The sequence below is a fragment of the Ovis aries genome, chromosome 2, assembly GCF_016772045.2.
Source record: "Ovis aries strain OAR_USU_Benz2616 breed Rambouillet chromosome 2, ARS-UI_Ramb_v3.0, whole genome shotgun sequence".
In the NCBI taxonomy this organism is placed as follows: domain Eukaryota; kingdom Metazoa; phylum Chordata; class Mammalia; order Artiodactyla; family Bovidae; genus Ovis; species Ovis aries.
The window spans coordinates 33,702,962-33,953,255 of record NC_056055.1 but is presented as its reverse complement, the minus strand read 5'-3'; the positions used below and the strand labels follow the sequence as shown (position 1 = coordinate 33,953,255).

The following is a 250,294-nucleotide window of genomic DNA, read 5'->3' as shown; positions in this document are numbered from 1 at the left end:
ACTTTCTAGAGGTAACAAAAATAGTTGATAATACTAATGCTGCTATTGTATCAGTATGACTAAATACCTTGAAAATCCCATGGACGGAGGAGCCTGTTGGGCTGCAGTCCATGGGGTCGCTAAGAGTCAGACACAACTGAGCGACTTCACTTTCACTTTTCACTTTCATGCATTGGAGAAGGAAATGGCAATCCACTCCAGTGCTCTTGCCTGGAGAATCCCAGAGACAGGGGAGCCTGGTGGACTACCGTCTCTGGGGTCGCACAGAGTCGGACACAACTGAAGCGACTTAGCAGCAGCAGCAGCAACTTTGTACTAGACCAGGAATCAGCAAACTATGTCCTATAGGCTAACTCCAGCTCACTGTATGAATTTAGAATCTTAAAAACATTCTATCCTCATTACTATTTCAGTTTCTTCATAATCTGTTCATTTCTCTTTCTTTCTTGGCAGTTTAAAGAGCTTAGCTTTCTGGCTAGCTTACTTTGATGTGTGGGAGTAGATGTGCAAGGGGTCTGGAGTGATCCTGCCTAAGAATGGTTTTACATTTTGAAATGATAGGGTAGGGGGAATCAAAGAAAGAGAGGGTAATATTTTGTAGTACATGAAAGTTTTATACAAAATTTAAATTTTGGCCTCCATAGACTAGTTATCATTAGTCACTCAGTCGCATGCGACTCTTTGGAACCCCATGGAATATAACTCACCAGACTTCTCTGTTCATGGGATTCTCCAATGAAGTTTAACTGAAACTTAATCACACCCATTCATTTACATATTGCCTAAGTCTGCTTATATGTTGAATTATTGCAACAGAGATGCTACAGGTCTCAAAGCTTAAGACTGCTCTTTGGATCTTTACAGAAAACTAGGGAAGAAGGAAATGGCAACCCACTCCAGTGTTCTTGCCTGGAGAATCCCAGGGATGGAGGATCCTGGTGGGCTGCCGTCTCTGGGGTTGCACAGAGTCGGACACGACTGAAGCGACTTAGCAGCAGCAGCAGCAGGAAAGAATAGGGGTGAGAATACATTGATGTGCCATAGAAGGCAAGATCCCTTGCCTTGTGGATGCCAAGATACTATCTCATTTAAATCTCACAACAATTTTAGAGGAGAAGGTACAGTATTATTATCAATTCCATGAAATTATGAGACATGCTGTTATTATATCCACAGGGAAACTGAAGTGGAACTTGTCACATCCTAAAAGATGCTGAGGGAAGTGGGATCTTCAGCTCACTCCAGAGCCCTCCCACATATACTGCTCATGAGATAGGCTGCTTAGGAAGCTAAGCTCTTTAAGTTGAAACCTTCATTCACTTAAACCCTTTGAAGAGATAAGTAATGGGATCAGACTTAGGAAGGGACCAGAAACTATCAAGAGATGTTTTTATACATTGTTGAATTCATTTGGTTAATTTGTATGTGTGAGAGTGAAAACTTTCAATTCCAAATTTGTTAGAGACGTTAGTCTGAAATTTCCTTTTGTACTGCCTTTGTCTGATTTTGATATAGAGCAATACTGGCCCCATCTAATTAGCTGGGAATGGTTTCCTACTCTTTCATTTTCTTGAAGAGATTATGTCAAATCGATCTTAATTTTTTAAATATTTGTTAGAATTCTCTGGTCAACCTATCTTGGATTGATAATATCCTTTTCAAAAGTTTTATGTCACAGTTTCAATCTCATTAAAGTTTATAGGAGTATTCAAAAAAAAAAAGAAAAACAAAACAAATCTTACTATGAAGAGAATAAAATAGCAATGAAGATATTATTTTATCAACAGGCTTTATTTTTGGACAGTTTTAGATTTACAAAAAAAAAAAATTGAGTATATAGTACAGAGAGTGCTAATTCATTACCCTCCACCTCTGCATACATTGCTTCTATTTGTGACACTTTATATTAGGGTAGTACATTTGTGAAAATTAAGAAGCCAATAATGATGTATTATTATTAACTTAAGCCCATACTCTATTCAGATTTCTTTAGTTTGCCCCTAATGTCCATTTTCTGTTCCAGGATCTCATCTAAGACACTGCATCTAATCGTTAGGCCTCCTTAGGCCCCTCCTGGTATGACAGTTTCTTAGACTTTCCTTGTTTTTGAAGACCTTGACATTTTCAGGAACACTGGTAAAGTGTTTTGTACACTGTCCCTCAATTTGAATTTGCCTGATGTTTCTATCATGATAATGAGAGTTCTGGGTTCTGGGAGGACGACCTCAGAGTGAAGTGACATTTTCATCACATCGTATCAACAGTGTAGATGATCAGCATGAGTTGTAACCACTGATGCTGACCTTTGTCACCTAGCTGAAGCAGTACTTGTCAGGTTTCTCCAGCATAAAGTGACCTTCTTTCCCCCCTTTTCCATGGTGTAATATTCGGAAGGAAGTCACTATCACAGCCCACACTTAAGGGATGGATCATCACAATCTCCTCCTTTAGGATGGAGTATCTACACAAATTATTTGGAATTCTTCACAGGAGACTTGTCCCTGCTTATTAATTTACTCAATCATTTATTTATATCAATATGGACTCTAAAGATAGTGATTTTATACTTTGGGTCATAATTCAATATTACTTCATTATCCTGCTCAAATTTTCCCAGGTCTGGCCACTGAGAACCCTTCTAGTTGGCTCCCATAGCTATGTTGAAATACTCCCATAGATATTGTTGTTGCTTGAGAACTGGCACTACAAGGCTTGCATGTATCCTACTCCCGTCTTAGAATCCACCATTGATCCAAAGAGCCCCAGTTCCTTCTACTGGCTCATGGGATTGGAAACAGAAGTGTGGGCAAGGGACATACTTGTTGCAACTAGGTGTCATTCATTTAGGCCTTCTCAACTGACAGATATAAGAAATATGTGTGTATATAGTAATCTGTGTGTGGTAGGCTGAAAATTATCCCCTCCCCCCAAAAAATAAAGATATCTACCTTAAGTCTCTGAAACCTGTGAATGTACATTATTTGGAAAAATGAAATTTGCAGTTGTGATTAAATTTCTTGCAATGTGGAGATAATCCTGGATTGTCTGCTGCTAAGTCGCTTCAGTCATGTCCAACTCTGTGCAACCCCAGAGGCGGCAGCCCACCAGGCTCCCCCATCCCTGGATTGTCTGGTGGGTCCTAAATGCCATCACATATATACTTATGAAAGAGACACACAAGGGAGAGACATACAGAGAGGAGGAGGTGACGTGATCGTGAGGTGCGATTGGGGTGTTGCAGCCACAAGCCAAGGAAAGCGTGAAGCCACCAGAAGCTGGAAGAAGCGGGAAGAGACTCTCCCCTAGAGCATCCAGAAAGATGGCAGGCCTGCTGACATGTTGATTTTAGATCCCAGAATTTTGCTTGCTTTAAGCAACCTAGTTGTGGTAATTGTTACACATGTGTGCCTGCTACATGCATGCTAAGTCACTTCAGTCTTGTCTGACTCTTTGAGATCTTATGGACTATAGCCCACCAGGCTCCTCTCTCCATGCAGTTCTCTAGGAAAGAATACTGGAGTGAGGTGCCACTCACTTCTCCAGGGCATCTTCCTGATGCAGGGAACCAACCCATGTTTCTTACATTTCCCACATTGCCAGACAGTTTCTTTACCACTAGCGCCAACTGGGAAGCTGAAATGTTACACAGCCACAGCAAACTGGAGATGGAACTGGCACCCCACTCCAGTATTCTTGCCTGGACAAACCCATGGACAGAGGAGCCCAACATGCTACAGTCCACGGGGTCCCAAAGAGTCAGGCATGACTTAGCAACTGCACAACAACAAGAATACAGCAAACTAAAACACCTATGTATATACACAGGGGTACATTTCTATCATTTGTATCAAAGTTAAACGTGAGTTAACTTATTAAGTTAGACATGATTTCTTCCTAATGTCTCCATCTCTGATCCATTACATGGGTCATTCTAAACTACCCTTCAGTTGAGTTCAGTCACTCAGTCGTGTCCGACTGTTTGCGACCCCATGAACCGCAGCCTCCCTGCAGCCTCCCTGTTCATCACCAACTTCCAGAGTCCACCAAAACCCATGTCCATTGAGTCGGTGATGCCATCCAACCATCTCATCCTCTGTTGTCCCCTTCTCCTCCTGCCCTCAATCTTTCCCAACATGACGGTCTTCTCCACTGAGTCAGCTCTTCACATGAGGTGGCCAAAGTATTGGAGTTTCAGCTTCAACATCAGTCCCTCCAATGAACACCCAGGACTGATCTCCTTTAGAACGGACTGGTTGGATCTCCTTGCAGTCCAAGGGACTCTCAAGAGTCTTCTCCAACACCACAGTTCAAAAGCATCAATTCTTCTGTGCTCAGCTTTCTTTATAGTCCATCTCTCACATCCATACTGGGCCACTGGAAAAACCATAGCCTTGACTAGACAGACCTTTGTTGACAAAGTAATGTCTCTGCTTTTCAATATGCTGTCCAAGGTGGTCATAACTTTCATTCCAAGGAGTAAGCGTCTTTTAATTTCGTGGCTGCAGTCACCATCTGCAGTGATTTTGGAGCCCAGAAAGATAAAGTCAGCCACTGTTTCCACTGTTTCCCCATCTATTTGCCATAAAGTGATGGAACCAGATGCCATGATCTTTGTTTTCTGAATGTCAAGCTTTAAGTCAACTTTGTCACTCTCCACTTTCACTTTCATCAAGAGGCTTTTTAGTTCCTCTTCACTTTCTGTCATAAGGGTGGTGTCATCTGCATATCTGAGGTTATTGATATTTCTTCTGGCAATCTTGATTCCAGCTTGGGCTTCTTCCAGCCCAGCGTTTCTCATGATGTACTCTGCATATAAGTTAAACAAGCAGGGTGATGATATACAGCCTTGACGTACTCCTTTTCCTATTTGGAGCCAGTCTGTTGTTTCATGTCCAGTTCTAACTGTTGCTTCCTGACCTGCATACAGCTTTCTCAAGAGGCAGGTCAAGTGGTCTGGTATTCCCATCTCTTGAAGAATCTTCCACAGTTTATTGTGATCCACACAGTCAAAGGTTTTGGCATAGTCAATAAAGCAGAAATAAATGTTTTTCTGGAACTCTCTTGCTTTTTGATGATCCAGCGGATGTTGGCAATTTGATCTCTGGTTCCTCTGCCTTTTCTAAAACCAGCTTGAACATCTAGAAGTTCACGTATTGCTGAAGCCTGGCTTGGAGAATTTTAAGCATCATTTTACTAGCGTGTGAGATAAATGCAATTGTGCGGTAGTTTGAGCATTCTTTGGCATTGCCTTTCTTTGGGATTGGAATGAAAACTGACCTTTTTCCAGTCCTGTGGCCACTGCTGTGTTTTCCAAATTTGCTGATTCATAAATTCCCACTTCATTGGTAAGAAACTTGGCTCCCACATCTGTCATCAATTTATTAAACTGTTCAAGTCCAATATATATGTAGAACAGTCTCACAATTCCATCTCTCCCAAAGGAAACAATTTTATCAGCCAAAGTGCAGTACCACATGCAGTTCCTTTTGCCGTCTATTTTACAGACTCCATTCACTTTCAAAGTTATTTGTCAGCAACTTCCGGCCCCCAATTCCTTCAGTGAGATTGTTTCATATATTGTAATACAGAGTCTCTTGAACCTGCATTAGAGTCTGCATTTTTTCATAGTGTATATGCTGACCACCCAAATTTTTTTAAAAATTGCATACATTGCATTTCACTCTTTGTGTTATAAGGTTCTGTAGGTTTTGACAAATACTTGATATCACATTTGCATCATTACAGTATCATGAGAAGAGTTTCATTGCTCTAAAAGTCCCCTGTGCTCCACCTATTTCTCCCTGGAAACCACTGATCTCTTTATTGTTATAGTTTTGCCTTTCCCAGAATGTCATATAGTTGGAATCCTACAGTACATAGTCCTTTCAGACTGACTTCTTTTCACTTAGCAATATGCGTTTAAGATTCCTCTATGTCTTGTAGTGCTTAAGTGATTAATTTCTTTTTGATGCTAAACAATGTGTGCATATAGGTCTTTAATACAAATGGGTAAATATCTACTAGTGATTGTGGGATCATATAGTAAGATTATATTTAGCTTGAGGAGGTCATTTTGATGGATATTCTTATTCTAGAAAAGAAAAGAATTTTGTTGACAACTTTATTCTTTTAACTAAGAGAATCCGGGTCCTATGTTTTAGTATCTGATTGTCTTCTCTATGCCTTCTTATTCTCCATGTCATTTTATTGCATTAGCAATAAAATCTTGCCCATTAGGAAGACCCAATTTGAAATAAGAAAAATCCTGACAGATATTTTTAAAATAGCTTTATTACTTGGGCTTCCCTGATAGCTCAACTGGTAAAGAATCTGCCTGTGATGCACAAGACCCCGGTTCGATTCCTGGGTCAGGAAGATCCTGTGGAGAAGGGATAGGCTACCCACTCCAGTATTCTTGGGCTCCCCTGGTGGCTCAGATGGTAAAGAATCTGTTTGCAATATAGGAGACCAGGGTTTGACTCCTGGGTTGCGAAGATCCCCTGGAGGAGGTCATGGCAACCCACTCCAGTATTCTTGCCTGGAGAATCCCCATGGACAGAGGAGCCTGGTGGGCTACATTCCATGGGATCACAAAGAGTCAGACACAACTCAGTGACTAGGCATATTACTTTCATATATGTAGAATTATGAAATGAATGGCCAAGTTTGCACTGACTAATACAGGTCTCATTGATTAATAAAGGAATTACTTTCCACTAACAGATAAGAATTGTCAAATATAATACAATACGTATAATTTGGAAACTACATGAAAGCAATATTCTTCCTAATATATGCCTAATATTTGTTGTATTAGGATAATAAGTTTGCCTTTTCTCTCCAACCACTAATGGGTTAACTGTTTATGACCTATAGTCTACTCCCATTATTTTCTTTATGCATAATTAATGCCATATATTTCCTAATTTCCTTGAAGTGGGGACTATAATCTTTTCAATCCTGATTCTTAGTCCAATCTGATGTATATTGGCTACTCAAGAAATGTTCATTAGGAGAATGGATGAAATTAATAAGGAAACTGTTGAAGAATTTGTGACGCTCAGCACCTTTTTCATTTTACTTCTCCTCAGTATTTATTGTGTATTATGAACTCAGGGATGTATAGTTAAACACAACCTGGACAGCATACCTACCCAACCACAAGAAAGCCATTGCACCCGTGGTAATTGACTACTTGACCATCAGAGCCCCAGGCTGATGGGATTCCACAAAGACCATGCCAGCCAGAAAGACTCTAGGAAAACAAAGGAATTTTCCAGAAGCCAGAGAAATGTGAGATTAGTGGAAAGAGAGGATGTGGAAGATCCTTAAAGGCCTTGCCATCAGAACAAAGGAAAACCATGAGAGAGGAGGAAAGTAAGGCCAGACCTCAGATGGAGATCAGCTTTCATCTCAGCTGAGGTTGGCCACAGTGGAGGGCTCAGCTGTTTGAGAGGAGACTGGTTGGCAGTCTGCAGCAGAGTCAGCAACTGACCTTGACAGTGCACGTAAGAGAAAGGGAGAGACAAACACTGTCAGGATTTCTCAAGTTTTAATGTGCATAGACATCACCAGGGAATCTTGTGAAACTGCTGATTCTGATTCAGAAACCGTTGATAAGATCTTGATCCTCATTCAGAAGATCACAGTTGGGACAGAGTCTGCATTTTCAGCAAAATAATGTCCACAGACTACACCTTGACTACCTGTGTATGACTGAATTTCAGTGGAAATTCATAAGAAATCTCTACATCTGAGTTTATCTGGAAGTATCCAGACTAAATTTTCTGATATTAGGCAGAAAGAAGAGCTTGAGATAGAATTTCAGTTCAGTTTTAGAGGCAAAAATTCCATTGATTTTATGACTTGAGAAATGCAGGCTCACTTTTACTCTTTAGTGTCCAATTCAAATACACCCTCCTCCCTGAAGTCTTTCCATGTATGTCCCTGCTTGGAGTTAACTGCTCTTGAAAACTCTTCTCTCATGTGTTAGGGACTGACTCAAAATCCATGTTGAAATCTAATTACCAATGTGGTGGTATTTGGAGGTAATTAAATTATGAGGGTGAGACCCACTTAAGTGGGATTGGTATCCTTATAAGAGGCCAGAGAAGCAGCTTGCCTCTTTTTAGCCATGTGAAGACCCAATAAGAAGTCAGCCATCTGCAGCCCAGAAGACGATCCTCTCCAGAACTTGACCATGCTAAGCACGCTAATCTGGGGTTTACAATCCCCAGAACTATGAGAAACACATTTCTTTGGTTGAAACATCATCCAGTTGATGGTATTTTGTTATGGCAGCCCAAGCTAAGACATCATGTTTCCTTTAAATCTTATTCTAGTGTTTATCCCACATATATCATATATCACAATGTTGAGGAGGAAGAATTTTCCTCTACCCTTCTCGGTTCTTCTGTCTGGTCTGAGAATTAATCTGACATGAGACAGACTAATAGGAGGAAAACAACTGTTTAATAACATATATTCAAGGGAGAGAGAGATCCAGAGAAAGACGCCTAATTTATACTATACTTGTATCTACAGTGAAAACACCCTTCTGGGAAACAAAATCCTGTATCTACATTCTTTTAGACAGTTAGGGGGAAGGTCAAAGGTTCTCTTGGATGTTGACTGTTTTCAGTATGAAATAATTTGCACACCAAAAAGACATTTCAGAGTGGCAAATTTTGTTCCCCTACAACATATATTAAGTATGATAGCAGACATGTGGCTATCTCCTCTTTCTTTCTCCAAAGTGTTTCACAAGAAAAGTAGTGTGATTCCTTCTTGGATTGAAAATATTGATTTAAAATAGACTAGTGATAAAATGAGAATAGTTTCAAAAATTTAAGTACTATGTCATGATATCAAGCATTAATCCATAAACCATTTTGAAAAGACAAAAAAGAAAGCATTGACAGTTGGCTGGGAATTTCTTTAAGGAACAAACAAAAATGTTCTCACATTTTGTGGGATAAGGATGACTCAGCCAAAACAAGTCAGAGTTCTTTAGATAAGTATTTAATCTTTAAGGTGGTTAAAAGACTATCTTCAGTAAATCTAAAAATATCTTATAAAAACTATAAAACTAATAATAGTTATCACATGCAAACTTTAAAATACTATCAAAGTTAGTTTTTACCTTGCAGAAAGCTTCCAAGTTTCAGTTTTCTTTTAGCAATTGTATTTCATAAAGTTACGTACAGTAGAATTGTTTCATACATTGAAAGTTAAGTTCTAATGCAAAATACTAAAATTGAGGTTAATCCCAAATCCTCTTCTAAATCCTTTAAGACATCAGTAATGTATGTATTTGTCATCAATTTTCTTTTTTGTCAAGTACTTATAGTTGAATTCCTATCATTTATATTCACAAAGTAAGCTAGATTTCCACTGTATAGCACTAGGAAAATAAGAATGTTGAAAATGTATTTTATTAAAATCCATTTATAGTTTGTTCTGTTTTTGTTCAGAACAGTAAAGACCTTTTCATCATTTTGCAAATAAATCTAGCATGGACAACAAAGAAGTAAAGCTCGTCTTGGTTAGAAAAACATCCCTCCATTCCCTGGAATTATCGTGTGCATTAGGGCATGAATTAGGTAGGCCTTCAAGGATTTGAGCAATAATACTGTACACTCATCCATTTGCTCACATAGGAGGAGAAGACACGAACTGTGAAATGATTGTTGAAAATCTAGAACCTGTCTTTTAGCCATGAAATCCTGACATAATGATCACAGTCCTTAGAAAAAGAAAAAACAGGAGTTCAAGTGTTTTACTGGTCTTATAAAAGTAAAGAGTGAACTTTAACACTGCTTTTAGGATTTCCAGCTGTCCACCAGTGAGCTATTCTGAAATTGTTACTGAACAGCTGCACCTACCAGACCATGATCTAGAAACTGGAGAGAGCAATCCGTGGTTAGCCCTGACTGTTAGTAAAACCAGTTTTTCTTCTGGACTTTTATTTCTCTTGATTTTCCAATTCTTGCGACAATATCAGTGTCTTAATTGCAATAGAAACACCAGTATCTCCATAGCTGATGGAGCAAGTCCTTTTACCTATTCTTCTAGTGCCTTGACTATTTGGGGATCTTTTTTTCATTTTAAAATTTAAATTTATTTTTTAATTTTTAAACTTTAAAAATTTCTTAATTTCTTATACCATTTAATGGTTATTTCCCATTTACAGTTACTGTAAAATATTGGTTCTATTCCCCACATTGTACAGTATACCCTTGAGCCTGTCTTCAGTTCAGTTCAGTTCAGTCACTCAGTCGTGTCCGACTCTTTGTGATCCCATGAATCACAGCACATCAGGTCTCCCTATCCATCACCAACTCCCGGAGTTTACCCAAACTCATGTCCATCGAGTCGGTGATGCCATCCAGGCATCACATCCTCTGTCGTCCCCTTCTCCTCCTGCCCTCAATCTTTCCCAGCATCAGGGTCTTTTCCAATGAGTCAGTTCTTTGCATCAGGTGGCCAAAGTATTGGAGTTTCAGCTTCAACATCAGTCCTTCCAATGAACACCCAGGACTGATCTCCTTTAGAATGGATCTCCTTGCAGTCCAAGGGACTCTCAAGAGTCTCAAGAGTCTTCTCCAACAACACAGTCCAAAAGCATCAATTCTTCGGCCCTCAGCTTTCTTCATAGTCCAACTCTCACATCCACACATGACTACTAGAAAAACCATAGCCTTGACTAGATGGACCTTTGTTGACAAAGTAATGTCTCTGCTTTTTAATATGCTGTCTAGGTTGGTCATAATTTTCCTTCCAAGGAGTAAGTGTCTTTTAACTTCATGGCTGCAATCACCATCTGCAGTGATTTTGGAGCCCCTCAAAATAAAATCTGACACTGTTTCCCCAGCTATTTGCCATGAAGTGATGGACCAGATGCCATGATCTTAGTTTTCTGGATGTTGAGCTTTAAGCCAACTTTTTCACTCTCCTCTTTCATTTTCATCAAGAGGCTCTCTAGTTCCTCTTCACTTTCTGCCATAAGGGTGTTACCACCCACATATCTGAGGTTGTTGATGTTTCTCCAACGTATCTTGATTCCAGCTTGTAGCTCATCCAGCCTGGCATTTCTCACTATGTTCTCAGTGTATAGATTAAACAAACAGGGTAACAGCAGACAGCCCTGAGGTATTCTTTTCTCAATCTTGAACCAATCAGTTGTTCTCTACAGGGTTCTAACTGTTGCTTCTTAACCTGCATACAGATTTCTCAGGAGACAGGTAAGATGGTCAGGTATTTCCATCTCTTTAAGAGCTTTCCACAATTTATTATGATCTGCAGAGTCAAAGGCTTTGACATAGTCTATTAAACAGAGGCAGATACGTTTCTGGAATTCCTTTGTTTTCTCTATGATCCAGCGAATCCTGGCAATTTGACCTCTGATTCCTGTTCCTTTTCCAAACCCAGCTTGGACATCTGCAAGTTCTTGGTTCCAATAATGCTAAAGTCTAGCATGCAAGATTTTAAGCATGACCTTACTAGCATGGGAGTGAGTGAAGTTGCTCAGTCGTGTCCAACTCTTTGTGACCCCATGGACTGTAGCCTACCAGGCTCCTCTGTCCATGGGATTTTCCAGGCAATAGTAATGGAGTGGATTGCCATTTCCTTCTCCAGGGGATCTTCCCGACCCAGGGATCGAACCCACGTCTCCTGCATTGAAGACAGACGCTTTACCGCCTGAGCCACCAGGGATGAGTGCAATTGTCTGATGGTTAGCGCATTCTTTAGTACTACCCTTCTTGGGAATTGGGATGAGGATTGGCCTATTCCAATCCTGCGGCCACTGCTGGGTCTTCCAAATTTGTTGACATAATGAACGCAACACCTTGATGGCATCATCCTTTAGGCTTTTAAATAGTTCTATTGTTATTCCATCATATCCACTAGCTTTATTACCAGCCGTGCTTCCTAAGGCCCACTTGATTTTGCTCTTCAGAATGTCTGGCTCTGAGTGGCTGACCATACCGTTGAGGTAATCCAGTTTATTTGGATCTTTTTTGTACAGTTCTTCCTTGTATTCTTTCCATCTCTTCTTGATCTATTCAGCATCTACTAGATCTCTACAATTTATGTCCTTTATCATGCTCATCTTTGGGCAAAATGCTCCTTTGATATCTCCAACTTTCCTGAAGAGATCTTCAGTCTTTCCCCTTCTGTTGTTTTCTTCTAGTTTTATACACTGTTCACTGAAGAAGGCCTTCTTTTCTCTCTGTGCTGTTCTTTGGAAATCTGTGTTTAGTTTGATATACCTGTCCTTTTCTCCTTTGCTTTTCACTTCTCTTCTCTTTTTAACTATTTGTAAGACCTCCTCAGATAACCACTGTGCCTTCTTGCTTTTCTTTTCTTGGGGATGGTTTTCCTTGCTGCCTCCTATACAATATCACAGACTTCTATCCATAGTTCCTCACGCACACTCTTAACTAGATCTAATCCCTTGAATCTATTCATTACCTCCACTGCATATTCATAGGGTACCTGGCTGGCCTAGTGGTTTTCCCCACTTACTTTAGTTTAAAAATGAATTTTGCTATGAGAAGCTGGTGATCTGAGCCACAGTCAGCTCCAGGTCTTGTTTTTGCTAACTGTATACAGCTTCTCCATTTTCAGGTACAAAGAATGTAGTCAATTTGATTTTTATATTGGCCATATGGTGATATCCCTGTGTAAAGTCATCTCTTGTGGGGTTGAAAAGGGTATTTGCTATGACCAATGCATTCTCTTGGCAGAATTCAGTTAGCCTTTGCCCTGCTTCATTTTGTTCTCCAGGGCCAAACTTGCCTGTTATTCCAAGTATCTCTTGACCTCCTACTTTTGCATTCCAATCCCCAATGATGAATAGAACATCTTTTTTTGGTGCTAGTTCTAGGAGATCTTCATAGGTCTTCCAGGTCCTCATAGAACTGATCAACTTCAGCTTCTTCAGAATCTGTGGTAGAGGCATAGACTTGAATTACTATGATGCTGAATGGCTTGCCTTGGAAACAAATGGAGATCTTTCTGTCATTTTTGAGGTTGCATCCAAGTACTGCATTTTAGACTTTTGTTGATTATGAGGGCTACTCCATTTCTTCTATGGGATTCTTGCCACAGTAGTAGATATAATGGTCATATGAATTAAATTTGCCCATTCCTGTCCATTTTAGTTCACTGATTCCTAAGATGCCTATGTTTATTCTTACCATCTCCTGCTTGACCATGTGCAATTTACCTAGATTCAAAGACCTAACATTCCAGGTTCCTATGCAATACTGTTCTTGAAGCATTGGATTTTACTTTCATCACCAGATCTACCCACAACTGAGCATCATTTCGGCTTTGGCCCAGCCTCTTCATTCTTTCTGAGGCTATTTAGTAGTTCTCTTTTGCTCTTCCTGGGTTTCTGTGATAGCTCAGTTGGTAAAAAAAAAAAAAAAAAAAATCCACCTACAATGCAGGAGACCTGGGTTCAATCCCTGGGTTGGAAAGATCCCTTGGAGAAGGGGAAGAATACCCACTCCAGTATTCTAGCCTGGAGAATTCCATGGACTACAGTCCATGGGGTCGCAGAGTCAGACACAGCTGGGTGACTTTCACTTCGCTCTTCCCCAGTAGCATGCTGGACACCTTCAGACCTAGGGGACTCGTCTACAGTGTCATATCCTTTTGGCCTTTTTTACAGTTCATGAGGTTCTCACGGCAAATGTACTGAGGTGATTTGCCATTCCCTCCTCCACTGGATCATGTTTTGTCAGAATTCTCTGCTATGACCCATCTGTCTCAGGTGGCCCTGCACGGCATGACTCATAGCTTCACTGACTTACATAAGTCCCTTCGCCATGACAAGGCAGTGATCCACGAGGGGCTATTTGTCTTTAACCAGTTTTAATTCTCTTTCAAGAGCATGCAGCAGTATGGCTGACAATGTAGTCACAGCTTATACCTCAGAATGTGAAGGTGTTTAAATAACACATTGTCATTTTTCAGTGGCAACTATGTTACCTCCAACTTTTTCATAACACTGTTTCAAAATTTCCCTGATTTAGTTCAAGACTGTTGGTTTTGTCTTGATTTTCTCCACAGATCTTAAGACAGCTGTTCATTTTAATAGAACTTGAGGTCTTTGAACACTGAAAACATTTGTACATTTTTTAAAAAGTTTATTTCTGTCTTTGCATTCCCAAAACTAAAGTAGAAATAATTGTCTTATTTCTATAGTAAATGCTTTATTATAGTTATCAATATTTACATTTCTGAGACTTATTAGTCACCCAGAAACATACACACATACTTTCTTAGTATTGAATGTTTTCAAATTTAATAACTTTTAAACCAGTTTTTGGAACCTATCACAAACTGTTGTGCTAAGTTATATATGAAAGTGTTAGTTGCTTAGTCTGCTGTGACTCTTTGCCACCCTGTGAACTGTAGCCCACCAGGCTCCTCTGTCCACGGGATTCTCCAGGCAAGAATACTGGAGTGGACTGCCATTCCCTTCTCCAGGGATCTTTTCAACCCAGGGATCAAACCTGGGTCTCCTTCATTGCAGGCAGATTCTTTACCATTTAAGCCACCAGGGAAGCCCAAGTTATATATATGCACGAATCTAATTTCTTCACTGTTAGAACATAAGTAAACTGAGAAGTACTGTCCTATACTGTACTTTAAAATAAAAGAATGAATGCTCACTCATTTGAGCATAAAAGAATATTCATTTATAAAAAACATACATTCTAGATTATTTTCTGACAATATTTGGAGAACTCTTTTACAAAAATTTGAGAGCATCCAAAAATAAATATATAAATTCTATCTTTCTTTTGAAACAAATTATTTTGTGTTACTTAAAAACTGAAGTTATAAAAGATTTAAATCAGTGTCTTAGTTTATTGGAGGCAATAGATGTCCATGTTGATTACCCTTATATGCTGTTATTTGATTGCTCAGTCATGTCCGAGTCTTTGAGACCCCATGGACTGCAGCACACCAGTTTTCTCTATCCTTCACCACCATCTCCCAATTATATATCCAGAAAAAAATTCAGAAATGTCAATTTTAGGGTTCCTCTCAGGTCCGTCTAGCATCACCGAAGTGAATTGATCAGGGAGTTGAAGAGGGCTTCAAAGGTGGCAAGTGAAGTCAGTACCTCAGTAGCCGGTCAGTATATGTTTGTGCTTTATTCTTCTATCACAAAAAAAAAAAAAAAGAGAGAGAGAAGAAAGACTGCTGTGAATGAAGATTCCTCTGCATTTTAGCACTGCTTTTTCTACTGTAGTTGGCTTTTGAATGAGGATGACAATGAAAGAGATGAAGGATGAAGCTGAGACCACTTCTATGGTTTCTATGCCCCTCTATGCAGTCATGTATCCTGTGATTAATGAGCTAGAAAGAGTAAATCTGTCTGCAGCTCAGACATTGAGAGCAGCGTTCATTAAGGCTAAAAAAGAAAATCCAGGACTCACACAAGACATAATTATGAGAATTTTAGAGAAAAAAGTGTAGAAGTCAACTTCACAGAATCCTTTCTTTGAATGGCAGCTGGTGATGTAGAAGAGTATATGATTGAATGATCAAAGCCAGAATTTCAGGACCTAAACGAAAAGGCACAAGCACTTAAACAAATTCTCAGTAAGATCCTAGATGAGATCAACGACAGAGTGAGGTTTCTGCACACAATCAAGGATATAGCTAGTGCAATAAAAGAATTTCTTGATACAGTAAACAACGTCTTCAAGAAATATCAATTCCAGAACCGCAGGGCACTTGGACACCAAAAGAAAGAATTTGTAAACTACTCCAAAAGTTTCAATGATACTCTGAAAACCTATTTTAAAAGTGGCAAGACAATAAACGTTTTCTTAAGTGCCAACAGACTAATTCATCAAACCAACTTGATACTTCAGACCTTCAAAACTGTGGCCTGAGAGTTGTGTATGTTAAGAGATGTACTTCTCAGTGGCAGTATTAGACTGCCTTTATCTGTAAATTTTAAAGTTTGACTGTATAAATTATCAGTCCCTCCTGAAGGGATCTAATAACCCAAGATGTTGAATAGGATTATTGCCATCTTACAGCACATTTTTGTAAAATGTAGCTTAATGATACTCTCACACTGAAGATTTTGCATCACTTTTGCTATTATCATTCTTTTAAGAATTATAAGCCAAAAGAATTTATGCCTTAATGTATCATTATATAATATTCTTTAAAAGAATTGTAAATATTGGTATTTGTTTCTGACATTTTAACCTGAAAGTGATATGCTGCAAGATAATGTATTTAACAATATTTGGTGGCAAATATTCAATAAATAGTTTACATCTGTTAAACATTTCTTTACTTGAAAAATGCATATATATATATATGTGAATATATATATGATCAGAAGACCAAGACAACTTGGTGTAATGTCTGCTGCTGTTGCTAAGTCACATCATTTGTGTCCGACTCTGTGCGACCCCATAGACGGCAGCTCCCCAGGCTCCTTTCCTGGGATTCTCCAGGCAAGAACACTGGAGTGGGTTGCCATTTCCTTCTCCAGTGCATGAAAGCGAAAAGTGAAAGTGAAGTCGCTCAGTCATATCCAACTCTTCGAAACCCCATAGACTGTAGCCTACCAGGCTCCTCCGTCCATGGGATTTTCCAGGCAAGAGTACTGGAGTGGGTTGCCATTGCCTTCTCCTTTATAATGCCTAAAGAACTTCTAACAGGGGCTTATTAGCAGTTTATTGGGTAATAAATCTATAGGATTCTTTTTTTTTTTTTTTTGTCCTTAATCACTCTGGGCAAAAAGTAGTTAATGGAGATATTTTTGTTAGTTACTGTATTTGAGGTACTGAGTATTTTACCAACATTTGTTTTAAGAGACTTAGGAGAAGCAGATGGTAATTTATAGTGTCTTCACATTCTACATGTCTACACAGAGCCGTGTTTGAGCTCTGTGACAATGTAAGATTAAGTCTTTCTGGCATGCTGGGCCGTAATAAGTTTTGTGTCTTTTTTCCATAAATAGCTACAACTAATAGTAATTTGAAGCTATACCGATGCTAGTTCGTTTGAAATTGTCATGACTGTCAATATTATATACACTCTTTAAATATGTACAGTTTTGTTTCACCATAGAGACATTCTAAGGAAATTATGTATCAAGTATTCATGTTAAGTGATTTCATTTTTCAATTATGATAAAATAAAGGAAAAAAAATCAGAAAAATAAAAAAGAAACATCCATTTTAACATTATCTTCAGAATATGGTATTAGGGTAAGTAAAAGTGCTGTAACAAAGAAACCCCAGGAGGTACAATGGTTCAAATGCAATAGAATTAGACTCCTCATTTGTGTAAATGTCCTGGTTGTTGCGACTCTGATGTTTGTTCTCCAGGAGGCGACTCAGGAACCCAGACTCTTTCCATCTTTGTGGCTCTTAGAGGCTCATTGTAACCAGATTGTGGAAGTGGGACAAGAGGCAGAAGATTTACACTTATTTCTATAAAGGTACTTCCACTCATAAGCCACCAGCTAAATTCAGTCACAATAATCACATCTACTCTGAAGCACGCTGGGAAATGTAGTCTAACCACTGCCATTTGGGAGGGGAAATCAGTTTTCTGTGAATAGCTAGTAGTTCCAGCTATATCAGAGGCCCCCTGGTGGCTCAGACAGTAAAGAACCCACCTGCCAAAGCAGGAGACGTGGGTTCAATCCCTGGGTCAGGACGATCCCTTGGAGAAGGAAATGGCAACCCATTCCAGTGTTCTTGCCTGGGAAACCCCACGGACAGAGGAACCTGGTGGGCTACAGTCCATGGGGTCATGAAGGGTTGGACAAGACTGAGAGACTAACACTTTCTGGCTACATCAGGTCAGACAACCACACACAATTACGGTGATTTGGGAGACTATTTTCTAGGTTTAAAAGTTACTCAGATTAGGATTTAGGTGAGCCTTTCACTTTGCAGATTTGAGGCTGGGACACTAAGTTTGCTTTCACTATTGGAACAGCTACAGCTAAGTCGCTTCAGTCGTGTCCAACTCTGTGCGACTCCACAGATGGCAGCCTACCGGCTCCTCCTTCCCTGAGGTCCTCCATCCCTGGGGTTCTCCAGGCAAGAGCACTGTTGGAATAGAGATGCATATTACGGACAGACACACGTGCCTGTGTGCTCAGTCACTTCAGTCATGTCTGACTCTTTGCAACCCTATTGACTGTAGCCCACCAGGCTCCTCTGTCCATGGGGATTCTCCAGGCAAGAAGACGGAACTGGGTTTCTGTGCCCTCCTCCAGGAGATATTCGCCTCCCAGGGATTGGACCCACCGCTCTTATGTCTCCTGCATTGGCACAGGCAGATGCAGAACTAGAGCTACCAAGATTGCCACTTTCTGGTAAGAGAGATTGCTGCCACCTGGAGGATGAACGCCAGTGTGAAAATCCAATTTTGGGGAAGCTCAGAACAGTTGTGTAAATGCTGGCTCTTATGTTTTAAAATTTGAACTTCATGTAAAATGGTGCACAGGCACATGGCCTTTTCCTTCCTAAACTGTACCTAAGCAACCTGAAGTTGGTCCAGAACTAATCTATTTCTTTCCCTTAGAAGAAATAGATCAAGCTCACAGAAATATAATAACCAGCCAAGTCAAGCTGAGAGGGAAAAGATTTGAGTGCTAGTTCTAAGGCTTTGCTGTGGGGCTTTAAAATCTTCACATTAGGACCTGGGGCTTCCCTCATAGCTCAGTCGATAAAGAACCTGCCTGCAATGCAGGATACTTGGGTTTGATTCCTGGGTCTGGAAGATCCCCTGGAGAAGGAAATGGCATCCCACTCCAGCATTCTTGCCTGGAGAATCCCACAGACAGAGGAGCCTGGCGGGGCACAGTCCATGGGGTCTCAAGAGCCAGACACAACTGAGTGATTTTCACTACTACTACTACTTTCACTAATGGGTGGAACTAGTCTACTCTATTTTCTAATTGGTCACATTCATTTTCTAAATGCATAATGAGTTAGAGAGAAATGAGTTCTATTATAAACTGTTCATTTACTAATTCCCTGAGTCAGAGACCTGTCTTGGGCAAGGATCCAGCTCTGATGTGCGGCTATTTTATGCCAGCTTGACGTCTACCTGAATATACAGGCATCTGCCATTTACCCAGTCGAACATTTTAAATATCACCCTTGCTAGGTCCCGTCTCAAGGAACATTCTCCCAAGTTTAGGGATGAAGACTCCTGGCCCCAAAGGAAGGCCACCTTTAAAGTCAGATTTTGATAGGATGCTTCTGCTTTGTAAATGTTTTTCCACACTTGGGCAAGGAGTCTGTTCGTTTAGGATTGGAATGGCTATGCCACACTGTTGGTGAAGGAAATATTGTTTCCCTTGAAAGTTGCCTTTGAAAAAGATAGGATGGCCCACCTTCACAGGGAATTAGCAAGTAAAGTTGTGTAGTCTCAAATTCAGTAGAACTCTTATTTTGATTGGTTCTAGACACTACCAGCTACAATGCAAATCTAAAATAAGAGGTGTCAAAGACTCCCAGAGAAAAAAAGTAAATAAATGAAGGCAAAATATTTATACTTTTTATGAGCATAACTTTTGAGAAAAACTGTTCAGGATGATAGAAATACAAGTGTGGACTTCGTGAAGCAATCAATCAGTAAATTATATACTATCACTTGCACAAATACTTTGAAATAGATTAAAGAGATAAGGCTTTAGATATCTAAATTTTATAATTATTTTCTACTTGGAAAAAATTCCTTTTCTTTTCCAAGTGACAATCAGTTACTCAATTGAGTTATGAAACCTAAGCTTAAAGGTATGTATTATCTTTATCAAATAAAAATGTAACTTTGGTATATAAAGTATTCTGCAGAAACCCTGCTCGGAGAAGGCAGTGGCACCCCACTCCAGTACTCTTGCCTGGAAAATCCCATGGATGGAGGAACCTAGTAGGCTGCAGTCCATGGGGTCACTAAGAGTTGGACACGACTGAGCGACTTCACTTTCACTTTTCACTTTCATACATTGGAGAAGGAAATGGCAACCCACTCCAGTGTTCTTGCCTGGAGAATTCCGGTGATGGGAGAGCCTGGTGGGCTGCCATCTGTGAGGTCGCACAGAGTCAGACACAACTGAAGAACTTAGCAGTGGCAGCAGCAGAAACCCTGCTACAGAATTATAAGATTAGGATCAAAGAGATACAAGTTGGCACCCTTGGCATCAGACAGACAATCAATAGATGTAAAAATTATTTAAGGAACTTTTCCTTCTACTAGGATCTTTTACTATAATTTGAACAGTTTTAATGGGGTTTCCCTGGTGGCTCAGCGCTAGAGAATCCACCTGCCAATGCAGGAGGTAGGGGGCAGGGTTGATTTGGGGGTTGGGAAGATCCCCTGGAGAAGGAAATGGCAACCTACTCCAGTGTTCTTGCCTGGGAAATCCTATGGACAGAGGAGGCTGGCAGGCTCCAGTCCATGGGACCACAAAGAGTCACATACAACTTAGCACTGGAACAACAACAAAAGGGCTTTAATACTACACCATAAGATTAATCTGAGGAAGTTTGTTTTAAGCACCGGTGAAATTTACTTACATCTTTTAATACTGAAAAATCCAAAACAAAATTTATTTTTATGAATTTGAGTAAAAGAGCAGGTAGACATCTTCTCCCTGATTTTTATCACAGAGCAAAAATTCAATGCAAACATGACATTGTAGTTTATGTAAAGTTTGAATTTGTTTTTGGCTAAAACTGTAGCTTCCTAAATTTGTTACATTTATTCTTACACCATTATTCAAAAGTACTATATAAAAGGAAACATGGATTCAGTTAAATTGAATTTTTAAAGCCATTGTTATACAATTGACTCTGGTAAATTTTCAACACTACTGACTTATATGGACTTACAGACATTTTCTGTTTACACTACCTAAGGGATGTTTTAAGGTGTTTTCTTTTTCTGATATGTTCTTAATATTTTTAAAAAATTTTACTTGTTTGTTTATTAATTTCTTTGGCCTTGCTGGGTCTTCATTGCTGCACACAGGCTTTCTTTAGTGGGGACTACTCTTCTGTTGCTGAGCACAGGCTCTAGAGTACACAGGCTTTAGTAGGCACATGAAATATTCCCAGAACAGGGATCAAACCCACGTCCCTGCATTGGCAGGTGAATTATTAACCACTGGACCCCCACAGAGGTCCTAATAGATTCTTAATATTAATAGTGGTTTAAGTGATTTAATGTCAACTTGTAAGTTCTTACTGGCTTTGATATCTTGGAATAGCAGTAACAGTGATATTCTTGGGTTGCCAGGAAATTTTCTAAAGGTAACGTTTTATGGGGCAGAGAAGATGTCTGTTGTGTGTGTTTTAGTGAATTTTTTCTTTTAGAGAACTGTAGATTCACATACAGTTGTAGGAAAATATAGAGATCTCATGCATCCTTTACCCTAATGGGATCATCTTACAGACGTCAGTGCAACATTCCAACTAGGATATTGACATTGATGCCATCAAGAAACAAAAGAATTCCACCATTGTATTGCACTTTGAAAGTCACAGTCACTCCCCTCCAGCCCTCACCCCATTCTCAACCCCAAGCAACCACTACTTTGTGCTCCAGTTCTATAATGTTGTCATTTCAAGAATGTTCTATAAATGGAGCCAGATGGTACCTAACTATTTTGGCTTCTTTTTAGCACAATTCTTTGGAGTTTTGTCCAGATTGCTCCAGGTATCAATAGTTCATTCCTTTTTGATGTTGAGTTGTATTCTTCGATACAGATGTATCACAGTTTCACTATTCACCCCTTGAAGGACATCTGGATTGTTTCCATTTTGTAACCATTATGGATAAACTACTATAAATATTTATGTACAGGATTATGTGCAAACATAGATTTTCATTTCTCTGGAATAAATACCCAGGAGAAAGTGAAAGCATTAATTGCTCAGTTGTGTCTAACTCTTTGCAACCCCATGGAATGTAGCCCACCAGGCTCTTCTGTCCATGGAATTTTCTGGGTAAGAATACTGAAGTGGTTTGTCATTTTCTTCTACATGGGTCTCTCAAACCCAGGGATTGAACCCTGATCTCCTGCATTTCAGGTAGATTCTTTACCATCTGAGCCACGAGAGAAGCCCCAGTGTCCTGGAGTGCAAATGCTAAATTGAAGGTTAGTTGCTAAATTGAAAGCTAGTTGCATTTTAAGAATCTGCCAGTGTCCCTGAGTGATTGTGCCATCTTTCTTTCCCACCAGAAATACACAAGTAATCTAGTTTCTCTGCATTTTCAACAGCATTTGGTGTCTCATTTCTTTTTTTTATTTTAACCATCTCTTGTATATGTGATTCTCTTAGGTATGTGGTGACTTCTCATCATAGTTTTTATTTTCATTTCCCTAGTGAGTAATGACGCTGAACACTTTTCAAATACTTGTTTACCGTCTGTATATGTTCTTCAGTGAAATGTCTCGCTGCGTCTTTTGCCCGTGCTTTTTTGTATTGTTTGCTGTTTGTACTGTTGAATTTTGAGGATTCCGTATATATCTAAATAGTATTCTTTTGTTAGATTTGTGGCTTGAAATTGTTTTCTGCCGGTGTGTTTGCATCGTTTTATCAGGATCTCTCATAGAATGGAAGTCTTAAATTTTGATTATATGTAATTTATCAATTTTCCTTTTTTGGATCAAATCTGAGAACTTTTTGCTGGTATTTGTGTTCAGTCGCTTCAGTCATGTCTAACTCTCTGTGACCACATGGACTATAGCCTGCCAGTGCCAGACTCCTGTGTCCACAGGATTTCCCTGGCAAGAATACTGGAGTGGATTGTGCTTTCCTTCTGCAGAGGATCTTCCTAAGCCAGGGATCAAATCTCCATCTCCTGTATCGGCAGGTGGATTCCTTACCACTTCTCATCCAAACTGTAATACTTTGGGAAGTATTCCTTGAGACATGAGGGAAGCCCTTGTTAAAAATGAGTTAACCATAAATGCATAAGTTTATTTCTGGGTTCTCTCTTCTGTTCCACTGGTCAATATGTTTGTTTTTATGCCAGTACCAGCTGTGTAATATAGGTTCAAACCAGGAGCATGATGCTTCCAGCTTTGTTCTCGCTCAAAATCGCTTTAGATGTTTTCAGTCTCTTATGGTTTCATACGAATTGCAGGGTTGTTTTTCTTTTTCTGTGAGAAATGCCACTGGGACTGATAGGAATTTAGCTTAAAGAAAAGAAAACTCCAACTCCTAAGGGCATCTATTTTATCTGTGAAACCTATGCTTTCACATATTTGCCGTGTATTTGGTTCATTTCCTGTCATATGTTTAAGTTTGCACGATACCATCCCAGTTTACACCTGATATATCAGTATAATAATCACTAGTGACCCCTTATGCTGTCAGAAGTATTACAGTTTAGATGAGAAATTGTATGTTCACCTGTCCACACACATTGTAATACCTCCAACATGAATTACCTCCCAGCTCTCCATATTGAAAAGGTGCTATGATATAAACAAAACACTACAGTTTAAAAGAATAAAATAATACAGTTTCTACCATATAAAGTTTTATGCTTTATTGGAAGATTGAGGACTGAGTAGGCCTTTTGAGAGCAGGGAACCAATGCCTTGATGGCACCTAAAATCTGCTCACTTCTGCCGGGGTAATCATTGTCCTTCGGAATTTCTTGGCTCCAGATTTCACCTTTGCCAACAAAGAATCAATGTGTGTTCTTATTTGGCAAGGAATATGATGCCAGTATTCTTGTTAATTAGAACTTGCTTAGGATTATTGATGATGGTGTGAAAGTGCTGCACTCAATATGCCAGCAAATTTGGAAAACAGTAGTGGCCACAGGACTGGAAAAGGTCAGTGTTCATCCCAATCCCTAAGAAAGGCAAAGCCAGAGAATGCTCAAACTACTGCACAATTGCACTCATCTCACACGCTAGTAAAGTAACGCTCAAAATTCTCCAAGCCAGGTCTCAACAATCTGTTAACCGTGAACTTCCAGATGTTCAAGCTGGTTTTCGAAAAGGCAGCGGAACTAGAGATTAAATTGCCAACATCCACTGGATCATGGAAAAAGCAAGAGAGTTCCAGAAAAACATCTATTTCTGCTTTATTGACTATGCCAAAACCTTTGACTGTGTGGATCACAAGAAACTGTGGAAAATTCTTCAAGTGATGGGAATACCAGACCACTTGACCTGCCTTTTGAGAAACCTGTATGCAGGTCAGGAAGCAACAGTTAGAACTGGACATGGAACAACAGACTGGTTCCAAATAGGGAAAGGAGTATGTCATGGCTGTATATTGTCACCCTGCTTATTTAACTTATATACAGAGTACATCATGAGAAATGCTGGACTGGAAGAAGCACAAGCTGGAATCAAGATTGCCAGGAGAAATGTCAATAACCTCAGATATGCAGATGACACCACCTTTATGGCAGAAAGTGAAGAACTAAAGAGCCTCTTGATGAAAGTGAAAGAGGAGAGTGACAAAGTGGGCTCAAAGCTCAACATTCAGAAAACTAAGATCATGGCATCTGGTCCATCACTTCATGGCAAATAGCTGGGGAAACAGGGGAAACAGTGTCAGACTTTATTTAGGGGGCCCCAAAATCACTGCAGATGGTGACTGCAGCCAGAAAACTAAAAGACACTTACTCCTTGGAAGGAAAGTTATCACCAAACTAGATAGCATATTCAAAAGCAGAGACATTACTTTGCCGACTAAGGTCCGTCTAGTCAAGGCTATGGTTTTTCCAGTGGTCGTGTATGGATGTGAGAGTTGGACTGTGAAGAAGGCTGAGTGCTGAAGAATTGATACTTTTGAACTGTGGTGTTGGAGAAGCCTGTTGAGAGTCCCTTGTACTGCAAAGAGATCCAACCAGTCCATCCTAAAGGAGATCAGTCCTGAGTGTTCATTGGAAGGACTGATGTTGAAGCTGAAACGCCAATACTTTGGCCACCTGATGTGAAGAATTGACTCATTTGGAAAGACCCTGGATGCTGGGAAAGATTGAAGATAGAAGGAGAAGGGGATGACAGACGATGAGATGGTTGGATGGCATCACCAGCTCAGTGGACATGAATTTGAGTAAACTCTGGGAGTTGGTGATGAACAGGGTGGTCTGGTGTGCTGCAGTCCATGGGGGTCACAAAAAGTCAGACACAACTGAGTGAATGAACTGAACTGATTGTGTACTCACATACAAAAAGAAGCTGCTACATTGCAACAGTCTGAGAAATGGGACCTAGATACATACACTAGTAGGCTTTGGGGAAATGTAGGGGTAAAAATTTAATATCAACAATACAGTGAAACATAGTAAGCCTGAGTACAGTGATAATACTGATAAAATGTTTCATATATTGTACTCTTAAAGGAACATATCAAAACCTTTCTTGTAAGGATTGAAATGTTGCACAGTTTGTACTTGAGAGATAGAAAATCTGGAGCTCAAATGATGAGTTCTCATGAGAATTTAAACCTGATTTTAAAAAAATTGAGCCTGGCAAAGAAAAATGGTTTAAGCTCCTTATTTCACTGTTAGTAGGTAATATCCTATTCATCATTCCTCCTTATCTGGAGGAAATTTCAACATTCATAGGCTTTTTAAAAACACTCCATGTTGATGTATGGCAAAACCAATACAATATTGTAAAGTAATTAACCAGCAATTAAAATAAATAAATTTATATTAAAAACACTCCTATTTGAGTCTTTGTAATTAACTAGAAGTTTATTTTAAAAATAAAAGTGATTTCTTCACCTTCACCTTTGCAGCTGTAGAGAGAATTTTACTTTGTACCATAAATCAAATTCAAAGAATCTTATTCCATAAGATATTAAGCTGAAACTTTCACAAAAATACCCATCGACTTCTTGTGAAATATACAGACTTGTGTGAATTTGCATTAACATTATCTGGGTTTTGTCCACTATTCATGTAGAGTCTTCTAGGAAATATTATTTGACCAGAATGCTTTTGAAAAACCCAGTAGAAATTATTGTCATATCCTTTGAAAACAGCCTCCAAAACAGTCTGTACTTTTTTCACTATTCTTCATACTTGATAAATTGTAGCTCTGAGTGTCATGTTGACTTCAAGATACAAGATGGACACTTTTTAGAAATGTCTCTGTATTCCAAAAGTATAAAAATACTTGTCAGATTTCCTTATCAACACAGAAAAAGATGACTGCCAGCTTGATGCTTTTGGCACGTAATTGAGAAACTGTTTTTCATTTAATTTAGCATGAGTTTGGTGATTTAGAGTTTCATTGGAAACCCAATGCATTTTAGTCAATACTGTTTTATATTTAGATTTTTAGGTTTTTAAAAAAATATCATTTTAGAGAATAAACTAAATACCAATATATATGTCTTTTTACAGCTAATCAAATTTTCACTGATTCCTGATGAAAGGAGAAAAATAATAATAAAAAAGTAGTGAACTTTACATAACACTGATTTATCCAATTTAAAGGGTCATCTTTTATGAGACTATATCTTTTCTGCTTTTTTACATCAAAATTATTTCTTTTATGAAATAATGATGGTGGTTGACATTCAGTTCTGTTCAGTTCAGTCACTCAGTTGTGTCTGACTCTTTGAGACCCCATGAATCGCAGCACGCCAGGCCTCCTTGTCCATCACCAACTCCTGGAGTTCACTCAGACTCATGTCCATCAGGTCAGTGATGCCATCCAGCCATCTCATCCTCTGTTGTCCCCTTCTCCTCCTGCCCCCAATCCCTCCCAGCATCACAGTCTTTTCTAATGAGTCAACTCTTCACATGAGGTGGCCAAAGTACTGGAGTTTCAGCTTTAACATCATTCTTTCCAAAGAAATCCCAGGGCTGATCTCCTTCAGAATGGACTGGTTGGATCTCCTTGCAGTCCAAGGGACTCTCAAGAGTCTTCTCCAAAACCACAGTTCAAAAGCATCAATTCTTCGGCCCTCAGCTTTCTTCACAGTCCAACTCTTACATCCATATATGACCACTGGAAAACCATAGCCTGGACTAGACAGACCTTTGTTGGCAAAGTAATGTCTCTGCTTTTGAATATGCTATCTAGGTTGGTCATAACTTTTCTTCCAAGGAGTAAGCGTCTTTTAATTTCATGGCTGCAGTCATCATCTGCAGTGATTTTGGAGCCCCAAAAAATAGTCTGGCACTGTTTCCACTGTTTCCCCATCTATTTGCCATGAAGTGATGGGACCAGATGCCATGATCTTAGTTTTCTGAATGTTGAGGTTTAAGTCATCTTTTTCACTCTCCTCTTTCACTTTCATCAAGAGGCTTTAGTAGCATAGGAACCTGGAATGTTAGGTCCATGAATCAAGGCAAATTGGAAGTGGTCAAACAAGGAGGCCTGGCATGCTGCAATTCATGGGGTCACAAAGAGTCGGACACAACTGAGCAACTGAACTGAACTGAACTGAATACAAGTATCTGGCCCCTCATGCATCTACAAGCACTGAAATTGCTGGATATTACTTTTTAAGAAGAAGACACGTTGGAATACACTGAATCTTTAAACACTTGGAGAAATCCAACTTGTCTCAAACCATGAATAATCAATAAGTAAAACTAGTCATAGCTTTCAGAGACCCCAAGGACCCATTGCAAAGAACGTCAAGCTAGACTAAGGTCTCTGACAGTCCCGAAAGTTACAAAGAGGCTCATCTGAGATTCAGAGGAGAAGATGCTCCATGGGACATTTTATTTGTGTGGTACCAGAATTCCTAGTTCCTTCTTAGTGAATTGGAATCCTGGTAATAGACTCTTTTCTTAGGGGACCTATATGCATTAGAATGCTTTCTGCTATGTGTAACAAAAGCTTGACTCAAAGTAGCTTCAACAATAAAGAAATTCATTATTCCACCAAATCAAACTCCAAGAGGCAGAGTAGGCTTCCAGGTTCGTGGATTCTTTAGGGAAGCACGGTTATCAGCAACCCAAGAAACTTTCCACCACTCTATTTTGGAAGAGAAATACAGTTATCTCAACTGGCCTTGAATATTTATCAGGGATTGATGAATGCGATTGTGAATATGTGAATATGAATCAGTTTTGTTTACTGCAGGGTTTTTGAACCCTGAATGTAAAATAGAACTCCTAATTCTAACCCAGGGTTTCTTTCCTGACTTTTAAGGTAAATTCATAAAATTGAAATTAAGAGTGAGAACTGGCTGGCCAGCTACCTACCTACCTATATGGGCCTCCCTGGTGGCTCAGATGGTAAAGAATCTGCCTGCAATGCAGGAGTTCAATTCAGTTCAGTCACTCAGTCGTATCTGACTCTTTGCAACCCCATGAACTACAGCACGCCAGGACTCCCTGTCGATCACCAACTCCCGGAATTCACCCAGGCTGGCATCCATCGAGTCAGTGATGCCATCCAGCCATCTCATCCTCTGTCGTCCCCTTCTCCTCCTGCCCCTAATCCCTCCCAGCATCAAAATCTTTTCCAATGAGTCAACTCTTCTCATGAGGTGGCCAAAGTACTGGAGTTTCAGCTTTAGCATCATTCCTTCCAAAGAAATCCCAGGGCTGATCTCCTTCAGAATGGACTGGTTGGATCTCCTTGCAGTCCAAGGGACTCTCAAGAGTCTTCTCCAACACCACAGTTCAAAAGCATCAATTCTTTGGCGCTCAGCCTTCTTCACAGTCCAACTCTCACATCCCTACATGACTACTGGAAAAACCATAGCCTTGACTAGACAGACCTTAGTTGGCAAAGTAATGTCTCTGCTTTTGAATATACTATCTAGGTTGGTCATAACTTTTCTTCCAAGGAGTAAGCGTCTTTTAATTTCATGGCTGCAATCACCATCTGCAGTGATCTTGGAGCCCAAAAAAGAAAAGTCTGACACTGTTTCCACTGTTTCTCCATCTATTTCCCATGGAGTGATGGGACCAGATGCCATGATCTTTGCTTTCTGAATGTTGAGCTTTAAGCCAACTTTGTCACTCTCCTCTTTCACTTTCATCAAGAGGCTTTTAGTTCTTCTTCACTTTCTGCCATAAGGGTGGTGTCATCTGCATATCTGAGGTTATTGAGATTTCTCCCGGCAATCTTGATTCCAGCTTGGGCTTCTTCCAGTCCAGCGTTTCTCATGATGTACTCTGTATATAAGTTAAATAAGCAGGGTGACAATATACAGCCTTGATGTACTCCTTTTCCTATTTGGAACTAGTCTGTTGTTCCATGTCTAGTTCTAACTGTTGCATCCTGACCTGCATACAGATTTCTCATGAGGCAGGTTAGGTGGTCTGGTATTCCCATCTCTTTCAGAATTTTCCACAGTTTACTGTGATCCACACAGTCAAAGGCTTTGGCACAGTCAACAAAGCAGAAATAGATGTTTTTCTGGAACTCTCTTGCTTTTTCGATGATCTAGTGGATGTTGGCAATTTGATCTCTGGTTCTTCTGCCTTTTCTAAAACCAGCTTGAACATCTGGAAGTTCACGGTTCACATATTGTTGAAGCCTGGCTTGGAGAATTTTGAGCATTACTTTACTAGCGTGTGAGATGAATGCAATTGTGCAGTAGTTTGAGCATTCTTTGGCATAGCTTGTCTTTGGGATTGGAATGAAAACTGACCTTTTCCAGTCCTGTGGCCACTGCTGAGTTTTCCAAATTTGCTGGCATATTGAGTGCAGCACTTTCACAGCATCATCTTTCAGGATTTGAAATAGCTCTACTGGAATTCTATCACCTCCACTAGCTTTGTTTGTAGTGATGCTTTCTAAGGCCCACTTGACTTCACATTCCAGGATGTCTGGCTCTAGATGAGTGATCACACCATGGTGATTATCCAGGTTGTGAAGGTCCTTTTTGTACAGTTCTTCTGTGTATTCTTGCCATCTTTTCTTAATATCTTCTGCTTCTGTTAGATCCATACCATTTCTGTCCTTTATCAAGTCCATCTTTGCATGAAATGTTCCCTTGGTATCTCTAATTTTCTTGAAGAGATCTCTAGTCTTTCTCATTCTGTTCTTTTCCTCTATTTCTTTGCATTGATCGCTGAAGAAGGTTTTCTTATCTCTTCTTGCTATTCTTTGGAACTCTGTATTCAGATGCAATGCATGAGACCCAGGTTCAATTCCTAGGTTGGGAAGATTCCCCTGGAGAAGGAAATGGCAAACACGTTTCAGTATTCTTGCCTGGAGAATTCCATGGACAGAGAAGCCTGGCTGCAGTCCATGGGGGCGCAAAGAGTCAGACCCAACTGAGCTACTGACTCTTTCACTTCTTTCACCTACCTCTATACAGTCCTCTGGAGACTCTCCAGTGTAGTCATAACACAGTTCTTGAATTCTAAATGAAAGCCTGAGACAAGGTGTTGTGGGAGAGCACTAGTTAAAAAATACAATGCTTGAGGAAAAGCCTTTTTTTTGGAAGTCTGTGGCAGAAAATCTACCAGAGGGGAAGGACACCTAACCTAATTTTAATGAACTAGCTTAATTTTAACAAATAATACAACATAAATTGATGAACAATTTTGTATTCCACTGGCTAGTCAGTACTGGATTCAGTGAAGAGAATCTGGAACTAATGAATAAAGTGAGCATTAACTTACCTTTCATCAAGAATATATGAGCTAACTAGCTATATACTATGGGCAACATTTTTCTTTCTCTTTATTTTAATTTGTTTTTGGTCATGCTGTGCAACTTGTGGGATTTGGGATTTTAGTTTCCTGACCAGGGACTGAACCCAGTCCTCAACGGTAATAGCTCAGAGTGCTAAGCATGAACCACCAGGGAATTCTCAACAATATTTTTCTTAACTTATTTCTTATTTATTGAGGTATTTTTTTAAACTGGGAAATATTTTGACAACCCAATTTATTACATATACTAAAACTTACAATGCATGCTAAAAAGAGAAACTCATAGATGAATTACTGAAAATGAAACACTGATGTTACTATAGAATTATGTTAGTGTTTTTGGACATGTACATTTGTCTCAGTCATGTGAATTGCTTCTTCAAAGATAAGAGGATGGAAAAGTAGAGAATTTCATTTCTAGAAGAAGATGAGTGTGTAACTTCTGTTGAATAAGAATAAAAATTTCCTCTAGTTGATGAAACTCTCATTCAAGCCACATATTTACTGTCTAGTCTCCCTAGCTTTGGGTAGAATATAAATTTCTAAGAAATAGACAGGGAGAATGCTGGATTTGCATACAAATGTTGGTGCTTTTGCCAAATGTAGCTATTCAATGCAGGAAAGCTATCTCAGGAGCTGACAAAACAGATTTGAATAATGGCGTCTTGGGATTAGAAAAGACCATATATTTCCATCTGATGCCTGCATTGTGTTCTAAAAATAATTACAAGTTAATTTTTACAATTTAATATTTTAATGCACATATTTTGGTGAAACTTTGAGATTCAGCATCCTATGTATTAATTTAGTTGACTATCCCTTTGACACTTAATAATTCATTAATTTGTTCAACAAATTTAATATCTGCCAGCAGGCACTGCTCCAGGCACTGGGAACAGAGCAGAAGACAGAAAGGATACAATCCTTGTCCTTGGGTAGATTACATTCTTGCGGGGGTAGGGTGGACTGGGGTGGGGAGGGGAGCGGCATGGAGGCAGGAAATACCCAAGCAAATGACCGAACAAGGTAATGTTAAACAGTAACAAGGCAATGGGACAGGATGATAAGATTGAGAGTGATACAAGAAAGCAATACAAGCTGGTTAGAGAAGGGCCCTGAGGAAGCGATATTTGAGCTGAGACAGAAATGATGCAAAAGAGGCAGTCATGTGCACAAAAACCTTCATTCTCACCAATATCAATAATATGTACAAAGGAATACTGCTGCTGGAGCACCAGGCCTTATTCCTTACAGCAGACTGGCACTCAAAAACTTGTTTAATTGAAAAATGTCACATTTATAATAAAATACAACTGTAGATGTTCATTTGTTTTGCAAAATATGGGCACGTTTAGCGGGTGCTTCAAGTTGCTACAGTCTATTGTCTGGATTGGGGATCACTAAGAACTAAGGGAAGAAGCGGTAATTCTTCACTTCTATAATTGTGGGCTTAGTTGTTCGGTCCTTCTAATTCTTCTTGACTCCCTGGACTGCCACAGTCCTCTGTCCATGGGGATTCTCCAGGCAAGAATACCGGAGTGGATTGCAATGCCCTCCTCCAGGGGATCTTTCCAACTCAGGGATCAAACCCAGGTCTCCCACATGGCAGATGGATTGTTTACCATCTGAGCCACCAGGGAAGCCCAAGAATACTGGTGTGGGTATCCTATCCCTTCTCCAGGGGAACTTCCTGATCCAGAAATCAAACCGAAGTGTCCTGCATTGCAGTAGGATTGTCTACCAGCTGAACTACCCGGGAAGCCCAACTTCTATAATAGTTCCAGTTTTGCGACTTAGTTTCAGGTAACATAATGTCATTAAATGCTTTGTGAGAATATATATTTGGCTGCTTTTGTGTTGTCTGGTCTTAAGTTGAAAGACAAGTTATTTAACAATAATAAAAAAGTGGATAGTCAGTATCTTTCACCAGCCTCAGACACATCTTCCTTAAATATGTTCATTTGTTTTCACTTGTACTAATAACTGTGAAACAAAAACAGAATTATAATCTGCTGTTGTCTGAAATATGCCAGGTGGTAAACTTTCAAAAAATATATGTACCAGGGCACATTCTTGCTCCTAAACCTTTCTCTAAAATTATTTTAAAACAAAACTTTAAAATAATTTCAGGAAATAGTTTGATTTTATAAATATTTTAAGTGATTCAAAAAATATAAAATGGCTCATGTTGAACACAGTGTTAGTATACTTCCTCAGAAGGCAAGACCAAAAATTTTTCTAAGAGAATTTTGTTTTCTCAAAACTCATTTTTTAATTCCAAAAGTTTCAAAGGAAAGCAAAATTCATATAAAAGAGAGACAATGCCACATGATCTGGCATACATATCTAGGACAGATCATGAATGAGGGAGAAAATTAATGAGAGTGATTAAGACATGAGAGAAGCTTCAAAAGAGAATAAATTAACCACCCAAGGATTAAGAAAGTTCTCTTAGGAAATCATGACATCCTTAAGTGTTTTGCTAAAACACTTATGATTGTGAAAGTCAATTATAAGAGATGGTTTATCTCCTACAATCCTATAAAACTCAACACTTGAATTATTCTTTATTTATGAGTCAATGTGTTGTTAAAATTATAATCTAAATTTTGTTTAATGTTCAATAAAGTGTTTATACTTTTAGTTTTATCTCTCAGGATAAATTTCCAATTAAATCTTTTTTCCTATTATAACTGAGCAGGGAGACTTGTTGTCTTATAACAGAAAGACCAAATATTGAGGCAACAATCCTTTGCTTTGCAGAAAAATCTTTACCGCAGAGTAGCCAGGTAAGGAGATAAGATCTGTCAGATCTGTCTCCCCACTGGCTTTTTTTTAAGGTTTTGTGTGGTTTTTTAAATATTGATTCATTTATTTTTGTTTTTGGCTGAACTGAGTCTTCATTGCTGCATGCATGTTTCCCTTAGTTGTAGTGAGCAGCTCTTTGCAGTGGCTTCTCTTATTTCAGAGCATGGGCTCTAGAACATGCGGGCTTCAGTAGTTGCAGCACACAGGCTCAGTAGTTGTGGCACACAGGCCTTGTTGGTCCTCGGCATGTGGGATCCTCCCCAGCCAGGGATTAAACCCATCTCCCCTGCATTGGCAGGCAGTTTCTTATCCACTGGACCACTGGGAAAGTCCCCCAGTGGCTTTTGATTGAGATATTTATCATGGAAGTAGGGAATAGAAGGATTTGGAGGCTATCAGATGAATGGTGGAGGGGTAAAGGGAAATTTCAAGAGTCCACTGTGCAGGCGGACAGTGTCTTTCGTGTCTCTTCATGGCTCAAATGTGCAAATTTGGGGGATTTCCCTACGTTACATGTAGATTTTTGGCTTGTGATGTCCAAAGTTCACTTCTAGGTCATTCTAGTCCTTTAACCTGTGTGTTAGTCAAACGGACTGTCCGTGAGTTATTTTCTTATCTGCAGTTTTCTTGGTTTCACACGCAATTGTAAATACCAGTTCCAAGATGAGGCCAAGACTTTGGGTCTGGGCTCCCATGTTGAATGATTATCAATATCAGTCGGGGTTTAGGGCTTAAAAGATACATGACAGACAACAAATGTAGAAATTTACAAAAAGGAATATAAATCCTAGCGTGCATAAAACAATAATACTCAGTTAAAATAATCCCTCAAATGTAGACCTCATTCCTGATGGGATCAATGAGATGATATTTTCTAAAAGATTGAATCTTTTAGAACCTTTTCTAAAAGGTTCTTGTGATGACACTTGTTAGAGCCAAGATGCGTGTTGTCTAATTTTATCCCAGTGAATTTCTACTTCCTAGGAAGTGTTAGTATAAACACAATATGATGAGTTAGCTACTGCACAAACACCTCCTTGTTCGGCTAGAATTCAGTCTAGAGCAATTCTGTTGTTTAATGCTACTCTGCCTAAGGAATCTAGTGCCTTCTTCTAGATGGTAGTGGCTTGAGTTGTCTCTTTTGCTACTATTCACAAGGTGAGGGAGAGATTTCTAATCCTGTGTTTTTGAGCAGCAAGCCCCCATCACGGTTTTAGAGTCATCCCAAGAAATATCTGGTGGAGTCCAATAGCCCACTTGGGCAAATACTTATCTGGAACTCTGCCAGTTGAATTAGCATCTAATCTGGGCTTTATAGCTCTGGAGGAAAAGTTTTAAGGAACTAGTCCAGAGTTGAAAGTCATTAGACTTTTGGATGGAGAAAAGAGTGATTCAATGCCCTAGTAAGGAAATACCTCCCATATACCAACTGGCACATTCACAGGCCTAAGACTGACCATCAGAGCTGCAGACCAAGATATACCCTGAGGAGGTACAGAGAATGCAGGACATATAGTTAAAACGTATGCTCTCATTTGGGGGGATTTTACCCGAGACATGACCAGGTAAAGGCTCAGTGTAAGGCATTGTCCAAGAGGAACAGCTTAATCTGCAAAGGAGCATGTGTTTTCTCTTATCTTACTATCATGCGTATTTGAGTAGCTCGATCTTTATCAGTTTGGTTGAAACTCTTACATATTAGATATAGGAGGAAAGCAGATTGGGAAAGATAAGTATGGGTTTTACAATATCCTGACCAAGCGGCACTATGGCAGGAACCTTGACAAGGACATATGCTAGGGTCATCTTTTCTATCTGAGAAGAGGACCAAATTTAGGCTTAGTCGAGAATAAAAGCAGGGGACAGGAAATTCTTTGTCAACAGGAAAATTTCTGTTGATTAGCCTGATAGACTACATCTGAGGGTGTTTCATCACTCATCGTGGTGAAATTGGGTATGCTCAAGAACTCGGTTATTGGCATCTCTGTATTATCACCATGATCACATATGGAGTCAGGCTTGGGATGATTGATATACCCAGCCATCAGTTGGGTTTCCTGATTTTGAAAAAGCTTGTTAAGTTCTTATTAGGGTATTATCTTAATGATATAATTGAGGCATATGAGAGACTAAGGCAAATAAGAGGAGGTAGCAAAGGAAAATAGGGAGCCTTGGGGGCTCTTTCTTAGAAGACCTGCTGCTGCTGCTGCTAAGTTGCTTCAGTTGTGTCTGACTCTGTGCGACCCTATAGATGGCAGCCCACCAGGCTTCCCCGTCCCTGGGATTCTCCAGGCAAGAACACTGAAGTAGGTTGCCATTTCCTTCTCCAATGCATGAAAGTGAAAAGTGAAAGTGAAGTCTCTCAGTCATGTCCAACTCTTAGCAACCCCATAGACTACAGCCTACCAGGCTCCTCTGTCCATGGGGTTTGCCAGGCAAGAGTACTGGAGTGGGTTGCCATTGCCCTCTCCGCTTAGAAGACCTAGAAGCTGTATTTCTTCTAAAAGCCAATTTTTCTTCTTGTTATTTCTTTCTGAAAGGCAATTTAAGATCAGTTAAGTGTTTGCAGTCATAGCGGGGAGTGGAAAAGTCAGTGTTAGGATTCTGCCACCAATCCACTTCTGATGGCCTGATGTTCTGAGATGCTCATCCCGTCGTTTCCACTCTGTCTTAACTCGATGGAACAGTTTCAGCGGTTTGGTGGGCTTTATCCCACAGCCAGATGGTCTCTGGATTGGTTAATTACACGTAAGATGATGATCATATCAGTTTGTCTCAGTCTTAATTTTACTTACGGTCTTCCAATAATTGTTAGTAGAGCTCCTTTAGTCCTCAGATATGTCCTGGTTTAGATGATATATCATGTGGTCATCCTAAGCATAAAGAAGAACTCTTACTTAAGAGAGTTCTTAGTCCTACACTTTCATATTAAGCAGAAGAATATTAGGCAGAAGAAATAGATACTAGGGCATATCCCCGGAAATGACCACTTCTTAGACTGGACCCTATGTCACTGCGTATAGCACTGGAATCTCTAAGGGAAACCAATATTAGGAAGTTTTGAAAAATACCTGGTGAGAAAGAAATGCATCTCAAATAAGACCTGGAAATTGGAACTGCTATTGTTGCAGATGTTTAAACTTTGCAGGTAAGTGAAAGCTGTCAAATGTCTTTAAGACAGAAGAGAGAATCCTTTTTTCAATTAAAAAATTTTAATTGAAGTATATTTGATTACAATGTTATGTTACTTTCTGCTCTTCAGCAAAGTGAATCAGTTATACATATATCCTCTCTTTTTAAGCTTCTTTCCCATATAGTTCATTAGAGAATATTGAATAGAGTTTCCTGTGCTATACAGTAGGTCCTTGATGCTGCTACTGCTAAGTCACTTCAGTCGTGTTCGACTCTGTGCGACCCCACAGACAGCAGCCCACCAGGCTCCCCCGTCCCTGGGATTCTCCAGGCAAGAACACTGGAGTGGGTTGCCATTTCCTTCTCCAATGCATGCAAGTGAAAAGTGAAAGTGAAGTGGCTCAGTCGTGCCCGACTCTAAGCGACCCCAGGGCCTGCACCCCACCAGGCTTATTAGTTATCTATTTTATATGTTGTAGTGTGTGTATGTGGGCTTCCCTGGTAGCTCATGTGGTAAAGAATCCACCTGCAATTCAGAGACCTGGGTCAGAAAGATCCCCTAGAGGAGGGCATGGCAAACCACTCTAGTACTTTTGCCTGGAGAATCCCTATGGCCAGAGAAGCCGGGCAGGCTGTAGTCCACGGGGTCCCAAAGAGTTGGACACGACTGAACAACTAAGCAGACACACAGTATGTGTATGTCAATCCCAACCTCCCAGTTTATCCCTCCTTCCTTTTCCCCCTCATAACCCTAAGACTGTTTTCTACATCTGTGACTCTATTTTTTGTAAATAAGTTCATTTGTACCATTTTTTAAGATTCTATAAATAAGCAATATTTGTCCTCTGACTTACTTCACTCAGTATGACAATCTCTAGATCCATCCATGTTGCTATAAATGACATAATTTCATTCTTTCTTTGGCTGAGTAATATTCCACTGTATATATGTACAATATCTTTATCCATTCCTCTGTTGATGGGCATTTAGGTTGCTTCCCTGTTCTGGCTATTGTAAATGGTGCTGCAGTGAATATCAGGGTGCACACATCCTTTCAAATGCTGGTTTTCTCTGGACATATGCCTAGGAGTAGAATTTCTGGGTCATATGGTAGCTTTATTTTTAGTTTTTTAAGAAACCTTCATACTGTTTTCCAAAGTAGCTATACCAATTTACATCCCTACCAACAGTGTTCACTTTTCTCCACACCCTCTCCAGCGTTTATTGTTTGAGATTTGTTGATGATGGTCATTTTGACTGGTGTGAGACAATATCTTACTGTAGTTTTGATTTTTCATTTCTCTAATGATTTAGTGATGTTGAACATCTTGTCATGAGTTTTTGGCCATCTGTATGTCATCTTTGGAGAAATGTCTCTTTAGGTCTTCTGCCCATTTTTTGATTGAGTTGCTTGCTTTTTTGATAAGGGGCTGCATGAGCTGTTTGTATATTTTGAAGGTTAAGCACTTTTTGTTGCTTTGTTTGCAAATAATTTCTCTAGATCTATAGGTTATCTTTCTGTCTTGTTTATGGTTTCTTTTGCTGTCCAAAAGCTTTTAAATTTAATTAGATCTCATTTATTTTTGTTTTTATTTTCATTACTCTAGGAAGAATCCCTTGGTGAGTTATATTTAAAAAATATTTTTTCATTATTACAAGCAATGCTACAGTCAACATCAGCTTGCTTCATATTCTAGTAAAGAAATTTTCATTTAATTTGGTGAATTCAGATTGTAAAATGAATTCAGACTCAGGAGAGAATTTTACATCAAATGAAAGAAAAAAGACCACATCTTTGGGGGAGATGCCTTTGATCACGGGTGGTGGGAGTAATAGCAGTTCCCAGGGCACATCTTTTATTTGGAAGTACTCTGAGCCAAATTTTTGTTTTAAAAAGATAATATTGAATTGAGAGATTCTAGGGCAGATGACTGTGATGGAATAGTTGTTCAGTCTCCCCATATTGTTCCCTAGGTTGAGCAACCAAGATAGCAAAACAAAAATATGTAAAACAACAAAACTGAGTGACAAGTTGTCCAAAACAGGAGTGAGTGGGTACAGTCTACCAACAGTTTAAAGAACTATGTGGTAGCCACATCTGTGTAGTAGTTTTCTGTTCTCAGAAGTCAGATGGTTCTGAGAAAAGAAGATCTCACAAATCACCAGCAGGTATTCCCTGGAAAGTGAAATTGACTGATCTGAAAAAGATATCAGGAGCTGGGTGAGGTTTTTCAGTGAGCCCAATCTGTGAGCTAATGCAAGGGGAATGATATGCAACAAGATCTTCATTGCTGGATAAGGCTGGGCCCTGTAACTTATGAAACTGACTGAATGAAGCTCCTTTCAAAGACAAGCATCAACAGTGAAAGGTATCAGCTGAGAATAGAATACAAGTGGAGCAGGAGTGTCGTAGGGGTATGCGGTAGGCTGAATTATGCTCCCAAAGGTATTCATGTCCTAAGGTCTAGGATGGAGACTGTGAATGTCATCTTTTATGGCAAGAGGAATTTTGAGGAGGTGGAAGACTATTCTGGATTATCCAGTGTCCTCTAAATGCAATCACGAGAAAGAAAGGGTGGGACTTAACTTGTGAGAAGGTCTTGAGGGGTAGCAGAGTCAGAAGATGCTATCCCATTGGCTTTGAAGATGAAGGGGCCCTGAGCCAAGGAATGCAGCTCTACATGCTGGAAAAGACAAGGAAACAGATTATAGTTTCCCAGTGGTTAGTTTTAGCCCCATAAGACTCACTTTGAACTTTCAGTCTACAGACTGTGAAAGATGTTTCTATTGTTTTAAACCACTGAACTAGTATTGATTTACTACAGCAGTAATTGGGCTTCCCAGGTGGCATGGAAAAGAAATGCAGGAAAGCAAAATGGCTGTCTGTGGAGGCCTTACAAATAGCTGTGAAGAGAAGAGAAGTGAAAAGCAAAGGAGAAAAGAAAAGATAAAAGCATCTGAATGCAGAGTTCCAACGAATAGCAAGGAGAGATAAGAAAGCCTTCCTCAGCAATCAATGCAAAGAAATAGAGGAAAACAACAGAATGGGAAAGACTAGAGATCTCTTCAAGAAAATTAGAGATACAAAGAGAACATTTCATGTAAAGATGGGCTCAATAAAGGACAGAAATGGTATGGATCTAGCAGAAGCAGAAGATATTAAGAAGAGGTGGCAAGAATACACAGAAGAACTGTACAAAAGAGATCTTCACGACCCAGATAATCACGATGGTGTGATCACTCATCTAGAGCCAGACATCCTGGAATGTGAAGTCAAGTGGGCCTTAGAAAGCATCACTATGAACAAAGCTAGTGGAGGTGATGGAATTCCAGTGGAGCTATTTCAAATCCTGAAAGATAATGCTGTGAAAGTGCTGCATTCAATATGCCAGCAAATTTGGAAAACTCAGCAGTGGCCACAGGACTGGAAAAGGTCAGTTTTCATTCCAATCCCAAACAAAGGCAATGCCACAGAATGCTCAAACTATCGCACAATTGCACTCATCTCACATGCTAGTAAAGTAATGCTCAAAATTCTCCAAGCCAGGCTTCAGCGATACGTAAACCGTGAACTTCCAGATGTTCAAGCTGGTTTTAGAAAAGGCAGAAGAACCAGAGATCAAATTGCCAACATCCAATGGATCGTGGAAAAAGCAATAGTTCCAGAAAAACATCTACTTCTGCTTTGTTGACTGTGCCAAAGCCTTTGACTGTGTGGATCACAATAAACTGTGGAAAATTCTGAAAGAGATGGCAATACCAGACCACCTGACCTGCCTCTTGAGAAACATATATGCAGGTCAGGAAGCAACAGTTAGAACTGGACATGGAACAACAGACTGGTTCCAAATAGGAAAAGGAGAGTGTCAAGGCTGTATATTGTCACCCTGCTTATTTAACTTATATGCAGAGTACATCATGAGAAATGCTGGGCTGGAAGAAGCACAAGCTGGAATCAAGATTGCCAGGAGAAATATCAATAAGCTCAGATATGCAGATGACACCACCCTTATGGCAGAAAGTGAAGAGGAACTAAAAGCCTCTTGATGAAAGTGAAAGAGGAGAGTGACAAAGTTGGCTTAAAGCTCAACATTCAGAAAACGAAGATCATGGCATCTGGTCCCATCACTTCATGGGAAATAGATGGGGAAACAGTGGAAACAGTGTCAGACTTTTTGTTGGGGAGGGGGACCCAAAATCACTGCAGATGGTGACTGCAGCCATGAAATTAAAAGACACCTACTCCTTGGAAGGAAATTTATGACCAACCTAGATAGCATATTCAAAAACAGAGACATTACTTTGCCAACAAAGGTCCATCTAGTCAAGGCTATGGTTTTTCCAGTAGTCATGCATGGATGTGAGAGTTGGACTGTGAAGAAGACTGAGCGCCAAAGAATTGATGCTTTTGAACTGTTGTGTTGGAGAAGACTCTTGAGAGTCCCTTGGACTGCAAGGAGATCCAACCAGTCCATTCTGAAGGAGATCAGTCCTGGGATTTCTTTGGAAGGACTGATGCTAAAGCTGAAACTCCAGTACTTTGGCCACCTCATGTGAAGAGTTGACTCATTGGAAAAGACTGTGATGCTGGGAGGGATTGAGGTCAGGAGGAGAAGGGGACAACAGAGGATGAGATGGCTGGATGGTATCACCAACTCGATGGACATGAGTTTGGGTGAACTCCGGGTGTTGGTGATGGAACAGCGAGTCGTGGGGTGCTGCGGTTCATGGGATCACAAAGAGTCAGACACTACTGAGCGACTGAACTGAACTGAAATGGCATTAGGTGGTAAAGAATCCGCCTGCCAAAGCAGGAGACAAAAAAGGTGCAGATTCAGTCTCTGGGTCGGAAAGATCCCCTGGAGTAGGAAATAGAACCCCAGTCAGGTATTCTTGCTTGGATAATTCCATGGGGAAAGGAGCCTGGTGGGCTACAGTCCATGGGCCACAAAGAGTTGGGCACAACTGAGCACACACACTAGTGGGAAACTAACACAGGGCAAATGTAAGAAGACCTAAATAAAAGTTGGTGAGTAGAGTTGAGAAGGCAGAATTCACAATGTTTGAGGTCCTATTTGTGATCACCTCATGACAACATCTGGAGAAGGCGATGGCACCCCACTCCAGTACTCTTGCCTGGAAAATCCCATGGACGGAGGAGCCTGGTAGGCTGCAGTCCATGGGGTCGCAAAGAGTCGGACACGACTAAGCAACTTCACTTCCAATTTTCACTTTCATGCATTAGAGAAGGAAATGGCAACCCACTCCAGTATTCTTGCCTGGAGAATCCCAGGGACAGGGGAGCCTGGTGGGCTGCCGTCTATAGGGTCGCACAGAGTCGGACATGATTGAAGTGACTTAGCAGCAGCAGCAGTATGACAGCATCAGAAGAGGGAACTTTAAAAACCAAGGAGCTGGAAAATCTATCCTGGTTCCTCTCACCCTCTTACAATTACAGGACACCTCCTTTCATTTAAAAATGATCAACAGATTTTTCAGTAGATGAATGGATTCTAAAAAGGTAGTACACACATCTAATAGTTTACCATTCGGGCCTAAGAAGGAAACAAATACTGCTACTTGCTGCAGTGTGGATGAACTTCAAAAACATTATGCTAAGTGAAAGAAGCCAGACACAGATAATTATACACTGCATGATTCCATTTATGTGACCTGTCAACAATAGATGAATCCATAGAAACAGAAAGCAGCTTGGTGTTTGGCAGGGACTAGTGGAGGTGATGGAATTCCACTGGAGCTATTTCAAATCCTGAAAGATAATGCTGTGAAAGTGCTGCATTCAATATGCCAGCAAATTTGGAAAACTCAGCAGTGGCCACAGGACTGGAAAAGGTCAGTTTTCATTCCAATCCCAAACAAAGGCAATGCCAAAGAATGCTCAAACTACTGCACAATTGCACTCATCTCACACGCTAGTAAAGTAATGCTCAAAATTCTCCAAGCCAGGCTTCAGCAATATGTGGACCGTGAACTTCCAGATGTTCAAGCTGGTTTTAGAAAAGGCAGAGGAACCAGAGATCAAATTGCCAACATCCGCTGGATCATCAAAAAAGCAAGAGAGTTCCAGAAAAACATCAATTTCTGCTTTATGGACTATGCCAAAGCCTTTGACTGTGCGGATCACAATAAATTGTGGAAAATTCTGAGAGAGATGGGAATATCAGACCACCTAACCTGCCTCATGAGAAATCTGTATGCAGGTCAGGAAGCAACAGTTAGAACTGGACATGGAACAACAGACTGGTTCCAAATAGGAAAAGGAGTGTGTCAAGGCTGTATATTGTCACCCTGCTTATTTAACTTATATGCAGAGTACATCATGAGAAACAATGGACTGGAAGAAACACAAGCTGGAATCAAGATTGCCGGGAGAAATATCAATAAACACAGATAAATGCAGATGACACCACCCTTATGGCAGAAAGTGAAGAGGAACTAAAAAGCCTCTTGATAAAAGTGAAAGAGGAGAGTGAAAAGTTGTCTTAAAATTCAACATTCAGAAAACGAAGATCATGGCATCCGGTCCCATCACTTCATGACAAATAGATGGGGAAACAGTGGAAACAGTGGCAGACTTTATTTGGGCGGGGGGGGGGGGAGGGGTGCTCCAAAATCACTGCAAATGGTGACTGCAGCCATGAAATTAAAAGACGCTTACTCCTTGGAAGGAAATTTATGACCAACCTAGATAGCATATTGAAAAGCAGAGACATTACCTTGCCGACTAAGGTCTGTCTAGTCAAGGCTATGGTTTTTCCAGTAGCCATGTATGGATGTGAGAGTTGGACTGTGAAGAAGGCTGAGCGCCAAAGAATTGATGCTTTTGAACTGTGATTTGGAGAAGACTCTTGAGAGTGCCTTGGACTGCAAGGAGTTCCAACCAGTCCCTTCTGAAGGAAATCAGCCCTGGGATTTCTTTGGAAGGAATGATGCTAAAGCTGAAGCTCCAGTACTTTGGCCACCTCATGCGAAGAGCTGACTCATTGGGAAAGACTGATGCTGGGAGGGACTGGGGACAGGAGGAGAAGGGGACGACAGAGGATGAGATGGCTGGATGGTATCACTGACTCGATGGACATGAGTGTGAGTGAACTCCGGGAGTTGGTGATGGACAGGGAGGCCTGGCGTGCTGCAGTTCATGGGGTTGCAAAGTCGGACATGACTGAGCGACTGAACTGAACGAGAGCACTCTTGCCTGGAAAATCCCATGGATGGAGGAGCCTGGTGGGCCACAGTCCATGGGGTCGCTAAGAATCAGACACAACTGAGTGACTTCACTTTCACTTTCCACTTTCATGCATCGGAGAAGGAAATGGCAACCCACTCCATTGTCCTTGCCTGGAGAATCCCAGAGACGGGGGAGCCTCACGGGCTGCCGTCTATGGGGTCGCACAGAGTCGGACACGACTGAAGCGACTTAGCAGTAGCAGCAACAGCAACAAATTTTGACGAGAATATCCATCCAATGGCCCTTTCCTGAGAAACCTGGAAGACAAACAGCTTCAGACAAACAGCTTCAGACAAACAAAAACAAGAGAGATACGTTGGCATAAACCTTGTGAAGAGTTTTAAGTATGCATTTTCTGTATAACCAAAACAAAATTTTACTAATAAAGGATGTGGTACAGTATCTAGCAGCAGCGTGCTCTGAAAATATAAACACAACTGTTTAAAATGAACAGAGAATTCACAGCCTGTATTAAAAAAACTAGAACCAAAGTACTGATTACATTACTTTTTTTGAAGTCACAGTATAAAGGTTTGTTGTTTGGAGAAAAACAGTATCTAATTAGATCTGGCACAGATTCCAGAAGTCAGGTGTTCTCTTAGGTTCTTCCTAAAGAACCTGTTTTTGTGTGATCTAAGAATTTCAGTTTAAACCAGATTTAAGTGACTTGTGGATGCTGTAGCTTGCCTGATTCAACATCCTTTCCTTTCTTTCTGAATACCTTCTATATAGAGGCTGGAAGCTAGTATTTATCCATTCCCTACAGTTGCTGGTTATCCCAAACAATGCTTCAGTGAACATCCTTGCACAGGTACCCTTTGTGACCCGTGTCTGTGTTTTTCCAGGCATACTCAGTATGGAGGGAGTTGTTTAATCATGGGGGATATAGCACACATAACCAATTCACCAAGTGCTCTTGGATTACTCTCCAGAGTGGCTGTGACCAAATGACTCTCCCAAAAAAGTACAAGGTTCCTATTTTTCCTACATTCTCACCAGTATTTGGTGTTTTCTAATATTTTAACTTTTTTCCATCTGATGGGTATAAAGTGGTATAACTGGTATGATGAGAAACTGGACTTGCTTCAAGGATTGTAATCCTTGAAAACACCTTCCTATCTTTCTCACTTTCTTTTTTCCCCAGCTTTCAGTTCAGTTCAGTTCAGTTCAGTTGCTCAGTCGTGTCCGACTCTTTGCGACACCATGAATTGCAACACGCCAGGCCTCCCTGTCCATCACCAACTCCTGGAGTTCACTCAGACTCATGTCCATCGAGTCAATGATGCCATCCAGCCATCTCATCCTCTGTCATCCCCTTCTCCTCCTCCCTCCCAGCATCACAATCTTTTCCAATGAGTCAACTCTTCTTATGAGGTGACCAAAGTACTGGAGCTTCAGCTTTAGCATCATTCCTTCCAAAGAAATCCCAGGGTTGATCTCCTTCAGAATGGACTGGTTGGATCTCCTTGCAGTCCAAGGGACTCTCAAGAGTCTTCTCCAATCCCAGCCATCTCATCCTCTGTCATCCCCTTCTCCTCCTCCCTCCCAGCATCACAATCTTTTCCAATGAGTCAACTCTTCTCATGAGGTGGCCAAAGTACTGGAGCTTCAGCTTTAGCATCATTCCTTCCAAAGAAATCCCAGGGTTGATCTCCTTCAGAATGGACTGGTTGGATCTCCTTGCAGTCCAAGGGACTCTCAAGAGTCTTCTCCAACACCACAGTTCAAAAGCATCAATTCTTTGGCACTCAGCCTTCTTCACAGTCCAACTCTCACATCCATACATGACCACAGAAAAAACCATGGCCTTGACTAGACAGACCTTAGTCGGCGAAGTAATGTCTCTGCTTTTCAATATGCTATCTAGGTTGGTCATAACTTTTCTTCCAAGGAGTAAGCATCTTTTAATTTCATGGCTGCAATCACCATCTGCAGTGATTTTGGAGCCTCCCCGCCCCCCAAATAAAGTCTGCCACTGTTTCCACTGTTTCCCCATCTATTTGTCATGAAGTGATGGGACTGGATGCCATGATCTTCATTTTCTGAATGTTGAGCTTTAAGCCAACTTTTTCACTCTCCTCTTTCACTTTCATCAAGAGGCTTTTTAGTTCCTCTTCACTTTCTGCCATAAGGGTTGTGTCATCTGCATATCTGAGCCTTACTGAAGTATAATTAAGAAATAAAAGTTGTATATATTTAAGGTTGTCAGAAGAAAACTCAGAGAGCTTTACTTAATATGAATGTTTTTATTGAGTGAGAAACAAACTGTTAGGGAGCAGGGAAATTTCCAAAACAAAAATAGATAATAGTATTTACAATTCTTTTTATAAAGCATGAATTGATTACATTGTTTTCTCCTGTGATTTACTAGAAACAAAAATTCCTTTTCGTGCATATAAGCTTACTTGTTTGTAGCTGATTAGCTGAGAAACGGTAACGTCATGCTGACAGGAGAAAGCTTGCATTTTGGTTCAAGCCAGAGTCAGCATTTCACGGAAATCAGAACAGCTTTACATTTGGTCGTGTGACTGTTTGATCTAGCAGTGTTCAAACTGTGACCTCTGTCTTGGTTTTTATTTAAAAGGTTTACACTTGATGTTTTGATAGACATATAAATTGTGAAATGACTCCACAAATTAGCTAAACAACATATCCACCACCTCAACATATGATTTTTCTTTTTTCTCTCTCTCTTTATTTCTTTTTGTGATGAGAGCACTTAAGATCTACCTTCTTAGAAAATTTCAAGTATTCAACACAGTATTGTTAACTATAGTCATCATCATACTGTACATTAAATCCCCAGAACATATTTATCTTATACGTGGAAGTTTGCACTGTTTGACCGACGTCTCCCTATTTCCCCCATTCTGCAGCCCCTAGTGACCACCATTTTAGTCTCTGTTTCAGCTTTTTTAATTTCCACATATAGTGATATCATACAATATTTGTTTTTCCTAGTCTAGGTTATTTCACTTAATGTAATGACCTCAAGTTATTCTAAAGGACTGGATTTCCCTCTTTCCCATGAATGAATTATTTACATATATATATTCATACATACAAATCACATCTTCTTCATTCATTCATCCATAGACGGATACCTAGGTTGTTTCTATATTGTGAATAATGCTTCAGTGAACATGGGAGTACAGATATCTGTAAAATTCTGATTTCATCTTCTTTAGATAAATATATGTATATACCGAAAAGTCTGATTGTTGTGTCACATGATAGCTCTATTTTTAATTTTTTCAGGAATCTCCATACTGTTTTCCATAGTGGCTATGCCAATTTACATACCTATCAACAGTGTACAAGTGTTCCTTCTTCTCTACTTTCTTGCCAACACTTATTTGCTGTCCTTCTGATAAAAGCCATTATAACAAGTGTAAGGTGACGCCTTATTGTGGTTTCAAACTGCTTGATTAGTGATGTTGAGCACTCTTTCATACACTTGGATATTTGCATGTCTTCTTTAGAGAAATATCCATTTTTAAGGTGAATTTTTGTTTCTTTTGGTTTGGTTTCAGTTTCGGGGGTTGGGGTTTTTTGTTTGCTTTTGCTTTTGAGTTGGCTTCCCTTGCGGCTCAGCTGGTAATGAATCCACCTGCAATGAGAGAGACCGGGGTTCAATTCCCTGGGTTGGGAAGATCCCCTGGAGAAGGGAAAGGCTATCCACTCCAGTATTCTGGCCTAGAGAATTCCATGGACTGTATAAAATCCATGGGGTCACAAAGAGTCGGACACTACTGAGTGTTGATTCAACTGATTGAGCTGAATGAGTTTCTTATAGTTTGGGGGTATTAGCCCCTCGATGGGGCTTCCCAGGTGGCACTAGTAGTAAAGAACCTGCCTGCCAGTGCAGGAGATGTAAGAAACAGAGCTTCAATCCGTGGGTCGGGAAGATCCCCTGGAGAAGAAAATGGCAACCCACTCCAGTCTTCTTGCCTGGAGAATCCTATGGACAGAGGAGCCTAATGGGCTACAGTCCATAGGGTCACAAAGAATGGGACACAATTGAAGAGATTTAGCATTCATGCAATCGCTCATTAGATATATAATTTGCAAATTATTTTCTTCCATTCTATAGGACGCCTTTTCATTTGGTTTATTGTTTGCTTTCCTCTGCAGAAGCCTTTTGATTTGATGCAATCCTATTTGTCTATTTTTGCTGTTCTAACCTTTACTTTTGGTGTTATTTAAAAAAAAGCATGCCCAGGCCAATGACAAGAAGTATTTTCCTCAAGTTTTCTGATAGTAGTTTTACTGTTTCAGGGCTTATGTTTAACACTTAATTCTGAGTTGACTTTTCTGTATAATACGTGATAATGTCCAGTTTCTTTCTTCTGCATGTGGATGCACAATTTTCCTAACACAGTTTATCGAAGAGACTATTCTTTCCACATTGTGTGTTCTCACCAAACTTGTAGCTCATTTGGCCATAAATGCAAACTTGTATTTCTTGATCCTCTGCTCTGTTCCATTGGTTTATATATCTATTTTTATGCCAGTACCGTGCTTTATTGATTCCTATAGTTTTGTGTTATATTTTGAAATCAGGAAATGTAATGTTTCCAGATTTGTTCTTCTTGCTCAAGATTGCTTTGGCCACTAGTTCTTTTGTGCTTCATATGAATTTCTAAGACTGTTTTTTTTTTTTTCTTTTTCTCCTTCTGTAAAGAACATCACTGGGATTTTGATTGGGATTGCATTGGCCTATAGATGACTTTCTATAATATGGACCTTTAAACAATATTAACTCTTCCAAACTTACGCACTTGGGATGTCTTTACTTTTATGTGTGTCTTCTTTAAATTTCTTCATGAGTGTTTAAATTCCTTCATAATTTCCCATATACATGTCTTTCAACTCTTTGGCTATGTATATTGCTAAGTATTTCATTTTCATTGTTGCTATTGTAAAAAGGATTGTTTATTCAACTTCCTTTTCAGATAATTCATTATTTGTATGTAGAAATGCCAATGATTTTTGCATGTTGATTTTGTACCTTGCAGTTTTTCTGGATTTATTTGTTAGTTTTAACAGTTTATTTAGTCTTTAGGGTTTTCTACGTCTATGATCATGGCATCTGCAAACAGAGACAGTTTTACTTCTCTCATTTGGAAGCTTTTAGTTTTTGTTGTTTTATTTTTTTATGTCTGATTGGTCTAAGACTTTCGGTACTACGCTGAATAAACGTGGTGAAAGCTGACATCCTTGCACTGTATCGGATCTTAGAAAAAAAGCGTTCAATCTTCCCTCATTGATCATAATGTTAGCTGCAGGCTTTTCCTATATGGCCTTTGTTGTATTGATATAAGTTCCTCCTATTCCTGTCTGTTGAGTGCTTTTTATCATAAATGAATACTGAATCTTGTCAAATGCTTTTCCTGCATCTACTGAATGATCATGTGGTTTTGTCTTTCATTCTGTTAATGTGATGTAGTACCTTGATTGATTAGCATATGTTGAACCATTCTTGCTTCCAAGGATAAAAGCCACTTGGCTATAGTGTATAGTTCCTTTCATGTGCTTTTGAATTTGGGTTTGTTAGTGTTTTATTGAGGATTTCTGTACCTTTATTCATCAGGGATATTGGTGTATAGTTTTCTTTTCTGGTGATGTCTTTGTCTGGCTTTGGTATCAAAGCAGCCTTATAAGATGAGTTTGGAAGTCTTCTTTCTTCTATTTTTTGAAAAGTTTAAGGAAGACTGGTATTCTTTGAATGTTTGGTAGAATTCACCAATAGTGGTCCTCGTTCTTTGTTGGGCGGTTTTTCATTACCGATTCAACCTCTGTATTTATTTTTGGCCTGTCCAAGCTTTCAATTTTCTCTTGATTCAGTTTTGGTAGGTTGTATGTATTTAGAAATGTATCTATTTTTCCAGGTTATCAAATTTTTGGAATATAATTATGAATAGTAGTCCCTTGCAGTCCTTTTAATTTTTGAGGCATCAGTTGTAATGTCTCTTCTTTAGTTTCTGGTTTTGTTTATTTGAGTCCTCTCTCACTTTTTCTTAGCCTAGTTAAGCATTTACTGATTTCATTCATCGTCTATTCAAAAAACCAACCCTTGGTTTTATTTTTCTAATGTTTTTCTTTTCTCTCTTATATTTATTTCTGCTCTAATTACTATTATTTACTTCCTTCTGCTAACTTTGGACTTAGGATATTCTGTTTTTGGTTCCTTGAGGTGTAAATTTATCTTGTTTATTTTGTTTTTTTTAAAGGTATAGTCATTTATTGCTATAAATTTCCCTCTTAATGCTGCTTTTTCTGCATCTCATAAGTTTTGGTATGTCGTGTGTTCATTTTTGTCTGTCTCTAGATATTTTTAATTCCTCTTAAATTTCTTCTTTGGCACAATGGTTGTTCAAGGATGTGCTGTTTAGTTTCCATGTATTTATGAATTTTCTGGTTTCCTTACACTTCTTGGTGTCTAGTTTCACTCCATTGTGACCAGAAAAGATACTTGAAATGATTTTGATCTTCTTAAACTGTTAAGAATTGTTTTGTGAACTAACATGTGATCTATGCTGGATAATGGTCTATGCAGTGCACTGGGTTGACCACTGTGCCCTTGAGAAGAATGTGTATTCTGCTGTTGTGTGGAAAGTTTTGCAGGTCTGTTAGGTTTATTGTGTTTATAGTATTTTCCAGTCAGACATTTCTGTATTGATTTTCTGATTGTTCTATCCATTATTAAAAGTGTGATATTGATATCTCCCATTATTGTATTGCTGTAAATTTTTCCATTCGTATGTCGATATTTGCTTGATGTGCTCTTGTTGAATGTGTATATATTTCTGTTATGACTTCTGATTTAATTGATCTGTTAATCATTATGTAATAACCTTCTTTATCTCTGGAGACAGTTTTCCTGTTAAAGTCTCTTTTGTCTAACATGAATAGACAAAAACCATGCTTCTTTTAGATTGCTATTTGCATTAAATAATATTTTCCATCTCTTCACTTTTATCCTATGGTGTCTTTTAAGGTGATTCTCTTGTGCATGGTGGATCACTGGATCTTGTTTCCTTTGTTGGTGTTGTTTGTTTTTAATCCATTCAGTCACTTTTTGATTGAGGAATTTAATATATTTTCCCTTATTTACTGATAGTTGGGGACGTACTGTCATTTGTTAATCATTTTCTCTATGTTTTGTGGCTGTTTTGTTCTTCTATTCTTCTCTTACTGCCTTCCTTTATTATTTGATGGTTTTTGTAATAATTTATTTTCTCTTTGTCTTTGTATGTTTTCTCTTTGTGCTTACCTCAAGGCTCATAAAATCTTATATTTATAACTATTTTATGTTGATAACAACTTACCTTCAATTGTATAAAACAACTCTACATTTTTACTTCTCTACTATTCTTTGTGTTCTTGTAGTCAGAATGTGCTTCTTTTTATCATTGTATATCTATTAACAAATTTTTATGCTTATACTCATTTTAATGGATTCTTTCCCTTTTTCAGATTTTTTAAAAAAACGTTTTCTTAAATTTTAAAGGCCAGTGTCAGGCCTAAGGTGCATGAGGCATGTGGGATCCTAGTTCCTCAACCAGGGATCAAACCCTTACCTCTGTCATTAAAAGTGTGGAATCTGAACATCTGGATAAGCAAAGAAGTGCCTATAGTCATTTTTAGTATCTTTGTCTGTTGATTTCTACGTCTATGTACTACTGTTACAGTGTTACATTATTCTATATTTATCTGATAAACCTTTACTGTTGAGATTTATGCTTTCATATTTATGTTAGCACGTTTTGTTTCTATTTAAAGAACTCTGTTAAGCATTTTGTAAGGCAGTTCTAATAGCTACATTCTCTCAGTTTTCCTGTTTGTCTGGGAGAGACTTTCAACTTTCCTTAATTTTTAAAGGGCTGTTTTTGTAGGCACAGTATTCTTGTTTGATTTTGTTGTTGTTGTTTAGTCGCAAGTTTTCTTTATTTTAGTACTTTGACTATATCATCCCAGACTCTACAGGCCTGAAGTTTTCTGCTGAGAAATCTACTGATAGCCTTGTAAAAGAATTCCTTACATGTGCGAAGTCACTTTTTTCTTTCTTTCTTTCTTTCTTACTTTCTTTTTTTTTTTTTTTTGCCTTTGAAAGGAGGCAAGAATACACAGTGGAGAAAAGATAGTCTCTTCAATAAATGGAGCTGGGAAAATTGGACAGCTGTATGTAAAAGAATGAAATTGAATGCTCTTAAATGCCATACACAGAAATAAACTAAAAATGGATTAAAGACTTAAATGTAGGGTTGGATACTATAAAACTCTTAGAGGAAAATATTGGCAGAACACCCTCTGACATAAATCACAGCAAGATTTTTTCCAATCCATCACTTAAAGTAATGAAAATAAAAGCTAAAATGAACAAATGGGACCTAATTAAACTTTAAAGCTTTTGCACAGCAAAGGAAATCATAAATAAAATGAAAATACAACCCTCAGAAAGGGAGAAAATATTTGCAAACAAAGCAACTTACAAAGGACTAATATCCAAAATTTACAAATGGCTCATGCAGCTCAATTAAAAAAAAAAAAAAACTAATCAAAAAATGGGCAGAGGACCTAAATAGACATTTCCCCAAAGAAGATATACAGATGGCCAATGAACATATGAAGAGACACTCAACATCACTAATTATTAAGAAATCCAAATCAAAACTAGAATGAGATATCACCTCACAATGGTCAGAATGGCCATCATCAAAAAATCAAACAGTAAGTGCTGGGGTGGGGTGGCGGTGGAGAAAAATAAACCTTCCTACGCTGTTGGTGGAAATGCAAATTGGTATAGCCACTAAGGAGAACATAAACAGAGTTACCATATGACCCAGAAATTCTACTCCTAGTCTTATATCCAGAGGAAACCAGAATTCAAAAGAATGCATACACCCTGATGTTCACTGAATGATATTTACAATAACCAGGACACAGAAGCAACCTAAATATCCAAAGGAACGGATAACGATGTGGTACATGCATACAATGGAATATTTCAGTTCAGTTCAGTTGGCTCAGTCGCTCAGTCGTGTCCAGCTCTTTGCGACCCCATGAATCGCAGCACACCAGGCCTCCCTGTCCATCACCAACTCCTGGAGTTCACTCACACTCACGTCCATCAAGTTAGTGATGCCATCCAGCCATCTCATCCTCTGTCGTCCCCTTCTCCTCCTGCCCCCAATCCCTCCCAGCATCAGTCTTTTCCAATGAGTCAACTCTTCGCATGAGGTGGCCAAAGTACTGGAGTTTCAGCTTTAGCATCATTCCTTCCAAAGAACACCCAGGACTGATCTTCTTCAGAATGGACTGGTTGGATCTCCTTGCAGTCCAAGGGACTCTCAAGAGTCTTCTCCAACACCACAGTTTAAAAGCATTAATTCTTTGGCGCTCAGCTTTCTTCACAGTCCAACTCACATCCATAGATAACTACTGGAAAAACCATAGCCTTGACTAAACGGACCTTTGCTGACAAAGTAATGTCTCTTCTTTTGAATATGCTATCTAGATTGGTCATAACTTTCCTTCCAGGGAGTAAGCGTCTTTTGATTTCATGGCTGCAATCACCATCTGCAGTGATTTTGGAGTCCAAAAAAATAAAGCCTGACACTGTTTCCACTGTTTCCCCATCTATTTCCCATGAAGTGATGGGACCAGATGCCATGATCTTCATTTTCTGAATGTTGAGCTTTAGGCCCACTTCTTCACTCTCCTCTTTTACTTTCATCAAGAGGCTTTTTAGTTCTTCTTCACTTTCTGCCATAAGGGTGATGTCATCTGCATATCTGAGGTTATTGATATTTCTCCTGGCAATCTTGATTCCAGCTTGTGCTTCTTCCACCCCAGCTATAAAAAGGAATGAAATAGTGCTATTTGCAGCAACATGGATGGACATATATCATGACAATAGAAACTATTATACGGCGTGAAATAAGAAAGAGAAAACAAATATTGTATAATATCGGTTATACGTAGAATCCAGAAAAATGGTATAGATGAACCTATTTGCAAAACTGAAATAGTCACAGATGTACAAAACAGTTACCAAAGGGGCAAGAGAGATGGGATTAATCGGGAGATTGGGATTAACATATATACACAACTATGTACTAAGTAGATAACTGAGGAGAACCTACTATATAGCACAGGGAGCTCTGCTCAATGCTCTGTGGTGACCTAAACGGAAAAAAATCTAAAAAAGCGTGAATATACATATATATATATATGTATATATGTATATATATATATACATATAATTGATTTACTTTGCTGCACAGCAGAAACTAACACAATGTCGTGAAGCAACTGTACTCCAATAAAAATTGATTTAAAAATTCTTTTTGCCTTTGAATTGACAATTTAAGTAAAATCTACCTTGATGTAGACCTCTTTACATTCAGACTATTTGGGATTCTTTGGGCTTTATGGATGTGAATGTCTATTTGCTTACCTAGATTTGAGAAGTTTTTAATCATTATTTTTTAAAATAAGTTTTCTGTTTCCTTTCTTCTTCTTCCAGGACTCCCATAATGTATATATTGATTTATTTTAATTGTCCCTTAAGTCCTATAGACATTCTCACTCACTCCATTTTTCTCTTTCAGTTGGATAATTTCAAATATTTTATTTTTAAGTTCATTGATTCTTCTTTTTGCTTGAGTGACTCTGTTGTTGAAGCTCTCTACTGCATTTTACACTTAATTCATTGTATCCTTCAGTTGTAGGATTTCCGTTTGAATCTTTTTTTAATGATATATCTCGCTTCTTGAACGTCTTATTTTGTGTATGTGTCATTTTCCTGCTTTCACTTAGTTGTTTATCTGTGTTTGCTTGTAGCTCACTGAGCTTTTTTAAAACAATTACTTTAAAAAATAATGAATTACTAAATTTACAGATCTCCGTTCCTTTTTTATCTGTTCCTGGCAATTTATTATATATTTTTAGTGGTATCATATTTCCTTGAATTTTGCATTTCCTGTAATTTTGCATTCTTTTCTGTACATTTGAAGAAGCAGTTACCTCTTCCAAACTTTAAAAACTGGCTTTAGTAACGAAAGACCTTCACTTGTGAGTGGGCACAAGGGTACTACCTGGGTGGGATGTGTGACAGCCCTGGGTCTGACACCGCGTGCAGGACACGTGATGATGCCAGTTCTGGAGATACATTCTGGGTTCCCTTGGGTTCATGATACCACTGGGTCTGGTGGGTATACAGCAACTCCAGGTCTGGAGGGGTGGGCATGTGGTGGTGACAAGGCTGTAGGTGTGGCACATCTTAGGGGAGGGGTTGAGTTGGCATGGGGTCCTGGAGGCTCAAGCAGCTGAATTCCCCATTGGCTAATGCTGTGGGATTCCTTGGCACCAAAGGCTGTGGGAACCCAAGAGGACAGCAAGGGCTGCTGCAGTCCTTGGTGTAAAGGCTTCTGGGGCACTCTTTCTCTCGTTTTCCCCCTTAGAGGAACTCACAGTGTAGGGTATTCCTCTTGGCACTGAGTTATACTGTTCTGGAAGGTAGGGTGATGCACATAAAATGATTTCTACCTTTTCTATATGGCCATTCTTAGTTTTTATGCTCCACTGGGTTATTGCAGCTTCTTAATTATGATTCAGAGTTCTCCCAGAGCTATTTTCATCCATGGATAACTGCCAAATTGTTTGAGATTTGTGTGTGTTTGAGTGTGTGCGTGTATAGGAGGAGATGAGAGCTAGGGTCTCCTGGTCTGCCATTTTTTGATATCACATTTATTCTTTCTTGTTTTCCACTTTCCCTTTTAATTATTCAGTAGGAATGAACTTTTGCTGTTCCTATTTGGAATTTTCAGCATTCCCATAACATTGCTCTTACTTTTAAGAACTAAAAAGATGAAAGATAACATGCATTAACTTGTATTCTAAAGAAGGAGCTGATCTTAGAAGACACTTAACTAAATGACCATGAAGGAAAATAAAGCACTTTCTTTTCTTTAGACTTATTCCAATACCTAAAAAGTAAAAAAGAAAGACAAAAAGGCTCTTTTGGTCTTTTGGTTCTTGACAACCACCAGAAAAATATCATTTAAAGAAATAAAGGGCTTCTTTGTTCTTTCTCTTTTATAACACTTGAAAATATAAAATGCTACATTTCCAAAAATATGTTTAGTTTTTTGCACAAGCATCCTTGCATAGTAAAAGTATCTACTTTTTGCTCATTTGTTTCAATGCACTACACTTTATCTACAATTTCATTACACGTATACAGCAAATAGGCATGCCTGACTTTTATATCCTTAATGATTTTTTCTCTACAGGTAGGTTTAAAAAAATAGTCGAACAGTTTGCCCAGTAATGTGACATGTAATGTATGTACATTGTTCTCATTTTTTAAAAAAATATGTATAAAATAAAGGTTCAGTAATTTTAACTCAGTATTTATCTTTAAAAAATTGTGTTGCAATTTTGCTCTCTGCGCATGTAAGATAATGTGTTTGTAGCCATTGTTACAAGTTTATAATGTATTTTTCTATCTTGTTTTATATGAATGCTATATGACATTCAAAAAGAATTTTTCTTGATTGAGAAAAGGACACAAAATGCAAAATCCACAATTTTTATAACTGAAAATTGACAGCTGTTTTTCAGAACTTTATCACACTGGGTGTCATCTTTCTTGGGCTTTTAGTTAGCTAATGAATGAATACATTAGACAGTTTTGGGTTTCAGTTGGGATTTTACATAGCTTGCATTTTAATTCTCTAGTTCTTGGCTGTTTATATTAATGCATAGCATTATTTTAATAAATATTATAATACCAACCTTAGAAAAGATGAAAGATATAAGTAAAAAGATAAAATAGAAAGATGAAGGCTTCTGAGATTAGTTGTCAAGTATTGTTTTCCTTTTCAGTGAACTCAGACTAGATGGGCCAGCTCTCTGCTAAGCCGCTGAAAGTGTGGAGGGAATGACCCTCCAGGGCCATGCAAATTTGTCTTTCCTATGCAGTTTGCTTAGGCATCCCTTCCCCTCAAAATCTGTAATGGAGGCCCATCCCAAGTCAGCTTACTTCTCCTTACCTTAAAATTTTTCCAATGGACAAATACCAGGTACTGTTTCCCCCATCTATGTCAGATGAATAAAAACATCTCTACATAAAACTGCCAAAGCCCTTCTTTTTCAGCTAAGGTAAAGGAGAAGGCATCAAGATTGCCAGGAGAAATATCAATAACCTCAGATATGCAGATGATACCACCCTTATGGCAGAAAGAGAAGAGCAACTAAAAAGCCTCTTGATGAAAGTGAAAGAGGAAAGTGAAAAAGTTGGCTTAAAGCTCAACATTCAGAAAACTAAGATCATAGCATCTGGTCCCATCACTTCATGGCAAATAGATGGGGAAACAGTGGAAACAGTGGGTGACTTTATTTTGGGGGGCTCCAAAATCACTGCAGATGGTGATTGCAGCCATGAAATTAAAAGATGCTTACTCCTTGGAAGGAAAGTTATGACCAACCTAGACAGCATATTCAAAAGCAGAGATATTATTTTGCCAACAAAGGTCCGTCTAGTCAAGGCTATGGTTTTTCCAGTGGTCATATATGGATGTGAGAATTGGACTGTGAAGAAAGCTGAGTGCCAAAGAATTGCTGCTTTTGAACTGTGGTGTTGGAGACGACTCTTGAGAATCCCATGAACTGCAAGCAGATCCAACCAGTCCATTCTGAAGGAGATCAGTCCTGGGTGGTCTTTGGAAGGACTGATGCTGAAGCTGAAACTCCAATACTTTGGCCACCTCATGAGAAGGGTTGACTAATTGGTAAAGTCCCTCCTGATGCTGGGAGGGATTGGGGGCAGGAAGAGAAGGGGACGCCAGAGGATGAGATGGCTGGATGGAATCACTGACTCGATGGACATGAGTTTGAGTAAACTCCGGGAGTTGGTGATGGACAGGGAGGCATGGCATGCTGCGATTCATGGGGTCGCAGAGTTGGACGCGACTGAGTGAGTGAACTGAACTGAAAGGAGAAGGCACTTCCCATGCCTCTTGGGACAGGAATTACAGAACAACTCTCTCCAAAGAAACCTTCTTCACATATTCTCTTTTGACTTTACATCAATTCAGTTCAGTCACTCAGTCCTGTCCAACTCTATGACCCCGTGGACTGCATCACCATACATAGCCTCAATTATTTTTACACCTACTTAGAAATTCTTGCATAGTGGGTTCCTTTAAATGAAATCTTTTTTATTTTCTTTCTTTCTAGAAACAACACGGAATAGTCATGAAGACTTTGACAATGGTTCTCAATGTTGGCTGGACATTAGAATCACTAGAATGTGAAAGTCACTCAGTCATGTCTGACTCTTTGCAACCCCATGGATTATACAGCCCATGGAATTCTCCAGGCCAGAATACTGGAGTGAATAGCCTTTCCCTTTTCCAGGGCATCTTCCCAAACCAGAGATCGAACCTAGGTCTCCCACATTGCAGGTGGATTCTTTACCAGCTGAGCCACCAGGCAGGGAAGCCCAAGAATATCAGAGTGGGTAGCCTATCCCTTCTCCAGCAGATCTTCCCAATCCAGGAATCGAACTGGGGTCACCTGCATTGCAAGCAGATTCTTTACCAACTGAGCTATCAGGAAAGCCCTTAGAATCACTAGAAAAGACCTTAATTATCCCCATGCTCCGAGTGTGTTAAGTCGCTTCAGTGGTATCTGACTCTTTGTGACACTATGGATTGTTACCTGTCAGGCTCCTCTGTTCAGGGGATTCTTAAGGCAAGAATACTGAAGTGGGTTGCTATGCCTTCTGCAAGGGAATCTTCCCAACTCAGGGATTGAACCCTCATCACTTTACATCTCCTGCATTGGTAGGCGGGTTCTTTGCCATTAGTGTTACCTGAAAAGCCCACGCCCTGGCTACACCTTGACCAATGAAGTCAGAGTCTCTGGAGGTGAGCTCCACGCATCAGTAGTTTTTCAAGCTCTCCAGGTGATTCCAATGTGCAAAGTTGAGAGCTGCTGCTTCTGTAGAACAGAGAAGGCAATGGCACCCCACTCCAGTACTCTTGCCTGGAAAATCCCATGGATGGAGGAGCCTGGTGGGCTGCAGTCCATGGGGTCGCTAGGAGTCGGACACGACTGAGCGACTTCACTTTCACTTTCCACTATCATGCACTGGAGAAGGAAATGGCAACCCACTCCAGTGTTCTTGCCTAGAGAATCCCAGGGACATGGGAGCCTGGTGGGAGGCTGTCTATGAGGTCACACAGAGTCGGACACGATTGAAGCGACTTAGCAGCAGTAGCAGCAGCTTCTGTAGAAACAAAGAATTACTTTGGGGGCTTAAATAAAATATCCACCAGCTTGCAATCTTGATTGTGGATTTATTCAGTTCATCAAGTGCATGTCTTCTAAAAGCAGGCACCCCAACTCCCTTCATGTTTCAGTTGGTGCATGAGTGTAGGCTGTAGCCCACAGTTGTATTTCTAGGAGCTGACCAGAATAGATGTTTTGCTTTCTTTCAATTGTTTCTGTTTTCTTTTGGCCACTAAATTTTGTCTCTGAATTTTCAAGACGTGCTTCCTACCTCTTGGTTTGGGAAACCTTTATAGCTACCTTAAACAATACTTTGCTTTCCTCATCCACTGCCTGTTATGGAATCAGTGAGTACACTCAAACTCTTAGCTGAGTGAATCCTGGCCCACTTTTTTTGATGAACTCTTCAGAATTCTACTACTGGTTATGACCTCTCACTCTCCCTTTCCCATACCACTTCTAAGGGCCAAGACTCAGGCATCTATTAAAGCCAGGTATTATTGAAAATAATTCTTTTATATTCCATGCTTTCCACACATAATCATACTTAATCTTCTTAATCATGCTATGAAGTGGAATATCTTCCTTGTGTTGTAATGACAATTTTCACTTTAATAAACTCAGGTTGACAAAAGACCAAAAAATTCTTTACATATATTTTTTCTCCTACAAAACAATTAAACTGTTGAAAAGTAGTTATTGTAGGATCTTGAACATATTGGGCAGTTATTAAATGTGTAACTGCTTGAGGCATTAATTCTGCCCTCCAGTGCAGTGCTAAGATATGATCTGAAGACCAGTAGGAAGGCAATATTTGGAAGCTGGTTATAAATGCAAAGCTGGTTATTAAAACTTCCCACATAGCTCAGTCAGTAAAGCATCTGCCTGCAATGTGGTAGTTCAGTTCAATTCAGTCACTCAGTCGTGTCCAGCTCTTTGTGACCCCATGAACCATAGCACCCCAGCCCTCCCTGTCCATCACCAGCTCCCAGAGTTCAACCAAACCCATGTCCATTGAGTTGGTGATACCATCCAACCATCTTATCCTCCGTTATCCCCTTCTCCTCCTGCCCTCAATCTTTCCCAGCATCAGGGACTTTTCCAATGAGTAAGCTCTTTGCATCAGGTGGCCAAAGTATTGGACTTTCAGCTTCAACATCAGTCCTTCCAATGAACACCAGAACTGATCTCCTTTAGGATGGACTGGTTGGATGTCCGTGCTGTTCAAGGGACTCTCAAGAGTCTTCTCCAACACCACAGTTCAAAAGCATCAATTCTTTGGCGCTCAGCTTTCTTTACAGTCCAACTCTCACATCCAGACATGACTACTGGAAAACCATAGTCTTGACTAGACAGACCTTTGTTGACAAAGTAATGTCTCTGCTTTTTAATATGCTATCTAGGTTGGTCATGACTTTCGTTCCAAGGAGTAAGCGTCTTTTAATTTCATGGCTGCAGTCACCATCTGCAGTGATTTGGGAGCCCAGAAAAATAAAGTCACCCATTGTTTCCACTGTTTCCCCATCTATTTGCCATGAAGTAATGGGACCGGATGCCATGATCTTTGTTTTTTGAATGTTGAGATTTAAGCCACTTTTTCACTCTCTTCTTTCACTTTCATCAGGAGGCTCTTTAGTTCTTTAGTTCTTCTTCACTTTCTGCCATAAGGGTGATGTCATATGCACATCTGAGGTTATTGATATTTCTCCCACCAATCTTGATTCCAGCTTGTACTTCATCCAGCCCAGCATTTCACATGATGTACTCTGCATATAAGCGAAATAAACAGGGAGACAATATACAGCCTTGACGTACTCCTTTCCCAATTTGGAACCAGTCTGTTCCATGTCCAGTTCTAACTGTTGCTTTTTGACCCAGATACAGATTTCTTAGGAGGCAGGTAAGGTGGTCTGATATTCTCATCTCTTGGTTGTACTTAGCTGTTAATATGCAACCCTTTCCCTTGAAATCAGGAGCTAGTTGAGGGTCACGCTTTTATTTTGTCTTATTTGGTACACCCTCAGAAACCTAGCTAATTCTTTACACATATCTGGGATTTGAGCCTAAATTCTAGGTCCTGTTATTTGAAGTATTTAAAATAATATCACTAAAGCCACAAATTGTTTTTCAAAGATAACCCAGTTGCCTTGTATCTGGATGAAACAAATAGGTAAACACAGTTGATTCTATCCATTGACAATTGTTCCCTTTAACAAGAAAAAAATAACATCACTATTATCAGTCATGGAGAAGGCAATGGCAACCCACTCCAGTACTCTTGCCTGGAAAATCCCATGGATGGAGGAGCTGGTAGGCTGTAGTCCATGGGGTCGCGAAGAGTCGGACATGACTGAACGACTTCACTTTCACTTTTCACTTTCGTTCATTGGAGAAGGAAATGGCACCCCACTCCAGTGTTCTTACCTGGAGAATCCCAGGGATGGCTTAGCCTGGTGGGCTGCCGTCTATGGGGTCGCACAGAGTCGGACATGACCGAAGCGACTTAGCAGCAGCAGCAGCATTATCAGTCAACACTTTAAAAATAAGTCATATTCCAGTAATTCATGTCTATGGCAGTTATTTGTAATGATGAACATATTTTTAGCTAGGACCAGTGTGATAACAATGGTTCAGTTTAGGAGTCTAGCACCCAAAGCCAATTAATTTTTTAAATGGTTGTATTTACTTTTATTTATTTTTGGCTGTGCAGGCTTTTCTCTAGTTGTGGCACATTGGCTTCTATCGCAGCGGCTTCTGCACCATGTGAGCCACCAATGAGGACCCTTGTAGTGGATTGCCTTGTTTGGAGCACAGGCCCTGCTGCACGTGGGCTTCAGTATTGGTGGCATGTAATCTCAGTAGTTGTGGCTCCCGTGCTCTAGAGCACAGGCTCAGTAGTTTTGGTCCACAGACTTAATTGCTCTGCAGTATGTGGGATCTCCCCGGTGGGATTGAATCTGTGTCTCCTGCATTGGCAGGCAGATTCTTTACCACTGAGCCTCCAGGGAGGCCCCAGTTGAGTTTCTGAGTAAACTTAGTACCTCATGACAGTGACAGTGATAATCACTCAGTCGTGTCTGACTCTGTGTGACCACACGGACTGTAGCCTGCCAGGCTCCTCTGTCCATGGGATTCTCCAGGCAAGAATACTGGAGTGGGTTGCCATTCCCTTCTTCAGGGGATCTTCCCAACCCAGGAATCGAACCTGGGTCTCCTACATTGCAGCAGATTCTTTACCTTATGAGCCACTAGGGAAGCCCCAAGTACATTATAGGCAAAACAAAAACAAGCAAACAAAGAAAATCCTCATGATCTGGATTGGTCTAGGAATTTAAGATTATTCATCATGCTATTTCTTTGGGAACGTGTGTCATAGCATAAATACGTATCTCCTTTCTGCGTAAATGTGTTCTCAGTGACTTCTGGTCAGTAAGACTGAAGCTAAAAGAACATTTGGAGCTATCAGATTTTCTCACCAACTCCAGGGTAGACCAGTTATTCCTAAGGATGGGCTATGTGACTCTGAGATCTTACCCAACTGCCAGTGCCAAGAAACAGTAAACATTTGAATGTTATCAAAATGATGGCCATGAGAGTTATGTAGATACATGGACAGATGTTTACAATTACAACAATGCAGGCTCTGGTATGTTAAACAATTACCACCCCCTCTCCTCAGCCATATACCCAAAAGGGAAAACAACAGCAACAAATTGTGGTAAGAAAAAAAAATAGCAACACAGAGGCTAAAACGCTAATAATAACTGTGTTTGGGTTGAATTAGTGTTTCCTGCTTTTCTTTCTTCTCAATTACCTCTAGCTTGCTTAATTTATTTTGTAATAAAACACCAGAATAATTTAGCTTCATAAGTTATAATTTCTGCAAAAGCAGGAATCTTATTTGTCATACATACACAGATATCATCACTACAGAGAAAACTGTGCAAAAAAAATCCTTAATGAATATTTGTGTTATATAAGTAATCAATCAAAAAGTTACAAGAGTGAAGAATAAGAGTTTAGAATGCAGCTATGGTAAAAGAGGTAATTTTTCTTCTTTGCATTTTTCTCGTATGGAGTAAAGAAAGATCAGCACCATGTGAAGATGCAAAGAACCATATAGGTTTTAAAGGTCAGTGTTGTGGAGAAAGAGTCCACAACATGAAGTAGTCTACTTTAGCGAAAGGATGTGCAGAAGTAAAAATTATATACAAAAATCCTAATAAGTAGGCAAGTCCTATTTTGCTCAGTCTACTTTAATTTCCAAACAGGATGGGCAAATAATGAAAGAAGAAGAGCATTTGCAGATGTCTTTAAGTTGTCTTCGTTTGCTTGCAATATCTTGAAGAACCTTGAAGGTATGATGCTTCTTTGAATTTTTTAGTAAAATTCCAGGTATTCCAACACATGTTATACTGTCAACTCTAAATTTCATATATTGGTATATCTAGCCCTTGAATGTCTTTAAGGACATTCCTATTTCTTGAAGGTCTCTAAGGAGAAAAAGAGTAGAACAGTACTAGAAAAGTTACTGGTCTTACTTTGTAAAAGATCTTTTTTCCCCCCACATACTTATCAGTATATGGTAAATATACTTACCAGTATATTTAGCCTCTGTGTTTATCTGGATTATTTTCAACTAACTTTAGTAATAATTTTGTAAGAAAGATGATTAGAGTAGATTGCATTTTGGATTCTTTATGCTTGTTTCACCTTCCAGGTTTGAATGAATCATATTATATGTTAGTTCCCTGTTTTATATTCCTACTTAATAATATCAATGAACACAATTTTCATTAATTTGTACTAAAGCATATCTCAAAGTGTAACTGGCACAGAAATATAGAAATACACTGTTCTATAAATAGCAATGCTCTTCTCATGTTTTCCTACATTTGAGTCTCCCAAACATTTTTTTTAACACAGACAGAATTCTCCAGAGACTTCAGATGTTTAAGGACAGCACAGGTTAAAGTACTATTTCCTATTTCTTTTCTAAAATATAAACATGACCATTTATAGTTCTTTAAAAAGTCATGTGTAAAGGATAGGGAGAACTTTATAATATGTCTCACATAAGCATCTATATTTTTGCTTCAATTTAGTTTAGAATAAAAGTGATTTTACACTTATCTCAGGGCTGACAATCATAAGAGGCTTAATATAAATCTTCAAGCTTCTGAAAGGCTGCTTTTTAGGCAACTAAAAAGTACTTCTGCAAAGTCTGAAGCTGATGTGTGAGTGCCTTTATAGTTTTATAAACTCAAGTCATTGAAATGAATTTTTGAAGAGATGAAGATATAAAATAAAGACCTTTTCCTCAAAGATGTTTAAAAATGGAATAAGCAGCCATGAATCTGGGTGTGACAAAAGTGAAGTACAAGAACTTTACTTTCAGTACTAGATAAATAGCCGTCAAGTAGTACAAAATAACTGAGATATCAAAAGAATAAGAAAAAGGATTACAATATGTAATTTTATAATTTTCTAAACTATGATTCTTGCAACTCTGTAGGCGATATAAGGTCATTGTTTTTGAAGGAGGACACTGGAATTTAACATGTTCAGGAGCCTTGTTCCAGATTCCTTTGTTAGACTTCCTACTAAATATGGAGGACTGGATACAGGTATTAATGTCCACAAAATGAAAGTGAAAAGGCACATGCTCACAAAGACAAAAGAAATGGATGAAGAAAAAATAATACTTTTGATGACATCAAGCAGATGGATGAGGGCATGCACTTAGTAGACCCAAGAGAGTTGGATCAGGAGGCAGTGATGGGGAAAGCCCAGAAACCATCCATTGTGTACCACAGAAACACGGAGAAGATTCAAGAGCAGACAGAACTGGCTATCTCCCAAGGCGAAGGTTAGGATGAGTCTAACAGAAGGGGAGTATGTTTGAGAATTACCAGGATCTGACATCTCTTTCCCAATTCTGTTTGGCTGTGATTGCCCCTCCTCAGTCCCTATAGAAGATTGGAAAAGATAAAGAAAAGAATCTCTGACAATGGAGGTGCTTATGAACAAGGGAGAATAAGTGAAAATGTTTTAACGGATATTGATTCTCTCTCTTTCACCTTCCAGCCTTCCTCCTCCACTCCCAATGGCCACTCAGCTAGTAGAATTTTGGAGCAGAGCTGCTAAGTTACACAGTTCTGGGGAAGCCTTTCACACACAGAGTTAACATGAAAGATAGCCCTGCTGTGCAGTGCCCAGCTTGTATAGCTATACACGAAGGCCCTGGATCAGAAGCTCCTTCGAGAAATCAGACCAGTCCAAGACACAAGGCCTAAAGATGATGCTGTCAGAGATTCACTGACTGAATGGCCCAGCCAGGCTTTGTTATGTCAAGGACAACATTTGACAAGCCCTTCCTGGAAGCAAAATCCTTAGTGCTACTCTTTGAAAAAACATTCTTCAATATGAACTTCTAGCCAACAACCACCAGACTGAAAAAATTTCTCAAATAAAAGACAGAGACTGAAAAAAATTAGAAAAAAATACAGTATGTAGGGAGAAGAGAAAATTATCATTTATGTTATGAGATATGAGAAGATACTATATATATGGAAGATAGTATTATAAGAAAATTTAGGAAACAAAAAAGACCTCTTGGAAAAGCATCTCACATTTCCTTATTATTAATACAAAGAAAGAAAATTAAAGGCACCAACTACTCATCTTATATTTTAAATTTATTTATTGAGTACAGTTGGTTTACAATGCTGTGTTAGTTTCTTCTATACAACAGTGATTCTGTTATACACATATATACATTCTTTTTCATATTATTTTCCATTATGGTTTATCACAGGATATTGAATATAGTTTCCTGTGATCTACGGTAGAACCTTGTTTTTTATCCATTCTATATATAATAGCTTGCATCTGCTAATCCCAAACTCACAATCCATCCTTCTCTACCCCTCACCCCTTGCTAACCACAAGTCTGTTCTCTATGTCTGTGAGCCTGCTTCTGTTTCTTGGATAAGTTTTTTTGTGTCATATTTTAAATTCCATATATAAGTGATGACATGTGATATTTGTCTTTCTCTGTCTGACTTTACTTATTATGATAATCTCTGGGTCCATCTATATTGCTGCAAATGGCACTATTTCATTCTTTTTTATGGCTAAGTAATAGTCCATGTGTATTTATACCACTCAGTTGTGTCCACCTCTTTGCAACCCTAAGGACTGTAGCCTGCCAGGCTCCTCTGTCCATGGGATTTTCCAGGCAAGAATGCTGCAGTGGGTTGCCATTTCCTTCTCCAGGGGATCTTCCTGACCCAGAGATTGAAATTGAGTCTCCTGCATTCCAGGCAGATTCTTTACCATGTGAGCCATGAGGGAAGCCCCACATCTTCTTTATCCGTTCATCTATCGATGGATATTGTAAATAGTGCTGCTATGAAACTCATCTTATGAAACTAGAAGAGAATTACCAAAGACACTGAGAGGGCATTAATCAGGAAAAATAAGAAATTAATTACCTAGAAAACACAAAAAGGACAGAAAAGTTAAAGCTGTTTTCTTGCTGGAGGGAACCCACAAACAGGAAAATTATGATCACGATCAAAAAAATCACAAAGGACAATGAGTGAGATTTAAAGAATCCTATGAGAGGGAAAAATACTGGTGTGTCTGATTGTTTCACAATAATTTTTATTGACGTGAAGGACATAATCCATTTTGAAGTCAATAGAATACAAAGCAACATGTACAGTGAGAATCCACTTTTAATACAACAAAATAAAAGCATAAATCTTCATGGAAAATGAATGAACAGTATGAACAAAGGTCATCTTTCAGTCTGGGATTATGGGCAATTTTTATAGGTTGGCTTACATGCAGTAGTAATTTTTTATATTTCATTTTAAAATATGAAAAATATCCAATGGTTACAGTAGCAAAATTTTAATGAACATTAAAGAATTTAGGTCACTTAAGAGTGACTGTTTAGTGTAACATTTAGGAGAAGATGATTTTATTTACTAAATTTCCCAATTTATTTTGCAGTTTTCACACCAAGATGTTTTATTTTGTAACAACATACTTGTTGCAATGTTTCCTGTTACTCACATTGCTAGGACTATGATAATACAGAAAAGTAAAGACCATTTTTTCCTTTGGTGAGATAAAGCCATCAGGGACAGACGTTTGACTATCATTTCTTTCGCAAAGAAAACTTTTATTATGGAAAGTTAAACATACACAGTATAGAATAGTATAATGAACTCATATCCATCACTATCTTCCACAATTATCAACAAACCTTATTCCTTCTATCCGTTTACCTCCAAATCCACTGGATGATTTTGAAGCAAATATCAGGCATCACATTTTTTCATTTATAATTATTTCAGTATGGATCTCTTAAAATATTAAGACTGTTGTTCTTAAAAGGTTAATACAATACCACTATACTACCTAAATTAAAAATATATATATTATCAAATATCCAGTCTGTGTTCAGATTTGCTCAGTAGATTTGAATTGTTTCCAATATATTTCAACTGGGACCTAAAGTTTATCTAATTCATACTTTTTCACTATTTCTCCTTTTACTTTCTCCTCTAATTCATTAATTTCATAATTTATCTGCAATAGGTTGATATGTCTTCTATGTTCACTTCTCTTTTGAGAGAAGTTCAAGAGTTTCAATATTTATGCATTAGACAACTTATTAATGACCTCGTAAGCAGCCTACCTTTGTAGTTAATCTTCTAAGTAAAAATTTGACTTGATAGATCCCAAGAAACTGCTTGAAAATCATACATAAAAAGGAATTTTGAAAAGTTTTTTCATAAAGAAAGCAATGTTGTAAGTTATGCACGTGTGTTGTTGTTAAATGGATAATTGGGTGTTAGCACTCCAGTACTCTTGCCTGGAAAATCCCATGGATGGAGGAGCCTGGTAGGCTGCAGTCCATGGGGTCGCTAAGACTCAGACATGACTGAGCAACTTCACTTTCTCTTTTCACCTTCATGCATTGGAGAAGGAAATGGCAACCTACTTCAGTGTTCTTGCCTGGAGAATCCCAGGGACAGGGGAGCCTCGTGGGCTGCCATCAATGGGGTCACACAGAGTCGGACACGACTGAAGCGACTTAGCAGCAGCAGCAACAATAGCATTTCTCTCAGATACAGCGAACCACCCTCCTATTTTTTCTCCTGCTTCAGTCTTAATTCTCAGAGTCCTGGCTTCTGAGTGCTCTTCCTCTATTTGATCTTTAAATGTGTGAGGTTGCTCAGACTCAATTTTGAGCTCACTTCCCTCTGGACAGCATCTTCTTATGCGATCTCAATAATTTCCATGGTTCAAAAATGACATCTTTATTAACAAATTTGACTTTAAAATATTTTCAAACAGCAAATCCAAAAACAAAGCAAAAACTGGACAACCAAAAACATAGTAAAAAGACAAATGACACGCTGGCTTAAAAAATTCAACTCAAATTAAAAGCTAATATGTAGAGCTTCTTAAGAGAAAAAAGAAAATAATCAATTCCATATACAACAGACTAGAGATAAAGACAGATCACAGAGAAAGGTGCACATTGTCCTTAAAAAGATTTTCTACCTCACTCATAATAAGAAAATGCAAATTAAAACTATACTAAAATATCATTTTCATCACTTAGCAGTTTGGCAAACTTCTGAAAGTTTGGCCAAATACTGTATTGATGAGGTTATGGAAAAGGGAGCACTCCCCAGGGAAAGAACCCTTGATGGGGGGAATTTGGCAATAGAAAAGTTACATGTGCTGCTATAAAAATTTAGCCCAAAGATATACTGGCAAAACTATGAAAAGGCATATGCACACTGCTATTCATGGTAGCATTATTGACAATGGTAGACCCATGGAAACCACCTAAATTTTTGAAGGAGAATGTAAACATGATAGAACTAACTAAGTTGATATTATTGTTTTTGATTAGTTGCTAAGTCATATCCAACTCTTTGCAACGCCATGGACTGCAGCCTGTCAGGCTCCTCTCTTCATGGAATTTTCCAGGCATGTATACTAGAGTGGGTGGCATTTCCTTCTCCACATGATCTTCTTGACCCAGGGATCAAACCTTCATCTCCTGCATTGGCAGGCAGATTCTTTACCACTGGGCTGCCAGGGAAGCCCAAACTGATATTACCTATACTTAATAAAATGCAATGCCATGTTTCTTTTTGTCACAGAAACATGGTAGGATAGAATGCAAATTAAATGTTTCTCTGTTGATAGAAACATGGAGTAGGATATTATTATTTCTATTTCCTTTCCTTTTTTTTTTTTTTAAGAGACGTCAATGGTTAAATGGATGGTGGGAATCTTAGTGTGTGAAACAAGGTCCTGGAACACCTCATATGTGCGGCTGATGGCAGGCAGGACACGGCGGCAGTCTTTGTTAGGCTCTATTTCCTTTTCAGAAAGCATTGCTCTAAACTGCCTATAGCCTTTAGGATATCCTTAACTTTTATGTAGTGGTAAAACTGATGAATTCAAACATTCAAAGTTCACTTTGGCAGCTCTAGTTTTATCAAAATCAAATTTTACTGATTCCTGATGTTTGTACAATGTAAAGGCATCAAGTTAAATTTCCTCTCCACACACATGTTTAAGAATGGAATACTTAGGATTTCTCAATTCAAGACTTAGACTCATAGTTTCCAGCTCTCCAAAGATGCCCATCTACTCTGTGTCTATTGGAGAAGGAAATGGCAACTCACTCTAGTATTCTTGCCTGGAGAATCACTCTAGTATTCTTGCCTGGAGAATTCCACGGACAGAGGAGCTTGGTGGACTCCAGTCCATGGTGTCGCAGTCGGACACAACTGAGCGACTATCACTCACTCACTCACTCAACTCACTCATTCTGTAACTATAGACTTGTTTGGGCACACCACTACTTGTCAATCAATAGTTGTTTATTCAATATGTAGTCTGCTGCTGCTGCTAAGTCGCTTCAGTCATGTCCGATTCTGCATGACCCCAAAGACAGCAGCCCACCAGGCTCCCCCGTTCCTGGGATTCTCCAGGCAAGAACACTGGAGTGAGTTGCCATTTCCTTCTCCGATGCATGAAAATGAAAAGTGAAAGTGAGGTCACTCAGTAGTGTCTGACTCTTAGCGACCCCATGGCCTGCAGCCTACCAGGCTCCTCCATCCATGGGATTTACCAGGCAAGAGTACTGGAGTTGGTTGCCATTTCCTTTTCCAAATATGTAGTCTACTTAATGTGTAAAATGCTTATTTTTCAACTCTATGAAGCATATGGATATCATTATAAATTAAATGTCTCCTTCTCAGGGAAAATGTTTTTAAAGCAGAGAGATAATTAGAACTTGTGAAAATAAATTTGAATTTCAAGTAAATTACAATTTTAGTGAAGAAATTAAGAAAACCCTGTTTCATTAGGTTACTTTGTTCTGCTGATTTTTATTTTCTTTTTAACTCTTTGTTTCAAGTTATTCTGGAAGCAGTCTAATTTTGAAAATTTGGTGTTTTGTTTCAGGTTTTTTATGTGCTATATTGGTGCTTGTCACAATCTACACATAATACTGAATAACTCAGATGAACTTAGTTCACGCTTTCCTCGATTTCTTATGGCTTCTGTAAAGGACTGGAAAAGGCCAGTTTTCATTCCAATCCCTAAGAAAGGCAATGCCAAAGAATGCTCAAACTACTGCATAATTGCACTCATTTCACATGCTAGTAACGCTCAAAATTCTCCAAGGTGGGCTTCAGCAATACGTGAACTGTGAACTTTCAGATGTTCAAGCTGGTTTTCGAAAAGGCAGAGGAACCAGAGATTAAATTGCCAACATCTGCTGGATCATGGAAAAAGCAAGAGAGTTCCAGAAAAACATCAATTTCTGCTTTATTGACTATGCCAAAGTCTTTGACTATGTGGATCACAATAAACTGTGGAAAATTCTTCAAAACACGGGAATACTAGACCACCTGACCTGCCTCTTGAGAAACCTGTATGCAGGTCAGGAAGCAACAGTTAGAACTGGACATGGAACAACAGACTGGTTCCAAATAGGAAAAGGAGTATGTCAAGGCTGTATATTGTCACCCTGCTTATTTAACTTATATGCAGAGGACATCATGAGAAACGTTGGGCTGGAGGAAGCACAAGCTGGAATCAAGATTGCTGGGAGAAATATCAATAACCTCAGATATGCAGATGACACCACCCTTATGGCAGAAAATGAAGATGAACTAAAGAGCCTCTTGATGAAAGTGGAAGAGGAGAGTGAAAAAGTTGGCTTAAAGTTCAACATTCAGAAAATGAAGATCATGGCATCTGCTCCCATCACTTCATGGTAAATAGATGGGGAAACAGTGGAAACAGTGTCAGACTTTATTTTGGGGGGCTCGAAAATCACTGCAGATGGTGATTGCAGCCATGAAATCAAGACACTTACTCCTTGGAAGGAAAGTTATGACCAACCTAGACAGCATATTCAAAAGCAGAGATGTTACTTTGTCAGCAAAGGTCCGTCTAGTCAAGGCTATGGTTTTTCCAGTAGTCATGTATGGATGTGAGAGTTGGACTATAAGGAAAGCTAAGTGCTGAAGAATTGATGCTTTTGAACTGCGGTGTCAGAGCAGACTCTTGAGAGTCCCTTGGACAGCAAGGATGTCCAAGCAATCTATCCTAAAGGAGATCAGTCCTGGGTGTTCATTGGAAGGCCTGATGTTGAAGCTGAAACTCCAATATTTTGGCCACCTGACTCATTTGAAAAGACCCTGATGTTGGGAATGATTGAAGGCAGGAGGAGAAGGGGACGACAGAGGATGAGATGGTTAGATGGCATCACCAAGTCAATGGACATGAGTTTGGGTAAATTCTGGGAGTTGGTGAGGGACAGGGAGGCCTGGCATGCTGCAGTTCATGGGGTTGCAAAGAGTCGGACATGACTGAGTGACTGAACTGAATTGAACTGTAAAGATCATCAGATGATTTTGGAGAAAAAACATAAATTTCTGTTTTATTGTAATTCTTTTCTATATTCTCATCATCCTCAGTGTATTTAGTGAGTATCCATTAAATGTATCCCAGGGACGGGGGAGCCTGGTGGGCTGCCATCTATGGGGTCGCACAGAGTCAGACACAACTGAAGCGACTTAGCAGCAGCAGCATTATATGTCAACCACTGCTTTTAATGGTAGGGATACATCTTTGTTCAAAATAGGCAAAGCTCCTGCCCTTACTCTATATTAGACACAAAGATGGATTTTTTTGTTTTTAAAATCAACTTTATTGAGGCTTGATTTGCACAAAGTAAAATGCACATGTTGTAAGTGTGTACTTCAATGAGCTTTTACAAGTGAATTCAGCCATATTACCACCATCATAATCAAGATACAGAATATTTCCAACACCTCAAATCACCTAGCCCTATTCCAATTAATCCCTCCTTGATACCCACCTCCACTTCTGGCACTCACTGTTCGTTTTGTCACAATAGATAACATGTCTTTTCTAGAATTTTCTATAAATGCAATCATACTGTGTTGCTCATATTCTGATATCCTTTGCTCATAATAATGCTTTATGAGATTCATATATTTGCATGTTAAGTAGTCATCCCTGTTCGTTGCTAATTACTATTTATTATATGGATAATTACATATCATTGTATGGGAATACCACAATTTTTTATCCAATCATCAGTTGACGAACATTGGGGTTGCTTCCAGTTTTTGATCATTAAAAATAAAGCTATGAAAATTAATGTACAAATTTTTGCATGGGCACATTTTCTTTCCTAACACCTAGGAGTGGAATTGCTGGATCATGTAAATACATGATTAATTTTATAGTAAAAGATAGACTGTTTACCAAAATTTTTGTACCATTTGGGATTCCCATCAGCAATATATCAGAGGTCCTGCTGATCCATGTTGTCAACATTTCTATCATATTTTAAATTTTGGCCATCTTAACGGCTGCCTGTGTGTGTGCTCAGTCTTGTCCGACTCTGCAACCCCATGGACTGTAGGCCGCTAGGCTTCTCTGTCTATGTATTTCCCAGACAGGAATATTGGAGTAGGTTGCCATTTCGTGCTCCAGGGGATCTTCCCCACCTAGGGATCAAACTCCCATTTCCTGCATTGGCAGGAGGCTATCACTGAGCCACCTGGGATTATCTCTTAATGACTATTAGTGGCAAAGTTGTATTTTGTTTCCTACCTGTTCTAGTCACTAATGGAACCCCACTTTAAAACCGATCATTTTATTAATTTTAGGAAAACGCTAAACCAAAGGTCTAAAAGAAAAAAACCAGCTTGATTCTGCTGTATTTTGTTTCCATTTTTCCTCTCGAAATCCCCAGACTTTCTAGGAAACATAAAACCGGTGTCAAGCAGCAGAGCTGGGGTCTTCATTCAAGGACCCAACCTCTAGGATCTGCACACACTTCCATCCTTTACACTTCTTCCGGTCACCTTTCTAAGAATTTCCCAGGTAGCCGTCGTGCGGGGCGAGGAGGGGCGGGCTCTGGGGCACCCAGGCTCCGCCTCTTGCTTGGACCCACCTACTACCCCGGATGCGGCCGCAGGGTGGAGAAGGAACGTAGCTTCCGGTCTCGCGATCTGCTCTAATCCCGCGAGAAGAGAAGATGGCCGCCAACGGCCGAATGTTGGCGGTGGCGAGGAAGGGGGTGTGGCCGAGGAGCGCGAAGTCCTCAGGCGTGAGGGAGAGGAGGCGGGGTCGCGCGCACCAGGCGTGCGCATGCGCGCACGAGCCGGTCGGGCAGGGCAGAGAGGGGAGGGGGCGCCGGCGGCGGCCGAGGAGGTGTCGTTATTTCAGCGGTCTGGACGGTGCGTGGCGGAGCGGGTGGCCACGACAGAAGTAGGTAGGGACCGCGTTGCGGAGCCATTGAGACTTCTTTCCTTCCGTGCCTTAGAGCCACAGCCCTCCGCGCGTGTGGCGGACCCTGGGGAAGCCAGGTCACCCTGCGGCCCCGGCCCTCCCGCCGCGCTTCAGGTAGGAGCTTCGGGCTCACTCGTGCCCGCTGCCCGCCGAGGCCCTGCCCTTAGCTGGTGTTACCCGGGCGACGACCTGGTACCGGGCGTGCCCGTCCTCGCGCGCGACGACAGCCCTGTTCTTGCTTCCGTGCCCGTGGAGCCGGGGCCCGGCCGGGCTGACCCATTTGGGGCGGGTCCCCTCTTCAGGTGCTCCCCCGCCCTGGGCCGGCGGTACGCTCCCTCACGCAATGCCCCCACCCCACCCCCACCCCCCGGACAGGCTGTGCGGGGGTCCGGTCGGTTCGGGAGAGGTTCTCCCTGTGAACTCCGGGCAGATGAGGGACCATCTTGACTTCAGTAGTTGCTGCAATGGGGTCTTGGACTTCGAGAGAGGACCTTGAAGAGTGCCTTGGTTATTTGTGGCCAGTGTTAAAAGTTGGAAGCTCTGGAGGTAGTTCTTTTTGGGCCGTTGGTGGGATGGTTTGTGATTTTACTTCTCAAATAGGCACACTGATTATGAGTGTTGGTAGGTGATGGGCTATTTATTATTAAATGAGCGGCAGCAGTATTAATTAACGTGAGATTTAATTGCATTAAGGTAGTTTTTCACAGAGCTGTCCTCAAACTCAGAAGATCTCTGCTTCAGCAGTTTAGTAGGAGTTTCATACAATACTTAAACATAGTTTGCAAATACTCTTGCCGTGAAAGCTACATCCTCTCTCTTACGATATTAATTTTATAGGCGTAATGGTTATGAAAGCTTCTGTAGAAGATGATGATTCAGGATGGGAGCTCGGTATACCAGAAAAGATGGAAAAAAGCAATACAAACTGGGTGGACATAACCCAAGATTTTGAAGAAGCTTGTCGAGGTGAGTTTGAATTTTTGAATTGGAGGTTCAAAATTTGGGAAAGGGTATAATAAAAATGTGGATTGTGATTTTTAAATTATCTCAGTAAATGGAAAAAAAAATCAACATGTAAGTGTGGTTTATTGAGTTACCACACTTACTCATTCTCTATCCTCTGATTTTAACTTTCATTTAAAACCAGTTTTTATAGATATTACATTAAATACAGATGTTGAGGCAGTTTCGTCTGTTAAAATTTTCTAACAGGTTAGAGTGCACATAGCAATAATTTCAAATTGGAAATACAAATTCTGTTGCCCCAAAGACGAGAGTATTATTGTATATTTGAGGTTTGAAAATAATTGGATCATGTCATTCTCCGCTTGAGATCCTCCAGTGGCTTCCTGTTGCATGTAGAATAAAATTCATACTTCTTCCCTAAGGCCTGTATGATCTGGTGCCTGCCTCAGACTTTTTGTACCACTGCTCCGCTAGGCTCATTATGTTTAGTCCTGAGGTCCTTATCTCATTAAATATACCAAGGTTGTGTCCCCAGGTCTTCAGGTAGCTGGCTCCTTCCTGACCACTTAAGTGTTACCATTCCAGTGAGCTCTCAAAACAGCCAACCTAAGCAGATTTATCCCCTCATTCTCTTCTGTCCAACTCCACCCTATTTGAATCCCAGTTTATTTTCTTTGTAGGACTTATCTACTGTGAGAAACCATCATTTTCCATTATTGTTTACTGTTAGTTTCACCCACTGAAATAATGTCTGTGAGTGCAGAAATTATTCTAATACACAGAACAGTGCCTGGCACTTAGTAAGTTCAGTAAATGTTTGTGTATAAATGACTGGAGCGGAAAAAGCCTTGGAGAAGGAGGGAAGGAAAATAAAAGAACAAATGGTAGAGGGCTTGAACTTTAAGAGAGGATGGGATCAAGAACACTGTAGAGAAATTAACCTCAGGAAAAGAATGAATGATAAGATGGTGAAGATACAGGTGTGTTTCTAAGTGGGTAGGGAGGAATGGTGGAGGGATTTACACATGATGGCTTCTATTTTCTTAGTGAACAGAGGGTTGGGCTTTGAGTGATGGTGTGTATTTAGAGTAGTGCTCTTAAGAGAAGTAAAGACTTGGAACTGCAGATGAAAGGGAGCCAGCTGAATATAATCACAGGGATAAGTCATGTGCTTACTCTTCAACTGTTCTGAAATACATGTCCAGTTAAAGTACACCTAAGTGAGATAGTGGAAAAAACATTAGACTGAGAGTTGGGTGACTGCACATATGTGTTTGTCTAAGGGAGAGAGAAATGTAAATTACAACGTAGCTTTTGTGCTCAGTGTTCTTTGACTAGTGAGTGGATCACACCTATAATCTTATGCTGATTTTAAGTGATATGTATTAGAGGACTGTCATTATGAACCTAAATGAGAAAGGTTTTATGAAGTAAATATGGCCTGAGTTACTTCCCTGGTGGCAGACAGTAAAGCGTCTGCCTGCAATGCAGGAGACCTGGGTTCGATCCCTGGGTTGGGAAGATCCCCTGGAGAAGGAAATGACAACCCACTCTAGTACTCTTTCCTGGAAAATTCCATGGACTGAGGAGCCTGGTAGGCTACAGTCCGTGGGGTCGCAGAGAGTCGGACACAACAACTTCACTTTCACATGCCCTGAGTTGGCTGTGAAGGAGTGGCCAAGATTCTGTTAAGTGAATGTGAGGAAATTACTCTAAACTGAGATTTTTATGTTTAAGGAACAGTGAGTAACTCTGCTTCTTCTGGGAAGGAACCTTGAGTAGGACATGGGGTTTAATACCTGTTTCAGTGTCGATTGAGAGAGGGTGGCATTTTATTTTGTTGCCAGCATCAAGCCACCCTATTAATTCCCCTATAATTACCCCTTGTACTGTCTCAGGTGGCTCAAATGAGAGGTATACTTCTTGAAACTAAAAAGTTGACATAGAATTAAACTTTAGTATGATTTTAGGACTAAAGGCTGTTAGCAGTCTTGAGTCCATGGTATTAATAATTTAACTGTTGCAGTGGTTTCTCTTTGGTACTAGTGTGATGGCATTTGGCTAGACTTGTGATTCAGGGGGCGGTGGGGAGTGCTATAAAATACCCTGTCTACTTATGACAGCATTTTTCATGCATATTTCTACTTATTCTTTTAGTGGCTCTTTAAAATCCTCAAATTCTAACTTTAATTATTTCTTTTATTTCCTGTTGGTCAAATGGCACACATTCCTACCACATTTCCTATAATTGACACTGAGTCTTTGTTTTCTTTTCCAAAGTGTTTTAAATGTATAGTGCCGTTGCTATTATTTTATGTAATATATCATTTGTTTAAATAACACCTCTGAGCTTTTCTTCTCTGGGAAATCTTGCCTAATTCAAACCATCTCATTTTGTTACCTTTAAAGCCTTTGTTCTTTATTTCTATTTTGTTGTCTATATTTAGGCACTTTCTGAATTACAAAGTCACAACTTAGAAATTTCACTTAAACATAAAGATCATAAAAAATACACTGCTGCTGCAGCTTCTGACTGCAAGATTCCTTTCTACACTCGTTCTGGAGAGCCAGCAGCCTCTTCTGGAATGATGTCTAGAGCTCAGAGGTAATCCAGAGTCAGCTATCATAACATTCATTCTTTTTAAATTCTAGTTTAGGAGGATATGGGCCCATCCTCTCACTTATTTTCTTTTTTCTTTGGTGACTTAATTTATTCTTCCTTCATCAGTCTTTATAACAGATTTCATTGTTTAGTTTGGCTTCCCTAGTGTCTCAGATTGTAAAGAGTCTGCTTGCTATGCAGGAGACCTGCATTTGATCTCTGGGTTGGGAAGATCCCCTTGAGAAGTAAATGGCAACATACTGCAGTATTTTTGCCTGGAGAATTCCATGGATGGGAAGCCTGGCGGGCTACAGTTAATTGGGTCGTGAAGAGTTGGACACAACTGAACAACTTAACACTTTTACTTTCATCACTGTTTAGGACTCCCCTTATCCATCCAGTTTCTTTAGGTCTTGCCTAGTACTTTCATAAAACTTTTGTTGTTTTCTGTTCCCTCATTTAAAATCTAGGATGCTTTGGATGGGAGGGGAAGGAGGGGAGTTTAGGGGAGAATGGATACATGTATATTTATGGCTGAGTCCCTTTACTGTTCACCTGAAACTATTACGACGTTGTAAATCGTCAACACCGCAATACAAAATGTTAAAAGAAAAAATCTAGGATGCTTAAGCCTCTTAATTCTCTTCCTTTCTGTCTGTCTTCTCTTACCCAGAACAATATGTTTGTTTTTAAGAATACTGATATTCTAAGGCCATGTTTCTTCATATCCAGAGGCTATCTGGATCTTGTACTTAGAAGTTTGAGAACCTGTGTTATATGTGAGTCATTGCCTGGAACCAGCAGAATTATGAACACAAGCACTGACACTGTAGCAGTACTTGATTATGTTATCATCTGTTCGGTTTGGAATTTGTTTCTGTAATCTTCTAAATAGTCACAACAAACTGTGGAAAATTCTGAAAGAGATGGGAATACCAGACCACCTTACCTGCCTCCAGAGAAACCTGTATACAGGTCAGGAAGCAACAGGTAGAACTGGACATGGAACAACAGACTGGTTCAAAATTGGGAAAGGAGTACGAGTACATCAAGGTTGTATGTTGTCACCTTGCTTATTTAACTTACATGCAGATTACATTGTGCGAAATATCAGACTGGATGAAGCATAAACAGGAATCAGGATTGCAAGGAGACATACCAATAGCCTCAGATATGCAGATGATACCACCCTTATGGCTGAAAGTGAGGAAGAACTAAAGAGCTTCTTAATGAAAGTTAAAGAGAAGAGTGAAAAAGTTGGCTTAAAACTCAACATTGAAAAAACTAAGGTCATAGAATCCAGTCCATCACTTCGTGGCAAATAGATGGGGAAACAATGGAAACAGTGGCAGATGGTGACTGCAGCCATGAAATTAAAAGATGCTTGCTCCTTGGAAGAAAAGCTATAACCAACCTAGACAGGGTATTAAAAAACAGAAACGTTACTTTGCCGACAAAGGTCCGTGTAGTCAAAGCTACGGTTTTTCCAGTAGTCATGTATGGATGTGAGAGTTGAACCATAAAGAAAGCTGAGTGCCAAAGAATTGATGCTTTTGAACTGTTGTGTTGGAGAAGACTTCTGAGAGTCCCCTGGACTGCAAGGAGATCCAGCCTGTCAATCCTAAAGGGAATCACTCTTGAATATTCATTGGAAGGACTGATGCTGAAGCTGAAACTCCAATACTTTGGCCACCTGATGCAAAGAACTGACTCACCAGAAAAGACACTGATGCTGAGAAAGATAGAAGGCAGGAGAAGAAGGAGACAACAGAGGATGAGATGGTTGCATGGCATCACCAACTTGATGGACGAGTTTGAGCAAGCTCCAGGAGTTGGTGATGGACAGGGAAGCCTGGTGTGCTGCAGTCCATGGGGTTGCAAAGAGTCAGACACGACTGACTGACTGAACTGAACTGATAATTTTAAAAAGATTGTCATTGAATTGATTCGGTTCAGTTCAGTTCAGTCGCTCAGTCGTGTCCGACTCTGCAACCCCATGAATTGCAGCATGCCAGGCCTCCCTGTCCATCATCATCTCCCGGAGTTTACTCAAACTTACGTCCATCGAGTCAGTGATGCCATCCATCCAACTCATCCTCTGTCATGGTCTTTTCCTCCTCCCCCCAATCCTTCCCAGCATCAGAGTCTTTTCCAATGAGTCAACTCTTCGCATGAGGTGGCCAAAGTACTGGAGTTTTAGCTTTAGCATCAGTCCTTCCAAAGAACACCCAGGGTTGATCTCCTTTAGAATGGACTGGTTAGATCTCCTTGCAGTCCAAGGGACTCTCAAGAGTCTTCTCCAACACCACAGTTCAAAAGCACCAATTCTTTGGCACTCAGCTTTCTTCATAGTCCAACTCTCACATCCATACATGACCACTGGAAAAACCATAGCCTTGACTAGATGGACCTTTGTTGGCAAAGTAGTGTCTCTGCTTTTGAATATGCTATCTAGATTGGTCATAACTTTTCTTCCAAGGAGTAAGCGTCTTCTAATTTCATGGCTGATTACATAGTATTTAACAATTATTATAAAAGAAGTATAGATTTTTGATAAAACTTTAATGGACTTTCACTCCACCCCCTCAATTCATGAACCCTAGTTTCAGAATCATTCTATGTGTTTGTTGCTTGTTGCAACCATTTAATTATAGGAGGAAAAAGTTGAACAGAAATTCACCTGGTGAAAGATCAGAGCAGCCTATAAAATATTTCTAAAGTGATTTTGCTTTGGGAAATGAAAATTATGTTTTCTGTGTTCCATACTATTAAGAATGTGTTTAGTGGCAGGTCATGGGTTTGGTGAGCAGCACTGGTAATTGTGGAGCACTCTTGTTCTCCACCAGGGGTGATTTTTGCCCTGGAGGGGACATTTGCCAACGTATTGAGACATGTTTGGTTAGTCACATAACCCACTCCAGTATTCTTGCTTGGAAAATTCCATGGACAGAGGAACCTGGCAGTCTTCAATCCATGGGGTCACACAGCGCTGGGTGTGACTGAGCACAGCATAGCGCAGCACAGCTGGTGTGTGCACATCAAGGATGCGGCTAATCATGATGTGCAGAATAGCCCCCACAGAAAAGTAATTTTTCTGCCCAAATTACCAGTAGTGCTGCTTAGTTCACTCTGTTTAAATTACTTTCAAGAATGTTCAGCTATTATTTAATCTCTTTGACCTTGGATGTTTTTAAGGAAAGGAGCATATGGATGTCATGAGAACTAGCATTAAATATCATGCAGTAGAAAGGAATGGGAGCTTTGTTGCATTTTAAAGGCTCTTTTTTACTAGATTTCCCTGTTAGTCTTGTGTTGTGTGTCCTGCTTTATGCTAGGAGCTTTGGTCAATAGAAAAGGTGTCCTCAGAAGTCACCACTTTCCCCCTTTCAACTGGTTAGTTTAGTAATCATGATCCTAGATAGTATGATTTTATTGCTATTTCTTGATATCCCCATTCCCTTTTGGGCATTGTCTGTAGGTCCCCGCCCCGTAGTTATAGCTATGCAAATATTATTCATCGCTCAGCCAAGAAGTAAAATTGTTGCTTTTCCTTTCCTACCTAGTTCTGTTTTATGCAAAAAGTGTTTGCTCAAAAGATATGTACTTTCATTAATTGTACTTTACACTCTTCATCAATTGTCTGAATCATCTAACACATTCAGACATCCTATTGTTTTAATTCGCCATAAAGAAATTTCTTCTCAAGCCTCGTATTTCTCTCCAGTCTGGATTTCTTGCCTTTTATACTTGGTGTAATCCTGAGATCTTGCTTAATCATCAGCCTGAGGTTTGTTACTTTTCTCTCTGGTTTTGATTAGACACCTTTATTATCTTCCTGAGTAAAGCACATGAGAGATACAGTTTTTTGAGGCTCTGAATGTCTGAAATGTCTTTGTTCTCGCCTTCCACTTTATTGATAATACATCTGGGGGAGTGTGAGAATTTTGAGGGCATTGCTCAAATGTCTGACACTCTGATTACTGAACTTTCGTATGTAACCTTTTAGAATCTTCTTTTTGTTTCTCATGTCCAGAGCTTTCACAGTGGTGTGCTTTGTTTGATGATGCTTGAGCACTTTCACTCTGATTTTTCAGAGTGAAATTTTCTTGAATTACTCTATTTCTTGTTTTTTTCCTATTTGTTTTATGGAGTACTTACTTTTTGGAGTCAAATGCTCTACCACTGAGCTATAGCCCCTAGTATTTACTTTTTGGATATTGGAAGGTCTGTTTTTTTAATCCTTTGTTGCCTGTTTTTCATTTCTTTGTAGTTATCCTCAATGCTATGAACTATGTGTCCCCCTATATTGTGTTGAAACCTAATGCCACACACAATGTGGTGGTATTAAGAAGTGGAGCCTTTGGGAGGTGCTTAGGTCATCAAAGTGGAACCCACATGATTGGGATTAATACTCTGGTGAAAGAGACCACAAAGAGCCTTCCTGGTTCCTTCCACCATGTGTTCAGTTCAGTTGCTTAGTCATGTCTGACTCTTCGTGAACCCATGGACTGCAGCATGCCAGGTTTCCCTGTCCATTACCAGCTCCCGGAGTTTACTCAAACTCATGTCCATTGAGTCAGTGGTGCCATCAAGCCATCTAACCCTCTGTTGTCCCCTTCTCCCACCTTCAGTCTTTCAGAGATCAGGGTCTTTTCCAATGAGTCAGTTCTTCACATCAAGTAGCCAAAGTATTGGAGTTTCAGCTTCAGCCTTCCAATGGACATTCAGGACTGATTTCCTTTAGGATGGACTGGTTGGATCTCCTTGCTGTCGAAGGGACTCAAGAGTCTGCTCCAACACCACAGTTTAAAAGCATCAATTCTTTGACGCTAAGCTTTCATTATAGTCCAACTCTCATATCCATACATGGCTATTGGAAAAACCATAGCTTTGAGTAGACAGACCTTTGTTGGCAAAGTAATGTCTCTGCTTTTTAATATGCTGTCTAGGTTAGTCATAACTTTTCTTCCAGGGAGCAAGCGTCTTTTAATTTCATGGCTGCAGTCACCATCTACAGTGATTTTGGAGCCCCTCAAAATAAAGTCGGTCACTGTTTCCACTGTTTCCCCATCTATTAGCCATAAAGTGATGGGACCAGATGCCATGATCTTCATTTTCTGAATGTTGATCTTTAAGCGAACTTTTTCACTCTCCTCTTCCACTTACATCAAGAGGCTCTTTAGTTCTTTTTCACTTTCTGCCATAGGGTGGTGTCATCTGTGTGTCTGAGGTTATTGATATTTCTCCCAACAATCTTGATTCCAGCTTGTGCTTCATCCTGCCCAGTGTTTCTCATGATGTATTCCGCATATAAGTTAAATAAGCATGGTGACAGTATACAGCCTTGACATACCCCTTTCTGTATTTGAAACCAGTCTTATTCCATGTTCAGTTCTAACTATTGCTTCCAGACCTGCATACAGATTTCTCAAGAGGCAGGTCAGGTGGACTGATATTCCCATCTCTTAAGAATTTTCCACAGTTTATTGTGATCCGCACAGAGGCTTTGGCATAGTCAATAAAGCAGAAATAGATGTTTTTCTGGAAGCTTCTTGCTTTTTCGATGATCCAGCGGATGTTGGCAGTTTGATCTCTGATTCCTCTGCCTTTTCTAACTCCAGCTTGGATATCTGGAAGTTCACTGTTCACATACCGTTGAAGCCTGGCTTGGAGAATTTTGAGCATTACTTCACTAGTGTCTGAAATGAGTGCAAATTGTGTAGTAGTTTGAGCATTCTTTGGCATTGCCTTTCTTAGGGATTGGAATGAAAACTGACCTTTTCCAGTCCTGTGGCCACTGCTGAGTTTTCCAAGTTTGCTGGCATATTGAGTGCAGCACTTTCACAGCATCATCCTTTAGGATTTGAAATAGCTCAGCTGGAATTCCATTATCTCCACTAGCTTTGTTCGTAGTGTTGCTTCCTAAGGCCCACTTGACTTCGCATTCGAGGATGTCTGGCTCTAGGTGAGTAATCATACCATTGTGATTATCTGAGTCATGATCTTTTTTGCATAGTTCTGCTGTGTATTTGTGCCACCTCTTCTTAATATGTTCTGCTTCTGTTAGGTCCATACCATTTGTGTCCTTTATTGTGCCCATCTTTGCATGAAATGTTCCCTTGGTATCTCCAATTTTCTTGAAGAGATCTCTAGTCTTTCCCATTCTGTTGTTTTCCTCTATTTCTTTTCAGTGATCGCTGAGCAAGGCTTTCTTATCTCTCCTTGCTATTCTTTGAAACTCTGCATTCAGATGCTTATATCTTTCCTGTTCTCCTTTGCCTTTGCTTCTCCACCATGTGAGGTTAAAAGAAGGCAGTCTACGAAGTAGGTCCTTACCAGATACTGAGTCTGCTGGTTCCCTGATTTTGAACTTCCCAGAGTTGAGAACCATGAGAAATAAAATTTGTTGTTCATGGGTCACCCAATAAATGATATTTTGGTTATAGCAGCTAAATGGAGTTAAAAACTCTGAATTTAATTTTTTTTTTCCTGCTGTAATGTTTTTAATTTCTACTGTTTCCCCCCCCCCCCCCCCCCCCCCGCCCCCCAATACCTCTCTCTCTCTTTTCTGGGATATCTCTTTTTAAATAAAAGTAAAATTTCCTGGTTTTGTTTCAGGGTTGCACTATTTTATCTCTAAGGATAATAAGGATAATAATAGTTCTTTTGAAATTTTCTTTCCCTACATAGTGTCTTTCCTCCAACTTGCCTTTTTATTTTCTTTGGTTTCTGTCTTCTGTGTTAGAGGATTAGTTCAGGTATCTGAGAATCCTTTGTTGCCTAAGGGACCAAAAGCCGACTTGAATTTTTGAGCAGGACTCTTCTGCTGTACATGTCAATGTCAGGTGATCTGACTTGGTTTTTGTGTTGGAGAACTTGTGTCAGTTATTTAGCTGCTTCCTCTTGGAAAGATTATATTCTGTAGATAAAATTCATCTGCTTGAGGTTCGAAATTTGACTGCATGTTAAATAGGGGAAGAAGTCTGGAGTTGTCAAGTATTCACTTAATGCCCCTCTTTCCAGTACTGAACCCTAGCCTTCAAAAAACCTGTCCTGGAGATTTTTTGGTTTGCCCCTTTCAAAGAAAATCTTCATTATTACCCAAGGTGGGGGGAGGGTTAGTTATCCTGATCTGTACATTAGGGCAGGGCTTTGGGCTGTCTGATGGCTCAATTCTCCACATTTCAGCCTGTGTTTATCCTCACTTTCAAAGATGATTGATAAATCAAGTTGATTTTGGCTTTCTTCACTGCTGGTAGCTCAGATGGTAAAGGATCTGCTTGCAGTGCAGGAGACCTCAGTTTGATCCTTGTTTCAAGAAGATCCCCTGGAGAAGGGAATGGCAACCCACTCCAGTATTCTTGCCTAGAGAATTCCATGGGCAGAGAAGCCTGGTGGGCCATAGTCCATGGGGTAGCAAAGAGTCCGACATGACTGAGTGACTCAAGCTTCACACTTCACTGCTGGTTTTATTTTTCTCGCATTTGCCAAGAAATTACTTGTCTATCTGTTGCCTAGTTTTCGTAATTTTGTTGTATTATTTTTGCAACAACTAGTTTTCTTCTTCCCTAAGGTTCATAGTTCTCTTTAAAAAATTTTTTTTTCACTTTAATTATTGAAATAAAATTTCAGGAGGGAATTAAAGGTTGTTGCATGTGTTCAGTTGGCCACCTTTATCCCAGGGGTAAACTTAAATTCATCTGTTAATTATTACTGTATAATGATACTGGAGTCCAGCTATGTCATAGATTCAATAGGGCCTTCATAGTGAAGAAAGCAGCAAATTTAACCATCATTTATAATGTTATGTGTAGAGATATTTAGAGATCTGTAGCTTTAGTTTACAAATTATGTTCTCATTTGTAAGATGGTAAAATATCAAATAGTTGCATGTTTTTCTCATCTTGTTAGATTACTTTTTTCCAGGAGAATGAATATATGCTTCAAGTGCTTAGCACTACTGCAAATCCAATCTCCAGCTACAAGTTATAGTTCATTGTTCATTTCCAGGCCAAAGGGTGGATGTCCTAAGGAACTTTACAGAGTCATCTACTAAAATCCTTCATTTTTCAGATGATAAACTCAGTGTCCAGAGTGGTCTACTTGCTCCTAGTTCTCTGGAGTGTTCAGTGAAACTGTTTGGTACCCAAATCTACTCTAAAGTTTATGATAAACTATTATAGCAGTTCTCAAATTTTTTGGTATCAGGACTACTTTATATTGTTAAAGAATCCACCTGCCAATGCAAGAGACAAGTTCGATCCTGGGTCAGAAACAGTCCCCTAGAGAAAGGAATGGCTATTCACTGTAGTACTTTAGCATGGAAAATCCATGGACAGAGGAATCTGGTGGGATGCAGTCAGTCCACAAGGTTGCAAAGAGCTGGACGTGACTGAGCATGCAAGCACATGTGCTTTTTTAAAAAAGTATTGTTTATGTGTGCTATATGTATATTGATGTTTATTAGAATCTGAAACAAATTTTTAAAATATTTATTTGAAAATGATAATAAACCCTTTGCATGTCGGCATAACATTTTTAAAATGAAAAATGTATTTTTCAAAACAAAGGACAAATTGGAAGAGTGGCATTATTTTATACTTTTCAAACTCTCTGATGTAGGCATAATAGAGGGCACCTGAATTCCATCCCAGCTTCTCATTCAATTTGTTGCCACATGTTGTTTTGGTTGAAACATTAGAAGTAAATCTGGCCTCACAAAACATGTAGTTAAAAGATTGGGGAACTTCTTAGGTAACTTGCTGCTACACCAAAACTTTTAACAGGTGATAGTTTCTTAAAGATTAGTTTGCAGTGTGGAATCTGAAAGCCTATCAGTGGACCTTTCATGCTCTGTTACATAGGGTATATTGGTCTGTCTAGAACTTTGGATCTTTTATCCATGCCTAATTGATGGCTCAGACGGTAATGTGTCTGCCTACACTGCGGGAGACCCAGGTTTGATCCCTGGGTCAGGAAGATCCTCTGGAGTAGGAAATGGCACCCTGCTCCAGTACTCTTGCCTGGAAAATCCCATGGAGGGGGAGCCTGGTAGGCTACAGTCCATGGGGTCGCAAAGAGTCGGACAAAACTGAGCGACTTCACCTTCACCTCAGTTTTGTGACATGCATTATCATCTGCAAAATGTTGGTTTAGTTAAGCACGTCTTCCAGGTATTGAGACACTTCATTCAGTTCAGTCACTCAGTCGTGTCTGACTCTTGTGATCCCATGAATCGCAGCACGCCAGGCCTCCCTGTCCATCACCAACTCCCGGAGTTCACTCAGACTCAAGTCCATCGAGTCAGTGATGCCATCCAGCCATCTCATCCTCTGTCGTCCCCTTCTCCTGCCCCCAGTCCCTCCCAGCAAAAGAGTCTTTTCCGATGAGTCAACTCTTTGCATGAGGTGGCCAAATACTGGAGCTTCAGCTTTAGCGTCAGTCCTTGCAAAGAAATCCCAGGGCTGATCTCCTTCAGAATGGACTGGTTGGATGTCTTTGATCCAGCTCCGAGAGTCTTCTCCAACACCACAGTTCAAAAGCATCAATTCTTCGGCGCTCTGCCTTCTTCACAGTCCAACTCTCACATCCATACATGACCACAGGAAAAACCATAGCCTTGACTAGATGGACCTTAGTCGGCAAAGTAATGTCTCTGCTTTTGAATATGCTTTCTAGGTTGGTCATAACTTTTCTTCCAAGGAGTAAGTGTCTTTTAATTTCATGGCTGCTGTCACCATCTGCAGTGATGTTGGAGCCCCAAAAAATAAAAGTCTGACACTGTTTCCACTGTTTTCCCATCTATTTCCCATGAAGTGATGGGACTGGATGCCATGATCTTTGTTTTCTCAATGTTGAGCTTTAAGCCAACTTTTTCACTCTCCTCTTTTACTTTCATCAAGAGGCTTTTGAGTTCCTCTTCTCTTTCTGCCATAAGGGTGATGTCATCTGCATATCTGAGGTTATTGAGATTTCTCCCGGCAGTCTTGATTCCAGCTTGTGTTTCTTCCAGTCCAGCGTTTCTCATGATGTACTCTGCATAGAAGTTAAATAAGCAGGGTGACAATATACAGCCTTGATGTACTCCTTTTCCTATTTGGAACCAGTCTGTTGTTTCATGTCCAGTTCTGACTGTTGCTTCCTGACCTGCATACAGATTTCTCAGGAGGCAGGTCAGGTGGTTTGGTATTCCCATCGCTCTCAGAATTTTCCTCAGTTTATTGTGATCCACACAGTCAAAGGCTTTGGCTAGTCAATAAAGCAGAAATTGATGTTTTTTTGGAACTCTCTTGCTTTTTTGTTGATCCAGCGGATGTTGGCAATTTGATCTCTGGTTCCTCTACCTTTTCTAAAACTAGCTTGATCATCAGGAAGTTCACAGCGTTTCTTGACTTCCTACTTTTGCATTCCAGTCCCCTATAATGAAAAGGACATCTTTTTTGGGTGATAGTTCTAAAAGGTCTTGTAGGTCTTCATAAAACCAGTCAACTTCAGCTTCTTTAGTGTTACTAGTGGGGCATAGACTTGGATTACCGTGATATTGAATGGTTTCCCTTGGAGACGAACAGAGATCATTCTGTCGTTTTTGAGATTGTATCCAAGTACTGTATTTCAGACTCTTTCGTTGACCATGATGGCTGCTCCATTTCTTCTGAGGGATTCCTGCCCGCAGTAGTAGATATAATGGTCATCTGAGTTAAATTCACCCATTCCAGTCCATTTTAGTTCGCTGATTCCTAGAATGTCGATGTTCACCCTTGCCATCTCTTGTTTGACCACTTCCAATTTGCCTTGATTCATGGACCTGACATTCCAGGTTCCTATGCAATATTGCTTTTTACAGCATCGGACCTTGCTTCTATCACCAGTCACATCCACAGCTGGGTATTGTTTTTGCTTTGGCTCCATCCCTTCATTCTTTCTGGAGTTAAATCTCCACTGATCTCCAGTATCATATTGGGCACCTACTGACCTGGGGAGTTCCTCTTTCAGTATCCTATCATTTTACCTTTCATACTGTTCTTGGGGTTCTCAAGGCAAGAATACTGAAGTGGTTTGCCATTCCCTTCTCCAGTGGACCACGTTCTGTCAGACCTCTCCACCATGACCTGTCCGTCTTGGGTTGCCCCACAGGCATGGCTTAGTTTCATTGAGTTGGAAAAGGCTGTGGTCCTAGCGTGATTAGATTGACTAGTTTTCTGTGCGTATGGTTTCAATGTGTCTCCCCTCTGATGCCCTCTTGCAAAACCTACCGTCTTACTTGGGTTTCTCTTACCTTGGGCTTGGGGTATCTCTTCATGGCTGCTCCAGCAAAGTGCAGCCGCTGCTCCTTACCTTGGATGAGGGGTATCTCCTTACCACTGCCCTTCCTGACCTTCAACGTGGGATAGCTCCTCGAGGCCCTCCTGTGCCCCCACAACCACCACTCCTTGGACGTGGTGTGGCTCTTCCCGGGCGCCGCCCCTGGCCTTGGAAGCGAGGTGACTCCTCCCGGCTGTCCCCGCCAATCTCGGACGTGGGGTAGCTCCTAAAAAACAAATTTGTTAATAATATCACCACCAGTATAATCAGGAAAGCCTTTATACGTATGGGGACACTGTCTGGTTCACAGTGGCCGATATGTGTTTTCCAGGGTTCTGATTTTTTTTTTTTTTTTGAAATTTCAAATTTTGTCATTGGCGATAAACCTTGTAGGTTATTTTCTTAAAGCAACAAACTTACTTTTTTTTAAAAAACTGCTATATTGTCAAGTTCAAATGACTATAAATTGTCATGTTCTTTCCAGTAAAAATGATGTTCCATGATGATTGTGTAAGAGCTTTTCTTTGAGACAACCTTTTACTTTGGTAAGCAGAGGAAGTGTTTACATATGCTTCCTGTTTATCAAATAGAATATTAAAAAGGTGTACTCAGAGACTGAAATTTAATTAGGTATATCAGGACCAGCCCTGGGATGAAATGACTGAGGCACATAGGGTACAAAACTTAAGAAGGTATTCTCTGAAAGTCCCTCGTTAAATTTTGCACCCTACAATATGCCTCACTTGCACTTTGGTCCTTGCCCTGAGATTAATAATTTTTACTGTCTCCATCAAAGACTTCTTGAGTGAAAGTGCATGAAAATGAAGAATATGCTGTTTTGCTAGGGACCACTGTCTTGATTTGAACTGAAACTACAGTTCTGCCCTTTTCCTCTTTACACTGTTGTTTTTGCATCATCATTAGAAATGTCAACACAATGAAAAAAAACGTTTAGTATTATTACAAAAGTAACTTTAACATTGGGCTTCCCTGGTGGTTCAGTGATAAAGAATCTGCTTGCCAGTGCAGGAGACATGGCTTTGATTCCTGGGTCAGGAAGATCCCCAGAGAGGGAAATGACAACCCACACCAGTTTCCTTGCCTGAAAAATTCCATGGGCAGAGGAGCCTGGTGGCTTGCAGTCCAGGGGGTCACAAAAGCATCAGACATGACTTCAAGACTAAACAAAAACAACAACTTTAATGTCACAGACTCCTGGGTTCTCAGACCATCTTTGAGAACTGTTGTATGTTCCGCTTTATTGTAATATTTTGATAAATGTTGCTCATTGATTTATTTGTTTTGGTACATGAAAGTGTTAGTTGCTCAGTTGTGTTCAACTCTGTGACCCCCCATGGACTGTAGCCCACCAGGTTCCTCTGGCCATGGGGTTTTCCAGGCAAGAATACTGGAGTGGGTTGCCATTTCCTTCTCCAGGGGATTTTCCCAACCCAGGGATTAAACCTGCGTCTCCTGTGTCTCCTGCATTACAGACAGATTCTTTACCCAAGTGAGCCATTGGGGAAGGTACATGAAACTTAAAAACCAAATGTTACTGAACTTATAATAAGCCAGGGGGATTAGTAAAATTCTGAAAACTGCTTTATGTTTTCCACAGGATTTGACTGTCAACATTTAAGCTACTTAGAAATGATACTGTGGTAGTTCTCATCTTCCTTGCACACTGAAATCATCTGGAGTCCTTTAAAACCACTGTGTAGGTCCCACTCTTAGAATTTAATTAGTTTGGGATACTGATTGAACATTAGGATTTTCAAAAGCTCTCCAATTTATACTGATATGCAGCCAAGGTTGAGAATAGCTGGTTTACAGGGGATAAACATTCTTGATCAGCTGTTTACTCAAGTGCTTTCTACCTTATTTAAATCAAGTGTAATTTTAAAAAATGGTTTTTGAACTTCCCTGGTGGTCCAGTGGTTAAGACTCTGCAGTTACACTGCAAAGGATGCGGGTTTGATCTGTGGTTGTAGGACTGAGATCACCCAGTAAGCCATGCAGAGCAGCCAAAAAAAAAAAATAGTCTTGACATTGTTCTTGGGACAAAGAGAGATTAGATTATGATGCCAAGTGGTTTAAAAACTTGAAAAATAGCTTAAAGTTCTGTGGAAAAGTTTATGTAGGGATAAATATGTTAGCAATTTTTTTTAATGAGGCTGATAATTCTCATTGTATTATTGTGGCCTGTGATGGGTGGATCACTTACTAAGTTCTCAGAAGTTCAATTTATAGTTACTATTTAAATATTCACTGCATAGAAGACATTATATTAGTAATTGAGTAGAATAATATGACCATTTCTTAGAAAATGAAGTATAAAGGACTCTTAAGCACATTTTCCAGATGCTAATATTTCGTTTCATTTTTTTCTCAGAATTAACAGTTAAATATAAATATGGTATTATTCAAAAGATTTTTCTTTTTGTTTCTTTTAGAATTAAAGTTGGGAGAACTGCTTCATGATAAGCTGTAAGTATTTGTATCCTTTGAAATAGCGTAGTGTAATATTTCTACTTTGGCTTGTGTGCAGTAGTATTCCTTGAAGTCTGAGTAAATTTACCTTTCAAAGCTGTAAGTATAACACTGATTATGTATTTTTTAACCTTGGTGAGCTCTTTTGAGACAGCTGACTTTAGTTGTGATGGGAAGTGGTTGTACCTTCTGAAACTGTGACTTCTCGTCCTTTCCTTGAGAGTAGATGTAGAGGATGTGAAATTTATTGAGAAAAGCTATTGGTTGCATTCACAACAAATTGTGGAAAATTCTTAAAGAGATCGGAATACCAGAATACGTTACCTGCCTTCTGAGAAATCTGAATGCAGATCAAGAAGCAACAGTTAGAACTGGACATGGAGCGACAGACTGCTTCCAAATTGGAAAAGAGTACGTCAAGGCTGTATATTGTTACCCTGCTTATTTAACTTATATGCCATGTACATCATGGGAAGTGCTGGACTGGATGAAGCACAAGCTGAAATCAAGATTGCCGGGAGAAATATCAATAACCTTAGATATGCAGATGACACCACTCTTCTGGCAGAAAGCAAAAAAGAACTAAAGAGCCTCTTGATGAAAGTGAAAGAGAGTGAAAAAGTTGGCTTAAAGCTCAACATTCAGAAAACGAAGATCGTGGCATCTGGTCCCATCACTTCATGGGAAATAGATGGGAAACAGTGGAAACAGTGTCAGCCTTTATTTTGGGGGCTCCAAAATCACTGCAGATGGTGACAGCAGCCATGAAATTAAAAGACACTTACTCCTTGGAAGTAAAGTTATGACCAACTTAGATAGCATATTGAAAAGCAGAGACATTACTTTGCCAACAAAGGTCCATCTAGTTAAGGCTATGGTTTTTCCAGTGGTCATGTATGGATGTGAGAGTTGGACTGTGAAGAAAGCTGAGCGCTGAAGAATGGATGCTTTTGAACTGTGGTGTTGGAGCAGACTCTAGAGAGTCCCTTGGGTAGCAAGGAGATCCAACCAGTCCATCCTAAAGGAAATCAGTCCTGAATAGTCATTGGAAGGACTGATGCTGAAGCTGAAACTCCAATACTTTGGCCACCTGATGCGAAGAACTGATTCATTTGAAAAGACCCTGATGCTGGGAAAGATTGAAGATGGTAGGAGAAGGGGATGTTAGAGGACGAGATGGTTGGATGGTATCACTGACTCAGTGGACATGAGTTTGAGTAAACTCTGGGAGTTGGTGATGGACCGGGAGACCTGGCATGCTGCAGTCCCTGGGGTCGCAAAGAGTCAGACACAGAGTGACTGAATTGAACTGATTGGTTGCATGTAACATGTGACAGGCTGGTTGATGACCAGAAACAGATGAGAACATGCCTAGATGAAAGTTGATTGAGAATCCCTAGGTAAATGGAAGGAAATGCTTAATTATATGTATACTCCCATAGCCACTGTTTCATACTGCTATGGCCAGACTCAATTTTCAAGGTTGGAGGTATGAAATTTTAAATTAGTAAGTGGACCAAATTGGACATTTGGTTAGGAGAAGTAGAATTTGAAATTTAGTTCTTCTAAGACTTTAGTGGTATCAGTGTCATCTGAAAGAATTTTTAAAACATAAGTTGCTGTGACCCACCCCCAGAGTTCCTTATTTAGTAGGTCTGGTGTGGGATCACAGAAGTTGCGTTTCTGACAAGTTCCCAGGTGAGATTGATGCTGCTGATCTAGGGACCACACTTTGAGAACATCATAATTTGATGTCACTGGCAGTTATGTCACTGTGCTTTGCTGGAGTGGCCATGAAGAGATACCCCACGCCCAAGGTAAGAGAAACCTAAGTAAGATGGTAGGTGTTGCAAGAGTGCATCAGAGGGCAGACACACTGAAACCATACTCACAGAAAACTAGTCAATCTAATCACACTAGGACCACAGCCTTGCCTAACTCAATGAAACCAAGCCATGCCTGTGGGGCAACCCAAGACGGGCGGGTCATGGTGGAGAGGTCTGACAGAGCATGGTCCATTGGAGAAGGGAATGGCAAGCCACTTTAGTATTCTTGCCTTGAGAACCCCATGAACAGTATGAAAAGGCAAAATGATAGGATACCAAAAGAGGAACTCCCCAGGTCAGTAGGTGCCCAATATGATACTGGAGATCAGTGGAGAAATAACTCCAGAAAGTTGTGGATGTGACTGGTGATAGAAGGAAGATCCGATGCTGTAAAGAGCAATATTGCATAGGAACCTGGAATGTTAGGTCCGTAAATCAAGGCAAATCGGAAGTGGTCAAACAAGAGATGGCAAGGGTGAACGTCGACAGTCTAGGAATCAGCGAACTAAAATGGACTGGAATGGGTGAATTTAACTCAGATGACCATTATATCTACTACTGCAGGAAGGAATCCTCCAGAAGAAATGGAGTAGCCATCATGATCAACAGAAGAGTCTGAAATGCAGTACTTGGATACAATCTCAAAAACGACAGAATGATCTCTGTTCGTCTCCAAGGGAAACCATTCAATATCACGGTGATCCAAGTCTATGCCCCAACTAGTAACACTGAAGAAGCTGAAGTTGACTGGTTTTATGAAGACCTACAAGACCTTTTAGAACTATCACCCAAAAAAGATGTCCTTTTCATTATAGGGGACTGGAAAGCAAAAGTAGGAAGTCAAGAAACACCTGGAGTAACAGGCAAATTTGGCCTTGGAATGTGGAATGAAGCAGGGCAAAGACTAATAGAGTTTTGCCAAGAAAATGCACTGGTCATAGCAATCACCCTCTTCCAACAACACAAGAGAAGACTCTACACGTGGACATCACCAGATGGTCAACACCGAAATCAGATTGATTATATTCTTTGCAGCCAAAGATGGAGAAGCTCTATACAGTCAACAAAAACAAGACCAGGAGCTGACTGTGGCTCAGATCATGAACTCCTTATTACCAAGTTCAGACTTAAATTGAAGAAAGTAGGTAAAACTGCTAGACCATTCAGGTATGACCGAAATCAAATCCGTTATGATTATACAGTGGAAGTGAGAAATAGATTTAAGGGCCTAGATCTGATAGATAGAGTGCCTGATAAACAGTGGAATGACATTTGTGACATTGTACAGGAGACAGGGATCAAGACCTTCCCCATGGAAAAGAAATGCAAAAAAGCAAAATGGCTGTCTGGGGAGGCCTTACAAATAGCTGTGAAAAGAAGAGAGGCGAAAAAGAAAAAAAAAAAAAGGCGAAAAGCAAAGGAGAAAAGGAAAAATATAAGCATCTGAATGCAGAGTTCCAAAGAATAGCAAGAAGAGATAAGAAAGCCTTCTTTGGCAATCAGTGCAAAGAAATAGAGGAAAAGAACAGAATGGGAAAGACTAGAGATCTCTTCAAGAAAATCAGAAATACCAAGGGAACATTTCATGCACAGATGGGCTCGATAAAGGACAGAAATGGTATGGACCTAAGAGAAGCAGAAGATATTAAGAAGAGGTGGCAAGAATACACGGAATAATGGTACAAAAAAGATCTTCATGACCCAGATAATCATGATGATGTGATCACTCATCTAGAGCCAGACATCTTGCAAAGTGAAGTCAAGTGGGTCTTAGAAAGCATCACTACGAACAAAGCTAGTGGAGGTAATGGAATTCCAGTTGAGCTGTTTCAAATCCTGAAAGATGATGCTGTGAAAGTGCTGCACTCAATATGCCAGCAAATTTGGAAAACTCAGCAGTGGTCACAGGACTGGAAAAGGTCAGTTTTCATTCCAATTCCAAAGAAAGGCAATACCAAAGAATGCTCAAACTACCACACAATTCCACTCATCTCACATGCTAGTAAAGTGATGCTCAAAATTCTCCAAGCTAGGCTTTAGCAGTACGTGTACCGTGAACTTCCTGATGGCCAAGCTGGTTTTAGAAAAGGCAGAAGAACCAGAGATCAAATTGCCAGCATCCGCTGGATCATGGAAAAAGCAAGAGAGTTCCAGAAAAACATCAATTTCTGCTTTATTGACTATGCCAAAGCCTTTGACTGTGTTGATCACAAGAAACTGTGGAAAATTCTGAAAGAGATGGGAATACCAAACCACCTAACCTGCCTCTTGAGAAATCTGTATGCAGGTCAGGAAACAACAGTTAGAACTGGACATGGAACAGCAGACTGGTTCCAAATAGGAAAAGGAGTACATCAAGGCTGTATATTGTCACCCTGCTTATTTAACTTATATGCAGAGTACATCATGGAAAACGCTGGACTGGAAGAAGCATAAGCTGGAATCAAGATTGCCAGGAGAAATCTCAATAACATCAGGTATGCAGATGACACCACCCTTGTGGCAGAAAGTGAAGAGGAACTAAAAAGCTTCTTGATGAAAGTAAAAGAGGAGAGTGAAAAAGTTGGTTTAAAGCTCAACATTCAGAAAATGAAGATCATAGCATCCTGTCCCATCGCTTCATGGGAAATAGATGGGGAAACAGTGGAAACAGTGTCAGACTTTATTCTGGGGGGCTCCAAAATCACTGCAGATGGTGACTGCAGCCATGAAATTAAAAGACGCTTACTCCTTGGAAGAAAAGTTATGACCAACCTAGATAGCATATTCAAAAGCAGAGACATTACTTTGCCGACTAAGGTCCGTCTAGTCAAGGCTATGGTTTTTCCTGTGGCCATGTATGGATGTGAGAGTTGGACTGTGAAGAAGGCTGAGTGCTGAAGAATTGATACTTTTGAACTGTGGTGTTGGAGAAGACTCTTGAGAGTCCCTTGTACTGCAAAGAGATCCAACCAGTCCATTCTGAAGGAGATCAGTCCTGGGATTTCTTTGGAAGGAATGATGCTAAAGCTGAAACTCCAGTACTTTGGCCACCTCATGGAAAGAGTTGACTCATTGGAAAAGACTGTGATGCTGGGAGGATTGGGGGCAGGGGGAGAAGGGGATGACAGAGGATGAGATGGCTGGATGGCATCACGGACTTGATGGCCGTGAGTCTGAGTGAACTCCCAGAGATGGTGATCAACAGGGAGGCCTAGCGTGCTGCGATTCATGGGATCGCAAGAGTTGGACACGACTGAGGAACTGAACTGAACTGGCCGTTATAGAAAGGATGTAATGAAATCAGACCATCAGCTAGTGCAGGAAGGAATGTGACTCGTGACTGTCGAATAGCATTTGAGAAGGATCACAAAAGGAACATAATCCTTTTCGTTTCCCCAGGGTTTTAGTCATTGAGCCCAGGCATCATGATTTACCAGCAGCCTGCCATGACCATCTCTTAAAATTGTATCCTTTTAATCCATATCGTCTTTTAACTGTCACTTCCACCCCCTAGCATGTACAGTCTTCTAGCCTTCTATGTAATCTACCTATGTAATTTACTTCCTTGTTGTCTGTTTCCTTCCGCTAGAATGTGAGCTCCAGGAAGTGGTCAGATTTGTTTTCCTCCCTCATGTATCTCAAGTGCCTAGAACAGTACCTTGCAGGTAGTAGTAGGCACTGAGCATTTGTTGAATGAATGGAATAGTCAACTTGTTGCTGTTATAGTTTCTATGGCAGTGTTACTAATTAGACAAATATCTTACTGATCTAGGGTTTTAATTGAGCCCATAACAACTTTTCTTTAGTTGTTTTCATATAGTAATAAATGTATACTTTGTATTTTAACAGATTTAAACATTAGGGATGAAGTAAAACTTCCCATGATACCGTTTCCCCGGCACAGTCTCTGTTCCTTGTCTGGAGATAGTCATTGTTAGAAAACTAGTTAGTTGTAAATGGGGATATACGGAGCAGTATTCAACTATGCAGTTTTGTGTAAATTGCTCGAGCATCTCCCAGGGTGTCTGGAGCTAGTCCACTGTGGATAGAAGGGGTTGACTGTATTGTACTGCAGATTTCTTTCCCATTCACTATATCCTGTATTCTTTCCATTTTAGTATGCAATAGTTCCATGTTGTTCATTTTTAAATTGCTTTTTATTTTATAAAATGACTATCATAATTTGTTCTATGGTATCCCTATTGATAGACTTTCAGATTGCAGCATTTATTGGTAGCATGGGAAAATTGAGAAATTAAGTGTAAATTTAATTTATACAACTGCTTTATACATATACATGTGCAGATAATTTTAAGAAAGAACCCTAGAAATCAAATGAATGGATTTTAATGGAGTCAGCCAAATTTTCCTCACAAAAGGCTTTATCAGTTTACACACCAACAGTATATAAGAGTATGCTTACTTTTTAAAATTGTCCTTTCTCCTACCCCCCAAAAGCCATCATTTTGTTTCGCATTACTTGATTACATTTTAATTTTTATTCATATTAATAGTTTATGTTTTCTCTTTTAATTGTTCATTCATCTCCTTTGCCTACTTTTCTTGCGATTATTTGCCTTTTCATATTTTTATGAGTTGGGCTTCCCACGTGGCTCAGTGGTAAAGAATCCACCAGCCAATGTAGAAGATACAAGTTCGATCCCTGGGCCAGCAAGACCCACTGGAGAAAGAAATGGCAACCCACTTCTGCGTTCTTGCCTGGGAAGTCTCATAGACAGAAGAGCCTGGCAGGCTGTAGCTGATGGGTTTGCAGAAGAATCGAACATGACTTAGTAACTAAAACAGAAACAAACATTTGTATGAATTAGTTATATTTTCTGGATACTAACTTTTTCAAAATAGCCTATATTGAAAGTACTTCTCCCAGAAAATTGTCTGCATTTTAACTGACAAGCTTATTGTTGCATGTAAGTTTTTAGTATTTTACACAGCAGGAGTAACCCAACTTTTTTCTTCATAGCTTTGTAAATTATTGAAAAATTTTTGTTCATTTGTTTGTCTTCGGTTGAGAACTTAAATCTGCCTGGGGTTTGTTTTTAATTGTGTAAATCAAAGATTTCACTTTTTCATGGTAGTTAGCCACTTATCTTAATAGTATTGATTGACTGATGCACTGATTTTCCACTAATTGAAATTCCATGTTTATCATCTGTAATTCTTACATGGAATTACATGGATTACATAAATCTGCATGGATTTAGATTGTTTTCTCTTGATCTGTGTATGCTAGAATGCCTTTAATACAGGTTTATAGTATCTGATCGGAGAAAGCAATGGCACCCCACTCCAGTACTCTTGCCTGGAAAATCCCATGGATGGAGGAGCCTGGTAGGCTGCAGTCCATGGGGTCGCTAGGAGTCAGACATGACTGAGCGACTTCCCTTTCACTTTCCACTTTCATGCATTGGAGAAGGAAATGGCAACCCACTCCAGTATTCTTGCCTGGAGAATCCCAAGGACGGAGGAGCCTGATGGGCTGCCGTCTATGGGGTCACACAGAGTCGAACATGACTGACGTGACTTAGCAGTAATCCATTGTATTAGGTTGGTGAAAAAGTAATTGCAGTTTCAGACCGTGAATTTTAAAGCATTATAACTCAGCTCAACATATATCTTTATTCATGAAAATCGAAACCATTACAATCAAAACATTTTTGCCAATGAGAAATAAGTTTATTTCCGTAGCATAAAATTCCGTGCTTTGGGATTTGGCAAACTTTTGGAAAGCCTCCTGCTGATTGCAGAAGCATTTTCCCTGCGAAAAGTTGTAGAGATGCTTGAAGAAGTGGTAGTCAATTGGCAAGAGGCCAAATGAATATGGTGGATGAGGCAAAACTTTGTAGCCCGGTTCCTTCAACTTTTGAAGCATTGGTTGTGTGATGTGTGGTCAGGCATTGTGGAGAAAAAGTGGCCCCATTCTGTTGACCAGTGCTGGCTGCAGGTGTTGGAGTTTTTGGTGCATCTCATCAGTTGGTTGAGCATACTTCACAGATGCAATGGTTTCACTGGTATTCAGGAAGCACTCGTGGATCAGACTGGCAGCAGACTGCCAAATGGTGACCGTGACCTTTTTTTGGTACAGATTTGGCTTTGGAAAGTACTTTGGAGCTGCTTCTCAGTCTAGCCACTGAGCTGGTCATTGTTGAAAGTCGTATACAGTCGACTTTTTGAAGCACATGACAATCCGATCATTGTTGTTGCACAGAATAAAAGGAGATAATACTTAAGAATGCTGATTTTTTTTATTTTTGGTCAGCTCCTGAGGCACCCACTTTATTGAGCTTTTTCACCTTCCCAGTTTGCTTCAAATGCCAAACCACCATAGCATGGTTGACGCTGGGCTCTTTGGGAACTTCTCCTATAGTTGTAAGAGGATCAGCTTTGATGATGCTCTTAGTTGCTGGCTGTCAACTCCCAATGGCCGGCCACTGTGCTTCTCAACTTCAAGGCTCTCATCTCCTTTGCAAAACTTCTTGAACCACCACTGCACTGTACATCTATTATTAGTTCATGGGCCAACTGCGTTGTCGATGTTGCAAGTTGTCTCCTCTGCTTTACCATCCGTTTTGAACTCAAATAAGAAAATAGCTCAAATTTTCTTCTTGTCTTAACATCATTTCCCTAGTCTAAAATACATATAAACATCGAGTAATAAGTCATTAGCAAAAAAATGCAAAGTGAGAAGTGTGCATTAAAATGATGTATAACACAACCACATTTATTTAAGAATATTTTCTAGTATCAGCAAATTTCAGTAGCATTAGTTCAGTTCAGTTCAGTTCAGTTCAGTTGCTCAGTCGTGTCTGACTCTTTGTGACTCCATGGACTGCAGTACGCCAGGCTTCCCTGTCCATCACCAGTTCCCGGAGTTTACTTAGACTCATATCCATTGAGTTGGTGATGCCATCCAACCTTGTCATTCTCTGTTGTCCCCTTCTCCTCCCGCCTTCAATCTTTCCCAGCATCAGGGTCTTTTCCAGTGAGTCAGTTTTTCCCATTAGGTGGCCAAAGTATTGGAGTTGCAGCTTCAGCATCAGTCCTTCCAATGACTATTCAGGACTGTTTTCCTTCAGGATGGACTGGTTGGATCTCCTTGCTGTCCAAGGGACTCTCAAGAGTCTGTTCTAACACCACAGTTCAAAAGCATCAATTCTTCAGCACTCAGCTTTCTTCACAGTCCAATTCTCACATCCATACATGACCACTGGAAAAACCATAGCCTTGACTAGATGGACCTTTGTTGGCAAAGTAATGTCTCTGCTTTTTAATATGCTGTTGAACTTTAAGCAGCGAAGTTCAACAATGCAAAACCACAATTACTTTTCCACCAAGCTAATATATGTACCACATGTTCTTTATTCATTTATCTGTCAGTAAATATGTAGGCTGTTTCCATATCTTGGCTATTGTGACTAGTGCAGCTGTGAATAAAGGGCTGCCTGTATCTTTGAATTAAAGTTTTGTCTGGATATATCCCAGGAGTGGGGTTGCTGGGTTATAGGGTAATTCTGTTTTTATTTTTCTCAGGAACCTCCATACTGTTTTGCGTATTTACATACTTAGTTGGTGATGGACAGGGAGGCCTGGTGTGCTGTGATTCATGGGGTCGCAAAGAGTCAGACACGCTGAGCGACTGAACTGAACTGATACCAACTTTCTTACATACTTGTTTACCATACTTACGTACCAATTTACATTCCCGCCAACAGTGCAGGAAGGTTCCCTTTGTTTTATAGCCTCTATAGCATTTGTTTGTAGAGTTTTTAATGATGGCCATTCTGACTGGTGTGAGGTGGTATCTTGTAGTTTTCATTTGAAATTCACTAATTAGCAGTGTTGAACATCTTTTTCATTTGCCTATTGGCCATTTGTATTTCTTCTTTGTAGAAATGTTTAAGTAGGTCTTCTGCCCATTTTTCAGTTGGATAGTTTTTATTGTTGTTGAGATATATAAGCCATTTGTATTTTGGAAGTTAAGCCCTTGTTTGCATCATTTGCAAATATTTCCCATTCAGTAGATTGTCTTTTTGTTTTGTTGATGTTTTGTTTCATTTTGTTTATGGTTTCCTTTGCTGTGGAAAAGCTTGTAAGTTTGATTGGATCCCATTTGTTTATTTTTCTTAATATCTTACTGCTGCTACTTTTCTGAGAGAAATGATGTAGTGTAACAAGATAGATCTCTTTTATTTTCTTAGTAATCTATTGGCTTAGACTAAGCAAATTAGAAAGTCATTAGCTTGATGGCCAGTCATACTTTTCTTTTAGGTTCTTCATTTTTCATATCTCAATTAAAGACATACTAACTATTCAGGCCATACTGTATCACAGCTAATAAGCCACTAATACCAGACCATCAGGATTTCTTTGTTTTTTTCCTTATGTAATTGCCAAAACTTTGGGCATTATAAATGGTGATGTGCCAGATTTTTAGACTTTCAAGATGTAAAAAAAATGAAAAATACCTCCAAGTTACAGTTGATAATGATTATTCCAAACATACCTTTCTAAGTGTTAAGTAAAGAAGGCAAAATGAAATCCATTGCTGATCAGTTGATCTCTTTTTTCCCCAAAATTTTCTAATGTGCAGATTTTTTGAAGAAAGAACAAAAAACAGCTTTTCTTTTAATTCTTTTCCTATAGTGCATGTAAAATGATTTGAATGACAAGTACATGGAAGGGATTTTATGTTAAAAGATTATTTAATTGAAATGGAAGTGATAGCAAGCTGTAGAGACTACCTAAAATAGGGTAGTTATTTGAAGTATTCAGTACGGAAATGATTTTTGTACCATTGTGGGAATCTGGATAAGCTTATTGGTTCAAATATAATTTGTAGCATCAATTTTTTTTATTGCAGATTTGGTCTTTTTGAAGCCATGTCTGCCATTGAGATGATGGATCCCAAGATGGATGCTGGCATGATTGGAAACCAAGTTAATCGAAAAGTTCTCAATTTTGAACAAGCTATCAAGGTCGTTACCATTGTGCCTTTTGTGTTTTATTATTTGTTACTCATATGTTAAAACGTTTTGATTAATAATGGAAATCAAAGCTTTGTATATCAGATTTTCTTAAATGCATCTCGAGTATGTAAACAAGTTAGTTAGCTGTCTGTGGAAGTTTTAACAAAGGTACCTCATTAAAAGGTTATTCTAAATTTGTGTATGCATGCATTTTTTAAAATTAATATTTGAAAGTGTTTTGAGTATAAATACCAAGGTAATTGATTAAGGATTAAATTTTAAGTATAAATATATTAAGTAAAATGCTTGTGGAAGTGAACTAGAAATTTACTCAATGAGAATTGATTTAGAAGTTCATTCATAGTTGCCTCAGAGCTTAATTTTGCATATTTTTTGAAGAAAGATATGTTAAATAAGTGGAAACTGTTAAAAAATTTGTGACATATATCAGTTTAAGGAAAATTAAAAAAATTTTTTTTCTTTGTAAATAGTTTCAATTATTAAAATGCTTCATATTTATTAATGTTTGAAATGAATTTTAACTGTGCTTTTAAAATATTTGCTAGTTTGACTCATTTTTTAATAAAGGCCTTTATTCTATTTCAAATTAGACTTTTATTTCTAATATTGAAGACCTATTAAGATACATTATTTTTAAGAATACAGAGTTAATTTGGCCCCTTAGTTTTATCAGATGATCGAGGTAGAATGTTTTTAGAATTTATACTTTAAAATATTTACTGTACATAGTAACCATACATTTTTAAAAAGCTTATATGTCATATTTCCCCTTTCTTTTAGGATGGCACCATAAAAATTAAAGACCTCACTTTACCTGAATTGATAGGGATAATGGATACATGCTTTTGCTGTTTGGTAAGAGTTAAGATAGCACTATTTGTTAAATTTAGAACTGTGGCTTACTTGAATTTCAGTTTGACAATATATACACCATCACTGAATATGAAATATATATAATTCTTGGCCTAGTAAGATGTATTATTAGGTTAAGTTATACTCTGCTGCTGCTAAGTCACATCAGTCATGTCTGACTCTGTGCAACCCCATAGATGACAGCCCACTAGGCTCCTCCGTCCCTGGGATTCTCCAGGCAAGAACACTGGAGTGGGTTGCCATTTCCTTCTCCAGTGCGTGAAAGTGAAAGTGAAGTTGCTCAGCCGTGTCCGACTCTTAGCAACCCTATGGACTGTAGCCTACTAGGCTCCTCTGTCCATGGGATTTCCCAGGCAAGAGTACTGGAGTGGGGTGCCATTGCCTTTTCCGAAGTTATGCTCTAGGAAGCAGCTGTTTTATCTTTTCATCTGGGTGATTTTAGATTCTCATTTTCTGGAAGGATATTTTCTTTCCAGGAAAGATAATAATATACAGTCATTATCCAAAGTACCTTTTCTGTTCTCAAGGTACCCAGAAAAACAAATCTGTAATTGAAAGATTCTGTAAGTAAGCGTTAAATTTAACCACAGAGAGTTTTGGATTGGCTTTGAAGAAATTTTTTTCCTAATCTAGGGAAAATTGAAATAAACTGGCCATTTTGTACTATGAGGAAATTTTATTTATTTATATATGTATATTGGATAGATTGTCTTCCCTAGACAGTGTGGTTTAATTATGGGAAAACTCTCATTTGTACTGCTCTTCTCCCCCACCCCACCCCCACTTTCTGAGTGTCCCTTTCTTTTTTAAAGTTGATATTAAATCATTGTCTTTAGACATAATGTTAAATTTCTTCATTTGTGTGTCTGGTAAAATATTCATTGATTACCAGTGTGTATGAAATATTTCTGTTATGTGTTTTATGTGTATATTTTTTACTTTGGTCTTTTACATAAGCTCTGTGAGCACTCTGGTATCATTCTTATCTATTTGCCTACTATTTGCCTAGGGTTACGTTGCTAGAAAGGGGCATAGTGAGAATCCTGATCCTTCTTCCTCCAAAGCTCTTTCCCTCAGAAATATTTTTATTATTCTTGGACCATTTGTAATTGTAGTAGAATAGGCTAAAAGGGGGCAAGATGGAGAATTTGTGTCAAAGTTGAGGAACAGTTCTATGAGAGTATTGGAGTTGTATCTAAGTTTGGACTTTAATAGGCAGACAGTTTTTAGTCTGGAGAGTCTTCTGCACACTAGTAATACAAAATATGCATCTTAATTAGAGCAGTTATCTCATTTTGTAATGTAGTAGTTTTCTTGCTCTATTGCAGAATTCTTAGACTAAGTATAAATTATAACAATAAACATGGGCACATTATTTATACTATTTCTTTATATGTAACATGAGAAAAACACCATCTTTCTCAGAGTGTTAGGGAAAAAATGAGATAAGATACATGCAGAATACCTAGCATAGTACTCAAATATCATAGATTACTCAGTTTTGGTTACAGTTCTTCTGGCTTCTAGCTCAGGGTACTTGGCCCATGGTACTCAGTAGAATAGTGTTGAATGATTATTTTTGTGCTTCAGAATGATCCTTCTTATTGGAAGTATTGAAGTAGAGATGGGAGGCAGGAAAACAGTTGGCTAGTTTCTTGTGGTAATCTAGGTGTGATACGAATGTCTTGACTGGATTAGTAGTAGTTGGGATGAAAAAGAGTTGAATGAGTGGCTAAGAACCTGGTTGGCTCTAAAATTGTGAATTCCTTAATTTCATGGGTTTTTATTTACTACATTGTAATAATAGTGTTTGGATATGAAGTAAGGAGGCACTCTAATTTCATTCATCTCTAAATATTTTGCAAACTAAATAATATAATAAAAGTGCTTCCCATATCTGTAACTTTTGGGTAATCATATTTTTAATTCTTGAAAGACTTTGGTCAATGAAAGTGGATTCAGACTCTTCTCTTTTCTGATCTTCCTTTTAATCTTCTTTTAAATCTTGTAATTAATCATATTTATTTGGGCCTGTGTCTGGCCTTTGACTGTTGAATCAGACTTTTCAGACTTGTGCATTCTTTTATTTCTTTATAGATAACGTGGTTAGAAGGCCATTCCTTGGCACAGACAGTATTTACGTGCCTTTACATTCATAATCCAGATTTTATAGAAGATCCTGCCATGAAAGCTTTTGCTCTGGGTATCTTGAAAATCTGTGACATTGCAAGGGAAAAAGTAAATAAAGCTGCTGTTTTTGAAGAGGTAAGATTTTGTTATTTAAGAATTCCTGAAACTCATTGGCCACCTTCATCTTAATATATATTCTGTCAGTACCATTCATTGAATATTCATTATGTACAGAGGTACTTATTCTGGGGATTCACAAAGAAAATAGAAGAGATAAGCTTGTTCCTTAGGTCTCTTATAAATTATAACATAAAAGTTAATTTCAGTCTTTGGAGGAAGGAAAAGGAAAACAGAAGTTATGAAGAATAGTTTAGAGTGTAAACTTTTTCTTCCGCTTAGTACCTCAAACTGAGGAAGTGTTTTACATTTTAGTGGTAGAAAGATTTTTCCATTTATCATTAAAAAAAATGATTATAGACACTGTATTTTAAGGGGAGATGTGATAGCATTTGAAACTAAGTTATTTCCGTTTCTTTCATTTGTTGAAACCGTTGTTTCTTTTTCACAGTTACTGATCCAGAATAAATATCTTAGGCTCCAGCAATGGTTCAGTGTAAAGCTTTTCTAAATTTACATTATATATGTGAGAATAACAGCTAAGTATAATGAGTTCTACATTTAAATGTATGGCTTATGAGTTGTTTATGAAATACTGGGTATTTCTTAAACACTCATTGGTTATTTAGCTATATATTTGAATTGATATGGGTAAGGAAATCTTATCAATTTGGATGGAATTTTAAAAAAGATTAGTTTGAGTTAAAAAATGAGAAGAGACACACAAATTATTTTAAGTATTCCTAAAAGGACATTAAAAATCAGTGGGACAGAGAAAGGGTTTATTTACCAAATAGTTCTGGAATAATTGGTTGGCACCCTTGAAACTTACTTTATCAGCATTTTACATTTGCCTTAGTCCATTTGTGTTGCCATAACAGAATATCGTAGCCTGGGATGGCTTATGAACAATTATTTATTTCTCATCATTCTGGAGGCTGAGAAATCTAGGATCAAGGCATCAGCAGATTTGGTGCCTGGTGAGGGCCTGCTTCCTGGTTCCTCTTTTAACCATGGCCTCATAGTTGGCAGAAGGAGGGATGGGGAGTTCTCCGGAGTCTCTTTTATAAGGACACTAATCTCATTTATGAGGGTCCCACCCTCATGGACCTTCTGAAGGCTCCATCACCCAGCACTGTCACATTGGAGGTTAGGTTTCAACATATAACTTTTGAGGGGACACAGTCTATTGCAGTTGGTCAATATGTCTTAAGTCTCAGTCTGTAGGTTCCCTCTCTTTTTTGTTTTTTTAAGCCTTGCAACTCGTCGTTAAAGAACTCTCCCAAAGGCTCCACCTCAGTTGCTATCACATTGGGCATTAGAACTTCACATATGAATTTGGGAGTGGGAGAGGGATACAAACATTCAGTTTATAACATCAAAGTAAATTGTAGAGAGATAAAAATGTTTTAGATATTAAAATGTTGCTTAAAAATCAGAAGGCAGTTTATAGAAATAAAATGGCCATCAAGTGTAAGATGTTTAACCTCGTTTTAGAAATGCAAATTAAAACTGAGATACCATTTTTTTACCTATAATAGGCACTGACATGCTGGGGGGCGGGGGGCAGTGTGTGTGTGTGTGTGTGTGTAGGATATGAATAGTTATTGTTTTCCTTTTTTATTTTAACTTTAAAAAATTTTAGTTTACTTGGAAATGTTTTCCAGATAACAGCACCAAGAACACTCGGATTCAGCTGCTGTTAACCTGTCATGTCATTTTTCACTTTTTCTCTCATGTATGTATGTATATATGTATCTTTCTGAACCATTGGTGAGTGAGCTGTGTACATTCTGATCTCCTCTGAGGCTTCCCTGGTGGCTGAGAGATTAAAGCGTCTGCCTGCAATGCAGGAGACCTGGGTTCAGTCCCTGGGTCGGGAATATCCCCTGGAGAAGGAAACGGCAAGCCACACCAGTATTCTTGCCTGGAGAATCCCATGGACGGAAGAGCCTGCTAGGCTACAGGCCACAGGGTTGCAAAGAGTAGGACACGACTGACCTATTTCACTTCACTTCCCTTCACTGAGACACGTCAATATGCACCTTGTAAGGAAAAGGACACACTAATACACAACTACAGCACAATGATCAACTCCAGCAAATCTATGATACCAGCCCACTACCTACCCATATTCTTTTTCTGTCAGTTGACTTAGTAACGTCCTTAGTGTTTTTTCCCTACAGTGTGGGATCCAGTCTAGGATCATGTCTTACATCTAGTTGCATATCTCTTTAGTGTCCTTTAATTTATAACAGTTGCTCATCCTTTGTCTCTAATGACATTTGTATTTTTGGAAAACACAGCCCTCTCCTGCTTTCCCTTATTTAATAGAATGTTCCTTACTTGGGGCTTGTCTACTCTTTCCTCATGATTAGATTTATATTATGCAGTCCTGGCTGGAATATGACATGAGTAATACTGTGTCCTTTTTATGGTTTCATATCTGAGACATAGAGTGTCCATTTGTCCCTCTGTGGTAATGTGACTTTATCACCATCAAGGTGCTTTCTGATTACTGTATGGTTACTTTAAAAAAAAATTATTTTATTGATGTATAGTTTATTCACATTGCTGTGTCAATTTCTGCTACACATCATAGCATAGTGATGCAGTTACACAGTTACACATCATAGTGATGCAGTTACACAGTTACACATGTATACACACATTCTTTTTCATATTATTTTCCTTTATGGATTACTACAGGATATTGAATATAGTTCCCTGTGCTAGACAATAGGACTTTGTTGTTTATCTATCCTGTGTATAATAGTTTGCATCTGCTAATCCCACCCTCCCAGTCCATCCCTCCCCTGCCCTCCTTGGCAACCATGAGACTGTTTTCTATGTCTGTGAGTTTGTTTCTCTTTCTTATATAATTTCATTTGTGTCATATCTTAGATTTCACGTATAAGTGACATCATTTGGCATTTGTCTTTTCTGATTTACTTCACTTGGTTAGATAATCTCTAGGTCCATGCATGTTGTTGCAAATGGTATTTCATTCTTTTTTATGGCTGAGTAGTATTCCGGTGTAGGTGTGGGTGTGTACACAGACATACACACACACACACACTACATTTTCTTTATCCATTCATCTGTCAATGGATATTTATGTTGTTTCCATGTCTTAGCCATTGTAAATAGTGCTGCAGTGAGCATTGGGGTGCCTATGTGTTTTGAATTACAGTTTTGTCCAGATATATGGCCAGGAGTGGGATTGCAGGATCACATGGGAACTCTGCTTTTAGTTTTTTTGAGAAGCCTCCATAATATTTTCCATAGTGCCTGCACCAGTTCACATTTCTGTGGTTACTGTTTTTAACCTTGTGTACATAGTAAGCAATATGTAGGAAAACTGTTTAAGATCACATAAATATCCTGCTTATTAAAAATATCTCCATATATATGTAGTATCCATTCATGGTACTTGATGGACTAATCTTAGTGTGTTGACTTTAAAATGATGATTTTGAATTCCAGCACTCTTTCCACATTTATTAGTTAGGACAGGATTGCACTATAAACAAAGATTCATGCTTTTTTGATGGGAGTGTAAATTCTACAACTTTTTGAAAGAGTAATTTGGTACTCTCTGATTGAAAATGCTTGTCTTGTTTCATCAGTTTTAGGAATTTAGCCTATAAATACATTCAAGCTTATCCCCAAAGATCTATGTTCAAGGACATTAGTTGTAGTGTTTGTAGTAACTAAAGTCTGGAAACTAATGACCATCAGTACAAGACATTAAATGACACTACCCTCATACTGCCAAGTAAGTGTTTTGCACCCTTTACAAAGGAGGGGGTAGGCTTACTTATACAAATTAGATCTCCAAATTAATGTAAAGTATGTTTGGTATAGAAAGCATGTGTAGCTTGCTACCATTTTTGCTTTTTTAAGAAAGAGATAGTTATCTTCTACAGAGTATATACTTATTTGTATTGTTGTAATTTTTATTATACACCTGTATTACTTTCTAAGTAAACAAAAAAAATTTTATAATTTTTTTACTTCAAATTTCTGGATGAAGGACTTACTAAGAGATGAAAGAAATCCTAAAGAAAAGGACTAATAGGAAAAAAGCTGATAGAAAAACATCTTAGGAAAAATACAGGGAAAAAAATCAGTTTTGGTGTATTAAAATCGCATTCAAATAAAGGTGAGAGTAAAACCCAAATGTATAAATAGCAGTAAAATAAATAGCTTATTCATAGAGGAAGATTATCAAATGATCATAACATTTAAAAAATTCAGGCTCAGTGTAGTCCAAGAAAATCTAAGTAATAATTAGTTCACTTTTCATCTATACAGTATTTAAGAATATATATATATTTTTTACTAGTGAGAGTATGCATTAACATAGCTGCTTTGGAAAACAATTGAGCAGTGTATATATCAAAAGTTTTAAGCTTGTTGATACCATTTAAACTAGTTAGTTCACCTTTAGAACTCAGCCTTAAAGAAATTATTAGGCATATGGACACTTAATGCCCAAATACATTAATTAGAGTTTTTAATAGTGAAAATTGGTGTTGATCAAAACACTACCATTAGGGTTATGGTTGAAATAAACTGTGTTTACTGTATCATATAAAGATTGTGTAATGAATATATAGAGATGACAGTATTTAATATCATGGGAAAATGCATACTTAAAAGGTTAAGAAGGCAGCACACGATGTAACCAATTATGTAAAACTAAAACTGGAGAAACAAAAGTTAGTTCCTAGGCTGGAAAGATATTTTTCTTGTTTTGCTAAACTTTTCAGATAGTCCAGATGAATTTATCTCAGTTTGGAAATTAAAAAAAAGTTGATTGCCTAGTAAAATCCTTTAGAGGCCTAGTAATGAATAAATATGAATGACTTAAAATCAACAAATAGTTTGTTTGAAATGGATGCTTCTGAAGTTCCTGATGATTATGTGTTATGTCTCTGCTTTGTTTTTACTCCTGAACTAGAGACATTCTCATTTGCCCAAAGAAGTGTCTTTTAATATGTTGCTCACGTGCAAAATGGGAACCACAGTTCGCCGATCAAATGGCTTTTTTTCTGTCTTGCAAAATGATGTCTTTAGTGTAATCTTTGATTACTTTTTTTTTTAACCTCCTACATCCAGATTGTTTTACCTTGCAAACATCTTGAATCTGGTCACTGTTTTTTCTTCTCTATAGCCCACAAAGTGTATAATGAAAAATTACAGTGCTCTCCTCTTTCTTTATCCATTCATAATAATCAATTCTTTAGCTTTTTCCTACAGTTTCCATATTTCTGTTTAATAGGCTAATATTCTAGTTTTTAGGTTTAAGAATTTATCAACCTTTAGGTAGTGTATAGCATCAAATTTTTAGTGTATACTTAGCATTCGTATATTACCTTCTCCCTCACTCCAAATAATAATTCAGCTTATGGTTAAATCATTCAGTACAGATATTATTGTGACTGTATAAATATTAATGACAGATGAGCCAGAGTAGTGTATGCTTCTTTTACTCATACAAATTTTTTTTAAGGCAGTAACTACTGTTTCTTTTGAGTTTGCTTAGTTTTCTATGTATTTCTCCTTAATTCCTTTCCCATTATTATTAAACTATCAGATAATCTGTATATTTCATCATGTATATATACATCTATATATACATCCAGTAATATACAATTTTTTTTTAATATTCTTCTTTGTTCTCTAGCTGGGTCATTTGATTTCTAGGGGCCCTGCGTGGCTGTCATCCCAGGTTTCTCTATATTGTTCTTCTGGGAATTCCATTTCCCTCTCTTTTTGTTAGATCCCTGGTTACCTGGATCTTATGCCTGTATTGTTCGTAGTTTATAACCTTGCTTGTTCAGTGCCTCCAGTTTCTTTGGGGAGACAGGGAGGGAATTTTTCTTTGAGACCTTGTATGTCTGAAAATGTTTTCCCTACCCTTTCACCTCGTTGATGGTGGGGCTATAGTAGACTTCTAGGCTGGAAAATAATTTTCTTCTGAATTTTGAAGGCATTGTTCCACTGATTTATAATCCCAGTGTTACCATCCTGATTCTTGACTCCTGTTTTCTCTTCGGAATCACTTAGGATTTATCTTTTTAGTGACCATACCTTAGACTTAGTCTTTGTCACCCCTTATGATCTTTGAAGCTTGAAGCATGCCACCACCTGTTTCTAAATTATTTGTGTTCTGATTCCTGCAGTTCTTCACTCCTACTTGGAATAATGGAAAGGATAGAAGTGCCTTTTAACAATGTGGTTAACACTATGAAAGTTCATATTTATACATGTACAGTTTGAGAATCCTATTTGATGTCCATGTAGAAATAAGAGTATAAGCTTCATCCAGAGGCTACATTTATAGCTCTGTAATACAACCTGAGACTTACAAGACCCAGTCCTGTGAGGCATACAGTTCTACTGAGTTCTTTGAGACTAGGATATTTGTTTGTGCTTCATTCTCTTTGTAAGGTTTAGTGTTTGACATCAATTGCATGCTTACTGATGTTTTTGTTGAGTCCGGAAATTTCTCTACAGTTCTGGCCACTGCTGTGAATGTCTATTATTCCATTATATTAGGCTTTTATATACATTTTATAAGAATTATAATATGGCAGAAATACTCCTTTGTTAGAGCTTTTAATTTCTTAGCCAAAATCAGCCAGATGACCTTAAACTCTTCATAGTGGATCCAGCAAATGACTTAATTTGCTAATATCTCAGCGGTGTTTTAAATTATTTTGAGAGTGGGAACCTATATTTGAATCATTTTTTTCTTTACAGTGGGTTGAAGTGGGAATGTGGTTTTGCTGGCACTTTGAGTAATTCTGTTTGAAAAGCTTAGCCTTTGTACCCTAACAGTGTGTAAAAAGACACATAATAATTTTTGAAGAATCTTGTCTAAATTTTGCAAGCTTGTCATCAAATGGTAATTGTTATGTATTTATTGTTCACCTGTAAATGTGAGAATTCTTTGTAGGTGGGAGTAATTTGTAATATTATCGTAAGCTTTGTTTTGCAGATGAACATATTAAATGCAAGTATGTTTAAATAGCCTAAGGATAAACAGTTGAAATTAAGGGGATAGAGATGGCATTAGAATGTGGTGTTTTCATGGTATAACTATAAAGAAAGTTGGATGAATGATAGCAATATTTGAGGTGACATTCTATTACCATTTCCTTTTAGCAAATAGTGATTTTGTAAGAGAAAAACAGTAAAAGGTTTTGCTATTATTCAAGGGCCTAATTATTGCTTTTCTATGTAGGAAGATTTTCAGTCAATGACTTATGGATTTAAAATGGCTAACAGTGTGACAGATCTTCGAGTTACAGGTAAAACCATTTATAATGGTAATTCACAAGTTTTACATTTGAATTTGTTTGCTCTTAAAATCATTGTCTCTGTTTCTAGGCATGCTAAAAGATGTGGAGGATGACATGCAAAGAAGAGTAAAGGTATGTTTTCTCTCTCTTTTCTTTAGTATAAGATATTTATATTCTTCTAAATGTCAGGTTAACTTTAGCTAATTACAAATAGCTAGTAAGCTGATTACAAATAGCTAGGTAACACTACCGAGTTCCTTTATGTATGCGATACCTTTTTTTGGTAATGAGTTTGAAGACTACTGGAGTGGTTTCTGATGAATTAATATTACTTTCAAGTACTCAAAATTTAACCATTTCAAGTTTTTTCAATTTTTTACCACTGTTTTAGAATTTTAGTATGCTGTTTTAAGAATAGCATAAGATGCTAGAGTTTTAAATTCCTCAAAGGTAAGGATTATCTTCTTCACCTTTGTATTTTTAATGGTTAGGACAGAGTCTAGAACATAGTAGAAGAGTGCAAAAAATAGTAGTTTCTCAAATCTGGTAAAAACCTATGAGCGACAGACACCCTTTGGCCAGATGACCATGATGATTTTGTTCTGATAGAGATTAAAAATAAAAAACTATATTTGTTTTTTTTTTACACTTATATAACACAGCATGGTTGTCAAAACAGTTTTGCATTATTGTCTTACTTGATATTTACAGTTATTCAGTGTATTAGGCAATAAACTACACTTTGAAATGAAGAGAATAGAGCTCAAAAACATCAAGTAACCTGCCTTGAGTCTTCTTAAGGGCATGCCATTATTAAGTGTCAGTTCCAGGTCTAGAACCCAGATCTACTGGATCTTCGTGTGGTATTGGATCTTCGTGTGGTATTGCCTTCGGGTTTTGCCCGAATACTCAACCATATGTAACATATGTATTAAGAAGATTTTGCGTGTTAGTGTAGAACTGATCAGTGTTTACCGTGTGACTTTATGATGTGATTCTGTAAAGATCGTATGATGTGATTCTGTAAAGATCGCATTTCTTTTCTCTGGGTTAGTTTTGAGAACATCAGGAACTTCAGTTACTAGATCTTTTTAAAGAAAGAAGTACTGTGTACTATGTGCTTTTGCTTATATTATTCATTGTTTTGCTTTTGCTGTTTTTAATACCTTTTCCTTTGTGTGATCTTTATACCAAAATGAACTAAATATATATAGTACTGTTAGGTAAATAAATAATTGATACAGCGTTTTCCTTCCAGATATTTGCTTCAAATAGATTATAGTGTATACTCAGTAAATTAATTTATTCCTTTACCTTGTATAATCATAATTTTTGCTTTTACAGGCTTATGTTTGTTTTAATTCACCTTTTTTAAAATTTTAGAGTACTCGAAGTCGACAAGGAGAAGAAAGAGACCCAGAAGTTGAACTAGAAGTAATTGAACTTATTTTCTGGTAGCTAATATCAGAGAAGTCTGCCTCTTAATGTTGTAGTTTTATGAACTGCGTTATAATTTATGGAAGCCCTTTTTAAGGTATTTCTTTAAAAATTGGACATTACAAGGGAGTTTATTTCCCTTGTATTTATTTTGATAGAATTATAATACAGCTCTTTCAGATACATGATTTCAGAATTCTTCGATATTCCTATGAGGTACGTAGGAAGAAAAGATGATTTTTTTTCAGATGATCCACCAAAACTTGGCAGAAGTCAAGAACTTACATAATATCAAAATTTGTCAAACCTTTGTTGAGATCCTAAATTTTCTGACTCTGCTTAAACCATATTTCTATCAGTCCTCTTAAAAATACTAATTGAATCAGTTTTGAAATAATAGTGTAACTCCTGACTTGGGAAAAAATCAGTCCTTGTGATACAGAAGCTTTATTATATATTGCTGTTTCAGTAAAATAGGCTTCATTTTATTGTGTTTTATGCAGCTCATTTTCAGATATTTAAAAGCCTGTAAGTGAAGGTATTTGTAAATTATTAACACTGAGATTTAGAACTTAATATACAATATTTTAAAATGAAATTTCTTTCACAAGGCTTTGCATCTTTTAACTTTTAGTCCTTTCTTATTTTTTTTAGCACCAACAATGTTTAGCAGTATTCAGCAGAGTGAAATTTACTCGAGTGTTACTGACAGTGCTTATAGCCTTTACTAAGAAAGAGGTAAGGGTATTTAATCTGTTCAGTGTTTTTGTTTTTGATGGAATGCTTGATTTTGGTAGTTCTGAGACTTTTCTATTGGAATATATATGCACACGTACACAGCACTCAGCATTTGGTGTGTTTATGTCAGAATATCCCTGATGATTTTCTCCAAAAGTCACATGAATTTTACATTGTGCCCTTAACATATCTATGACTGTTGTTGATACAAAAATAATGTAATGCTTATTAGTGGATATAATAGTAGAAGCTGAAATTGTTTCTTTGAAGTTAATTTGAGAAATTAAAAATGAGAATTTTAGGTAGGCTCTTCTTTCATTCAGTTAAATAAACTTAGGTTTGTATAGAACCTAAAACAACCCTTAGATGGTGAATATTTCTGTGTGTGTGTGTGTGTGTGCGTGTATTGTGTTAAGTAAATTAGAGGCTAATTTGTGAATAGTTAATTTTGAGTACAGATCCAGCCCTTACAAACTTCTGTAATTCTCTTCTTTTTTAAAAATTTCACCTTGATGAATGACTTAGTAGGAATTTTGCAGTTTCTCATTTTCTAGTTGACTACATCTCTTTAAGGAAAAAAAAAAATGAGATTGGTAGAATAAACCAGAATGTTTCCTATTGTTTTTTAGTGGTTCCTGCAAAGTACTGATAGGAGTAAAAAAATTATTTCTATCCTAACAGGATCTGGGCATCCTGTATTAAGTGAATAGTTTGTGAAAACCAATGTCATTACAACAAGCATTTAATAATTTCATTATTGTTTATAGGATTTTCCTATTTAATGTATATCTTTCAGTGAAAGAATATGTAAGAATGTTTTTGGTGATTTATTTGCTAGACCAGTGCTGTTGCAGAAGCTCAAAAATTGATGGTTCAAGCAGCAGATCTTCTTTCTGCCATTCATAATTCATTGCATCATGGTATCCAGGCCCAGAATGATACTACAAAAGGAGGTAATTGTCTGTTTTGTTCCTACTCTTTTTGTTGTTGTTCTTTCCCATCCACGGTATATAGTGTTTGGTTTGTTCTAAAATACTATTTGTCAGTCTATCCAAAACATTCTAACTTTGGATTGTTTTGCTACATAGGCTTTTAAATAGAGTGTTTATGGTCCCTTCTTTATGGTCATCCTTTTTCTTTAATCACCTCTCTACTTTACTGCTTTGAGAGGTCATCACCTCGATTTCAGTCTTCCCTGACGCTACCAGGCAGGCCTGGGTATTTTTTGTGGCCTCATTGTACTCATACATGCCTCTATTACATTTTTTTAGTATATCATATTATAGTTTACCTTGTAATTCCATGAGATTTTTAATACTTCTATGCCAGAGTCTCTTCTTTGTGTATTCCTACAGTGCTTGGCATATTGTTGACACTCAGTAGATTTTATTCATGAACTATACCTTAAAAATAAAAGGAACAGTGTACCTTTATTATGAAAACTCCAACTGAGTTAACACTTTAGTAATGTGCAACAATTTTGGTTATCCTTAAAATTCATTAAAATGTGATAACATTTATGTTTTTAATTAGTTTTTCACAGTCGTTGGTCTTCTGACCAGAAAGTCTAGTTTTTATTGATTCATATTCCTTTGCTTTTTTGCCCCTTTTCCTCCTTTTTGGAGAATAAGTTGTGGTATTCCCCTTCCCATGAATTTTTTTCTTACTCGTACGTTAGGTAGTGAAACAGTCCAAAGATAATTTGGCTTAGGCAATCAATATGTGGATATCTTTATTGATACAGCAATCTTAATGGATAATAATTATTCTGAGCTTATAAATTCATTATTAATTCATTAACATTTTATTTTCTACAGAAGAGGGAAAGATTAGGTGACTGTTAGATGACTGACTAGGAGACATTCTGTAACTATGGGACATTAAAAAGAAAGTTTTAATGCATAGCAAGCTATCTAGTACATGTTTACAGAGAGTTTACCATTTCTACAACTCTTCAATACTTTGGAATCAAGTGCGAGAATACTTTATGAAAACCGCTGTAAAATACATTGCTTCCAAGTAATTTGGTTAATTATGTATTAGCAAGGTATTATGATGCAGAACAAGAATCAAATGACTTGATTCTAATGCTCCTGTTTTTGCCATATGTTTACTACATGGTCCGTTCTGGTCTATAACCGAGGATAATAATTGCCATGGGATCATTAGTTGCCCACATGTTTTTGTGGCTTACCTGTAGTTCAAATCAGTCAGCAGTTAAAACAAAAACATATGTGTATATTCTTAACTATTTCTCTGGTTTTATAGGCTGTTTATGAGTGAGCTTCTGGAAGATGATTTGCATAAAGTTGGTTTGAAATAACTAAGCTAGTGAAGTTTTAAATTTAGGGAGTACTCTGTTCTTTGTTTTTTGCTAAACACTTTTTACGCTCACTCAACTTTGTAATTATCCAGCTTAAGCATGAAGCTAAACAATTTTGTAATAAAAAAGTGAAAACCATCCCAGTAATGTTTATTCTAAGAAAATGGTGATAAAGCTATTAGTGTAGGTTAGTTTGGGTCTCAGATTATTCATTTTACCTTCTTAATGTTATTAGAATGCATTTAGTGACAAAATGACTGTAAAGCTTATTGAAAAAATATATAGTAAGTGGGAACTTGGAAACTGGTGTTAAGGGAGAAAGTAGGAAGAATCAAGCTTGGTTCAAGGATTGCTTGCTGGTTGGTTTACTAGTGGATATGATGGCTTGACAATGAAGGAGGTGGAAGTGGTTTGGGGACAGGAGATGCTTAAGGAAAGGCGGCTTGAGATTTTTTGGTGCAGTGACATGGAGCAGACCACTAACCAAGTAAATATTTTGTTCTGGAAAATAAACGGAAGAAGCTTTTGGAGTTATTTTCATGTTGAGTGCTAATTGAAATCAAAGAAGTAAATGTGGTTAGTCAGGGCTTTCTGAATTCAGGACCTTGAGTTAGAGACCTTTCGTGAAAAAACAAGGGAAGCAGAGGATTCAATCGCACCCCACTCCAGTACTCTTGCCTGGAAAATCCCATGGATGGAGGAGCCTGGAAGGCTGCAGTCCATGGGGTCGCGAAGAGCCGGACACGACTGAGCGACTTCACTTCCAATTTTCACTTTCATGCATTGGAGAAGGAAATGGCAACCCACTCCAGTGTTCTTGCCTGGAGAATCCCCGGGGCGGAGCCTGGTAGGCTGCTGTCTATGGGGTCGCACAGAGTCGGACACGACTGAAGCGACTTAGCAGCAGCAGCAGCAGCACAGGATTCAGTGAAGCACATTGTTGGCTCCTTGTATTTGCTTGTGCTATTTTATTGCTTGTGAATTCTGTACTGCTTTTTGTATGTCTGTGGAATTCTTCAAAATAATGTTCAGATTATTTCCTCCAGTGAGATTTTTCATGTTCTACTTGTCAAAATTTATTTTTTTCTCCCATATTCTTTTCTATTTATCTGTTTAGGTTTATTTATCTGTTTAGGATTAGGTTTGATTTACTCTTTTGAATGTTAGCATCTTTAACAGTTGCTAGTAGAAATTAAAAATTTAATTAAACTTAGGTTGTCTGAAATTGGTAGGTACTTTGGAAGTGTATATCCAACTCTGACATTCAATTTCAAGAGTTCTTGGGGAATTCCCTGGCAGTCCAGTGGTTAGGACTCTGCACTTTCACATGGGTTCAATCCCTCGGGAAACTAAGATCCCACAAGCTGCGTGGCATGACCGAAAAAGCAAAAACAACAAAAAAGAAGCCTTATCATCCTTTTGAAAAAAGATTTATAATTCAAATGGTATATTAATCACATGCATTTACCTTCTGAAACCTTAATGACAATGAAGAAGTGTTTGGCTTTTTAACAAATAGATATAATTAATAAAGGGGCATCCCAGGTGGCACAGTGTTAAAGAATTCTCCTGCCAACACAGGAGACACAGGTTCAATCCTGGATCAGAAAGATCCCCTAGGAGTAGGAAATGGCAACCCACTTCAGTATTCTTGCCTGGAAAATTCCATGGACAGAGGAGCCTGGCAGGCTACAGTCTATGTGGTTGCAAAAAGTCAGACACTACTGAGCACACATAATAAAAAAGGAAAAGACAGGGAAAGAAGGCAGTAGCAACAAAATTTTAGAAGCTGGAAAACAGAAAGATGTTGAGCTGTCTGTTCAAGTAACTGAATTCTTAGCTACTGATAAAGAAAGTCAAGATATGGTCCAAATTTATAATGCAGGTCCTCTGAAGGGCCTCCTTTTTAGTATGTCAGATACCTCTGAAAATGAGGATGAGAATTATGTTGATGAGATCTGGTTGAAAATCTGTTTAGAAGCAGAGATTTCCCTCCCATTTTCTCCATGATAACATTCCTGAGCCTCAGAATACTAGAAGTTTATTCTCTTGGATAGCAGAACAGAGAGATTCTGGACTGAGGAGATACCAGGCACTGTTGAATGGTACACCTTATGGGGGAGATAAGTGGTAATTTAGATACTTACTTTTGTAACATCTGTCCTTCCTTTTCCTACACACCAAGCTCTGGTGGGTCCCCCCACCCCTCACCCCCACTCGCAGCTTCCAGAACAGTGCAGTCTAGCTCTTGCATTCCACTTAAGAATTTAGAACACTCTTAGGGAAATCTGGCAAGCCTAAGAGATAGAGAAAAACATCAGCAAAATCTAAATTTATTGGTTTTAGCAGTTCTCCTGATGAAATAGTTTGGTACAAAAACCTCACCAATATTGATAGAGCTCTTAATGAGGTTTTTAGTCCTTCAGCTTGAAGCCTAGGTACGTAGTCATGGGTGGATATCTCTAGCCTATAAGAAAAGACCAAAACAGACAAGCAAAGATAATAGCTCTTAAAAATGGGGAAAAAAAAATTCTGTATGTAAAATAATAGGATGTTATAAAAAAAGAGAAAAAATGTGTTCTTTGACATTCACAATTTTAAGAGCAGAATCATTAATAGAAAATAGAGAATGCAAATTTGAGGAAATCTTAGAGAAAGTAGAATAAAAATGAACAGGTTGAAAGTAAAGAGAAAAAAGGAAAGAATATTTTAGGCTCGGTCCAGTTCCATTATTTAACAAAGATAAATAATAAGATAAATAAAGGTAAACTAATAAAAGTTTTTCCAGAAATAAAGTTCAAAAAATAAATGTCAAAAAAGAAAAAGCCATGTAATCACTTAAGATTTCCTGGAATCAATGAAGCAAATACCCAGGGTAAGAGTGACAGTAAAGAGCTACTCAGCATAACCAGGGTGAAAGTAGACTTCTACCAAGGCATATGGTCATGAAATTTCAGGACAGTCGGGGAAAATAGGAGATCCTAAGAGATTTGAAAGAGAAAAAGAGGTTGCACACACAGAATGAAGACAGAATGTCAGCAGAGTTTAAACAACAGGAAAGGAAGCTAGAAATCAGTGGAACAAAGAACAAAGTTGCAGTAGTCACACTTCCTGATTTTAAAACTTAGCACCATGCTAGATTAATCAAGAGAATTTAGAATTAGTATAAAGATAGTCAAATAAGTATAAAGATAGTGGAATAAAATAAAAAATCAAAAAATGATCCTTAATGGTCAGTTGGTACTTGAAATGAGTGCAAAGACAGTTAAGTGGAACAAGTGACAGTGGAACAGCTAGATAACCACAGCAAAAGGATAAAGTTCAGCACCTTCCCCACCCCTCCTCACATCATAAACAAAAATAAACTCAAAATGGATCAGTGACATAAATGTAAGAACTGAAAATATGAAACTCTAGAACTTAGGAATAAACCTTAAGAATCAGTAAAAAGAAAAATTAAGTCAGTGAAAAAACAGGCAAGGGATCTAAGTTAGACATTTCTCTGAATATGATTTACAAATGAGTAATAAACATCTGAAAAGACAGATATGCCATGGGAAATGCAAATCAAAATGAAAAGATTCCACTTCATAACAAGCATTGAGGTTATGAAGACACTGGAACCTTTATACCTGCTGGTGGGAATGTAAAATAAGCAGCTACTTTGGAAAACAATTTTACAGTGTCTCAAAAGACGTAATGTTAGATTTATCACATGACCCAGCCACTCTAATTCTAGGTTTGTATATATACCCAGGAGAAATGGATATATATGTCTATACCAAAAGCTGTACAGTAATGCTCACAGCACTTTTATTCATAACAGCCAAAAGGTAGAAACAACCCAGATGTCCCTCAACAGATGAACAGATAAATAAAATGTTGTAGAGTGGCATTTGGCAGTTAAATATCTGCTGCAACATGGATGGACTTTGAAAACATGCTAAGTGTAAAAAAAAGTCACAATAGATCATATATGAATTTCATTTATATAAAATGTGCAAAATAGGCAAATCCATGGAGACACAAAGTTGACCAGTGGTAGCCTTGGGCTGGAAGAGAGTGAGAAGAAAGGGGACTGCTGATGTATATGGGATTTCTTCTTGGGGTGAAGAAAATGTCCTTTCTTGTGGTAGTGGTGGTTTTACAACTCTGAATATACTAAAAGAAACTCTGTTATATATATTTAATAGATAAATTATACAGTATGTTAATTATATCTGAGAGTTGGATTAAAAGAAAATCAGTGGACCAGTGTTTTCAGAATTTGGGGGAGAAGTGATTTCAAATCTTGAGTCCTTTTCCAGAACTATCGTCTAATTGTGAAGAAAGATAATATCAGGTTTTTAAAGGCTCAACAAAATTAATCTCCCACAAGGTTTACAAGACTACTGGAATGTGCTTCATTAAAACAGGAGAGTAAATTAAGTAAAGGAAAGCATGGAGTTTAAGGATATAAAAATCCAGCATGAAAGAAAAATGAAGGAAATCCCAGGGTCATAGTGTAACAAGAACCTAATACATTGTCTCAGCAATAAACATGGAAGACAAGTCCAGATTGAAGAAAAGTCACAAGGCTCTAAGTAGATATAAGATCTGTGGTCACCAGTGAAATTGATATAATAGCTGTTTTCCTTAATGTAGAAAGAAGAGATTTAGTGAATTGGCAGAGAAGGATTCCGTGGACAGAGGAGCCTGGCAAGCTACAGTCCACGGGGTCTCAAAGAGGCAGACAAGACTGAGTGACTTTCACTTTGACTTGGGGTTGAATTAAAGTGTTAAGTACATCCAAGGTGAACAAAAAGTAAGACTTTTTAACGTCAGAATATATATGAAAGTAAAATGTATTTCTGTGTTTGCAGAAGTTATGAAGTGTAATTTACTTAATAGTGCTAAACATTGATGATAATAAAATTCTGATCTAACTGTATTGGAGGTAAGAGGATCAAAGCGATTTATGCATGTGATTTATATGTGCTTATAGTGCTACTTTATGTTATTTTCAGTGTCTGTCTTTTTACATTTATCTCTTTTAGACATTGAAGTAAGATAATGTATAAAACTGAAAAAAAAATATGAAATAAAGTAGCACAATAAGCTTGTTATTTGGTGATATGGAGGTAGATACAAAAAGAAAAAGCTAAGAGGAAGTGGAAGACATTGCCTCTGGGAAGAAAGAAATAAGTGGAATTGGAGGGAGAAGATTTAAAAATAAGAACCTTGTCTGGCTATTTGATTCTTTTTTAATTTTTAAAACTTAATGTATTTAATTTAGTTGGAAGCTAATTACTTTACAGCATTGTAGTGGCTTTCGCCATACGTCAACACTAATCAGCCATGGGTATACATGTGTCCCCCATCCTGAACCCGCCTCCCACCTGGCTATTTGATTCTTGAGTGGCATGTATTTATGACTAAATAAAAGAAACTCAATTAAAAGTTAATGTGGATTAAAATATAAAATTAGTAGTTTAGGATTATGATGGTTTATTGTCTGGTAATATTGTACTTTAACCTCCTGAGAGCTACTGCTGCTGTTTAGTCGCTAAGTCATATTTAACTCTTCTGTGACCCCCATGGACTGTAGCCCGCCAGGCTCGTCTCTCTGGAGTGAGTTGCCATTTTCTTCTCCAGGGGATCTTCCCAAACCAAGGAACAAACCTGGGTCTCCCACATTGGCAGGTGGATTCTGTTACCACTTAGCCACCTGGGAAGCCCTCCTGATGGCTGTACTTGATGCTGAAGCAAAATTGTGCTGCCTCAACCAATCAACTTCATTTGTGGTTTGGCAATGTACAGGAGAGGTGGGAGCTGACTTCATTTTAAAACAACCATGCATTAGAGAGGCATATGCCATGATGTGCTAGTACCAGGAACTTGAGATGGTAATCTTTGTCAATAAAGGAAATAGGTAATTTCTCTTGAATACTTAGAGGCATATCACATGTGGCTTAACTGTAAGGCATCGAGGCTTCCTAATAGTCTGGAGTGTTAACTCTAACACCACACCCAAATAACTGGCTCAGAAAGCATTCACTGAATGATTTAATAATAAACTGCACAGTTTTTACACATATTCCAGGAAATTAATGAACAAAAACAAAATGCAGAAGACAGATGAAAAACAGATCAGAAACATTTTTCAAAATTTCCAAAAATTCATTAAGCAATAAAATGACCCCTATAAAGCAAAACAGAAATATTAGGACCAAAGGAGGAAATAATAACAGTACAAGTAAACTGGCAGAGTTCAGGAAAGAAGAGAGGAAAATCCTGAAAGGGAAGAGCAAAAGGTATGCTGGGCATTTTTGAAAAGTTGAAAAGAATGAGATCAGGGCTAAGAGGGAGGTGGGTTTCAATGATTGATAACCCCAAAGTTATCAAGACCCAGTTATTGGAACCTATAATTGTTACTTTATTTTTGAAAAAATAAGATCTTTCCACATGTGATTAAGTAAGAATCTTTTGATGAGATAATCTTGGATTATCTGGATGGGCCTTAAATATCTTCCTAAGTGTCCTTCTTAGAGGCAGAGGGAGAGCAGACACACACACAAGTTAAGAAGGTGATGTGATGACAAATAGAAATCAACATAATTGAACTGTAAGCCAAAGAATTCCAATAGCCTCAAGAACCTGGAAGAGGCAAGGAATAGATTTTCTCTTAGAGCCTTCAAGCGTTCAACCCACCTAAAAGTTTAATTTCAGCTAAGTGAAACTGATGTTAAACTTCTGGCATCCATAACTGTGAAAGAATAAATGTCTGTCTTAAAACACACAATTTGTGATAATTTGTTACAGAAGACCTAGAAACTGAATACAAAGATTGCTTGTACACAGTGGAATTGATCATATATATAAATGTATTGATAATTATGTTTTGCTACTTTCCTCAGGCTTGAGGAGCCAACTTAGACTAATTTCTAGAAAGGGAGAAAATTAGATTGAGCTCTGTGTTGGATTAAAATTAAAAACATGGGTTTAAGTTCATAGTTTCTAATATATATGTGTAGATTGATGTATTGATAGAAATGTACATGTAAATATGCATAGTTTGAATGCATGTATGTAAACATACTTGTATGTCCATATAGCAGTAAGCACACTTAGCATCTGAGTCTTGCTTACTAAAGACTATTATTTGCTAAAAGGAACTGGAGAAGACATGGGAAGCCCCTAAGTACCCCTTCCTCACATGGGCACACCAAATATATAGCTATACATGGAGCAATTTCCTCTGAAAGAGATCCAGAAACTAGTTGAGCAACTTACACACATTGGACAGTTGAGGAAATATCCACATCAGAGTGGGTAGGAAAGACTGAGATACACTTGTCATAAACCCCACCCTTGATGTAACATCATACAATTGGGAGAGAATCCCCAACTGTCAGGTTCTATCTGAGGAGTGAAGTATGTTTTGACACTACATCTAGCACTCCAACTTTAAGATTCCTTCCAGTGGGGTAGGCTTGCAAAACGTCTATCTCTGAAAGTCTGTGGGGCTTGTGTCCATGAGACCTATAAGACTATGACAACTGAAGGGAATGCAGTCATTTGCCATGACTGTGCCTGTAGGGATCAGCTCAGAGGAAGCAGACAAAAGGCTCATCTCCCAGTCTTTCCTTGAAAGATCTGTCCGTATACTGTAAAAACTGCCCAGCACTAGGGACTGGCTGCAACCCTCATCAGAGGCCAGTAAAGCTGGAGGACACCTTGCCTTACTTCTACCTCTAACCCATTCCATGTCACTACTCTGTGCCTGGAGAAAGTTTGTATGTACATTTGAACCCCAACTTTTGTGATTGCTGCCTAAAGCAAGGGACCCAAATTTCCCAGCTTTTAGAGCAAGAGGGATTTCCATTCATGAGACCAAGAAGACTCTAGCAAAGAAAGATTCCTTAACTAGCTCTACCCCTCAGGGCTCAGCACACAGGGAACAAGCAGAATTAGCCATTTTCCAGTCTTTCCCTGAAATAGGTTTATTTCTGTACTTTAATATCTACTGCCTTCATGCCAAGCTTCTAATTTAGCAGGCATTTAGGGACCACCGGAGAACTTCCCCAGAGACTGGGGAGGCCAACAGGCATCTCTCCTACCTTCTCCCCCTTTCAGTTCAGTTCAGTTCAGTCGCTCAGGGCGACCCCATGACTCGCAGCACGCCAGGCCTCCCTGTCCATCACCAGCTCCCGGAGTCCACTCAGACTCCTGTCCATCGAGTCCGTGATGCCATCCAGCCATCTCATCCTCTGTCGTCCCCTTCTCCTCCTGCCCCCCAATCCCTCCCAGCATCAGAGTCTTCCAGTGAGTCACCTCTTCGCATGAGGTGGCCAAAGTCCTGGAGTTTCAGCTTTGGCATCATTCCTTCCAGAGAAATCCCAGGGTTGATCTCCTTCAGAATGGACTGGTTGGATCTCCTTGCAGTCCAAGGGACTTTCAAGAGTCTTCTCCAACACCACAGTTCAAATGCATTAATTCTTCGGTGCTCAGCTTTCTTCACACTCCAACTCTCACATCCATACATGGCTACTGAAAAACCATAGCCTTGACTAGACAGACCTTAGTCGGCAAAGTAATCCAGTAATAAAACCCAGTTAACCAGCATCTCACCAGAAGGAGCTTGTACTCATATTTAGTGCCCAAGCTTTTTCAGCTGCTGTCTAAGGGATGAGGCCCCAGGTCATCTGGCTGTAATAGCCATTGGGGCTTGCATTCAAGAGTTACAGGGCTGTATCAAACAAATAGTTGTTAATGGGTATGGGGGTACCCTTCCCCATGGCTGTACTCCAAGATCCAACAAAGAAGCATTAGGCAAAAGCAACCTTCTCCCAGTTTCTCCCTGGAAGAAGTTTAACTACATACTTTACCAGCTACTGTTCCCTGAGGGTCCAACTTCTAATGAGTGTATATATAGGTTCTGAATGTGATCCTTTCCTTTGGGACATTGTTGGATCTTGGCACACCCTCAACTCCTGGGAGCCACTAAGAGCAAGGAAGGAGGCTTGGTTGGTCACAAAACTTTGAGAGCAACCTAGGAGTTTGGGCTGGACCGATTGATTAGGTCCATCTCATATATAGCAAGATTTATCTCCTACATGAGACCACTCTGTCAAGACTGGAAGATGTGATTATTTTATCTAATGCACAGGAACCACAGAGAGTCAAGAAAGGAAGACTCATAGGAATACATTTCAAACAAAAGAACAAGGTAAATATCCAGAAACAGATCTTAGTGACTTGCATTAAGTAGTTTATCTGATTGAGAGTTTAAAACAGCAGTTACTAAAGATGCTCACTGAGGTTAGGAAGCAAGCATATGAACAGAGAGAGAATTTCAACAAGGAAATATATATAAAGAGAAATCAAAGAGCTGAAGAATTAAAAAATAACTGAAAAAATTAAATGGATTCAGTAGCAGACTACATTTGCTGGAAGAAAGTCAGTAAACTTGACAGGGCAGTGGAATTTAAACAGAAAGGAAAAAATGAAGAGCTGGATTATGAAATTTGTGGGACAAAATCAAGCAGACTATATGTGATAGGAGTTCCAGAAGAAGAGAGAATCAAGGCAGAAAGCATATTTTAAAAAAAAAAAAAATGGCTGGAAACTTCCTTAACTGGGGAAAGAAACAGGCAATCCACGTCCAGGAAGCTCGGAGAGTTTGAAAGAAGTTAAATCCTAAGAGACTCACGCAAACACATTGCAATTAAACTGTGAAAGGTTAAAGAGAAGAAGAGAATCTTAAAAGCAGCAAAAGGAAAGCAACTTGGTTTGCATATTCAGAATACTTAGGGAATACCAGAAAGGTGCTAACCAAGAACATCTGAAAAAGTTGTCCTTAATAACTAGAAGAATGAAAAAATTTATAGACAAAAGCTGAAACAGTTATCACCACTGACCTCACAACAAATGTTAAAGGGAGTTCTTTAAGTTGAAACAAAAGGACACTGGTTAGTAACAGGAAAACATGAAAGTATAAAACTCACTGGCAAAGGTAAATTTATAGGTACATTTAAAATACTCTAATACTGTAATGGTAGTGGATAAACCATTTATATCTCTGATACAAGTGTTAAAATACATAAGTAATTAAAACTATAATCATTTGTTAGTGGGTTAGTCAGTTCAGTCATTCAGTCATGTCTGACTCTTTGTGACCCCATGGACTGCAGCATGCCAGGCCCCCTGTCCATCACCAACTCCCAGAGTTTACTCAAACTTATGTCCATTGAGTCAGTGATGCCATCCAACCATCTCATCCTCTGTCAGCCCCTTCTCCTGCTGCCCTCAACCTTTCCCAGCATCAGGGTCTTTTCCAGTGAGTCAGCTCTTTGCATCAGGTGGCCAAAGTATTGGAGTTTCAGCTTCAGCATCAGTCCTTCCAATGACTATTCAGGGCTGATTTCCTTTAGGATGGACTGGTTGCATCTCCTTGCTGTCCAAGGGACTCTCAAGAGTCTTCTCCATCACCACAGTTCAAAAGCATCAATTCTTCAGTGCTCAGCTTTCTTTATGGTCCAGCTCTTACATCCTTACATGACTACCGGAAAAACCATAGCTTTGACTAGACGGATCTTTGTTGACAAAGTAATGTCTCTGCTTTTTAATATGCTGTGTATGTTTGTCCTGGTTTTTCTTCCAAGGAACAAGTGTCTTTTAATTTCATGGTTGCAGTCACCATCTGCAGTGATTTTGGAGCCCAAGAAAATAAAGTCTCTCACTCTTTCCATTGTTTCCTCATCTATTTGCCATGAAGTAATGGGACCAAATGCCCCGATCTTCATTTTTTGAATGTTGAGTTTTAAGCCAGCTTTTTCACTTACCTCTTCCACTTTCATCAAGAGGCTCTTTATGAATGGATAAAGAAGTGGTACATATACACAATGACATATTACTCAGCCATAAAAAGGAATGCATTTGAGTCAGTTCTAATGAGGTGGATGAACCTAGAACCTATTATACAGAGTGAAGTAAGTCAGAAAGAGATAAATATTGTATTCCAGAATCTAGAAAAAATGGTAGTGAAGAATTTATTTACAGGGCAGCAATGGAGAAACAGACATAGAGAATAGACTTATGGACTTGGGGAGAGGGAAGAGAGGGTGAGACATATGGGAAGAGTAACATGGAAACTTATATTACCATATGTAAAATAGATAGCCAATGGGAATATACTGTTTGTCACAGGAAACTCAACCAGGGGCTCTGAGTAGGATCGGGAGGGAGGTTCTAAAGAGAGGGGATATTTGTATACCTATGGTTAATTCATGTTGAGGTTTGACAGAAAACAAAATTCTGCAAAGCAATTATTCTTCAATTAAAAAATAAATAAGTTAAAAAAGAGGCTCTTTAGTTCCTCTTCACTTTCTGCCATAATGGTGGTGTCATCTGCATATCTGAGACTTGATATTTCTCCCAGCAGTCTTGATTACAGTTTGTGCTTCATCCACCCTTGTGTTTCTCATAATGTACTGTGCATAAAAGTGAAATAAGCAGGGTGACAATATATAGCCTTGATGTACACCTTTCCCAATTTTGAATCAGTCCATTTTTCCATGTCTGGTTCTAACTTGCTTCATGACCTGCATACAGATTTCTCAGGAGGCAAGTCAGGTGGTCTGGTATTCCCATCTCTTGAAGAATTTTCCACAGTTAGTTGTGATCCACACAGTCAAAGGCTTTAGCATAGTCAATAAAGCAGAAGTAGATGTTTTCCTGGAATTCTCTTGCTTTTTCTGTGATCCAGTGGATACTGGCAATTTGATCTCTGGTTGCTCTGCCTTTTCTAAATCCAGCTTGAAAATCTGGAAGTTCTCGATTCATGTACTGTTGAAGCCTGGCTTGGAGAATTTTGAGCATTACTTTGCTGGTGTGTGAGATGAGTGCATTTTAAGGCTTATTTGTAAGGCCTCAGACAGTTATTTTGCCTTTTTCCATTTCTTTTTCTTGGGGATGGTTTTGATCACTGCCTCCTGTACAGTGTTATGAACTTCTGTCCATAGTTCTTCAGGCGCTCTTCTGTCACATCTAATCCCTTGAATGTATTTGTCACTTCCACTGTATAATTGTAAGGGATTTGATTTAGGTCATACCTGAATGGTCTAGTGGTTTTCTCTACTTTTTTCCATTTAAGTCTGAATTTTGCAATAAGGAGTTCATGATCTGAGCCCGGTGGGTTTTTCTTGCTGCCTGTATAGAGCTTCTCGAGTTTTAACTGCAAAAAAGATGATCTGTCTGATTTCTGTATTGACCATCTGGTGATGGCCATGTGTAGAGTTATCTCTTGTATTGTTGGAAGAGGGTGTTTGCTGTGACCAGTGCATTCTCTTGGCAAAACTCTGACAGCCTTTGCCCTGCTTCATTTTGTACTCCAAGGCCAAACTTGCCTGTTACTCCAGGTATTTCTTGATTTCCTACTTTTGCGTTCCAGTCCCTAGAAGGTCTTACAGATCATAGAAATGTTCAACTTCAGCTTTTTCGGCATTAGTGCTTGGGGCATAGACTTGGATTACTGTGATATTGAATGGCTTTCCTTGGAAATGAAGAGAGATCATTCTGTCGTTTTTGAGACTGTACCCAAGTACTGCATTTCAGACTCTTTTGTTGTCTATGAGGGCTACTCCATTTCTTTTAAGGCATTGCCCACAGTAGTAGATCTAATAGTCATCTGAATTAAATCCCCTGTTCTGGTCCATTTTAGTTCCAGATCCCTAAAATGTCAGTGTTCACTCTTGCCATCTATCTCCTATTTGCCCACTTCTGATTTACCTTAATTCATGGACCTAGCATTCCAGGTCCCTATGCAATATTCATCTTTACAGTGGATTCACAGCTTAAAATGATGCAAATTTTGAAGTCAAAACCATAAATATGAGAGAAGGAACCTTTTGTATGCATTTGAAGTTACTTGTAGCTTCAAATAGCCTATGATAAATATATTTTATCCATGTCTCATTATAACTACAGATCAAAAGCCTATAGTAGATATGCAAAAGGTGAAAGAGAAAGGAAATATACCACTACAGAAAATCAAATAACAAAGAAAGAGAGCATGAGAAAGAAAAACAGAACAAAGGGACTGCAAAACAACCAGAGACAGTTGAACAAAAAATGCTAAGTCCATACCATTTATATCATACTGTCATTGATATACCATTTATGTATATACACACAACACACACACATACACACAGTTTATTACTGTACTACCAGTAATTATGTTAAATGTAAATGGGCTGAATTCGCCAATCAAAAGACAAAGTGTAAATAAAGTTTTTTCAATTTTATCTTTTTAAAAACTTAGCTCTTAGTTTTATTGTTCTTTTCTAGTGTTTTTTCTATCATTTATTTCCACTCTGATCTTTATTTCCACTCTGATCTTTATTTCCTTCCTTTTGCTGACTTGAGCTTAATTTATTCTTTTAGATCTTGAGGTGTAAAGTTAAATTGTTATTTGACATCTAATTTCCTAGTATATACATTATTGCTATAAACTTCTCTCTCAGAACAGCATTTGCAGTATCCTATAGCTTTCTGTTTGTTTCGTGTTTTTGTTTTTTTGTTTTTTTTTTTTTCATTTGTTTCAGGGCTTAAAAAAATATTTTTCTAGTTTTCTTCTTTGACCAGTTGCTTGTTCAGGAGTGTGCTGTTTACTTTTCACATATTTGTAGGTATTCCAACTTTCATGTTCTGGTTTTATACCATTCTCATCAGAAAGGATAGTTGGTATGATTTCAGTCTTTAATTTATTAAGACTTGTTTTCTGTCTTGTCATACCCTATTTTGGGGAATGTTCAGTGTGCGTTTGAGAACAACATGTATCGTATTGCTCTTGGATGAAACATTCTGTGTATGTCTGTTAGGTTCTTTTCATATAATGTGTAGTTTAATTCCAATTTTTTTAAACAACTCATTTTCTGTCTGAATGATCTATCCATTGTTGAAAATGGTATATTGAAGTCTCCTGGTATTATTGTATTTTTCCTTTTTTAGAGTTCTTACTATCTACTTTAATAGATGCTTGTATGTTGCATTATAAATATTCAGATTTATTATATCTTCTGATGAATTGGCTACCTTATTATATAATAACTTTATTTGTCTTTTGTTATATTCTTTGTCTTAAAATCTGTGTAGTCTGGTATAGGTTTATCTGCTTCTAAATGTCTTTCGGTTTCTATTAGCAAGCTTTTTCAATCAATGCTTTTTCTACCTTTATTCACTATAAGGTATGGAAACAACCTAAGTGCCCATTGATAGATGAGTGGATAAATAAAATACAGTATATATACAGTGGAATATTAGCCTTAACAGAGTGAAATACTGTCATTTGTGACAACATGGATGAACCTGGAGGGCATTATGCTAAGTGAAATAAGGCAGACCGAGAAAAATAAATACTGCCTGGTATCTAAGCTTACATGTGGAATTTAGAAAAAGTAGAATTTATAGAAACAGTAGAAAAATGATTGCCAGAAGCTGAGGGAAATAAAGAGAGTTCACTAAAGGGTACAAGCCATCAGTTAGAATATGAGTAAGATCTGAATATTTGTTGTATGAAACAGTGACTCTAGTTGATCACACTTAACTGTATAGTTGAAAGTTGCTAGAAGAGTAGAACTTACATGTTCTCATCAAACCAGAAAATAAATATTCAAGGTGATGTACATGTTAAATTAACTCCTGGGGGAATCCTTTCAAAATGTATACATATGTCATACTATCATGTTACACACTTTAAATATCTTTACAATTTTATTGTTAATTATACCTCAATGAAACTGGAAAAAAAATAGGAAAGGAACTAGTTCATCTTGGAGGAATACGTGATTCCAGGACTAAGGTAGAGATAGAAGAATGAGTCTGGAGTGTCTAATTAGCCAGAAATGGGTAAATGTTCAAAGAATGTTGGGACCAGTCAGTTATACCCAAAAGAGCTTGAAGGGGCATTCACACAAAGTTGGGGACAACTTGAGCATCAAAATAAATAATTCTGATCATATACAATTGAATAAAAGGATAAGCCATGTTTCCATACTGATATAAATAGTATGAATTAATAGATGAATTATGATGAAGTATGAAAATAGATGAATTAATGAGTGGATAGTTGGATGTTAATGAGTATATTTAGTTGTCTTTCCGCTGACCCCTACCTGTTTATTAACTACAAGGACAAAAGGTAACAGTAGTGATGAGGCTTGTCAGACACCAACTTTAATCAAGTGATCACAGTAAACATTACAAGAAGTGAGTCAAAACCTCCATTTTGTTGATGGGTTACAATGAAAATGATAATAATGTCGCTTCTTTTATACTCCTAAGAGTAATGATTTAAATTTAATCACAAGGAGACAAGAAAACCACACTGAAGGACAGTATACAAAATTATTGGTGAGTTAGTCTTCGAAGTTGTCAAAGTCACTCATAGAAGCCAAGGAAGTGCTGAAGAACTGCTCTAAATTGCAGGAGACTAAGAGATAATGAAATTAAATACAACTTGTGATACTAATATAGATGTGAAGTATGTTTTTGGTACAGTGTGCAAAACTTGAATGAGGTCTGATATTAGATGACCAATAATGATTATGATAGAATGTTCATTGAAACCATGCTTTTTGAGTTTAACAATTGTTAAATACCTTTTCATAACTTTTTTTGTGTTGAAATAACATGAAATTTGCCATTTTAACATTTTATGTACAATTTCATGTGCAATTCAGTGGCATTAAGTAAATTTACATTGTTGTGCAGCTGTCACCGCTGTCCATATCCAGAAGTTTTTATCTTATCGACGCAAAACTCCATACTCATTAAATAATAAATCTTCATTTCCCCCTCTTTCAGTCCCAGACAACTACGATTCTACTTCCTGTCTCTATGAGTTTGACTACTCTAGGTACCTCATATAAGCAGAATCATACAATGTTTGTCCTTTTGTGTTTAGTGTACTTCACATAGCATGATGTTATGATTTTATAAAGGGAAGTCAAGAAGCACAGTACAATATTAACCTCAGCAGCTTCTGCATTGTTTTCTAGAATTGTTTTCAACTTCAGGGCATGGAAAACTTACTTCTGTAAGTCTGACTGTAAATTGCCTGTATAACTCGGGAGAGATACGTTGTCCAAAAATGATATAACATCTCTGTCTCTTTTCACTTAGACACTTCCAGATCTTTGATTTTGGCATCTAATTAATTTTAAAATAACCTTTTAAGTTAAATCACAGCACATTGTTACTGTAAATCTTTTATCTACAGACTTTGTGCTATTTGTAATACTTTTATGCTATTGATAATGAAGGTCAATTTTCTAGCAAGAACTTTAGCAACTAAAACACTCTAAACCAATATGCCATAATATTTTGAATATAGTAATTATACTTTATTATTTTATCCTTATAAGAGTTCTGGTGTAAAGGGAAGTGTTTTAACTGGAAAACCAAGGTAATTTTTGTACACCTACAGACTTGTAAAATCAGAAGAGATTCTAGAAGTTGACTTGTTGGATCTGGATTTAGTTTGATTCAGGAAATCTTTACTGAGCATAGTACACATTGAGTAGAAAGTGATATGAATTTGCTTCTTTTCTGGGTTCATTTAGTAAGGGTTATCTAGGCTATTTTAGTGAGAAGCGTTTAGTGGGAAAATGTTAGAGCAGTTTATTCTGGGGGATCACGGTTGGGTGTGCTGAAACTAACTTTCTGTAGTTTGTGTTGTCATGAAGTCAGATGCAAACTCCAGCTTGGTTTTTATCCCTGCTCCTCCTCCGCTGTAGTATACATTGAATAAAGACTTTGATCTCTTATTACATCTCAGTTCTTATGCTCTTTTCTAGTTAGGCAAATTACTGTGTGTTGTATAGGATAGTTACAGAGTCCCTAGGCATGAGATTCACCAAACAGCTGAGACTTAAAAATAGCTCCTAGGAACTACTTTAGCACTTAACTATTAATAAGGACTATGTCCAAAAACATGTGGTGGGGAGGAGAGGATTTAAATGTGTGTAGAGAATAGAGAGAAGCATGCAGATCTGAATTCTGTGCCTAGGGATTTTGTCCCCAAGTCTATTTATATGCATCTATTTTTACTTCTGAGTTCCAATAAATTATCACTTGGAAAAATTGTAGCTCCCTAAGGGAAAAAGAAAAGGAGCCATTTTATCTGTCCTCCATGCCTTTAATATACTTGGAATACTTTGTGCTGATTAATATTTTCATTTGTTAGCTCTTTTCTTAGACTTCTGTGAAATTGTTCATCTAATTTTTACATGAATAAGATGCTCCTATTACATTCTGAATTTATTCTCACTAAATTATAGTTGCTGTTTATGTTCCTCTAGACCAGTGTTTCTCAATTGGGGCTTCCCAGGGACATCTGGCAATGTCTGGATCCTTTTCACAATTAGGAGGTTACTACTGGCTATGGTTTTTCCAGTGGTCATAATATGGATGTGAGAGTTGGACTATAAAGAAAGCTGAGCGCCAAAGAATTGATGCTTTTGAACTCTGGTGTTGGAGAAGACTCTTGAGAGTCCCTTGGCCTGCAAGGAGATCCAACCAGTCCATCCTAAAGGAGATCAGTCCTGAGTGTTCATTGGAAGGCCTGATGGTGAAGCTAAAACTTCAATATTTTGGCCACCTGATGCAAAGAGCTGGCTCATTTGAAAAGACCCGGATGCTGGGAAAGATTGAGGACAGGAGGAGAAGGGGACGATAGAGGATGAGATGGTTGGATGGCATCACTGACTCAATGGACATGGGTTTGGGTGGACTCCGGGAATTGCGGTTCGTGGGGTTACAAAGAGTCAGACACAACTGAGCGACTGAACTCAACTGAACTGGTATTTAGAGGGCAGAGTCAGGAATGCTGCTTAGCATCATCTGTGCAGGACAGCTTAGTTAGTTTCAAAAGTTAATACTGTTTTATATTGCACTTTTTTGTTTGTATAAAATTGAATTCAGAATATATCGTGTTTGTTATCCATTTCCCATTAATATTTACTTCTTTCCATATAAATTTTCATGAGTGGCTATTATCTGTTTATCTTCTGTTTGTGGCTTAAGCCTAAAAATAAATTATTTAAGAATAAAGGCATATTCCTGGGTAATCATTTTAGGTGCATGTGAGAATACTTTGAATGAAAATCAGTAATATAGCATTTAAGTATCTGGATTCTGTGCATTTATCATTAAAGTCTGAAATGTATTCATATTTATATGGTAAAGAAGCTTCTTACAGCATCATTACTACTGCTTTTACCTTAGTTCTCAATGAAATAATATAAATCAGAAGTTCAAACTGTTATAATGGTAGCAGCCTTTTATTTTATTTTGAGCATGTATATCTTGTCATTCAGCAAACAAGTATCCAGTGTCTGTTATGAGCCAGGTATTTAGTGTATGGAACCCAACCCTGTTCTGGCTTTCAAAAGAACTTGGACAAATGCTATAATCCCATGTAGACAGTATAATAGTGTACATACAAAGAAGTGTGTGTGTGTGTATATATATATATTATATATACATCATTGGACGGACCAATGTTGAGAGAGAATTCAGGCTATATCAAGTTCAGGTTAAGAAGAAAGGGGTAGGTTTTACAGTAGAATAATTTGTATAAGTAAAGAGGTGTAAAAGAATATGACACAGTGCTTGCTTATACCATATATTGCTTAGGAAATGGGGAGGTTTAAAAGATGATTTTCAGGGGGTTCCCAGATGGTTCAGTAGGTAAAGAATCTGCTTACAATTCAGGAAAAGATGATTTTCAAACAAAGATAAAACCATGATTCTCATACAGATAAAAAAGTAAACGTGGGTTAAGGATTTTGTTAAACTCATTCAATGACATGAAATAAAACACATTTTTATGGAGTAGTGGAATACTGAAATAAATTATAAATAGGTAAAACTTTTTTCTGTAGAGTGAAACAGAATTTCATATTTATCAGTTACCTACAATTTCTAGCTGTGTAAAATAACTCCCATAGAATCAATCTGACAATGCATACTCCATTGGAGTACAAATTTTTTTTCTATGAAAGTGGCAGGAAATTTCAAGCTAAAGACTTCATTGGAGCTTTGTACTAGTGTGAAAAGTGGAATCACCAGAGGACAGAGTGGGAGAGAGAAAGTTTCCCTTAGGTCTCTTGTGATATGTTATTTTCATTGTGAGTTTATGGAATTGCATCTCAGTGCCAAATGCATTCCAGACTCATGGGGATGGAGTGCACCTGTTCTCTTCCGCTTTGCATTGCTATGTAGTCCAGTGTGAATTGATTCTGCAGTCCAGAAACTGAAAGGAAGACAAGCCTCCATTTGTGTTCCCATTTGAAACCTTTATTCACAGTCTCATAGTTAATACACCATTGCCCTTTTATTTTATTTATTTTGAGAGAATATGTTAACTCATTTTATCCCACTCTTGGCTTGGAGTTAATTTTGAGGTAGAAGCCTCTCTCTGTCACCAATACCACCACTATGTAGGAAGGAAGTATAATTTTAGGTTGTTAAATCTGCTTATTTCCTTTAAAAAACATGTGTAAAGATACATTAATTGTAAATTATAAAATCCCTTTAGAGGATACTGTGATCAGAATTTAGAGATGCTTTGAAACTGACATTTTTCTTTATGTATTTAGGCAGTATTTGAGGTTAAAATTCATAGAAATAGTGAAAATGTTAACTTTTTTCCTTTGCAGATCATCCCATTATGATGGGTTTTGAGCCACTTGTTAACCAGAGACTACTTCCACCCACCTTCCCTCGATATGCAAAAATAATTAAAAGAGAAGAAATGGTCAACTATTTTGCAAGATTGATAGATAGAATAAAAACTGTCTGTGAGGTGGTCAATTTAACAAATTTACATTGTATCTTGGTAAGTACAAATCAAGTCTCTATTCTGGAATATAGCTTTGATTTAATAGCAGAATAGCTTATTATGTTTTAGAGACCCTTGCAAGGGTAAATAATGCTCCTCACCTATTAGCTGTGATATCTGGAGAATTAAGTGTTTGTGTATATTATTTTTCTTTCTGTATTTAATCCTCAAGGATTTTATACTACCCGTTCTAGAGAGTAAGAACCTAAAATGTGGAGAAGTTAGGTAATTCACTCAAAGAATGGCAGTTTGAACCCTCAATTCTATGCTAAACCTTTCATATAAAAAAATGTTTGTTAATGTATACATATATATGCATATGTATGTTTTCTCATAAAAAATTGATAGTAACTTGCTTTTTCATCAGTAATCTCTATCTTGAATATGTTTTCATGTCAGTAAATAATATACAAATAACAGATACCAAAATATTAATTACAACTACTTATAAATATATAAATAGTGGAAAGCTATATGATAGTTTGTTTTTTGCATTTTTTCTGCATTTTCGGTATTTTTTGGTATTTTGCATATAGGGCAGAAACAATGGTAAGGGGGAGAATAGTGATATTAGTGAAGGAAAGTCCATATATTGGGAACCCATATGATGATACTTTTGACAGCTATGGAGTAATAAGATATATACCTAGTTTAAATGAGGTAAGTAATGGACTATATAGAATATATCCGGTTAGGAATGTGCACTAGGAATAAGAAATTGAGTACAAACTGTGATAGTGAGTATACATACATTCACACGTACATACATTCAGCCAGTGTGCTTTTTTGTGTGTGCTAATATATACAGTGATGAGCAAAAGTATATCATTCATCTTGTCATGGGGCTGTAATGTGCTATAGAAATTGATCAAATGAATCACATGAATGTTTATAAAATTACAACCCAGTATGAGCAGTATGAGGGAAAGGAACTGGGAGCTATAACATACAGCATATAATGAAGGAATTGACCTAAATGATCAGAGAAGGCTTTTTTAAAGAAGTGATGGTGAAGCTAAGATCTGACAGGTACATTTCATGCAGGGATAGCATAATAAAGGACAGAAATGTAAAGACCTGACAGAAGCAGAAGAATTTTAAAAGGTGGCAGGAATACACAGAAGAAATGTACAAGAAAGATCTTCATCACACAGATAGCCACGATGCTGTGGTCACTCACCCACCTACAGTCTAAAATCCTAGAGTCTAAAGTCAAGTCAGCCATAGGAAGCATTGCCACAAACAAGGCTAGTGGAGGTAATGGAATTCCAGTTGAGCTATTTCAGATCCTAAAAGATGATGCTGTTAAAGTGCTGCAGTCAGTATAAGGACTGCAAAAGGTCAGTTTTCATTCCGATCCCAAAGAAGGACAGTGCCAAAGAATGTACAAACTACCATACAGTTGTGCTCATTTCACGTGCTAGTATGGTTATGCTTAAAATCCAAGCTAGGCTTCAGCAGTACGTGAACTGAGAACTTCTAGATGTCCAAGCTGAGTTTAGAAAAGGCAGAGGAACCATAGATCAAATTGCCAACATTCGCAGGCTCATAAAGCAAAGGGAATTCCAGAAAAACATCTAATTCTGCTTTACTGACTACACCAAAGCCTTTGGCTATGTGGATCATGACAACTATGGAAAATTCTTAGAGATGGGAATACCAGACCACGTTACCTGTCTCCTGAGAAATCTCTATGCAGGTCAAGAAGCAACAGTTAGTACCTTACATGGAATGATAGACTGGTTCAAAATTGGGAAAAGAATACAAGTGAAAGGAGTACAAGAAGACTGTATATTGTACTCTGTTCATTTAACTTCTGTGCAGAGTACTTCATGCAAAATGCCGGGCTGGGTGAGTTACAAGCTGGAATCAAGATTGCTAGGAGAAATATCAACAACCTCAGTTACACAGATAATTCCACCCTAATGGCAAAAAGTGAGGAGGAACTAAAGAGCCTCTTGATGAGGGTGAAAGAGATCAGTGAAAAAGCTGCCTTAAAATTCAACATTCCAAAAACTAAGATCATGGCATCTGTCCCATCACTTCATGGCAAATAGATGGGGGGAAAGTGGAAGCATTGACAGATTTTATTTTCTTGGGCTCCGAAATCACCGTGAACAGTGACTGCAACCATGAAATTTAAAAACGTTTTCTCCTTGGAAGGAAAGCTATGGTGAGCCTAGGCAGCATATTACAAAGCAGAGACATCTCTTGGCTGACAAAGGTCCATATAATTGAAGTTAGGGTTTTTCCAGTAGTCATGTATGGATATGAGAGTTGGACCATGAAGAAGGCTGCACTCTGAAGAATTGATGCCTTCGAATTGCGGTGCTGGGGAAGACTCTTGAGAGTCTCTTAGACTGCAAGGAGATCAAACCAGTCAGTCATAAAGGAAATCACCCCTGAATATTCATTGGAAGGATTGCTGAAGCTGAAGCTCCAATATTTTGGCCACCTGATGGAAAGAGCAGACTCATTGGAAAAGATCCTGATGCTGAGAAAGATTGAAGGCAAAAGGAGAAGAGGGCAGCAGAGGATGAGGTGGTTAGATAGCATCACTGACCCAGTGGACATGAATCTGAGTAAACTCTGAGAGGTAGTGAAGAACAGGGAATCCTGGTATGCTGCAGTCCAGTGGGTCACAAAGAGTCAGACACAGCTCAGCTACTGAATAACAGCAGAGTAAACACAGTGAGATAAATAAGGAAATCATTACCACAGTCCAGTGTAGAAAGGATTGTCACTTGGACTGGAAGGATGGCAGGGAGATGATGAGATTGTCATTGTTACAGCTGTCTGTGAGCGAAAAGGCTTCCCTGATAGCTCAGTTGGTAAAGAATCTGCCTGCAGTGCAGGAGACACTGGTTCAATTCCTGTATCGGGAAAATCTGCTGGAGAAGGGATAGGCTACCCATTCCAGTATTCTTGGGCTTCCTTTGTGGCTCAGCTGGTAAAGAATCCACCTGCAATGCGGGAGACCTGGGTGCAGTCCCTGGGTTGGGAAGATCCCCTGGAGAGGGGAAAGGCTACCCACTCCAGTATTCTGGCCTGGAGAATTCCAAGGACCTGTGTAGTCCATAGTGAGTTAAGTTGATAGAATATTGGTGGATGAGTTAAATATGGGGCGTGAAAGAGCTCTCAGTAAGTTCTCTAGGCTTCTGCCTTGCAAGTCTACATGCATATTTGGTGCTGTTCACTCAAAGGGGGAAATTCTCTAAGGAACTTGAGAGTCAAATGGGGGTCTTAGGGAAGAAAGTTTGAGGTATATTTAAAATATTTAAGTAGAGATATTGAACCGATAATGACTTATGGGTAGAATTTAGAGATCTGTGCTTAAGAGTTAAAATTTTAGAATTATTACAGTATAGATAGTAATTGAAGCATGAGTGTTTATGTTTTAATTTTTATGAGGAGAAGAGTATATAGATTAAGAAAAGGTTGTCTGAAACTAAACTTTGAATCTACAGAACAAACTGAGAAGTACCCAGAGGAAGAAACATGTGAAAGTCATTTAAAGATTTTTCAAGGAGGAAGTCATGCTGTTGAATAATTGAATGAAGGAGATAAATAAGGTCCAAACTCAGTGTCCTTTGAAGTTGGTAATGGGGGGCAAGTGGTGCCTAGAGCAGAGAATCAGGTTACATGTGTTGAAGAGGAGTAGAGACGGTGGGTACAGCCAACTTCTTCAGAAAGTTTGGCTGAGAAGACAGCAATTGAGAGGAAAATGTGGGATCGTGTGATAATCTTTTCTTTTTAAAGATGAGAGAAGTGAGTATTTAAATGAAAATGGGAATGATCTGGTAAAGTGGAGGAATTTTAATACCTAGGAGAGCAAAATATGGATAGTTGACAGTGTGTGATGATTGTGAAAAAGCCAAAGGAATGAGATCCTTTTATACAGGTGTAGGATATCTGTTGTTAAAATAGACAGCTAAAGGATCTGGGTACAGTTGTGTATAGAGTTAGTTTAGAGGCTAAAGTTGAGGAATTTTCTGTGGTATAAGTTATTTTAATTTTCTTTGTAATATAAAATAGTAGCATCTCTCTGATGCAGAATATTCACTTTGAGGAGTGTGGGTAAGGTGTAAAAATTGTGAGAAAAGTGAATGAATTCAGTTAGCTTGATTACTTGGTATTTATTTCTATGAAGTAGGAAATAAACCTCTGTCTTTAGTTAGTAAATTAGTATTAATACTATTATTTTCATGACATAAAAATTTAATGTTGGTATCTACATAATAACTATTATTCATCAGTTTGTTAAAATAATTTTTTTTAGGTTCTAAAATTATCCATTGTTCCATTTGTGTTGTTTTTGTTGTTTAGTTGCTAAGTTGTATCCAACTGTTTTGCAGCCAAATGGACTGTAGCCCAACCAGGCTTTGTCCATGGGATTTCCCAGACAAGAATACTGGAGTGGGTTGCCATTCTTCCTGCAGTTGTTCTTCCCAATGCAGGGATCAAACTTCCATCTCCTACACTGGCAGGCAGATTCTTAACCACCAGACTGCGAAGGCAGTCCTAAGCTGGGCAGCATTTTGATACAAAACGAACTCTTCCTTGACCTGACAGACTCCTAGTCTCTCAAGAGCCACAGTACATCATGTTCCTAATACCTTTTGTTGTTGTTTAGTCACTAAGTCATGTCCAACTCTTTGTGACTCCATGGGCTGTAGGTTGCCAGGCTCCTCTGTCCATGGGATTTTCCAGGCCAGAATACTATAGTTGGTTGCCATTTGTTTCTCCGGGGGCTCTCTTCAACCCAGGGGTCAAACTCCTGTCTCCTGCTTTGGCAGGTGGCTTCTTTGCAGCCAAACCACCAAGGAAGCCCATTCCATTCATACAAATAGACAATTCTTATAGAAATGATCATTAGAAATCTGTCTTATTTTAATTTTGATAGTGTATCATTCCCAGAAGATCTAGTAAAAATTACACTCTATATGCAAGCATTTTCGACTTTTATTTAATCTATTAATGACATTACTTTTCTTTTGTGTATCTTTTAGGATTTTTTCTGTGAATTTAGTGAACAATCACCTTGTGTTCTTTCAAGATCTCTGTTACAAGTAAGTTCCACTTAGTATCAAAATAGTTTTTTAAACAGCAAATAATGGGTATTGACAGTGTTTTATTTATTATGGAATAAAAGGTGGATGCTTCTAAAGGGATTCCATGGTTAGTGTTATATTTTTGGAATAGAAGTATTGAGTTATAGTGTTAGACATTCATTAAGATCATAGTCTGGGCCAGAAAACAAATCTTAGTAAGTGAAAAAAAATTGAAATCATAGAAAGTATGCTCTCTGACTATTTTGGAATTAAACTAGTAATCAGTAACAGATGTATCTGGAAAATTTTCCAAGTGTTTGAAAATTAACACACTTCTAAAGAACCTGTGAGTCAAAGAGGAAGTGTTGATGGTAATTAGAAATTATTTTGAACTGAATGAAAATGAAAATATATCAGACCTTGTGGGATACAGTTAAAGCAGTACTTAGTATAGAACTAAATGTTTATATGAAAGAAAGGTCAGAAATTATAATTTAAGCTTCTACTTTAAAAATATAGAAAAAGAAGAGCAAATTGAACTAGAAACAAGCAGCAGAAAATAAAGATAAGAGCTGAAATGTGTAAAATAGGAAAGAGACAAATAACAGATAAAATCATTACAGCCAAGAGCTGGTTCTAAAATTGATGAATCTCTATCAAGACAGACCAAGAATAAAAAAAGATACAGATAAATAATATTAGGAATTATTATATATCCTAAACAAATTAAAAGGATAATATAGAATATTCTAAATAACTCTATATCCATAAATGAAAAACTTAAGTGAAATGGACCAGTTCTGTGAGGGACACTACCAGTGCCCCTTCAAGAGGTAGACAATTTGAATACTCCGGTATCAATCTGAGAAATTGTGTTCACAGTTAAAAGTCTTTAAACAAAACTCCAGGCCAGTTCTACACACAGACTCTTCCAGAAAATAGAAGAGGCAAGAACACATCATATGAGGCCTGCATTGCCTCAATACCAAAACCAGACAGAGACATTTCAGGCTTAGAAAACTATAGACCTATATCCCTTAAAAACATAAGAATTAAAGTATTACCAAAGCCTCTTGATGAAAGTGAAAGAGGAGAGTGACAAAGTTGGCTTAAAGCTCAACATTCAGAAAACGAAGATCATGGCATCCAATCCTATCACTTCATGGCAAATAGATGGGGAAACAGTGGAAACGGTGTCAGACTTTATTTTTCTGGGCTCCAAAATCACTGCAGGTGGTGATTGCAGCCATGAAATTAAAAGACGCTTACTCCTTGGAAGGAAAGTTATAATCAACCTAGATAGCATATTCAAAAGCAGAGACATTACTTTGCCAACAAAGGTCCCTCTAGTCAAGGCTATGGTTTTCCAGTAGTCATGTATGGATGTGAGAGTTGGACTGTGAAGAAGGCTGAGCGCCAAAGAATTGATGCTTTTGAACTGTGGTGTTGGAGAAGACTCTGGAGAGTCCCTTGGACTGCAAGGAGATCCAACCAGTCCATCCTAAAGGAGATCAGTCCAGGGTGTTCATTGGAAGGACTGATGCTGAAGCTGAAACTCCAATACTTTGGCCACCTCATGTGAAGAGTTGACTCCTTGGAAAAGACTGTGATGCTGGGAGGGATTGGAGGCAGGAGGAGAAGGGGATAACAGAGGATGAGATGGCTGGATGGCATTACCGACTTGATGGACATGAGTTTGAGTAAACTCCGGGAGTTGGTGATGGACAGGGAGGCCTGGCGTGCTGCGATTCATGGGGTCGCAAAGAGTCGGACACGACTGAGTGAGTGAACTGAGATCAAATCTACCAATGTATAAAAAAAGAAAATACATTATAATCAAGTACATTTTATCACAGGAATGCAAGCCTGGCTCAATGTTTAAAGTATAATTTACCATATAATATAAAGTCTCAATAGATTTAGGAAATCTATTTGACAAAATCAGCATCCATTCATGATGTTGCAAAACTCTCAGCAAAACTAGGAAGAGAACTTCTTTAATTTGATAAAGAGCATGTGCAAAAAACCTATAGCTAACATCACACTTAATGATGAAAGAGTAAGTTATTTTCTCCTTTGATTGGGAAGAAAGCAAGGATGTCCAGTCTCATCACTCCACTTTACTCAGTGTGGTACTGGAAGTCTTAGCCAATGAAAAGAGGCATGAAAAGAAATAAAAGACATATATTTGAGAAAGTAAGAAATAATATTTCTTTATAGACAGCATGATTATCTATGTAGAGTACCAAGGAATCTGCAAAGAAGTTCCTAGACCTGATAAGTTTTACAAAATCAGAGGATATGATACCACTGTACAGAAAGCAGTTGTATTTCTATATACTTGCAATGAACAATGCAAACCAAAAACTTTAAAGCAGTACTATTTATATTAAATCTCAAGAATGAAGTACGTAGAGGTGAGTCCAGCACCTGTTTGGAGAACCTGTATACTAAAAAACTACAAAGTAATAATGAAAGACATAAAGACATCAAAGGAGGCTTAAATAAATAGATATGTCTTACTTGTGAATTGGAAGAATTGATGTTTTTTTAAGATGTCAGTTCTCCCCCGAAATTAATCTACAGATTCAAAGCAATCTCAAAATTATAGCAGAAGTTTTGTAGATGTCAACAAGCTACTTCTAAAATTTATATAGAAAGGCAAAGGAACTAGTACAGCCAAAACAAATTATTATTACTGTATTTTGAATTGAATGAAAATGAAAATAGACTTTGTGGGATTGTAAATAATAATAATATTATTATTGTAAATAACAATGTATTTTAATAATTCATTATTTTAGATACATTTCTTTCACTTTCAGAAAGTTTTTATGTATTCCAAAGTATTTATTTGAGATAGGTTATCAACTGGCTTGATATTAATAACCATTAAATATTTCATAATTTGTGAAACCTTTTCTTGTATGTTGGCTCATTTGACATATTCAGACATGTCATTTCATTTTCACTAGTTCGATATTACTACCCTTGACTTGAAAGATTTTTTTTTCCTGCACATTTCTTCTCCTGTGTAAAAATACTCTTACATAGGGATTAAGTAGTACCCAGATGGAAGCAGTGATTTATAAAAATTTTCTACTGGCTTTTTACATTTTAATCTCTTATATTCTGTGACATTTAAAAGAAGTATGTTTATGTCACAGTAATGAAAAATACATGTACAATATGTCAAGATTGTGACAGCATTACTAATATATATAACATTTGTTTTAAGACCACTTTCCTGGTGGATAACAAAAAGGTCTTTGGAATCCATCTCATGCAAGACATGGTGAAAGATGCTCTTCGGTCTTTTGTCAGTCCTCCGGTGCTCTCCCCAAAGTAAGTATCATAAGGCATTGTATAGCCTGCATGTTTCTTAAAAGCCCAAATTCTCTATGCTCCTTTATGGCAAAGATATACAAACAGCTGGATTCAAGTCTCCATGTAAAAAAAAATTACTCTTATTGTAAAATTAATTGATTTCTGCCACATATTATTTAAATTTAAATTGAGGTTTTCTGAAGTTGATACTGGGTCCAGTATGAGAAGAAAAGCTTACAAGGACTTGTCAGAAATTCAGCAAATTGTATTGACCCTTATTGTGTGCAAAGCACTGTGCTAAGTAGACACTTTGGGAAATAATTATAAAAAGATAAGATTTCCTCTCAATAATTTTGAGTCTAGATAGAAATAGAAAATGCTAATAATTGATCCTTAATTATATGCTGGTAGAGTCATTTCCCCAAATTATGCTGCCATAAAAAGCTGGAAGGATCATTTGAATTGGCCTTTTGGAAAAGAACGTCAGCTTTATTGACCTTTCCCTTGAGAAAAGAAGAAAGGAGATGTTATTTCTTAGGAAAGAAACCAGCATTTGTTAAGATATAGTGTGTGAAATCACATATTTTAAAGAAAGTTAGTGGTTCAGCATTCAATTTGTTGAATAAATTGTGCCACGTTTCACATAAAACTCTGGTACCGTCCTGTCTCAGGTTGGTTCTCCAGAAGCTGATCCTGACAAAAAGATTCATGCCAGTGTAATTTAGAAGGTAATTCCAGGAGAACTTTCAGGTTTGTAGGCAGGTGGGACATGAACAGGAAGAAAGCCATGTAGTGGTGTGCTTTACAGTTGGTTGTTGCTGTTCAATCACGGAGTCCAGTTTGACTCTTCACGACACGATAGACTGTGTGGCACGCCTAGCTCCTCTATCCTCCATTATCTCCCAGAGTTTGCTCAGATTCATGTCCATTGAGTCGGTGATGCTATCTAACCATCTCATCCTTTGCCATCCCCTTCTCCCTTTGCCTTCAGCCTTTCCCAGCATCAGGGTCTTTTCCAGTGAGTCAGCTCTTCCCATCAAGTGGCCAAAGTATTAGAGCTTCAGTTTCAGCAGCAGTCCTTCCAGTGCCCATCTAGGGTTGATTTCCTTTAGGATTGACAAGTTTTATCTCCTTGCCGTCCAAGGGACTGTCAGGAGTCTTCTCCAGCACCACAGTTGAAAGCATCAGACTTCTTTATGGGCCAATTCTCACATCTGTACATGACTTCTGGTAAAAAAAACCATAGCTTTGATTATATGGACCTTTGTCAGCAAAGTGATACGTCTGCTTATTAGTGCACTGTCTAGGTTTTTCATAGCTTTCTCTTCCAAGGAGCATGCGTCTTTTCATTTCATGGCTGTCACCGTTGGCAGTGATTTTGGAGCCCAAGAAAATCTGTCACTGTTTCCACTCTTCCCCCTTTTATTTGCCATGAAGTGATGGGACTGGACTCCATGATGTTAGCTTTTTAATGTTGAGTTTTACGCCAGTGTTTTCACTCTCCTCTTGCACTTTCATCCAGAGGCTCTTTAGGTTCTCTTCACTTTCTACCATTTAAGTGATATTATCTGCATATTTGAGGTTGTTGATATTTCTCCCAGCAATCTTGACACCAGTTTTATGATTTATCCAGCCCAGTGAAGTACTCTGCATGTAAGTTAAATAAGCAGGGTGACCCTATACAACCTTGTACTCCTTTTCCAATTTTGAACCAGTCCATTGTTCCTTGTATGGTTGTAACTGTTGCTTTTTGACCCTCATACTGGTTTCTCAGGAGACAGGTAAGGTGGTCTGGTATCCCTGTCTCTTTAAGAATTTTCCACAGTTTATTGGATCCACACAGTCAAAGGCTTTGGTGTAATCAATAAAGAAGAAGTAGTTGTTTTTTTGGAGTCCCCTTGCTTTCTTTATGATCCTACAAATGTTGGCAATATAATCTCTGGTTCCTCTGCCTTTTCTAAACCCAGCTTGTATGTGTAGAAGTTCTCAGTTCACATACTGCTGAAGCCTAGCATGAAGGATTTTAAGCATAACATTGCTAGCATGTGAGGTGAATGCAGTTGTACAGTAGTTTGAGCATTCTTTGGCATTGCCCTTCTTTAGGATTGGAATGAAAACTGACCTTTCCAATCCTGTGACCACTGCTGAGTTTTCCAAATTTGCTGACACACTGAGTGCCTCACTTTGACAGCATCATTTTTTAGGGTTTTAAATAACTCAGCTGGAACTCATTTTGATGACCATCATCATAGTTATCTTTGTGTATAAGATATATACATATATGATTATATATGGGATCACATTAAACAGTTATTTTTATTATGAACATTTAATTATTTTTTATGGATTTTTTAAGTCAAAAGTTTAATTTTAAAATGTATTTATAATTTTTCTACTCAAAAGTAATCATAACTTTATATCTCAAAGTACATAGTTAATTCTTTTTAATGGCTGCCAAATGTTTCATAATATGCATATGTTTTACAGAGTGAGACTACTGGGTGGGGGGGACATGTATAGTTTGAATTTTGATATATGTATTAGACTGTATTCTGAAAGATTTAACAATTTATATTTGTACTGGGAATATAAGAGAGTACAATTTTCCTTTATCCTGACCAGCAGTAGTAGGTGTTATCATTCTTTAATTTTTTATATCAATTCTTTAATTTTGTATATCAATGAGAAGTAATATCTCTTTGTCAGTTTGAGCACTTAATATGATGTTCATTGGACATTTGGGATGGTTTTTCTGTGAATTGCCTTTTTTTTTATCCTTTACCCATGGACTTTTATTAAATGGTTTACTTTTTCAGAAAGTTTGTAACAAATCCTTGTGTATTATGAGAGGTTAATCCTTTGTGATAGACATTGAAGATTTTTTCGTATATTAAGTTTGTATCCTGCAACTTTACTGAATTCTTGTATTAGTTCTAACAGGTTTTTTTTTAGAGTCTTTAGAGTTTTCAATATGTAATATGGGGTGCTCTGCATATAGAGATCATTAAAAATTATTTTTAAATTTCTGTGATTAAATGTATCATGTATTCAGAATATGAATTGACAAACACCTGTACCACCATCCATTTTAAGCAGAGTTTTTAATAATTTTGTTTCTATAAATTCCATTACTGATAAGGTCATTGGTAAAATTAAGTATTTCATAAACACTCAATGTATGAATTATTGATACATTATTACATTCATACACTCAACATATGAGTTAGTAAATTTTATTAATTCCCTTATTTGGTATCTGATGTTGTCAGACACGTTTCTGCATTCTAGAGAAAAAGACACACCTGATGACAGGGAGCTTACCTTCTAATGGGAAAGACTAAATTGTGAACAAATAAATAATGTCAGGTCGTAAGTACTGTATAGAAAGATAAAGATGAGATGGTTCTCATAAATGGGATAGTTTTGAAAAGCCTCTTGGAAGTGGTGATATATGTGAATATACTGAGAATGAGCTATGCAAAATCAAAGGATGAAGCTTCCTGACAGTAAACAATAACTGCAAGGTCTCAAGAGTAATGCTGAGCTTTAGGTTTCAAGCGGCAAGCTAATTTTAATGGATTCATTTATTAGAGATAACATCTAAGGTAGCAGTTCTCAACTGTTTTTTGTCTTTACATTCTTAAAAGAGTTTAAGGACCCAAATAGCTTTTGTTTATATTGGTCCTGTTTATTGATACCTACTATTTTAGAAACTAAAACAATACTTTAAAAATGTTTATTCTTTTTGAAAAACAGTAAACTCATTACATGTTAATAAACATACATCATATTTATAAATCACATATTGACATATTTTATGGGAAATAACTTTTTAATTAAAATTAATGAGAAAAGTGGAATTGTTTTACATTTTTGCAAGTATCTTTCAAGCCTGCCTTAGTAGAATATAACTGAATTATTTTAACCTGCTTCTGTTTTCAGTCTGTTGCAGTATTGCTTGCCATGTAGCCTCTGGAAAAGCCATTGTACACTTATGAGAGAATGAGTGCTTTTGGCAGATAACATGTTAATATTATTATGAAAGTAGTTTTAACCTTGTGTTCCCCTCAAAAGCATCTCACCAGGGAAACCTAGGCTACATTGAGAACTGATGACTATAATTTCAAATTCCCCTCCCCCACCCCATCCTTTTCTTTACTCTGGTCCTACAGTTTATGTGTCTCACCTTTATGACTACTTGTACACTTTACCCAGATATGTGTGTCCATAAATAACACCAGGTTATTTTATGCTTTTAAACTTCACATAAACTTTGTCACAGTGTGTATGTCTGTATAGATATATATATATATATGTATCTTTTGCAACATGACTTTTTCCTTCAACATTAGAATGTTGAAACTGACCAAGTTTATCCAACAAATTTATTGTGTTAAAATCCATACTTTGTACTGAAGTTTATTTTGTTGCTTCTCTGCAGTTGAAAATTTACCTTATTTCTAATTTATCACGATTGAAATCAGTGCTGTAGTGAACATCTTTGAATTATGACTCCTTTCGCACATAAAAAAATTAATTGCTTATCATGGGCAAATGCATATTCAGCTTTACTAATTTTGTGAAATTGCTTTCAAAAATAATTAAATGAATTGTGTATGCCAGCCAACAGTGTATAAGGATTCCAGCTGCCCCATAGTCTAGGCATTATCAGACTTTTTAATTTTTGGCAATATAATATATGTGAAATAAGTGTCTACATCTTAATTTGTGTTTTGTCTTCTCTATTTAATAATCTTTAACACTTAGATTCTACAGTGTCACACTTACCGTTGTCCATTTAGAACTAATTATACAGTATGATCCTCATTATTTGCAGATTCTATATTTGTTAATATGCCTACTTGCTAGAATATATTTGTTAACCTTTAAATCATTACTTACTCTGCTCTTACCATCTTCATGGACATGTGCAAAGTAGCAAAATATTCAAGTCACGCAATGTGGAAGTCAAACAAGACAACTCTCTACCTTCTTGTGCCTTATAGTGTAATTATTTGCCCCTGTTTTTATGCTTTTTGTTGGTGATTTTTTAGTTTCATGGCCACTGAGTTGTAGTGATATGCTGTCTAGTGTTCCTGGCACAAGAAGGCTATGGTGTGCCTTACAGAAAGATTGTGTGTTAAATAAGATTTGCTCAGGCGTAAGTTCTTTGCTAATCAATTAGCAGTGTAGTTTCTATATAGTGTCTTTAAAAAGAAACACACATAAACCAAGGTTAAACATTGATCAGTTGATTAAAACATTGGGACCAGAGGCTGGAAGGACGTAATCCTGTATTTTATCCTAACAGCAGTGTTTCAGTATTCTCTATTTCAGCATCCACAGCAAGTTTATAGAACATAATTAACACATACTGAGAATCAACTATGTGTATAGCAGAGTTTATTGCAAGGTAGTCATCTGTTTCTTGTTCTTTTCTTTTAAAAGCTCTCTTTTGCATACTCTGTCTTGTAGATTTTTTCCTCTGTATTCCTCATGACACCTCTCTTTTTGCTGTGTTGTAAGAAAGTTATTCTCTTGATCCTCAAGGCTATTGTGAACATCCTTTTACATACTAACTTTTTTAACTTGAAAAATCCTTATTTTCAGATCCAGAAAGTCCGCTTTTTTAAGTGCTTTATTTTTGTCATCTTAAGCAATTTTCTTACCTTGGATCTTCTAGCACTTCTCTTTAGCTGCCACCTGTTTCAGGTGTCCTGCCTTTTCTTTCTTCTGGCTACTGCCTGCTCTGTCATTTTCTATCACATGATCATGATTCTGTTTTATTTTGAGGTTCTGGTCAGATTGCTCAGTTATGGCAAACACTTAGGAATAGCAAGTTGTCAGCTGCTTTCAGTGCACCAAGAAAAGTGTTTACTTCCTGTCTCCTTAGGAGCAAAGGCTACTGTCCTCCTACCTCGAAAAGGGGGAAAAAAACACTTTCCATCTCTTCAGCTCTTGTATTTCGGGCCAGGCAGGTAACAGATCATCCCAGACTAAACAGGAAAGCCTTTCTCAGTTAAGCAGTGCTTTTAACTGAGATAAGGAGCACCACAAGGACACTGGTTTGTGAGGATAGGCCATGAGGTGCTAGCAGGATGTCTAGGTGATGATTTTGGCCAGTGATTGGAAATGTGGGTATATCTTGAAAAAAAATCAGATTCTATACAGTATTTTTTAAATAATTACTGTTGTAAGTACAGTTCACAAGGGTACCAGCCGTAGGAAAATAATGAATATTAGAGTAGGATTTTCTCTCTTTGTTGATCTTATTGGATCCAGCACTTAATTGTCCAAGTACAGAACTAAAGGAATTGGCAATATTGCACATTTATTATGTGGCTAACAAATTGTGAAATACTTCCTAATTTAATGCTAGCATTCTTCAACTTCATGGTTTGTTTCCATTTTCTCATTTTTCCACCTTCCCTATGTGTTGGTAGCACCTACAGTGTTCCTTTTTGTAGGCCAAATAGTTTAATTTGAATAACAAAAATATTATATTATCTTACAGGTGCTGCCTATATAATAATCACCAGGCTAAGGACTGTATTGACTCTTTTGTTACTCACTGTGTTCGGGTAAGAGCTACACTTTGGATCTTTGTGGTGGATACTTAAAAACTGTGGCATGAAAAAAAAAAACTGTGGCATGCAAAATCATCAGTAACACTAATTTGTGCTGTTTTTCATCTAATATTTCTTATTCATTTTCCCTGAATAAGTAGGAAATTTTTGTCTCCTCTTAGACTCAAGTGGATAGCTTCATAACCTATAGTCTTCCTGTGAGATTGTTAGATACCAAGGCACCTTCTGATGCCCTCTCACCATAACCCTTGTGGACAGCAGAAACAGAATTAGCTATGACCCTCATCTAAAAAGAGTTTACATTTTTTTTTTAAAAGGACATAAAAACTGTTACTTTTGACCTTATAAATAACGAATATGGGTAACATCCCCAGGCATTTATGTTTGTACTGCTTTAATGAGCAGATTATGTACTGTGCTTAGTTGCTCAGATGTGCCCAACTCTTTGTGACCCCATGGACTATAGCCCATCAGGCTCTTCTTTACAAGGGGTTTCTCCAGGCAAGAATACTGGATGGAGTGTGTTGCCATGCCCTCTTCCAGGGGATATTCCCAATCCAGGGATGGAACCCAGGTCTCCTGCATTACAGGCCAATGCTTTACTTTCTAAGCTACCGAGGAAGCCCAAAAATACTGGAGTGGGTAGCCTATCCCTTCTATAGGAAATCTTCCCACCCAGGAATCAGACCAAGGTCTCCTGCATTGCAGATGGATTCTTTACCAGCTGAACTACCCAGGAGCAGGACTATAGTAAAATTAAAATTACCAATTTTAGATAAGATTGTGAACTTTTTTCAAATCTCAAATAACTTGGAAAAAATTAAAGCTTCCTAGTTGGTCAAATTAATTATAAATCATTCTTAATTATAACTTTTTCTAGATCTTTTTTGCCCAGTTCCATTTACTAAATGTGTGTTTGTGGGATAAGACAGCATGGTATGGTACAAGGAAAATCAATAAAAGACCAGATTTTATTTTTATTAACTACTGTTTTATCATTATCAGGCAGATCACTTTACTTTTTTATAAACTTGCCAATCTTTAAAAAATGTTAATACTGCTTTGATACCTCTTAGAGGCTACTTACTGATTAAATGAGATAATAGCTGTCAAAGTATACAAATGTAAAATCATTACTATCCTTAGAGAATCTTAAAATGCTTATTTCTTAGAGCATTCCTGTCTGTTGTCTGATTCATAAACTGTTACAGTATTTTATATGAGAATACCGAATAGATTAAAAACAGTGATAAGGAACCTTAGTGAACAAGTGTTAGTCACACAGTCGTGTCTTGACTCTTTGCGACCCCATGGACTGTAGCCCACAAGACTTGTCTGTCCATGGAATTCTCCATGCAAGAATACTGGAGTGGATTGCCATTCCCTCCTCCAGGGGATCTTCTCAACCCAGGGATTGAACCCAGGTCTCCTGCATTTCGGGCAGATTCTGTACTGTGCTTTTCTGGGTTTTAGCCATTACCTAATTATTAGGCATTCTGGTATATTTAAAGCAGCACACAGAAGTGTCCGGCTTGAACAGTAGCTTTTAGCTTGAAACAAGCAGAAAAGAAACTGCTCTTGAATATGTGGGAAAATATCTAAAGATTGAAGGAATTATTTTTGCCATATGAGAACAAGTTTTGTAAATAACCACTTTCCTCTGGCTATTAATAATTTCTAGTATTGAGTTCCTGTAAAAGAAACACCTTTGTAATAAGTATGCATAGGCATTATTGTTACATACAGCATTTTTTCCCTTAAACCTGATTTTGAAAATTTGGAATGTTAATTTTCATTAGTATCAGCAGATTTCATATTGACAGTGAACAAATTATACTGTTAACAAATACAATTAACAATCGTATTGTATATTACAGCCATTCTGTAGTCTTATTCAGATCCATGGACATAACAGGGCTCGGCAGAGAGATAAACTCGGTCATATTCTTGAGGAATTTGCTACCTTGCAGGATGAGGTAAGAGCCAAAAAGAAGCCCTCCCTTCCAAAATAAGCAGTTCATATACCTTGACTAGATTTTCAGAAACAATTCTTTAGAACAATAATTTGACTACTTAATTTTTTAATATGGTGAATTTTCTTTTCCATTGAAATGTAACAGTTACATATACCAAAGAAAGGTTTACAGAAAGAAATAGAACAGTAATCTAAATCAAAAACATCTTAAATTATTATTTTATAATCAGTGAAAGGTGTAGAGCTGTAGTTTAATTAGAGTAAGTTTACATTGTAATAAAAATATATTAGTCTTCATTTAAATGTGAGCAACAGCAACATTGATAATGTAACTAAAGATCTGAAGCCAGTTCTTTTTATACTGTGAAGTCTTTTTAATCTAGGAAGTGTTTAGATAAATATTATCCTTTCAGAAATGAAAGGTTTAAATGTAGATCTAACCAAAGGTGCACTTGAAAGTATGAATTCTTTAAATGGTGAGAGTTACATTATCTGCTCATGTGCTATTTTTAGCTGTTACATTTTTTGTAATTCTTTCATTACCTTAACAAGTTGATATTAATGACATTTTGTTGTGATAGGCAGAGAAGGTTGATGCAGCCCTTCATACTATGCTGTTGAAACAGGAGCCCCACAGGCAGCATTTGGCCTGTTTAGGTACCTGGGTCCTTTACCATAACCTTCGAATTATGATACAGTATCTCCTAAGTGGCTTCGAATTGGAGCTGTACAGCATGCACGAGTATTATTACATATATTGGTAAGAGAATGATTGGAGTTAAAATTGATGGTGGGTGGGATAGATAAGATCTGTGAGTATCTGTAGAGTGTAATTTTAGGTTTTTTTTTATTTACTCTATTTGAATTTTACTTGTGGGACAGTTGAAGAATATCTATTGAAAATTAGAGCCAGATCATCTTAAAAATCTTAAGTGTTTTAGTAGTGTACAAATACATTTTTCTGCCATTTGAATTGTTATTTTAAAATTACTAATAAACTTCTTAGAAGTAAATTGATTAGTGAACTTTTATTTGTTTCCAAAGAGAAAAATTAACATACATTTTGCCCTGACATCAGTGATGCTAGGTACTAGCTGTGGAATGTACTTAAATGAATTAAAGTTCAAAATATGAACCAGATCCTCCTTCTGAGAAGAAATTATGGCTAAGATTATCATTGGGAGTATAACTGTTGCAAACTGGCCCTGAGGATTTGTCTCAGTAGCTTTGAAGAAGTTTACAAGAGGTAATCTTCAGCAGAGTAGTTCTTTACTTTCACTTGGGGAGATATATCTAGTAAGAGGATGCTTGAGAATATTTTAGACATGAAAAACCTGCCACAGAATAAAGTAAGAAAATTGACATCTAAAATGAATTCAGCTATCTTGCATCTTTTTTTCAGTCTAGCAAAGTATAGTAATTTGGTTATAATTTAAAATAGAAATGACCTATTGTTACCCATCACAAACAGCTAAGTTTAGTATATTAGATCTAATTATAGTTATTCTTTTCAATTCATTTTTAAATTATTTAACTTAAAATATTGTGTATTCCCTGATTCACTGATGTGGAGGCAGGAAAATAATTATTTTCCACACCATTAACAGCATCCATGTTAGAGATGGGAATACCAAAACACCTTACCTGCCTCCTGAGAAACCTGTGTGCAGGTCAAGAAGCAACAGTTAGAACTGGACATGGAACAACAGACTGGTTCCAGATTTGGGAAGGAATACGTCAAGGCTATATATTGTCACCCTGTTTATTTAGCTGTATGCAGAGTACGTCTGTGAAATGCCAGACTGGATAAATTACAAGCTGGAATGCAGATGGCCAAGAGAAATATCAGTGTCTCAGATATGCAGATGATACCACCCTAATGACAGAAAGTGAAGGAGGAACTAAAGAGCCTCTTGATGAAAGTGGAAAAGGAGAGTAAAAAAGCTGGCTTAAAATTCAGCATTAGAAAAATGAAGATCTTGAGATCTGGTCCCATCACTTCATGGATTACAGATGGGGAAAAAGTGGAAACGGTGGTACTTTTCTTTCTTAGGCTCTAAAATCACTGAGGATAGTGACTGCAGCCACAAAATTAAAAGATGCTTGCTTCTTGGGAAAAAAGCTATGACAAATCTAGACAGCATATTAAAAAGCAAAGATATCCCTTTGCTGACACAGGTATGTAGAATCAAAGTTTTTCCAGTAGTCATGTACAGATATGAGAGTTGGACCATAAAGAAGGCTGAAGAGCTGAAGAATTGATGCTTTTGAACTGTGGTATTGAGAAAGACTCTTGAGACTCCCTTGGACTGCAGGGAGATAAATCCAGTCAATCCTAAAGGAAATCAACCCTGAATATTCATTGGAAGGACTGATGCTGAAACTAAACCTCCAATGCTTTGGCCACCTGATGAGAAGAGCTGACTCATTGGAAAACTCTGATACTGGGAAAGACTGAGGGAAGGAGAAGAAGGGGACAACAGAGAATGAGATGGTTGGATAGCGTCACCAAATCAATGGACATGAGTTTGAGCAAACTCTGTGAGATAGTGAAGGACAGAGTAGCCTGGTGTGCTGCAGTCCATGGGGTCTCAAAAGAGTTGGACACAACTTACCAACTGTACAGCAGCAGCATCGAACTTTACTTTCGCCACCTACACATCCACAACTGAGCATTGTTTCTGCATTGGAAAGTAATTCCAGTGCTGTAAAGAACAATATTGCATAGGAACCAGGAATGTTAGGTCCATGAATTAAAGTAAATTGGATGTGGTCATGCAGGAGATGGCAAGAGTGAACATCAACATCTTAGGGATCAGTAAACTAAAATGGATGGGAATGGATGAGTTTAATTCAGAGGACCATTATATCTACTACTATGGGCAAGAACCCCTTGGAAGAATTGGAGTAGCCCTCACAGTCAATAGAAGTCCAAAATAGAGTACTTGGGTCCAATCTCAAAAACGACAGGATGATCTCAGTTCATTTCCAAGGCAAACCATTCAACATCACAGTAATCCAAGTCTATGCCCCAACCACTAATGCCAAAGAAGCTAAAATTGAACAATTCTATAAAAACCTACAAGACCTTGTAGAACTAATTCCATAATAAATAAATAAATGTCCTTTTCATATAGGGGATTGGAATGCAAAAGTAGGAAGTCAAGAGATACCTGGAGTAAGAGGCAGTTTTGGCCTTGGAGTACAAATGAAGCAGGGCAAAGGCTAACAGTTTTGTCAGGAGAACACGCTGATCATAGGAAACACCCTCTTCCAACAATGCAAGAGATGACATTACACGTGGACATCACCAGATAGTCAGTACTGAAATTAGATTGATTATATTCTTTGCAGCTGAAGATTAGAAAGCTCTATACAGTCGACAAAAACAAGACCTGTAGCTGACTGGGGCGAAGATCATGAGCTGCTTATTAAAAAATTCAGACTTACATTGAAGAAAGTAGGGAAAACCACTAGACCATTCAGGTATGACCTAAATCAGTGCTTTATGATTATACAGTGGAGGTGACAAATAGATTTCAGGGAATTAGATCTAGTCGACAGAGTGCCTGAAGAACTGTGGACGGTGGTTCATAGTATTGTACAGTAGGTGGTGACCAAAACCATCCCAAAGAAAAAGAAATGTAAGAAGGCAGTGATTGTCTGAGGAGACTTTACAAATAGCTGAGGAAAGAAGAGAAGTGAAAGGCAAAAGAGAAAGATATACCCAGCTGAATGCAAATTTCCAGAGAGTAGCAAGGAGAGATAAGAAAGCCTTCCTAAGTGATCAGTGCAAAGAAAGAAAGGAAAACAATAGAGTGGAAAAGACTAGAGATCTCTTCAAGAAAATTGGAGATATCAAGGGGACATTTCATGCAAAGATGGGCACGGAAAGGTCAGACACAGTAAGTAACTAATAGAAGTAGGAGACACTAAGAAGAGGTGGCAGGAATATATGGAAGAACTATACCAAAAAAGATCTTAATGACCTAGATAACCATGATAATGTGGTCACTCACCTAGAGCCAGATATCTTGGACTGTGAAATCATGTGGGCCTTAGGAAGCATTACTACAAACAAAGCTGCTGGAGGTAATAAAATTCCAGCTAATCTTTTAAAAATCCTCAAAGATATTGCTGTTCAAGTGCTTCACTCATTGTTAGCAAATTTGGAAACTTAGCAGTGGCCAAAGGACTAGAAAAGCTCAATTGTCCTTCCAATCCCAAAGAAGGGCAATGCCAAAGAAAGTTCAAACTACCATACAATTGCACTCATTTCACACGCTAGCAAGGTGATGCTCAAATCCTTCAAGCCAGGCTTCAGCAGTACCTGAACTGAGAACTTTTAAATGTACAAGCTAGATTTTGAAGAGGTAGTGGAACCAAAGCCTAAATTGCTAAACAGGTGGGAGTACCCGACCACCTTACCTGTCTCCTGAGAACCCTATATGCAGTCAAAAAGCAACAATTAGAACCAGACAAGGAACAACGGACTGGTTCAAAACTGGAAAAGAAGAATGTCAAAACTGTATACTGTCACCCTGCTAATTTAATTTATATGCAGAGTGCATCACGTGAAATGCCAGGCTGAATGAATCACAAGCTGGAATTAAGATTGCTAGGAGAAGTGTCTGCAGATGATACCACTCTAATGGCAAAAAGTGAAGAGGAACTAAAGAGCCTCTTGATGAAGGTGAAAAAGGAGAGTGAAAAAGCTGCCTTAAAACTCAACATTCAAAAAACTAAGATCATGGCATCTGGTCTTGTTACTTCATGACAAAAGAAGGGGAAAACAGGGACAGATTTTATTTTATTGGGTTCCAAAATCACTGAGGATGGTGACTGCAGCCATGAAATTTGAAGATGCTTTCTCCTTGGAAGGAAAGCTACGACAAACCTAGACAGCATATTAAAAAGCAGAGACATCACTTTGCCCACAAAGGTCCATATAGTCAAAGCTATGGTTTTTCCAGTAGTCATGTATGAATCTCAGAGTTGGACATCCATAAAGAATGCAGACCACAAGCAAACTGATGCTGGGAAAGACTCTTGAGAATCCCTTGGACTGTAAGGAGATAAATCCAGTCAGTCCTAAAGGAAATCAACCCTGAATATTTATGGGAAGGATTGATACTGAAACTGAAGCTCCAATATTATGGCCACTTAATGCCAAGAGCTGACTCATTGGAAAGACCCTGATGCTGGGAAAGATGGAGAGCAGGAGGAAAAAGAGGTGATGGTGGATGACATGGTTAGATAGCATCACTGACTCAATGGACAGGTGTTTAAGCAAACTGTGGGAGATAGTGAAGGACAGCGAAGGAAGCCTAGTGTGCTGTAGTCCATAGGGTCACACAGAGTCAGACATGACTTAGTGGCTGAACAACATAACCATTATCATGGTTTTGTTGTCATGGATGCTAGGGCTCTTAGCAGGTAATTCTTGGTTGTAAAAAAGAATTGGAGCATCAATATAGTTATGTGAGAAAAATATTATTTTGTATATTATCCAACATTCATGTAGGTAACAGCTCTTACCAACAGTTGTTATAGCTACTTAGAACTTTTTTTTTTTTTTCATTAATTCATACTGGACACTCCTGTTCAAACAAGTCAGTTTGTAGAGGATTGTGCTTAAGTTTTGTTGTTTGAGGCAGCTGATTGGAAGCTTTTGTGCTCTTGATTGCTCAAAATATAATTTTTATATGCTCTTTGACACAAAGAATTGGCAGATGAATTACATTCAGATAAATACTTGAATAGAAATTTACCTGTATATTTGAGCAGATTCATTTCTTGCTAACAAGAAATGCTTGCTTCTGCTTGTAAGTATCCTGGTCTACTGTGATGTTAGTTTTAACTGCTGTTTAGTTTTAGTATTACAGATTGGGCTCCAGCATTTTTATAAAATATATATTGTTGATCTTCCTGAATGTGATCCCTAAAGCATGTGGACCCTAAAAATCAGTTTAAAAAAAAAACTAAAACAATAATTCTTAAATTTAGCATGCATCATAATCACTTGGAAAGCAACTTGTTGGGCTCTGTTCTGGTGTTCCTGGTTTAGTAGGTCTAGGGTAGGACCCCCCCAATCATTCTCATTTATAACTGCTTTGCTGGTGAGGCTGCTGCTGGTCCTGAGATCACAGTTTAGAACTGGTATAGAATATTAGCTCTTTGACTCTCTTTAGATAAAATTGTATATTAATTTTGATAAAGCAGTTAGTAAAAAGCATGTTGATATATCTGATAAATGAAAGGCATGAATTATGCCAGCTCTCCCCTTTACTCATCTGTCCTTGGGTTAGGTAGTCAGAAGGTAGAAGGTAGCATTAGTTCTTTATAGAAATCATCTCTCTGATAAGGTAGGTTACAAATCCTCATTTTATAGTGTGATGGGGGAAAAATTCATTTTTATTTTTTACAAGATTTTATAATAAGTGCTTTTCTTAAATTCATTGCCAGGAATTCTTTTCTCTCCACATAATACATACTTTTTCTAATCAGATAAAATCGTACTTTATATATACTTTTTCTACTTAGATTTCCAGGTTGGCTTTAGCTGCCAGGAGGCTTAGTGCTCAGTTCAGTATTAAAGTACCTAAGTCATTCCAGGTGTATCTGTTCATTTGTTTTGCCTTTTTTTTCCTGGCTGTGCTACATGACTTGTGGAATTTTAGTTTCCTCACCAGGGATTGAAAACGGGCCATGCAGTTAAAGCACCCAAGTCCTAACCACTGGACTTCCAGAGAGTTCTCTTCCTTTGCTTTAAAATGTTCTTTTTTAACGTGTTTTAACAGTATAACCTGCCTTATAACTGTTTGAGAAATTTTCGGAATGTGTCATACAAACTTGATCATGAAATCTCTTATAAATCTTTGATTTTCATTTAATATAGTAGTGGTCCATAATTTTATTCAAGGAATATATATTTATATCCTAGGTTTGAACTATTTTTCTGGCCTAAGAGAAAGTATTATTTGCCATTTTAAACTTACAAGAATGTAGTACCTGGTGAGATAATCTGTCTCACAATTCTTTATTGAATAAACTTAAGTAAATTATATGCTTGCATGTTTTTAATGTTTTAGAATCATTCTATCTAATACATGTAATTTTTGTTCTGTATTTGTTTCTTTTTGTAATTAATAAGAAAATAAATTCCTTAATGGGTTTAGGTGAAATGTGACCTATATTGATATAGTAAAGACAATTTGCTGGACATTCATTTGATCTACTGATATATGTAATTACCAAGAAGTCTTTTTTAATTGAAGTGTAGTTGATTTACAGTATTGTGTTAGTTTCAAGTGTATAGCATAATGATTCAGTACTTTTGCACATTATATTTAATTATAGGTCATTACATGATAATAAGTGTAATTCCCTGTACTATACAGTAAATCCTTGTTGCTTATCTATTTCATGTATAGTAGTTTGTATCTGTTAATCCTATACCCCTGATTTGTACCCCCTCCGGAAATCTTTTGAAAAGTTGTAAAACTCATATCATTGCAGTGTATTTTCCATATTGTGTGGCAGCAAGAAATTTTCCATATTGTATGGCAGCAGGGTAGGGAAAGTTAATTATTTGTAATGGTCATTTTTTAAAGATCTAATCTATTAATTATCTATTTGAATAATCTTGTTTTAAAACAAAAAGCTTTTAAAACATTATATTAAAAAAAAATCTCTCTTTATTAGTACTAGTGCATGTGTTGACCAGGCTCTCATTCAGACATCTATCATTAACTAACATTTTCTTTCCATTAAGGTATCTCTCTGAATTTCTTTATGCCTGGTTGATGTCGACATTAAGTCGTGCCGATGGCTCTCAGATGGCAGAGGAAAGGATAATGGAAGAGCAGCAAAAAGGCCGTAGTAGTAAAAAAACAAAAAAAAAGAAGAAAGGTGATGGGAATTATTTTTAAACTTAAGAAATAAGTAACACTGGAATGTACTTTAATTTCATCAAATAATAGATGAATTAGTCATTATATTTTTATTCTCACCATCTTCTCTTCCCCGGTGGCTCAGCTGGTAAAGAATCCGCCTGCAGTGCGGAAGACCTGGGTTCAATCCCTGAGTTGGGACGATCCCCTGGAGAAGGGAATGGCTACCCATTTCCGTATTCTGGCCGAGAATTCCATGGACAGAAGAGCCTGGCAGGCTACAATTAATGGGCTCTCAAAAGAGTCAGACACAACTGAGCAAATTTCACTCACTCACTCACTCACTCACTCATCTTCTCTTCGAAGATATTGGGGTAGAAACTGAGTCACAGTATTAGTGGTAGAATCCTTTTCGTTTCTTTCCTTGCTTTTCTTTTACTTCTTTCCTATTTCATGTGTCAGAGGACCTTAGAACAAGAAGTAGTAACCACATGGAGTAAGATAAGGAACAAGACAAAGATAAGGAACAAGACAGCAGGAGACTTCCGATACTCTTGACAGAAGGCTGACAGCTCAGGAAGGAAGGAAATCTGGAGTGGTGCTATTAACAGTCAAACAGAAAGATGATCATACCCTGCCCAAGGACCATGAGAAGAAAGAAGGGTTTCCAGGGGACTACCCTGTTAATCACTCATGGGCCGGTACAGATAGACTATAGTCATTACAAAATAGTGCGTTGTGTTCCTTTCTGATTTCAGCAGTTTGAGTGGGTCATTAAATGACTATACTCATGGCTTTCCTGTAATAAGAAATTGTCTCTGTATTGTGACTTTAGAAAAAATTACAGTTAATTTATACTGAAATCTTATGGTTTGGGGAACACAATTACTGTCTAACCTTAGCTCTATTTTATTATTTGTAGGTTTGGGCCATAAAATTTAGCCTGTGGGAACAAACTTTTTAATATTTTAATTTGGTAAACAAGATAGAAGATTTTTTTTTAATTTAGATTTCTTCTGCAGTAATGCAAGAGGAGGAGGGAAAAGAATTTGGATAATTTTCTTTCTAATTATAGTTCGCCCATTGAGCCGAGAGATCACAATGAGCCAGGCATATCAGAACATGTGTGCTGGAATGTTCAAAGTAAGTTGCTACATTGCTATTTCATTATTTAACTAAAATGAACTCTCCTGTGATTCTAGGTTCTAATGTAACCTTCATTTTTACTGATTGTCTGCTTAAAAATGACCTTTTATCCAAGTCTATTGGTTTTATTAATTTGTTTAAGATACTGAACATTTGTCATATGTCAGATGTCTTGAACTAGGTGCATTGTGAGATACCAAGTCTAAGCTGATAATGATCCTTGTCTCAAGTGCCTAGTTAATGTTAGACCAGATAACATATATGTGGCATGGATACTAAGAGAGGGAAGAGTTTACTTCTGATTGATGATCAGAAAAGGTTTCTTGGAAGAGATGGGTTCCAGAGTTTTTTAGAAGTATGTTAGGAAAGGGGCAAGCTGCATAATGAAGGGGTTAATTTAAGCAAAGCAGGCATTTTCAGGAGATAGTAACTCGAGGAAACATACTAAAATACATAAAATAGAACATGGAATTCTGTTCGGAAAACAGGGTCAGTGCTTTTCTTATAGAAATGATATATTACTATTTCTTCAGGAGCCTTTACTTGAAGTTTTCAAAGCTGTTACAAGAGCCTTAAGAAGAAGAATATGCATGTGGCACAATTTCACTGGGGATATTGAAATATTAGACACTAGAACATGAATATTTTTCATATAAAAGATGGTGTAGAATATCAAAATGAGCATTAAAGCTAGTTTTTCTCTTCCTGTTTTTGATTTCTGGGCCTTGTTTTGATTAACTGTATATAAATAGCTGTTTCTTATTTTCTGCTCTCTGTTAATGAGGATGTTCACATTTTCATACTGTTACCATCTTTCTCTCTCTCTCTTTGTACTGTAGACCATGGTAGCTTTTGACATGGATGGCAAAGTACGAAAACCCAAGTTTGAGCTTGATAGTGAACAAGTTCGATACGAGCACAGATTTGCTCCATTCAACAGTGTGATGACACCACCACCAGTGCACTATCTGCAGTTCAAGGTGAACCTGCTCCTTAGAATAGCTGCAAAATATTTAGTCTTAGACCTTCTTGGAGATGTGCTATTTGTACCTAGCCATTTTGCTGAAATAGTCAAGTGAAACTCTTATTGGACCAGTGAGATAAAGGGATGAAATAGCAATTTTAAATAGTATGAATATTATTTGACTTTGTTGGGTATATTCATCACATTAACAGTTATTTAAATATGAGAATAATATGAAGTGTGGTATATAAAGGTTGAAAATTGAATAGGAAAAAACCAGGACATGCAGAGTGTTTGCTTTAGTGTCCATATGTGAATGGATAATCAATGTAGAATTCTTTAATTTAAGAAAGTATTTTAGAGTTTTTTCTCATTTAACATATTTTAAATAATAATATTTCTTCCTTTTTAGGAAATGTCTGACCTCAATAAATATAGCCCTCCTCCTCAGTCTCCAGAACTGTATGTGGCAGCTAGTAAGCACTTTCAGCAGGCAAAAATGATACTGGAAAATATCCCAAACCCAGACCATGAGGTAAAACTGCAGTTACAGTTATTCTACAGGAAGTTTGTCAGGAAGTACATCACTTACTACTGGATAACAGTTTAATTATAAAATGAACCTTATAGTATTAATAAATGAAGACTGATGTTTCTGCTAAGGATTTCAATCACTTTGTTAACTTAACCTTGTCAGACTTAAAATTATATGATGAAAGAAGTGATACAAATATTTCCTTTGTGTAAATTTAGAAATCAGTGCAAAGAGAAATTAGTACTTAGAACCATAAAGCTGGAAGAATAGAAATAAGACCCAGATTGATCTACAGCTCAGTAATGTTAACATTAAATTTTAAAAATTTTAATCTATAGTTTACTGTATTAAAATATAATTATATAAATCTTAAATCTAAAAAATGATCTGGTCAGTTATCACAGGAAGTAAAAACAACCTTATTCTATTTGACCATTTAAAATAAAGCCTATTGTTTTGAAGACTATTTTGAGTATCATTCTACAGAGCTTAGAACTTGCAAAATACAAAATATTGTTTCAGCCTCTTATGAGTTTCATTAATTTACTATATAACCTAGTTTATTGAAATGTATTTATTCTGTAAATGAGAGTAACACACCGACCATTTTGAGGGGTATATCTTGATACAGCCTCCATGAAAGGTATTTTAGCGATTGTCAAAAAATCACAGGTACCTAGGCCCCGAAATTCTGCTTCTTGGGATTTACCTTACAGATACCTGTGTACATGTGGGAAATGATGAATATACAGATATTGTCGAGTGTGTATTATGTCCTAAGTAATCTGGTATATTCCAGCAGGGGGGAAAAAAACAAACAGAAATCTGGACCCTTTAGGGGCAGCAGGGGGCAGGCAGCAAATAAATAGTCTATTGGAAGATCAGAAGTACTATGAAGAAAAACCTTAAAAGAGATTTTTCTTCTGAGAATAGAGATAGTGAATGCTCCCAGAGGTATGGAAGTGGAAGGGATTAGACATTTTTAAATAAGTTGGCCTCTGAGCAAATCTTGGAGGAAGGTAGAGAAGCAAGTCATATGACCACCCAGGAATGGAGCCTTCTAGGCAGAGGGATCCACACGTGTAAAAGTACAAAGGCAGGAGTGTTGCTGGAGTATTTGAAGAACAGCCCAGGGCTGTGTGCTGGAGTGAGGTGAACACAGGTTTGAGCTGTTGGAGAGTTTTAATGTGACCAGATCTGATTTTTGTTCTAAAGTATCACCATGCTGGCCACTGTGTTGGTAAAATAGACTGGTGAAATCAAGGATGGCAGCCAGGGAGCCAGTTAAGAGGCCATGGCTATAAATCCAGGTGACAGATGGTAATGCCAGTGGATCAGAAGTGATTGCATTCTCTATAAATTTTAAGGTCTAGCCAGTGGGATTGACTGATGGATTAGAGGTGAAATTAGAGAAAAACTGGAGTCAAGGGTGGTTTTGAGGTTTTTGACCTGAGCACCATCTGGTTGGGTTGAGTTGTAAGGGGAAGACTGAGGCTGGAACATGTGGGGAGGCAAGGCTGGGAAGGTCAGGAGCTCGGTTTTGGACGTGGCTTTTGGATGCCCAAATGGAGTAGTCATGTAGGTGAGTGGATATGTGATATGGAGCTGAGGGGCAGCAGTTCCTGAACTTGAGGTGATGTGTCAAGTGAGGTCAGTAAGAAGTAGGCAATTTTTTTTTTTCTTCAAGTTGCCCATTACTCCCTCTTAAAGAGAAGTGAGTATTCCATTCCATTGTTACTCATATTTTCAGGTGAAATGTTTTGGACAAATGGTTGTCAGAAATACCAGTTAAAGGACACTTACTGCCTGCTAGGCGTGAGTTTCAGATTGTAATATGTGTTAACTCAGTCCTCACAAATCTTTGTGGGATAGGTAAATTATATCCCCATTTTTACAAATGAAGAAACTGAGAACAGAGAGATGAGAAAACTTGCAGAGGTTTCACAGCTATTAAGTGGCAAAACTGGACTTTGAAACTAGACAGCTTAACTCTAGAGTCTGTGCCCCTAACATGTTGTACTGCTTTGCAGGACTTCACAATGTAATGCTTTCTTGTTTTAATGAAAACAAGATACAGTAGTCCTTTCAAGTTTTCATGATGGTAAACTAGAGTTCTTTGTTACTAAAAGATACATGGTGGTACTCATATTTTGAAATTGGTTTCATTTTAATAAAATACTGACACTTATTTTGGGCCACATTCCTATTGGTATCTATAAATCAATATATTTTGACTATGAATTTTATGTTTTGATTGTTTCAATAGCTTAATGTTGTTTATTATTTAGGTCAATAGAATTTTAAAGGTTGCCAAACCCAACTTTGTGGTCATGAAGTTATTGGCAGGAGGACACAAAAAGGAATCAAAGGTAAAATATATTGTTATTCAATTGTTATAAACTTCTTTTAGTAAGATGAATAAATATTACAAAAAAGTCAAAATGCCCATAAAGATGATTCTAAAAGAGATTCAGTGGCAGAAAATAAATTGGAGCTTGCCATTTTGCCTTGAAACTTACAGATTTTGTTGACTTAAAATCTCTAAAGTTTGCTCTGCCCTTCCACATAAATTACTGAATGACTTCAGGTAACAAAAGAAAATGTGTGAAAACCAATTTATGGGAGTTATTTAAAAAGTCATCCACCTTTAGAAAAGTGAATGCTTCAGTAAATGAATACTTTAATGGCTCAGGAGATGGAAGATTCTGTAAGCCTCCCTTGGTTGGTGTTTCATTGGTGCTGTATCAACATTTGGTGCAGAAGAAAGAGGCCAACCACTGAGCCATTTCTGGTGGCATCTGTGCATTATGTAATACATACCTCTATTTGTTCTCGCTTTTCTGTTATCCCTCTTTCTTATCACCTCTGCTTTACCAGTGACTCTTTTCATTGCTCAGAAGTAGCAGCTACCCTGGGACGGAAAGAAATCACTGACCCATGACCTTTTCCTGTAATTTAAGTCTATCTTCATTAAGTATGCTCTAAAAATAGAAAACCATTGGTCAGCATATTTTCTAATGACCTTCACAGATGCAGAGATAAGCTAAATCATTTTCTTTTCCTTGTTTCTAAAAACACAAGTCTAAAATTAAAAGCCCTTATTTTGTTTACTGTCTAAATATGTATAAGATACATTGATTGACTTTGTTTTCACAGGTTCCTCCTGAATTTGATTTCTCTGCTCACAAATATTTTCCTGTTGTGAAACTTGTTTGAGAGAAAGACTGAAAAGGTGACCAAAAGGGTGGAGTCTACTTTCAGATTCTGTTCTTAGAGGATCTATCCGTCAGTCTTACCACATAACGTGAAGTGAAATGGATTTCTTGGATAACAACCCATTATAAGGAATACTTTTAATTTGACAGCCTTATATGACGTGAATGAAAACTGCTGTTTTAAAGTGGTTTATTATGTTCCATGGATGAAACTAGTCTTATCGAATGCATTGATGAATGTTATATGGTTTTATTACAGATTTAATCATAAATCATTTTTTATGAATGAGTGAAAATAGTGTTTGTAAAGGTTAATAAATTTCTTGACAAAAAAATGCACTATTGGGGATGAAAAAATAGCACTTTGTTGATACGTGTTAAGAATTGATGGTGTTTACTCTTAATATTTGAGCAGTTCAAACAAATTAAAAGTTTCAAATCAAGGGATTTAGTAAACACTCACATGGGATTTGGGCTAAATACACTTAAGGGAGGTTTTGGGGGACCGTCTGTGGGGTCACACAGTCGGACACGACTGAAGCGACATAGCAGCAGCAGCAGCAGCAGCAGCCTAGCTATATAGGGATACTAAGTCACACAGGGATTGTGATTTTGTGTGTCACAGTATCTTATATATCAGAATTTTTTTTGTCAGAATGTTTTTAATCCTTTTAACTGTTACTTTTAGTACTTTTTTTTTTTTAAGATAACACATCATGTTTACTAGTGATATTATAGGATTAGGTTTAAACATGACATACTGCTTTTTATTACCACTTACTTAGTTTAACCCATGAAACATTTTCAGCTGGGGCCTTTCCAGCATCCTCTGGCTCTGAAGATTAACTTAAATTCACCTGTACCTACAAGTGCCCAGTGCCAATGGTCCCAGCCTTCTTCCTTTGTTGCTAGTTCCTCCCCCGTCTGCACTGCTGTTCTGTCCCATTTTGCCGTGACATCTGGGGGCCTTTCCTTTCTTTGGTCCTGCTATTAACAAGACAGTATTGTTAGCAGAAGGAGTTACATTGAGCCTTTGGCTTGGCTTAAAACCAGCAGCAGTTTTGTATTTCCTTTACAGTTGAAAGGGTTCTGAGTTTCAAGTATCTTAATTCTTATTTGACACCTTTGTTGCAGATGTCTTATTGAAACTTTATTTCTGGAAATATCTTAAAGCAGCTAACCTGCATAAATCTTGCCTACTATAGTAGAGCCGACTGTAGAGTAAGAACATTCCTGACTCCTCTTTCTCAGTTCCTGAAACAGACAGGCTCTCTTTACCAAGAGTGGTGATAAACATGTTATCCAGGAACAGCCAGTAGACATCTTGAAATCTCAGAATCCAGAAGTCTTTAAAAAAAAAAGTAGTCTGTGCAAAAGAAACGAGCTATAAAGAGATAAAGAATGTATCTGTTGCGTTCTATTTGGTTAGTTTTCTGGGAAGGAAAACGGTGTTTGTGGCTGGTAATTTCTGACCATTTTAAACAAGAAAAATAGTACAAAAGAGGCAACAGAAGAAAGAATTCAAAACGCAAAGAGGCTAAATGAGGCAGCAAGATTTGGCAGATAGCCAAGAGCCTGAGGCAAGCTATAAGAATGTGGATCAGTGCCAACAGGAACCATGGATTAAGAGGGTTCGCTAGCATTTTTAAATTGATGTCTAGTTAGGTCAGCTGCTTCCCTGGTGGCTCAGAAGTTAAAGCGTCTGCCTGCAATGTGGGAGACCTGGGTTCGATCCTTGGGTCAGGAAGATCCCCTAGAGAAGGAAATGGCAACCCACTACAGTATTCTTGCCTGGACAATCCCATGGACGGAGGAGCCTGGTGGGCTACAGTCCACAGGGTCGCAAAGAGTCGGACGTGACTGAGCTACTTCACTTTCACTTTAGGTCAGCTGCAGATGTACATGAAAGTTATTGAGCAAGGGTTCTGCCTAATTATAGAGCACCTAAGGCTGTTTTTTCAGGAGTGGCTCTTCTCCCTAAGAGCAAAGAGTGTTCCTAAGTTTCAGCTGCAGGTTTCTAATCAGAAAAGCTGAAAGTTGCCTTTTTCGGAACTTTTTAGAAACCTACCATGCAAGGTGCAAAAAAAAAAAATGATGGGGGAAATAAGACTACCTCTCCCCTCACAGATCTAACCACCATATGAATGCAGAAAAACCACCTCTCCCCTCAGATCTAACGAGCATAAGAATGCAGAAAAACTAACAAGTCGTTATCATGCCCTGGGGAAGATGCAGTGTGCTGGTGTAGGAGACCCACCTCACATGATTTATGGAGAAAGTCACCGTCTCATCCAGGTCCCAAAGGTTAATGATGGGCACTAGCTGAGTCCCTTGACGGGGACACAGACGGGCACAGGCCTGAGGTGAGAAGGTGGCAGTTTGACTAAAGTATAGAGCAGGATAAGGGACTGGAGAGAGGAGCTGGAAGTAAGGGGAGACTGTTGACTGATGTTGGTGGATACCGCTGGAAGGTTGGAATCAGGTGAACAGCACAATCAAATCAGATCTGCTTGCTCATGATTACTGGTTCAAAAGGCTGAGCAAGGTGAAAAGACAGCCTTCGGAATGGGAGAAAATAATAGCAAATGAAGCAACTGACAAACTACTAATCTCAAAAATATACAAGTAACTCCTGCAGCTCAATTCCAGAAAAATAAACAACCCAGTCAAAAAATGGGCCGAAGAACTAAATCGACATTTCTCCAAAGAAGACATACAGATGGCTAACAAACACATGAAAAGATGCTCAACATCACTCATCAGAGAAATGCAAATCAAAACCACGAGGTACCATTTCACACCAGTCAGAATGGCCGCAATCCAAAAGTCTACAAGCAATAAATGCTGGAGAGGGTGTGGAGAAAAGGGAAGCCTCTTACACTGTTGGTGGGAATGCAAACTAGTACAGCTACTATGGAGAACAGTGTGGAGATTCCCTTAAAAAACAAATAGAACTGCCTTATGACCCAGCAGTCCCACTGCTGGGCATACACACCAAGGAAACCAGAATTGAAAGAGAGACGTGTACCCCAATGTTCATCACAGCACTGTTTATAATAGCCAGGACATGGAAGCAACCTAGATGTCCATCAGCAGATGAATGGCTAAGAAAGCAGTGGTACATATACACAATGGAGTATTATTCAGCCATTAAAAAGAATACATTTGATTCAGTTCTAATGAGGTGGATGGAACTGGAGCCTATACAGAGTGAAGTAAGTCAGAAAGAAAAACACCAATACAGTATGCTGCTGATGCTGCTGCTAAGTCACCTCAGTCATGTCCAACTCTGTGCGACCCCAGAGACGGCAGCCCACCAGGCTCCCCCGTCCTTGGGATTCTCCAGGCAAGAACACTGGAGTGGGTTGCAATTTCCTTCTCCAATGCATGAAAGTGAAAAGTAAAAGTGAAGTCGCTCAGTCGTGTCCGACTCCTAGCTACCCCATAGACTGCAGCCTACCAGGCTCCTCCATCCATGGGATTTTCCAGGCAAGAGTACTGGAGTGGGGTGCCATTGCCTTCTCCGCAATACAGTATACTAACACATATATATGGAATTTAGAAAAACGGTAATGATAACCCTGTATGCGAGACAGCAGAAAAGACACAGATGTATAGAACAGTCTTTTAGACTCTGAGGGAGAGGGAGAGGGTGGGATGATTTGGGAGAATGGCATTTAAACGTGTAATATGTAAGAAATGAATCACCAGTCTAGGTTCGATGTGAGATACAGGATGCTTGGGGCTGGTGCACTGGGATGACCCAGAGAGATGGTATGGGGAGAGATGGTATGAGGGGGGGGTTCAGGTTTAGAACATGTGGCGGATTCATGTTGATGTATGGCAAAACCAATACAGTATTATAAAATAAAGTTTAAAAAATGCTGTAGGCAGGGAAGCTTGTTAGGTGAGAAGAAATGATGGTTGGTCTTAAGGTAGTGGCAGAGGGAACAGAGATGAATGGAATCAGAAGATAAGAGGTACAGGACTTGGGTGCATTTGTGGGAATCAAGGGTAATGATTCATAGGTTTTATGGCTTTGCAACTAGATAGATGTGGTGCTATTTGCTTATATAGGCAAAATAGGAGACAAGGTTCAGGGATAAAGATTGTTTTAGATGTTAAGATGTCATTTTTTCTTTCAGGCTGTGCAGCTTGCAAGGTCATAGTTCCCTGATGGGGAATTAAACTCAGGCCCCTGGCAGTGGAAGCATGGAATCCTAACCACGGGACCACCAGAAAATGCCTTGTTGAGCTGTCTTTGAAAAACATCCTAGTGAAAGTGGCAAGTAGTTTGGTGTGGAGCTGAAAGGAGCATTCTTGGGTAGACATGAACTGAAGACTAAGTGGCTGCAGAGATAAATTGTAAACTGAGGCCTGCACTGGGGGTTGCCAGAGAAGGCAATGGCACCCCACTCCACTACTCTTGCCTGGAAAATCCCATGGATGGAGGAGCCTGGTGGGCTGCCATCTATGGGGTCGCTCAGAGTCAGACATGACTGAAGCGACGCAGCAGCAGCAGCAGCAGCTGGGGGTTGCAATTGCTCAGGGAACATGTAGAAGAGCCTGAGATTGGTCCCAAGAAGAGTCAGGATAACCAAGTTCTAAGAGTAGGCCAGGGCAGAGGTGGGAGAAAGGAGCAGGTAGGAGATGAAACCAAAGTGAGCGCCTTAAAATCATGCCATGCCACCCTCTGACCAAGTTTCTATGTCACTTGTTTCATAAGACTCTGGCCTTCTAAGAAATCACCTTAATTACTGGTCAGAAAAAGCCACCCATTTAGAAAAGTTTAGGAGTTTTTCTCTGGCATGAAAAGGAGATTTAGCCAGAAAATAGGCAATGCAGGGCCACATACAACTAATAGGCCTAAGATAAGGACCAAAATGGGCCCACTGGATCTGACAGGTTGCTGGCGACAATAGTAAACCTTTTTGAAGAGGTAGGGCAGAATCAGTACATTGAAGTGTTAGTGAGTGGGGTATGAAATAATGGAATCATTCTTTAGAACTGACTTCTCCACATTCATCCTTACCCCATCCTGTTCTTGGAGGAGCTGGTATGATCATAAAAGATCAACTATTCTCTCCTTAATGATAGTCTTCACTAAGCGACACCTGGTTTGGCCACTTCATTTCTGCCCTCTCCCCTGGGCTCCTCAAGCTGCATCTTGCTTTTCCTCTGACCAGCCAACCTCTTCTCTTGGACAGCTTCTCTTTATCCTTCAAGTTTCTGAAACATTGTATCTTCAGATAATGCTCCTGTATCTCCTGGTTTAGGCCAAACCGTTTAAAAGTGCTTAGCATTTTCAGTTCAGTCGCTCAGTCATATCCAACTCTTTGTGATCCCACGAACCGCAGAACTGCAGCAGGCCAGGCTTCTCTGTCCATCACCATCTCCCGGAGTTTACCCAAACTCATGTCCATCGAGTCGGTGATGCCATCCAATCATCTCATCCTCTGTCGTCCCCTTCTCCTGCCCTCAATCCTTCCCAGCATCAGGGTCTTTTCAAATGAGTCAGCTTTTTGCATCAGGTGGCCAAAATATTAGAGTTTCAGCTTCAACATCAGTCCTTCCAGTGAACATCCAGGACTGATCTCCTTTAGGATGGACTGGTTGGATCTCCTTGCAGTCCAAGGGACTCTCAAGAGTCTTCTCCAACACCACAGTTCAAAAGCATCAATTCTTCGGCACTCAGCTTTCTTTACAGTCCAACTCTCACATCCATACATGACTAGTGGAAAAACCACAGCCCTGACTAGATGGACCTTTGCTGACAAAGTAATGTCTCTGCTTTTTAATATGCTATCTAGGTTGGTCATAGCTTTTCTCCCACGGAGCAAGCATCTTTTAATTTCATGGCTGCAGTCATCATCTGCAGTGATTTTGGAGCCCCCCAAAATAAAGTCTGTCACTGTTTCCACTGTTTCCCCATCTATTTGCCATGAAGTGATGGGACCAGATGCCATGATTTTAGTTTTCTGAATGTTGAGCTTTAAGCCAACTTTTTAGCATTTTCGGTTGTAGTTATTTTTTAATCTTCCCAGCTGTAGTATAAACTTGAGAAAAACGCCTTCATCTTTGTAGAACCTGCTCACTCAGTTAATGGGATGTGGATCTTTTAAAAATATAAAAGACGACCTGGAGGCAATCAATTGGAAAACTGAATGAAGGTTAAAATCAAGGCCTCCAGGGCAGTAGGAAGGCTCAATCTGAGACAATGGTGAGAACACAGGACACTAAGAATGCTAGTGGAGTTTTGAAGTAGGAACCTGGAGGTGGTAAGTTGGAGTCTGATAGCCTTGCCCCTAAATGGTTTGCATCAGCTGAAGAAATTGGTTGCATTCACTTAAAGTATAGAATTTTTTCTGTATTCCTCTGCTAACAATGCCTTCTGTTCTTTCCATTTAAAAAGAATGCATCAGCTTTTGGAGGACCACATAAAGTTATTATGCAACACTGAATTTCTAAACTACTGATAAGGTAAAGATGCAGTACCTGCAACCATCTGTGTAGAATTCAAACGTTTTAGGCCAAACCTTTAAGCCAAGCTTAAAGGAAGGTGTGGTGCTTTGTTTTGATCAGAGATTTGTCATCCATTGACTTCCAGAATAACTTTTAAATGAACCCATCTCAAAAAGCCAGAGCAAGGATGTTATAGCAGAATTGGCCTTCACAGGGAAAAAACTGGCAGCTGTAGACTGGTGGTTAAGGTCACAGAACTACTCTTTTAAATGATACTCAAGTGTGAAATAATAATGTGGCCCCTTTTTTGGTGTGAGTTAAGACATTCAGGTGAAGGTTTGAGTTCTGGATAAAGGCAGACATGTTACATTGTACTGGAAGTTCCACTGTCATTTTACTACAACTTTGAGAGAGCCAAATTAGTAAAAGCAAGCTCTAACGTCAGGAGCTGCTCCACAAAGGCTCTGGCTTACTTCTTGAGTTTTCATCCTCATTCTTACGTGTCTATTAACATTCATTCTAAAACTGCATATGTTCACCTAAATCTGTTTATGAAGGTTCTAAAAGGCAAAACTTCAGTTATATGAAAAGTTAGGTTACCTAGGGCTACATCTCTGATCACTCAGTCTTTATTTGAACTCTAGTCAAACTTACCAAGCACCCCTCACAATATTAGAATCTCTGTAGGGATATGAAGTGTAAGCCTGTGTCACTCAGCAGGATTTTTATTTTACTTTAGAACATTTAATTTTATTCTAAGGAGTAAGGATTTTTTTTTAAAAAAAAAGCAGGTATTTATCTCAAGGTCTTGGTTTATAAAAGTCATTAAGTTTATATATAGTTTACAGATGAGAATGTTTCAAGTCATGTCTCCTTCCCAGAGATGAGTTTCACAGGCACATCAACAAGCACAGTGCATCTCTTACCTACTTTTGAGTAATCCTTCACTGTGCACATTACCAGAACCTTACAAATCAGTTGTTAAGAACAGTGGCTTAGTTAGTACCCTTAAGAAAGTGTTGCCCTCTGAGCTGAAATAGAACACAAACATTTAAATACACAAGATAAGCCATTTCCCCAACTTTCTACTACTAATTTCAAAATCTAAGATGACAATGTGAAAAAATATTAGTATAACTCAGAGTTAATGGAAAGTTAAATTATATATATTTTCAAACTCATTTCAAAGGCAAGTGTTAGAAGTGGGCTGAGTGTCCTATAAACTATCCTTAATCTACAATCATTAGTGAAGATTACCATTTCTATTAATGATTAATTATTGTTATTAATCATTAATAAAGATTACCTTATAATCTTTTAGGCTAAAATACATAATGAGAATAGACCAGTTCCCCCCTGGACCTTAAAAGACTCTGAAATTACAATTCTCTTCTATAATTACAACCACCAATTACCAAGTAAAACAATTATGCCAGTTATCAACCTAGTTATTTAATGACACCACAGTGACTTAAACAGGGAATGTTTTTTCAAATTCCATCACACAAAGGTATGCTAGGTGCAATGATTAGATGATTCATGAAATCTAATCCAAAGCTGCTATGGCAATCTTCATCTGCAGGAAAAAAGATCAAATTAATAATCACTCCTTGTCTACACACCATTTGAGAATATAGAGGAGGGTGTGAATCAAACAGTTTATTAAAAATTGGACTAGCTGCTGATTTTAGATGAACCCAAAAGACCACATTGTTGGATAATCTATTTGATGCTTATTACACAGGTTTTATTTTTTGAATAAATAGCTGTGGCATCTCTAGATTATTCCTTGGAATAGTTGATCCCAAGGGAAGCCAACAGCAATACAGCATGACTGCTTGAAGAAACATGTGAAGTACACACCTCCCGAACAAACAGCTTTCAGGTGCCTCTGTACAGGGAGATTAAATCATGATTATTTTTTATTTATATCAGCATCTCATTCCACAGAAAGGTTTAATTAATAAGGCAAACGACCATCCTTAATCCACAGTTTACAAGCTGATTCCAGTTTCAACAGCAGATGAAGGGAAAACTGAAAGCAGTTTTTAAACCTGAACAGAGTTTCATTTCTCAGCAACTCCAGGCACACTGATTAAACATGAGATGAACAAAGGCTAATATGCAAGACATCAACCCTAAGATTGACTAAGACTTAGACAGAGGGAGGCTGGACAAGGACCTAGATGAGTATCTTATAAAGCTACTTTCACACCCTTCAGTTGCCTTTTCTGGGTGGAAAGCTATAATCTTAATGATTAGGTAAGAAAATAGCACACAGCATTCAAGTTGGTGATCATAACCTGAATGGAGACCAGGCCCTGCCCTTCAGTGGCAGCAGGGGCACCAGGAGTCCGCAGCTGGCTGCGAGGCAGGCACTCTGGCTGGGCCTGGAGAAGCTTCAGAAGTCCTCCAGGACCCAGTCTCTTCTCTGTTAACCAGGGGGTTATGTCACATGACCTGAAGCCCCTGCATCTCAAGCCCTGTGACAGAATGCTGATTTAATAAGCATCACCACCCACTTAATCCTGTAGGGAGCCTTTCTAAAGGTCACTAATGTGAGTGTGAAGTCTGACAAAAGCCTGTTTATTCGCAATGTTAAGAACCAACTCAAACCTGATGTCACTATTAAGCAAATTATGATTAGTCATTTTCAAATTAATTTTGGTTTTTAAATCAGTTTGTGATATGGTCCTTTACCGCAAGGTACATGTGTAAACTGAAAAAGACAACTACTGCATTTTTTTTTTTACTTTCTAAACTTTCCACATCTGTATGCTGTGTATCTCCTTCATCATCAAATTTCTCTTCTCTTCTTCTAGCAGTGAAGTAGGCAGTGTCTGCAGCACATCCACCCACAGTGCGGTACTGCCCTCTCTGCCACACGTGCCCAAGGTCAGCCCTGCTTTGGCCCCTGTTGTGTCAGAAGTCTAATCTACACGTGGCTTTTCTTGGTAATGCTTTGCCCACACATACTAAGCAAGGCAAGTATAGATCACAGGTATTCAAATTACAAGTCATTTGAAAGCATTTGGTACATTAATGACAAGGGTTATTGTACAAGGAGCAGTCTTTTAAAAAATCCTCACACAAAACACCTCTGTGTTTAGACTTGTTTAACACCGTTGCTAGTGATGTTTATGTTAACAGTTAGTGCTCTAGGCCACTGATTGTCAGAACCAGAAGTGAGCACGGAAGAATAAACCAAAAATCAATCAGTGCCGACTGCAGGGCTGGTTTCTGTCTCAGCACAGCATGTGGCGAAGAGAATGACTCCAGAGAGACCTGAAGACAAGGAGCTCTGCGAGTATGGGAGTCCGCTTCACAGCAAACGTTACACTTCACAATATGAATCCTGCTGTTGCCGTACTTGAAGGAGAACCTGTGTTCTACTTCTGGTGTTGATCTTCTTATGAAATACCTATTAGCCAACAAATTTCAACAATTTTGACACCTCAATATAAACACTTCAAAAATACCTCTAAAACACTTGTCTCAAAGACAATCTCATTTTCCTACATTGTAAATACAAACTAAAACTCCACAATAATCATCTTTAGATATTTTACTTAGTACATTTCACAGGATTCAATCCCTCGTGACTATTGTAGTGATCTCTGTTCGATTCTGACACACAAGAATGTGATTCCAGTTTGATTCAGAGTGTGTGATTCCTCTTTTCACGCTGATCAAGTAAATTTATTGCGTCTCCTTTCTGATTTTCAGCGTTAAGAACTAAAAAGGAAAGAAAGAAAAAACAAAATTTTCTAGTATTAAACATTTTGAGAAACCAGCCCAGGCAGGTCCCATTTGACTTAAGTGTCTAGAGAGAGGACTGTCTCCCAGGGTAACATTATAATGTGGAACTTCATTGCTCATCAAGGACAAGATAGCAAAAGAGTCCATATGTACAGCCAACAAGGTACCATGAACTGTGAAATAGTGAAATGGTGTTCTACAAAATGGATGGTATGAAATGTACTCACAGAATTTTTGACATGATCATGACCCTCAGGCGCTGCATGAATCTGTTACTGTACCTCCAACAGGAAGCACACTGCCTCCTAAAAGCCATTTGCAACTTAGGTTAGCTTTGGTGACTCCAAAGCTCTTCCTTTACAGAACTGATGTCGATATGTGGCTTCCACCCTCTTTATCCTATGACACCCAAAGGATGTAAAAAGACACATCACAAATATAACCTAAACCCAAGATCCTCATTTACAACTACTGTACATCTTAATGATTTTATTAAATAAATGACTGTCTTAAGTTCTCTAATAAAGTTGGAACTAATGCCTTTTTCTTCTAATTTCCCTGGAGAAAAGCAGGGTCTGAAACCATCTTGATGACATAATTTTAAAATGACATTTCTTCAACTTAAAATTCTTCCTTAAAAGAGCTGACAGAACCATTTCTCTACTTCGCTTACCTCCTCAATTTGTTTAAAAGCCTTAGCAGGTACAAGGTCAAATACTTAGACAAACACCTGGGTGTAAAGCATGAAAGATCCCAAGGCTTCATTGCACAGTCACACATCTAACTTGTATTTGCTTAATTTTCTGACTCCTAACATGTTCATCTTTTGCATTAAAAATAATTAGCTGAAGAGTCTATGAAAATAATTTAAAAATGAACTTAAGACTTTAAATTTTAGAAATCCCAAGCAATTTTGCCAATTGTAATAAGTGACATGCTGGATAAAATACGAAAGATTTTTTAAGGATGCACTGCTGAATCAAACTCAACTTTCTACCAAACAATTGGCCAAAACACTTAAAAAATTATCAGTGCTATAAGTGATAAAGACAGGGTTCCAGGTTAAAAGACACTAAAGAGATATGATGATAAATGTATGATCCTGGATTAGATCTTGAATCAGAAAGGGGTTATTAGTTGGACAATTCAAGAAATCTGAATAATGTCTATAGATAATAGCATTATGTGAATATTGAATGTCTTCATTTTGATAACTACTATGGTTACATAAGATGTTAACACTTGGGGTACCTGGATGAAGGTTTGTGGAATTTCTTACTAGTTTTGTTTAAATTATTTCAAAATGAAAAGTGAAAAAAAAATTAATAAAACATTGAAATGCATTGCCTATGAACAACACTAACAGGAAGATCAAAAATGAAGTGGAAATATTAACAACTGAAGGTAATAAGCATCAATGCCAGCTTTTGTCCTGAGGACCTCTGCTGAAGCCTGAAGACCCCAAGCTCCCGTCACAGCTTCAAAAGGCCTTAAGCATGAGGGCTCCCCTCAAGGTGGGGAGTGAAGAAAAGGATGCCCATATAAACGTGAACCCTAAAGTTTCACATCCTTGACTTAAAGGCAACAGAAAATAAACCTGCGATGAAAAGTCTCGTGTGGACTAGAGCATTCTTAACCACATGAGATGATCGTGCATGTGTATAATTCAAACTCTCATTTTTCCATGTGATCCCAAAAAACCCTAAAGGTGACAACCTACTTTATTAAAGGAGTTTTGAATTTGCAGTACCCTCCTTGAGACTGGCAGAGGCAAACAACCTTCTCTCTGTAACTCAGTCCTCAAAGACTTCCCACAGATAAAGTTCCAAGGAAAGTAGTAGCTCACAGTTAAGAACCACAAAACACACAAGGAAACAAGGTACCGTGAGGACAATCTGCAGAAACAATGAAACACTACAAGTTTTCAGATAGTACAACTAGAAGACAAGGCATATGAAATAATGTTGACAGAGAAATACAGGATGTTTGAAAACATGAGCAAGGAATAAGGACCCATAAAGAATGGCCAAGTAAAAAGTTTAGAAATTAAAAATAAAACAGAGCAAAGAAGGCATAAATGAAAGAAAATTTTTGAATTGGAAGATATTTCTGAGGAAATTATTCTCAACACAGATCAGAGAAGCAGAAATGCAAAATATGAAAAAGAGGATACAAGACACGAATAGATTGAAAAGATCTAATACACTTCTAATCTGAATTCAAGGAGGAGCCAAAAAGGAAAGAAGCATTACTCAAAGGATGTTGGCTTGAATTTTCCAGAGAAAGTAGACTGGCTAGATTAAAAAAAAAAAAAAAAAGCTGCTATACTTAGAACAATGTGGTACACTGGGAATCAAGAGAGAAACCAATAGAACAGAAATAGAAAATCTGAAAATCAGAACCAAGTACATATGAAAATCCAGTGTTTGATGATAGTAGCACCTCAAATCACTGACTATAAGATGGTGATTTGAGATGGTGATTTGAGATGGTGTTGGGCCAACTGCAAACACCTTTGGAAAAAGAAAACTGGACCCATATCTCATGCCCATACACTTGAAAACATTTAAAGTGAGTCAAATGAATTAAGAGATGTAAGTGTAAGTTATCAAAGTAGAAGATTCCGGAAAGATGGCAGAAACAGTGGCATAGTTTTTGAACCTCTCAGAGTCCTTACATAAGGCAACTACTAAATTTAAAAACTCAAAAACTAGAGACCATTTACAGAAAAACTAGCTGAGCGGGAGTCCTGCAGACCCCAAAATACAAGCAGTCAAAAATAATCCATGGACAGCAAGCCATACACTCGCAGTGTCTGGAAAGAAAACAGAGGGAAGCAATGGAGCCTCTGATGGACCTGAGAACAACAGAAACCCTACCAACCAACAGGTTACAGCAGAAAGCACCTGGGCCAGTGGGAGAGCTGCAGCTGGAAGGGGCAGTCTCTGCTACTCCCACAGCAGGTGACCACGGTGTGCCTATGGAAGACGAAGGAGCTGGTGGAGGCCCATGAAACACACTGGCAGCGACTCCTCTTTGGGTGGTTCTCAGGTAAAGCCCCTCACAGAGAAAAGGCACTGTGTGGAGTGAAGCAGTGGCTAAGCAGGACAAGAGACAAAGGAACCAATGGTTCAGAAAGAAGTGGGGAAAACCTCACTGGCCAAAGAAGGTGGGATAATGTGAACTTCAAAAAAGATTATAAATGCAACTGAATGAAACCCATCAAAAAGGTTTAAAAGTTTATATTTTCAAATGGTCACCTTCAAAAAGTCAAAGGAAATAATTCCTTATTGTGAAAACTGGTAAAGAAAAAGAAGCATTTATCCTGCCTATGAACAATACCATGACTTGTCTGTTTACAAAATATTTCAACTAACAAATGAAATAGGAATGGCTGAATTAAAATACCACCTCCAGATATCAGCTGGTGATCTGCATGAAATAGGGAGGAAAGAAGAACACACTAAACCAAACCATGAACAGAACCATGAAATACACAATCAACACTCTCCAGACTGTGGTCAAACAGCAATGGCTGGCTGGATGAATGGATGGAAGGAAGGAAGGGAGAGAAGACTTGTAAATTGAAACTTAAACACATATCAAATATAATAAAATGGGCAAGACTAAACTATGGCATCCAGGGATGCCCACTTGGGTGATAAACCCATAAAGAAATTCAAGAAAATGCTGAATGGAAAGGTGAGGACAGGTATTTCAGTACAGGGAGGGAAAGTGCTAGGACAGGAAGGGCAACAAAGAAGGAACTTCCTGAAGCCAAGTTCTGTTTCTTGAATCAGGAAGGCAGGGTGCAGTTAAAAAATGTTTAACTTCTAACAACTCATTTGTTTTGTGTGCTTTCCTCAATCTGATTTACTTCATAAAACCAGAAGAAAAATCTGAAAGTATACTGAACAACAACAACAAAAAAATGTGTGAATTCAACTCTAAATGAGAAAACTGTGACTCCATATCTATAGGCAAAAAAAGACATAAAAATGTTTAAACCTTTCACATGGCAAAAAACCATAATCAAAATCAAGATAAACTGCTAGGTAGTATTGGCAACCAACATCACAGATAAAGGCCAACCACCCCAGCATATAAAGAACTCTTAAAAACTGAGAAAGAAACACCAAGAGTTTGATGGAAAAATGAACTTTAAGAAAGGAAACCTTGAGTCTACAGTGAAACTAAAACAAGGGAGAGAGAGTACGTGTGCTTGTGTGTGTGTGTAAATGTATACACATTGGGGGTGAGGGAGTCCTTAAAGAATGACAGCTTATCAGTGTGTGGAATGACCATCCAGACCACGGTTTTCAATGGACAGCAAAGTCAACCATTGCACAGCATCCCCCTCTGTAAGACATGTTAGTTACACAGGGAAAGTGGACCTTTGCAGCAGAGAGACCTCATGGGTACCACCTTAACCAAGGATCAGCCTGCCATCCCGTGCCTCCTGGTGTGAAGCTAGAAGAACATAACTGCAGCTATTAAAAAAAAAAAAAAAAAAAGTTCAACCAGAATCCAATCACAAGGAGATGAATCCAGAATCTGAGCATCCCACAGGCCTAGACTCATCAAAAGTTCAAAATAACAGTAATACAAAGTAACTCAGAGTGCTACTATAAAAACTTGCCTGTGTACACATCACAGCATTTCGACTAGTGCTGTGAAATGATCATGCGGTGACCTACCATTTGGAAGGGAAATTCCTAAACTTCACTGAAGCATATCCGCACTGACCCCTGAGGGACTGATGCTCATGTTCATGTATGCAGACTTTCTGAAAGGTCCTCGTTATGGCCTCCTGAAACTGTCACCTCTCTCCACTGCCGCTACACTCCAAGACTTCGGGAGAAAACAATCTTCTAATTAGGGATTACTTACAACATTATTGTTGGGATTCAGTACACAGTCATACCAAAAGTGAAGGGCCACAAATCAGACACGAAAGGTGACCCCCTCCGCCCAACCACCACCACCACTGTTAATTACCATTTCTGCTTTTGTCATTCCCTGCAAGGGCTGCCTGCTTGTCTGCTTCAGATTCTGCCTCATTCTCATCCATGTTGTAGTCATCATCAGCTCCCAGTTTCTGCTGATTTCTCCCTGAAAAATGAGCACAGAGCCACAAAACATAGCTACATCATTTCTCTCTCAATGCCATGGGAACACCAGAGTCCGGGTGCTAGGGTCATCCCAACCCTGGTTTAACAATCAGCTCTTTCTGCTTCCTCTAAGGAAATGACAGGGACTCATGTGCTTGCTCCCAGTGCAAAGACCATGCAGGATTTCTCTACTTATGTATGCCCCACTCCAACTTTGAATCTATTTAAAATATGGCCCTAAATAAAGAGCTTCATTCCAGGCTGGAATCAGGGTAACTAGTTCACCAAACGAAATTCCAGTTTTTTAAAGAGATAATCAACTCAACGTTAAAGGAAGGCATCACTGTTTGGAAACAGGTTTCTGGTTAATGGAGGTATCTGCTTAAAATGGTTCACTGCCCTGAGAGAAGGAAATGGAGTAGCTATTGTGAGTCAAAGGGTAAAATTTTTCCATCAAACATACAGAATTAGCTCATTTATCACTGCGTTCATCCCCAGAGAGAAGAGCAACCAGAAAAGATCAGGACAGGATGCAATCAAGAGACATACTCAGAGGGTTACTGTAAACATTTCATATCTGTATAAACAAGATCTTTTGTTTAAAAAGCATGTCTGGAAAAGTCAGCTCTAGTTCTATATCCCTGCACTAACTGCCTGAAGAGGAAACAAAGTCCAGGCCTGTGTGCCATGTGGCTTTATCCTAATAATCAGACCATTACAGCTGACCTTGAACAAGGTGTGACATGTAGGCCCCCACAGTAGCTCAGGCCTTCTGGCAGCTGTTAAACCCTGTGACCAACTGCTGAGTGAGCTGAAACTTGAGTGCCACTCTGATCAGCCCCCCAGAGTGTCATTTTTTTCTTTTTCCCTCCCCAATTATTTAACAGAAAACTTGTAAGAACGTACTCTTCAGAAAATCGGGGTAACTTCTGCCAGTAAGTACTATCCCCACCTTCTATCACTTTATCAGGCTCAGCACACAGGTGTCTTCTAAGCGCCCCTGGCTTAGCTAGGATTAAAATGTCTTCCATCTTTCAGGGACCAAGATACATCCCAGAATATTCTGCTCATCTCAGTTTCCCACACTTTTCTTTAAAAAAAAGAAGTCAACCAAACCAGAAAGGTGAGATTCCCACGTCACTTTTCTGCAACGCTCAAACAAGCATGACCCTCCATCTATCTGATCCTTCCATCTGTCCTTCCTTCCTCCTTCGGTTCACCAGGCACTGCCAGTGACATGGCAGGAGGAGATGGAGTGACAAGGAAAATGTGTGGGCTCTGCCTGCCAGGAGACCTATGTGGACTCTATGCTCAGCTCCCATCCAAGGTCTTCCACCTGGAAAGCCCTCTAGGCTCCCTGTGAAAATGATTTCTACAAGTTCCAAGTGCTAGGAGTGCCTGGCCGTTCTGTCTTGCCTCCTGCCTGACAATGGAACCAAACAAACAGAACGAACTACCAAATGGCACTCTGCTGGTTGGTCATCTTCATGGGTGTCTGTTCTGCACCAGGAAGGACATGGTGGGGGCTAGTGCCTGATGCAGAGGAGTGGGCAGTCCAGGGAGCCTCTCACCCACCTTCCTCGTCGGCATCCTGCCTCTCCTCCTGTCCGTCGCGGACGACGAGCTGGTCCCGTTCAGGGCCCTCCACCTCTTGATTCTCCTGGCTGGCCAGCAGGGCAGCTGGGACCTGTGGGATTTGGCCCAGCTCTCCAGGTTCTCCATTGCCTTTTCCACCCACTTGTCTGTCTCCTTCCACCGCCTGTTCTTGGCCTGGCTCCTTCGGCAGTGCCAGGCTGTCCCTCTGAAGCTCCTCCTCACTGACGACTTGAATTTCCTTGGCTTCCTCTGTGCATAGGACAGTTTGCTGTGACCTCACCATACAAAACAGAAATCCTCACACCACTCAATTCCCAGAGCCTTCCCAAGGACTGTGGATGGACAGGGTAGCTGATCATGTATGCTGTGGCCTAGCAGATGGCATCACTGACTCAATGGACTTGAGTTTGAGCAAACTCCAGGAGATGGTGAAAGACAGAGAAGCCTGTTGTGTAACAGTCCATGGGGTTGCAAAAAATTGGACAAAACTGAGCAACTTAACAGCAGCAGACTCCAAGCCGCTCTGTGCCTGGAGTATATCTTCAGAACCACAAGAAAGAGGAAATAGTGTAGAAAACAAATCCAGACCACGTCATCTGGATTGAGTGCATCCTGCAAGTGGAGGAGGCTGTATTGCCAGGCTTATCTGATCACCCTACTTGGGACCCAGAACCTGGGAGCCAGTGACAGCCACCCAGGACTCAGCCACGTCCCCTTAACTAAGCAGTCCCACCACTGTCCTCAATAAAGGCACACCTAGACCTTCCTTTACCAAGCTGCCAAAGAACGAGGAAGTTTACAAGGGTGAGACGTCAGGAAGGCAGATAAAAGCCCTGTGGCCTTGAGTCCAGGTGCCCAGAGAGATAACTCACTGCCACCTGCAGCCTGACTACTGGGCTCCCCACAAGCAGTGAGCTCTGCATATTTGTACGGACTTGGGGGGCAGGAAGTTGCTGCTGTGTTTTTGTTGGCACAGGGCCCTGAAGACAGAATGTCACTGGCAAGCTTCACTTACCTTTCTCACCTTGTCTCTTCAAATCGAAAGCCACCTCGGAGCTAGGGGCTGGTGTCTGGGGCTCACTGTGGCTGGGCATGTTTCCTCTTGCTTCCGGCACCTCTGCCTGGGGCGGGCCTGCCTCCTGCGGCCTGGGCTGGGGCTCACTGGGGGCTCGGGGCTAAAACAGGAACACAGGTGGTCAGGGCAGCGGCTCTATGACCATGAACCTTCAACAACCCTGAGCAATGCAATGGACCACTGCAACCTTCTGATGAACAAGCACATGGAAACCCTGACTAATGCCATACCCTACCCTGGTAGTGCCCTACCACTTGGCATAAAGCAGAGATCTGAGCCTGGGCCCATATCTCCCAGAAAAAACACTTTCAATATTGGATTAACAGATAGGCAGAAGGTCAACAAGGAAAGAGAAGGCTTGAATATGACAAACCACCCAAGCAGACATCTATAGAGACCCAACCCAACAAGAGCAAAACACACACAAATGTGTATTCTTCTCAAGTGCATGTGGACTGCTCTCCAGGACAGACAGATGCTAGACCACAAAACGAACCTCAACAAACGTTAAATGACTGAACTCATACAATGTACGGTCACCAATCACAATGGAATGAAATTATAAATCAGCAACAGAATGAAGTTTTTTGAGAAATTCACAAATATTTGGAAACTAGACAACACACTCCTAAATAACCAGTGGGTCAAAGAAATCACAAGGAAAACTAGAAAATACCTTGAGAAAAATTAAAATGAAAACACAACACACCAAACTTCTAGAAGGCAACTAAAGCAGTGCTTAAAGGGAAATTTTCAGGCCTTTCTCAAGAAAAAAGACATCTCAAATCAGTAACCTAATCTCCCACCTTAAGACATTTGAAAAGAGAAGAAAAAACTAAACCTAAAGCAAGGAAGGATATAGTAAAGATTAGAACAGGAATTAATGACATATGTAAAAGAAAAACAACAAAGAAAATGAATAAAACCAAAAGTTAGTTCTTGAAAGACGAACAAATTTGACAAGCTTTAGCTAGATTAATTAAAAATAATTTCAAATTACTAACATCAAAATGAGGATAACACTACCAACCCTTACGCAAATTAAAAAATTGTATTATAAGGAAATACCAAGAACTGTTTGCCAACAAGTTTGATAACTTAGCTAAAACAGACAAGTTCCTAGGAAGACACATACTACCAAAACTCATTCAAGAAGTAGAAAATCTGAGCAGATTGTAACAAGAGACTGAAGTACTAATTTACAATTTTCCCCCTAAAAAAGCCCAGTTTCAAATGGCTCCCATGGTAAATTCTACCAAGCATTTAATACTAAATCTTCCCAAACTCTTCCAAAAACAGAATAGAAAGGAATACTCCCCAACTCATTCTATGAGCCCAATAATGACCCTGATACCTAAGCCTGACAAGACATTACAAGAAAATAAAACTGTAGACCTAATATGAACAAAGACCCCCAAATCATCAACAAAATAATAGTAAATTAAATCATGTGACATACAAAAGGATTATACACCATGGCCAAGTAGGATTTTCCCCATCAATGCCAAGGTTTAACATCAAAAGTCAATTAATATAATACTATGTCAACAGTGTAAAGGATAAAAAACACAATCATCCTAGTAGATGCAGAAAAAATACTGGCAAAATTCAACAGCTTTTCTTCATAAAAGCACTCAAAAAATTATGAATGGAGGGGAGCTTCCTCAACTTGATAATGTGCATCTATGAAAAATACATAGGCATACCATGAATATATCACAGGTTCAGTGAGGCAAATATCACAATAAAGTGAGTCACACCAATTTCCTGGTATCCCAGCACATATGAAAGCTATGTTTACACTATTCTGTAGTCTATCAGGGATACAGCACCATGTTCAAAAACTGTACTACCTTAACTAAAAAATACTTTACTTTCTAAAAATACCAAAAATTATAAGAGTAACATCAAGAGCCCTGGTCATAGATTCCTATAACAAATATAATAATAATGAAAAAGTCTGAAATATTTTAAGAATTACCAAAAAGTGACAAAGAGACATGAAGTGAGCAAATGCTGTTGGAAAAAAATGAAGCCAATATATCTGCTCAACACATGGTTGCCACAATCCTTCAATATGTAAAAAACACAAACATCTGTGAAGCACAATAAAATGCGGTATGCTTACACAGCTAACACCAGACTTAAGAGTGAAAGAGTTAAAAGCTTTCCCCCTATGATCAAAAAGAAGACAAGGATGTCTATCCTCACCACTTACATTTAACATTATACTGGAGGTTCTAGCTAGGGCTGCTGCTGCTAAGTCATTTCAGTCATGTCCGACTCTGTGCAACCCCTAAGACGGCAGCCCACCAGGCTCCCCCGTCCCTGGGATTCTCCAGGCAAGAACACTGGAGTGGGTTGCCATTTCCTTCTCCAATGCATGAAAGTAAAAAGTGAAAGTGAAGTTGCTCAGTCGTGTCCAACTCTTAGCGATCCCATGGACTGAAGCCTACCAGGCTCCTCCGTCCATGGGATTTTCCAGGCAAGAGTACTGGAGTGGGGTGCCATTGCCTTCTCCGCTAGCTAGGGCTATTAGGTGATAAAAAGAAACATCCAGATTGGAAAAGAAGATGCAAAACTACCTCTATTTTTAGATGACATAATCTTGTATTCAGAAAATCCTAAGGAATCACCAAAAAATGCTACTTGAACTAATAAACAAGTTCAGAAAGGCTGATAGATACAAGATCAATATAAAAAATGAATTATCCACACACTAGCAATAAATAGTTGAAAATGACATTAAGAAAACAATTCCATTTATAACAGCATCAAAAATACTTAGAAATAAATTGAACAAAAGAAGTGCAAGAACTCTGAAAACTACAAAACATAATTGAAAAGATTTTTAAAGGACTTAAAGAAATGGAAAGAAATCCCACATTCACACATCAGAAGACAGGATGTTAAAATGGCAACACTTCCCAAAGGGACTTACAGACTATAATCTCTGTCCAAATCCCACCTGGCTTGAAGACACTGACAAGCAGATCCAAAAATTCACATAAAAAGTTATCCAGTGCAGAACAGCCAAAAATCTTGAACAAAGTTGGAGCAGTCAAAGCTGCTGATTTCAAAGTTTATTACAAAAATACAGTAATCCAGACTGTGTAGTGTGGACATAAGGATAGAAAAAGAGATCAAAGAAACAGACGGAGAGTCCAAAAACAGACCCTCATCTTTACAGTAAACTGATTTTTCTGACAAGGATGCCAAGGCAACTCAGTGGGGAAAAGAATTGTTTTTTGGTGTGTTTTTTTTTTCCAACAAATGGTGTTGAGACAACTGGATATCCACATGCAAAATAATAAAGTTGAACCACTACCTCACATCATATGCAAAATTAACTCAATATGAATCACAGGACTAAACAGAAGAACTAAATGCTAAGAACTTTACAAGTCTCAGGAGAAAAAGCAGGAATAACTCTTCATGATGCTAGGTTAGGCAAAGCAGTTTTAGATACGACACCCAGAGAACAAACAGCAAAAGAAACAGGTAAACTAGACTTAAAATTAGTAACTTCTCTACTTCACTGAACACCATCAAGAAAGCGAAATGATGACTCACAGAATGGGGAAAAATATTGGCAAATCATCACCTAATATCTCTATATGAATAGATAAAGAACTCTAACAACTCAATAATAAAAATAACTCAATTTCAAAATGGACAAAGGATACGATTTACAATTTCTCCAAAGAGAAATTACAAACAGCCAACAAAGCATAACGAAAAGATACTCAATATCATCAACGATTGAGAAATGCAAGTCAAAGCCACAATGAGATAGCACTGCACACCTACTAAGATGGTTATAATGAAAAAGACAAATGTAACAACAAGAGCTGGCAAGGATGTGGAAAAACTGGTACCCTCCATGGGGTCGCTAAGAGTCGGACACGACTGAGAGGCTTCACTTTCACTTTTCACTTTCACGCACTGGAGAAGGCAATGGCAACCCACTCCAATGTTCTTGCCTGGAGAATCCCAGGGACGGGGGAGCTTGGTGAGCTGCTGTCTCTGGGGTCGCACAGAGTCGGACACGACTGAAGCGACTTAGCAGCAGCAGCAGCAGCATAAACTGTTGGTAGGAATGTAGAAGGGCATAATTACTTTCCGAAACAGTATGGCAGTTTCTCAATACACTGCGGAGAGTTACCACACGATCCAACAATTTCACTCGGGGTATATACCTAAAAGTAACGAAAGCCTATGTTCACACAAAAATGTGTGCATGGGCATTCACAGCAGCATTATTCACAGTAGCCAAAAAGTGGAAATAACCCAAATGCCCATCAACTGACAAATAAAGAAACAAAATACAGTACAGTCATACAATGGAATATTATTCAGCCATATAAAGTAAGTACTCATACATGCTACAACACGGATGAATCCTGAAGGCTATATGAAAGTAACTGATAAATGTTATTGTCCGCCATAAATAAATGTCATATATAAATGTCCAGATAAGGCAAATCTATAAGACAGAAAATAGATCACAGCTCATCTAAGCCTTCAGGAACAGGAAGTAAAAGGGGAGTGAGCTAATGGGTATAGGATTTCTTTTGGGAGTTATGAAAAGGTTCTAAAATTGACTGTGATGATGACTCCATCACAGTGTGATGATGATGACTTCCCATTTGTGAATATACTAAAACCACTGAACTGTAAATATTACATAGATGACTCTATAGTAGGTGAAATATATCTCAATAAAATGGCTACATTTAAAACAAAGATCCCCCAGAAGGCTTTGAGCAGCACTTCCATAGGCTGTGCTTACACAGGAGGCAGCCTGACAGCATGGCTCAGATCAGCTCCATCACTGACCAGGTGCGCTGACCTTGGGACAGTATTTGACCACCTCCATGGGCCTCAGCGCCCTCAAAACAGGAAAACAAAAATAACCCTCTCCCAGGGTGGCTGTGAGCTTTAAATGAAGCAATCTCCATACAGCCTGGAGCACAGCATACTCAGTCAGAGACCCTACGCCCTGGGACCAGGCTGTTGTGTCTCGGAACCAGAGCAAACTAGACAGCAGATAAAGGAACAGGATGCCTGAAGAGAAGGCAGGAAGACTTCTGGAAGATTCCTGGCAGAAAAAGCCCAGGATTACCTGCTGGCTTTGGTCCTTCTGTTCATTTAGATCACGCGAAGGTATGGCCTCATTTCCCTTCCTGGTGACTTCTTCTATTCTCTCTTCACACTGCTCCTTCACCTCTTTCATCTGACTGATGCACTGGTTCCTGTGAAGGCGGAAGAAAGCAAAAGAAAAGGACAGCTGTTCAGAGACACTATTTAAGTTTGGCCCTGCTGTGATGGTGAAATCCAGTTCCCAGACAGACACAGCTCATCTCTTTCTTGCTTCCTGCACTTCATCTGAAAAAGACACTGAGGCAGAGCAACAGTATGTTTCAGTTATTAAATGACATGAAAACTGGAGTCAACTGAAACTTCCAAAAAATATGTCATATTGTTCTAAAATAAATGAACTTAACTGGTTAAAAAAAGTCTTTTTAATATAATCTGTGGCATAATAAAAAACATGTGATCTTTGTCCCCAACTATCAGCACAGAGCTCCTGCAACCCTTGGGATTTCCTGAGTAATAGTGTCTTCTGCTATACATGAGCCCCTGCACACCATACCTGAATTTATACTAAGGAGCTGACTTACTGAGAGGAGCCTACACAGCTTCAGGATGGGGGCTGATAGCCACGGGAGCCAACTGTATAACGAGAGGGTTGGAGCTTACAGCCCCATTTTCTAGGATGGAGGGAGAGACTGGAGATTGAGTTCAATCATATGGCCATTCAACCAGTCATGCCTATGTAATAAAACCTCAGATAAGCACCCTAGATGATAAGGCTTGGCAAGCTTCCCATTTGGTGAACATCTCTGTGAACCAGTAAGGAGGCAACCCGACTGTAACAGAAGCTCCTGCCTAACCCCTACTTCCACCCTAGGCCTTACCTCATGAGTCCCTACCACTCAGTGTTTGCTAAGTTGTATCCTTTATAATAAAACTGCAACTGTAAACACAGAGCTTTCCTGAGCTCTAGCGAGTTATTGATCCTGAGGAGGTTGTGGGAAGCCCTGAATCTGTAGCTAGCCAGGCAAAAAGTGCACGTGGCCTGGGGCCACAAGAACTATAGCCAGCATCCAAAGGAGGGGCAGTCTTGCGGGACTGAGCCCCGTAACATGGGGTTTGTGCTAACTCTTGATGGTGTCAAAACTGAATTGGATTTCCGTTTGGGGAAGACAGAATAGAAGTATTTTTCACTATTCCTCCACTAAGCACAGCTAGAACTCTGGACATTATATTTTCAACAAACAGAAGAAGACTCTGAAAGATGGAGTGATGAAGGCAGACTGGTTAGGGACCTCAGGATCTAGAACAACACAGTGGTGTACCTGGAGAGTACATGGAAAGTCTGCATTTCCACCCCACTCTGACACTAACAAGGTTCCCCTCCCTCTCCCCAGACAGTGGTGTCATGTTAGTAAAGAGCCAGGCTTTCACCACCAACTGCTTAGAGGTGTCAAAGATCATTCATCATATCAAGAACCAGGAAGATCTTAAATTGAATGAAGAGAGACAACCAACAGATACCAAACCAATATACCAGAGAAGTTGAAATGATCTGACAAAGATTTTAAAGCAGTCACTTCATTAGAAATGTTTCAATGAGTAATTAAAACATGCTTGGAACAAATGAAAAATTTAAATTCCATCAAAGAAATAGAAAGTTTCAGCAAAGAAGAGAAGATATAAAGAAGAACCAAATGGAAACTTAATGCAATAATTAGAATTTTAAAACTCAGAGTAGGTAAAGAACCAATGAACTGGAAGATACAACAACAGACGTCACCTAATCTAAACACAGAGAGGAAATAGACTTAGGGAAGAAAAAGGACAAAGCTTCGTGGACCTACACGACAATTACAAAGGACCTAACATTCACATCATCAGATCTGTGTAAAAGGTCTTCTCAGCAGGTCCACATAACTAGTCACTTTCACACTGGTCCTCAAGATACTACTCTTAACTTGCTACCCTCCATGACTAAATGATACTATCTGCCCTGCCCAGGTCACTCTGAGCTTGCCAGGTTCTTTCTCTCCTAAATTATCTCATCTTCCTTCTCAGCTCCTTATTGCTTAGGATTCAATTCTAAATAGCCTCTCCTAAGAAGTCTTTTTTGGAGGGGTAACAGATAAGCACTGATGAAAATGATCTAGGTTAAAAAAACAATATTTAAAGAGACAGGCACCTTCAAAGTTAGTAAGTTAGCTTCAGGTCTGGCTAGGTGAAACAAAAAGGCCAAAAGATAGCACTTTATATTTTCCTCACATAAAAGTAGATCAGGGTTAGTATGGCAGCTTGGAGTCATTACAAATTCAGGTTTCTATTTCAGTTTTAAAATCCTAGCAGTGGTTTCTATCCCCCATGATTACCTCATGACCCAGGATGGCTACAAGTAGTCCAGCCATCTTGTTTCGTGAAGCCCAGGCAACAGGAAGGAAGGAGGAGAAAAGGCAAAGAAAAGGGATGTGAACTGACCTATCCTCAGATTCAGAAGTTTCCCTGTAAGTCCCACCCCACAATCTCCTTTCCCCACTGGCCAGAATTTAATCACCTGGCCATACCCAACTGCAAGGAGGGACTAGAAATGTAGTATTTTTCTGGTATAAAGATAAATGGATGGATAAGTACTGACCAGTCTTTGCCACTGAGAGCTTCAGAATGTTTTGAGTTACAAAACATTGATAAAATAATTGAAGAGTGTCCCAGGTTAAGAACACAGCCAATTACATACTATTATGTTAATTTACATGGATTAGAGTTGAAGACAGCAGTACAAATTTATGTTTAATTTAAATATAGATAGACACATACAGAAGTATTTACCAATATATAACACAAGTTAGTATACATATACATATATCTCTCTGCTCCATCATCTGAGAGGCCCTAGTAGCAATGATAGCCCAGTTGCAAAAAGCACACCCAGTATCCAGATCTTGGTTTCTGAAACACCATTCTCCAATGAAGAGAAGAAGGACTCCCTGGAGAAATGGTTGACTGGATGACTCTAGGACTGGGGCAAGAAATATAGCAAAATGAGTCTGAAGCATCTTTTGGTGCCAGATTATAAAAAAGTAATTTAAAAGAGGGGTGGAAAGACAAACCCACAATATCACAAATATGTCAACTGGATAAAGGAACTAACTGAAAAAATTCCCAATGGCCAAAGCTGGAAAACTTTAAGAAAAATAAATAAATTAGTATTGGATTATAACCTAAAGTATAAAATAAACGTCCACTAATCCATACTGATATCAATCATTAGACAAACAAGAAGAGTCACAGCTCCTGTGCAGGAAAATTCCAGACAACTTCATGCAGACACTCCATCCTTAGGGAAGTGGAGCATAATTTCCCGATCTTTAAGCATAGTGAATTTCTTCCAAAGATTACAGCATAAAAGGAGAAAAAACAGAGTAAATTTACAATGGAAAAAACCTGATAAACATAACCTCAATCAGATGCTCAACAGTGGTAAGTCATACGGATGCACGTACCCCTGATGTAAAGCCGTGAGAATGGCATCTCACCTCTGTGGCCTTCCCCGCAAAAATGGGTTGCCCCTGTTTCACCATGAGAAAAACATGAGATACATCCCAACTGAAGGGCATTCTACAAAATACCTATACAGCACTCCTCAAAACTATCAAGATCATAAAAAAATAAGTAAAGCCTGATGAAACATGATAAATACAGCATGATTACCACACTCTCTGCCTGGCATATAAGAAAAAACCTATAATGAGCCATGCCGTGATCTGTGTGCCTTATTATTAGTGAATCTCAGTTTTCATGTTGACATGTTAGACTCCTTTTATATTGTGTAAATCCAGGAAGTAATTATATAAGCTTGGATTAAAACCACTATGCAACTAGTTAAGTTGTACAAGACTTGTGGACTTTGCTAATTTAATAATGCCACTTGTAAAGTTAGGTTACCCCTAATTAAACAAATAAATTCTTGAAAGTTAAAAAAAAGTAAAGGCTGAGAAACTATCACAGCCAAGAGAAGCCTAGGGAAATATAACAGGTCAATGTAATGCATCCCTGGAACAGGAAGAGGGCAAAACTAGGGAAAAACTGAAGAAACACTGAGTAGAGATGGACTTCAAGATAAAAATAAGGCATATATATTGGGTAATCAATCCTGACAGGTACTTCATACTAACACAAAATATGAACAACAGGAACCTGGTGTGGGTTGTACAGGAACTTCCTGTACTGTCTCTACAATAAGACTGTAAATCTAAAGTTGTTCAAAATTTTTAAATTTATTTTTAAAAATTAAAAATTGAATTGGAGAACATCCGACTGGTGTCAGAAAGTTATTACTGGGACATATAATCTAATTCAGCCTGAACTCTCAATTAGATGTTTCAAGATATCACTTCAGCTTCCTGCCTAGAATTTATTTTATGAATATTTCAAAGTGTCAGAGCTATGAAGTAATTGAATTACCCACTTGTACAAATAAGAAAGCCAGAAATAACCAATGTAGGTGAGGGTGTGGAGAAAAGGGAACCCTTGTACCCTATTGGAGAAGGACATGGCAACCCACTCCAGTATTCTTGCCTGGAGAATCCCATGGACAAGGAGCCTGGTGGGCTACAGTCCACGGGGTCACAAAGAGTCAGATACGACTGAGTGACTAACACTAGTACCCTATTGGTGAGAATATAAATTGGTACAACCACTACGGAAAATAGTAGGGTGGTTTCTCAAAAAACTAAAAAAAGAACTACCATATGACCAATTTTACAGAAAAAAAAACAAAACCATTAATTCAAAAAGACACATGCATCCCAATGCTCACAGCAGCATTATTTACAATTGCCAAGATATGGAAGCAACCTGCTGCTGCTGCTAAGTCGCTTCAGTCGTATCCAACTCTGTGCGACTCCAGAGATGGCAGCCCACCAGGCTCCCCCATCCCCAGGATTCTCCAGGCAAGAACACTGGAATGGGTTGCCATTTCCTTCTCTAATGCATGAAAGTGAAAAGTGAAAGTGAAGTCGCTCAGTCGTGTCCGACTCCTAGCGACCCCACGGACTCCAGCCTACCAGGTTCCTCCATCCATGGGATTTGCCAGGCAAGAGTACTGGAGTGGGGTGCCATTGCCTTCTCCGATGGAAGCAACCTAAGAGTCCTAATAGATGAATAGATAAAAAGTGAGATACATATATGTGTGGGTGCACACACACAGGAATACTACTCAGTAATTTTTAAAAAAATGAAATTTTATCATCTTCAGCATATGGATGGACCTGGAGGGCATTATGCTAACTGAAATAAGTCAGAGAAAGACAAATACTGTATGATACCACTTCTATGTTGAATCTAAAAAATACAACAGGCTACTGAATATAACAAAAAGAAGCAGACTCACAGATATAAACTAGTTACCAGTGGGGAGAGGGAAAGGCAGAGGGGAAATCTAGGAGAAACACAGTGGAGAGAGAGAGGTATAAACTATTGAGTATAGATAGGTATATATCGTACAACACAGGGAATCTAGCCATTATTTTGTAATAACTATAAAAGGAAACAGTACTGGGTTATAATCCAGTTCTACAATTATAAAAATTGTGTAACTTTTTAAATTTAAAATTATTCCCAGTATAAAAATACAGAAAATACCAAAGAGAGAGATAAGAATGTGAGGGTTCCAGGAGTAGTCTTGTTATACATTTGTTTGGAGCTTCAGACAGAGAAACAAGGGAGAATGGGGTCAGAAAGCACTGTAAGACAGAATGGCTGGAAATTATTCAGAATTGATAAAAAAGAACAAAAGATCTCAACAGACTTGAAAAAATAAATATTTCCCCAAAAAAGAAACAGCAATTAAATAAATACATACACACACACATACATACAAATAAGGAAGCTAGGTGATCAGACCAACATTGACCAGGGTCACAGAGACAGAATGAGGTAAGGCTGAACCCAGAAACCAGACTGAGCAGGGCTCTCTCTATCCCCTGGCTGCCTCTCTGGAGCTGCAGGTATTTCAGAGCCAAGTGTAACTGTACTCAACCTCTAACTCTTGTAACAACCCTTTAGTTCAAAGGACTTAACTGGGTCTCAGAGTACCGCACACAGAAGGGCATCAGAACTGCAGAAAAAAAAGGGAAGACAGAGCATCTGACCTTGGACAGCAATATAGAGATCAAGGAAAGACCTGGTGAAACCTTCATGGAAATAAAATTCTCATGAACATGCAAGCCATAGGAGGTGGACACATGCACAGTAGCCTAAACAGAACAAATAAAAAGAAGTCTGTGCAAGGAAAGAACAAAATGTGTGCAATTCACTGTGATCAAACAACTTCCCAGAAGCTCAGGATGGGCAATGAGCAGGTGCACAGCCATTTCCAAACTGGTAAATCTACAAAAGGGAAATACTGTTTTCACCTGCTCTCAGCCCTTCCAAAATCAAGTACAAAGAGCCTTGCACAAGATCACGGCATCAGGTCCCATCACTTCACGGCAAACAGAAGGGGAAAACACAGAAGCAGTGTTGGGCTTCCAAAATCACTGAGGACGGTGGCTACAGCCATGAAATAAAAAAATGCTTGCTCCTCGGAAGGAAAGCTATGACAAACCTAGACAATGTACTAAAAAGATAAACATCACTTTGCCGACAAAGGTCTGTATAGTCAAAGCTATGGCCATGCATGGATGTAAGAGTCAGACCACTGAAGGAGGTTGAGCACCGAAGAACTGATGCTTTCAAATCGTGGTGCTGGAGAAGACTCTAGAGAGCTCCCTGGACTGCACAGAGAGCAAACCAGTCAGTCCTAAAGGAAAACAACCCTGAATATTCACTGGAAGTTCTGTTACTGAAGCTGAAGCTCCAATACTTTGGCCACGTAATGCGACGAGCTGACTCTAGAAAAGACCCTGATGCTAGGAAAGATTAAAGGCAAAAGGAGAAAGGAGCAGCAAAGGATGAGATGGTTGGATAGTATCACTAACTCAATGGACGTGAATTGGAGCAAACTCTGGGAGATAGCGGAGGACACAGGAGCCTAGAATGCTACAGTCCATGAGGTCACAAAGAATCAGACACAACTTAGCGAACTGAACAATAACAACACATCAAAGAACAAAGAGGGCTGGGGTCATGGGCAGCTGGTTGCCTCTGAATCCCAAATATCCTGTGTCTGGGATATATACTTTCTATGAAGGAAAAGGGAGAGAAAAATAAACAGACTACAACTTTATTCTCTACCCTCTAAATTGGGTTTTACTATCTTACTAAGGGGTTTAGCCGAACTTTTTAAATGTTTATTGTTTTGACCACAAAAGTACTCTGATATGCGTAAGTATAGAGTTTTTGTATGCTACTAAAGTCATTAGCTTAAAACAGACTGTCCTAACTATATGCTGGCGATCTAATGTACAGCATGGTGACTACAGTTAATAATAATGCATTTTATACTTGCAATTTGCTAGATCTTAAGTGTTCTCACCATACACATAGAGGATTATGGATGATTTTGAGTATCATTTCACAATGTATACGTATATCAAAATATCATGCTTTTATGTATTAAATACATGCAATGATTATTTGTCAATCCTAACTCAATAAAGTTAAAAAAAAAAAAAAAACCTCCATTCTCACTGCAAAAATTTGGAAAGTGACTTAAAAGCCTCAAGAAAACAAAATGTCCATAATGCCAATGCCAAGTGATAAATTACATGAATATTATACCAAACTCCTTAAAGTCTATGACTTTGACTTAGGTCACATCTGAGCACTTTTGGAACACATTTTTAAAGGCTTTCGATTACTGATTTAACTAGTACACCTGCACTTTACAGAGTTCTCAGTTATGTATTTTACAGTACATGGAGTTAGTCATTTCCTGCTAAGGAGAAGTGCCCTCTTGTACGATGGCTAACAGCCCCTGAGCGGCGCAACTTGACGCGGACAAACTTACAGGTCGTAGGAGAACTTCCTCTCCAGGTTGGTCTGGTTCTTCTGAAACTGGAGGACCTCCTGTTGCAGCCTGCCATAATTCTTCTGCAGGGCCTTTAACTGGTCTAAACCAAGAGGAGCACACGAAATGACTGGGGTCGCCGGCACGGCCATCCTGAGCACAGCAGACACACCAACACCCACCATGGGAACACAAGGGGCCGGGGCACCAAGAGAGCAAGGAGGGGAAAAAGGAAGCAATGAGGCCAGGGCCCCACCCCAGGAACCTCCCCACCCTGATCTGGGAAGCAGCCCAGAAGGTATGTGATCCTATAGGAGCCAGGACCCTGATTCCTTCCCACACGTTTCTCCTAAATGTCCTTTTGACCTCCAACCCTTACAATGCATCAGGAGGTCCTACTGCCTGTTTCCCTCCTAGACATCATACACCCTGAACTGCTCACAATGCTGCTCTCAGCAGCTCCATATCCTTCAGTCTGGAAAATCGATTTTGACATCTGGTCAGCAGCCTCTCCTACGTAATCCCTCCACCCCCCATCCTCAGCCACAGGCTACCTGCCAGTATCCTCCTGTTATTTGCTCACAGCCCAGTTATTCTCTGAGGCCCCCTGTGCACTCAGTCTCCCGACCCTCCTGTTTGGGAAACAACAGCTTTCTTTGAGGAAATCCATCAGCCCCATGGCTGCAGCCCTGGCTCGTAAAAGCTCTGCAGAAAAAGCAGCAGCTCACTGACCAACAACCAAGCTGGGGGCAGAAGGAAAAAGTGCCACAAAGGTGACACCAGAATGGGCTGAGGGCAGCGACGAGGGCCTGGGACACAGCCCTGGACAGACACCTGAGCTTCCCCAAGGTCTGTCACCACAGCTCTAGACCTGCAAGGCTCTTGGGGCAGTGCGGAGAGGGGAGACACGTGTGCTGGCGGGAGTGGTTTAAAATTTTTAAAAAGTGAAAGACACCCTGAACTCCTGATACACACTGCAACATGGATCCACCTCAAAAGCGTTTATTTATACGACATGCGTGAAAAGACAAAACTATGGGGGAGTAGAGAATGTTTCACTGGGTGCCTGAGGCTGAACTGAGGGTGGTGGGGAGGAATTCCTGGAGTGGGACATGAGCTGCGTCTTGACTTTATGTCAAAATACACTGAAAGGTACACTACAAAGGGTGAACTTTATTGTGTATAAATTATACTTCAATAAACTTAACCTAAAAAAAAATTTTGGTAGCAAACCAAACCCAGGATGAGGGAATACTTACTCAGCAATAAAAAAGGAATGGACTATTTACTGCAGCCCCAACAGCATGGATGAATTTCAAGATAATTATGCTGAGTGAAAGGTTCACAAAAAAAGGTGTATGCCATCTGATATATACAAAATCATAAAAATTACAGACTAATCTAGAGGGACAGAAAGCAGATCAGACAGGGCCTCAGGAGGACTATCAAGGGGCACAAAGAAGCTTCTTGGGGTGATAGACATGTTCACTGTGTTGATACTGTGGTGGTTTCCTGAAGAGCCACTCATGTCAAAACTGGTGGGACTGCACTTTAAACATGTGCAGGGGACTTCCCTGGTGGTCCAGCGGTTAAGAATCCACCTTCCAATGCAGGGGACGCAGGTTCGATCTCTAGTCGAGGAACTAAGATACCAGATGCCACGAGGCAACTAAGTCCATGTGCCATAACTGAAGAAACCTTGCAGGCTATAACAAAGACCCAGTGCAGCCAGAATAATTAAATATGTGTAGTTTATTTTATGTAAATCACACCTGATTAAAGCTGTTTAAAATGCTAAGTGTAAGAAAGGCTGCAGGCTGTATGCCATACTTGAGGACAGACCATCAGGTCATCACCTCTGAGAAACCCTGGCAGTCAACTAACCCATTTAACTTAGTGTAACTCTGCATTTCCCCTATTAATATTCTTAGAAGCTGGTTTGGAATTAGAATTCTAGACCAGCACTGCTGTAAAGGACTATAATATAAGCCACACAAATCATTTAAAATTCCCTAGAACCACATTTTTAAAAAGCAAATAAAACCAGGTGAAATTAATTTTAATAATATATTTCATTAAACCCAACAGATCCAAAATATGATCATGGCAACATAGAATTAATGTAAAAAGAATAAAACATTTTATACTCTTTTTTTAGTACTATGTCTTTGAAACCTATGTGTATTTTACAGTTATAGCACATCTCAATTCAGATGTTAAAGAGGAATTGGGACTTCTTGATCTGAATTTAGATTTCATAATATATACAGTTAAAATAATACTGGTATAAGTGAGTTGTCCCAAAGATACTTAAGCTTCCCAATAGCTGAGACAAGTATCAGTTTTAATTTTAAATTGCAGAAAAGTAAAAACTAAAACTCCAGTTCTTCTGTCCCATGAGCCACATCACAAATGTTTACTGCCCAAACGAGTCCCACATAGTGGGTCTCAGGGCTACTATTCTGAAGCCCAGTTCCAGATTGACCTTCCCATCTTAGAAGTGGAAACTGAGGCTGAAGGCAGAGTTTCCTAACTAGGGGCACAGGCGAGACCAGGGTCAGGTCAAGGATGACAGGACCCAGTGCTCCCTTCACCAGGTAGGAAGGTTGCAGTGGACCCTCTGGCCCCTCTGGCCATACCACACAGAGGGGCTCATCCCATCTCCACCTTCTCCCCTGCTGTGGAAGGGCCCAAAGAAGAACAAACTGGCTGCCAAACTGAGTGAGAGCAGCAGAGATATGCAATTAAATTGGGCTGTATCACTTTTATATAAATTTCATGAAGAAAATCTGAATTCAGGATGACCCAATGAAAAGAGAGCATACGTATATCATATATACATAATATGTATATATATAAAACAGATGACACATGTATCATATATATATTTCTTAATGTATCAAAAATAAGAATCTGAAATCTTCTCATAACAGCTTGCAATGTATTCAGTAACACTGTAAAAAGGTAAAGAGATACAGTTGGCAAAAAGAATAAAGAACAAAGATTACTCAATTGCTCCAACACTACCCATCATTGGGGCTTCCCTGGCGGCTCAGTCGGTGAAGAATGTGCCTGTGATGGAGGAGAGCTGGGTTCAATCCCTAGGTCAGCAAAATCCCCTAGAGAAGGGAATGGCTACCCACTCCAGTATTCTTGCCTGTAGAATCCCATGGACACAGGGGCCTGGCAGGCTACAGTCCACGGCGTTGCAAAGAGTTAGACATGATTAAGCAACTAACACTTTCACTTTCTACCCATCATCATATTTCAATAAGAGACCCCAGAATAGGATGGAGGAAAGGTGGGTTCTTCCTAACAAACCTGACATCTGCTGTAAAGTGGGGAGTGGAACTCACCTTGCAAGGTTCTGATGAGCCTCTCGCCTGTGGTGATGTTATTCACTAAAACGGCCTGCAAAGAAGATAAACACAAAATGAAACACTGACAACTGACAACTTAGAAGAGCCCTGACGAGACGTGACTGTGGGAGAAAGGCTGGGGGGTAGCCCCTGCCCCACCCCCCTAGTATGAACCTGGATGCCTGGGGAGGAGCAGTATCGGTGTCCCAGCACCAGCCTGCAGCCCAGGCAAGGGCGGGCGGCTCCTCTGGCTGTCTCCACTCCATGCCCGCAGAAACAGCAACCCCACAGTAACTGTGGTCTTCCTCTGGGGGAATCCAGGTCCAGTCCGTCTCAACCAGAAGTTAAAACTGGCTGGGGCAGGGTGTTTGGCAACCGCTCCACCTGCCTGATAGTCAAAGCTGTGGTTTTTCCAGTGGTCATGTATGGATGCGAGAGTTGGACCATAAAGGAGGCTAAGTGGTGAGGAACTGACGCTTTTGAACTGTGGTGTTGGAGAAGACTCTTGACAGTCCCTGGACTGCAAGGACATGAAACCAGTCAATCCTAAGGGAAATCAACCCTGAATACTCATTGGAAGGACTGATGCCTGAAGCTTCAATACTTTGGCCACCTGATATGAAGAGCCAACTCACTGGAAAAGACTCTGATGCTGGGAAAGACTGAAGGCAAAAGGAGAAGAAGGCAGCAGAGGATGAGATAGCATCACTAACTCAAAGGACATGAACTGAGCCAACCCCAGGAGACAGTGAAGGACAGGCAGGCCCGTGCTACAGTCCATGAGACTGCAAAGAATCGGACACGACTGAGCAACTGAGCCACCACCACCACCCGTGAAGCCTCCTGATCCTTTCTAACTTCCAGCATTCCTCCTTCCATCCAGACTGCAAGCTCAGGGCACGGAGGGGGTCACCCCCAGCTAGCTACATAACGTTGGGAATGCCCACAACAGAGGACAAAGAAGCAATGGAGGCCTCAGGAAAACAATGAAAAACACAAAAAAGTAAGAAACGTGAGTGTGGGGCTCAGTGTAACCGGCAGCCTGTACATTGGCACAGAGTCACCACCAGGTGCCAGGTGGCCCCAGGGTGTGCCTCACCCGCAGCCCTGTGACCCTCACACAGCTGTGTGAGGAGGCAAAACACAATCCCACTGAGGGGGACAGGAAACTGAGGCACACGTGGCTTTAGAGACTCGATGTCACGTGGTCTTCTCAACAGCAAACAGGCAGAGCCCAAGTCCTAGCCTGGCAGGCCTGCCCCAGAGATGAAGCTCCTCCTCACTGCCTGCCTGCCAAACCGGGATCTGACCCCAGCAGGACTGCAATCCAGCGACAAACGGGGATCCGAACCCCAGCAGGACAGTGACCTAGTGACTGCACCCGGTGCTGTACCCTCAAGGAGAGGCGACATCAAACACCAGTCTGCATCACACAGGTGAGTGACGTTCTGTACACAGAGCTAAGTACTGGGCCACAGCATGCAAGTTTCTTACTGTGTCATAATCAACAAAGTTTGTCGACTGGCTGTTCTGCCCCATTCCTGGGTAAAGGAGGACAACGATGCCCTCCCAGCCCCGTTCTGTGCTTCCATTTCCTGTTGGATCTCTCTGTCCAGCCCTCAGTCTTTCTTTGTCCTGGACTGGGCTTTCTAGAGGAAGGTGTTTATGAATACAGGGATACACACCTAGAAACAAAATCTGGCCAAACGACTCTGGTGTTTATTTCAGGAGGTCTGGCACAACAGGAAACAAGTCACAGTGATACCATCTGTACAATTAATCTCTCAGGGAGGGGATATCACAACCATAGCCCATGACCTTCCATGTGGGCCAGCTCATAGCTCCTGCTACTCTCAGAGGCTTGCACATGTTCTATTAAAATGGCAAAAGATGGCCCCAAGACCCAGCAGTCCCACTTCAGGATATATACTCGGAAGAACACAAAGCAGGATCTTGAAGAGATATCTGCATCCATATTCACAGCAACACCACTCACAAGTCACGAACTGAAGCAACGTAGGATCCCTCAGTGGATAAATGGATAACAGAAATGCAACATATACAAACAATGGAACAGTACACAGCCTTTAAAAAGAAAGACTGTCACATGCTACAACATGCATGAACCTTTGAGGACACGCTAAGCCCGTGACTAAGTACAGACACTGTGGAGAACAGCATGGAAATTTCTTTAGAAACTAGAAACAGAAATACCGTACCACCTAGCAATCCCATTCATGGGCATTTAGCTGGAGAAAACTATACTTCAAAAAGATACATGCACTCCATTACACACTGCAGCACTATCTACCTTACCAGGACATGGAAGCAACCTAAATGTCTATCAACAGAGGAATGGATAAAAAGGCTGTGATACATGTACACAATGTAATATCACTCAGCAAGAAAAGAGAACAAAGTAATGCCATTTGCAGCAATCTGGATGGACCTAGAGACTGATATTGAGTGAAGTAAATCAGACAAAGAAAGACAAATATCATACGATATGGCTTATACGTAGAATCTAAAAAAAGAGGTGCTGTTTTTCAGTGGCTGAGTCATGCCTGACTCCTTGTGACCCAATGGACAGCAGCACACCAGGACCTCCTTCTCCCAGTTCTTCACTATCGCCCAGAGTTTGCTCAGATTCATGTCCATCACGTCAGTGACGCTATCCAACCATTTCATTCTCGGCCACCCCTTTTCCATTTGCCTTCAATCTTTCTGAGCATCAGGGTCTTTTCCAATGAGTCAGCTCTTCACATCAGGTGGCCAAAAGCATGGGGAGGGATAAACTGGGAGACTGGGACTGACATATACACACTACTATATATAAAACAGATAATAAGAACCTGCGCTACAGCCTAGGAACTCCACTCAATACTCTGTAATGGCTTATGTGGAAAAAAATCTTTAAAAAAAGAGTGGATATATGTGTATGTATAACTGATTCACGTTACTGTACACCTAAAACTAACACAATATCATAATTGTTAAAAAAAATTTTTAAGAAAAAAACAAAAATGTGGCACATACATACAATGGAATAGTAAACTACACAGCCTTTAAAAAGAATGTTACATGTCATAATTTAGGTGAACCTTGAGGACATCATGCTAAGCTAATCAAAAAAGGGCAAGCACTGTATGATTCTATCTATATGCACAGTGTCTAAAGCAGACAAAATCATCAAAACATAAAGCAGAAAGGTGGCTGCCAAGGGCAAGGGGTGGGGAAGGTTGGACAGACTAGTGTTTAATGGGCATAGACTCTTAGCACTGCAAGATGAAAAAGTTCCAAATATTTCCTGCACAACAATGTGAATATATTTAACACAGCTGAACTGCACCCTTAAATCTCTACCTTGCATAGGTAACAAACCACCTTCCCTCTGAATATCAGTGATGAAAGAGGACAGAGAAAGAAAAGGGGCACTTAAATGATTATATACTGATAATCTCAAAAGCCAACCTCCTGGGCAAATCATTTCTACAGCAATTACGGCAATCTGACTTGTCCCTTCTCCACTCATTACCCTTCAGTTCAGTTCAGTCGCTCAGTCGTGTCCGACTCTTTGCGACCCCATGAATTGCCACATACTAGGCCTCCCTGTCCATCACCAACTCCCAGAGTTCACCCAAAATTCATGTCCATCGAGTCAGTGATGCCATCCAGCCATCTCATCTTCTGTTGTCCCTTTCTTCTCCTGCCCTCAATCCCTCCCAGCATCAGGGTCTTTTCCAATGAGTCAACTCTTCGCATAAGGTGGCCAAACTATTGGAGTTTCAGCTTTAGCATCAGTCCTTCCAATGAATACCCAGGACTGATCTCCTTTAGGATGGACTGGTTGGATCTCCTTGCAGTCCAAGGTACTCTCAAGAGTCTTCTCCAACACCACAGTTCAAAAGCATCAATTCTTTGGCGCTCAGCTTTCTTCACAGTCCAACTCTCACATCCATACATGACCACTGGAAAAACCATAGCCTTGACTAGACAGACCTTTGCTGGCAAAGTAATGTCTCTGCTTTTTAATATGTTATCTAGGTTAGTCATAGCTTTCCTTCCAAGGAGTAAGCGTCTTTTAATTTCATGGCTGCAGTCACCATCTGCAGTGATTTTAGAGCCCCCCAAAATAAAGTCTTACACTGTTTCCACTGTTTCCCATCTATTTCCCATGAAGTGATGGGACCAGATGCCATGATCTTCATTTTCTGAATGTTGAGCTTTAAGCCAACTTTGTCACTCTCCTCTTTCACTTTCATCAAGAGGCTTTTTAGCTCCTCTTCACTTTCTGTCATAAGGGTGGTGTCATCTGCATATCTGAGGTGATTGATATTTCTCCCGGCAATCTTGATTCCAGCTGTGCTTCTTCCAGCCCAGCATTTCTCATGATGTACTCTGCATAGAAGTTAAATAAGCAGGGTGACAATATACAGCCTTGACGTACTCCTTTTCCTATTTGGAACCAGTCTGTTGTTCCATGTCCAGTTCTAACTGTTGCTTCCTGACCTGCATAGAGGTTTCTCAAGAGGCAGGTCAGGTGGTCTGGTATGCCCATCTCTTTCAGAATTTTCCACAGTTTATTGTGATCCACACAGTCAAAGGCTTTGGCATAGTCAATAAAGCAGAAATAGATGTTTTTCTGGAACTCGCTTGCTTTTTCCATGATCCAGCGGGTGTTGGCAATTCGATCTCTGGTTCCTCTGCCTTTTCTAAAACCAGCTTGAACATCTGGAAGTTCATGGTTCACGTATTGCTGAAGTTCCATCCAAAAAAAAAAGTCCTTATTAGAGTTTGCAACTGCCTGAGGGTTTAGGAATTGCTGCAACTTGATATATCTCAAGATATTTCTGTCTCCCGTGTGACTTTATTCTTCCAAAGAAAATATATTTTAGTTATCTCCCCCAACCTACTTCCTGATACATGGAAAAACAGTCTCCATTTAAGTCAATGAGAAAAGGATCATAAAGCTCCACTGAGAGCTTTATGTATGCAGTTTTATATTTACTGAAGATCTTGTTGAATAATTTTCAGGAAAACTATGAAAATGCTTTTAGTTTTATGAGGGGTTCAAAATAAAGGGAAAAAAATCACCAGCACTAAACAAAATTATGTTTAAATTAATTACATATTGCACCCTAAACAGCCCAGATGATTTTCGCATTTTGGTAAAGAGTGACTTTAGGGGAGCTGGACTTCCCGGTCTGTGTGACCTGTTTCTTGAGAATTCTTAGCAGCAGACAAGGAGGCAGTAAGTGCCACCAAAATTCAATTAGACACTAGCTCAGAAGGCCTTGGAATGAATCGCCCATAAATGAACGTATCATAGCTATTCTATTCCAGAAACAAGTATAATTGATCAACCTATTTCTCCATTAGATTCCTAAGAAAATAACCTCAACATTCCATAGTAAATTTTCAAAGCAATAAATCTACAACAGCTTACCACGTTCTGAAAACGTGAAACACACAGACAAGGATGGTGACAAGTTAAAGAATCAAACAGAAGGAAAATAACAAGCATTGACAAGGATGTGGAGAAACTGGAAACCTCCCAGCCAGTTGATAAGAGTGTAAAATGGTGAAGTCGCTGCAGAAAACAATTTGGCAGCTCCTCAAAAAGCTAAACAGGGGCTTCCCCAGTGGCTCAGCGGTAAAGAACCCACCTGCAATGCAGGAGACTTGGCAAGAGATGCGAGTATGATCTCTGGGTTGGAAAGATCCCCTGAAGAAGGGAATGGCTACCCGCTCCAGTATTCTTGCCTGGAGAATCCCATGGACAGAGGAGCCTGGTGGGCTTCAGTCCATGGGGTCACAAAGAGTCAGACATGACTGAGCACAGCACACAGCTGCAACTAGAGATAAGCCTGCACAACAATGAAGATACGGCACAGACAAAAATAAATAAATAAAATTAGGGGAGAAAAAAGCTAAATAGTTATTATACAACCCAGAAATTCTACTCCTAGGTATATGACCCATGGAGTCTGTCCATGGAATTCTCCAGGCAAGAATACTATAGTGGGTTGCCATTCCCTTCTCCAGCGGATCTTCCTGACTGGGGGATTGAACCTGGGTCTCCTGCATTGCAGGCAGATTCTTTACCACCATCTGAGCTACCAGGGAAGCCCAGGTATACACCCAAGAGAACTGAAAAGACATGTCTACACAAAAATTGTCCACAAATGTTCACAGCAGAATTGTTCTTAACAGCCAAAAAAGTGGCAACAACCCAAATGTCCAAGTGATGAATTAATAAATAAAAGTGGTCTATCCATATAATAGAATATTGTTCACTCATAAAAAGAAATGAAGGAACTTCCCTGGTGGGCCAGTGGCTAAAGACGTGCACTCTCAATGCAGGGGGCCTGGGTTCACTGCCTGGTCAGGGCACTGGATCCCACACGCCGCAAGTAAAGATCCTGCAAGACACAACTACGACCCGGCGCAGCCAAGTAAATAAACAAAGAGGTAGTTTTAAAAGAAAGAAAGAAGTACTGACACGCTATAAAATGTTATATGCCCAGAATAGGCACACCCATAGAGGAAAAGGTAAATGAGCGGTTACTGGGGAGCTGGAAAGAGGAGGGAGGAAGGGCTGGGGAGTAACAGTCCACAGGCCCACATTCCTGCTTGGAGTGATGAAAACGTTCTACAATTAGAGAGTTTGCACAACACTAGTATGCTTGCACAACACCGTGCGTATACTAAAAACCACTGACCTGTACACGTTAAAATGATTAAAAGGTGTATGCTTTATGTTATGTGAATCTATCCCATTTAAAAGAAATAGATGAAATTGAATATTAACATTTAATCTAAATATAGACAAAATGTCATTTCAAAATGTAATCAACATAACAGTATTAATGAGATATTTTACTTTTTTTCTTTTACTCTAACACATTTTTACACTTAAAGTGCATCTCACTTGGGTCTTCTCAGTTCTCAGCAGCCACCTGTCCATGGAGACAGCACAGTCCCTGAGCAGCAAGAGGGGAGGAGAGAGCAACAGCATCAGGTAAGTGCCAGTTGAAGTAAAGTCGCTCAGTCGTGTCCGACTCTTTGCGACCCCATGGACTGTAGCCTATCAGGCTCCTCCGTCCATGGGATCTTCCAGGCAAGAGTGCTGGAGTGGATTGCCATTTCCTTCTCCAGGGGATCTTCCCGACCCAGGACTCGAACCTGGGTCTCCCACATTGCAGGCAGACACTTTACCGTCTGAGTTATTTATTTACAGCATCTTGATAGGATTACACCCTCACACCAGCACCATTCACCACCACAACAGACAACTGCCGCCCAGACACTTCAAGCTTATGGTGCCTGTGGGCCAAATGCTGGTCCTCTGAACACGCATGTTCTCAGAGAAACCACGACACAAGCAGCGAGGTGACATGTCCAGTCCAAAACCCTACAGCTGACGTAAGCCACTGCTGTGATTTAAGGTATCATGTGCAGAGATGTGAACACTGGCTGAATATCTGATACTAAGAAATTATTGGGAGTTTTGGTTAGGGTAGTTACGAGAAAGAGATGATCGCACATTTTAGAGATACACATTGAAACAAGAATGATTCAAACAGCATGAGGTACAGTCACTGAATCTTGATGTTGGACACTGACAACCCATTAGATTACTCTCTCTACTTTTTCATGTTTAAACTTTCTATGATTAGTCTACACACACACTAAGATTAATCACTAAGTTGTGTCCAGCTCTTTGGGACCCCGTGGACTGTTGCAGGTCAGGCTTCCCTGTTCTTCATTATTTCCCATATTTGCTCAAACTCATGTCTACTGAGTCAGTGATACTATCTAACCATCTCATCCTCTGCCGCCCCCTTCTCCTGCCTACAATCTTTCCTAGCATCAGGGTCTTTTCCAATGAGTCTGTTCTTCTCATCAGGTGGCCAAAGTACTGGAATTTCAGCTTCAGCATCAGCCCTTCTTGTGGCACTGCCAATAACTAAAACTGAAAAGCAAAGTTAAGAACAAATCCTTTTTCAAACTTTTTAAGTACAAGGCTGGTTTTAGTGGAAAAGAAAGATGAGTTAGATGATGGTGAGATGAAATTAACTTTTTTTTTTTTTTTTTGGCCACGCCTCACAGCTTGCAGAATCTCAGTTCTCTGACCAGGGACTGAACCCAGGCCATCACAGTGAAAGCTCCTAGTCCTAACTACTGGACCATCAGAGAATCCTGGAACTTTCATTTTCTGAGTGGAATCTAGAGAGGTTCAAGACCTTTTAACGGTATAGATACTTCCTGTTTGTTACTTCTTACCTGTGGCCCTCTGTATCCAAGGGTGCCACACCTGCAGTTGGTTGAACCCTGGACGTGAGGGTAGCTGCGTGCAGCCACTCGACACATAGAGCCTGAGCACTGAGGAGGCTGCATCCACAGGGCGTGTGGGAACCAAACCCCCGTGGACCCCCAGGGACAAACCAAATTTCACTCCCCCAACTGAGCTGTCTCATCATGATATATACAGCTCCGCCAACAATTCATCAGCTATCATAAGGGTTTCTGAGGCACTTAAAGGGATAAAAGAGAAGAACAAGAAAGAAATAAGTAGAGAGATTGAGAGCAATAGAAAGAAAATGGGGGAGGGTGGTAATTTTTTTGAAGAAAATAAAAAGATGTGCAAGGAGATGGAAGGTTCTGTGGATTCTGGTTTCAGGTATGCTACAAATCTGCTCTATCTGTGGCCGCCTCACGTAACTTCTCCTGGCCCCAGCTTCCACAGCTGGAACCTACCAGAAGGACCTGTGACACTTCATGGGGGCACACCATGCACACATGAAGGTGGGGCAACTCTTTACTTTACAGGGTCTCCACATGGCAGCATGTTCAGCAGCCCTGCTCCCCCCGCCCCTCCCCAAACTGGCAGCACCCTCACCCCTGCAGTGTGCTTTCCCCAACCAAAAAGAGCCCTGCCCCCTACATTTCCCAATGGCCCAGGGTAGAGGCCAGAGGGTTCACGAGTGAAGCCATTCTTCTCTGCAGAAAAAATCCTCCACAGCCAGGCCTATATGAAAAGGGAGTGACTCAGCCTACCCGGACCCCACCTCTCCACCACAAGCCTCTGCCGAAAACCACAGCCCAGAGAGGCTAAATGACAGCAGGCAGGAAGCAAGCACCAGCAGGAGGATGCACTTCCCCATGAGTGAGGCATGAAGAGAAGCTGCCCAGAGAAACTGCTGACTAACTAAGGGAGAAAGATACTCATCCTCAGCTCACGCACATCCAGAGGAGGCAGAGCCACTGAAAAGCAGGCTGTCTTCCCGCCCAGGGACCACTGAAGGACCCCAGGTCTCAGCACACCCAATCCACCTGCGCAACGTGGGGTCTGCACACCGCTGCCCTGGCTCCCCCATCAGTGGGGAGAAGGCCAGGCAGGGCCCCCGAAAAAAGACATGAGGGAGACAGGGAGAGGTGTGCAGGGGCAGGTGGGCAGCAGAAGGCGGCTGAGTCCAGACCACAGGGAGGAGCTGAGAGACAGATGGGCACAAGCGTTGAAGTCAAGACCTACTCTTGGGAGTTTAAGAGACCCAGGACACTACACAGTAGGAGAACTTGGGTTATTCAAGGTCCTAAATGGTTTAAGGGCACATGAGTAAGAGATAAGTGAGTGTACATGTGTGCAAGTGGGAGAAGTGGTATAAGAACGTGAGTGTGCTGAGTGAAATAAGCCAGACACCAAGGCACAAACACTGTGAGATCCTGCTGAGTGGGCGCTGTGAGCAGTTGAGTCCACAGATACAGAAGGCAGGACCACAGACGCCACACCGGGCGGGGGGACACAGAGGCCCAGCTTCACACGGACAGAACTTCCAGTGGGAAGATGAGAAAGCTCTGGAGTGGGCTGGTGGTGACAGTCGCATAATGATGTGAATGTACTTGATGCCAATGAACTGCACACTGAAAAATCATTAAAATGATTGTTTTTATATTAAGTACATGGCAACCCACTCCAGTGTCTTTCCTGGGAAATCCCATGGACAGAGGAGCCTGGCAGGCTGCAGCTCACAGGGGTCCAAAGAGTTGGACAAGACTGAGCAATGAACACTTTCACTTTTTCTTTCAAAGCAGGACAAATGGCGAGACTTCTTGACATTTGTTGCCTCCTTTTCAAGAGACAGAATCTTCCATAGGAAGCAACTCATAAGAAACCATCGCTGCTATGATTGAAGGGAGAAGCCCTCTCCTCAGGTCCAAACACCACAAAGGAATAGGAGGCACACGGCCTGGGGCTCTCAACCACCCAACGAAAACCTCTACTATGCATCACTTACATCTGTACAAAGAAAACAGTATTTCACTGGGTGCTTGTGTGAGGATTACCTGTACCCAGACAAATGTGGTGGTTTAAAAACAACCCCTCAAGCTCCCGACATTGCCCCCCAGAATGAAGTCTAACTTCTACCCCTTCCGCCTGGTCTGGCCTTAGTGACTTGCTCCTAACGAATGTACAGGAAGTGACCCTGCACACTTCTGAGGCCTGGCCAGTGAAAGGTGTAGGGGGTTGATTAGCGTAACCCCGAAGTTATGTCCACCCAGAACATGGCAATGAACCTGTTAACAACCTCATTTAGAATCAGGGTCTGAACAGATGTAAGTTAATTGTAATAATGTCGGGGGGAGCAGGGGCAGTGGGTGGGGGGTGGGCCCCAAATCAGAATGACTAAAGAGAAGAGGTGAAGAGACACAGACACAGAGGGAAGAGGCAGAGACTGGAGTAGCGTGTCTGCAGGTCAAGAGATGCCAAAATCTGCCAGCAAACACAAGAAGCTACGAGTGCCAAGGCTCCATAGAGCCTTCGAGGGAGCATGGCCCTGCTGACACCCTGATTTTGGACCTGGAGCCTCCAGGACAATGAAGGAATAAATTTTCATTTTAAGGCATCCAGTTCATGGTATTTGTCTTGGCAGCTCTGGGAAACTCCTGCAAAAGATTATAGCTTCCTCCCCTTCATTGTTGGGATCCTCACCCTGGGAGCCCAGCCTCCATGCTTCAAGGAAGTCCCCAGCCACGTGGAAAGTCATGTGTAGGTGCCGTGACCTCACAAGACCCCTCTGAAGTCTCAGTTCCCTGACCGCGACCCACAAGTTAAGGAATGTTCAGGCGACTCCACCCCAAGCCTTCAAAGCACCCCGGATGTGGAGTGTGGAGTAGAACAAGCTGTTCCCTCTAGGCCCTCCCAAAGTGCAGGTCGTGAACAAAATAAATGTCTGTCATGGTTTTAAACCACTGTGTCTGGGGGCAATTTGTTATCCAACAATAAGTAACAGAACAACACATATACATATAATCATGTTCACCTGACTCAAAAACAGATCTTCAAAACATGGTCCCTTATGCCAATCAGATGTCAAGCATTCTACAAAGGTCCCTTCAGCAAATATTTATGAAGAATCCTCTTTTCTAGAAGTACACCCCTGCCTTCCTTCCTAGGGGAAGGTCACCTCAACATCCCTAAGATAACAAGGCAGAGTAAGCCAAGAGTTCCTGCACCCCTTTAAACTGTGTGCAAAAACTAGGAGTGTTCAAACACATTCACCGTTTAAAGAGGCCACCTTATCTACAATTTTCATGGCACATTACATTAATAAAAGTTTGAACACAATCATAATTTATAAATGTTGCAAATAGATGGGGAAACAGTGGAAATGGTGACAAACTTTATTTGGGGGGGCTTCAAAATCATTGCAGATGGTGACTGCAGCCAAGAAATAAAAAGATACTCCTTGGAAGAAAAGTTATGACCAACCTAGACAGCATGTTAAAAAGCAGAGACATTATTTTGCCAACAAAGGTCCATCTAGTCAAGGCTGTGGTTTTCCAGTAGTCATATATGGATGTGAGAGCTGGACTATAAAGAAGGCTGAGTGCCAAAGAATCGATGCTTTTGAACTGTGATGTTGGAGAAGACTCTTGAGATCCCCTAGGACTGTAAGGAAATCCAACCAGTCCATCCTAAAGGAAATCAGTTTTGAATATTCATTGGAAGGACTGATGTTGAAGCTGAAACTCCAATACTTGGCCACCTGATGTGAAGAACTGACTCATGTGAAGAGACCCTATGCTGATAAAGAATGAAGGCAGAAAGAGAAGGGATAACAGAGGATGAGATAGTTGGATGGCATCATCAACTCAATGGACATGAGTCTGAGTAGGCTCCAGGAGTTGGTGATGGACAGGGAGGCTTGGCATGCTGTAGTCCATGGGGTCGCAAAAAGTCGGACACAACTGAGCTACTGAACTGAACTGAACTGAAAGTGTAGTATTTTTTTAAAGGTTCTCAGTGGTTAATTGCCAAATGATGGAATTACAGGTGATTTTTATTTTTATATTTTCATAATTGTCTTTTTAAATATTTTTTATATTTTCATAATTTTTATATTTTCATAATTCCCAACCCAGGGATTGAACCCTGGTCTCCTGCACTGCAGGCAGGTTCTTCACTGCTAAGCCACCAGGGAAACCTAATTGTCTATAATAAAAATATTTTGATAATAAAAAAAAGACAACTTCTTTGAAAGTTACTGCAGGCTGACATATACAATCATTTCTTGTTTTAAAACAAAGCTGAATATTCCTACTAATAATATACAACTCAGGAAATGAGCTTCTACCCAGTTATATAAATACTCATGAACTTGGGTAACTGCATTTGTGCAATCAAACTGAATTAACCACACCTATTCACGCAACAGGAATGCAGAACGGAAAGAAAATGAAAACAACAATCCAATCTCAAAGGATCAGCTGAAGTCTCATTGGAAGTATTTACTATCAACCAATCAGAGTCTGTGGGATTTGGTTCAAATCATCAAGGCAGAGAACCTGACTGACCAGCCGCAGCCCTGGGAATGGGCACACTTCACTGACCCAGGCTTCTCCCTGCTTCCAATAGCCTATGGCTCATGAAAATGGAACAAGCCAGGAAAGCGCAGAAGGAAAAAGTAACAGGACCACACCGGTGAGCAAGGTGGAAACATAATAAAAATGTAATAACACCATCCAGCAATTCAGCTTTTAAGTTTACCTCTAAAACTCTTTTGACTCACATTGACAAATTTGATACAGTGCAAACATTCACATATGTATTATCTTTAATATATACACTGACACAATGGTTTCACCAAAGAATATAAAACAATATAATAATACTCTAATATTTTAAAAATTTTTATGTGGGTCATAACCAGCAAATTATTACTCCCAGCTCATTTATGGGGCCCCAAACTGTAGTCAGAAACGTACTGCAAGCTTAGAGAAACTCACACGTGTCAAGGGAGCCCTGCAGAAGCAACTAGTTCTCTGCAACAGCCAACACTAGAAACAACCAATGGACCCAGTGCAGAGGGTAGGTAAGCTGTGGTACATTTATACAAAGAAATAGGGCACAGTGGTGATAATGGATGAACTAGATCTATATACCAGTAGCCCCTTCATGGATCACAGCCATGTCACACTGAAGGCACTTGCATAACTCAATGAAGCCATGAACCACGCCATGCAGGGCCACCAAGATGGACAGGCTACAGTGGAGAGTTCTGACAAAACGTGGTCCACTGGAGGAGGGAATGGCAAACCACTCCAGCGTTCCTGCTTCAAGAACTCCATGAATAGTATGAGAAGGCAAAAAGATATGATACCGGAAGATGAGCCCCCCAGGTCAGAAGGTATCCAGTATGCTACTGGGGCAGAGTGGAGAGCAACTGCTGATAGCTCCAGAAAGAATGAAGTGGCTAGGCCAAAGCGGAAATGATATTCAGTTGTGGATGTGTCTGGGGGTGAAAGTCAAGACTGAAGCTGTAAAGAACAACACTGCATAGGAACCTGGAATGTTAGGTCCATGAAACAAGGTAAATTGGACATGGTCAAGCAAGAGACAGCAAGAGTGAACATTGACATCTTACGGATCAGTGAACTAAAATGGATAGAAACAGGCGAATGTAATTCAATTGACCATTATTATCTATGAGTGCGGGTAAGAATCCCTTAGAAGAAATGGAGTAGCCCTCATAATCAATAAAAGAGTCTGAAATGCAGTACTTGAGTACAATCTCAAAAATGACAGAATGATCTCAGTTCATTTCCAAAGCAAACCATTCAACATCACAGTAATCCAAATCTATGCCCCAACCATTAATGCAAAAGAAGCTGAAGCTGACTGCTTCCATGAAGACCTACAAGACCTCTTGGAACTAACACACACACACACACAAAACATGTCCCTTTCATCACAGGAGATTGGAATGCAAAAATAGAAGAGATACCTGGAATAACAAGCAAGTTTGGCATGGAATACAAAATGAAGCAGGGCAAAGACTAACAGAGCTTTGCCAAGAGAACATACTGGTCACAGCAAACATGCTCTTTCAACAACAAAAGAGATGACACTACACGTGGATATCACCAAAATCAGATTGATTATATTCTTTGCAGCCAAAGATGGAGAAGCTCTATAAAGTAAGCAAAAACAAGACCTGGAGCTAACTGTGGCTCATATCATGAGCTCCTTATTGCAAAGTTCAGACTTAAATTGAACAAAGAAGGGAAAGCCACTAGACCTTTCAGGTATGACCTAAAGCAAATTCTTTATAATTATACAATGTAAATGACAAATTGATCCAAGGTATTAGATCTGGTAGACAGAGTGCTTGAGGAACTATGGATGGAAGTTTGTTAACACTGTACAGGAGGTCGTGACCAAAACCATCCCAAAGGAAAAGAAAAGCAAGAAGGCAAAGTGGTTGTCTAAGGAGGCTTTACAAATAGCTGAGGAAAGAAGACAAGTGAGAAGCAAGGGAGAAAGGCAAAGATATACCCAACTGAATACAGAGTTCCAGAGAACAGCAAGGAGAGATAAGAAGGCCTTCTTAAATGAACAATGAATAGAGGAAATCAACAGAATGGAAAGACCAGAGATTTCTTAAAAAAAAAAAACACAGCGATATCAAGGAAACATGTCATAGAAGGATGTGCACAATAAAAGGCAGAAACAGTAAGGATCTAACAAAAGCAGAAGAGAGTAAGAAGTGGCAAGAATACACAGAAGAACTATACAAAAAAAAGTCTTAAGGACCCAGATAACCACAATGGTGAGGTCACTCACCTACAGCTAGACATACTAGAGTGTGGACCTTAGGAAGCATTGCTATCAATAAAGCTAGTAGAGGTCACAGAATTCCAACTGAGTTTTTAAAATCCTAAAAGATGCCACTGTATGAAAGTGCTGCACTCAATATGCCAGCAAATTTGGAAGACTCAGCAGTGGCCACAGGACTGGAAAAGGTCAGTTTTCGTTCCAATCCCAAAGAAGGGCAATGCCAAAGAATGTTCAAAAAGAAAAAAAAAAAAAAAATATATATATATATATATATAGAAAGGCCAGAGGCTCAGAGTAAAAGGTAATTCTTCCTAAGGAAAAAAAAGTCAGATTTTCAGGTAGTAACAGATACACACAGGGGTGGAGAGGCAGGCAGAGAGACACACAAAACATTCTTTTTCCTCCCTCCCTGTAGAAGGGAAACCTTGCTCTGGCTGGTTTGGTCAGAACTGACAAACCACTAAAGCAGCACGGTCCTTCCCACCTCACCTGGTGCAGTCCAGACCTGATGGGGCAAAATGTTGGTCTCTGCCGGGTCCCCTTTCCCAGTACAACACTCGCCAGGGCCCATCAACACGTCTCCTTCCTACCCCAGCAGAGGCCTGGCTATCAGAGACCACTCCACACACCCTGAAAAATCCCATGTGGAGCTTCTGCCAACTTCATCCCTTAAGAATAAACCCTATTTCCTCCCAAAATGTACTTCAAGAGGTTAAGCATGTGAGAAATAGCAAGGTCCTATTCTACGCAGCTGAAGAGGATTTCGGGAGCACACACAATGTCACCCACATATGAGAAAAATGAGGCAGAACCTTCCTCCAACAGCACAAAAACTGGAACAAGTCAAAGAAACAGACATTTCTGACTATGAGAACGTACTCTTCAGATTTTTTTTAAAAAAGTATTTCTCACCCTTCAAACCAGTCACATAGGAAAAGTCTGAGGCCCTGTCTAGAAATGATTCATTATCTGGTAACTAGCAGGACTTTATATAGATTTGGCTCATGCTAATCCATGTGCCTCTCTCTGTGAAATGCTTGATTTACTGGAAGGCAGTCATATTTTGAGATGCATTATCTTGAAAGCGGACTTGATTTTAGTAGAAACTAGTAGCCAAGTCTTCAAGGAGATAAATGGTCATGAGTCTGATGCACTTTAGAAAAGAAGATATTAGTAACTCATACCATTACACAGTTTAATAAACAGGAAAGTGGAGTCACACAGTCCCTAGCAAGCCAGAAAAAGCAAGACACACAAAGCTGCTCTCATTAGCAGAAGTCCCTTCTAAAATCTGTGCAGGATCTAGTATTTTTTAAGCATAAAACCCAGCACTTTCGGGTCCCCTGCTTTCTCTGTGCGTATTTAGTAGGAGGTCTGCCTCTCCTCTCCATGTGGGATCCTCACGGTCACAATGCTACCCCTTTGTGAGATACAAGCATCCAGCTCACACCTGGCACAGAGGAGGCACCCAATGCAAATTTGTAGAAAGTAAGAAAACAAGGTTAACAGGAGGATGAACCTGATGCTTAGACAGTTCTTTGGCATTTCTCCCTTTTATCACCACTTCAAAAGGTTTTCCAACAAGCTCACCCAGGGACTCCTGGCAAGATGGGGAAACGCCCAAAGCTTGAGCAAGAGGCTCATTCCGCATCTGAACAGCCATCTTCTTTCACATGCAGTTTTTTTGCCCTTCCCGTCTGTTCCGTGTTTCCAATTCCAGCTCATCCTTGAACACTCTACTTAATTTCACTTCTCATTGGTGACCCCTCTCCACCCCAGTCAATAGAATTCACTCCTTCCGAGGGCTTCCCTGGTGACTCAGTGGTAAAGAACCCGCCTGCCAATGCAGGAGACCTGGGTTCCATCCCTGGGTCAGGAAGATCCCCTGGAGAAGGAATTGGCAACTCACACCAGTATTCTTGCCTGGTAAATCTCATGGACAGAGGAGCCTGGCAGGCTACAGTCCATGGGGTCACCAAGAGTCAGACGTGACTAAGTGACTAAACAACAACCCACATAAACACACAGCTGCTTATCCTCCCATTCAGGAGAGTTCAACAGGGTATAAATGGCATTTAGAACAGAATTAAGAGGAAAGTCAAGCGGGTCTTGCCTTTTCGTCCTGGTACAACTTGTTGACGCTCTCCATCTGAAAGTTGTGGCTGGACTGGATTTTGTCCAGCTGCTCCCGCTGCTTTTCCAGCTCCCCCTGGAACTCATTCTTCTTCATCTCCACGGCCCCTCGTTCCGCAGCCGCCCTGCGGACCCTGCCTTCCAGCTCCACAATCCGTGTCTGCAAGGATACCGCAGCATAAGGACCATGTGAAGCTATCCTCAAACCAGACCACCACGTTCCCTCAGCAAGACCACACCACAGCCTCCAGCCGGGGTCAAGTGTGTTCACACTGTCCATTCACACATGGTGTGTCCCCAGGGCTTGATCTTCTAGGTGAGTGGTGCAGATGCTCCCACAGGCTATTCTAGAGGCTATTCACTTCTCTGAGCATCTGTGTGTCTACTGTGCGTCTCCATGGAAACACCATCACACCCCTCACAGGGACTTTGCCAGGCTTGACTGAGGCAGGTATAGGCACACCTCACTTTATTGAGCTTCACAGGTATCGTATTTTTTAAAAATTGAAGGTATGTGGCAATCCTGCAAGGAGCAAGTGCGTCAGCACCATTTTTTCCAACAGCATTTGCTCACTCCATATCTCTGTATCACATTTTGGTAATTCTCATAATATTTCAAATTTTCATTATTAGTATATTTGTTGTGATGACCTGAGATCATGATCTTTGAAGTTACTAAGGTTCCCTGAATGCTTAGATGATCAGCATTTTTTAGCAGTATTTTTAAGTTAAGGTACGTACCTTTTTTTTTAGATATAACACTACTGAACACTTAATAGAGTACAGTATAGCATAAATATAACCTTTTATGCACTGATAAAACAAAAACTCAAATGACTTGTTTATTGCACTACTTGCTTTATTGTAGCAGTCTGGAACTGAATCTGTGATATGGCCAAGGTCTGCCTATACATAAAATGCTTTATGCTTTACCTGGTGTGACCTGGCGCTCAAATATTTAGTTCCTTTTCCTCACTAACACAGCACTTAAATGCTCTTTATAAGACACAATTTCTGAAACAGATTGAGTTCTGTGGACAACAAAACCCCATCTGCCCAGAAAACAGGGGTCCAGGGGAAACTCAGACAAAAGCACTACAACTGTGTGGGGCAAGCACCAAGAGGAGTTCAGAAACACTCCTAAGGGATGGGTTTCCTGAGGACTCAAGCCCTGCCACCAGAAAGACTGGGCTGGAGTCCCAGTTCCCCTCATCCTTTCTCTGTGAAATGGGGTGGGGAACAAGATCCTAAACTGCCAGAGTACAAAAGAAGGTAATGTATGCAATGTACCCTTAAAGAAACATTATTCTGATACCTGTTAAAATAATACGGAAAACTTGATTCAAGGCTGCTGCAACAGGGGTCATGACTATTGCAGTTGAGAGAGAAACTGTTCTCAATTCTGAGTACTGCAGAGACAGCTGAGGATTTATAGCCAAAGAGCAGAGAGAAGGGGCTGGTAAAGTATTAAGAGGGTAGGGGAAGTCTTGCTTAAAGGCAAGCCCATCAAAGATAATGCATGAGGAGCTTGCTTGGGCATCAGGGGTGGGGGAATGAGTTAGCAGGATTCTCTGCTGAGCCTGGGCTGGGTAGGCCAAAAACAGGATGGGGGCCCGGACTGAGGCCTTGTCAAGAAGGGGGCTCCTCAAAGCCTGACTAAACTGTGGTCAAGGAGAGTCCTGGCCGTCACTCAGTACTGCTGGCCCATGACAGGTGGCAATGAATAGGAAAGATAAAGTTATTACTATCAGTAAATGATGCTGGTAAAGACTGGTACCTCTAAACACATTTCTCACACCCACTCTCCAAATACAATGCCCACATCACTCAGGTACTGGATGTGGACTGGAGGACCAGAATGGGCTATGGGCAGGGTACTTAAGCTGTTTTCCCAGAACCAGCCCCCAAGGCCTGACTAAAAATTGTTCACTTACAGGAAGGGCAGACAGGCATGTCCTGGCAGCAAGCCTAAGAAGTCACAAGGGGGTCCTCTCCCACCCAAGAGCAGGGCTGGTGTGGAGCCAAGGCCTGAGGCTGGGTGTTGGGCCCTGCAGAACATGCATTACTGTGCACAAAGCCTTAGGTGCTGAAAAACCACGAACTCCTCAGAATCCAGCACCCAGCAGCTCTAAATACTCTGTGACATCCACACAAACAGGACCAAGAGAACACCTGGAGATCCACGCTCCGGGAGCTGGCGATCCAGTAGTTGAAGCCCAGGACAATGATACAGGCCACCAGGGCAGCCAGCACGAGCGGTGGTGACTTCATGCTCCGACGTCCGTTTCCCAGTCCCATCATCTCAAGGGCCGGGTTGAGAACCTGCCGAATAAGAACAGACACACAGGCCTCAGTACCAGGACTGCCATGCCTTAGACATGCCACATCCATCATCACAAGCAACAGGAAGGCGGCCTGCTCTGAAGCACAGGCTGGTGTTTTCTCCTTGAAACACGGAGCTGTTGGCAGAGAGGGCTGTACAAAGCACACCCGGAGCAGGTGATGTGTGCCCTGGGTAGTGTGGCTAGACCCCTGGGACAGGCCTGTGGGAGTGGGCACTGTCATAGAAACCCATCACACACCAGCTCAACACCGCGGGCAGGTAATAATTTCTCTTATGCCTCAGTTTTCCCATCTGAAAAAATGGGGATAACTATAGTTTCTACTTCCCAATACAATCTGAGAAATCACCATCTCTGTAAGCAGTAATAGCAATTATTAGTGCTTCTACATCACATTAGAATAACTAGAATGACTCCAGGACTTGCCTGGTTGTCCAATGGGTAGGACTTCACCTTCCAATGCAAAGGGTGAAGGTTCAATCCCTGGTCAGGGAGCTAGGATCTCACATGCCTGACCACCAAAAAAACCAAGACATGGAAGAGAAGCAAAAGACTTTGAAAATAGTCCACATCAAAAAATCTTTTAAAAATGAAAGCAAGACTCCATTTCTCATTATTCCCCAAAGAAGTCTTTTTGATCTGATTCCTAACAAGGGGAGGGTTTTCTATCCTTTGATAAAATCGTCAGTGACACCCAATTACGATATTCCCTGAGCCAAGGAGGAAAGCCTCCTGGAAGCATGTGAAGCCAGGACCAGAAGTGCCCCCAACTGCCTCAGAAAGAGGCACTGGCCCAGCTTCCTTTGAACACTGTTCTCTCCCTTCTGAGCCTGTATCTGTGCAGCACACTCAAGTCAGGGGACTTCAAGGGCTGCAGGGAGCATCAAACTTCTTGAAAGAAGCAGAAATACAGCTGACAGGAAGGAGCCATGTTTTTGTTCCTGGGCTTCAATCCCAAGCCCAGTCTGGCTGGATCCCAGCCTTGCTCCAGCAAGGGTAAGGTTAGTGAACTGTTCCAAATGGCTCTCGCTGAGCCCGATCAACAGGACCTTATCAGAAGGAAGGCAATGCACACAGTACATGTAATAAACGGTCCCCCTCACAACAGATATGCTTTTATGCCAGGTAAGGCCAGCAATGGAGGACAGGGAGGAGGAGGTGAGGGCGGAAGGGGAGAAGGAAACGGGGGAGGAGGGGAAGAGACACCACCAGGGACTCAGCTTTGAGGTGAAGTTCCTGCAGGTGAGGACACAGGAGAGTTGAGAGCCAGCTCTCCCCCAGTGGTACCTGTAGCTGAGTTGTGTCCCTGGAAGACATCCTCTCTCGGTAGGTACTGGTGTGGGAGCTGAGAAGGGGATGTAACAGCAATCTAGTGGAAATCACCTAAAACAAAGCACCCCCAGAATTCCCAAGCATAGAACTGAGGGCTGAGTCCAGCCTCCACTGACTGGTGCCTTCTTCACCAGCTTCTGGTCTCTTGGGACAAAAGAGGAAAAAAAGTTTTAAATTTAACTGTCAGTTGCTATCAGCTAGTACTGTAAGTACTAACAGAGAGTGATGCTCAGAAACACTAAAGTTCCGTAAAATTCTATGGATCTGCTGAAAATGTGTCTCCACTGCTTTATCATGTTTTGTTCATGACACAGTCTTTCTTTAAAAATATATGAGATTACTAATACAATTGGGGAGAAAAATCACACACAGTGAAGTACAAAATTAAAAGTCTTCCTCTTCCTACTCCACTGGCTGTTTCTTCTATTCCAGCTGCTCTTAACTCTCAAAAGGCATCAAAATAACCTGGGACATTTCTTAAACTACCAACAAGTAGGCCAACTCCTCCTTTCTCTATGAAATCTTTTGCCTGTAATTTTTGGCTACTGTTGGTGTTTTCAAAATAATCTAATCTCATCACTCTTTCATTGTTTCTAGATTTTGCTTGTATTTTGAAAGACATTTCCTACTCTAAGTTTAGATATACATTTACCCATATCTCCTCTCAACATACCTATGGGTTTCATATTTATATTTAAATATTTCATCCATTTGGAATTTTTTTGACCTAAGAAGTAAGGAAATACAAAGAAAACTTTCTTTTTTTTGGAATGGCCAGCCAGTTCTCTAGCACTCTCTTATGCAATAATCTATAACTCAGTTCTCTGAAAGGCCGTCTTTGTCAAATGCTTAAACCCTTAACAATACACTTTTAGATGGGATCCTCATTTCATCTTTTGTTATACCTGCAGATGTGAGTCAGGATGGTGTACTGTAAGTTTGAAAACACTGTAACTCAATTCTCACTTCAAGGAAGTTACAGATGATCATTTAACATTCTGCTTCCTTTAGCCAGTCAAAAAGTTTAGTCAACAGCTGCGACAGAACAGGTTGCCGTGCTAGCAACAGGAAGCCAGGGCAGCATTAAGAGAACTCAGAACCCAGTGGCCAGAGGCAGACTTGGCTCCACCTCTTAAGCACCACAGAACCCTGGACTGTCTTCCTCAGAGGGCTTAAATGAGGAATATAGACCAGAAAAGATAAGAGAAGTGCCTGGAACCACAACTGACACATAGTTTCAATGGCTCAGGGAATGCTGACTCTCATATTAGAGGCTTCCCTGGTGACACAGACAGTAAAGAATCTGCCTATAATGCGGGAGACCTGGGTTTGATCCCTGAGTCAGGAAGATCCTCTGGAGAAGGGAATGGCACCCCCACTCCAGTATTCTTGCCTGGAGAATCTCATGGACAGAAGAGCCTGGGGGGCTACCATCCATGCGGTTGCAAAGAGTCGGACATGACTGAGCAACTAACACTAATCATTAATAGAGATGGAAAGATGAATAACAAATCATTTCCAGATCTGGCCTTTTCTGCAGTTTATAAGAAAAAGGTGATGAACATCTTCTCTCCTCAGTTGTTCTACTTTATAGGAACCAGCTCCTCCGTCAACTCTGCTGTCCACTGAAGCAGCAGTCACTGCCATCACTGGGCTGACTCACAGATGCTGCTGCAGCAGCAGACATCCTAGACTAGGACCCTAGTATGCAAGAGAGAGGTTCCAGGAAGCTGAGTACAGTCTCAGAGGCCCCTCACCTGACCCAGCACTTGGCAGGTCAGTCGGTGTGCAGCCGCGCAGAGGGCGCAATAAGGAGAGCCCTGGGCTCCCAATGGACAGAGGGGCTGCCCAGGTAAGCAGATGACCATGATGGAGAAAGGGCCAACAGTGACCCTTCGTCCTGTAACGTGCCTCACCCAGGACTTCCAGGATTGCAGAAACACTGCTGCCCAAGATGAAGGGAGTCATGGCCGGGAAAATGCCAAAGCCTGATGAAGACTAAGGGCAGGCACTCAAAGGCAGGGTTGTCAAATGTTTCAAACACTCTACTCTCCTCCACTTTGGAAATTACACAGACTGGCGGTGATGGAAGTGGGTCAGAGACAGTCTATGTCAGACAGATTAACAGTCATAATTTTGGCTTCACAATGTGTTTTGTCTTATATTTGATTATAGTTACTTGACATGCTGAAAAAGATTAACCTAAATAGGACACGACTGAGCGACTGAACTGAACTGAACTAAAATCAACTAAACGCTGTGAAATTCCAGGTGTATCTGCATTAAATGTTTCTTGGCAAGTTGGAAGAGTCATTTTTTAAAAAATGACTGGCTTAGTTAATTTAGGCAATTCAATCTACTGGTTAAAATTATTGTTGCCTTTTAAGCAAAAATTTTTACAAGAGAACAGAGACTTTTTTTGTTTTAAGAAAAAGCATAAGAAAATGGGCAACTGGTTAAATACATGAGCCCTTTGAACTTCCTAGTTAAATAATCTTTCCATTTCCTCATTTTCACATAGAGGTTTTTAATCAATAAGCAAATACACAAGCAATCAAATCAGATTGACTTGTTTAACCAATGTCATCACTGCAGGAACAACTCAGCTTCTCCAAACAATATGGGAGCTGTACCTTTATTCCTTCTCAGAAGAAATGGCCTTACCAGGTGGGCGGAGGGCCTGAGCCGGAAGTGCCCTCAACGGAGCCGGAAGTGACCTGAATGGAGTTCGGAAGCCACCTCAGTGAGCAAACAGATCGCAGGATGTCCCACTTAGCGCTGAGGTCTCAGGAATTGGTCACCAACATTTTTTTGGAGGGTTCAAAGATACTCCACCCCACCCCAAGAATGTCTCCAAGGCAGGAGTGAGCATACTGAGGCCTAGAGCCATTAGCAGCCCATTGTGTAAATAAGGTTTTGGTGAACACAGCCACGCCCAGCCCTTGAAGTACTGCCCACAGCTGCTTTCTGCCTACCAGGCAGAGTTGAACAATCAACACGAGGATTTACTCAAAGGGTTAGAATGAAGACTGAAGCAGTTAGATGTATTATTATCTGGCCCCTCTGGGGAAGTCTGTAAACTCCTGTTTAAACTATTAGGGTTAAATGACAAGTCCACTGAATTCTCCTTTTAAATTCTTAAATTCTTTTAAAAACTTACTAGGAAGTATACAATTCTCCTACTCCCACTTTCCCAACCCTCAATTTTCCCCCAATTCTAGAACCTAACAGTTTAGAAAGAAAAACCTTTAACAGCATGGTAACTACAATAATACCATATCACATATCATAAAGTTGTAAGAGAGCAGATCTTAAAAATTCATCACAAGAAAAAAAAATTGTAACTATGTGCAAATTATTAGATTTATAATAGATTTATTGTGGCGAGCATTTTGCAAAGTATACAAATAATGATCTTTACGCTGTATACCTGAAACTAATATGTGATGTCAATTATGCTCAATAAAATGTTTTAAAAAGAAAAAATGTCAAAATTCATGTGTATATTTAGTGCTATGGAGTAAAAATACCAAAGAGTGAGACGGATGAGTGGAAATGAATGAGAAACAATTCCATTGTGTTTCTTCCAGCACTTGACTTTCTGCAGAAGGGCCAACTCCCCTGTGGACGCCACAGCTACACGATAGCAAGTGTTCCCAAATTCCTCCTCTTGTTTGGGAGTCAGCAAGCTGCAGCTTCAGGGCAGAATCCTGCCAGCCACCTGTCTTTGTACACTGTCTAAAAGCTCAGGTTTCAAGCTTTTTAATTGAAAAAAAAAAAAAAGAATAAAATTTCATGACACTAGAAGTACATGGAATTAAAATTTCACTGACATAAATAAAGGTCTGTTGGGACACAGCCATGACCATTCATTTACATATTGTCATGACTGTCAGGCTATGAGAATTGTGTAGCTGTGACACAACCCACTGGGCTTGCAGAACCTAAAATACCACCTGACTCTTCACAGAAAACATTTGCCAACACTTGCTGTAGTTCAACAGTTCTTAAAGTATGGTCCCTGGACCAGCAGCATCAGCATCACGTGATTATCAAGTTCTCCAGGTGATGCTGATACAGGTCAAGATTGAGAACTGTGCTCTCCAGAGCTCACTGGACAGGTCTCACAAGTGCCTCTTGATCTGGTCACACTCAATTATTTTTAAGAAGCAGAAAGGCATGTTGGAGAGGGTGCGTTATTTATCTTTGGGGAAACATTTCTATACTGTTTAAACATTTCCGTACTGTTTAAAGGTTGAGTTTGGATTCCCCAAACTTCCTTGGCTTTTGGCTACAGTCCACCAGGCCCTTCTGTCCACAGGATTCTCCAGGCAAGAATACTGGAGTGGGTTGCCATTTCCTCCTCCAGGGGAGATCTTCCCAACCCAGGAATAGAACTTGGATCTCCTACATTGCAGGCAGATTTTTTACTGTCTGAGCCACCAAGGAAGCCCCAGTCAGAATGAAGTGATCACTATTTCCAGAGCAACATGGCTTCTACAGGACCCTCCCTCACTGATATAGAAAACAGAGAGGAAAGATAAGGTATCATCTACCTGCTGCATAGATATAAATGATGGAGAGCATTTTGATGGGGTAGACCCTCCAGTTCTGGCAGCACTGGAATCAGAGAAATAGCTTAGAAAAAAATTTTTTTCTAAAATCATTAGTATATTAAAATTTTGTCCAAGAATTCACCAAGGCAATTCTTTTAAAAACTAGTAATAGCAAATGAGCCATCTTGAAATTCCAGCCCAGCTGAGCCTCAGAAGACTGCAGTCCAGTCAACTCACAGAACCAGAAGCAATAACTAAACAATGGTTTTAAGCTTGCAACTGATCTGTTATGGAGCAACAGATGATCAAAACATAAACTGTTACATGAAAAAAGTTGTAAAATAGTAATGTTCATATCCCATTTTTGTTGAAAATTTTTAAAAATATACTCAATAAATCAATCGTCATGAAGTTGCTCAGTCGTGTCTGACTCTTTGTGACCCCATGGACTGTAGCCCACCAGGCTCCTCCATCCATGGAATTTTCTAGGTAAGAGTACCGGAGTGGGTTGCCATTTTACATTTCTCTATAATAGAAAATGTACAGCAAGTGCTTATAAGGAAAGATATTTACAAGTTGGAGCAAGAGAGGAGGAGGTAGAGAGGAACAGAAAGACTTCATTTTTTGCTTTATATCATCTTTTTTTCCCTCAAGGAGCCTATCTTTAATGCAAAAGCCAAACAGTAACAATAAAAAATTAAGATGCTAGGAAGATATACAATGGTAACATTAGCAAGTTTTGAAGTTATATTTCTAGCATTCCCAGATGAAATCACAGTATTTTACAGCTTCCTCTAAAACAAAACAATGATACCATATGTATGCATTCTGAAGCAGAAAAACAAACTGAACTCATTCAAATACATTCCCAGCTCTCTTCTGTGCTGGCCCCCACCACTGGGGGCACTAAGAAAACCCAGGTTCCTGTCTTGAGCCTGGGCAGAAAACTGAGAGGAAACACACGGCAGCCCATTTCTGAGCTGGCGACGCGGTGGTTCCTCATCTCCTCCCAGCCTCCTGGGCTCCCCTGTAAAGGCTTATCCCTGTCTTCCAAAGCCAGTGTGGAAATTAAATGAGAGCACTTACTTGTCACCAAGCAAATACTAACTGAAAAGAACTACTGTGGTATTAACCCTTTAAAGTCTCAGTTTACTCATTAAAAAAAAAAAAAAAAAAATGGGGAGTGTGATCCATTATACCTGCATTCACAGGGTTCTTCTGAGAATCAGATGAAAGAATTACCTGAGACTAAAGTGAGAGAAACAGCTGTCTACCAGCAGGGCTTATGCAGCCCAGAAGGTATAAAAGACGCTCCACCTGGGCTGGGGGAAAAATCCTAGAAGTTACATTTATTTTTGTCCAAAAAGTAGAATAGCAACTATGTTTAGTAATGTAAATATTATACCAACAAGTTAAATATATTATGTGTACACTAATTACTTTACACTGTGTTACACTATACTAATTATATTACCATGAAATACTAACAGTGCTAATAAAAGCAGGAACTGACTGCACCCTCACAAAGTCCCTTTGTCAAGGGTCACCTGTCACCAGCCCTCTGAGGTATCCTTTGACTGGGCAAGCACACAATGAGATAGATGCACAAATTAAAATGAAACTAACCCTCACAGAGGATATGAAGCTTTAAGGTCCCCATAAAAAGCACAGATAGTAATAAATGCAAGCGCAGGGGGTTAAGAATGCACTTCCCACCCTGAGTCAGCTTCATCTGAGCGACATCACAACAACGATGATATACTCAGATCTAACAAGATCCAAACCAAAAAACACCCTCAAAATTAAAGGAGTATTTGAAAGAGGGTTTTACCTCCACAATGAATCCAGCCCTAAGTGTATACTGGATCTTGAGCTACAACATCAGCTCATTTATTAATTTATAATATAATTATATAATTTATAATTATTAATTAATTTATAATTAAGTAACAAACACACATACAGAGGAGTACTAAAAACTGGTCTTAACTGAGATACAACTGACATTATGCTGTACTGGTTTTAGATGTTTATTTTATTTTATTTCTTTTTTTACTAACAAGAATGAGCAAAAAAGCTTGGAAACCACAGCAAACTATCTCATTATACAGTATTTTTACATATGTGTTCTTCCTGTCAGGCACTAGTTCATCATCAAAATCTTAGTGAGAGGAAGTTTTATTAATGCAGTCTTGAAAGAGAATAAGATTACAATGTAAAAATCTGAGAGGGCGTGCATTTTCTTTCCTGAAAGTGGGGGACAATTTCTTTGTGAAGCAAAGAAAAGCTCTCTGGGAATTTTGGAAATAATCCTTAAACTTCAAGCCAAGACTCTCTTTCAATGTAATTTCATCAGTAACTTGAAAAAGTCTAGAAAGCAGCCACACTCTAAGACCATCCTAGGGGAGCAAGTGGAATGCCACTCACAGTTTGTTAAGGTGAAAGCCCCCATGGTGCAGCAGGCAAAGAATCTACCCGTCAGGAGATCCCCTGGAGGAGAACACAACAACCCTCTGCAGTATTCTTGGAGTGGACAGAGGAGCCTGGTGGGCTACAAAGAGTCAGACCGAGCGACTAAGCACAAGGGCATATCAAGACTATTCCTTCTACTTTTGTGAAGTTTTAGAAAATAATGCTAACCAAGTTTTTCTTTTAAACAAAAAGAAAAATGATTTTTTTCTTATCCCAATTTCCCATTTCAAGTCACTAAAAAAGAAATCAATCTTTTCTAAGACAACTTATTTTTTTCCCTGTGGCTCAGATGGTAAAGAATCTGCCTGCAATGCAGGAGACCCGGGTTCGATTCCTGGGTCGGGAAGATCCCCTGGAGAAGGAAATGGCAATCCACTCCAGCACTCTTGCCTGGAAAATCCCATGGACGGAGGAGCCTGGTGGGCTACAGTCCATGGAGTCACAAAGAGTTGGACAAGACAGAGCGACTTCACTTTCACTTTCAAAGCCTCAGGCACAGGGCCTCTTCTCCAGTCCCCGCCTCCCCTCACAGCCCCTCCGGGACTGTTTAAAAGCAGGGCCCCACCACCTCATGTTCCCTTCCACTACACTGCCAGTGATGGGATCCTACTCGCTGCCCAGAATGGTGAGTTGAAAGAGACACCCCACCTTCCAACTCTTCCCACACATGCAGTTTCCCCAGGCTCTGCCTGGCTATCCTTTGTGCTTCGGATGCAGAAAGCTGGCCTGCAACGTTCACAGGATCAGCAGTTCCCTCCTGGCTGGAGGAAGGTAGCCACATAAATGGACTGAAGCTGGCCCTGGGTCAACCATTCTCATTGCTGTTTCAGCCCCACCCCTGAAAAAAACAATATACATGCAAAATCTTTTCATTCCCCCATCAATAACTGGACCAGCAATTAGAAAACAAATGGCACCCTTATCTTCTAACAGCAATATTCCCAAATGCTGACCTCCACTCCTCACCCCCAGCATTCCTGCCTCTCATTCTTGGTCTTTCACTTTCGAGCAAAACCAATGGGGAGAAAAGGTGACATCTTCACAGGAGAAGAAAATATGTCTTGAAGGGTTGTTTTCTTTAAACATCCTAAGAATTCAATGTCTTTTCACCACTGACTCCTTAGAAATTGAGTTCTGACCTAAAAATCGCAAGTCTTAGCAAGCTATTCGTTTCTAGTTACAAATAAACTTATTCTTCACAGTAGCCTGCCCTTAGCTTAATCTTCTCTAACATAGGGAGGAGGAGCTATGGATGGATGCTCTAGGAGACCCACAAGTACCAACAAGGGATTCAACTTCTCAGGCCCCATGCTACAAAAAAAATTCAGAAATACTAAAACTGCCCAAATTTGAGTCAATCTCGGGGCCAGGAGCCAAACAGAGTCACTCTAAACCTGTTAAATATGTAATCAGGCTACTGGACTATTTTACTCTGCCCCTAGGAATGCCCCTCAATATTTGCATTATTTAGGGCAATTGGACCTTGGAGACCACAAACCAGGAAACTCAAAGCCGTGAAAGTCACACAAGTTTGGTTTTGCAGATTCGGGAATGGGATATCTCAAGCATCACCACGACTTGCCGAATGCAATGATTCTAAAATTCCGCTAAAACGAACGCTCATCGAAACAGGTATTTTGCCTATTTTGTTTTACCGAAAGACAGTCATTAAAATATTAAGTAAGATGTGACATATAAAGAGGATGTAAACCCAGGAGAATATTTTTACAGGAGAACAGAAGTTTTGTGGATCCTCCACGCCGCCAAAGGTGGGAAATACAGGTACAGAAGGAACCCGGAGCATCCCTGAGACGGGATTAGGAAGAGCTCTGGCAGCTCGCGGACCGAAGACCCGGTGTCAAGCTCACCTGCCAGGACGACACTGCTGCCAACGTGGGCACCGCGGCGGCGGCTCGGGGCGGAGGGGGAAAGAGACGAGCGGCGCGGCCAGCCAGCCCTCCCCGCGTGCCAATCACGCCCGCACCGCTGCCACTAGCGCCACTTCGGGGATGCTCGCTTTTGACTCTGGGTGCCGACGCGCGTGACACAGCTAAGAACAAAAAGAAAGGCCCTGCATCGCCCCAGACCGGCCTCCTCCGGGGAGCCCAGCAACGGAGCGGAGCCTGGGAGGCGGAACCCGGCGGGTCGGGGCGGCCCCGGGAAGGAGGCTCCAGCGCGGGGAGGTGTGGGGCCGGCCTCGTGCCCGCTCCGGTAAAAGGCTGCGGGCCGGGCGCCAGCCGGGGGAGGGCGGGTGTTTCCGGGGCCCGGCGCGGGGTCCTTGGGCGCGGGCCCGGGGCCGTGGAGGGACAAGGAGAGAGAAGGGGGCCGGGGCGACCGGGGGGAGAGCCGCCAGGCACGCGCGCCGCCTGCTCACCTCCTGCCGCGGCTCCGGCGGTCGCTCGGCGCTGCCGGGGCCCGGCTCCCCGCTCGCCCGGGCAGCTCTCCCGCCGCCGCCGGCCTCGTGCTCCCGTCCGCCCGGGGCAGCGTCCAGCGCCGCCGCGTTCGCGGCCTCCGCAGCGGCGAGTCCCCGCCTCTGGCCAGCGCCCGCGGCGCGCGGAGGAGGCGGCCTCGGGAGCGCGAGGAGGCGAGGCCGGGACCGCGCCCGGACTCTCGGCCCCGCAGTGCGCGCGCCCTGGCCCGCGGCCGCGGAGCGGCGGGAGCTGGAAAAGCCTGGTCGCGCCCCCTCTCAACCTCCTCCCCAGCTCCTCGCCGGCGGCTCCCGGCGCGCCTTCGGGACTGGGCTCCGACAGACCCGCAGAGCGGTCTCGATGCTTTTAAAGGAGGTGAGAAGCGGCGGCGGAGAGAAGGGCCCCGGGAGACCGCCCTGCCCCCCTACCCCCCGCAACGTCCCCCACCTCCGGCCCGGAGGAATTTTCCGGAACCCAGAGCCGACCACACCCATCGTCACACTCCTAGTCTTGCTCACGTAGTCCCGGCCGAAACTGCCCAGGATAGAGGGGCCAAGGAAAAACAGGTATTTAGGGAATATTTACTCACAAATTTGTCCTTTTTCTTCCACCAGCCCTTCCCAGGTGGGCTTGATCTCCCTACAGCTATTATCTCTCAGCGCTCATTTTTTGGGACACTCCAACTGTGGGCAGCAGAGAAAATCCGAAGGCTCTTGGGCGCTGCCCAAACGAGATCCTCTAGGACTTTCTCAGTATGGAGCCTGGAAATCTGAATTTTAAACAGCACCCAGGTGACCTTCTGGCACACGGAAGTTTGAGAAGCACTGTTGAGCCACACCTACCTGAGAAGATGCCGAAAAACTAGTGACGCGTAGAATAACCATATGAGAAATGGAATATTTCCTGCCATATCAGGAAATAAGACTGTCATCGCCATCAGTGGTTGCAGCCTGACAACGTGAGCCTGTATTCTAAGGGAACACAGGGAGAATACCAGCAGACTTCGCTTGCTCCCTACAGTGAGCCCAGGGGAACTTGGGATGTGAAAACACAGATCCCATAGCTGAGATGTATATAGAAGAAATTATTTCAGTGAGCTGAGACTCTTGCATTGTCTCATTCACAGAAAAGCACAAACTTTCTTAACTTGGGATATCTGCTTTCTTTAATTAACAATAATCTGATGTTCCAACTAGCTGCCCTTTGTTGCAGAACTTCTATAGAACCTGGCTCTTCCTCTCACCTTCTCACAGCAGTTGTCTCAGAGTCACTGTCTCCCGGACTTGAACTCCCTGAATTCCCACCAAATAAAACATAACTCTCAACTTTTAGGTTGTGAATATATTTTAAGTTGGCCTGTACTAGGAAATTATAAAGCAATGATTCTTAACCCTGGTAGCATGAGCCAGACGTTCAAATTAGCTGGGAGATTTTAAAGTATTTAGATACCAGGGTCCCACCTCTAGAGTTCTGAGTCTCAACGTTAGTATTTTTGTTTTAAAGATTGAACACGTGGCCAGAATTGAGAACAATTTTCCTAGAATCATCTCTTTTTGAACCTACCTAGCTCTAGTATCTGAGAAAAGAACCCCCTGGCTCATCCCTCCCAAACCCCAACTCCAGAAGACAAATGGGGACACACACAAACTCCTGAAGGAACTCTCACAGTCAAAACTGGTTTCAACCAGAACAGACGCCTTCAAAAATTTAAGGTTTCCTACTACCACCTGAGCGTGAATCTCCTTAAGGGCAGTTAGGAGAGGTTTTATGAGTCAAAGCCTGAGTCGTGAGCTGACAATAATAGCCCCTTTAGAGTGATATTCTAGTATATTCCAAAATGATGTTTCCATTGCCCGTTGTTAGACTGCCACCTGGTCAAACTAAGTGTTCAAAACCTGTGTGTATGTGTTGACCATCAGCTCTGGCTTGTCCTTGGTCTTGACTTGCAACTCCTGCCTCTGATCCCCTACCAACCTTCAGTGACCATAGTCAGGGTTTTAGAACAGGCGCAGTGTCTTCCCTTGTTACTCATTTTGGCTCTCCTAGTAACACTTTGCCTTCTTAGACTGTGAACCATAACTTCCATCTCATTTGCCTCTAAGTATGTTCCCATTAGTGTCTGTGATTTATCAATGGCTAATTAGTCAGTGACTAAGCCAGTGATTCTTAAACACTTTATAGAAGAGGTCCATATGTCTAGGTACTAGGGAAGCTGGCTAAATTAACTACATCTTTACTGAGAGGGAATCATCCTTTCCAAGTTTCATGGGGATCTTTATGGCAAAATTTGGAATTAGAGTAGTTCTTAAAGTTCTTTTAAAATGCAGTATTTATATATGCAGTGTTGTATATGTGAATTTGGATTTACATTGCTTATAAAGTGCTCTATTTCCTCAAGGCTTCTCATCCAGAATGTTTAACCTAATCAGTTGCTCGCCCTAAAAATTCAAGTGGATAGATTGATTTGATTAAATAAGGGCTTCCCTGGTAGCTCAGATGGTAAAGAATCTGCCTGCAATACAGGAGACCGGGGTTTGATCTCCAAGTCAGGAAGATCCCCTGGAGAAGGGAATGGCAACCCACTCCAGTATTCTTGCCTGTAGAATCCCATGGACAGACCTTGAGGTCACCAAGAGTCAGACACAAGTAAGCAACTAACACTTTCACTTTCAATGATTAAATAATGTGCAAGGGGCTGTTGTGGTTGGTTGTAGTGCACCTGTGTGTTGTCTGTTTAGTTTTCTTTCCGCTAGCTAACAGCACGCTATGTTCATACAGGAACCTACCTCCTACTCTCCAAGGGATACAGCCTTAGTTGGACTGTCAAAGTGATGTCCTCTCTAGCTCAAGGAATAGACCATTGTATCAGTTTTCTATTTGCTACCCTAGCAAATTATCACAAACCTAGAGGGCTTCCCTGGTGGCTCAGAGGTAAAGAATCTGCCTGCTAATGCAGGAGATGCAAGTTTGACACCTGGGTCAGGAAGATCTCCTGGAAAAGGAAATGACAACCCACTCCAGTATTCTTGTCTGGGAAATCCCTGGGACAAAGGAGGCTGACAGGCTACAGTCCATGGGGTTGAAAAGAGTTAGACACTATTTCCGGAACAACTAAGTTGTTAACAACAACAATAGAGTTAAGATGACAAAGTTCTGTTGGTTAAAAATCTCACTGAGCTAAAACCAAGATGTTGGAGGGGCTGTGTTCCTTTCTAGAGACTTTTAGGAAAATCAACTGCATTGCTTTTTCCGGCTTTTAGAGATTGCTTGCATTCCCAGTACGTAAACCCCTTCTTTCATTTTACAAGCAAGCAATCTTCAAAATCGGTAACATCTTTCTAATCCTGCTTCCATAGCACATCTCTCAGATCCAGCTGGGAAGCTTTCTTTGCTTCTAAGAACGCTTGTGATTGCATGGGTCCCACCCAAATAATCCAAGATAATGTCTGTGGCTCAGACTCTTAATTTAATCACATCTGCAAATTCTCTTCTGCCATTTAAGGTAACATTTACAGGTTTCAGGGATTAAGACGTGAACATCTTGAGAGGCCTTTATTCTGTCTGCTACAGACCCCTATCCTCAGCTGATTCATTGCACTCTATTCCTGGGATAAAGCAATGACCCAAAGACGAAAAAGGATCCGTGTGCACGTATGTCAGTGATGGTACCCATCATTTTTGGCATGCAGATCTGTGGGGCTGGTTCCTATGCTCCTCAAAAGCTGACTTTTCAGTTTATCCTGCAATTCTGAGGCTTTCCCCATACCTAGAACTTGCTAGAAAGAAATGTAGTACATAACAGAACAACAGTGTAGAATCATTTTCAGAGTTCTTGGTCACAAACAATAGAAAGAGCCTTTGTAAATCTTCAGGAAAAGGAGTTGATTGGACAAAGGTCAGGGTCTCAGGGCATCAACAGTGAGAATCAGTGAAATCATAAAAATTGATTTTCAATCAGTTTGGAAACCCTGAATGCTGGAGAGGGCTAAGCAGCAGAAATCACTGAAAAAGTAACACAGCAGATAGAGTGAGTTTGGTATATATGCCACACTGCAGCATCTGTAGGAAATACGCCCTCCAACTCACCCCACTTGTTTGCAACATTGCTCAAGACACAAAGTGTCCAGAGGGAGCTTCCAGTTAGAGGGATTTGGTTCTATGTCCATTTACCAGGCTAACTGGGACAACTCTGGTTTCTGTAGCTGGACGTGGCCACTAATTCCACAAAAGGAAATTGAGGTAATGCCTAAAAAAGAGGATTCTGGCAAACAATCAGCAAATGTCCCCCACAAATATCCTAAGAGAAATTCAAAGAGCTGTGGAGCAAGCAGAATTCATGTCGGTCTAGGAAAATCGGGAAAGACTAAACAGAAAATTGGTGTAGGACAGGCTGTCCAACAGAAATAGATTTCAAACCACATATATAATTTAAAATTTTCTAGTAGCTGTATCTTTGGGGTCGCAGAGACTGAACTGAACTGAACGGGACATTTTACACCCAATAAAACGTTTAACAGAAAATGAATACACCACTTCAGTTTTTAAATTTTTATTTATTTATTTTTGACTGCTCTGGGTCTTCGTTGCTGCCTGCCATTTTCTCATTGTGGTGGCTTCTCTTGTTGTAGAGGGCCAGCTCTAGTGCATGGGTTCTGTGTCCGTGGCATGCAGGATCTTCCCAGAGCAAGGATCATCCCATGTCCCCTGCGTCAGCAGATGGATTCTTAACCACCAGTCCATCAGGGAAGTCCACTTTTTTTTTTTTTTAATTTCAGTATAAAAGGAAACATAAAGAAGTCAGTTTCTCCTCGGCACCAGCCACATTTCAAATGCTCAATAGCTACATGTGGCTAGTGGCTACAACATTAGACATGGAAGGTGTAGAAGGATGATGTATCCACTTGGATCTTATCTAGAGAGAGAAAAAGTACACAGTAATTTAAACAGGGTAAATTTAAACATAAAGATTCTTTAACATAGCATCACAAGGGTCTGGCAGGTAAAAAGCAAAGAAAACTATAAATAATGTAGGAATGGGTCTTCCCTGGTGGTCAATGGTTAAGAGACCACCTTGCAGTGCAGAGGACACTGGTTCAATCCCTGGTCCGGGATGATTCCGCATGCAGCAGAGCAACTAGGCCCACGCGCCGCAACTACTGAAGCTTGCTCGCCTAGAACCTTGCTCTGTGCAATGAGAAGCCATGCCAACGAGAAGTCCACACCTGACATCAAAGAATAGCCCTGGCAGCCACAACTAGAGAAAGCCCATGTGCAGCAACAAAGACTCACCACAGCAAAGAAATAAAAATCTAACTAAATAAATAAACCTTTTAAAAAAGAATATAGGAATGGAAGGTATTCTAAGCAGCTGTTATCTCCTGCTCTCAGATCTGCCTGTCTCTCCACCAACCACATGAATAAGACTGAGACCTCTGTGGAGAGGGCTATGGCTCCCTAAGTGGCAGAAAAATTGCTGTGTTGTCAGTAGAATTTGCTGAAAATCTGCCCTCCAGAACCTTCTAGAAATCACCTTCTAAGCTGCCCAGGAAAGCTGTTCATGGGTTGGTTTCTCACTGGAGGTGCTCTCTTACAAAACTGCTCCGGGTGCCCAGGGAAGCTGCAGTTGCTTGGTACTTGTGCTGCAGAGGCTGGGTGCTGCAGGAGACTGGCACAGGCCTGGAAGGGTGGAGAAACACCATTGTCCAGCATGACGACAAGACTCAGAAAAGAGTGAAGCAGAACAATGGGATTAGTTCAGGTAGGGGAGTCATTGCAGATGGGAGGGTAGGATAGAAATGTAAGATAGAAAGGTAGACCCAGGGGTTCTACCTTAGATGCAACAAGCCATTCTATACAATATTGTAATTTTTCCCAACTACCAGTCTGGTCACATCACTCCTCCCTTTAATAACTGCCCATGGCTTTTCCTGGCTTATATAAATCTTAGCGTTCTAGGCTATGTGCCCAAATTTCCTCAAACCAAGCCAGGCCGCTATCCTGCGCTCCCCATAGACCAGCTCCCCATGGACTTTGCAATTCTGCCTAGAAGGTCCCCCTTCCCTTTCTTACAACTCAGCCCGAAAGTCCCAGTCAGAAAAACTCTCCTAGTACCCACCACATTCTGCCCACCCCACAGTTGTCCTGTCCGTAAAGTTCCTGATGGAAGGGACTCTCCTCTGTTAGCGTGGTCTCTTCCCCAGCACTTACACAGTGGGTGCTAGATGAGTACTCCAGACTGACCGCAAGCTCCTATGAGTAGCACAGGGCCCAGGACATTGGAAGCACTCTCCAAATACAGAATAGAATAGAATAGGAAGTCCTTGTTATAAGCCTCTTGCTGTGTTTGCATTTTAGCATCCATTTTTTCCTTCTTCAGGTACCTAGTTCTCACAGACTTTTCAATCCTAAATGCCTGTAGTAAACTGAAAATCCAAAGATGTATTTCAGTGTCCTAACCCCAATAATCTGTGAATATTGCTTGATATGGCAAAAGATGTGATTAAATAAAGATCTTGAAAGGAGGAGGTCATTCTGAATTTTCCATTTGGGCCTGAAATGCCCAACTGGCATTTCAGGACAAGTGTCCTTATAAGGCAATGGCACCCCACTCCAGTACTCTTTCCTGGAAAATCCCATGGACAGAGGAGCCTGGTAGGCTGTAGTCCATGGGGTCAGGTCACTGAGGGTCAGACACAACTGAGCGACTTCACTTTCACTTTTCACTTTCACACATTGGAGAAGGAAATGGCAACCCACTCCAGTGTTCTTGCCTGGAGAATCCCAGGGACGGGGGAGCCTGGTGGGCTGCCGTCTATGGGGTCACACAGAGTCGGACACGACTGAAGCGACTTAGTAACAATAGTAGTCGTCCTTATAAGGGAAAAGCCGAGGGTGTTTGGACAGAAGAGAGAAAGAAGCTGGAGAAGGACAGAAACTGGAACGATGTGGCCACAAGCCGAGGAGTGCCTGGAGCCACCAGAAGCTGGAAGAGGTAAGCAATGGGTTCTCCCCTAGAGTCTTTGGAGAGAGCATGACCTTACCTTCACGACCATATCAGAATAAAACTCCTGTTGTTTGAAGCCAACCGGTTTTGGTACTTTGTTATGGCAGCCCCCAGGAATTAATACAATGTCCAATTCCACGGGTCATAGTGACTGCTTCATTGATGGGCACAAGATCCAATCAATTCAATGAAACTGTGTTATAGGACATTTGCTGGAGCTACTGGAAAACAGAAGGCTTTTTTCCACAAAGGCGACCCATACTAGGAAAAGATAAGCCTAGAGCTGCTTGCAGAGTTGGACACTACTGAAGCGCCTTAGCATGCATGCAGGCATTGGAGAAGGAAATGGCAACCCACTCCAGTATTCTTGCCTCGAGAATCCCAGGGAGAGAGGAACCTGGTGGGCTGCCATCTATGAGGTCACACAGAGTCAGACACGACTGAAGCGACTTAGCAGCAGCAGAGCTGCTTGGGGCCCCCACGTGGAGACACCTGCCTAATATGTTGAAAAAGACAGAGGCAGAGTCTAGCGTTGATGATATCATTTGATCTTCTGGACCCAGCCATAGCTTATGCCAGTCCTATCCCTGGACTTTTCAGTTACATCCGCCAATTAATTCCCCATTTGACTTAGCCAGTATGAGCTGGATTCCTGTCACAAGCAGCCCAAAGCATTCTGATTCACAGAGTTTTTGTTACCTGGGTAAGGTTGTCAGAGATATATGAACTGTAGATAAACAATAGGTAGGTTTTTAGTATAAGTGTGTCCTATATACTGAATGGGTATGATACCGTGCACATATATATTTGTTATTTAACTGAAACTTAATTTAACTTGGCATCCTGCGTTTTTGGTTTGGGGGTGGTTTATCTTTTATAAAAGTTTGGCAATCTTATGTTGGCAGAAGGGCTTTTATTGATCATCTGAAACCTCTGAAAGGCCAGCTTACTATCATACAAAGGAAGGTAGGGATAATCTTTATTCTAAGTGTGTTGTGCTTAGTCACTCAATTCTGTCCATCTCTATGTGACCCCCAGAGAAGGCAATGGCACCCCACTCTGGTACTCTTGCCTGGAAAATCCCATGGATGGAGGAGCCAGTAGGCTGCAGTCCATGGGGTTGCAAAGAGTTGGACACAACTGAGCGACTTCACTTTCACTTTTCACTTTCATGCATTGGAGAAGGAAATAGCAACCCACTCCAGTGTTCTTGCCTGGAGAATCCCAGGAACAGGGGAGACTGGTGGGCTGCCTTCTATGGGGTCGCACAGAGTCAGACACGACTGAAGTGACTTAGCAGCAGCAGCAGCAGCTATGTGACCCCATGGACTGTAGCCTGACAAGCTACTCTGCCCATGGGGATTCTCCAGGCAAGATTACTGGAGTGGGTTGCTATGTCCTCCTCCAGGGGATCTTCCCAACCCAGGGATCAAACCCAAGTCTCCCGCATTGCAGGCAGATTCTTTACTGTTTGAGCCACCAGGGAAGCAGATGTCTCTTTTTGAGTAATTGTCTTCAGCCTCCTATATTGACTGGAGCTGTAAAAGACTGTGATTATAGCCTCATATTATCAAGAACCTGAATATGATTTGAAGTAGAGAAGGAAACATCAGTTTTTAATAGCCTGGGCAATACTGAGCAAAGTCGTGGATAAATTGCTGAATGGGCTGAGAGCCCTATGACATACTCTAAAGCTGATGCGCTTCCAGGGCCGCTTTTATGGTTTCCTCTGCTTGGTGTGATGTACCTGTGAGGACGTGGCCCAAACGCAAAGGATTATGGGAGACCCAGCTGGAGGGGCAGAGGAGGGGGCCAGGCAATGCCCACTGAGCAGAGGAGAAGAAAAGTGCCCAAGCTAAGGGTATACTGATGTCTGGAGGCCAGCCTGAAGGCATGAAGTCTGGCATATATAAAACAGCACCCTAGCCCAGGATATATGGGAATGGTGCTGTGTGTTTTTGGCACCAAGACGCAGTGTTCAAGAAAAGGAGGGTCTTCTGCTTCACTAATGCTAGCATGTCTTTTGTTCTCAAAAGCGTTTTCAAAAGACTTCTGAGGTAGATCTGTCCTCTAACCTTGAGATGTATGTCTAGAGTGAGAGACTGACAGTTTGTTTTAACTTTGCAGCAATGGTAAGAATATTCAAAAACTTACACGCTTGAGAAGTTACCTGGCTCAATAACTCATCCACTATTGCTTATTTGTCAATGATGTTTGAGAAAGGAGGATATTTCTTGAAAATACAGTTTGAAATGTCAATTATATTTCAGTGATTTCTGCTTTAAAAAAAATGTAATTTACTTATTTGGCTGTGCCAGGTCTTAGTTGTGGCACATGGGATCTTTAATCTTTGTTGAGGCATACGGGATCTAGCTCCCCAACCAGGCATCAAACCCAGGCCCCATGCATTGGGAGCATGGAATCTTAGCCAGGGAAGTCACTCTGACTTTTGTTTTGTGTGAATTCTTCTTTGCATACAAGTATGTGCTTGAGCAGGGTTTTCCAGGTGGCACTAGTGGTAAAAAACCTGCCTGCCAGCACAGGACATGTAAGGGATGTGGGTTTGATCCCTGGGTCAGAAAGATCCTCTGGAGGAGGGCATGGCAACCCACTCCAGTATTCTTGCCTGGAGAATCCCCATGGACAGAGAAGCCTGGAGGGCTCCAGTCCATGGGGTCGCAAAGAGACAACTGAAGCAACTTTGCACAGCACACACATGTGCTTAAGCACTAGAGAAGACAATACATGCATCCAGTCCTGCTGTCTTCAGTTCAGTTCCGTTCAGTCGCTCAGTCGTGTCCAACTCTTTGCGACCCCATGAATCGCATCATGCCAGGCCTCCCTGCCTATGACCAACTCCCGGAGTTTACCCAAACTCATGTCCATCGAGTCAGTGATGCCATCCAGCCATCTCATCCTCTGTTGTCCTCTTCTCCTCTTGCCCCCAATCCTTCCCAGCATCAGAGTCTTTTCCAATGAGTCAGCTCTTCGCATCAGGTGGCCAAAGTATTGGAGTTTCAGCTTTAGCATCAGTCCTTCCAATGAACACCCTGGACTGATCTCCTTTAGGATGGACTGGTTGGATCTCCTTGCAGTCCAAGGGACTCTCAAGAGTCTTCTCCAACACCACAGTTCAATAGCATCAATTCTTTGGCGCTCAGCTTTCTTCACAGTCCAACTCTCACATCCATACGTGACCACTGGAAAAACCATAGCCTTGACTAGACAGACCTTAGTTGGCAAAGTAAGGTCTCTGCTTTTGAATATGCTATCTAGGTTGGTCATAACTTTCCTTCCAAGGAGTAAGCATCTTTTAATTTCATGGCTGCAATCACCATCTGCAGTGCTTTTGGAGCCCCAAAAAATAAAGTCTGCCACTGTTTCCACTGTTTCCTCATCTATTTCCCATGAAGTGATGGGACCAGATGCCATGATCTTCGTTTTCTGAATGTTGAGCTTTAAGCTAAATTTTTCACTCTCCTCTTTCACTTTCATCAAGAGGCTTTTAGTTCCTCTTCACTTTTTGCCATAAGGGTAGTGTCATCTGCATATCTGAGGTTATTGATATTTCTCCCGGCAATCTTGATTCCAGCTTGTGCTTCTTCCAGCCCAGTATTTCTCATGATGTACTCTGTATATAAGTTAAATAAGCAGAGTGACAATATACAGCCTTGATGTACTCCTTTTCCTATTTGGAACCAGTCTGTTGTTCCATGTCCAGTTCTAACTGTTGCTTCCTGACCTGCATAGAGGTTTCTCAAGAGGCAGGTCAGGTGGTCTGGTGGAATACCAGACCACCTGCTGTCTTAGTTTTGTTTATATCCCCACTGACTTACCGCCTTACCAAATCTGTCCAAGTTCTCCACACCCAGCAAGATCTCACAACTTGTGTTAAGAACCACTTTATTTCCGCTAGGGTGACATAGTGAGGTCACACCCTTGTGGTTATGGGAGAGGTCCTGGGCAGTGCATGCACTCCATGGGTGAGACTTCAAATTGTAGTTTGAGGGCTCTTGCTTATAATCTCAGGCCACAAACTGACATCATCATCACTTTGTGTGCAAAAAGGCAGCTCTGGTTTTTCTTTAACATTTTTACAACAGTATTTATTTTATCTTGCAATTCATAGGATTTCATTAAACCCCAGACAGCTGGCCAGGTCTCCAGGGGCTCAAGAATTCCAAGACCCACTCACTCCTTCTCTTATCTAAAGTGCTGCCTGATGAGCTGTGCTCAAGGGCAAGCATGGAATCCAGGCAGTGTCCAGGCAGATCACAAGTAAGATCAGAGGACTGCTCTGCTGCTTCTGAAGCCTGAACAGGACTTCTTCCGTTTTAATTTCCCTCACAGTGGGTCAGTCTCCTTGGTCTGGAGCAGTGGTTCTCAGCTCTTCCTCACCAAGGGCATCTTCTTCCACTGTCAGTTTTGGTGGTACTAGTTCAGTACACAGTACCTCCAGAGAAACCACATGATGCGAATCAAAAAGTGAGGAAACTGGGAGCCAAAGAAAAGGAGGAAAATGCATTGTGTGCCAAGGGACTATGACTGGAAGTAGAGAAAGATAGAAATCCAAAAAGCTAAATTATATGGTCCGTTGTGTATATTTACACCACATGTATTTTATCCATTCATCTATTGATAGCCATTTATGTTCCTCTCATATTTTGGCTATTGTGAAAAAGGCTGCAATGAACATAAGGGTACATATATATTTTTGAACTAGTATTTTTGTTTTATTTGGAAAAATACTCAGAATTGCTGAATCATACTGCTTTTCATACTGACCACCAATTTACATTCGCAGCAACAGTGCACGAATGTTCCCTTTTCTCTACATCCTTACCAACATCTGTTACTTGTGGTCTTTTTGAAAATAACCATTCTGTGAAGTGGGCTTCCCAGGAGGGTCAGTGGTAAAGAATCCACCTGCCAATGCAGGAGATGCAGAGATGTGGGTTCAATCTCTGGGTTGGAAAGATCCCCAGGAGGAGGAAATGACAACCCACTCCAGTATTCTTGCCTGAACAGTCCTGTGGACAGAGGAGCCTGGTGGGCTACAGTCCATGGGGTTGCAAAGAGTTGGACATGAATGAACGACTGAGATTGAATGCATGCATTCTGAGAAGTATGAGGTAATATCTCATTGTGGTTTTGATCTGGATTTCCCTGATCATGAATAATGTTGAACATCTTTTCATGTGCCTTTTGACCATCTGGGAAAATGTCTATTCAAATTCTCTATTTTTTAATCACGTTGTTTGTTTTTTCTGAAGTTGAGTTATATGAAGTCTTGTATCTTTCGGATATTAACACCTTATCAGATGTATCATTTGCAAGTATCTTCTCCCATTCAGTAGCAGCCTTTCCATTTTGTTAACAGTTTCCTTTGCGCTTCCCTGGTGGCTCAGAGGTTAAAGCGTCTGCCTGCAATGCAGGAGACCTGGGTTCGATCCCTGGGTCAGGAAGATCTCCTGGAGAAGGAAATGGCAACCCACTCCAGTATTCTTGCCTGGAGAATCCCATGGACAGAGGAGCCTGGTGGGCTAAGTCCACGGGGTCGCAGAGTCGGACACGACTGAGCAACTTCACTTTCACTTTGATATGCAAAAGTTTTTTAGTTTGATGTAGTGCCATTTTATTTTTGATTTGTTTTTCTTACTTGAGACATATCCCCCAAAAATGTTGCTCAGACTAATGTCAAAAAGCATACTACCTATGTTTTATTCTAATTTTATGGTTTTGGGTCTTATAGTCAAGTCTTTAATCCAGCTTAAGTTTATTTCTGTACATCATGTGAGAAAGTATTCCAGTTTGATTCTTCTGCATGTAATTGTCCAGTTTTCCCAGCACCATTTATTGAAAAGAGTGTTTTTCCCCATTGGTTAATCTTGCCTCCTTTCCTGTAGAGTAATTGACCATGTAAGTGTGGGTTCATTTTGGGGTTCTTTATTGATCTATGTGTCTGTTTTTGTGCCAATGCCTTGCTTTTTTGATTACTATAGTTTTGTAGTATAGCTTGAAATCAGATAGAATACCTCCAGCTTTTTCTTCTTCCTGAAGAATTTTTTTGCTTATTCAGGCTCAGGACCACAAAATTTTCAGTAGATACACTTAAAAATTATTGATGACCCCGAAGAATTTTCCATCATATGAGTTCTGCTATCAATATTATAGAAATTTTAAAAATTATTATTTAAAAACAATAAATTCATTACATGTTAATATAAATAATAATATACAACCCACTCTGTGTGCAGTGTCACCTGGCATTCTTCACACGACGTTGTGGGAAATGAGCTTCAGAGGACCAGCTTGAATGTTGATACCTCTGCTGACTGTTCTATCTGTGGCTTACCAACTGTCATTTGTCTCTGCCTGAGGAGTCGCCTGTTTTCTGGGAGCATCTGTAACACCATGGCATGCTAACTTATACCCTTCCAAGAAGAGAAAAACAGCTCCTCATAGTTACTGACATAACCTCTACCTGAGACTCAGCGTGGTGTTTTGGTCACTGTCGTATTTGACTCTTTTGTGACACCGTCAACTGTAGCCTGCCAGGTTCTTCTGTCCGTGGGATTTCCCAGGCAAGAATACTGGAGTGGATTGCCATTTCCCTCTCCAGGGGATCTTCCTGACCCAATGATTGAAGCCATGTCTCCCGCATTGGCAGGACCAAGCAATCAGGGAAGCCCGAGACTCAGCATACTTTCTGTTTTACTGTGGCAATAGACTTCACTATATTCACAGTGCCCATGACTTTGTAACCAAGAGAAAATACAGATACTTTGACAACATATCATAATTGTATCAAATGTCTCTAAATAAATTTATGCATGACAACCCTTTGAAATCAAAGTACTTGATCTTGTTGATGCATTAAACAAGCACATATATTACTATATCATTTGTTATATATATTACTACACATTTGTTTTATAATGTATTAACAACTATATTTTAATATGATTGCTTGTTTTTTTCATTTTACTTTCATGCATTTAACATTTTTATTCTGAGAATGGGTCCATAGGCTCCCAATTTAGACACTGCGTTTATTGTCTGAGACTCTGTATAGCATAGGAAAACCAGAAATAAAAAACATTTCAATTATGTGTTTTCAATTTGAATTTCCCAAGCCCCAGCACTGCGATGAAATGGAAGGATGCATGCTTGTTGAAAGAGATTTGGAAGAAATGCCTTGAAAGAAGTAAAGCCTTTTAACCTGAACCTAGAAGGGAGCCTCAGTGTTGGGGGGAGGGGTTTGGACACACGGGTTGAGATTGATGAAGTCTGGATGGGGGTACAGGATCTGAAGGGTGGATTGTACCTCCAGAGGCCATCAGCTTTTTCTTGACATCCAGGAGGCCTCCTGGGGTCTTCTTCAGGCCCGCAGCCCACATGCTCTCCATCTGAGTGATCCTCAGAACTGCCTCACTTCAGGCTACCTTCTCAGAGACTGGCTGGGGCCCCCTTCCTCCACAGCCAGAAGCCCCCCCACCAAATTGTGTTCAGTTCCCAACAACCCACTTCTCCCTCTTTTGGCAGCCCAGGATGCAAGCCTGTGAGTTGTAGGGTGGAGCTAAGCCCTGAGAGGGATGGTGCACTGTGGAACAGAAGATCTCTTGACCTCTATTTTGGGTCATCCCTATTTGAGTGAGGTGAAACAGAACCATCTTGAGATTTCCCTCTGGGTTAGAGAAAAACCATCATTCACAAGAGAGGAAAGAGGTGTGGAGGTGAGTAGTACTTTTCCCAAGAGTTACTATCTCCCTGTTTTTCAAGTCTATGAGCTGGGAAATGCAGAGTTGCCGTTTTAGCCAGCCTGGCGTGCCTGTGACCCAGATCCGAGGTGGTGTGCAAGCACGTGATCTCCCTGCTTTGTTGGTGCTAATTTCAGCAGTGTGCTCCTATTGCTATGATAATGAGCTAGGGAAGCTTCGCAAGCTGGCCAAGAAGAGCAAACTTCATAAGCGAAAGGATAAATCGGGGCTGTGCTATGCTCAGTCACTCAATGCATCTTACTCTGTGAATCCATGGACTGTAGCTCTCCAGGCTCCTCTGTCCATGGGGTTTCCTAGGCAAGAATATTGGAGTGGGTTGCCATTTCCTCCTCCAGGGGATCTTCCCTCCCCAGAGATCGAACTCAAGGCTCTTGCGTCTCCTGCATTGGCACTGTGCCACCTGGGTAGCAAATCAGGGCTACAGTTTGACATTTGGGAAGGAGTAGAGTCAAGAGCGACTTCTCTTTCCCTTTTCACTGTCATGGATTGGAGAAGGAAATGGTAACCCACTCCAGTGTCCTTGCCTGGAGAATTCCAGGGACGGAGGAGCCTGGTGGGCTGCCGTCTCTGGGGTCAAACAGAGTCAGGCATGACTGAAGCGACTTAGAAGCAGCAGCAGCAGAGTCAAGAGACATGAAAGTTTGAAATAATGATGGGAGAAATACAGCAATGGGGCCAGCTTAACCCAGGGAAGGAGAAGGCACGTTTTAGAAGGCTCGGAAATAACTTGTCCTAGACCCAGCTGTCTCCCTGAAAAAGCCTAACTGTTCCAGACATCTAACTTTGCACTGTTTGTACTGTATCTCCTTGTGTGTTTACTTGGTCCTCTCTCTAATGTGTATGTATTTATTTTTTGCTTTGTTTTTGTTTCTTTGTTTGCACCATGTAGCAAGCAGAATCCTAGTTCCCTGAACAGTGATCGAACTAGTAGTGCCTCATGTAGTGGAAGACACGGAGTCCCAACCATTGGACCATCAAGGAAGTTTCATATATATGTGAAAGTGAAAGTGTTAGTTGCTCAGTCATGTCCAATTCTTTGCCACCCGTGCACTGTAACCCACCAGGCACCTCTGTCCATGGAATTCTCCAGGCAAGAATATTGGAGTGGGTTGCCATTCCTTTCTCCAGGGAATCTTCCCAACCAAGTGATTGAACCCGGGTCTCCTGCATTGCAGGCAGATTATTTAATGTCTGAGTCATGTGTTTTTAAGTAAACTCACCAGAGATTAAAAAAAAAAAACATATATCAAGACAGTAAGATGTGAAAATTGAGTTTTTTAAAAAGATCTTTTTCTTTTCCACCACCAGAAAAGAGTATCATTCACATAAGGATGGAGCAGCAAAAAGGTACACATATGGCAAAGAAGAAAGTGGAGGAGACAGTGAAGGGGGGGGGCAGTTGCTGAAGATGGGCTTGCGAATTGCCTGAGATTCCAGGACTAGTGATAAAGGAAAAAAATCACTGAGAACACTGACAGCACCAAATGCTGACAAGGATGTGAAGCAATAGGAACTCTCAGTCATTGCTGGAGGGAATGCAAAATGCAACAACCACTTGGAAGACAGTTTGGTGGTTTCTTACAAAACAGTATATCCTTCCCATAGGATCCAGCCATCATGCTCCTTGGTATTTACTAAGAGAATTTTAAAACTTATGATCACACAAGACTTGCACATGAATATTTACAGAAACTTTGTTCGTAATTGCTAAAACTTGGCAGCAACCAAGATGTCCTTCCATTGTGAAATACTGAGTGGACAAGGAATTTCCTGGTGGTTCAGTGGTTAGGGGGTCTGTGTTTACACTGCAGAGGGCACAGGTTCTATCCCTGGTGGGGGAACCAACATCCCACATGCTGTGTGGTGCAGCCAAACAAAAAGAAAGAAAATAGTAAGTAGATAAATAAACAATGGTACATCCAGACAGTGTAATATTATTCAGCACTAAAAAGTAATGAGCTATCACGCCATGGAAAGATATGAAGGAAGCTTAAATGCCTATTACTAAATGAAATAAGCCAGTCTAAAAAAGGTTACATACTGTATGATTCCAACTGTGTGACATTCTGTGCAGCTATGGAGACAGTAAAAAAAAAAAATCAGTGGTTGACAGGGATTGGGTCTGGGATAGGATTAATAGGTGGGAAACACAGGATTTTTAGGGTAGTGAAAATATTCTGTAATGGTGGATACATGTCATTACACATTAAAAAAAAAAAAAAACCCATGGGATGTATAATACCTAGAGTGAACCCTAAGGTAAACTATGGACTTCAGACATAATGTATCAATATAGCTGCAGCAGTTGTAACAAATGTATCACACTTATGGGGCTTCAGTTCAGTTCAGTTCAGTCCAGTCGCTCAGTGGTGTCTGACTTTTGGCAACCCCATGAATCGCAGCACTCCAGGCCTCCCTGTCCATCACCAACTCCTGGAGTTCACTCAGACTCACGTCCATCGAGTCACTGATGCCATCCAGCCATCTCATCCTCTGCCATCCCCTTCTCCTCCTGACCCCAATCCCTCCCAGCATCAGGGTCTTTTCCAATGAGTCAACTTTTCGCATGAGGTGGCCAAAGTACTGGAGTTTCAGCTTCAGCATCATTCCCTCCAAAGAAATCCCAGGGCTGATCTCCTTCAGAATGGACTGGTTGGATCTCCTTTGCAGTCCAAGGGACTCTCAACAGTCTTCTCCAACACTGCAGTTCAAAAGCATCAATTCTTTGGCGCTCAGCTTTCTTCACAGTCCAACTCTCACATCCATACATGACCACTGGAAAAACCATAGCCTTGACTAGACACTTAACAGCCCCATAGTCTTCCCATAGAGGAGACTATGCATGGGTTGGGGGTGGGGGTGAGGAGGAAACATATGGGAAACTTTGCTGTTGTTTAGTCGCTAAATTGTGACCCCATGGGCTGTAGCCCACCAGGCTCATCTGTCCATGGAATTTTCCAGTCAAGAATATTGGAGTGAGTTGTCCTTTCCTTCTCCAGGGGATCATCCCAACCTGGGGATGGAACCCACATCTCCTGCATTGGCAGGTGGATT

At 39.8% G+C, this 250,294-nt stretch overlaps 2 protein-coding genes, 1 long non-coding RNA gene and 1 pseudogene across 10 annotated transcripts; 3 read left to right on the top strand and 1 right to left on the bottom strand.

The window, feature by feature from the left end:
- Positions 1–15,216: 15,216 nt before the first annotated feature.
- On the top strand, positions 15,217–16,328 carry LOC101115507 (programmed cell death protein 10-like; annotated as a pseudogene).
- Positions 16,329–73,865: 57,537 nt separating this feature from the next.
- Positions 73,866–167,984, top strand: NAA35 (N-alpha-acetyltransferase 35, NatC auxiliary subunit). 6 transcript variants are annotated; one of them, XM_042243066.2, is made up of 24 exons: positions 73,866–73,956; positions 74,043–74,122; positions 74,846–74,974; positions 91,331–91,364; positions 102,054–102,168; positions 102,961–103,035; positions 105,151–105,318; positions 112,556–112,622; positions 112,702–112,745; positions 113,997–114,047; positions 114,705–114,788; positions 115,627–115,741; positions 136,815–136,993; positions 142,006–142,065; positions 145,286–145,392; positions 151,889–151,955; positions 153,839–153,937; positions 154,518–154,696; positions 161,711–161,847; positions 162,904–162,971; positions 163,814–163,954; positions 164,351–164,473; positions 166,762–166,842; positions 167,630–167,984. In XM_042243066.2, the coding sequence occupies exons 1-24, from the start codon at positions 73,868–73,870 to the stop codon at positions 167,687–167,689; spliced, it is 2,352 nt and encodes a 783-aa protein (XP_042099000.1). In that variant the 5' UTR covers positions 73,866–73,867; the 3' UTR covers positions 167,690–167,984. The 6 variants fall into 6 exon arrangements, with proteins under 6 accessions (XP_042099000.1, XP_014948527.1, XP_027820060.1 ...); XM_015093041.4 differs by lacking the exon at positions 74,043–74,122; XM_027964259.3 differs by lacking the exon at positions 74,043–74,122 and having other exon boundaries at positions 73,866–73,987.
- An 8,060-nt stretch (positions 167,985–176,044) lies between these two features.
- Positions 176,045–233,207, bottom strand: GOLM1 (golgi membrane protein 1). 3 transcript variants are annotated; one of them, XM_027964257.3, is made up of 11 exons: positions 232,423–232,583; positions 231,917–232,098; positions 221,519–221,668; positions 219,327–219,506; positions 202,090–202,144; positions 198,734–198,836; positions 190,817–190,946; positions 185,632–185,791; positions 184,596–184,865; positions 182,908–183,021; positions 176,045–177,885 (listed from the first exon to the last, which is right to left on the bottom strand). In XM_027964257.3, the coding sequence occupies exons 3-11, from the start codon at positions 221,645–221,647 to the stop codon at positions 177,809–177,811; spliced, it is 1,218 nt and encodes a 405-aa protein (XP_027820058.2). In that variant the 5' UTR covers positions 221,648–221,668; positions 231,917–232,098; positions 232,423–232,583; the 3' UTR covers positions 176,045–177,808. The 3 variants fall into 3 exon arrangements, with proteins under 3 accessions (XP_027820058.2, XP_004004148.3, XP_014948525.3); XM_004004099.6 differs by lacking the exons at positions 231,917–232,098; positions 232,423–232,583 and adding an exon at positions 233,046–233,207; XM_015093039.4 differs by lacking the exon at positions 231,917–232,098.
- Positions 203,352–212,555, top strand: LOC132659155 (uncharacterized). The gene is made up of 2 exons (XR_009599155.1): positions 203,352–203,528; positions 209,038–212,555. It is a non-coding gene; the product is annotated as an uncharacterized LOC132659155 (long non-coding RNA).
- Positions 233,208–250,294: the final 17,087 nt, after the last annotated feature.

What these genes read in the sequence shown, in the direction of transcription:
- NAA35 (XM_042243066.2), top strand. Translation starts at nt 73,868, where the DNA reads ATGCGCGCACGAGCCGGTCGGGCAGGGCAGAGAGGGGAGGGGGCGCCG. An exon ending in GAACTGCTTCATGATAAGCT is followed by an intron (nt 91,365 to 102,053) that starts GTAAGTATTTGT and finishes TTTTTATTGCAG; the next exon opens with ATTTGGTCTTTTTGAAGCCA. An exon ending in AAGCTGCTGTTTTTGAAGAG is followed by an intron (nt 105,319 to 112,555) that starts GTAAGATTTTGT and finishes TTTTCTATGTAG; the next exon opens with GAAGATTTTCAGTCAATGAC.
- GOLM1 (XM_004004099.6), bottom strand. Translation starts at nt 221,647, where the DNA reads ATGATGGGACTGGGAAACGGACGTCGGAGCATGAAGTCACCACCGCTC. An exon ending in AGGAAGTTCTCCTACGACCT is followed by an intron (nt 190,947 to 198,733) that starts GTAAGTTTGTCC and finishes CCGCCTTCACAG; the next exon opens with GAACCAGTGCATCAGTCAGA. An exon ending in GAATGACAAAAGCAGAAATG is followed by an intron (nt 177,886 to 182,907) that starts GTAATTAACAGT and finishes TTTCCTTTTTAG; the next exon opens with TTCTTAACGCTGAAAATCAG.